This window comes from Lissotriton vulgaris, chromosome 7 (assembly GCF_964263255.1).
Source record: "Lissotriton vulgaris chromosome 7, aLisVul1.2, whole genome shotgun sequence".
Taxonomy (NCBI): domain Eukaryota; kingdom Metazoa; phylum Chordata; class Amphibia; order Caudata; family Salamandridae; genus Lissotriton; species Lissotriton vulgaris.
The window spans coordinates 1,527,846,768-1,528,135,125 of NC_141695.1; the positions used below are offsets into that span (position 1 = coordinate 1,527,846,768).

At 44.2% G+C, this 288,358-nt stretch overlaps 1 protein-coding gene and 1 long non-coding RNA gene across 5 annotated transcripts; one reads left to right on the forward strand and one right to left on the reverse strand.

Annotated features, from left to right (window-relative positions):
* Positions 1-294: 294 nt before the first annotated feature.
* On the reverse strand, positions 295-169,063 carry LOC147705937 (arylamine N-acetyltransferase, pineal gland isozyme NAT-10-like). 4 transcript variants are annotated; one of them, XM_086932406.1, is made up of 3 exons: positions 168,962-169,015; positions 168,421-168,588; positions 295-1,906 (listed from the first exon to the last, which is right to left on the reverse strand). In XM_086932406.1, the coding sequence occupies exon 3, from the start codon at positions 1,903-1,905 to the stop codon at positions 1,069-1,071; it is 837 nt and encodes a 278-aa protein (XP_086788532.1). In that variant the 5' UTR covers position 1,906; positions 168,421-168,588; positions 168,962-169,015; the 3' UTR covers positions 295-1,068. The 4 variants fall into 4 exon arrangements, with proteins under 4 accessions (XP_086788532.1, XP_086788533.1, XP_086788531.1 ...); XM_086932407.1 differs by lacking the exons at positions 168,421-168,588; positions 168,962-169,015 and adding exons at positions 7,964-8,061; positions 8,458-8,500; XM_086932405.1 differs by lacking the exon at positions 168,421-168,588 and having other exon boundaries at positions 168,962-169,063.
* Positions 169,064-169,065: 2 nt separating this feature from the next.
* LOC147705938 (uncharacterized) lies at positions 169,066-194,981 on the forward strand. Its single transcript, XR_015297611.1, has 2 exons — positions 169,066-169,209; positions 193,536-194,981. It is a non-coding gene; the product is annotated as an uncharacterized LOC147705938 (long non-coding RNA).
* The last annotated feature ends 93,377 nt before the right edge of the window (positions 194,982-288,358 follow it).

Sequence of the window (288,358 nt, forward strand, 5' to 3'; positions counted from 1 at the left end):
TTCTCAATCGAGTCTGGCGTTGATCGCTACATCAAGTCATCAATCTGCTCGTTCTATCTATTTCATGCGACCTAAAATCCCAGGTTTTTGCAAAGGGCGGCGGTCGCCATGCCGTGTGCTCGGTGTCTTTGTTCAATTCCGATATCAATTAGTGGCGGGAATGCGTGTTCCCTGTCCTTTGCAAAAGCGCTGCTCTCTCGCGCTTACTATCGCATGGGCGAACCAGGAAATGCATACGTTGGTACGCTTATCCTGAGTGGTGTGCTGGAAATAAGGACATATGAATCAACCACATAACTTGAAATTATTTTTTATTAAAACATATTTGGAAGATCTATGTGCAGTACTTTGAAAAGGAATCAGGAGTACTTTTCACAAGCTGCAATCAGGAACGTAGCAGAAACAGAAAAAGGAATGAATGACTAGTATCAAACAGACATTGAGAGATGACAATGAACCAACTCATATTCATTTGGATACCACCACTGTGCTGTCATTGTGGAAGTAATGTTTTAACAAGTAAAATTTGCAGCAATTTCTGACTAATTCCTGTAGCTAGAATTTCTGCTAGGGTACAATGCATTTTACTTAGGGGCAGTATCTTTCTTCAGAAGATCACTGGAGCTATACCCTATGAACAAGTGCTCCACTTTAATAAAAGTCTCAGCTCTTTTCAAAAGGACAGTACTAATTCTTGTTTGATTTGCTAGTTTAATGTGTTGTGGCCACAGGCCCTTAGGCTGGAAATGTGTGTGGTTTTCTTCTGTGGCTGCTTTTGCAATGGCTGGGAGAGTTGCGGCATACTTGCTGTATATCCAACGATAAAAACAACTGTCATTTCGTGACTGCAAATTTCCACCATGTACGAAGAGTCCCGATCCAAATATGGAAGGTGCTAGGAACATTTCAGCACTAGTTCTTCGTGTAGTAAAATTGATCACCCCCATCGTTCATGTCCTGGGCATTCACTCTTGATCTGATAGGCTCTGTGTTAATGTGTCTTGATTTTATCAGCTCTATTTTCTGTACATTTCATGTAGCAGGAGCTTTTGTCATCTGGACATTTTTTCAGTAAATTGGAGGTGGTGGTATGATTTCTACATCTTTTGGCTCCAGTTTTCCAATTAGTACTATACCGAATTTTTCTTTCAGAATACTGGGGATCTCTTCCTCCTCAAGTTCTCTAGTCTCCTTTTGGCAGGTGGCCGTCCCTGTGTAAGTAGTGGTAATAAGTCGCAATCCCATGTAAGTAAGCATGCCCTGGGGTAGGTGCAGGGAACAGAATGCTTTGCAGAAGAAGATAGAGCTAGGTGAGGTCTGATGGTACTCGCACATAGATTTAAAGTCTGCCAACTTCCGCTTTTCCAGAGTGAACTTATAAAGGCTTGCCCAGTCACTACGCTGGAGCTCAGCAGCATCCTGAATGCGCTCCAGGACCCACATGTCGCCATCTGGCCATAGCCTGAAGACCCCGTTCTCCTGAGGCTGCTCTGTCCTGGGTTCAAGAAGCAGAGGCATTCTGAAAGAATTGCCGAAACCAACATCACATAACCACTGCTGACCGCTTAGGTCAACTAGCAGCACCATGTGGTCACAAGGAGGGCCGTAGCGCTTGGTGAAGACATTCTTGACGTGGGCTGAGAGGATGGTCGTCTGGTAGCCCAACTCCTTCAGCAGCCAGTAGAAGAGGCTGTTGTTCTCGAAGCAGAACCCACCACGGCACCTGCTGACAATCTTGTCATACACTTCTTGGGGATTTAGAGTAATCTTTTCTCCACAGTGGATGGACAGACTCTCAAAGGGCACAGACAACAGGTGGCATCGGTGTAGCTCCCTTAATGCGTCCAGAGAAGGCACTGTTGGGCCTTTATAGCCAATTCTCAACAGATATGTGCTGACGTCCATTCTGTGAAAGATAAAGGACACACATCAGTTCTTAGCTGTCATGATTTTCCCCTTGCTCAGATAATCATCCACTCTTTGAACGCACAGTTTTATTAAACACCTATATTATATTTGCTTTTCTTGTTCGAATGTCTTTTCTTTCATGTCCATTTTACTGATCCTACTGACTGAGCTGAGCGTAAACACACTTAGTTTCAATACCCTGCCCTCACTTTTGAATATTGGTAAATGTTCAGAGTTCTCACAAGTGAGTACCCTGTTGAACAGAATGATGATGCTTAAGACAATCTGAATACATCACCATAGCAGTCCTCAGAGTACAGAAGTAACCAGTGTGGTGATTCTTGTCTTTGTAAATAATATATAACTCACTAGATGAGAAGGACCTCTACTTCGAGGTAATGAAAGATAAAATAAATAAATCCTCCACTTTAAGGGTGGGCCTGTTGGTCCCACATGGGTTAAAAATAAAAAGAGAGGAAAAAACTAAAAAAGCCCTGGTGGGGCCGGAAATTACAGTGCTTGAGTAAACTCTGGAGGTAAAGAACCTCTTAGGGAATCCCAAAGGGTTGTAAATACTGCCCTCACCTACTCAATGAGTGGCATGCTTCCTCCTTGGCCGATACTAAAACCTGACACAGACCAACGTCCAGGAGGGACCCAAGGAAAAATACAGAATACAGAAAATGTAGAATTCCAAAAGGTAGGGATCCCTATAGCAGAGAAGAATCCAAAACTGTCTAAGTGGGTACCCGAGACCTTTATTATGTATCCCACTTAGCAAGATTAAAAAGGAAATTATTCAATGTATATGGGAAATATAACATCACCATTACCCTGTCTGCTTTATCAACATGTTTCTGCCCTTGATTGTCGCCTGGTAGGATTGATGGCATTCGTCAGGATACAGATCCTTAAACAAAAGTCCTAATAGTGTTCCATCCTAGTCTAATCACTAGCTGGTAAGGGGGCCTAATGGTGGCAGTACTTGCCCTTTTGTAGACACACATCATCTGTATACCTACAGGAATAAAACAACATACATAATTATAATCATATTTCATCCACATAACTATAACTGTACATAACCCCCTTATGTTTGTGGTAAATTATCTTTTATCTTATCGTATTCATCTCTTCACCAAATTCTGTGTTCACCCTATTCGTAAAACTGTACGCCTTGTCGAAAGTAACACACTCAATATGATCTCCAGTATTTTACACCAAGTGCTCAGCTACCTGTCTTGTTGTCAACTGACCAGAGATTTATCAATGATGATCCTAGCCCAGGGACAAATTGGGGACACGGTCCATTAGTCACACTCTAAAACGGAAAAACAATGCCAAATATTTAGAAGTTTGTAAATTGTGGAATCTGGCTAAGGTGATTAGTCTGCAAAAACCTCACATTTCTGCAAGTCAACATCTCATGTAGTGAACCCCTAGCTTGTCGATGAGGATTGCATATGAATGCTGATTGAGCGTATTTTGATGGGACACTTGTTTCTCCGTGCCCCATATCCACTCTTTTTCCCTTCGAAAAGGAAAACCAAAGCCAAATATTTAAGAAGTTTGGAAATCTTTTCAAGAGCCACCTGTGGCCTTACGTGGAAATTAGACTTCTATAATTAGTCTGCCAAAACTTCGGATTATGCGTGTTTTTTTAAATATCATATGTACTAACCTCTAGCTAGTCCAGGATGATTGTGGGTGACTGCAGATTTAGCATATGTTATCGGGAAACTCATTCCTGCATACCCCATCTCCTCTATTTTCCTTTCAAAAGGGGTCTAATTAATCATAATTCCATCTGGAATTGTCGGGTATATTTAGCTCCTGCTGACTCTCTTGCATACATCCATGCTTCACCACCCAACTTACTACATCAAGGTACAGGTATTTCCAAATTGGCCACTCTGCTCCATCCGAAGATGTTGTCAGGTGAATGCCTGCTTCTATAAGACCAAAAGCTCTTCCGCTCACTTGTACACGCCCCTTCACCAATAGTCCACAAGTTATTAGATGGTATAGGGGTAGTCTCGATCATCCAAAACACCCGGGATCAAACGCTTGTAAGGGCAGTCCTTTTCTCGTTCAAGGGAGTTCCCCTTCTTGACCGTCAGAGAATTTACTGCTCTATTTTTTTAAGTACATGCCCCTGGGATAATAAGACTTAGTCTTAAAACTATGAAGTTACTAAACTTTTTATGAGTGTTTTCTAGTATATAAACCACTAATGTAGTCCTTGTCCTAGTTCCCGAAGATTAACCACTAAGGCATGGAAATCCTCTTTTTCTCGGACACCCATAATATTATATGCTATTTAAAAAGCACTAATCTGTCAAAGAACATCCAAGGGGCTATAGTATTCTCCTACCATATCAACATGTATTATTCAGATGGTGCCAGGGGATTGATTCATTAAGTTCCTTTTCAATGCTCTTAAGTCTGTGTACCCATCTTAGTTCCCGAAGGAACAACAGGTTTGTTTGGTCTCTTGTAGTTGAGGGGATATAGGGCCCGATTCACAAAAGTAATCTGAGACAAAATCCTAACTTTACGTCTTTCGGTATTCCAAAAGACATTTAGGAGTAGTAAAGTTAGGATTCCGAACTTTACTACTCTAAATGCCTTTTGTGAATACGGAAGTTGTAAAGATAAGATTTTGTTTCAGATTACTTTTGTGAATCGGGCCCATAGGGGTTATCTATCACTAGCCACTTCAAGTCTTTTTTCAATGGGATTCCTTTCCACAAAATGCATTGTGAGTCTGGTCATTGTTTTACAATATCTCTACATTGCTCATGTGTTATAATATTCTGACTTTGACCCATCTAGTGGTCATTCCTACATAATGTAGACCACAAGAGCAGGAGATAAAGTAAATAACATTTTCTGAGTTACAGATCGTGTGATTCCTCAATTCCCATGGGTATTTTAGTTCCAAATACACAGATTTTGGGTTTGAGTTAGTGGGCAAGCTTTACACCACCCACAGCAATAATGCCTAATCACTGGGGAAAGAGCCCGACTGCAGGGATTCTCGGATTTCTTTGTCTCTGTAGTTTCGGTCTCATATGAACTAACATTTCTTATGCGTCCACATGTTTTTTTTCTAAGAGAACTATAGGCTTCTTAAATTCAGGCCATTTGTATTCAAGATACACCAGTTTTTGGTTATGATTTTCCTAATACATTAGATGCTGTGCCAGAAGTCGTCACAAACACATTCCTGTCTTCTTTAGGTTTCTCAGTTACTTCCAAGACTGAGTCCCTATTATTTTTTTGCTTGTTTCTCTGGCTCCTTTGATTATATGTTCTGGGTAATCCCAATCATATATTTCCCACTCCGCACATCAGCCTCCTTTTCAAAATCATGGATATCTGAGCAGTTCCTATTAAGTTGGAGGAGCTATCCATATGGAAGATATTCCCTCAATTATTTGGAGTGAAAGCTATTAAAGTTATTCTTGTCTGTAGGTTTGTGAAACACTTTGCTCCTCAGTTTTCCATTATGTGGTTTTATAATGAGATCCAAAAAGTGGAGAGCCTCTGTAGTAATAGTGGAGGTGAAAAAAAGGTAGGACATTCTTCTAGTATGCCAGGACAAAAACTCATTGGCTCCTGACAGATCTCCATGCCAACTGAGAATCACGTTGTCAATACGACGCCAAACCCTAATAGATCCCAAATAGGGATTTTGTTCTGAGTAAATGTGTTCCTTCTCAAATTGTAATCACAGGCCACACTGGGAGTAAATGGATTACTCGTGGATGTTCCATGGGTTCGCAAATACAGAGTGTCACCATACTGGACAAAGTTTCTCGTTAATGCCAATTCAGCTACGCCTAAAATGAGGGAGCTGGGGGTTTGGAATTCCCACTGTATTGAAAATCTGGACTTTGACCAGCAATTCCTACCTCCACTGCACACACTTCCCATATAAGTGTTAATCCAAAGAAACTTTCTTCAAAAGAAAAAGTTCTCTGGTTGGTAGGAGAACTGGCTAAGACACCCACCCCTTAATGTAACAAGGACTAGATACATCAAGGCCCGGATTCACTAAAATTCTTGCAATGATGCTTGTGGTGCTGTTGTATCAAGACTCAAATTATGAACGTCCATATTTACCAAGTAGTGTGCTGACTGTCCTCAGATGTTTTTGCATAAAACACTAAAGACTGTACCATAAAGTAAGTAAGCGGGGCGTCGCGCAGGAGAAGGCAGAGTGTTTTTTTGCCAGCAGATTTCCCTCATTGACCTCAGGGAGGATGTGGAGGGACTCTATTATAAAACTGCTGAACAAGATAGCACCAAGCTCCAGCCACCAACTGCCAGGCCCACTAACATCCCTTCACAGGTCCAGCTGATGGCAGTCCTCCACATGCTGGCATTTGTTTTTTTACAGGACACAACAGCCAAAGTGGCAGGAATATTGCAGCCATCGCTTTCTGCCTTCCTACCTTCTGTCCTGGATGTCAACATTCGCCTCACAGCCCAGTACCTTCTCTTCACCAACAGCAGCTGCCGGAGATCGAGCAAAGTTTCTATGCCATTGCGGGATTTCCCCATGTGGTAGGTGCCATGTAGTGCACACATGTGCAACAGGTTCCCCCTGCAGAAACCTCACACTTGTACAGGAACCAGAAGCACACGTACTCTATCAACATCCAGGCCATTGTGGGCCATCTGGTAATGTTCTCCAATGTGTTAGCAAACTACCCGGGGAGCATGCATGATGCCTTCATCTTGAGGCAGAGCTTCACCAATGACCACTTCCAGAATGGGCGCTATGGGAATGGCCTTCTAGTAGGTAAGCAAATCTGAAGTACACAACAGACCTACTAACATTAAGAAATGTCTGCCATAATAGCCATCACTGTGTCTATTGATGGAGCTACGGCCATATGTATGAGGGGTGTGCCTCATACTTGAACCATGCATCATAGTACATGTGTAATGCAAACCCCCAAGTCAGACATGTTAAGACATGAAAAGCCTGGGGGAGGAGTGTTGGCCTAGTTGCTAGGGCGGTCGTCCTCGAATCTGGGGAACTAGGTTTGAGTCTCGGCAACAACCCTGATCATTATCTGATCCGGAGGAAATCACTTAATCTCCCCGTGCCTAACAAAAAAATGAATGTGTCCTCATGTAATGTAACTGGTGCTATGTAAAGCGCTCTGATACCAGATACCTTCGGGTCAAGTTCGTGCTATATAAAAAAAGCTGCTTTGTGTCCCTTTGAATGGCATTAATATACGGAGTAATGCAGTGCTGCGCAAAATGCAGTGTTTCATCACTGTGTGCAAGGGAGGGGTTCCATGGGCGTCTCCATGCAACTCCAGTGGTACATGAGACAGGTCATCTATACCACACAAGGTAAACCTGGAAATGCTTTTACCAAAGAAACGAACGACGTAGGGTATCCCTTGGTGCACTCTGAGGGATAGTTTAGTCAAATATCTTTTTTGTTGCACTTCTACCAGCTACTAGGGCACCGTTCAACCCTAAACTATCCTAATACATACTCAAAGAATGAGCTGGGAGTGCAGACATTTTTTGGGTAAAAAAGCACAATTATTTAATCACAATTAGTTACAACAAAATCAATGATTGTCAAGCAGCAATTAATCAAGAAAACAAAATAGTTCTTATATTCTTAGTATATTTCTCTTTAAACTCCCAACAGCCAACAGCCGACGCGTTTCGTCCTGAAATAGGACGTCATCAGGGCTGTGAATATAAACACAAAATGCATATGTCTGAGTGACACATTACTATACATAAAAAGAACAAAAAGAATTTATACATTTGTTATTATCACACCAGGCCATCTGGTGCCAACACGGTAAAAATATTGCCACAAATTTTTATAACATTCGCATGTAAACCAAAGGATTCGGCTGGAGTTTTTACATATAAATACATCCATACATTTATTATGTTACATAAGTTGGACATACCGGGATAGTATAGGCAACCAGTTCAAGATTCAACTAAATTGCATATATGATGCCATTTGAGTAATGTTTGTTAATAACCCAACCTAGGGGCTCACCTTGAGAAATTATTGTGACTTCATTGCTTCCAATTCTGCAAAGTTTCGATGCCTTAAGTGTAGGAGGCTCCAAATGTCATTCATATATCTTCATTAATCTAAAAGTATAATGCCATATCTTAGTATTCCAATGAAAAAGTTCAATCAAAAGGGAGTCTGCCCTATTCCTGGCTCCTAATATCTTGTAACAACATATTAAATCAGAGAAGTGCTGGATATATGTGACCCCTGCATACTCCAAATTTCAGTTATTCTGGCCCTACATATCTATAGGGACACATATAAACCATAATCAGTTTTTTGATAGTTGCTACCAGTACTGCAACAGCTTATAGAATCAGAAAAAGTGCTGGATATATGTGACCCCTACATGCTACATTTTCTATTGTTCTGTTCCAAAACATCTATAATGACACTTTTAAGTCATAGCCAGTTTTTATATAATTACTACCAGTTCCTCTTAGTTTCTGGATTAAGTATCCACAAAAATATACCTGTGAGCCAGTGAGCTGTTATTGTCCACTCCACATCTGCCCCTTCGTTGAACTTCTCTATTCTTCCAGTAGACTTCCCCAGTTATTTCACCTATTATGGTTTAAACAGACCACACTGTAGACTCCTCGTTTATTCAAACATACCAAGACTAGTGTCTACAGTCTTAAGTTATCCATCTATGTACAGATGTAACATTACTCACCCAAGTATCTAAAAAATTCATATCTTGAAAATGCCTGTTTCTGATCTCATATCTTTCCTGCAAAAGTCATAGTCTACAGGGATAAAAAGACAAGTACACCACCCTATTAGTCTACTACAACTTAACTCACTCTGGTAAATCCGTTCCTTACTTATAATCAACTCACCAAGAAAGTAGGAGCCTCTCTTCTCTCCAATCGCCCGGGTACGATAAATCCCGATAGCAATCCCTCCACGATTTCTCTACAATATAAGCAGCCCCGTGTCCAATCACCGCCCGCTAAAATTCCCTGGCAGAGTATAATGAAGTACATCTGTGTGCTCGGACCTGTTTCCACTCTGGTCCGACATCGCTATTATATCCGGTTTGGTTCCTAGGATATCTGCTCTACGCCTGTCATTCTCAATGCTGTTTTCATTAAGGTCCGACTCGTGAAATAACATCCGGTTATATGCCCATGCATTTCCGTTTGGGTCCGCTGTCAAGACTGCGTCGATTTTGTAAACATAGTATTGGTAAACAGCGACGTTATTCGATGTTCTGATACGTAAGCCCTAAGCTGATAGGCCCTGATCCCGCTGCCAATGATATATGTTTTTCGCCTTTCCGAAAGACCACGTCGATTCAGGGAACGCAATTTTAGTAAACAACGACGTTATTCGCTGTTCTCATATGCAAGCCCCAAATTGATAGGCCCTGATCCCGCTACCATTGATATTTCTTTTTCCTTTCCGAAAAGTAAACAACGGGAACGAGTTACCGAATCATACCATAAATATCGTAATGGCACAAGTTTTGTCATGTCCAGTGGCAATAAGTTACATTTAACTATATCGAAAGAATAAAAGTGACATTTCGATAATGACTCAGAGTTAGGCGGTTCCCAGGAACCAATAATACATCGTAAATATCCGGGTATATGAGCCGGTTGCCTAATATTTATCCCAATATGTGTACAAAATGTTATACATGTTGACTATACATTCCAAAACTTGATCAACAGTATTGCATTTCACCACATTAGTAAAAAGTAACATTTGAAGTGTTGGTTCGGATTGAACAGGTCCAACAGTTAGTGATGACTCTTCAATATATATGGTATATTTATATACGCGCTTGCCTAATATTTATCTCAATAAGTGTTCAAAGTATATTTCATATTAGCTCTACAAAAAAGGATTTCACCAGTATTGACACAGGAACTTAAATCATCTCCATAATCTATTTAGACATAATACAAAATCATGACAAATATCCAGTTATTGGTCTTGATGTTATATTTAGAGTCATGCATTTTCACAGAAAATAATATAACTCCGAATCAATATTGAGACCATATTTCATAGTCCGACATTTAATTGTCCATCGTGCTTCTGTCTGGCGAATTTGTAGCTCCCAATCCCCACCTCTGACATGTTGTGTTATCTTCTGAATCCCATGAAATTTGAAGTTTTTATTAGAACTATGCTCCTTCTCCATATGTGCATATAGTGGGGATTTTACATCACCATTCATGATGGCCCGCCTATGTTCCTGTATCCTAGTTTTCAGGGGTCTCTTAGTGCTTCCTATGTATACTTTCCTACAAGTGCATATGATAGCATATATGACCCCTGTGCTATTGCAATTTATAAATTCATTGATCCAAAATTGTCTGTTGCTATTGTACTTAAAAGTTTTAGTTTTGTTCATGCCATGTGCGCATATTATGCACGTACCACAGACATAAAAGCCTTTTGGTTGTGATGGAAGCCAGTCTTGTGGGGGTTGGGAGCTACAAATTCGCCAGACAGAAGCACGATGGATAATTAAATGTCGGACTATGAAATATGGTCTCAATATTGATTCGGAGTTACATTATTTTCTGTGAAAATGTATGACTCTAAATATAACATCAAGACCAATAACTGGATATTTGTCATGATTTTGTATTATGTCTAAATAGATTATGGAGATGATTTAAGTTCCTGTGTCAATACTGGTGAAAGCCTTTTTTGTAGAGCTAATATGAAATATACTTTGAACACTTATTGAGATAAATATTAGGCAAGCGCCTATATAAATATAACATATATATTGAAGAGTCATCACTAACTGTTGGGCCTGTTCAATCCGAACCAACACTTCAAATGTTACTTTTTACTAATGTGGTGAAATGCAATACTGTTGATCAAGTTTTGGAATGTATAGTCAACATGTATAACATTTTGTACACATATTGGGATAAATATTAGGCAACCGGCTCATATACCCGGATATTTACGATGTATTATTGGTTCCTGGGAACCGCCTAACTCTGAGTCATTATTGAAATGTCACTTTTATTCTTTCGATATAGTTAAATGTAACTTATTGCCACTGGACATGACAAAACTAGTGCCATTACGATATTTATGGTATGATTCGGTAACTCGTTCCCGTTGTTTACTTTTCGGAAAGGAAAAAGAAATATCAATGGTAGTGGGATCAGGGCCTATCAATTTGGGGCTTGCATATGAGAACAGCTAATAACGTCGTTGTTTACTAAAATTACGTTCCCTGAATCGACGTCGTCTTTCGAAAAGGCGAAAAACATATATCATTGGCAGCGGGATCAGGGCCTATCAGCTTAGGGCTTACGTATCAGAACAGCGAATAACGTCGCTGTTTACCAATACTATGTTTACAAAATCGACGCGGTCTTGACAGCGGACCCAAACGGAACTGCATGGGCATATAACTGGATGTTATTTCACGAGTCGGACCTTAATGAAAACAGCATTGAGAATGACAGGCATAGGCGTAGAGCGGATATCCTAGGAACCAAACCGGATATAATAGCGATGTCGGACCTGAGTGGAAACAGGTCCGAGCACACAGATGTACTTCATTATACTCTGCCCGGGAATTTTAGCGGGCGGTGATTGGACACGGGCTGCTTATATTGTAGAGAAATCGAGGAGGGATTGCTATCGGGATTTATCGTACCCTGGCGATTGGAGAGAAGAGAGGCTCCTACTTTCTTGGTGAGTTGATTATAAGTAAGGAACGGATTTATTAGAGTGAGTTAAGTTGTAGTAGACTAATAGGGTGGTGTACTTGTCTTTTTATCCCTGTAGACTATGACTTTTGCAGGAAAGATATGAGATCAGAAACAGGCATTTTCAAGATATGAATTTTCTAGATACTTGAGTGAGTAATGTTACATCTGTACATAGATGGATAACTTAAGACTTTAGACACTAGTCTTGGTATGTTTGAATAAACGAGGAGTCTACAGTGTGGACTGTTTAAACCATAATAGGTGAAATAACTGTGGAAGTCTACTGGAAGAATAGAGAAGTTCAACGAAGGGGCAGATGTGGAGTGGACAATAACAGCTCACTGGCTCACAGGTATATTTTTGTGGATACTTAATCCAGAAACTAAGAGGAACTGGTAGTAATTATATAAAAACTGGCTATGACTTAAAAGTGTCATTATAGATGTTTTGGAACAGAACAATAGAAAATGTAGCATGTAGGGGTCACATATATCCAGCACTTTTTTTCTGATTTTATAAGCTGTTGCTGTACTGGTAGCAACTATAAAAAACTGATTATGGTTTATATGTGTCCCCATAGATATTTAGGACCAGAATAACTGAAATTTGGAGTATGCAGGGGTCACATATATCCAGCACTTTCTCTGATTTAATATGTTGTTACAAGGTATTAGGAGCCAGGAATAGGGCAGACTCCCTTTGATTGAACTTTTTCATTGGAATACTAAGATATGGCATTATACTTTTAGATTAATGAAGATATATGAATGACATTTGGAGCCTCCTACACTTAAGGCAGCGAAACTTTGCAGAATTGGAAGCATTGAATTCACAATAATTTCTCAAGGTGAGCCCCTAGGTTGGGTTATTAACAAACATTACTCACATGGCATCATATATGCAATTTAGTTGAATCTTGAACTGGTTGCCTATACTATCCCAGTATGTCCAACTTATGTAACATAATAAATGTATGGATGTATTTATATGTAAAAACTCCAGCCGAATCCCTTGGTTTACATGCGAATGTTACAAAAATTTGTGGCAATATTTTTACCGTGTTGGCACCAGATGGCCTGGTGTGATAATAACAAATGTATAAATTATTTTTGTTCTTTTTATGTATAGTAATGTGTCACTCATACATATGCATTTTGTGTTTATATTCACAGCCCTGATGACGTCCTATTTCCAGGACGAAACGCTTTGGCTGTTGGGAGTTTAAAGAGAAATATACTAGGAATATAAGAACTATTTTGTTTTCTTGATTAATTGTTGCTTGACAATCATTGATTTTGTTGTAACTAATTGTGATTAAATAATTGTGCTTTTTTACCCAAAAACATTCTGCACTCCCAGCTCATTCTTTGAGTATGTATTAGGATAGTTTAGGGTTAGACGGTCACGGTGCCCTAGTAGCTGGTAGAAGTGCAACAAAAAAGATATTTGACTAAACTATCCCTCAGAGTGCACCAAGGGATACCCTACGTCGTCCGTTTCTTTGGTAAAAGTATTGTAGAAGGGTAGAGGTAGCACGAGGGACAAGTTAATAATGGATGACGATAGAGATAAGTTAGCAGCGGAGGTCTTCCAAACGAAACAACCAAATGGTGCCACAGGTAAAAAAAACTGTAAAAAAACTGAGACAAAAGTAAGTCTTAGAGATAAATTTCTAAAATTAGAGAGACTGTGCAAGTGCGAGATAAGTAAATGGTGGGATGGAGTAACCCTAAAAAACTACATGGAACAAAAGAGAATACCTCGAGGATTACGCATACTTATATTCCTCACATTCGATGACCTAGAGGAGGACCATTTAAAGGAATGGGAAGAAAATTTGTATGCGTCATCTTTTACTATGATGAATATTCTCATAAAGAACTCTGAGAGGAAGGTAGAAAAATTAAGACAACAAATAAGTGATCTAGAGAAAGAAATCAAGGATATGAATTTACCAGAGCTAACAGACAAAAACTATTCAATCTTGAAGGATGTCATTAATAGACATCAATTACAAATCAAAGACAAAAAATTAAGTAAACTTAAAAGGGATGAGCAGGACTATAACGAAGGAAGGATTTTCACGTTTGCCCGTGGATATGATGAGGACGCAGAACCAAAACTAAATCTAATCAGGCAACTGGGACAGCTCAACCTGGTGATTTGAGCACATCCACAAATTATAGCAGTTCCAGCATCTCCTCTATTGATGACACTACTCCTGGGGCGGTAGGTGGCACCCCCAAAACAAAATTCGTCTTTTTGCAACAAGTTAAAAATGATAAAAAAAGGTCGGAGAAAGTTTACAGGAGCGTCAGAAGGGGGGAGGAGGAAATCTCACAAATACAAGGATGGGTACCAGGAGTCAAAACAGACCCAAGAATTAGATCAAGACCAGACTACCAGGGGAGAACTAGAAGTCATCAATTTGTCAGACAGACATTTGAATGAATATGAAGTGTCTGTATTAAGAAAAGGCTTGATGTATTGTCCTATCAGTAACTGTGATTATACTAATCTTGAATCTGATTTGTTTACGTTTTGTAGAAATTTAAAACTTAAAAGTTTTTTTCACTTTTGGACGCAAATGTACAGAGAAAAATACTAAATAAAAATTCAGAAATGACAACAGCGGAATTACAGAATGTTCATTTATTGATGACTGTCAGGTGAATTGGATTTGAACTTGGATGATGTAGCTAGTCTCTGTAATATAGAAACAGACTATCATTGTACGAGTGGGTTACGCTGTAAATCCAAGTTTATTCCCCATGGTAGCCAGTTTGCAGCTATAGATCTATTTATGGAAAGAACTTTAGAAGAGTTTCATAGATTACAAGACAAACCGTTTCGAAAAGGCAAGAATAAAGATAATCTGTCCCAGTTGGAAAGAACAGCCCTATCAGACCTTAAAAATGATACATCAATTATAATTAGGGAAGCTGATAAGGGTGGAAATATTGTTATTATGAATAAATCAAACTATGTATCTGAAATACGTAATCAATTGAGTGACATCAATTGTTACGAAAAAATACGAGGCACTCCAATAAAAGATGTCACAAAGAATATATCAGAACACCTTCATGTTTGGAAGGAAGAGGGACTGATAGATGCGTTGGAGTATAAGTATTTAAACGTTACTCACCCTACCTTCCCTTTTCTATACACATTACCTAAAATTCATAAATGCAGGGAGAATCCCCCGGGAAGACCGATAGTCTCCAGCATTGGCAGTGCTACTGAACATCTTTCAGAATTCGTAGACAGTTTTTTAAAACCTTTGGTGGTGAATTTACCCTCTTATGTGAGAGATACCACCGACATTTTGAACAAATTAAATGATTTCAAGTGGGAGGATGGTATGATTTTGGCCACGTTAGACGTGGTTGGCCTATACACTTGCATTCATACAGACAGAGGAATAGAAGAGTTGGAACAATTTCTTAGCAGTAGAAGTGCGAGTCTAAGGCACCACTCAAGAATGTTGGTAGAAATGAGCCTATTAATTTTGAATAATAACTATTTTCTGTTTGAAGATGAATGGTTTAATCAAATCAGGGGCACTGCGATGGGTTCTAGGTTTGCTCCCTCTTATGCCAACCTATTTATGGGCTGGTATGAGAGGGAGCATGCCTGGAGCCGCAGAGCGAGTGAATGGATGGATCTGGTGGTATTTTGGGCCAGATTCATCGATGACATTTTACTAATATGGAGAGGTACTTCCGATGAACTGAGAGACTATCTGAATTATCTCAATGATAATGATTTTAATGTAAGATTGACGATGAATCAGAGTTCATCAAGCATAGAATACTTGGATGTGACACTCATGGTGGAAGGAGATAGCATAAAAAGTAAATTGTTTAGAAAAGAGACTGCCACCAACTCTTTCCTAAGGGCGGACAGTTTTCACCCCCAAGCTGCTATCTCAGGTATACCTTATGGAGAAATGGTTCGGGTGAGAAGGAATTGCAGTCGGGAGGAAGATTACACCTGGGAATTGAATAAACTGCAAGAAAGACTGGGCAGGAGAGGTTATGCCAATAAGGATTTAACACGGGCCAGAGACAAGGTGTTAAAAATCACCAGAGAAACCACTTTAATTCCTAACAGGAAACAAGTGACTAAACAGAGACCTGCTTTTGTAACCACATACTGTATACAAAAAGACAAAATCAGACAAGCCTTAGGCAGAAATTGGGCATTACTTAAAGGTGTGCCAGGTTTGGCGACTGAGTTAGACGACAAACCACGATTAATTTTCAAAAAATGCCCAACAATCAGGGACAAGATCTCGACAACTTACATTCGTCCGACGATCTTTAGAACACAAGACTGGCTTCCATCACAACCAAAAGGCTTTTATGTCTGTGGTACGTGCATAATATGCGCACATGGCATGAACAAAACTAAAACTTTTAAGTACAATAGCAACAGACAATTTTGGATCAATGAATTTATAAATTGCAATAGCACAGGGGTCATATATGCTATCATATGCAATTGTAGGAAAGTATACATAGGAAGCACTAAGAGACCCCTGAAAACTAGGATACAGGAACATAGGCGGGCCATCATGAATGGTGATGTAAAATCCCCACTATATGCACATATGGAGAAGGAGCATAGTTCTAATAAAAACTTCAAATTTCATGGGATTCAGAAGATAACAAAACATGTCAGAGGTGGGGATTGGGAGCTACAAATTCGCCAGACAGAAGCACGATGGATAATTAAATGTCGGACTATGAAATATGGTCTCAATATTGATTCGGAGTTACATTATTTTCTGTGAAAATGTATGACTCTAAATATAACTTCAAGACCAATAACTGGATATTTGTCATGATTTTGTAATATGTCTAAATAGATTATGGAGATGATTTAAGTTACTGTGTCAATACTGGTGAAAGCCTTTTTTGTAGAGCTAATATGAAATATACTTTGAACACTTATTGAGATAAATATTAGGCAAGCGCGTATATAACTATAACATATATGTTGAAGAGTCATCACTAACTGTTGGACCTGTTCAATCCGAACCAACACTTCAAATTTTACTTTTTACTAATGTGGTCTTTAAAAATGTAGATTGTCGGGCCAAAATTTGTTTTTTTAGACCAAATTCTAGTCTTATATTGGCACGACTAATATATCTAGGAATCCTAAAAAACGGATTTGTAGGTCCTTAATTCAATGTCATCAAGAATTATTGTGTCTTTGCCGCGAAAAATAATAGAACCGTAATCCAAGGATGGAATTAACTTTGCTTTCATAACCTTCAACAGGTGGTCATAATTTGGCCATAATATCTTCTCTCTCAGTTTTCTAAAAGCAAATGATAATGATGTTCCCTTAGATTCAAGGTTATTAAAGTGCTGCCTAAATGACATACTATCATCAAATGGGATTCCTAAATATGTGTACGATTTTACACATTCAATGACCAAACTATTGATATTCCATTCTTTTAATCCCACTTTACTTTTCCCCACAGCCATTATTTTTGTCTTTTTTTGTATTTATTTTTAGACCATTTTAAGTAACGTATTGGTTAAAAGAATCTATTAATCTTTTTAATCCTATAACAGTTTGGCTTAATAAAATGGTGTAGTCGGCATATTGTAGATATTTAATCTCTTTGCCAAAAATAGCAGGAGAATTGGCATTAACATGTTTAAAATGAGCTGGGAGATCAGACATAAAAAGATTAAAAAGGCAAGGTGCCAAGACACAACCTTGTTTCAAGCCAATATTGGTCTCAAGGCAACGAGTTGTGTGTCTACTGTCACCGACTTTGATCTGTACCCATGTATTGGAGTATAATAATTTGATCATCTTTAATAAATTGTTAGATATGCCCCAATTAATTAACTTCAACCATAATACATTTCGTGGCACAGAATCAAAGGCGGCTTTTAAATCAATGAAACAAATATACAACTTTTGTTTCCTATATTTTATGCTCCATCGCCCAATAATGTCAAATAAATCAAATTCGTGTTGGTCGATTCTCCCTTTCTAAAACCAGTTTGTAAATTTGGAATCAGATCCTCTCTCAGGCCCCATGCTTCCAGTGCTTCCAAAAGACAACTAGCAAATATGTTTGCTTCCACATCTGTTAAGGCGATTAAACGATAATTTGCGGGATTGTCTTGGGGACCGCTTTTGTATATTGGTTGGATGATACTTCCCTGCCATGATTCGGGAATAAAACCTGTTTTAAGCACATCATTAAATAAAAGTGTTAATACCTCTGGCCAATGTTTTAAATTTGCTTTAAAAACTATGTTCGGGATTCCATTCGGACCAGGAGCTCCATTTGATCTAATATTATTTATTACTTTTTTAACTTTCTCTACCGTCCATGGCTCTTTATCAAAGGAACTTAATGGATCATAGACACTTCAGTCTGACCCGCCATTTTTTATGTTTTTCTAGCTGGCCATGATGGGCAGAATTAATTTTACTAGAATCATACTGTGGGCTAGGAGGAACAGATTTAAGGTTATTAAAAAAGTTTACCCAGCTTAATTCTTCAATATTGGCACTATTGCCTCTCTGATTACCAAGTTCAAGATTATTATTAATACCCCAGAATAACCTTGAATCTTTAGTTTTACATGAAAAATGTAATTTAGACCAAATTCCCCTCTTGCTTTAAAACTAGTGCTATCATCCCACACATTGGATTAGATGTGGGGCTCCTACGATCACTAAGGAGGTTGTCTTGGATAACCAAATGACAACCCCTAATGCATCTAATTTAATGAATTGTTTTATTTATGAGGGAATCCTCAGCTTCAAACCTCACATGTGGGGGTAGTTCTGGAACTTTAATCATAGTAATTCTATTTTTAGAAGACTCACCCCTTCGATCAGAATTTAGGAGATGCTTATGTTCCAACCCTGTGGAGCCAGAGTACTATTAGGGTTAACAGTTGTAAATATATTGGACAACTGTAGAGAACAATTATTGTCTAGAGAATTCGTCCTGTTGATGTTTTGTGCAGGACTAGGTCTCAACGAAGATCCATTGGTATTTGGACAGTCATAACGTGAACCCAATGTATGGCACGAACAAATAGGATCTAGACAAGGTCTGGTTTGCTGAGCATTAAAGTTATTGACATGTGGCTGTACATTGGCCTGAGTAGAAGGAATGTTAGTGCCTTAAGCCACTAGCAGTTAGTTTAATGTGTTCGGCAACTGAAAAATTCCCCCACCTCGGTCTCCAGCTCCATAATCAATGAGGTACAACTAGCTAAGTCAGCACACGGTAAAACAGTTGAAGGAACTGTAGAATGAGAACTAACAGGAGTAAGAGAGGGTAGTTGTTTCTCAGGAAGTTCCAGTAATGGCAAATATCGATTACTGCAAGGTAGGGCATACTCAAGAGGAGACGAGCTGGGCCAGGGGATTACAGCTAGATCAGGTCTGTCTACAAATTTGGCCGATGTAACAGATACAGGCCGATTCTGCAATTTAACAAACATACTAGGAATACGTTTGTGGTGTGGGTTTCAATGGAAAATGCCCGCTGTTGATCGAGCAGGAGAGGGTTGTGTTGGATCTGAGTTAAGCAGCTCTTCACACGCGACTAAAAGATCATCTATCCGATCAACTACACAAATACTGCCCCCTGTTGTGGGGGATTTTTTTTGGTTTTCTTGGTTTTAATAGATCCATACGCCCCCTCCACAACCTTTTGTATACCCATTATTAGACAACAAAATGTAAGCAAAATACAAACAGAAATAATGTTCCTCAGACTAAGAAGGACAATCCTTGAGTGATATTTGTAGATAAGGTGAATTATTACGCGACAAAACGAACCAGTCAGTATTTAAGACCATTTCTGGGATACAAACAGTAGAACCAAAAGCTAGTCATTCCACAACCCATGTTAAGTATTAAAATTGCGTTATGAGATAGAACGAGCCACTGTTCAGAGATCAGCGCATCAGTATAGACTAGTCAAGGGGAGTGCCCTCCATAGGTGTAAGTAACTTTTCATGCCCTATTAAATTTGTATCATATCTGTATCATGTTGTTCATGCTAATATTGAAATGGGGCATTGGAACAAATATGGTCTTTGATCGTCCAGTAATATGTATCGATTTATACTGTATCATATATGGATGTCTTGCAAACAAAATGAAAATCATATGAATCTAGCAATGTGAAACTCACAGCGTATATAATTCTGGCAAGCATGACATATACCAGTCATGAACATAGAATGAAATGCAACCTGGACAAGACACCACAGTGTACTCAGAATATTAATCTCAACAATTGTTCGCCACAGCAATGATGAAAATATCAATGCATACACAATGCCCTGCAAGTCACAGTCATACACATAAATGTGAAAACCAAAGTAGATACTTGTAACAACATCAGTGTGTTCTACATAGAGATGCTCCACATCACAATACTTATGTGTCAATACAACTGCACCATGACAAATTGTCTGATGAAAAGCAACAGCTGAAGACTGACAATAAATTGAACAACTATCCATGTAACATCAATCAATCAGGGGAATTGTAAGCGGGATACTCACCCGTGAGGGTCTCAAGGCGCGGGGGGGTCAGCAGATCAGTTTAGCCAAAAAGCCAGGTCTTGAGGGTCTTCCTGACGTGTTCAGGAAGGGAGCGCGTCCGATATCTGCCAGGAGTTTGTTCGAGGTCTTGTCTGCGATCTAAGAGAAAGATATCCCGCCTGCTCTGGCTCTGTGGATGCACGGGGTTTCTGCCAGTGCGAGGTTGGCTGATCGGAGGTTTCTTTTGGGTTCGTGGACGGTGAATCTGTCATTGAAGTATTTGGGTCCAGTGTTGTGTAGGCATTTGTAGGCGTGGGTGAGGATTATGAAAGTGACTCTTTTTTTCCACAGGGAGCCAGTGGAGCTTTCGTAGGTGTTGGCTGATGTTCTCGTGTCGAGGGATGACGAGTATGGCGGCGGTGTTCTGTATCGTCTGGAGTTTGCGAGGTAGGGACTAGTTTAGGTTGGCGTTTAGTGCGTTTCCATAGTCAAATCTGCTGGTGTTGAGGGCGTGGGTGACTGTCTTTCTTGACTCGGGCGGGGGGACCCATTTGAACTTCTTTCGGAGGATGCAGTGGGGGTTGAAACAGCTGGAGGTGACGACATTGACCTGTCGGTTCATGGTGAGGAATGAGTAGAGTACGATGCAGAGATTTCTGGAGTCCGAGGGTTCGGTGGGCTGCAGAGGGCGGTGGGCCACCAGGTGTTGTCCCATGCTGAAGGGGTGGTTCCGAGGACAATGACTTCTGCATTCTCGGCGTTGAGATTTCAGCAGCTGTTGGTCATCAGACTGCGACATCCTGCATTCCTTTCTGGAAGATGAGTCTGGCGGTGGTGGGGTCTTTGGTGAGGGAGAGGATGAGCTGGGTGTAATCAGCATAGGATACGATGTTGAGGCCGTGTTGTCGGACGATGGCGGCGAGGAGGGGCCATGTAGATGTTGAAGATGGTTGGGCTTAGTGATGACCCCTGTGAGACTCCGCAGATGGTTTCTGTGGGATCGGAGAGGAAGGGTGGCAGTCTAATCCTTTGACTTCTTCCGATGAGGAATGATTGGAACCAGTCTAGGGTGGTTCCTTGTATGCCGGCATTGTGTAGTCTGGTGACAAGTGTGCGGTGGAAGACAGTGTCGAAGGCTACTGATAGGTTGAGTAGGATCAGGGCTGCGGAGTGGCCTTGGTCCAGGAGGGTGTGGATGTTGCCTGTGGTGGCAAGTAGGGCAGTCTCGGTGCTGTGGTTGCTTCGGAATCGAGATTGGGATGGGTCGAGGATGGCGTTGTTTTAGATGAATCTTGTCAGTTCCCTGTTGACTGTTTTCTCAGACACTTTGACCGTCAAGGGGAGGAGCGAGATTGGCCAGTAGTTCTTGAGGTCCGTGGGGTCAGCGGAGGACTTCTTGAGCAGGGGCCTGACCTCTGCGCATTTCCAGTCGTCTGGGAAGGTGCTTGTTTCGAAGGTGGTGTTAATGGTGCATTGTAGTTTGGGTGCAATGGTGGCTATGTGGTAGATGTGTGGGGGGCAGGGATCGGTGGGGGCCCCAGAGTGGAATGCCTTTCATGGTTGAGGCAGTGTCTCTGTCCGTGATCGGCGTCCAGATGGAGAAGGTGGGCTGGCTGAGGTGTCTGAGGGTGGGCTGGCTGAGACGTCCGGTGGAAGGTCAACAAAGTTGTTGTAGATGTTTTTGACCTTGAGGTGGAAGTAGGTTCCAAGCTTATTACATAGGTCTTGGGACGGGGTGATGTCTGTGGCTTTGCTGCAGAGGTTAGTGAATTCCTGGATGACACTGAAGAGTTCATTAGAATTGCTGAAGTTGGCGAGGATTTGGTTATTGGATGAAAGTCCTTTTGGTGGTTCTGACTTGGTTTTGGTAGTCTGCCATGGCTTCCTTGTAAGTGGTGTAGTTTCCGGGTGTCTTACTGTGTCTCCAGTTTTTCTCCAGGCGTCTGCAGGTGGAAGTTCAGGTCTGCGATGAGCATGTTGTTTATTGAGGCAATGGCGTGGGGTGCGATGAGGTCAGTGATAGTGGCGGCCAAGGGGGCCCGGGGCCCTGTAGGCGAGGGTGCCGCGGAGTGTGGAGTTGGGGCTGGTATGGATCTGGAAGTGCAGGTGTTCACCGGAGGGGAAGGTTTCGCTGGAGGTGGTGAGGCAGAGGGTGTTCTTGTGGGCGATGGCGAGGCCCCCTCCCAGGTGGTTGGGGCGGTCCTTCCTCTGGATCTTATATCCACCACGGATGGCAGTGTTGAAGTAAGGAGGGGGAAGGAGGTGTAGCTCTAGGTTTCCGTGAAGAAAGCGATGTTAGGCAAGAGAGAGTCAAGCAGGTTCCAGATCTCCACGGCGTGTTTGGGCATGGAGCGCACATTGAGGAGGATGCATCCAAGGGCATCTAAGGTTTTGGAGTCCTAGGTGTTGGTGGCCGGGTGGTGGTGAAGGTCTGACAGCAGTGGAGTAAGGAAAACTGGCCGTGGGTGGTGTTTGGCGTGGCTTGTTGGCAGTCTCTGAGTCTTCAGGGGTTGAGTGCATGGAGGGCAGCTGCGCTGTAGCGGTGGATGGTAGGAGATCCAAGGTCCCTGGCGCTGGTCACGGACAGGAGCAGACGGACTTGCCTTTAGCGCGCCAGCAGCGCGACCCCACAGCAGCCACCATTAAGTAGGGAAGGGGGTAGGGAAGTGCAGCTGGGAGGCGGGGACGGACAGGGGGAGTGGCTTCGGGGGCAGAGGTGGGAAACGGCAGGAAAGGACGATCCGATGAAGAATTTGAGCGCTACATGAAAACTCGTAGACTTAAACACAGGGCACAAGAAAACGAAATACAACAAAATTGACACGAGAAAAAACAAAACAAAACTGAGGGGCACAAAGGACAAGAGAGCGAAAAGCAAAACTGAATTGGCACAAGACCAAACGAAATACAACAGAAGGGAAAAAGGCACAGTAACTGGGCAAGCAGGCAGGCACAGAGTGGAGCGGCCTCGAACCCTACCAGGAGGAGGGGATCAGAGGATTTACGGCTGAGCAGAGCACCGCAAAGCTGCTAAGGAGAGAGTGGGCCTTAGAACAGATCCACGTGTACGCACCAAATTCAAATGCTAAACTAAGTGAACCATTGAAAGGCTGCTTCATTGTCATGTAGGTCCTGGACCATCCACTTGAGGTTGGGAAAAATCCCTACTCGGTCATATCATTCCATGGTTGTGAGCTTATGAATCTCAGTATGAAAGCTCAAAGTATTTAATACATTATTTACTGTTGAAAACAAGCAGAGAAAAGTGCAACAAACCAACATCTCAATTACCATGTATTTATTTCCATGATAATATGTAAGAAGCAATCAAACAATTTCTTTTTGTATTTTTCATCCGCAATATGAGTGAGGAGGGTTTATTCAGAGGGAACGTGCAAACAGCAAGAGTGCTCAGTAGTGGATGGTGTGGGGGAATGGAAATTCAGAATAGTGATGTAGAGAAGTTAAACATATTTAGAATACATGGACCGGTTGTCATTCACCGTCCTAAGAGGCTTAGCCACGTTTTTCAATCAACATAATAAGTCATACAACTTCAATTTCAACTAGACATTCATCTAGTGAGGCACGTGGAGGAAAGTACAGTATTGTGGTCCAAGCTAGAGAGGTGGGGAGGGCGTTGACGTCTCGATGCGTCTTGGGGCTTTGATGTTACTTATTCCTGGGCCATGCGGATCTTCATCAGAACGGGGTGGGGCAACCTGTGGTGTATCTGGCCCTATTCATGTGCCCGCTCTGGATCACGGGAGTTGATCATGGGTCTAAGCTGTGTAACTAAAAGACAGTGTTCTTGTAGCCATGCGTGCTAATCCACTTATGAGATCAATTGAGAGTGGCGGAACCTGGTGCAGTTAATTTTATTCCGCTCGGGGTAGCTGACGGCCATGTATTGTACCAGTTGGCTTCAATTATTGAATGACGTTCTTGGTATTCCTGACGAACCAATCGAGTGGCATCTTTGGCGGTTGGCAGTTTTTTGTATTGAATTCACCCATGTCCTTGACTATTTTGGGTTACCCCATTGTTTGTAATAGCTATCATTGTCATGTAGGGCAGCAACAACACCAGTGATTCCACAGGGACATATGTATGTGTGAGTGTCAAACGTATTGGCACTGTCACAGCCAACCAGGGATGACCAAAAGTCCAAAAATCAGATGAATATTCTATCACTTTGCAAATTCAGTGAGTGCACATAACAGAGTGGTAAATAACCTCTCAAAAGACCTACTACAGTGAGCGACTGGCCAAACATGAATATCTGCATGTAGAAGTGTCCAAAGTATTATGGCATGTTCATCGTTTGCTATGAGAACTGATAGACATGAATTACAATGGCCAAATGTACATGTAACATATATTGTCAACAACAGTAAGAAATGCATAGGAGTCATTCATTACACGTAACACACATGAACAGGAATGTGGCTGTAACAATCAGCATAATCATTGACAGTATTATTATGTTCTAATTTCAGCAGACCAAGGATATGGTCTGAAGCCCTGGATCAGGACCCCAATTGCACATACCCAGACTGAGCCGGACCGGCAGAAAAACCAGAAACTGGCCAAGACCAGAACATTGCATAACTTGCGTTTGGTGTGTTGAAGTCTCGGTTCAGTTACATGGACATGTCAGGGGAGAGACTGCTATACTCACCCCTATGGTGTGCCAAATCATTCTTGTATGTGCCATCCGACACAACATGTGTGTAGGGACAAATGTCCAATGAGACGTGGACCATGAGGAGCAGGAACTAATACAGGAGGAGGCAAGATCCAACACACAATTGCTGGTAGACGGCGATATGATGCTTGTCAGCATAACTAAATAAGTCACATATCTGAGGCATGCTTCTGGCATGTGATCATGGATACATTTGAAATACATCATCCAGCCAGCTCAGTCCTGCACGCGGACTAGCTGCGTCCAAAAATCTGGCTATATTCAGATATGTGTCTCTAAACTGTTGTTTAAATCTAAAATACTGGGATAGCATAGTTTGTAAGACTGAAATGTAAGCATATGTTAAAGAACTGTTTATAATGCAAAATCCCAAATCATGTATTCTAGGTGGAGATCGACCATTTACCGGGGGAGAGGTCGACTCCTTCCATGACCCCAGTGCTACCAGTAAGTGTTATTAGTACATGTATGTAGCATTTTTTAAGTCTGTGTGTGATCTAAGTGAAATGTAACATTGTGATGTACTGTGGGAGGTACCTACTATCAATTTGTTGTCAGTGTGAAACACAACAGAACCTGCCCACAGATTCATTTGGAATGAACAAGAAAGAATTCCATTGTAAATGTATAGTGTATGTAAGCAGGCCCACAGGATGTAAGCATCTTAACATCTGTATTAATGTTTACACATCTATAGTCGTGCAGCTTTAGGCACAGTAACCATCAGCTGGTGCAGAATCTGCTTGTGAACAACAGAAACACGTTAGCTCGTAAAACAAATGGCACTTAGATATACAATCATGTTTCAACATATGTAGTAATACAGTGAAATGTACGTTGCTCAGCATGTCTGAGCAGGGTTCTGTTGCATATGTCCAAAAAATGTGTATGACACAGGTGCAGATTATGTGCAATGTTACAACACAGACATTGTAAGCAAGCATGTACAGGTAGTTATGATGGAGCCAGGCACACAGTGAGTGATTATACCACATATGCTCCATCAACAAGCAGCATACTTGGCTCAGTCATGCTGCATACTTTTGAGCTCCCCAGCTAAAAAAATATCTGTTTGACCGACCATAATGGTGGTCAAACATACCTACTGTGTTACATCTACTTTGTAGGCAACATAACTTCCCTGTAGCAGTATGGCAGACAAAATGCATATATGTATGTCAGTGTCAGCAGGGTAGCCATCACAATCAAACTCATTTTGCATGTGATATTTGCAGCATTTATTTTTGATATGGAAAGAAATCTTCATAATAAATGTAAATGATACCTCACGGACAATAAATTACATTGTTACATGTGTGTCTGACATGTGCTTCTACATCATCATGGGGATAACTGGATCTTCAATTTCCTGGCCTACCACAAAGTATGGGTGTTGTTATCAAGCCTCAGGGATACTTGACCTTTCCTCAGAGTCATGGTGCAAGAGTGCCTGCATTATATGTAAAATGTTCTTGGTCAGATGGATGTTCCGGCATGCATACACCCACTACTAAGAAGCATTGTCTAACTCATAATGTGCGCAGCCAAATGTAGGCTTGGGATGATGCGTGTACAGAAATATGTTTAAGTATGACTCGCCATGTTTTAGGCTACAAGTGTTAATCAGAAGCCAAATCACATTTCTGTACATTTGCCTGAGGGTATAAAATTTTAATGTACGCCAGTCATGTTTTGCAGAAGATAAGTGACAACCCCCCCCCCCCCCTATCTATGTACTGGTTACCTAAAGTCATCAGCAGAGCGTGCTGCCTTGTGCAACTCCAGATGGGGTATGCAACATAGAGGCTCACTACCTGGACTGTGTCACCGTAACCACTTTCACGTATGCTGATGAAAATCTCTCGGGCCACTCGGATGATGCAATCCCAGAACACAATTTACAAATTCTGGGCCATGTGTCCAATGTAAAATCTAAACATCAGGAGTGTAAATCATTGTTCGGTATGATATGTTTGTAATCTCATTTTGACCATATTTACATAATTTACACCTGCACATATGGCACCAGACTGTTGGTCACCTCTTGGTCCTCAGGTCAGCCTCCTCCAGTCCACGTGAGTGCCCTCAGGTTCTTGGCCAGTTTCTCCTTAGTCAATCAATCAGGGGAATTGTAAGCGTGATACTCACCCGTGAGGGTCTCAAGGCTCGGGGGGGTCAGCAGATCAGTTTAGCCAAAAAGCCAGGTCTTGAGGGTCTTCCTGACGTGTTCAGGAAGGGAGCGCGTCTGATATCTGCCAGGAGTTTGTTCGAGGTCTTGTCTGCGATCTAAGAGAAAGATATCCCGCCTGCTCTGGCTCTGTGGATGCACGGGGTTTCTGCCAGTGCGAGGTTGGCTGATCGGAGGTTTCTTTTGGGTTCGTGGACGGTGAATCTGTCATTGAAGTATTTGGGTCCAGTGTTGTGTAGGCATTTGTAGGCATGGGTGAGGATTATGAAAGTGACTTTTTTTCCACAGGGAGCCAGTGGAGCTTTCGTAGGTGTTGGCTGATGTTCTCGTGTCGAGGGATGACGAGTCTGGCGGCGGTGTTCTGCATCGTCTGGAGTTTGCGAGGTAGGGACTAGTTTAGGTTGGCGTTTAGTGCGTTTCCATAGTCCAATCTGCTGGTGTTGAGCGCGCGGGTGACTGTCTTTCTTGACTCGGGCGGGGGGACCCATTTGAACTTCTTTCGGAGGATGCAGTGGGGGTTGAAACAGCTGGAGGTGACGACATTGACCTGTCGGTTCATGGTGAGGAATGAGTAGAGTACGATGCAGAGATTTCTGGAGTCCAAGGGGTCGGTGGGCTGCAGAGGGCGGTGGGCCACCAGGTGTTGTCCCATGCTGAAAGGGTGGTTCCGAGGACAATGACTTCTGCATTCTCGGCGTTGAGATTTCAGCAGCTGTTGGTCATCAGACTGTGACATCCTGCATTCCTTTCTGGAAGATGAGTCTGGCGGTGGTGGGGTCTTTAGTGAGGGAGAGAATGAGCTGGGTGTAATCAGCATAGGATACGATGTTGAGGCCGTGTTGTCGGACGATGGCGGCGAGGAGGGGCCATGTAGATGTTGAAGATGGTTGGGCTTAGTGATGACCCCTGTGAGACTCCGCAGATGGTTTCTGTGGGATCGGAGAGGAAGGGTGGCAGTCTAATCCTTTGACTTCTTCCGATGAGGAATGATTGGAACCAGTCTAGGGTGGTTCCTTGTATGCCGGCATTGTGTAGTCTGGTGACAAGTGTGCGGTGGAAGACAGTGTCGAAGGCTACTGATAGGTTGAGTAGGATCAGGGCTGCGGAGTGGCCTTGGTCCAGGAGGGTGTGGATGTTGCCTGTGGTGGCAAGTAGGACAGTCTCGGTGCTGTGGTTGCTTCGGAATCGAGATTGGGATGGGTCGAGGATGGCGTTGTTTTAGATGAATCTTGTCAGTTCCCTGTTGACTGTTTTCTCAGACACTTTGACCGTCAAGGGGAGGAGCGAGATTGGCCAGTAGTTCTTGAGGTCCGTGGGGTCAGCGGAGGACTTCTTGAGCAGGGGCCTGACCTCTGCGCATTTCCAGTCGTCTGGGAAGGTGCTTGTTTCGAAGGTGGTGTTAATGGTGCATTGTAGTTTGGGTGCAATGGTGGCTATGTGGTAGATGTGTGGGGGGCAGGGATCGGTGGGGGCCCCAGAGTGGAATGCCTTTCATGGTTGAGGCAGTGTCTCTGTCTGTGATCGGCGTCCAGATGGAGAAGGTGGGCTAGCTGAGACGTCCGGTGGAAGGTCAACAAAGTTGTTGTAGATGTTTTTGACCTTGAGGTGGAAGTAGGTTCCAAGCTTATCACATAGGTCTTGGGACGGGGTGATGTCTGTGGCTTTGCTGCAGAGGTTAGTGAATTCCTGGATGACACTGAAGAGTTCATTAGAATTGCTGAAGTTGGCGAGGATTTGGTTATTGGATGAAAGTCCTTTTGGTGGTTCTGACTTGGTTTTGGTAGTCTACCATGGCTTCCTTGTAAGTGGTGTAGTTTCCGGGTGTCTTACTGTGTCTCCAGTTTTTCTCCGGGCGTCTGCAGGTGGAAGTTCAGGTCTGCGATGAGCATGTTGTTTATTGAGGCAATGGCGTGGGGTGCGATGAGGTCAGTGATAGTGGCGGCCAAGGGGGCCCGGGGCCCTGTAGGCGAGGGTGCCGCGGAGTGTGGAGTTGGGGCTGGTATGGATCTGGAAGTGCAGGTGTTCACCGGAGGGGAAGGTTTCGCTGGAGGTGGTGAGGCAGAGGGTGTTCTTGTGGGCGATGGCGAGGCCCCCTCCTAGGTGGTTGGGGCGGTCCTTCCTCTGGATCTTATATCCACCACGGATGGCAGTGTTGAAGTAAGGAGGGGGAAGGAGGTGTAGCTCTAGGTTTCCGTGAAGAAAGCGATGTTAGGCAAGAGAGAGTCAAGCAGGTTCCAGATCTCCACGGCGTGTTTGGGCATGGAGCGCACATTGAGGAGGATGCATCCAAGGGCGTCTCAGGTTTTGGAGTCCTCGGTGTTGGTGGCCGGGTGGTGGTGAAGGTCTGACAGCAGTGGAGTAAGGAAAACTGGCCGTGGGTGGTGTTTGGCGTGGCTTGTTGGCAGTCTCGGAGTCTTCAGGGGTTGAGTGCATGGAGGGCAGCTGCGCTGTAGCGGTGGATGGTAGGAGATCCAAGGTCCCTGGCGCTGGTCACGGACAGGAGCAGACGGACTTGCCTTTAGTGCGCCAGCAGCGCGACCCCACAGCAGCCACCATTAAGTAGGGAAGGGGGTAGGGAAGTGCAGCTGGGAGGCGGGGACGGACAGGGGGAGTGGCTTCGGGGGCAGAGGTGGGAAAAGGCAGGAAAGGACAATCCGATGAAGAATTTGAGCGCTACATGAAAACTCGTAGACTTAAACACAGGGCACAAGAAAACGAAATACAACAAAATTGACACGAGAAAAAACAAAACAAAACTGAGGGGCACAAAGGACAAGAGAGCGAAAAGCAAAACTGAATTGGCACAAGACCAAACGAAATACAACAGAAGGGAAAAAGGCACAGTAACTGGGCAAGCAGGCAGGCACAGAGTGGAGCGGCCTCGAACCCTACCAGGAGGAGGGGATCAGAGGATTTACGGCTGAGCAGAGCACCGCAAAGCTGCTAAGGAGAGAGCGGGCCTTAGAACAGATCCATGTGTACGCACCAAATTCAAATACTAAACTAAGTGAACCATTGAAAGGCTGCTTCATTGTCATGTAGGTCCTGGACCATCCACTTGAGGTTGGGAAAAATCCCTACTCGGTCATATCATTCCATGGTTGTGAGCTTATGAATCTCAGTATGAAAGCTCAAAGTATTTAATACATTATTTACTGTTGAAAACAAGCAGAGAAAAGTGCAACAAACCAACATCTCAATTACCATGTATTTATTTCCATGATAATATGTAAGAAGCAATCAAACAATTTCTTTTTGTATTTTTCATCCGCAATATGAGTGAGGAGGGTTTATCCAGAGGGAACGTGCAAACAGCAAGAGTGCTCAGTAGTGGATGGTGTGGGGGAATGGGAATTCAGAATAGTGATGTAGAGAAGTTAAACATATTTAGAATACATGGACCGGTTGTCATTCACCGTCCTAAGAGGCTTAGCCACGTTTTTCAATCAACATAATAAGTCATACAACTTCAATTTCAACTAGACATTCATCTAGTGAGGCACGTGGAGGAAAGTACAGTATTGTGATCCAAGCTAGAGAGGGGGGGAGGGCGTTGACGTCTCGATGCGTCTTGGGGCCTTGATGTTACTTATTCCTGGGCCATGCGGATCTTCATCAGAACGGGGTGGGGCAACCTGTGGTGTATCTGGCCCTATTCATGTGCCCGCTCTGGATCACGGGAGTTGATCATGGGTCTAAGCTGTGTAACTAAAAGACAGTGTTCTTGTAGCCATGCGTGCTAATCCACTTATGAGATCAATTGAGAGCGGCGGAACCGGGTGCAGTTAATTTTATTCCGCTCGGGGTAGCTGACGGCCATGTATTGTACCAGTTGGCTTCAATTATTGAATGACGTTCTTGGTATTCCTGACGAACCAATCGAGTGGCATTTTTGGCGGTTGGCAGTTTTTTGTATTGAATTGCACCCATGTCCTTGACTATTTTGGGTTACCCCATTGTTTGTAATAGTTATCATTGTCATGTAGGGCAGCAACAACACCAGTGATTCCACAGGGACATATGTATGTGTGAGTGTCAAACTTATTGGCACTGTCACAGCCAACCAGGGATGACCAAAAGTCCAAAAATCAGATGAATATTCTATCACTTTGCAAATTCAGTGAGTGCACATAACAGAGTGGTAAATAACCTCTCAAAAGACCTACTACAGTGAGCGACTGGCCAAACATGAACATCTGCATGTAGAAGTGTCCAAAGTATTATGGCATGCTCATCGTTTGCTATGAGAACTGATAGACATGTATTACAATGGCCAAATGTACATGTAACATATATTGTCAACAACAGTAAGAAATGCATAGGAGTCATTCATTACACGTAACACACATGAACAGGAATGTGGCTGTAACAATCAGCATAATCATTGACAGTATTATTATGTTCTAATTTCAGCAGACCAAGGATATGGTCTGAAGCCCTGGATCAGGACCCCAATTGCACATACCCAGACTGAGCCGGACCGGCAGAAAAACCAGAAACTGGCCAAGACCAGAACATTGCATAACATGCGTTTGGTGTGTTTAAGTCTCGGTTCAGTTACATGGACATGTCAGGGGAGAGACTGCTATACTCACCCCTATGGTGTGCCAAATCATTCTTGTATGTGCCATCCAACACAACATGTGTGTAGGGACAAATGTCCAATGAGACGTGGACCATGAGGAGCAGGAACTAATACAGGAGGAGGCAAGATCCAACACACAATTGCTGGTAGACGGCGATATGATGCTTGTCAGCATAACTAAATAAGTCACATATCTGAGGCATGCTTCTGGCATGTGATCATGGATACATTTGAAATACATCATCCAGCCAGCTCAGTCCTGCACGCGGACTAGCTGCGTCCAAAAATCTGGCTATATTCAGATATGTGTCTCTAAACTGTTGTTTAAATCTAAAATACTGGGATAGCATAGTTTGTAAGACTGAAATGTAAGCATATGTTAAAGAACTGTTTATAATGCAAAATCCCAAATCATGTATTCTAGGTGGAGATCGACCATTTACCGGGGGAGAGGTCGACTCCTTCCATGACCCCAGTGCTACCAGTAAGTGTTATTAGTACATGTATGTAGCATTTTTTAAGTCTGTGTGTGATCTAAGTGAAATGTAACATTGTGATGTACTGTGGGAGGTACCTACTATCAATTTGTTGTCAGTGTGAAACACAACAGAACCTGCCCACAGATTCATTTGGAATGAACAAGAAAGAATTCCATTGTAAATGTAGAGTGTATGTAAGCAGGCCCACAGGATGTAAGCATCTTAACATCTGTATTAATGTTTACACATCTATAGTCGTGCAGCTTTAGGCACAGTAACCATCAGCTGGTGCAGAATCTGCTTGTGAACAACAGAAACACGTTAGCTCGTAAAACAAATGGCACTTAGATATACAATCATGTTTCAACATATGTAGTAATATAGTGAAATGTACGTTGCTCAGCATGTCTGAGCAGGGTTCTGTTGCATATGTCCAAAAAATGTGTATGACACAGGTGCAGATTATGTGCAATGTTACAACACAGACATTGTAAGCAAGCATGTACAGGTAGTTATGATGGAGCCAGGCACACAGTGAGTGATTATACCACATATGCTCCATCAACAAGCAGCATACTTGGCTCAGTCATGCTGCATACTTTTGAGCTCCCCAGCTAAAAAAATATCTGTTTGACCGACCATAATGGTGGTCAAACATACCTACTGTGTTACATCTACTTTGTAGGCAACATAACTTCCCTGTAGCAGTATGGCAGACAAAATGCATATATGTATGTCAGTGTCAGCAGGGTAGCCATCACAATCAAACTCATTTTGCATGTGATATTTGCAACATTTATTTTTGATATGGAAAGAAATCTTCATAATAAATGTAAATGATACCTCACAGACAATAAATTACATTGTTACATGTGTGTCTGACATGTGCTTCTACATCATCATGGGGATAACTGGATCTTCAATTTCTTGGCCTACCACAAAGTATGGGTGTTGTTATCAAGCCTCAGGGATACTTGACCTTCCCTCAGAGTCATGGTGCAAGAGTGCCTGCATTATATGCAAAATGTTCTTGGTCAGATGGATGTTCCGGCATGCATACACCCACTACTAAGAAGCATTGTCTAACTCATAATGTGCACAGCCAAATGTAGGCTTGGGATGATGCGTGTACAGAAATATGTTTAAGTATGACTCGCCATGTTTTAGGCTACAAGTGTGAATCAGAAGCCAAATCACATTTCTGTACATTTGCCTGAGGGTATAAAATTTTAATGTACGCCAGTCATGTTTTGCAGAAGATAAGTGACAACCCCCCCCCCCCCCCCCCCATCTATGTACTGGTTACCCAAAGTCATCAGCAGTGCGTGCTGCCTTGTGCAACTCCAGATGGGGTATGCAACATAGAGGCTCACTACCTGGACTGTGTCACCGTAACCACTTTCACGTATGTTGATGAAAATCTCTCGGGCCACTCGGATGATGCAATCCCAGAACCCAATTTACAAATTCTGGACCATGTGTCCAATGTAAAATCTAAACATCAGGAGTGTAAATCATTGTTCGGTATGATATGTTTGTAATCTCATTTTGACCATATTTACATAATTTACACCTGCACATATGGCACCAGACTGTTGGTCACCTCTTGGTCCTCAGGTCAGCCTCCTCCAGTCCACGTGAGTGCCCTCAGGTTCTTGGCCAGTTTCTCCTTAGTCCTGTGCCAATAGTCATGCCAGCACTTCTTGCAGTCTGGCACGGTCCTTTTCGTTTGCCCTACACTGTTTTTTTCTCCACTTTGGACTGCCAAATGGCTTCTTTCTTAACTAATGGCAATTATGAGGTGACAAAGAGAAGATGTTCATTCTTTGTCACTTCTGTAATTAAAGTTTGGTTTTCCTCCTCTCTGAAAATACACATCCTCTTCTCTTTGTGGGTCTGTCTGGACATCCTGGCTTGTGTTGGGGTTGCTGAACTGTCTGCTGCTGCCTGCTCCATATCTCTTTTGTTGTGTAGACAATTTCTTATTTGTTTTGCTAATGCATCACTTTTGAGTGATTTTGATGCATGATGCACTCCAATGTGAAGCAATGGTGATTTGTGGCACATAGGTGTTGCTCTACGATCCAAAAAGCAGCGTAGCGTAACTTTATCTGCAAAGGTGTCACTTTTTCTGCGCCATCCGTTCCACGGATGAATCAATATTTTTGACACACCTTGGTACCTTACAATATGGTGCGCCGTACCTTAACTACAGCACACCCAAGGCGTTTGAAACGGTCATACTGCAGCAAAACTTTTTGTGACGCATCACTGCCATGCTGCAGATATGCATCCTTTCATAAATGAGCCCCAGAGTGTTTTTGATGATGCATTTGCATGCAACTTTCGGTGCAATATAGCCTTTACACACAAAAGTTGATAGATGCTGCAATTTGTGCTGCTTTGCATTGACTTGTGCTGAAGCAAAACTAAAGTAAAAGATGGATTACATTTTCAAGGAACTAGGGCCCACATGCACCAAAGGCAATACCGGTTTCAAACAGGCAGATTTGCAGAATCCGCCCCTTTGCGACCGGTATTTTTGCACTTGGGATGCATACACTTTTTTTTGTAAATGAGTGCCCGGCTTAAAAAGGAATGAAGAGCCTTTGACCATAGATTGGTCATGACCTATATCGGAAAATCTATGAAGCCGATAGATGTTGAAAGTAGGTAACTCCATATCACGGAAATACATGATGTTTAGCGAATGGAGTGCATTCTGGGAGCGGTAGTCTTCATTGGGGTATAAATAAACTTGGAATAAATATGTTATGTTAGTGATGCTTATATAGCGCTCAGCTGCCCCAGCTAAGGGGCGTCCCGGCGCTTACCAAAAAACAGGAAAAACGTCGGTCACTGATACCACAAAGGCCTTAACATAGCCAGAACTAAATTAGGGGAAAGGGTAGGTTTTTATGGCTTTCCTGAAAGTAAGCAGATCGTTTAAGCCCCGTAGCCGTGATGGCAAGGAGTTCCATAATTTGGCAGCTATGAAACGAAAGGAACGCCCGCCCATCCTTGAGTGTTTCAGACGTGGAACAACTACGAGGTTCTGGCCTTCCGATCGCGGGGCTCGAGGGGGACATAAGGGGTGAGTAATGAACAGATCATGGGTGGAGTATCCAATTTTAGGATTTTAAATGATAAGCAAAGAGCCTTGAATTGGATCCGTTTAGCCACTGGCAACCAGTGGAGTTTATTCAAGGTGCTTGCCACCGGAAGAAAGCGGGGTAGGCCAACCGAACATCTTGCTGCCGCATTTTGGACCCGCTTTATTCTTCTAATCTCTGCCTAATTTGGTCCTAGCAGCAGGGAGCTAGCGTAGTCTAGGCGGGAAAGAACCGTGGATTGCACTATGAGCTGGCGGGTGCGAGGGTCAAAGAATTTCAAAATAGGTTTGAGATTCCGTAGAAGCCCAAAACACATGGCTGCCGTTTTCTTAGAATGTGTACAGAAACAGAGAGTCGATCCATACTCCAAGATTTTTTACCTCTGTTTTTGTAACGGGGAGGTTCCCCAGAGTGTAGGGCCACCAGTTTTCTTCACAAGCGGATGCATTTTTTCCCACTAGTAGAACCTCCGTCTTGCTGGCATTAGCTGCAGACAGGTGAGCGTCATCCAGTCTGCTACGGCCATGAGGCCGCTTTTAAATCTGGTAGCATTGTGGACGGTGTTCTCTGTCAGGGCCACCACTAGCTGCTATGTCGTCAACATATGAGACCATTGCCAGTTCCCACTGCTTAGCGACCGCAGCCAGTGGCTGAACGTAAAGATTAAATAGGGTGGGGCTGAGTGCCGAGCCCTGGGGGACTCCCTGCTCGATGATATGTGATTTGGAGAGGAACGGAGGGGTGAAGACCCGAAAAGATCTCAGAATCGCATGTGAGACAGTGTCGAAGGCGGCACTCCGATCCAACAGGATCAGTGCCGCCGTTTGACCAGAGTCCAAAATGGACCGCAGATGTTCCGTCACGCTTCGGAGCGCCGTCTCGGTACTGTGGCCGGCTCGAAAGCCGTGTTGTGAGGCGTCCAGAATATTATTGCATACAAGCTAGTAAGAATTCTATTGACGTGTGCTTCAGTCACCTTCGCAGGCCAGGGGAGTAAGGAGATGGGCCTAAAATTCTCAAGTTTGGTGGGGTCTAGTGTAGGTTTTTTTATAATGGGTGAGACCCAGGCCTGTTTCCATCTTGCTGGTATCAGTGCTGATTCAAAAGAGGAATTAATAATCTGTCGGAGAGGTTCAAGTATGAGTGTAGGCGCCTCCCTAAATTGGGCAGGTTTTAAAGGGTCAGCGGGAGAGCCGGATTTGGTTTTTTGACATAGTTTGATGAATACCTTGTGAGGAATTTCCGGGATTACCATAAGTTTATTGGTGTGCTCAAGTCTAATAGAGGAAAACTCAGAACTCAAAGCAGGAGGGCCGAGAATTGGATATAAAAGATCTATATATTGTGTGTACCTTCTCTATGAAGAAGGACACCAGACCCTCACAGTGAGTTTCAGATGCCGAAGCCTGCTTCGACGCCTTTTTTGTACTTAGGTCCTTCAGGATTTTAAAAATAGATTTTGAGGGATTTGAGCTACTCCTGATCTCCTCGGCGTAGTATGCAGCTCGTATCCTGCAGACAGCTCTATGATAGTTTTTTTGAGCCGAAGTGCAATGTTTTTTTGTTTCTGAGTCATATGTTTTCCTCCATTTCCTTTCGGCTTTTTTACAGGAACTCCTCAGGGTCTTTAGGGAGTCATTTTACCATGGGTTAGACGTGAGGGAGCGGTTTTTGAACCAACTGGCTGGGATTAAGGCATCCAAAGCCCTAGTTAGCCAAGCACAGTACCTCTCATACCCGATCTCTGTGTCATCGCCTGGGTCAAGGGGATCAGATATAAGCAGGGCGTGGAGGTCATCCAGGCGCAGTTTCCGCCAGGGGCGCTTGTATACCGGGAGATTAGCCTGCACGCCTGAAGTATCTTTTAAGGGTAGTGTCATGCTAACCAACAAGTGGTCGGACCAGAGGACCGGGATAGGGCTTTCTACTATTGTTGCCTCTAAGTTGAAAAATATGGGATCTAATGTGTGGCCTCCACTGTGGGTGGGGCTCGGGACTAGTTGGTGCAGCTGCAATGCAGCTAAATCTGCAAGAAGGTCATTAATCTTTTTGTCAGAGGTAATATCAAAGTGGAGATTTAGGTCTCCAAAAATACTGAAATTAGCGTACCTACTGCCAATGACCCCACTGCTTCCAGAAAAGCAGTTGAAAAGCCACCGTCTTGCCCTGGGGGCCTATACACCAGGAGCCCAGAAATGGTCAGGTGTGGGTTTATCTTAATGCTAAAACGGGCAGATTCACATCCTAAAATGTTAGTTTTGGTGAAGAGACAGGGGTAGTGCGAATTGACAACCGCAGCTATACCCCCTCCCCTTGTAGGCCGATTTATAGTATATACAGAATAGCCGGGTGGAACTACTAAATTGAGGACTGATGCCATATCGTCCTTAATCCATGTCTCAGTGAGGAACTAAATATGATACTGATATTGTTTATGCTCAGGGTCCTCAGCAGAAAGGAGGTCGAAGTAAACAACTCAAAGAAAGCTGGAAAGTCAGTCTTGTAGAACACTTTAACATTAACGATCAAGCACCGATCGCGGAGTTCTCTGTTTTAATGCCTGTACCCAAAATGGCGACGGATTAAGACGCCGAAGTGTATTTTACCGATTTGTGTGCCGATTGCTGAGATATCAACACGAAAGCCTTGCTGTCTGAAATAGAGCTAATCCTTATCTGATGTGCTTTAACCTGTTCTCATCTCTTCATTTCACCGAGCCATTCTTCACTGATCGCATGCTCCGAGGTGTGCACCTATAAGCATATTGGCACTGTGTTATCAACCAGGCTGCTCCAACGGAAGACAAGGTAACCCAGATCCTTTTGTCAGGTTTAGCACATTATAACGATACCGGCGTCAGGGTACCTGACCCTCTAATAGCAAGTGAATGTGACATGAAACAGGACGTTTGGTACATGTGGGGCTTGAAACGCGCTTGTCCTTAAAGTTTAACATCGCTAGTTCCAATCGCCATCACAATGCCTGAATACAAAATGGAGGCTGCTTAAAGATGCTGAAACAGAACTAACCACTAATCAGAGGGCAGTTGTTTACTGTGTACCAATGCATACCATAAGCTAGCTTGCATCTACTGCACTGTTTTATAGCCTTAATTTATCACCAGGCTGCAAATGTGCCTTGCTAGATAGGAAATATTGCCGATCCTTGTGGAATACTAACAGAGGTCCTATGTACAAAACGATAGCTGTCTAAACTCGTTGATATCGATTTGAGAGGTGAGACTGCCAGTCATAGCAGCGACCTGACAAACTGCTGAACGACCCACGTAGAGGCCCGGGGCTTGGCCGCGGCACGGCCTGCGGACCGACGCGCGAGTGAGAATAGATACCCTTGAGGCTCCGCTCCCTGGCTGGATTTGACGAGAGCATATGGCATCCTCCATAATGCTCTGCGAGTGCGCCGGTGTGCGGGGACTCTCTGCGGGGGTGCCACTATCACTGCTCTGGGGCGTGCATCAACAGATAGCGTCTGCTGAGAAGAAAACTTGCAGTAGCGGAATGAGCTGGGAGGCGACCTGAGGTGCAGCCGGTGGTTGGCGTTCATGCGGCTCTACCGAAGTTCTGCCCCCATACAACAGATCACATGCTGCCGGACCTGTGAGGCAGTTGCTGTGATTGCCTTGCATGAAGGACTAAGAGGAGGTCTTGAAGCTCCCCCACCCAAACGAGACGCTCAAACCAGCAGCGAAAACTCCCTCAACTCCTGAGTTGAAGGCAGAGCAGGTGAGCAGACTAGAAGCAAAGACAAACTTCACAGAACCCATGTACGCTCTCTTAAGGCATCCTGGTGCACAAGTGACCCACGGGGATTGTGTGCTTGTGCACTGCTGTGCGTGTGATGGTGTGGACATGTACTTGGGTGTTTTTGTACTAGAGCATGTGATTCTATGTGTGCTCGTGTTGGTGTGCACAGATGTTTCTATATTTGTGCTTATGTCTGTACGTGTGATGGTGTGTGCATGTACTTGAGTGTGTGTACTAGAGCATGGGATTGTATGTGTGCTTGTGCGTGTGTCTGTTTCTGTATGCATGCTTGTGTGCGCCCTCTGTTTGCATATTAGAGTGTGCGCACACATTTGTGTGTGTTTGTGCGTATGATGGTGTGTACACTCTGGATTGGTTATTCTCTGGCAGCCACTGTCCTGGAAATTGACTAACTGGCAGATGCCTGACCTTAAGATGGCCACCAGTGTACAGTACAGTCCCCTGCCTGACCCCAAGATGGCTTCCATAGTGGTCCCCTCCATGTTGTTTTACTTCCCTGGGACAACAATTGGACATTGACCAGACCTTGGACCTATCCCCCAACCTGCTTACACATCAGGACTTTGAACCTGTGGAACTTACCCCAGACTGTAGAGACCAAGCGATTTGGCTGATTCCCGGTAGAGCTACCATATAGCTAAAGAGGAGATGGGTTGTGAACCCCGCCTGCCATCACCTACCCAGCCAGACCTTGGGTAGATTTTCCCCTCGTCTCTACATCCTATCTTCCTCCTACCCTTTTACCCTATCCCCTTACCCTTCCTTGAGCCATTCACCTTGTACCCTATGTTCTTTAAATGCTTTTCTTGATAGTTATGTAATTTTAATCGGATGTAAATTGCAACATTATTGTTCCTCATGTAAAGCGCTCGGTTTCCTTCGGGTCTAGCCAGCGCTATATATTAACTCATTAATTTAAATATGTTCCCATTTAGTACTCTTTCTCTCTTTGTCTACTTCCCTAGCTCCTATCCCCCCTCCCCTGAATCTCTCACCTCACCTGCTAGTCTGCCTAGCCCCCTGTCCTTTGTGACCTTTTACTAAGCACTCCTTCTCCCCTTGTTGGGGAAAGATCCAATATTTATACTCTGGAGTCTCAGCAAACCCGCTGAGAGAGTCCACTGCGCCAAGGGAGACACTCACGGCTGAGGTATGGTATGGCACCCCTTGCCAAAGCACTCCCTCTCCCCTCCCTTTTTGGGGAAGGATCCAGTATGTAGGCCTTGGAGTCTTAGAGACCCCTCTGAGAGAATCCACTGCGTAAAGTGAGCCTCCCGCAACAGAGATGGAGAAGTGATACCACTTCCCCTGGGATCACAGCTTACTGGACTTTAGACGTTGCTTTGACTCGTCTACCGGTTTGTGTCCCCGTCGCCCTTCCCCTCCACTTTCCATGCTGTAGCCTTCACCCTCCTCTTCTCTTTCCCCCTTCATTACCCCTCCCCTGAATCTTTACCCTTGCCTCCTTTTCCCCTTACGTATTTGCGCTTATTGTTTTATCTCGACCTTACAAGTAACTATGTTGCCATGCTCTAATAACTGTTTAACCGTTGTAATGATGTAACCTGTAACTATGATCAGATGCTCATGTAAAGCGCTCTGATACCTCTGGGTCTAGCCAGCGCTATATAAAACCTTTAAAATAAAATAAAAATAAATAAATATTGTCAGAGCATACAGGAAGCAGTCACCAAGGCAAAAGTAAGAAACTGCAACAGGTAAAGGCATCCCAAGAGAAGCTTAGCAGAAAACCAATTCTCCTAGGACTCGTCCCTCCTCTAAAGGCATTTTACCAGCTTACGTTACTTGAGGGGGGGAGGACATGCTGATGCAGATTAATTTGCATAAAAAGAAATTAAATTAAACAGACCAATATTTAAAATAGGACAAAAACGAACATTCTAGTCCAAAAACAACAACAAACTAGGAATAACAAGGGGGAGAGCAGCGAAGTGGGCAGCATAGGGACGGGAAGGAAGGAGTACAACATGGGGCAGGTAAGCAACAAGGAGGGCAGCAGAACATGTTGAGTTGGAAATAGTCGGTGTATGTTTTTTTATGGGGTCTTTTTAAGTGGTGATGGGGGAAGGGGGAAGTATGTATGGGCTGCATGAGGAAATTGTGGAAGGGAAGTTATCGGGTGGAGAGCTGATGGCACAGTATATGAAGTCATTGAAAATAACAGGCAGTGACGTGCAAGAGGAACGTCTTGAATCAAAAACAAATTCTTGAAAGCAGTGGTGCACATGATTTTTTTTTAAACCTAAACTAAATTCAGTTGATATGCATTCCCTGTCATATAAACACGCCCATTAAACACATCTCCCCAGAAATCCTGATAAAATGTAAACATATCATTTTGTGGATCACCTGACAGTCCAATGAGTATATATCACTTCAAATATTGAGACAGAATTTTGTACAGTTGTCGCCTACTCACATTTAATTAGGAAACATGATGACACCACCTTCTCAATCCATTCAATCAAAAGCAGCAATGGGGATAAAAGACGATCAAAAACTAGTACAGGTTGGTTCACAGGAGCTTCCTGGGGGCTGGGGTCGTGGTGGTCGGTACTTCTCAGAGCCTCGTTTCTCTCTTGATGCACTGCTGCCTCTTCTTGTGCTCTTGGGGTGGTCTCCTTCTTCGGTACTCTGCTTCGTCTCAGGGGCTCTGTCTCTTCTGTCTGTGCTCTTTCCTCCCAGGGACTCGGTCTGTGCTCTCTCCTCGTAGGGGCTCGGTCTCTGTCTGCGCTCTCTCATCCCAGAGGCTCCGTTTGTGCTCTCTTCTCCCAGGGGCTCTGTCTCTGTTCTCTCTCTCCTCTCAGAGGCTCTGTCTCTGTCTCTCTCTCCCCTCAGAGGCTCTGTCTCTCTCTCCTCTCGAGGCTCTGTCTCTGTTTTCTCTCTCCTCTCAGAGGCTCTGTCTGCGCTCTCTCCTTCCAGAAGCTCTGTCTGTGCTCTCTTCTCCCAGGGTCTCTGTCTCTGTCTGTCCTCCTCCTCTCAGGGCCTCGGATCTGTCTCTGGGGGTGCGCACTGCGCGGCCCCCCTCTGTCCCCTCTCGGTACACTGCTGCCTCCTCTTGTGTTCTCAGGGCTGTCTCTTTCAGTTGTCTGCTTCCTATCAGGGGCTGTCTTTTCTATCTGTGCTCCTCGGCCCCTCTCTGTACTCTCAGGAGCTCGGTCCCCTCTGTCTGTGCTCCCTATCCTCTGAGGGATTAGTCATCTCTTCCGGAACCTTCTCTCCTCGGGGGCTCTGCTCTCTCTCTCTCCTCCGGGAGGCACTGTCTCTGTGCTCGCTCTCTACTCCTAGAGTCTCTGATCGCTCTTTTCTCATGGGCTGTCTCTGCTCCCTTTTCACTAGAAAACCCCCTCTCTGTCCTTTCAGGAGCTCTGTCCCTCTCCTCCCAGGAGCTCTGTCTCTGTGTTCTTTCTCCCTCTGGAGGCTCTGTCTCTCTGCCTTCTCTCCTCTCAGGGGCTCTGTCTCTGCTGTCTCTCTTCTCAGGGTCTTTGCTCTCTCTCTCCCCCAGGATGCTCTGTCTCTTCTGGGAGGGCGCCCTGCACTCTCTCGTATGCTCGTCGTCCAGACCCCGCTGTCTCTGCCTGGGATCCGAGGCGGGAGGCCGGTGTCTCGGGGCGGCGTCTCTCATTGCTGTGGGAACGCACCCGGGCACTGCCCTGCCCTGGGACAGGCCTCTCAGCCCGAGGGCCTGGGACACATAGGACAATCCGGCCGGGGAGCTCTCAGTGTGAGATTTCTAGACAGGGTGCGTGCATTTGGTAAAATCAAGCGTCATTTAAACATTAATGTACCACAATAGAAACAAGCGGCCAGCCACAACTTCAAAGAAGCCAATGGCGACTAGGGGCGCTCAATAAAATGGGGAATAAATAAATAGATACCTCCCCAACATGTTAATACCTGCTGAGGGCCACCTGGGGTGCACACGATAGGGAGCTTTTTATTTTACGAACTAAAGAATATTCAACCACACCATCATACTCTGCTGCCATTAAAGACCTTTTGGCAGCTCACTGAAACCTCTGTCTGACGCTGGTACCTCCATTTTAGAGGTTGAGAAAAGGAAGAATACTTGTGGCCTTGGTCAGGAAGCTCAGTCTCACCGAGTCTGTGCCAAAAGCAGGCTAGTCTTTCTTTCCTTTCCATTACCTCTTTCTGTGGCCCGCGGTGCGCACTGTTTGCATGGAGTTGGAGATGGCAGGAAATAGAAAAAACATCAATTTCTTTCATTTTGGTATAACCGTGCCACCCACGCTTTACTTTTAAAATGTTATAAGTAAAGCATGGGTGCCGCGATTATACCAAAATAAAAGAAATAGATGTTTTTTCTATTTCTTTCATTTTGGTATAATCGTGGCACCCGCGCTTTACTTATAACATTTTAAAAGTAAAGCGTGGGTGCCGCGATTATACTAAAATTAAAGAAATTTCTTTTTTAGAGCCGTCCCACTTGGACGGGCTTGGCCTGACTTACGTGTGTGGTAAAATGTTTATTATCTTCTTTATGGCGCCGTCTTTTTCGCCCCATAAAGAAGATAAGAAACCTTTTATCACACATGTAAGTCAAGGAAGCCAGTACAAGTAGGACGGCTTCAAAAGAGAAAAGAGTACGTCACTAATACCTCTTTTCTAATGGCTGGCTACCGTTTAGCATGAAGTGTGACGCCAGCCAATGGAAAAGAGGGGCGGGCCTTAACCTTGCTAGTGAAACGTACTCTGAAAACATAAAATCTCGCCAGCGAGACTGCGCATGTGCGCAGCCTACACTAGCCGAAACATAAAAAGGGAAATGCCTTCAAAAGTATAGTTCTTTTACAGGAAGGGGCCCCTTCTGTATAGAAAATGAACTTAAAAGAAACTATATTTACCACAATTTAGACACCTTTGCACTATGGCGCTAGGGTAGCTGATCTGGCGCATGCCAGCCAAATAGTGAACCGGCACCACAAGCAGAGAGCAGAACAGGACAGGAACATATCTTTGTGGATATGGCACTTTTCTCTCTCCCATTCACCTAATGCCCAGTGCAACAACTAACTTGCAGCACTGCGTTAAATGATTTCTTTTGTAATGTGGTCCATAGTGTTCTTCCAAGCTTTGGCAGCTCCTAGGTATGGCATATTTTCTTTAACTGCAGACTACTGGAGATGGTTTTATTTTACAGCAACCTCTGGAACTTGGGACCTGCAACAGCATGACGGAGTGCTGGATATTTTTGATGGAAAAGTATGACAGCAGCACTAAATGGGGCTAAACCTTGCACTAGGTTATAAGTGCAAAAACCGTTTATAAAACCCACAGGAAAAAATTGAGTCAGAGAGGCCTTTTTGCAATTTTCACCCAGAGTGGGCTGGGTATGCTCAGACGTGAGTCCCCGGCTCTCCACACCACTGGAGTCAAGTTATCCAGGCTGATGACGGCTGATAGCCAGAAACCGGTCCTTGGATGCTTGATTCCGGTCTGGGAAAGACATGGCTTGGTAGTTCGGACTGGACTGTTCCCATGAGGCACAGGGTCAGAGCTGATTTGCATATAGCCAGTGTCTAACCCAGGGTGGTGTGGAGTGCAAAACAACAATGGATTTAGGCCCAGATCCTTGTACTGGGGTGAATGTATGACATTGTACTACATTCTGTCCATCAACTGTGTTTTTTGCAATTTTCACCCCGAGTGGGCTGGGTATGCTCAGACGTGAGTCCCAGGCTCTCCACACTACTGGAGTCAAGCTATCCAAGCTGATGACGGCTGATAGCCAGAAACCGGTCCTTGGATGCTTGATTCCGGTCTGGGAAAGACATGGCTTGGGAGTTCGGACTGGACTGTACCCATGAGGCCCAGGGTCAGAGCTGATTTGCATATAGCCAGTGATTAACCCAGGGTGGTGTGGAGTGCAAAAAAACGATGGATTTAGGCCCAGATCCTTGTACTGGGGTGAATGTATGACATTGTACTACATTCTGTCCATCAACTGTTTTTTTTGCAATTTTCACCCCGAGTGGGCTGGGTATGCTCAGACGTGAGTCCCAGGCTCTCCACACCTCTGGAGTCAAGCTATCCAGGCTGATGACGGCTGATAGCCAGAAACTGGTCCTTGGATGCTTAATTCCGGTCTGGGAAAGACATGGCTTGGTAGTTCGGACTGGACTGTTCCCATGGGGCACAGGGTCAGAGCTGATTTGCATATAGCCAGTGTCTAACCCAGGGTGGTGTGGAGTGCAAAAAAACGATGGATTTAGGCCCAGATCCTTGTACTGGAGTGAATGTATGACATTGTTCTACATTCTGTCCATCAACTGTGTTTTTTGGCATTATACCATTTTATGGCTGGTTTGTGGTGGGCAAGTCTAAGAATTTACAGAAAGAGGTGAGCCAACAACAAAAAGAATTGTGTCCACAGATTGCCCACTTATGCCTTTTACTTTGACATTCACGCATTTACTTTTATTCACACACTCTTTGCTTTAGTCTTTATCATTTTTCTTCTTATAAGATTTTCAGCCCTATTCCCACTCACACTCTGACTCGGTACACCAAGGTCTCTACCATTTTCTCTTTGCTGCTACCTCTCCTACAACCTCTTTTTCTCTCCCTGTTTTGGCTCTCCAACTCTCACTCCTCGCTCTTTCTTTTCCCAAATCCCTGGAAATCAATGGCTCCCTGGAGCCTCATAATATTAAAAAAGTTCCACATTTCATTAGTAAAGGTGTAGTGACTAAAGGCTTTAGCATGACAAAACTGAGAAGACGACATTCAGTGTAGTAAAATATCATTGTATAGGGAAGCCTCCTGTGTGCAGAGGAAAGCAGGTCAGTGCTGCGGGCTTTGGGCATTTTGATTTGAATTAACAAAGCAAGGGTTGGTGAAACATAGGGAAGGCATTTTATAGGGAAGAAGCTTTAATAAAGAATGTTATTTATTGCGTGCAGGACAAATGGGAAACTAAGGGTGAAGCACGTGGTTACTTTAGGGTATCAATGTCCTAACCTTCCAAGGGTCCTAACGTTTGTTAATCAAAGAGGATAGGAGCGCTTGGAAAACCTTTTTGCTTTAACAAGCTGAGGGACATATGTGATGACATCTCCAAATCTAAGTTAGTGAGGTTTTCTCCTGGCATTCAAAGATATGGCCTCGCCTTTTTAGTCAACTGACCACATTCTGGGCTACTTGTAACTTGAAGCTTAACTTTATTTAGACCAATAATTGTGAAGAGTTGGAACAACCAAGCCTTGAATTGACAATGGCACCAACCACCACAAGTCTGAGGGGGGCACGGGGAATTAGATATATTTTTGACACAGCATTGTTGGGGTTTCCTAGGTTTCATCCATAACTACCACTTATGTTCTTCATTTTATGCGCCTGATAGAATATCTAGTAAATTTCCGGTGGAAACTCCCAAACGAGTATTCTGAAGCTGCCCCTTACTCTTGAATAGAACAACCTCAAACTTCCTGCTACAGGGCAGCTGCCAGCTCAGCGTACATGCCTGCATTTCCCTTACGCACTCTTGCATGTTATCCTATTGTCTGGACAACAGACAAACTAGAGGTCTGCATGATGGTTAATAGCAAGATTGAGTAGACAATGAGATGGCAGGGCAATGGTGTGGCGCTTAGACCTGGATGATGTAGGAAATGTCATTTGTATGAAGGCGAATTACGTTTTTCTCCCGTGTGTTCAGGAAAGTAAATGAATGGAAAATGTTTTTGTGATCCTGAGGATGGATAGATTGATTGAGTGGGCTAGATGTGGAGTGTCAGTGGGTATTTTCATCAATGAGGTGAAGCATCTCCATGTTGAATGGAGTAAAGAAGAGTTTTTGTGAGTAAGGTATATGAACGTTTGTATATGTTTAGATGGAGTGAAGACAGTGTGCATGGATGACCATTTTGTGCCTAGGTCAGTAAATGGATGGATAATTTATTGGTATCTGGGCAGATTAGTGCTTTTTTCTCTAGGTGGATTGGTATCTGAAGGGGGTGGTTATTGTATTTGTGTAGATAATGAATTAATGGATGGAAGGAGAGTGTGGTCATAGATGAAGTGTTTTTGAGTGTGATTTAAAGGATTGTGTGTGGGATTGTGTTGGAGGAAGTTTTTATATGGCAGCATTTATGAATGATGAACCTTTATTGTATGGGTTGAGTGCGTGTTGATGGATGAAGAAGAGTATGTTTCTTTGGGACGATTTCTGGGTGGTGAGTGTGGATGATGCTTGATTTGTCAATTTGTCAATAAACTTACTGGCAGATGCATCAAAGTTATGTTTTGCGAGTCCTTAATAGCAAATTTTAAGGAATCGCTATTAAAGACTCGCAAAACGGGATGCATGTAGGAATCGCAATGTTATTAGCGATTCCTACAGATTCCTTATTTGCGATTCGGTAATAGCTAATCGCTAATAAGGAATGGCTTTCCCATTCATTCCTATGGGCCTAAAGGCCCATAGGAATGAATGGGAAAGCCATTCCTTATTAGCGATTAGCTATTACCGAATCGCTAATGTTCCGCTATTTCAAGGGTGCCAGGGTGTCCAAAGGACACCCTGTTGCACCCCTGAAATGGACCTGTGCACAAATGTTACACACACACATGCCCTAAGGGCATGTGTGTGCGCAACATGTAACTTTGAAAGATGCACAAAAGTGCATCTTTCAAAGTTTTAGCAAATTACCACGAAGTTCAACTTCATGGTAATTTGCTCCCCTTATTAGCGAATTCGCTATTTTTTGGGGTTTCATGCATTGCATTTAAGGAATCTCATTTTGGGATTCCTTAAATGCAAGAGCAATTTAAGGAATCGCTATTTAGAGATTCCTTAAATTGCGATTTCTGCATTTGGGATGATGCATCCCAAATGCAAAAATACCGGGAGCAAACGGCCAGATTCTGAGAATCTGCCCGTTTGCTCCCGGTATTTTCTTTGATGCATCTGCCTGTTAATTGTTTTAGTGTGGAATAGATGAATAGGATGAAGTGCTCGGGTGGTGGTTTGAAGCACCGTGTAAAAGTGGGAAGGATTGGTGGTTTCTGAAGTGCTGTTTGAAAGTGGAATCAGTGGATGGACGGATGGATACGTGGCGTATTCTATGAACATTCGATCATACCGTGAAGGAAGGCTCAACCGGTGTGTAAAAGTAAGAAGAATGTGCATCTGTATGGCTGAAATTGTGTGTGATATATTTACCGATATATGGCTGCAGTAAGAAAGTGGAACAACGGATTACATAGTGTGGTATTGATGAATGCTGCAGTATAGGAAAAGTAGCTGAAATATGTGAAAAATTGAGGGACTGCTGAAGTGTTGTGCCACAGTTGGATGGATGCATACATTCATGCATGCCTGAATGAAGGGCATGTCTTTATGTGGATGAATGTATGATGTGGAGCCTCTGTGTAAATGCGTATCAGTGGATATAATTTATAAAGCACTACTCTTATAAAGCAGTGCTGCCAAAGAACCAGATACAAGTAAATAGTGGTATAATATAATAAAATTCAAACGTACAATTATGAAATGCTGCTTTAAGAAGATGTAAGTTAAGCTTGCAATAAAAGGAGAGAATAGTAGGGGCACACGGGACTGGCAGGAAGCAATGGAGACCAAGCACGCTGGGTGAAGGAGGAAAACAGATGTAAGAAAAAGAATGTAAATAAAAGACTGCATGCAGACAAACCAGGGTATGTGTGTAGCCATATGATGGAGTTTAAGGAGGTGAAGATAAAATCTAGACCAGAAAACCTAATAGCGAGGGTCAGGATGGTTAAATGAGGAGTGTGTTTGTGTATGAAAAGAATATATTGCCATCACATCTCATGCCATTGCAACACGGTTGTAACTACAGAAGTGCTTTTACAATGCGTTACCATTACAACGCACACTTTTACCATGCATATGCCTTTACCACGCATGCCATTACAATGCAAAGGTATGCGTGGTAGAGGCATAGACTTGGTAAAAGTAAGTAATTGTTTGTATGTAAATATGTATGTGTGTGTGTGTGTTTTAATACCCCTAAAACCCCAGAATTACCCTTATTACCTCAATAGCCATCCCCCTAAACCCTAAAATTACCCTTCCCACCCCAAAACCCATACCCACCCTGAATCCTAACATTACTTGTTTCAGCACAAAACCTATACCCACCCTGAACCCTTAAATTACCCATGCCAACCCAAACCCACCCTAAAATTACAGTGGCACTTCAAAACCCTTACTCACCCCGAACCCTAAAATTACCCTTCCCACCCCAAAACCTAAACCCAATCTAAACCCTAAAATGACTCTCTATATATATATATATATATATATATATATATATATATATATATATATATATATATATATATATATATATACACACACACAACCAACAAGTTGCCTGCTAAGGAGAGAGCCACACAACAACAGGTCTTTGCCAACTATGGTTTATTGCAGGGTACAGCGAGGGAACAGCCGCAGATCACAGAAATTAAGTCCAGTTATACCGGACGCGTTTCGTGCAGGATCGCACTTCCTCGCTGGTACAATGATCCCTCCTCCAACAGGCACCTGTCCCATCAGCGTCGATTGGCGTTGCTGCAGGATGCTGGTTTTGTGCGGCTTAGCCTGGGCCGTGGAGAGAGACCCATTGCTGTTTCAGCATCCTGCAGCGACGCCAATCGACGACGCTGCTGATGGGACAGGTGCCTGTTGTTGGAGGAATCATTGAACCAGTGGGGATTCAAGCCATGTATCGCAACCACTGGGGCTTTATTTTTTACATTGAGCACTGAAAGGTCAGCTCACTGGAGCAATACGACCAGTCGCGGCTGGTGACATTTGAAAGTGGCGGGGCGTGATGACAGCTGTCGCAGCTTTACAGGGCTCTGTGGTAACACTCATCAGAGAGTCTGCACACCCGACAATGTCTAACCCTCTGCATAACGCCCTAATCCACACCTGGCCACCGACACCTCTCTCTCTCTCTCTCTCCACAGACTGTCGAAGGGACACGGAGGGAAAGTGAGCATCAAAGGGCACTAGGGCAGGAAACGGAGAGGGGCCTCCCGCTTCATGTGAAAAGGTCGGAAGACATTTCAATACATAATAAAACAGTCATAAGTCAAATAGTCAAGAAACTTTACTACTTACCTTAACTTTCCGGCTTCCCGCCTCCAAGTCCGCTCCGACTCCCGCCGCCGTTCAGTTCTTGAATTCGGAATCGTCATCATGACTCATCAGACTCGTCATGCAGGAAGCCAGGCAGCCTCCCTCCCCTCTGGCTCCACCACAGCACAGCGCTGCAATTGGTTCGGCCGGCTTCCCTAACACCACGTGATTTCTCTGTATGCTGCAGCATACAGAGAACAGGGAGAGTGGGAGGGGTTACCCGAGGGCAGGGGGGAGCGGCTTTCCCCGCTGTTATGAATACAGTTAATACTGTCTGTTTGGACAGCCTCTCAGGCTGTCAAACAGACTGTATTTACAACAGTGAGGAAAACCACTCCCCCCTTCCCTCGAGTAACCCCTCCCACTGTCTCGAGCAGGAACTCGAACTTATCCTTTCTCGCCGTGCGAGAAGGCAGAAACAAATGGTAGTTCTCTACTATTTGTTTCTGCCTTCTCGCACGGTGAGAAAGTAGTGGGGCGGCGCCCAAACGCCCCCATGGAGGATCCGCCTCTGAATACGACGGACTTCAACATCCAGGAGGCCACGGGATAGGCTGCGCCTATTTGGGCAGGGTGTTTGATTCAAATAGCGATGCTGATTGAATAAAGTGTCTGTTGCTTGTCCATGTGCCTTTGAAGAAGTGCGCCTGATTGGAGATGCACACATACATACATATATATATATACACTTACATGTAAAACACATTTGCCTTTACCATTCAGGCCTTTACAACAAAATTCGGTGTAAGGACATGTGTGGTAAAGGCATATGCATTGTAATGGCATGCGTAGTGATGACCTCCAATGTAATGGCACTTGCGTTGTAATGACGTGCTATCTAATAGCATGCGTTGTAAAGGATTCGCTGTAATGGATGTTTCCCATATGAAAAGGTTCACACATTTTAGAAATATATTATCTTTCAATCGAAAATGTTACCTATATACCTGCTGTCTCTACGTCTGTCATCTAATATTCTAGACGCTAGTGCTTGTTGTATTCTGAATGCGTGTGTGACAATGTTATGTTAGCATTTGTAAAAAAAAAAATTCTATGTTTAACTGAAATGTGTCAATCTATGAATGTAAAGCATAGTGTCCCAACCGCAATGATCCCAGGTTTCTGAGTTCCCAGGGAGAGGTTGTGTTTGTGTGCACTACAACTGGGGACACTGTACTAAAGTGAGACAGTATTCTAGGTAAGTGGGTCACTCAAGGCATTTACTTGCAGAATGAGCTAATAAAGGTTACTGTAAAGAAGAACCAAGTTTATTGCGCCTGTTACAGCACGTAGATGTATAGAGTGTTGCCAGCTGATTAGACACCCTACTGCATGAAAAAACAAACCAATAAAGTAGAAAATATAGCCCATTAAGAAAAATATTTGCTGACCTCAAGATGTAGCTACATAAACAAGCAATTTAGTTAACCAACATATTCAGCTCGCAAGAATATTCATTACAAAAATAACCAATTGTTAGATCTGGGATCCATTGTGTGGTTTCCCCTAACTTTTTGCTTTCAGACCTTGTATTTTAATGACTTTGATTTCGCTGGCCTTATGATTCTGCGCACTTGATCACTAAAGTGGTAGTGTTCTCGACTTAAAACATGGTAGAATTGGCTTATACCAAATTGGCGTATTTAATTTACTTCTAAGTCCGTAGTAAAGTGGCACTACTTGTACCCATGGTGTGTAAATTAGATGCTACTAGTGGGCCTGTAGTCCTGATTGTGCCACCCACTTAGCCAGCCCTTTCAGGCCTCATTGCAGGGGCGTAACACAGGACCCCCGAATCCCCTGTGGTGCCAGGGGGGCCCCAACCTTCAGGGGGCCCCCTCAGCATTGCATTTTGCCTGGAGAGCTCCAGATTAAGTTCGGAGGGGGGCCCCTCCACATTCCCTGCAGGGGGCCCCCTCAAGTTTTGTTACGCCACTGCCTCATTGCATTGCCATTGCAGAGCCTGTGTGTGAAGTTTCAAGTTGACATGTCGACCTGGCATGTTAAACCTCTTGCTGGAGTTGCGAGGGCCGACGGGCCCATCTAATCGGTTGTGACCAGTCACCAGCTTGAATTAAGCATTTTTGCGGGGTTGGGCAGAGCTAGCACCAGGAGCTGCACACCACAATTCATGTCAGAGCATTCATAAAAATTGTTTAGGATGACAAAGACGGTTTAAAGAAGGGTGTGCACTCTGTCATTTGCTGAGTCTACTTCCATATTTCTGTCCCCTTAAAGTTTGCACCACATGTTTGAATCAGATGAAATGTTTTTCACGTTATATAACTCGTTCTACAAAAATTAGTTTGCCTAACACCCATGCGCAATTTAATAGCTCAGATGAATTTCATGCGCAAATTAGAACTCAGAGTACATATCAAGGAAAACTCCTTATATTCAATGTTCGTAAATGAACAGTATCACTAATGTTTATAATGTCAATGTCAGTTACTCATTGAGTGAGTTATTGTCGTATTAGCCAACCAGTTTAGTTTTTGGATAAACATATGGCGTTTTAATTGATACATATTGCAATTTCAACCTCACTGGGGAAAGGTGGCGTCAGTGTGTTTGGTTGAATTTTTTTTGTAGTTTATTATTTAACACTTGGGCCAAATGGCATTAATCAGGTTCATAATATAAAGGCGTCAGGTAATCACGTTATTAAAACGGCTGTTGGTGGGGCGGGTGCCCAGACGATTTTTGTATCACTGTTTTATTCATAAGCTTATTGCTTTACTCATTATGTATTGTGTATTTATTTTTTGCAGGTTTTCATGCAATACATAGGTATATGTATGTTCTCACTTAAATAAGCGTCAAATGCGATTTTCAGAATAGCATGGTTTTGAGATTAGACATCTCATGCTAGGCGTTATAAGTGGCTTGTTTGTAATTGACATGAGAGGAGCCTATTACGGGTTGGCGACACTGAAAACATAATTATTTTTTAAATCGCAGGCTATTAAGTAGATGGTCTGTTGGGGGGGAGAATGCGTTGTTTATACTGGCATATGTATTTAACATTTGTAGTGGGTACCATTTTGACATTAAGTTTATATTTGTTGGGGAAACATGCTATATAGTGTTTATTCTCATACAATCTTTTATAATGTTTACATATCAGGCACTTGGCGAAGGGACTCGTCCTACAATGCGTTGAGTTTTTAATGTTCATCGATATATTTTAGATTTATCTTGAGGAATTGCACTGTATGCACCTTTGTCTGCGTTTTACGCATATTGGAACCTGTGAGATGCTATTAAAAGTGAAAATATTGAAATCTTAATTTGATCTTCTTTAACATGCTGGATTAAAAATGGATACAATACTGAAGAATGTTGCTGGAGTTCGAATCTAATCAGCTGTGCATCCTGAGACTTGTGGTCCACCCGGTAACCAGCTTGGACAAAGCTAAAACTCTTGCCAGGCCCAAACCTTCCTTTTTAGGTCGAACTTCGATGAACCTGTTATATCTCTGTCGGGTTTGGCAAACCCACCGATTGCCACTGATTACTATCTGTGGCATTCAGAAATGCTGGCTTGTATTGATGCATTTGTGTAAATGCCTCTCCATTGGTGCTTAATTCCGTCCCTGGCGATTTCACTCAGAGAACCTTTTCTTTGGCCATCATCCTGTTTTTTAGGTCTCTGCCTGATCCAGTGCATGCGCTGGTCTGGCCGAGACATTTAGTAGCTGCTTTGACAAGTGCTACTTTCCCGGCAACCAGCTTACTATCACGCGCACAAGCGCGCGCATGATGTGCACAGCTGCCATCGTGCACAGATGCCATTTGGCTTGTTTTTTTGCGCTTTTGAAGGCGGCACCCGCTCTTTACTTAGAACATTAAAAGTAAAGCGCGGGTGCCGCGATTAAACCAAAAGTAAAGAAATAGAAACAAACATCTATTTCTTTACTTTTGCTATAATCGCGGCACCCGTGCTTTACTTTTAACATTACAAGAAAAGCGTTGGTGCCACGATGCTTGTTGCATTAGTCTTCTTCATGCTCTTGATTGCTATAGCTTAGAAGCTTCATACCTCCCTGCAATCGACTGCAGGTTCCAGGTTATGCATAGGTGTTCACTGGCAGAGGCGGACACTATAGCACACGATCAGTGACCGAGAGGGGGAGACGGTGCGGCTCAGCTTTGAGACACTCATGTCCTCAAAGTGTATGATAAAAGGAACCCACTCACACCCTAGTGCCTGGACTTCGTTACTATGTGCTGGAGATAAACTTCGAAAGTTTCATATCCAGAAAACATGCACATGCGTTTAGCACATGCCAGACATTCCGATGCAGCTAGCAGGGCTCTGGCTCTGACTGCTTCTCACGAACTTGCCACCTATGCGCGATTACATATTGACCCTGCCATTTTGCAAGTTATATCGGCTGCGCAACACCCTATTCTCTCATTCACCACATGACCATAACTCAAGCAAGGGGTTTGATAGTGTTATTCGGTTAGTTGTAAGAATTTCTCATTTATGTTGACTACTCAGACTGGCAGGGTCCAAGAAATGCCATATTTGTATTTTCCTCACCCCCCCTTCCCAGGCTCTTTCATCTTGTAATCATTCTACACCATGTCGTTCATACGGTGATTGAAAAGGGTGTGTGCTGGGTTGATTATAACTGCTGTCTCGCTGGTAGCACTTCTTGATTTTTCCAGTAATATAAATGGAAGTTTTGTTTTAAAATGTCAATAAAGAAATTGAAACAAAAAAGCCTGCAAGAGACATCAGACCACCAATCCTGTATTCGCTTTTCTGACAGGATATCTTTTTTTAAAGCAGCCTATGTCCCTTTAAGAAACATATGCTGCTTAAAAAATATATATATATATTTCAGCCAGGGATGACATGGATGTGAGCATGCTTCCCGGGCAGCGGCAGTGATCATTCACAAAGGGTAAACTGTTCGACTGCGCCAGCTTTCTTTTTGGAAATCAGACACCAACCCATGTTGGGTGTCAGTTTCTAATCAATGGTTTGCATCCACTGTTGCGTTCAAAAAGCAACACTTACCACTGAGACTCCTAGATAAGGGGGGCGAGGGGAAGCCCATTTCACGCCTCCTTTCCTATGCGTAGTGGAACACAAAACCAATTTTTGGAGTCAGAAAAGACATTCGTGACTTATAAAAAAGTTTTGTGCATTGCAATGCAATATTCAGAGGTTGCAAAGATAGTGTTTTGTGATTTAAGAGCTTCACAAATGCAAAAGAGGTTTATACATGAGGCATATGGTGCAGGTTTCAGTGAGCTATGAAACATGAGAGACTGAGTGGGTCTGTCTGAAATCAAAAACGTGCTTCTCAGTTGAAAAACGGACACCTACAATGGAGGCATTAGTCCAGGGAGCTGTCTGCCCAACAGCTTGGCTTTTTTGTCATGCATAATGTGCCTGCTATGAACACCAAGACACTTCTGGAATGAGTAATTTACAGAGTATGTTTGCAATACGTATGTGAGCAGCAATAAACTATATTTCCCTGGCATCACAGAATCTGCCCAGGGCAAACCGCTCAGTTCAGGGTAGTCCAGGGAAACACTGGTTACATATTAATCCCCATCTACCTGTCCATCAACAACCCAGTAGCGTCATTTTAGAAACCATACTCTCCTATTCAGGTTTGACCTCGTCAGCATCTTTTCACACAGCACGTCTCCTGATTAAGAATCCAGGTGCCACCTCAAGAGTGCCATCCATTCAGAGGTTAGACACACCAAAGAGAAACAAAATACAGCAGAGGAGGAGGGACATGTTACTCAGGTGCCCTTAGCTGCGGGAACCCATGTTTCACAAATTGTACTAGCATTTTTGCTAATTCTCGGACACGCTGCAAGTTGGGTAGACATTCATTGATTCTATAACAATTGATGGTGTCAAAAGGCAGTTTAGATTTCTCTCTATTTTGACAAATTGGCTAAAAAAAAATTAAAGGGACTGCTCTCATAATAATTTCAAAAAATGTAGGCATTAAGCACTAATTGTTTTAAAATCCTCGAATGTGTGAATTACGCAATCAAATAGTAGTGTGAGTCTGGCAACAACAGAAATGTTCCACTGCAGGCAGAAACGATGTCCTCTGAGCAGTAGAGCTTGTCCCTCTACTCCCCAGATGGGCAACCAAGAACTTAGTCATATAGGGGGGAAACTGACCCGGTCCCAGGGTATGGGTACTAAACCACAACCAGTATGAACGCTGCAAGACAAAGTACATGGGTTAGCACTAGAAGCCTCAAGGATATGAAAGTGCAAAGTGATAAGTAAAACAATTATTAAGTTAACCGACAATAAGTAACTCTAAATTGCTGCATACACGTATGCACTGCGCTCTCAAAAAAGTATTCTTCAGACATCAATAGCTTGCATTCTCAAGGCCTGACTCACAAAGGTAAGCTTACACTTTTGTGTAATTTTATGATGGTTTGCTATTCACAAAGGTATTTACTAGTAGTATCTTTCCGACTGCTAAGTCTCTGCACATAAAAAGGGAGAACATCCTACTACCCCCGTGCCACTTATTTGTTTTTTTTACCTTTGTACACTGGTGATCTAGTGTGTGCTATGTCCTCAGGGCAAATTGGGAGCAAACCTCCAGACGGCCTCCTGGTGACTGAAAGACTATATTGAGCCTGGGGATGTGGCACGCAAACCAAAGCCAGGCCTATCCAGCCCCTCATGGCATATATAGTAAACAAGAAATTGCTATTGGTCTAGTAAGCTATTATGCCCCTCTGAGCTCAAATTGGTGGTAAACCTCCAATCTGCCTCTGGAAGAGACAAACTCTCTTGTGTCAGAGGGTGGGACAGACCAGCCATATGCCAGAATGACTCTGCCCCCGCTTCACACAAACAAAAGTAACCAGTTGGTGACTAGTGGGATTTATGGGGAAAGACTGTGGATAAATCTCCAATCTGCCCCTGGAGGGCTGAAAAACGGTGTCGGCCTGTGGTCTTGGGGTAGGGGAAGCAATCCTCTCATTTCCAGTGGTACATCTCACATTCAGGTCAGGGCTGATGGCACTGAGCTGTGCTTTGGAGTACTAATCAAACCAAAATTTCCGTGAGGGGAAAAGACTAGCAGCTTTCGGTTTCATATATGGTAGTAGGAGTTCAAATGCTCGCTGATCGTTATCAACAAGCATTTGCAATGCAATAGGTCTTGCATTTAAGCGAGTTTAAGCTATTGCCATTGTAAATGACAATGTATTTTATTTAGGTTTTAAAAACCAATACCAAAATATAAGGCATAGCCATTTACAATGCCAATAGCACAACCTTGCGTAACTACGAGACCTATTGCATTGCAAATGCTTGTTTCAATTACGGTGTCAAATGTAATTTTTTTAAATTAACCTGTGCTTTTCAATTTCATGATGAGCACGCAGCTTTCTTTATATGCGGCTCGCTGTATTTAGGCCACGCTTACAATTAAATATGCGCTCCTTCCCCGACTGCACAGACAATGTGCGGAGCAGGCGCCGTGTTAATTAAATAAATCTGCGGGCGTCATTGTCCCCCCCCCCCCTCCTCCATCAAGGCTTACAAGCGCAGCGGGCGAGGTGTGCAGCTTTTTACTTTGCCGATCACGCTCAGCGGCAGTCACATTATGATCACCATATATAGACCGCTTTATAATTCCCATTGCTCCTGTGTAAAAGCCAACGCCACGACGCTCATAAATTGTGTACGAAAGGGATGCAAGGTCTAAACAACAACTGCTTTCCCCTCTGCGCATAAATTACCCATACCAGAATGCACTGGGTTGCCTCGGGTTGATATTTCTTGGTCTGCAAAATAACTGCATTGGGAAGACGCAGTGTGTGTCCCAACATAGTTACCTACTCACCTTAAATCCCTAGTGTATTACAAAATGTATATCGGCAGGGCACTGAGGTCTCACAGAGTTTACTCTGCTGACAAGATTCCGGTGCCAGAGATTGTGCCTATATTGGCGAGTGAGGCCTTTAGCCACCAGCAAAGGGCTCTGCATCCAGCCCAGTCAACCAAACTAAGTAATTACAGCAGCTCAGGAGCAGGAATTCCAGACCCGCTAAAATAAACACAGGCAAGGCTGATGCATGGCGAATCACCAAGCTAGGCAGCAGATTGCCATTGTTGGGGCGAGTACAGTAGTAGTGTCCTGATTGACTCGTATGAAAACGTAACCATGGGCTGTGTGGAGGGGACATGTAATACAATGAAAGGAGTTTTTTTCCCGATCCACGTAGAGCACCCTTGCTGCCCATCTCTCCGGCCAAATCAGCAGTAGGGCACTGTGGGCATCATGCATGGGCTACTTTTTCTTTCTAGTAAATAAATAACAAGCATTTTCAATGCAATAGGTCTCACATTTGCGAGAGTTTAAGCTATTGGCATTGTAAATCACAATGCTTTTTAGTAAGGTTTTAAAACCCAACACATAAATAAAAGGCACTGTCATTTCAATTTGTTTAATGGTCCTATCAAATCCAAATGTATGAACACAAAGTCTAATTTAGGCTTTCGGTTCATACATTTAGATTTGTTGGGGCAGGCACGGGCAGGCTCTAATGTGAGTTCTAAACATCTCTTAGTCAGATGTGATCCTAGAAATATTGGCTCTGGATGTCACATGTGAATTGAGCTTTTTCTTGCGTTTCAGTAGATGTACTAACTGATACACGGAGAACACACGCAGGCAAAAGCAGCTATTACGGCTGGCCATGTATGCCCAGCCCATAAGAGGTCAATTTTTTTTTTTTGCTGCCTGCCAGGAGACAATTTTTTGCGCCCAAAATGGTAACGGTCACGTTTATCGCGCTACTGAGCTGATTTCGCAATTATAACCTGAATCGCGAAAAAGCTGGAAGGTCTGATTTTTGTCTTCCCTGAATGCGACTTTCTCCTGTGCTTGCTTCAGCTGTCACGGTCTCGGAAGTAGATCGACCTGTGGAGCGACCGGCCCTGTAATATGAGTAACTGTATACACCACACAAACCTGCCCACTTTCTCCACTTAACCCCACCCAAAGCAAAGAACGGCACATTCTGAACATATGCCGAATGAAGTCGCTCAGTTTTTTTTTCTAAAACCTTCCTTCCTGCATGTGGCAGCGCATGTCAAATATATACCCCACACTGCTACAACGGCGCTGTTAGTTAGTTATTGAACCGTCAGTACAAACTATAAATCATTTTGTGCACTGGATGTCCTTTATCACTGAGGAGTCTAGCAGAAAACGGACAAGTCGCAGGGTCATGGTCATCCATAAAGCACACTGCTTTACAACCACTGTCCTCTTGCTCCCCATGGCTGACAACTGGCTCCCATGTCCCCAGGGTCACCTTCATCAGTCCGTCCTTTGCTGTTTTTTTTTATTTTTAAGCCATCAGCACCTGCATCGCTGGGCCATATTGGACCATATTAATGAGGAAAGAGGCACCAACCCTGCCACGATCCAAGATGCTGTGAGCAAAAAGTCAGATCCCGTTTATTTTGATCCGAATGACGGTTTGCATACAAGTAATGTCAAGTTACGTTATGTGCATTAGAATAGCGCATTTGAAAGGTAGTGTAACCCTATCTGAATCGGCTCTGGGGTACTTGTGCAGAGAATCAAAGGCGGTCTGATGAGGTAACTGCATGAGATTTTGTATAGTTTAGAAGCTAACCAAAAAGAATAGTGGTCGACAAAATTAGCAGTAATGTAATAGTTGATGATGAATCACAATATGCCAAAATAATATGTAGATTTTTCACTTAAGAATGAAGGCAGTCATCGTGAGTGGCTTTATAGGCAGAACACCCTCTAAAAGTGCTGCACTGTTACAGGAAGCTTGCTTTGTGCCCCAGCAGCCAAATGCACCATACAACTAGTCGGAGGGTTAACAAGCGAGCGCACCTTGCGCTCACAAGTGGGGGAAAGTGGGAGGCACACAAAGCGTTTCCCTTGTGGGAGCGAGCCAGGGGCACCATGTGTTTGCAAGTTAATTACAAACATATGGAGTCAAAGCTCACTCCCGCAAGGGAATCGCCAAACGTACACGTGTTGCCATTGAAGGCAATGGAAAGCGTGCACATTTTAAGGGCCAAAAGCGAATCAATTGCAAAAGGTCTTTTTTCCTATGTGCAGTTCATGCGCGCTCCGTAGTCGAGACCTAAAAAGCATGTCTTGTTTATCACTGTAGCAAGCACTGTATTCTGATGCCCCGCACATGCTTTACAGCACATGTTGCAGGGCACGTTAAATTCGGATCGAAGGATTGTGATGCCGGGCGGTCACTTAGAACAGGCTCTTTCACCTCTGGGCGTCTGTTATTATACGTTCTTTCACCTTTGAAGTGGGGAAAAGGAGAACCCAAGTGCACACATATCAGGAAGCTCCGTCCTCCCTTTCCCACCTATATTGTTATATTTAACATTCTCAGATGCCATGAATGTTTGTTTTTAAATAGACTTTCGACTGCTCTTTAATTGGTGAGCACTATAAACACAGTCACAGGAATACAGTTGGTGAATTGCTTACTGGACACAAGGAAAGAAGTGAATACACCAAATTGAGAGTATTTCACAGTATGGCTGTGTTTCAATAGATTACTGCGAGGGGCGGTCCTCCATAAAACATGTTCATAAGGGGTGCACAATTAAGCAGGGTTCCATTTGCGCCCCATTCCGCAAAGCCCTCTACTATAGGGACAAGACTTTTCTGCTGCCTTCAATTCCTACAGGTTTCCGTTGAGGGATGTCGCGCACTGCAGCTGCTCGAATTTCAGAAGAAATATAATGGTAGAATTGGTGTCTGTTCTTAAAACGGAGATGGGTTTCCCTCAGCCGCGTAGCTAGGGGGGTGCGGGGGGGGGCGGTCCGCCCCAGGCGGCACCTTTTTTGAGGCAGCTGAGGCGGCCACGGCCGCACGGGCAGGCCGGCACTCACTCACTGACTGACAGGAGGCCCGGCCGAGGCCCGTTGCGGCCGCGGCGGAGGCCAGGCTGTGAGTGACTGTAGGGCGGTGCGGTGGCCCGTGCGCTTTACTTGCATATAACCTGACCTGACACTTTAAATTTGCCCCGTCACCTGCCGTCGGTTCATCTAATTTCAATATCTGCACGCAGCACTAAGGCTAAGCAGTAACTATGCACAAAATAAATGTCGGTTCGAATCAATCATGTGACATCATAGTGATAGTGTGAACCCGACCGTTGTTTGGGGGGGGGGGGGGGGGGGGGGCACCTCCCAGCATGGCTCACAGGGCCGTCAATCAGTGGTAGCGTGCGCGGTGCGCACAGCCGCAACCAATGACGGCCCTGTAACATTTTGGGGCAGCCCTCTCGCCGTCGCACCGTAGTGTGACGTTACGCTTTGCGCGCTCACCTTACCGCCCCAGTGCCCCTCTCGTCGTGTGGAGCAGTCGAGGAGTGTGGAGACCACTTGCCACCATTCTTTTTTGCTGGCCCTGCTGCTCAGCTTTACACAGTACTGTTTCTCTGTGGGCTGTGGCTGCGGGCGGCACTCTGAGCGAAATAATTAATCGAGGTGAGAGAGATTCGGGTCGGACGTCGGAGAGTCGAGTCCAGTCAGATGGGGGCCCGGCCCGGGCAGACATACCAGGTTGGTGGGGCTATGGTGAATTATAGCTGCCAAGCTTTCAAATTGCTATGTGTGACGACATCTTTATAATTTTATTTCAGTGTAATTAGGAGTGACTTTTTTTTAAAGTAATACGTTTATTGTATAGTTGATTAAAACCATAACCATTTAAAAGAAAATCCAACATGATACACCGAATTTGCAAAGTACTTAATTGAAAATAAATTAGCAAAATTCCATTGTTCGGGTAGTCTGCACACTGTACCTTGTTTAAAGTGCAGATTTCATAGGTCTAACCAAGTCTAAAAAAAATTCATTAGTAAGGTAAAACATAATTAAATAACCGCTTAAAGTTTAATATCATTGTAGAAAGATGCTCACAATACGAAGTAGGCAATAACTACACTGAGCTGTTTTATAGATGTGGTGGACCAAATTAAATTGACACGTAATGTCTTTCTGTACACACCAATAAAACAATGCAGTATTGAATGAAAAAGTGGTTATTGTTCACTAGAACTATCACACCTAGTGCCTCCGGTATTCACTTTTATTCTCAATGCTAACTGGGATTATCCCTCCTGTTACCACCAGCACGCCCTCCTGGTACCTACCTCTCAGAGGGGAGATAAAAAATTTAAGGGTACCCAAAAAAACGCCCAACATAATCTAAAGAGACCAAAGGCAAATATATTGGACTACCCTGGCTCTGGTCAGTGCTAAAGCGCTGCACTTTGCAGAAAGGCATCTTCACGTGGCAGACAGGACTACTAGGCCGTACCATGGTAGACGTGATGTACAGAGGCTTATGACCTAACTTTGTTCCAAAGTAATCACTCTTGAAAGGTTTAGGATGCTGCTAGTTAAAACGGAAGGAAGGGTCATGGGAGCAAACGCAGCTGCTGACACTGCAAACCTAAAGCCATCCGAAGTTCTTCAACACCAAATCCTAGAAGTGCAAGCAACAACTGCTGTTAATAATGGCCACCCCTAAATGATGTGCCAGAATGATCTCACTGGCATTCTTGCATCCGAGTGTGTAAACCCCACCAAAGGATAGTATGAATTATGGTCATCTTTAGTAATCCAGTTTCTCTGCCGGTGCTTAAAATTCAGGTCTGTTGTGCAATTTAAACCCAAGAAAAAAACGTGCCCTTTTCACAAGGTTTTCAGAATAGTTTTATGTTTCTTTCTCTGCAATCGTATTTGTAAAGAACGTGAAATGTGAATTTAACCACTCTTAAAAAAATAAAAATAAATGTGTTTACTACCACAGACGCATAACATTTAAATCGGTAGAAAAATAAATCCTTGATAACATAAAATGAGGACGTAAAATACTCTGCCTATGGTGGTACTACATGGTGCTTCGTACTATGTTTGCTACAACAATTATTATTTATTTTTTTATTTCAGTTTTTTGTATTGAAAAAAGAGGTTTATATATACAAGGTACAGTATACAGGGGGTGCAGTCAAAGATCGCCGGGGGCAAAAGATATAGTAGTTTCTACAACGTTTTAGGCCGGTGGGGTTACATACGCCCTTTTGTGTGACAAGGGTGCAGCGTCCGTATGTTTGGTGATTGGTATTGTCCTCGACCCCTGTCCGTATCACCCGGCGGCGAGAAAGGAAAAGTGGGAAAGGAGAAAAGAAGGGTTCTGGTGTTGGGTGGATTCAACTACTATGAGTGACATTGTCCTGCAAGCAGAATATCATACAATGAAGACAAGCGAGTCAGCGAGGGAAACTTATAAATATTTTAAATTAGACTCACTGTCTTGAGCTTAGAGAAACTCTGAGAAGATCTGAAAACTCCCGAGATGGCTGATTCACAATTACTAACTAATTAATTATCAAAATCATGTCACCTAGCAGTCTGAAACCTTGGCAGCTATGAAAGAGGGTGGGCATCACTTCACATGACAAAGCTTTGAAGACCATACCCATACTTAGATATTTCATAAAAGGGTTGATAGTAAGTATGCATAGCTGCCAAGGTTTCAGATTGCTTATGTGTGACATTATTATAATTTCAGTGTAATTATGAGTGACATTCAACAACTATGAGTGACACTTTTTCATGAGTAAAATCTAGCAATGATGACGAGGGAAACCTATAAATATCAAAAATTACATCCATTTGAGCAACAAGAAGCTCTAAGAAGATCTTAAAACTGCTGCAGAGCACCAGAAATGGAATGGTGCGGTAGGACCGACTGTACCAAATGGGATGTGAGAGCCCCAGTGCGGATAATCTCAGCTGCATGCTAATAAATTATGATAGTTACTTAGTCACGATAGCCGACTATGATGTATGGTCATTTAATGGTCAGCTGTAGATGATGGATCCCTGAACAGTGTCATGTATGTGCATGTTTGCTTTGTGCTGAGGGGTAATTGTTCACACAGCTCTCTGATGGATGTCACATGTGGTTTTTCTAAGTCCCCAGATAGATCATGCAGTCTGTGTGTTCTCTTTTGTAAAGCCAGTCACCGGTGTATTCAACTGTCTAGCCTTTGACTGTGTCATGTATGTGCATTTTTGCACACTTTGAACTATTTTCCATTATCTGAAGAGTATCCCTAGTTTACTGTATTGTGGCTTTTTATCGTTATTGGTCTTGTGTTCAGTCTAGGCCTAAAGATACGTTTTTTTTATAACTACTTGTGTGGTGTCCCTTTGTAGTGTTCTTCACTGTGTATGATCATAAATGCTTTACACACTGCCTCTGAGATAAGCCTAGCTGTTCGTGCTACGTTATCACAGGGTTGAGCAGGGGTTATCAAAGGGTGTAGCCCCCTTACTCTGACTTAGGAAGAGGGTCCCCACTTGGACAGTGGCCAGCCATTGCCAACTAGAGACCCCCATTTCTAACAAACAACCATTCCGATTTTGAGAGGAGTAAACATCTCAATGCCCATTAGATTCCCCATGTTAGACTAATCTTCTGACTTGTTACCTTTGCCTCAAATTGTAAAGCGCTCTGATTTCCTTTGGGTTCAAATTTGCGCTATATAAAACTTTATAAATAACTAAATGTAACTTTCATGATCGAGGTAACTGTTAGGAGCAATACTACGTGTCTCTCCTCGGAGACTCGGACATCTTTCAAGTGCTCACGGTCCTTTTTCCCCAGCACCCCCCCCCCCCCCCCCCCCCCAAGGGGGCGGCAATCTGAGGGGTAGCCCCGGGCGCCACAAGCTCTAGCTACGCCCCTGGTTTCCCTTTACTTGTTTGTGTGATGGTTAATGAAAAATGTTCCTCTGTGACTGTCCGCCTGTACATATTAATTAGTTTGTCCTTCTTCCTCTGTTACAGTCTGTGGTTGTGTACTTGTCTCCGTGTGTGCTGCTCTTTACATTCCTTTGTGCTGAATTAGAGTGGCTGTGTGCATTTAGTGTAGGTTTGCAACTGCCAATGTGTCTGTGTGCTTGCATCTGCACGGTTGTGTGCTTAGAACTGTCATCTTGTCTGTGTTAGTGTGCACACTTGCATTAGTCGCAGTGTCTGTGCACACTCTCTTATGTTGCCATATCTGTATTTGTGCACGCTAGCGTCGGTCTCTGTCAAATATCCTCTACTTTCCTGGTGCTGTGGTTGTAATGTATTACATTCCAAATCATAATGAGTTTCAAAATATATTATTTGAGTGAATGTTTGTGGAGCAGTCGACCGAGAGGAGCAGGTACTGAGCAGCAGGCGCACAGGTGCGTCAAAGCCTTTCTGCTGCTCTCGATAGCCACGGTTTTGAGTAAGAAGATAGTCCGCTTTAGCAGAAGCTGCAAAACGGAAATTCAGCATACTGCAGGAAAGGCTAATACCTTTATACATCCAAAGGCCCACCTACTTCACATAAATAACCTCTTTGAGCAGTCACTTTTCATCTTTACAGTGAGGGCCCTCTTTTTTTACCTCTTTTCTCTCCCTGCACCCTCCTCTTTTCCAGTGCATGCCCCTAATCGCATATGTTATTTTCCCCCTATCTCTGCTATTTCTTTTCAGTCCTCCTCTCTACAACTTCTTTCACCACTACCCCTTTGCACCATTGTTTCCTCTCTTCCCTGCCTTTTGCTGTCCACCTTACATACTTCTCTCTGACCTTCTCCTTTCTCTTCACTATTCCAATTTCTCTCCCTTTGCATGCTCCACCCACTCTACATACTTTCTCTCCACTCTTTTCCCCAAGTCATATCCTCTCTTACTCATTTTTATGCGTGCAAAACAGATAAAAACATAAAAATATAATCTTGTCTATACTACACACCTCTATACTCTATACAACACCATTCTATACTAACACTGCCCTTTACTACTATTTACACACTACGCTTCACTATACGGCGAGACCTATTGGCATTGCCAATGCTTGCTAATACATACAAGTCACCCCTAAGGTAGGCCTGGTACAGTGTATCATAAGGTAACCCCATTATAAACTCTTGCTTCCTCTCCAACCCCCCTCACACTCCAGGATAAGGACTATGTTTATATTCACCATTCAATGAATATACTAAAAGTTCTCTCCCCTCATAATGTAATCTTGACCCTAAAAGTACATTCAACGAGAAACCCAATTCCTCAGTGTGGTGCAGCAACACTAAACCCACACTTACATGTGAAAAAATTCTAGATCCACCAGTGGGGTGTTGGAGAGAAAGCAGGCCTTTATAATGTTGTTACATTATGATTCCATCGTTTTTGTTTTCAGTCTCTGCTGGCAATACGCGTTTCTCATTTGTTTATTCACGTTTATTACAGTTTCCCATGAAGAAGGGCATTTCAGTGCATGACAATACATTGGGATTGTCATCTCCACGTTAAATTATGAGGAAGCATGTACCTCTATGTGTCTTAGAGTAAAGGTGCAGGGGAATAAAAAAAGAAATATCACAAAATGGAAGATAGTGTCTGGACTTTGGATAATTCACACATACCTTTTGCTGTGAATCTTGGGTTGGAGGACCTGATGGGGCTAAGCGGGCTAATTTTCTTGCCTTAGCCATTTGGTGCCTGCAGCCTGTCTCTGGGCACCTGACTGGCTATTGCTGGCAGTTGGGCTTTGGATATTCCTTCTTAGACAGCCACACACAATGGACCCTTAGGTGAAACTGAATGGGCCAACACCAACAAGATGGGAGGGAGGTGCGCGGGCCAGCCTCACTTACACCTGAATAGGAAGTGTCCTGTCTCCACACAAAGGGCAGCATACCACATGTAGTTAGTCTAGAGCCAGGGCAGGGCATCTGTGCGCTTTAAAGGCATGCCTCTTGAAGTTTCTTCCCACTTCAAAGCACAACTGTGAATAAGTAAAGGACCCCAGAAACCACCACTTCAGTACACTTCTGGACCTGTGGATACTCTGCCGGGAAGGACTGCTGAGCTGCTGAATGACTGCCACTTTGCTGGATTTCTGCTTTGCTGTGCTGACCGGCTTCCTGCTGCCTTCTCTGGAACTGCATCTCTTGAACCCGGAGCGACTCCAAGAACTAGCTGGCTGGCCTCCTGATCTGAAGCCACAGGGACAGAATAGCCTTCCAACAATCTTGCATCTGCATTCTGCTATCTAGCAGTCTACCCTGCCATGTGGTGCCACCACAGTCCTGGACCCCAGGAAGTGGACCGAAGGTGCTCACCCGCAGAACAGCCACATTTTATCTGCTGAGCTGCGCATCGTCGAGCAGAACCAATGCATAGCCGCTGCTGCATGGATTAAACAGCACAGAAGGCCCACATCGCTCTTGCAGTCCTCTGAGCAAACTCATCAATGACAGAGCATCGCAGCTCCAGCCCAGGTCCTTTAATCTCTTGTGTACAGCAGCCTTGATGGACTACGCATCGCAGATTTCAGAACCGGCACATCAGCAGCTGTGTGCCGCATTACCGATGCCAGGACTTCGCAACGCAAGCCACATATGGGATCCTGGATGTGTACACAACAGGACCTTGCACAGAAGCCTCGCTTCATCTCGGAACCAAAGCATAGCTTTGGCTGTGCGGCGCTTCTTCAACTCGGATCCACCCAACACTCTGCAACCAGAACTTTACCTTGAAAAAGTGAATCGGCCATCTGATGAATTAGAAAACCTGGCTATTTTGAGAAACTTACCACAGCTGAGTAATGAAGATATAGCCTTTCTGGCAAAGGAAATATCTGAGGGGGAGATCAGATCTCAACTGAAGAAGATGGCAAGAAATAAAGCTGCAGGTCCTGATGGACTCCCAATAGAGATCTATAAGGATAATATGGATGAATTTCTAGTTCCACGCCAGAAATTATTTAACAAAATTTTTATTCAGGGACAACAAATTCCGTCCTCTTGGTTAGATGCTACCATTTCATTAATTGCGAAACCGAACAAAGATCCGGAAAAATAGAGTCGTACCGACCCATCTCATTATTGAACTCTGATCTAAAAATATATTCTGGCATTTTAGCAAATAGATTGGCTAATGTTATAAAAACTATCATCCACCCTGATCAGCGAGGATTCATTCCTGGTCGACAATTGAACAAACTTACATTTCAAGTAATTGGTGCTATAGACTACGCAATCCAGAAGAAGCCACTCGCCATTGTTGCAATAGATGCAGCCAAAGCCTTTGATCAAGGGAACTGGCTTTATTTATGGAAAGTGTTGAAGAAATTTTGTTTCCCTGAGACTTATATTAAGGGTGTTGAAACTTTATACAGGGGCCCAAGAGCTAGGATTCTGGTAAACAGTGGTCTGTCAGATTGGTTGAACATTTGCAGAGAAACAAGGCAAGGATGTCCCTTGTCCCCATTATTATTTGATATATATATTGAGCCTTTTGTTTGTTCCTTAAGGCAAGATCCTATAATTTCCTCGTTTAATATAGGAGAATTATCAATTAGGACAGCATTATACGCAGACGACCTTCTCCTTCATACTTCAAACCCATTAGAAGCAATTCCCAGATTATTTAGGCTCGCTGAGGATTTTGGTTTTGTTTCAGGTTATAGTATTAATAGGGATAAAACTGAGGTTATGTGTTGGAATAATCTAGTTCCTATCCCAGAAGCTAAGCTTAAGATGAGATATCTGGGTATTCAATTGACCCATAAATTAGAAGAAATTCCCAAGACCAGCTGGGAAGTAGTGGTAAAGGAGATCAAAAAACTTTTGTCTAAGGGGAACGCTCTACCGTTAAACATCTATGGCAGAGTTAATTTAGTTAAAAGGATCATCTTGCCTAAGGTAACGTTTTTGTTTAATTCTATTCCTTTAGTTTTTAGTAAAAAAGATATCCCCAACTTGCAAAGTAGGATAAGATCTTTTATTTGGGCGACTAAAACCCCAAGGATTGCTTGGAATAAGTTAAGGAGAGGATTAAAACTAGGTGGCCTAGTTCTTCCGGATTTATTACTCTACTGCTATGCCTTCCAGCTTAAAAATTTCAGGTTATTAGCCAATAAATTGGACTTTACTCCTAATAGTTTACTCTTTCAGGCTATGCTGCAAGACCTCCCTTATGATGCGGACTTCTTTCTGTTTAAGTTTGGTGATAAAAAATTTTTTTAAAAAAGGTTAGACTGAAGCTTCTGAAGGCTGCTTTATATTATTGGACACAGATTTGTAAGTTGTTATGCATTCAGTACTATCATCAATATGCCCTGAGTTGGGACTCCCCTGGTACCCCTGACTGTCTAATGGACCAATTGGCTCTCCCTTTAAAGAGAGCTGGGGGGATTTTTGTGATGCATCGAAAGTTTTAAAATGGGAATTCTTAGCTGGTTTAACCGGTGGTACTCTCACGAGATTTAAGTTTTATCAACTCTCGGCTTGGTGGGGAAGCCAAAACTGGGATACAGAGGATGACAACCCTCTGTTGGGGTTAATTAGTAGTTCTAGAGGAAGGAAAGGTGAGACTGCACAATGGTATAACATTTTATTAGATCACAAAGATAATCTGGAATCAGAGATCACTAAATTATGGGACCCTTCTACGGTCCAGATTTCAGATGACTTAGAAAAACTGTGGTCAGATTCTTTCTCTATGTCTCAAAAAATAATCAAACCTTCTAACTTAAGAAGAAATCATTTATATACAATGTATAGAGTGTATTGGACTCCAGCGAAACTTTCCAAGATGTCTGCAGCCCAATATTCTTGTCCCAGATGCAACTCTCAGGATGCAAATGACATCCACATGTTTTTTGAATGTCCCAATATATGTAACTTCTGGGGACAAGTGTGTAAGTTTCTAGAGGAGGTACTTTCACTTTCAATTATATGTACTACTAGATTAGTCTTTTTTGGTCTCCCATCCGATTATGTTGTCAATAGTAATTTATCACAGTTTATTTTTTAAGTAATAGTGATTGCTAGAAGAGAGATCTGTAAAGTTTGGAAGTCGGTACTCCCTCCGACGTTTGCAGATTGTCTTAAAAACATCATGGCGGTGAGTAAATTAGACACTTTATGTGGGGGTGAAAAGTCTGCTAATTTGTGGTCAGCGCTGAATGCTGGAGTGAAAAAAAAACTAATAGTCCAATGATTATGCCAGAGGTCTTGTGGTCCTGTCCTTCCTATGCAGCAAGTATCATTATGAGAGGAAGTTGGACGGGTAACAACCCTACCTCTGGCCAATCTTCAACAGCTATCCACAAACACGAGGGCTGGGAAGGAATGTTTGTGTCAGTGGCTTGAAGAGCGCCTATTCAGAGTATTTATCAACTGGTGGCATGTAGGAGGACATAAAAAAAAAACTCTGCAACCAGGATTTAAGGTACTGTCTTCAGTGGGCTGCACTGGGACCCTGGAGCGGGCCCGCACTCCCTTGTGGCAGGCCTGAACTTGTGACTTTGTCCCACTTCAGCACAGCCAGATATCCCTTGTTGCTGCTATTTTGACCTAAAACTTTAAAAGGGAATGTCTCCAGTTTTACAGATTAGATTTTTGTTGTTTTGGTCTATGTTATTGCTCTATGTTTCTAAACCTGGTTTAGGTTCTTTTTGTGTGGTGTTTCTGTCTTACTGTTTACAGTGTTGTACAAATAACATTGCCATCAAGTTAAGCCCAACTGTTCTGTGCCAAGCTACCAGAGGGTGAGCACAGGTTAATTTGGTGTTTGCTTGTGCATTACCCTAATCTAGGATTGTGGTTCTACTTGACCAGGACTCAAACCCCAGTTAACTAGTAACCCAATTTCTAACACCAATGTATAACAGTTATTTGGATATCATGTTTTGTTTTCATGTATGTGCCTGTAACATACAAAAGCAGCCAACACACTTTTGGACGTTGGAACTTTTTCAAGGTTTATTATTCTTTCCAAAGAGAACACTGGCACAAATTAAGGGTAGTTCATCGGTGTAGTGTGAAACAAGTCGTCTCCGAGGATAGGTGTGGTCCACAAATCCAACAATACATTTTTAGTGTGCTTAGACGTCTTCTAAAAAATCTGAATTATAATTTGTTCAGGTAGAGTGGTTGGCATTTTAAATACTGGACATAACGTATGCTGCAAAACATGGCAGTCAAGGAACATACAGATTAAATGCAGTGAGTGCGTAACCCGCCAAGCTATTTTACAAAGAATGGACATGTAACCTGCAGACTACACTAGTATCTCTGCAACAAACACATTAACCCACTGAAAAATCTTACCAAAATCTGAAATGGTGATCTGCAGGTTACAAGTCATACTCTGCAGTTGGGAACATTGACACTTTTGACGATCATACATGTGATCAGAAGGTTTTAAACGGACTTCTACATTAAGTGCTGTAACAACTGAAGTACCTTAAAATGCGGCCTGTGAATGATAAAGTAAGCAAAATCTGCAGTTTAGTTACACAGCTTAGCTTAGAGTAGGAATACCCTTTACGAGCAGCAGGCAGCTACAAAGTAAATGTACACAGACACAAACCGTAATAAAAATTACACATGCATGTATTCTCATTTGCAGATTTTGAGCGTCAAAATGCCCGTCCTAAATGATGTTGTCATAGCTGCCCTTGTTCAAAACGTTCATCAGCCACCTACCAGAGGATACATCTACTGCTGCAGGGTACCTTCACTACAAGAAGCAGCTTTTCAAAGAGACAAAAATTTTGATAGATACTTCTAGCCACAGATTCCTCACTTTTTGAATATTCCCCAAGCGTCGGACTGGATTCAGAAACTTTTCAGCACAATGTCTGCCCACTGGTAGGTGGCATTATTTAGCTTCGCACTGACACAGTTCTGCACCGGAAAGGACATGCAGAGCCTAGCCGCCACTACTGTGCGCTCATGTCTGTTAATTTCTTACAGCACCTCAAGACACAGATCTGGAGCTTCCTCTCATCTCTTGGAAACATTTACTTCGATATTTCTACACTTTTAGGTGGAGAATGTCTCTGCCTAAAACATGTCTCTGCCTAAAACAACACGTTTTAAGTTTTGTAGGGACTTTCGCGAGCAAATGTCTGTGAAAGAGCCCTATCAGATGTACCTGTGGTGTTTGTGGTTGAACCACTACTCCGAGGCCTCTAGTGACAGTGCGCTGATTAACCCGAAATCCACCCGCAACCACAAGGCAAAACTTTATATCACCAAGCATAAAAAGACTAGCAGATACCACTTTAAGTTGCACTCCAAATCTAATGCTCTGTCCAGGATTTTCCGTAGCTGCATGTGAGGTCGGTCATATGCATGATCCAAATCAACCGGTACCTCTAAAAAGGTGAGGGGGGGAGGCACCATCAATCTAGATCTCACTCCCTGACTCAGACGACTTCATAGCTGAACCCACACCACAACTGGTTCTGGCACAACTTGATTTTCAGCCCCCCCCCCCCCTACAAAAACAAATGGAAGAGTCCCACGCAGTCATGCTCCAGCTCTTTGGCTCCTAGAGACTCCCTCTGATGTGGCTGCAGGGCCCCAAGGATCTAAAAAGCCATCCACCTCAAGTACCACTGGTGGATTTGCCCCCAGCTGGACCCTATGATTTCTTTAAGATGCCTCTGGACCTAGTTCTGAGTCTGCCTCTGAGCCCCATGGTCCACACCGTTCCCTGGGACGTCGATGCTGGTACCGAATTCATTGACACTGGGGGTAGAGCTTCCCTTAGTAGTGTCCAACTCCAGTGGCGCCGGTCCGACTTAATCTGACAATAGTTGAGGGGTTGCTTCTTTCGCTTACTTTGCCACCTCCACAGAGAAGACAACACACACTCATTCACTATTTGGCACAGACTCAGACAAGGATTATGATGTGGGTGATTAGTTTACTCACTCCTATCAAGGTGACAATCAATATGATGACTTGTTGGGAGGCTAGTGATCTGGATACCTACCCTAAAACAGGCCTTTTCTCACTCCCTGGTCCTGCCACAGAGTAGTCCACTCCCTACACCATGGTAATGTGTAGGGCGGCTGAAGTCCTTGACCTCCAGCTATCCACCTTCGAGGTAAATACTAACGTATTAACACCATCAATGCTGATGGTATTCCCCTCCTGTGCTGACCCTTATTTATTCCCATTGTTCATGACGAGCTCAGCTCGTCATGAGTGTAAGAGAGGTGTACCTCATGACGAGCGGATTTCGTCATGAGCATCGAAGGTGTTAACAAGTTTTCCAGCCGGGGCAACCATCATCTGAGCCCCTCCTGCCATTCACGAGGCATTAACGGACACTATATTGGGGGCATGGTCAAACCTTTCTAAGGTCCTCCAGTCAACTACGGAATTGCGGGACACTGTCGCCTGGCCTCGCCGATCCTTCTTTCCGATCTCAGCACCCCTCCCCTTAAAGGTTGGTGATGCAAATGTAAATGTGCTGGACTTGTAAAGCGCACAGCTGCCCGTAAGCGTCCCGGCGCTTGCTTAGGGAACCCGTCCTGGTATTCCCCTGTGAGAAACCATGGCAGGGTGTCCACAAGGTGAAAGCCAGGCATCCCGCCGTCGTGGAGATTAAGCAAGCTATTGCCCAGAGTTGCAGAGTGTGACCCCGTGAGTTAAGTAGGCACCAGAGCGAGAATTGTCAAGTCCGTGGAATTTTGAGCCCGAGACCTGCCAAAGCGGGGAATCGAACCCTGGTCCACGGTCGATTTCAGCAAGCATCCTTAAGTAAGACCAATCTCAACAGGCTCCCAACTACTCCCCCAGACAGAGTAAAAACATGTTGAAATCGTTGATAAACTAGTATTTTCGTTCTCCAGACACAAGTTCTCCCAGGTGTCTCTGAAGATCTCAGACCTGTCCTTGCCCAAGCCATTCAGGACTTCTGAGATGCTTCCAAGTTAACGATTCATTGTGGTTTGGCCACACAGATCCCCTGGGGGAGGGGGTTATCAACACCAGTGTGGCCATTCACCGTCACACTTAACTGCTGTCCACTGGTTTTTCTGGCGATTTCCAGTCATACCTCATGAGCATGCTGTTTGATGGTACTAGAATGTATGGGTGACAAGTCAGACTCTGCTTTACAAGAGGTTGAATGAGAGCAGGGCTACGGATGCTCCTTGGGCTTATCTGCTCCACCTTCCTATCTGCATCAGCTCCACTGCTCCTTTTGCAGTTTTGGCAGAGGTACAACATACCGCCAACCAATCCAACATCAAGCATGGTGCTCAGCGGTTTTGCGGTAATTGCAGCTATGGTCAACGGGCTGCCCAGTCCCCTAGGCAGTCCCACCTGCAAAATCCTTTTGAAGTGCCCATAGTGAAGCAAGGCCAATTGGTAGGTAGCAAGATCAGACGATTTTTGCCACTTGGCAGGTAATTTCATCAGACAAGTGGGTCCTGCAAATTGTTCGTAAGGGCTATGTGCTCCCCTTTCTTTCTGCAACATTGCTCTTCAACCGTCTCTCCAAAGACTGACAGAGGACTATTTTTTTTCTCGGTTGGAAATGCAAGCCCTTTTGGCCAAAAGGCCCATCAAGACTGTGCTTAGGCCAGGAGTAAAGTGTGGATGTTACTCTTGCTGCTTCCCAGTGGGGAAAAAAAGGTCAGAGACCTCTGGCTTATTTTAGACATGGGTACTTTCTATCCCTTCCTCTGGAATGAAAAGGTCAAATTGCTCACACTGGCCCAGGTTCTGTATGCACTAGACCTTGGTGACTGGATGGTAGTATTGGACCTGCAGGATGCCTATTTTCATATACCCATCCTACTGGTACATCATCATGATGTGTTCCATGGTAGGGTAGGTGCATTTTTAGTTTGTGGGGCTCCACTCTGGTCTCTGGGTGTTAATGCAAGTGATGGCAGTGGTGGCAGCACATCTTTGGAGGTCAGTAGTGCCAGACTTCCCCAACCTCGATGATTGGCTATTGAAAGCAGGTTCCCCCAGGCAGTCGTTAACCACCTCCAGACTATAGTGAACCTACTATCATCTTTCGGGTTCACTGTCAACATTCTGAAGTCCCACCTGACTCCTCAGACACTCCCCTTTATCGGAGTCATTCTGCACACAGTTCAATTTCATGTCTTTCCCCTAGAAAATAGAGTATTGAACAATCAGGCTAGGATACTGATCTTTTAGACTCAGTACAGGATTTCAGTGAGGTCAACTCCAAGGCTGCTGGGATTGATGGCCTCCTGCATCGTGGTCAAGCACACCAGGTAGCATATGCGGTCTCTGCAGTGAAACCTGAAGTCTGAGTGAGCTAAACATCAAGGAGTCCTCTCCAACAACGTCTAGACTGCAAAAGACCTGCAGTGGTGGTTCCGTGACCACAATTTAGTCAGCGGCAGGCCCCTCTCCTTTCCTCACTCCGAGAGGACAGTGGTGACAGATGCGTCCATGCTGGGTTGGGGTGACCACCTGTAAGAGGTGCAGTTCAGAGGCCGAGTCCAGACTCCATATCAACCTTCTGGAGCTGTGGGCCAATCACTTGGTGCTGGAAACCTTCCTTCCCTGATGAAAGGGAGACTGGTATGCACAGACAATACCACCGCCACGTGGTAATGCAAGAAACAGGGTGGGGTGGGGTCACAGACACTGTGCTAAAAGGCCTTGCACCTCTGAACCTTGGCTGGACCTCCTAAGAATTTTCCTGCTGGTGACCCACCTGGCAGAATAGTTGAGTGCAGGGTAGTTGAGCTCAGCCGTCAACGCCTGGAGGATAACAAGCGACAAAATTACATCCAGAGATTGAGGTGTGTGTGTGTGTGTTTGTGCGTACACACGCACACACACACACACACACACACACACGTAGACATGTACACACTGGTGCAAAAAGTAAATTTATTTATGTGTGTGGTACCATGTTGGGGTGTGCCCCTCACATAAATAAATGTACCTTTCTCCAGTCTCCACATTTAGGGGCCCTCTACGCTGAAGCCCTGAAACAAGGTTCCTTTCCCCAAGATCTAGATGCTGCCACTATTGTGGTAATTCCCAAGGCAGGACAACCGGCGAAACGCTGCTTATCATATCATATGATTTCCATCATCAACATCAACATTTTTGTGAAGGTGTGGCAAGCAAAATTCGTCAAACCCTCACATATCTAGTTTACCCAGACCAGTGCAGATTTGTGCCAGGTAGGAGCACACACCACTGCATTCAGAGGGTGCAACAGGCTCTCTATCAGGTGCCCCAAATGGGTGACAGGCTGGCTCTCCTCCTGATTGACTTCCAAAGACCTTTGACACAGTCTATTTTTTGCAGACTGGTGGGTCTGTTGTACAGTGTACCCACTGCTCAGGTAATTGGAGTCCCCTCCCCAACTTTTCCGATTTGCAGGAGAATGTGTCAGGGCTGTTCCCTGTCCCAGCTACTTTTCACTCTCACCATCGAGCCGCTGGCATGCCTGATAAGGTGTGATGCGTGGGTTCTGGGTTGGCAGTGGGGAAGTGGCATGGACGGCCGCTTTGCCCTGTATGCAGATGAGGTCATGCTTTTCCTCAGGGAGACACAAACGACAGGCCCTAGGTGCCTCGAGATCCTTCGATTTGACACTAGTGGTGATATCCCTACCAAATGGAACTCCTTTATGCATTTAGGGATCGACATCTCTTACCTTCGGAACCTGGCTTGGTCTCTCAAATTTCGCCCTCATTTTGATGCTGGAATGCGACTTACGTAAGTTGAGCCATCTGCCTTTTAACCCAATGTGGCGCATCGCTCTGTTTAAAATGTGTTTACTCTGGTTTCTATATGTCCTGGTGAATTACCCTCATCCTATTCCCCTTGCATGGTTCCGCTCCCTCACTTTGAAATTAACCTTCTTCATCTGGGCAGGTAGGTAACATCGTGTGGCCTTCCCATCAGCCCGCCAAGCACCATTTGATTGAGGCTTTGGCATTCCAGACCTCTATGGGTATTATCTAGCAGCACACCTAATCCCTGTGAAGAAATGGTTTGCCTGGGGACGGGATGACCCTGCCTATCGTCTTGAATTGCACCAGACAATGTTAGGTCTGTAAATGCGCTTTTGTAGAAAGTGCTATTAACCATTGTTTTCTTTATCTTTCGCCCTTTCAGGAGAAAAAAAAGCAAGCAAGCCAAGAGTGCGAAGGCCACCCCCACCACTAGCATCATCATCAGCTCAACAGAGGCCCAGGGCAGTAGTACTGCAGGAGGTGCCCTATTCCCTTTCTTAAATATTGGTACAACCTCCGCACCTTTCCAGGAGTCCGGAACGGGAAATCCTCTTGCTATCAAATTCATTATAAGTAGGATGAATTGAGCCCAAGGCTTGGGATCATGCAGAAATAGGTCCCTGGGAAGTCCTTCAGGACCTGCTGCCTTTCCTGGAGCAATGCTATTTATTGCTAGCTCCACCTTGTGTTGCTCAAAACTATCTGATATCTCGGAGACACCTATGATAACTGGGGAAGTTTCGACGCTTGGAGACACAAAGCATTCTTCCCCCGAGTACAGATGGGAGAAGTGTTCTTGCCATTGCTGGCCTGTAATGTGATTAGGGATTGGGTCAGATGTTTTCCTGTCCCTACGATTAATTAAATCCCAGAATAGGGTAGCGTCCCTCTGCATCGAGGCCTCCTTCAATTCCTGCCAATGGGCCTCCTCCCAGTTACGTTTTGCCTCCCCCAAAGCCTTGGAATATTCTTTCCTGGCTATTTTAATTACAGGTGGATCCTTCATTTTGATTGCAAGAGCTAATGCCACCCTTTTTTCCCTACAGTTTGAAGAGTACCAAGGATTAGTAGGCCTTGCTTGGTCGTGCTTCCGAGACGATTTCCCTTCTACAATAAAAAATGAACTTAGCTTATCGATTGAATCTCGATAAAAACGGTTAAAATTGAATTGCTTCCCTGTACCGCTATAAAGCGACATTAATTCTCTGTTCTTAGTATTGACAACCTCCCTGATACTTTGCAGCTTGTCTTCTTGTTGGGAAACTTTGAGCCATTTCATGCGGCGCTTACAGTTGGTAGGGATTACCTCTCTGGTTGACATTAGGGGGGGGGGGTTACGTGCCTTTGACCCGGGCAACTGCTAGATGTTATTTACTTGTAGACAGAGCGGATTATGATCACTGTCTATGGAAGGCACGACTACCATATCTAATAAATCCCCCTAGAGTCGAACATCAATAAGAATGTAGTCTATTCTGGATGGGGAGATTATTCTGTTAAATGTAGTAGCTCCATTTAAATCGGAGCGCGTTCTCCCGTTCACCGCTCTAAGGCCATATTCCAAGTTGAGGGCATTAATTTGAATGGCTCACTGGGACCACTTTTTAAAAGGATCGAAACTAAGGGGCGGATTGGCCCATTTTGCATCTTCTTCAGCAATTTCCAAAGGATCGCCCACACTCAGAGGTTCAAATGTAACACTGAAATCCCCAGCTAATATAATAATAAAAATGGATGATAACATACTCTCGAAGGAGGATATGGTGGATGATGTCTGGGCGCCTGGTGAGCCTCTTGCATAAATATTGAATAGTTCTAAAACTGGACCATTAGGTGGAAAACCGGACCATTAGGTGGACCTCTGACAGTCAGATGCAAAATGTCCCTTGAGGGACAGATATGGGTAGAAATCGTCCAGTTGAGGGCAATGCTAATCCAGATTTGCAATCCCCCCGATGGGCGCCCTTTACCTGAACTAATTGCAGGGATACAATAGGAAGTATAACCGGACTTGTGTAGAGGAGTTAAACTCCACGTCTTCCGATATAGGCATACCTCGTATTTCTCAACAAATCTAGGCCATTCTGGGAGCTGAAGTTTCTTCTCTAGCCCTGCTATGTTCCACGAAAGAATGGTTTCCGCTACTACACTGTTTATGATACCGGGTATTGCCTGGGCACTTCCTCCTAAATATGGTTACACTCAGTGGCTTTTCTGTATTGAACCCAAGTCGTGACATCCAGGCTACTGGCGATTGACTGACAGGAAGTGTCACATTTCATGAAATCTATCTGAACAGATGCACAAACTGAAGGCCTGTGTCCCATGTAGGGACAGCCGATCACCTTTCACCCTTCAGAGACTATCATTTTACAATTTAGGAATGACGAGTCCTCGAGTCAAGCATCCTAATTAAAATCGGTTTGTTCCAAATTGGATAACAATCTTGTCAGTAAGTGGGCTTTGGAGAGCCAGGTAGTCCTGGTGCATGAAGTGTCATGTGGCCACTTCAGCGTGGCAACCATTGTTATCCGGTTGTTTGTGGAATTTTAACTTGTGTCTACTCTATATTACGTCATCTGTGTTTGTCTCATATTTGCTTCAGAGTTCTCTGTTATCAGTTTTCAAACCTTTATAGAACAGATGTAATTCAGGTGCTCACCTGTTTTTTTTTAAACATGTAGAGAACATTTGATTTCCTTTGCTCCAATAAAATAATCACGGCTTCCCTAAAAGGGGTTAAGTCATGCGCACACGTTGGCAGCAATTATTTTGGAAACTGTCGCTTGGTGGGGGGGGGGGGGGGATTACGAGCGATATAGCTTGTTGAAACTAAATGTTTCGTATTTGCCACGTTGACCAAATTGTGTTACTCCTTTTAGCCTGTGGTGAGTGTCCCATCAAGTGGCCAAAAAATTGAATCAGTTACATCATGTGCTGGGATAAGGAGGGAGCTGAGCTAAATGTACTTCATAGTTAAGCAGTGAAACTGAAAACCCTTGATGCTATGGACTTGGAAGTTTTTATATTCTTTTTTTGAAAGATGTCCACATGCAAGCATTTATACGACACATAGATCATCATAGTCATGTCTGTGGGTGGGAATATATATATTCATTCCTTCTTTACCGTGTGGGATTTCATTTTTGAATTTCTGGGGAGTCGCTACCCCGTCCAGGCCCTCCGCTGCAAGGGGCAGGGGTTCAGAGCGCAACTCAGCTTTGGATATATATATATATATATATATATATATATATATATATATATATATATATATATATATAAATAATAGTTTTGACTTCCTAGGTGAAGGGACATGTAGTCACCCATGGCTAGAGCAGTTGTTGGTGCCAAAGGTTACAACTCCTTATTGTTTTGCCAGTGATCTAGCCTTATGTTTGAAGGTGACTGCATTTAAATGTCGTGCAAACCAAAACTTAAATTGGACTGCAAAATAGCATATCAATGAAAGAGCTAACTTTGGAAAAACTCAGTCCATTTTTAGAAGCCACGGAGGCATCAGCCCCTGCATGTGAGAATCAGAAGAAGTAGGTTTTGTTGTCCTGCCTTCCTTCACCATTTTTCTTGTACTAGGCTGGCCCTGAATACATCACCTTTACACTGCAAAAAATCATTTTTAAGAGTGAGAAGTTGAATATGAGTAACATGCAGGCGCTAGTGTCCTGAAGGTATATCTGCTCTAAAGTGCCTTTGGGCTGTTTAGCCTACGTAACACTAGCTTGGCATGGCAGCAAGTAATCAGGGCTGCTATTCTTTAACCATATACCTCTCAGGACAAAGTAGTTAATTAGTATTTAGCTGTGTTAAAGAACAGCCTTCATTTGCAAGACCCTAGCTCAGAGCCTGACCCACTGTTATGCATAACTGAGCATGTGTGCATTACCGCTCTTTGAGTAGAAGTCCACGCTCCAGAGACCATTACTTTAATTACCATTTCTGTTAAGATGCTATGAGGTAATTCAAATTTTTATGGTCAATTGTGTCCCCTAACGTGTACCCCAACGGCTCCATGTACGAGTTTCAAGTACATGTAATTTCCCTCCACGACCGAATCTGAAGACACAAATACATTTGCGTCCAACGTTAACATGTCCTCTATCAGATCCACCATGAAAGGATTGATAATTCAGTTCCTAAGTATGCCGGGCCACCATCTTTATATGGTGCACTTTCACGTTTTTCCTAGCCCTGCTGAGCTAGGCCCTGATTTCTGTCTTCAAGCCACGTCTGTCTCTGCCTCTGAAAGCTGCAGCATGAAGATGCATCCCTGACCTCTGCGTTACTTCCTGCCAAGCGAGCGGTGCCCGGCTCGGCCTGGCCTACCTGCCAAAAACAGTATTTTACCTTCAAGCTATCAGCGTAGCCAGCTCAGCTCCTCGAAAACACATTCCTGTCTAGTGATTTAGGTAAACATATCCCCGGCTGCAGAGCAAAGAGCAAGTCTCCCTGTCTCCGTGCAAGTAATTTACAGTTCCCGTTGCCAGAGTAGGCCCGTGGCCCCCGCATGTAGACACGCAGACACCTATACACGCACTAACATTCAGTATAGAGAAGCCTCTGCCCAAGAGACCTTTTACTCTAGATTAAACATCCTCCAAACACTAGATATCAGATATGTTATAGGGACAGGTCGAACTGACATGCCAGACTTCTGTCTCTTCTACTAGTGCTAAAAGTCAGACCCTTAGCTTCCTCCCGTTGCACGTCAATCACACGTCATATTAGCTGCGCGCGCATCCAGGCCACAGGTTTCAGCTGACTCTGCAAGATTTCTCTAAGCATCCACCCACTTGTGACCCTTTTTTGTGACGTTTCCAGAGCACGCCTCCGTGCACACCCCTGTTCACGCCTTTTGATTACGCACATGTGTTCTTATCATATACATTTCACTTGTCACGCCTACTGTATTCAATGCTATTGTGTCATTTTACTATATATGTCATGCACTGTTAATAAATCGTTGACATCTTCCCTGCCATCATTGCATACCCGAACCCTTGTATTGATGGAATAGATTTCCATGACTCGAGTCATCATTTATGATTAAAAGCCCTTATGACTCAGACACCACGGACTCTGCCTCTCATTTGATTGAGCTATTTTCTTTAAATATTCCGAAATTATCTGGCAAACTCGTATACGGTAAAATATTTACCACATAATTTGGCGCCCGAATAGGGACCCCTCCCCCACCCCACGCGCCGGTGATGCGTCGCAGGCTTTGCCCCTGACTACAGCTGTGACGGACCCCATGCGCATCTGCAGGTTTTCCTGTATCTCCCTCAGGCCTACGGAGGTGACAGAGACTGCGGTCGACATCCAGACGAGGCGGTGAGGAGTGCGGAGGATCCCGACCAGAGCCCAGCCGAGAGAGCAGTGTCCGAGGTATCGAGAGGCCCACCAGTAGTGTCGAGGCGCATGCGTAGTGCGCAGCAGCAGCAGTGACGTCGTAGCGGTCCAGTCCAGTCGAGTTTCCGAGGCCTTCCGTTCCGTGCTTCCCGGTGAGTACCGTTGCTGGGGACGCATCAAGACGGGTGCATTAATTTGTGTCTGGTCAAGACGGGTTTGGGTACACAAATCCGGTCTGCACTGTTTTAGCAGTGTATCTGTACTGTTTAGCAGTCCATCTAGTATTTAGGCATCCAGTTATTATTGTTCGTTTCGAAATGTTTCAATGTGTTTTGATGTCGTGGTATGAGTGATTGTGTGCATTTCCTTACTGTGTTTATTGTGTATAGTGTCTAGATCGAGGTAGCTATGCCTTTATTTTCGAAATTGCGACAAATAGGAACTAGGAAAGGGATACTCGAAGAAGCAGTTCCCATCCCACCCAGGGACACTCCTGGACATTTTATGTACCATAAGCACGGCTTAGATGCCATATTATATCTAGACTTGTTGGTGGACTATACGAAAGACTTAGCAGAGAATCAGAGATGGCCCGTTACAGGGACATGGGATGCAGAGTGCATCATGAGAGTAGAGGAAGCGTTATGGAAAAAGAAAGCCAGACAATCGCAGAAAGATGCCATCGAATTATGGCGTAAAGAATCACATAGACGGACAGAGAAGGCGCTCAGAAAATTAGAGAAAAGCAGAGAGGATTCCGAAAAAGCTAAAGAGAAAGAACTACTAGAAGAAGGACAGCGAGTCAGAATAGAACAACACGAAAGACAGAGTAATGCCATTATGACAGGATTGTATCCAGTCCTGGCCGAGGGCCTGCCCAAGGCGACCCCGGAAACACCGAAAGATCTGCCCCCTCCATTGGTTCCGACTAAATTACGTCATAAAACCGCCGCAGACATTTTCCTTTCTTCCTATTTAGACGACGTAGCTCCTGCATATACCAATGTACCCGTACCACCTGCACCTGTACCACTTGTTGATCATCTGCCCCCAGGTCCGCAACAGCAGACCCCTCCCGCACCACTTCCCGCACTAGTTGTCACTTCCCCTATTGTTCCCCCTGGTATTCATCCGCTTAATCCCTTTGAAGCTGGCGCTGCCCAGGTTCCAACTCCGGCACAGATACCGACCCTACAGCCAGGTTTTCAAGCCTCCGCCTCAGGAGGTGCTACAGGAGGTTATCGCACCCCGCCACAGTTACAACGTATGACAATGAGAGAATTAGCAATGCAGCGTACACCTAAAGCAGCCCCAGCCGAAAAGCTTAAAGAACGGCTTACAGATTGCAGATATGACACAGTGCCTGGAAAAACAGGACCCATGTTGTTAGCATCCCTACGTTTAAGACGTGTTACAGATTACTTGGCGTTATTACCAGAAATGCCAGAACATCTAGACAATATATATCGTTTTATCAGGACAGGAGAAAGACCGGAGTGTGTTGGTGAAGCCATGTCACGTCAGAAAGTCGAGACACAAGGTTTAATAATGCGATTTTTGGTTAATTGTTTGATAAGGGAACAAGATCAGCCCAGCTTTCCACAAGGAGAGATGGATAGATTGACCAGATGGAGTCAGAATATAGCGGAGGGTAAACATGATAGAGAGAGAAGTATACATGCCATGGTTAGAAAGATCCCTAAAGAAATAGTAGCAATACATGTCCGACGAGAATCTGAAAGGCATTCTGGGTCAGACGATAAGGACTCCTCAGAGGAGGAAGAACAAGAGACTCCAGCAGAAACCTCGCAACAGGCGGGGGGAGACATGATGGCATATGTAGGTAGAGAGAAACTGCCTAGACAGTACCCTCTTGATAGACCCTTCGATAGACCCATTCGTTTAGAAAACAAGAAGCGTTACCTTTGTCCGATACCAGAGCGATGTTCCCTTGAACATATATTCCAAATTACTGATAAAGTACTGAAAGAAAGGGTAGGTTATCACGAACTCAATACCTTACGTGATCAGGAACTAGCCCGGTCCGCTGTACAGTGGGCCGGGGATGACAGCATATATAAAGACGATTCAGTAGTGCAAACATTTTTAAGTCTTACTCCAGAAGAACAGCAACTAGCTGGTATATATATGACCCAACATCTCATTATACAGTATGAAAACCAAGCATCTGATCCAGGTCCATTATATAATTTATTGCAGGACTTACTCATGAGAAGATGGAGAGGTCTAGGTACCGATTTAATTGAAATAATTTTAGAACAACGTCACAAGTATAGAACCTTCTTGACTCCACATCTTGTTTCCGTTCCACCCCCAGTCAGGCAACCATATCACCTAGACAAACAGAATCCTTTACAAGAAGTACATCCAGTCAGGAAAGCCGATGTTACCCTTGAACGCGTGTTTGTATACACCCCCATAACTAAAATGGAATTGTTAGAAATGAAGAAAATAGTGCCCAGTCATGATAAAGACCCTGCAGGTTTTCACCGTGAAATAAAAGACATGTTACTCATGGGAGATTACACCTATCCCGACATTATGAAAATACTGAAAGTGTTATTGCCTGCCGGTATTTACGAGAAACTCAAGGATAAAGAATGGGAGGTGGGAGACAAAAAGATTAATTGGGCTGAATTAGAAACCGAAGAAACTGGTCGAACCCCAGGTTTAGGTCTTGGGGATAAAACTAAAGCATTACCAGGATTGTTAGTACAGGTCTTGCCAAGGTTATTGGCAACTAAAAAGGAGGATTGGGATGCAATCTCAGCCTGCAAACAGAAACACGATGAAGACACTAGTGATTTTTATTCCCGATTCGAGAAATGTTTTATTATTAATAGTGGCCTGAAAACAAGTAGCGAGTCATACCCACACCTTTTTGTGTCAAAGTTAGTCGAGAATTCCCTGCCCCAGGTTAAGAACCGTGTACTGAAAGTTGAGAGCACATGGCAAGCTAATACGCCTTCACAAATGTTACAAATGTTACAGTATCACCAGAACAGAATTCGGGAAGAACATGATCACGAACAGACGTATGAAAGACACGAAAATGAAAGTACTAGTTGCTCAGTCAGTTCCAGCTGATGGTCATAAAAGGGGTACGACACAATCCAATAATTCAAATTCAGCAGCTCCTGTTAAAGGGATATGCAACTATTGTAAACAGCCAGGTCACTATGTAAACGATTGTGCAGTTTTGAAACACAACATAGCCACAGGTAAAACTAAAGAGAGACCGCGTCCTCCTAGACAGGACCAGGTCCAACAACACGTTCCACAGAATGTTCAGCCTATGCAGGTTCCACAACAGACCGTAGCAGTACCACAGCCACAACCCATTGCCGCAACACAACATGTTACACAGCAGATGTACCAATATGCATAATCTGACTATCCCGATTACCAGCAATACACATGAAACAGCCTAGAGAGGGAGGTTGGCTTGCCCCTTATCGAGGTTCCTGTAGATCAAGAAGGTCCGTATGTACATAGTCAAGTATTAGGGAAGGATAGAACATTTTTGATTGACACCGGGGCAAGCAGAACAACCATCAGTCATGAAGAGGTTCCAGGGGCACCCCTCTCAGGCTCACAGAATGTTTCCCTTGGATTTTCAGGAAAGCCCATAGTCAATGAAGTATCGAAACCTGTTCCCTTAGCAGTTGGTCCATTATCTCGTACTACAGACTTATTGCTCACGAAATCATGTCCAGAAAACTTGCTTGGTATAAAGACCCTGAAAGCTCTAGGAGCTGTAATTTGTTGTTCTCCGGAAGGAGTAAGGTTGTTTCTTCGTGATTTCAAAGGCCATTATGTATTGAGAGATTTTGACCCCAGGTTACAGAATGTTCCTGCGCATTTATGGGCACAAGGCCCCACTGATGTAGGTTGCATGCACATTACACCATATCGTGTTACACTCAAGCCAGGAGTAGTACTACCACGTATTCGACAATACAAGTTACCACCAGATGCTGTAGTGGCTTTACTGAAAATCATTGACGAGCTCATTGCACAAGAAGTGGTTGTAGAAACCGACTCAAATGTTTGTAATTCCTCTATCATTCCAATTCTTAAACGTACAGATCCAAATGCACCTCCTGTTTATCGATTAGTCATCGATTTGCTCGAATTGAATAAATGCATTATACCACAGTATCCCGTGGTCCCAGATATTTCATCCCTATTGACAGCTATTGATTCTGAGGCGACGTTCTTTACTGTAATTGACCTCAAGAATGCCTTCTTTAGTGTCCCCATTGATCCGGAAAGTCAATATCTTTTCGGATTCTGTTTAAATGGCCGAAGCTTCAAATTTGCACGCGCACCTCAAGGATTCACAGAAAGCCCCAGCATCTACAGCCAAGCATTAAAACGACAACTTGACAGTATTCACATGCCTGCCAACACTGCCCTACTCCAATACGTCGATGATCTATTGATCACCGCCCGTAGTGAACCAGAATGTGAACAAGCATCACTGACAGTTTTGCATTTCTTGGCGGACAAGGGACACAAGGTGTCCCCTTCGAAGCTACAATTCTGTGCCCAGCAAGTGGTGTACCTTGGGCACTTGCTGTCCAAGTGGGGTAGGTAGCTGACACCTGAACGAATTCAGTTAATTGCACATCTTCCGCAACCCAAGACACAGAAAGAAGTACAAGCCTTTATTGGACTCACTTCCTATTGCAGACAATGGATTCCACAATATGCATTTCTAGCGAAACCACTCATACAGTTGACAACACAGGAGGCAGCGTCTTCGACTGTCCTCCCTTGGACTCAGGAACATACACAAGCTTTTGACGAATTAAAGAAAGCCTTATGCCAAGCACCAGTTTTCGCGACACCATGTTACAGCAAACCTTTTACACTTTTTGTCACAGAACGCAATGGCACAGCGTTGTCGGTTCTCACTCAGCTACAAGCAGACAAACACAAACCGTGTGCTTATTTTTCGAGTACATTAGATCCAGTAGCCCAGGCCTTGCCTGCGTGCTTAAAGTCAGTTGCAGCAACAGCTCTAGCAATCAGACAAAGTGACTCCATTGTATTAGGACATCAATTGACAGTACAAGTTCCACATTCTGTAGAGGTTCTCCTAAACAGAACCCAGACTCAACACTTGACTGTAGCACGACTGACAGGTTATGAATTGACATTATTCCAATCACACATAGAAATCAGACGTTGTAATACACTGAATCCTGCTACACTTTTACCATCGAGCACAACAGACCCTACTCCACATGACTGCGTAGATGTAGTTGACACAGTTACGAAACCAAGACAAGACTTGACAGATATCGCATTACCCGATCCAGACCTGACACTTTATGTGGATGGTTCATGTTTAAGAACAAGTACAGGAGAGTTAGTGGCCGCATATGCAGTGACCACTGAAACTGAAGTCATAGAAACACATCGCATTGACACCCTGTCAGCCCAAGCAGCAGAGCTCATTGCTCTGACCCAAGCCTGCATACGAGCCAAGGACTTGAAAGTAAACATATACACAGATTCACGTTATGCATTCGGAGTCGTTCACGACTTCGGTGTTCTCTGGCAAGAAAGAGGTTTCTTGACCTCTCACGGAGCCAAGATTCAGCATGGCCCCCTCATTCAAGCCCTGTTAGAAGCCATACATTTGCCTACAGTTATAGCTATCATGAAGTGCAAGGCACATACGAAAGTCACAGACAAGATTTCTCAGGGCAACGATTTTGCAGATCGAATAGCGAAACATACAGCACTGACTCATACTCAAATAACGGACATGACAAAGACAGATGTAACCTCACTGACACACTGTATGACAGTTAGGGACCCCACACAAGATGTCATCGACATACAGACACATGCCACTCCAGATGAAATAAAGAAATGGGCTGAACAAGGAGGGGTCCAGACAGACCAAGGATGGATGACGAAGGGAAAGACCACATGGTTTCTCCCCGACTCTATGGTTCAGGTTATCATCAATACAGCACATAGTCCAGCACATTTAGGAGAAAAAGCCATGTTAGACAGTTTACAGAACATCTGGTTCAACAAGCATTTACGAGCAGCAGCCAAACAGAGAGTGCGTACCTGCATGATCTGTTGTCAGTTCAACCCAGGAAAAGGTGTTCCCGTAGAGCAAGGTGGATTTCATCCTCCCGACTACCCTTTTGAAGTCCTCCAGATGGATTATATTCAGATGGAAAGATGCCGAGGATTCAAGTATGTCCTCGTAGTTGTATGTGCCCTATCCCGATGGACAGAAGCATATCCCGTCCCAGATTACACTGCCCCGACCACTGCCAAGCAGTTGGTTCGTGAGTTTTTCCCTCGATACGGTTTGCCCCGTGTCGTGTATTCAGATAACGGTCAGCCATTCTCATCCGAACTTATGAAGCAGGTCTCGCTTCTATTGGGGTACCAGTGGAAGTTTCACTGTGTCCGGCATCCTGAGGCAGCAGGTCTCGTGGAGCGGCACAATCAGACTCTGAAAACTCGCCTTGCAAAAGTGTGTAAAGAGAAGGGAGTAGATTGGATAGTAGCTTTGCCAGTTGCTCTTTTTTATATGAGAATGGTAGCTCACTCTAGGACAGGGCTATCCCCGTATGAGGTGGTCTTCGGTAGACCTCCTAATATGTGGGGGACGCCTCTGCCTCGAAAAATTACCGATGTTGATAGTACTATGCTGACAGATTACCTTGCTTCCTTGATGTCTGCACTACAATCATGTCGTTCACAGGTCGCAGCAGCCTTCCCAGACAAGACCGAGGTGAAGCCACATGAACTGGTCCCGGGCGATGTTGTCGTCGTTCGGAATTTTGACAGATCGAGCCCTTTGGAGCCCCGCTGGAAGGAGCCGAAGATCGTTTTGTTAACAACCAGGACTGCCGTAAAACTGGAGGGGCGCAAAGGTTGGGTGCACTCCAGCCACGTTAAGAGATTCTTTGGACTTCCGCCAAAATCTGAATCCCAGAACTCCCACGTATCAGTGACTGATACCAAACTCCCCCTTCTTGAGAAAACTCCCCAAGAGGAGTACACACAGAAATTGAGGTCTAGTAAGTCAGACAGTTTAATTGTTTAAGTCCCCTCCTGGGTGAAGCGGTTAGGCAGTTTCTGACAATGTACAAGTTAGACCCAATTAGAGAGAGAGAGAGATAGACAGGAGACCAAGAAACAAAATTATTGTAAAAGTCTCCGGAGCAGATGCGTCTGCACATTACTTATTATGTTTTTTCTGAGTCTTACGATTATTGCTATGAGTTGGATGCTATACATGTATTTTCCTCTTACACATTCTTTTTCTAATGACACTGTCGAGCACACGTTTAGTGCTCTTCCTCCACACGAATTGTCTTATCGACTAGCGCTGCGCAACAATACATTTATTCGTATGTTACACCATTCTCACCAGATCAACAATGCTACTAATTGTTGGATATGTGGCCGACTCCCTCCCTATCAGAACTACAAGGGAGCTCTGCCTCTATTTCCTTACCCGTTTACACATAATGGTTCCTGTGGTGCATGGTTTAGTTTAATATCCTCTATAGACACCGACTCTCAGGTCTCCCAAGGCAATTGGATATGGGGAAATCTGAACACAGTCATGAACAAAGCATGTTTCCCAGACAAGGAGGGTCTTCCGCAAAGGACAGGGACAGATCTAGAAAATGAAGTGTATGGATTAGGCAATTTTACACTTAACCTCATGATTCTAAATGTTCAGTCAGAAACCAGTCCAGACTTGCCATCCATATCAGTTCTACCAGCGAAAGGTGTATTATGTGTCAGAAAGAATGGTTCAGTACATCTAGGTCACAGTGACTGTACTACTCTGGTCTAATTCAGTGATAAAGGCAAGTCTACATTCAAAGCTTCCCGACATTCCTATTTCATTTGTGGTCAGACAGCCTATGTCCGTTTACCTCCAGACTGGGATGGTACCTGTTTCATTGCATTCTTATTGCCACCAGTATTCCTAGCCCCATCTGACTATCACAGGAATTCCCGCCTCAATATTGTTAGACACAAGAGAGACCTCCCCATAGTTGATCAGACTGAAACTACATGGGAACAATATACAGATTTCAATAAAGGATTCTTTCCCTATCTAGGCACTGTCTCCATTAGTAAACTGATACGCAAATTAACCAGAATACTTGAAGCCGTAGTGAATGAGACTACTTCTGCCTTGGGCAACTTAACAGAGGAGCAGTCTGCTATGAGACTTGTCGTTCTTCAGAACCGCCTTGTTCTTGACGTCATCCTGGCCGATAGGGGCGGGGCTTGTAGAGTCATCGGATCCAGTTGCTGCGTGTTTATTCCAAATAACGCGCCATCAGTCTATAAGGCCATTACCCGACTTCATGAAATTGCCCATCTGATACACCAGAATCCAGGCTCATGGACTTGGTCCGGTTGGCTCTGGAGTGTAGTCACAGCCTGGGGATGGAAGCTACTGTCATTCCTAGGAATCATATTGGCCATAGTATTCAGTTGTTGCCTATGTCTGCAATGTGGGCCAGCGATTTGCGGCTTGTGCGCCACAGCCTGTGTTCCCCATTCAAGTTCACGTTCCCATTCCAGAAGAAAGAAAGAAGAGCAAATGATGTTATATGAACAGATTGATGGTCTCATGAACATCGACATATCATGAAGGGTCCGTAGGGGACAAGGAGGGAATGAGGTAATTGAAATTTTTATGGTCAATTGTGTCCCCTAACGTGTACCCCAACGGCTCCATGTACGAGTTTCAAGTACATGTAATTTCCTTCCACGACCGAATCTGAAGACGCAAATACATTTGCGTCCAACGTTAACATGTCCTCTATCAGATCCACCATGAATGGATCGATAATTCAGTTCCTAAGTATGCCGTGCCACCATCTTTATATGGTGCACTTTCACGTTTTTCCTAGCCCTGCCGAGCTAGGCCCTGATTTCTGTCTTCAAGCCACGTCTGTCTCTGCCTCTGAAAGCTGCAGCATGAAGATGCATCCCTGACCTCTGCCTTACTTCCTGCCAAGCGAGCGGTGCCCGGCTCGGCCTGGCCTGCCTAAAACAGTATTTTACCTTCAAGCTATCAGCGTAGCCAGCTCAGCTCCTCGAAAACACATTCCTGTCTAGTGATTTAGGTAAACATATCCCCGGCTGCAGAGCAAAGAGCAAGTCTCCCTGTCTCCGTGCAAGTAATTTACAGTTCCCGTTGCCAGAGTAGGCCCGTGGCCCCCGCACGTAGACACGCAGACACCTATACATGCACTAACATTCAGTATAGAGTAGCCTCTGCCCAAGAGACCTTTTACTCTAGATTAAACATCCTCCAAACACTAGATATCAGATATGTTATAGGGACAGGTCGATCTGACATGCCAGACTTCTGTCTCTTCTACTAGTGCTAAAAGTCAGACCCTTAGCTTCCTCCCGTTGCACGTCAATCACACGTCATATTAGCTGCGCGCGCATCCAGGCCACGGGTTTCAGCTGACTCTGCAAGATTTCTCTAAGCATCCACCCACTTGTGACACTTTTCTGTGACGTTTCCAGAGCACGCCTCCGTGCACACCCCTGTTCACGCCTTTTGATTACGCACATGTGTGCTTATCATATACATTTCACTTGTCACGCCTACTGTATTCAATGCTATTGTGTCATTTTACTATATATGTCATGCACTGTTAATAAATCGTTGACATCTTCCCTGCCATCATTGCATACCCGAACCCTTGTATTGATGGAATAGATTTCCATGACTCGAGTCATCATTTATGATTAAAAGCCCTTATGACTCAGACACCCCGGACTCTGCCTCTCATTTGATTGAGCTATTTTCTTTAAATATTCCGAAATTATCTGGCAAACTCGTATACGGTAAAATATTTACCACAGACTTCATAGGCACAAGGGATGTTTTTTCTTCCCTTTTGCATTCCATGCTACTAAATGTACCCAGGGAGCCTTTCTGTTGGGGTGAACCTCTGAAACAAAACCAGTGACGCCTGCCTGCACAAGCTCCTCCACCTTTCTGGTCCAGGGTTCCTCCCGCTTCTGGTGGGCTGTCTTAAATGAGTGTCAGACAGTTATCTGTTGACATATTCTCTTTAAAGATTGCCATGGGAAGGAAATTGCTGGTGATGCCTTCACTTCAGATGTGGCCTATGAAACTGTACTTATAAATGCGCGATGATTCCAAATGAACTTGTGCTTTGCTGTATGACGAAGACTCCAGCTGATAATAACCAAGATCAAAAAGCAGATCTAGTTTTTGATGTGCAGGAAGCCGACAGCTAGTCCGCGCCGCTGCGTAAGGTGTTCACACTGGGGAAATGTACGAGCTCTTTGAAACACCTTATAAAATGACTGCGTTGCTATGCTTCTCAATACCCCTCTTACTCACACCCTGAATTTTAATAAGGATCTTGAGCAACTCTTAGAGCTCGTTTTACTATGATCGCCTCATGGTTTTCCATGGCCGCCTCATTACTTTTTGACCTGGACATGCATGTAAACGTCGAATCTACTGGCATGGGCTGTTGGTTGTGTGGAGATGGGGCTGAGTTCATGCCGAATTTCAAACTGCTCTCCATGTAAAGGAGTGTGATTTGTAATTGCTGTATGTAAATGTGTATAAAAATGATATCCTGGGAGTGTGTGATGAATCCATTGCTCCTGATCCTTCCGTGGACACATGTCTAGAGAGGTGAGGTTTCTGGTGGGAGGTCATCATGATGCAAGCAGTGGGTTAGATAACTTCAGATCTAGGGGAGTGTACTGTAGGCCCTGGCAAATTGGAATTTACCCACAGGCGAACTGAGGAAAGTTTTAAGCCCAGGTTTGGCTTTGCAGCAATTTGGAGACCATTGGTCTCTTGCCCATTAATTCACACAGAAGACAGGGGCCATGCCCCCCCATAACCTCTCTGCCTCAATAAGTCTGTGAGATACAGGAATTTCAAAGCTAATCAACACATCTTGCAGGAGGACCTTGTCAGTTTGTGTTGACCCGCTGTATGTAGAAATGCCAAAAAGAATGACTTGTTTGAACAAAAAAATAATTTCTTTAAACAAAATTGTATCTATAAACAATTGAATTAACTGGTTCGACCCCCCCACACACCCCCAAAAAAAAGAAAGATATATCTATCTATATATATATATATATATACATATATATATATTTATAATTTATTATCCACTAGCACATTCATTTACTGTGGGGAAATTCCCGTACGTGTAGTGTGATAAATCTTTAAAAAAAAGCACGCAAATCTACTTTGTTGTGTGTGGATTTTTTTTTCTTTTTTTTTTTAAATTTTCAGTAGTTCCCATTTCAGGAAAAAAAATAAACATTTACCCAGTCCTGGTGCTGGCATATACTATTGTAGGACTTCAGCATGAACCAGTTCTCTGGAGCACTGGCCACCGCCAACATGTGAACTGATTGTGAAGGCCATGCTTGGGTGCCCTTGAAGAACACCTCATTAAATCGCAAGGATTCCAGGAGACTGTCTGCTCGCAGGTCTGGTGTGAAACTGCGGCTTCTTTTGAGTGAAGAAGAAAGGTGAGACATTAAGCCACAAAAGCACCAGAGGATACTGCTCTGACTGATGGCTGGAGACAGGATGTGTCAGTTTACTACTTGCCGCGGGGATTCCAAGGGATGGGCTGTTTGCTTATTTACCAAGGCCTCGCCGAAATTCCCAAGTGAGCATCTGGCGTTTTACTTGAGAGGAGGCCGCGAGCCGCACAGAATCCTGTCTGCTAGCCCTCATTCATTTGGTTTGTTTATTCGTAGTCAATATCTGCGTATTATTTTTTAATTCAGTTATTATTGTGTGTGCAGAAGAGGAGCTTCTTATCCCGTTGTATTAACTCATGTAAGCATTAAAAGGGGGGGGGGCGCTCTCGTTTAACGGCAAGAGCTGACGACTTTGGGGAATCAGTTAGAGTCTGGTGGGAGGGTCAAGCATCCAGTGATTCTGGGCAAAGCATCCAATCTCCCCGTGCTTAAAAACCAAGCATTGGCATAGCCAATAGGTTTCGTTTTTGGGACCTTATAAGTATTTAGTTATGCAGCACAATATCCTTGGTGCAACAATATCAACCGTTGCATGGCTAAACACTTATAAGGTCCCAAATGCGAGACCTAATGGCTATGCCATGTGACCCATCAAACAAAACCATGATTTGCCATGGTCAAATATTCTCAAATACGTTCTGCTTGTCGGCCCACAAAAACACAGCTGCACAACTCTTGCATTACAACCATAAAACTAGCGAGGACGAGAATGAAAACAAACTAGCAGGCAGGTCTCCGGTTTCCAGCAGCCATGTTATTCTGAAGTGTCTTGTCTCCGGTTTCCAGCAGCCATGTTATTCTGAAGTGTCTTGTCTCCGGTTTCCAGCAGCCATGTTATTCTGAAGTGTCTTATCTGCATCATTGCAAGACCGGAGCACTGCTGTACAGGTGCTCAGCCGCGTCCCACATTCTGTGCACCACGCCCAGTCTCTCCAACCAGAGAGCAATTCCTAGCATGCAGGCATGTGCCATATGATCCATGCATTACGCGCACCTTCAAGCTGCATCCCAGGCTGTGGACACACTTGAGGGGCCACGCATCCCCCACAGAAACAAAAGGGTCAGGGAAAGCGGGTCTCGAGGGGTCTGGTTGGGCGGGGCACTCATTAGGGTAAGATTCTACCACCCCGCCACCTCGCGCCTCAAACCCCTTAAAACCGAAACAACAGTTTGTAGCTAAAACTGGACAGAGGCAGTGATCCTACTGAAAAGCCGCAGCAAGTCCTGCTCCCAAATGGCCTGCCGATGCTCAGCTTCCCACCTGGCATGTGACATCCATTCCATCCTGAAACCGGTGATATCAGCGAGTCGGTGCAGGCTGAGACCACCCACCTCCAAACTTGTGTGTGCTGAAAACAGCGCCCGCCCAGCAGCGGTAGCACAGACACTCCATGAAAACTGCAAGCCCAAGTTTAGACTCCACAGCCAAAAAGCAATTCGGTAAAGGCATCATAACACCATCTGACCAACTCAGCCACGGAAAAACAGTCATCGGAAAGAAAGAGGGCGTGGACACTGGGTTGAATTCACACCCGAAACCCGTGCCAACCCGACAGAGCCCCGCCTCTAGCCCTCAGAGACAACCAGCACCCAAACCGCCCCCTGATGATACGCCCGGACTGGCGTGACCCACAAGCAACGCCCCTTCTGTGCCACGGACGGCCACATACTAAAAGCAATATGCTGAAGATAGGTAATGGCTAACCACGAACCACCGCTCACAATCGCAATCCGACACACGCGAGTCGCTAGACCAGGCGGACACAGCGTGTCCCGCGGGTAACCAATAGGCCACCTGATGAGCCCACCCTATGCCAAAGCACAGGCAAACCTAGCCCGGTACCGCAACACCCGCCCCTATGGGGGTGGCCACACACCAGGAGCCTTTCCCCCTCTCTGCCAGCCCCAAACCCAGGCAATGGCCGGTTGGCCGCCAAACTCAATTCAAAGCAGGGGGGGGGAGGGGGGGGGGGGGGAGAAGGAAGAGGTGTGTGGTGCGTGATAAGCACTCACCGCAGCAAAGGACTCCTGGATGGCGTACAACCAAACGGCTGCCAGGGTAGCGGCCAGCCAGGGAGCGAGCCGCTACCCTAAGCCCCCTGGAGCTGTTTCCCCCCCCCCCCCCCCCCCCAAGCAGCCGACAGCCACGGCAATGGCCGGGCCAGCAGCCTTGCCACCGAAGGGGTGGGGAGGAGGAATGCAATCACTGCACAGCTCAGAACAGCTCCAGGAGGTCAACATCCATCGGCGTCAGGGGTGAGGAAAAAGAGCACGGGAGGCTAGAAGGATAAGTAAGGGAGCAAACCAAAAAACAGAATGAGAGATGAAGGGGCAGAGAAATGAAAATAACGAATAAAGAAATCAGTAAAAAATTCAATCAAAACAAGGAAACACTCTGGGCAGTGAACCTCAGCGTGACTGGAATAGAGAACGCGAAAGCAGGGAAAAACAGACACACACAGCGTTTCCCTTGTGGGAGCGAGCAAGGGCATCATCTGTTTGAAAGTTAATTACAAACAGATGGGTTCAAAGCTCGCTCCAGCAAGGGAATCGTCAAACGTGCACGCGTTGCCATTGAAAACAATGCAATGCGTGCACGTTTTTGGCTTAAAAAGTGAATTGATTCCAAGAGGTCTTCTACTGTGCAGCGAATGCGGGCTGCGTAAGTGAGACCTAAAAAAGCATGTGTCCGTCTGTAATGCTAGTGGTGCTCATGTAAAGCGCTCTGAGTTTGCGCCATATAGAACAAAAAATAAAAGCATTGCTTGTGCACTAAAACACGTTAATGTCATGAAATAATAACATGCGTGTAGAGGGATAAATGTAATTTCTGGAGGCCAAGCGTAAATTCCACGGGCCAACAGAGTGAAATGCTGCTCTGGTTAAAATCAGCTTTGGGGGCAAAATAAACAAGCATTGGCATAGCCAATAAGTCTTGCCTTTGAGACCTTATAAGTGTTTAACCATGCAACAGTTAATGTTGTTGCACCAAGGATATTGTGCTGCATAACTCAATACTTATAAGGTCCCAAAAGCGATACCTATTGGCTATGCCAATGCTGGTTTGTTATGGTGGCAGAATCATTTCCCTCACTCCTCTTGTACACATCTCCTCTCCATCGCTGTGCATGCAGTATATGAATTGAACCGATTTCCCCATGGCTTTCAGAGTGACACAATAGATAAAACTGTATGAAGAGAATGAAGGAGCAATAGAATTTGTGTGAAATGGTGTCCAAGACAGTGAAAAGATAATTTTTTAAGGTGGAAGGGATTTCTTAGTCAGGCAGTAATTTGTTTGTCTGTAAAAGGCCCTTTTTAAAGAGTATTAATAAGTACTATCCGGTCTCCTCTTTATCTTTCTACCTTGCAGGGCAACCCACCACCACTACCCCGTTGGCCCATGGCAGAGACACAGCCTCTAGCTCCACACCAGCCATTCCTACTGTTAAATCCTAATTGCATTTTCTTTCTTTTTACAACTAGTATGTACTATGGTATTCTGTATTTTCAATTTTTTTCCAACCTTTGCCTATCTACTTTAGTGTCCGCTTTAAACCTGCATACCTTCCTCCTTGTGTTTTCTTATATATTCACTAAGTTTCCACAGAGGACTTCCTCCTGTTAGAAGTTTCTTTCCCTCCCTTTTTAATAACCATGCCCTCGCCCACCTTTTACATTTCTTGCGGTATGTTAACAGAAGACTGAAGGCTTTATTGAGCAGTCAATATACTGAAACACAAATGGTCATCACGGACCCCAACAGGATGCCACGTACAAGGATACAATACGTTATGACAGTGCGGTATGGCAGGATACCATTCCTTTCCAACCCCCTCATTGTTTTTCTGATCCTTTCATAGCCATATCCATCCATTATGGAAAACAAATATAATACTGAATCATTGACTACTTGGTTTTTTAAAATGTCAAATAAACCTTTCAATGTGATACTCGGGATAGATAATTAACAGTAGGGAGATATTGTTTTCGTAACTGTTGCAAAATGATGTGGTGAATAGGCTATCTAAATATGTGAGTTATGTTTCTGTATAGGTCCTAAAGAACTCCAGGCTCCTGCTGAGGAGGAGGGTATGAACCATTCTGTGGAGGGGGAACACGTGGTTGCTGGGACGAGTAATGAGTCACTTTCCGTTCAAGGACAAATATTACTTCTTTTCTTCCAAGCCCAGTTAGCAAACCTTTTATGAATTATCCAGCATCTCATGTTTCGGTCTCATCCTCTCTACCACTGAATTGGTCGAATAAAATATGCAGTGCTCTATGCCCACTCATGCCTACCACTTCCCTTCATTCTGTCCTGGCCAACCCACAAATTACAAACCCTTCTCTGTACGTGCCATATGTCTCTCTAACGGACTACTTATCATGGCTTACATTACTGTGGCACCCTCCATTTTTCTATCAATCAAAAACAAACTCCACTGTCTGAAAGTTATTTTATTCAATATAGCGTCACGTCTATGTAGGGAGCAAAGGAAAATAAGTCACCACAACACCACCGGGCTAGACACAGTGAGCAGAATATATATATATATTTTTTAAATACTAAATCGTACATCATTTTTAGGGTATAACCCCTTAGTTTATTGTGCTTGTCAATAATATGCAAATCTCGAAATACATAAATAGCTCGTAAATAAATACAAGGAATAAATATCAACAATTACAAGACCCCTATCAAGCAGACGTATGCATCATAAATATAATACAAAAAAGACCTTCCTTAACTAAGCTTTCTAATCATTCCCACACATTCATTCACTCATCCGACCACAAAGACAGGACGAACATCAGAGTGGTCAACTACACATAAACCACAATTCATAGAACCTTAGATTTACAATGGGAGCCTGTGTGACAGTACGAAACTGGCCGCAGCACAAACTCCCATTGTAAAATGGAAGTTTTTGCACATCCCTGCACCGTGTGGCAGGCATCTCATAGTGCCTGCCACACAGTGCAGGGATATGAAGGGGGGTACAATAGGTATCCCCCAGGGCCACAACCGTAGGCCTTACAGTGATGGGGACCCTGCTAGAGGCCCCCAAAGTCACTTTCCAACAGCCTTACCATGTTGGAAAGGCCGATAAAGAAAGGCTGTCAGAAAGGAACAGCATAATCCAGACGGCTGAAACGCCGTCCTTAAGGGATTATGGGCAGTTTCCGACTGGCAGACTGATTCTTTGAGTCGAATTGACCAACTAGTTTACAGTCTGACTGCCGACATTGTGATTCGGCGGTCGGATTGTAAACCTACCATGTCAGTCGATAATCCTCCAAGAAGCAGTCGGAGGCTTGCCAACTGACATTGTCATGAGGCCTAACGTGTGTGTGTGTGTGTTGCAAGTGTCACTACATCAAATCATTGTACCTTTTCCTCCTTTTTAGAATTCTTTTCTTATTAATATAGTGGCGAACGGATTAATTCTTACCACACACTGCTGAAGTATTATGTGAAGTATACATGGGACAAAACTTGGCCCAGTGACAGAATCACAGCAAAAAAAATCCTTTGTCCCTATATAATCAGCAAGTATGTTCTTCTGTACAACAAGTGCTTGCTTGGAGTTCTACAATTTATGTTATTCTCTCCTTTCTTTGGATTATCTAGCTGCTGGTCCAGAGTCCTCTTGATGCTTAAAGGAGGAGAGGTCACCATGCATATTGGACTGTACCCGGGTGAAAATAGGGCCTATCTGTTCCCGTCAGAGCTCCCAAAATGATGTGGTGAGCCACCCTCTTTCAACCTATTCATTTGAAGTGAAGCGGACACCATAGAGAAAAGCAAAGTAGTACCCTACGCGACCTGGTACGAAGAATTGTGCGATAACTAATATTGGAACTTTTCTAACAAACATGATGGGAGTTATTAACAATGACAGTAATGTGGAAGAGAGGCTGGTGAAAATTCAATGGGTAACAATGGTAGCAGCAAATATTAAAGAATGTTCAACTGCACAATAGTGGTTGCTCTTCAGTACAGTCACTGTTATCTCATACCCCCAGTGTTAACAATTCATCCAAGAGAATCGACTCACTGTGTATTGAGCTGGCTTCTCCTATGGATACTAAGGGGCTACCTCTGGCTAAGAAATTAAAAGGGGTCACACAAAGCTCACACGCAAAAGTTAATTCAGGATTTGCACCTCCTCTGGTGATACAGAAAGATAATAAAAAAATCAAGTGCTCTTGTCCAAAAGGTTGTGGACATTTCAAGCCTTAATCAGCAGTTGCAGGAGAATTTGGATAAAATGTTATGCTCCTTAGAGCTTTTTGTGAAGGACTCGTTTAATATAGTTTTAAAAAGGATTGATAGCCAAGAGGTTACTGTTACTATTTGCCAAGTGTTGGTCAAACAAGCCCTACCTTGTGGACCAAACCAAGGCAGCGGGGAACAATTTCATAATGCTCCAAACACACAGCTTTTTGAGGCTTCAATTGACTTGAGGATAAAAATGAGGAGTGATGATGCATATCCTTTAGATCAGCAAAAGTCTCCTGTGTTTCATGTAGGAGGACCGATCGAGCGTGTCAAAGTTCTTATCTACATTTGCTGCCAGAGGCGACTCTTTAGGCGATAGTTTTGAAAGGGGTTCCATGACTCAGGCAGGGTTGGCGTGAGCTGAGAAATAAAGTGAGACATTGGATGAGGTCAATAATTGGAAGGTTTCATTCCCTGATGAACAATATTACGGTCTGGCATGTTATATGGATCGGAAAGGACTCAAAAACTTGTATGGAGGATTTTGAGGTGGCCAACATTTGAACTAGACACTATGCAGAAAAATCTATAGCACTATTGGTTTCCACTGTATTATCCATTAACAAGATTATGGTGGTTCCTTTAGGCTTTTTTTTTTTTTTTTTTAACTGTCACACCGCCTTAAGTAAGGATGTTGATGGTTGCGGACCATTGACGCCGACGTAGATAATGGCCAATTGTAAAATAACTGCCTCTCTACTGTTTCTTTACCATCGGTGTGCACATACAATTGTTGAACCAGTTTAAATGCTCTTTAATTACCCGGTCAGCCTAGAAACTAGAAAATATGAATACTAAATTCAGGAAACAAGATAAAGAGAAGGACTATATGGAGAAGACGAAGCGTAGACTATTAATGCACAGCAGCAACCGTGTCGATAATGAAGGGTACACAGAGGTACTGTGTTGTAATATTGCTAGGGTAAGGATGAAATTAGGCTGTCCGGAGTGGGGCAGTTTTATAAAACACTATTCTATCATGTGCTTTCAAGAAACTTGGAGGGTAGTATTTTTTATTTAGATGGATATTATTCCGTCTGTTCCCCAGCAAGTAGTTTGAATCATGGCAAGGCTAAGCATAGGTTAACGATTTTAATCTCTGTGACCTTACCAGGCAGAGTGTCCAAGAGTACATTAGATACCTCTTTTTATCAAATGATTAGGTACTACTTTAAGGAGTGATCTTTTATTAGTTAATTATTATAACAATATCTGTAATTGTACTTGCGCTAAAAGATTTAAAGGGTTTCCTGGGGGAGGGGGGCATCTATATATCTCTGTGGCATGACTAATGAAGGAGAGGATATGCCATTTATTTCAGAATGCTCATGGAGATGCACTTAATAGTTGTGTTTTTCAAGGTGAAAATTAGCCCTTTGTGAATCATATATGTCCTACATTGCGATTTGCACTACTGACAGGCAGGAAATGGAAGTTCTCTAAGCAGTGATTTCATTTTGGTGTCCGAGAAACTTATAATCCTCATAGATGATTATCAAATGCTTACATCATGTATGAGCAGTCACAACCCACTAACTATGAATTTGAACTGAATGCATATGAGTGTAAAGTCAGCTGTTAGACCTGGTATCTTTTGGTATGTTTCCCCTGTCTTTTTGCTTTCTGACCTCCCAGTTTTGACTCTGTTTTTGCTGGTTTAGTGTCTGTGCACTTTTTCACTGCTGTTCAGTGTTAAAGTTAATGTGCTTCTGTTGTAACTTGTATTGTGGATTGGTGTCTCCATGATTGCCATATTTGATTTACTGGTTAGTCCCTAGTAAAGTGCACTGAGAGTGCCAGGGCCTGTAAATCAAACGCTGCTAGTTGGCCTGCATCACTGGTTGTGCCACCCACACGAACAGCCTGCGACACTTGTAACCGCACCTTGGTTTGGGGCACCGCTTGTATGTTACACGATGAACCGCCTCGTCACATGCCGAAATCTGGGCTGCCCGATGCCAGCTCCCATCAACCGGCTCCACCACGAGCACTGCCTCACTCCGCACTGCAGCTCTGGTCTCACGGGTGCCGCTTGACGACAATCACTGAGCCACTGCCTGAACCGCGACTTGAAGGCACCGCTTCACATCGCAACTGTGACAGTTGCCATGACCGGCCCCTACCAATGAGGTCGGCCAGAACCAAAGGTACTGTTTACAAATCTGCTGACACTAAAGCCGGTCCGCACCTATGCGGTCGGCAGAAGTGTTGGATTCTGTTTTTTAGCACTGCTGAAGCACCAGATGGAGCTACTGGCTTCAAGGACATGCATTTTAAAGGTATTTCTGCAAAGTACATATTTTGAGTACTGTAATTTTTATTTATACAGAACTGGCTTGCCCCAAAGGTAACAGAGCGCTTTACACGTTTAGGGAAGAAGTTTACACAAGTACATGGTGAGAGGTACAAAGGCATACCATGAATTTGTATACAGAAATATAAGAGCACAGAGTATTAAAGTAGGCACAGTGAGAGCATAGTAATATAAATAAATACAGTAACTGTAGGATTTGTTATTTTTCTAAAACTGGTGTGGTGTCAGTTTGTAGTGTTTTCACTGTATTACTGATGGTTATGTGCAAATGCTGGACACGCTGCCTCTGAAATAAGCCTGACTGCTCGTGCCAAGCTACCATGGGGGTGACCAGGGGTTATTTTAGGAGGGTATCCCCCTTGTCCCGACTAGAAGGAAGGGCCCCAACTTTGACAAAGGTGCAAAGCATTGCCAACTAGAGACCCCCATTTCGAACATTGGTGGCAGCGACGAGGATCGGACTAGTGTTGGCACTTGACCAATAGTGATTGGTGTTCACTACTATCATATTGCAGACCATTAACTATCACATACTGTTTTTTGTGGGTCTATGTTTATCGTTCCATCTTTTTGAACTTGAACTTCCTACTGCACCATGCTTGGTACAGCAACATCATCAATTGCATCCCTAGAACTGGCCTTTGAGGAGGAAAGGTTGGAAACCTACAAAGTCAAGGAGTTGAAGGCTGTTTTTAAAAACCTAAAGGTCCAAGGCAGAGGCCTCACCAGGAAGGAGGAGAAACAAAGGCGCTGAGGTCGTTGGTAGCAGCCAGACATGTCAGTGGGCAGACTGGAGAGCTTAGTGGGGAGGCGGAGGAGCCTATTCGTATGGTCCCTCGTGGCTAAGCAGCAGTGGTTTGTCCTCAGAGGAGCTGGAGGACAGAAGAGAAGCTAGTAGGCATCAGATAGAGCTTGAGAGTCTCAAGATTGAATCACAGGAGATGGTTTTAGACCAGGAGCGTGGGCTCAATCAGCTGGAGTTGTAAATCCAGCACGGAGGTGGCAGCAATTCCACAGTGCACTCAGACAGGGTTGTGCACATTCCCAACAATGTAGGCAAGGAAATTAAAAAGGGTGATGACATACAAAGGTGGTTTCTGGGCTATGAGGCAGCAATACACATGAATGGGGTCCCTGAAAAGTATTGGGGGCAGGATTGTGGCCTCATTTCTCAGAGGAGGGAAGGGACACTGTTGGCTTTGAGTAAGGGATACAACCTCACCTACACAGACATGGAGGAAGCCCTTCTCACTAGGTATGGTCGCACACCTGATAAATACTGGGGCCAGTTTAGGTCTAGTAAGAAAACTGATTCCCAGACATGGTTGGAATGTGTGGATTCTTTCTGCAGGGCACTGGAGGGTTGGATGATGGAGAGCAATGTAACAGATTTTCAGGAGCTGTACATATGGATTGTATGGGAGCACTTGTCTAGTCTATGTTTTGCAGAGCTGCGTTATCACTTAATTGAAAGTAAGCTGACTGACACCAGGAAGCTTGCTATGGAGGCGGACCGCTGGGTGAGTACCAGGGTCCACAAGGTGTATGGAGAAGACTCAGCCAAAGCTAGGCAGAGTCCCAAGCAGAAGAGTGGGGGTGGGGGGGTGGGGGGGGACAAGGGTAAAGCACAGGAGCTATCTAAAGGGCCCCAAACTAATACCCAGGGTAAAGGTTCCCCTCCCCCAGGAGATAAGAAACAATGGCTCTTCAGGTAAGCCTGCAGAGACCGGCCTCCGCAAGTGCGATTCCTGTGAGCAGGTGGGTCACTTGAAGGAAGACCAAGTGTCCCAGGAGGGCACAACCACCCACTGGTGTGCAGAACAAGATGTTGGCTAGTGTAGCGCTTGGTGAGGTGGGGTAACCACAGGAGGGTGAGGATTCCACAGAAATGACCACCATCTCAATAGGGGACATAGAGATATTCCCCGGAAACCAGGTGCCAGCCAACTCTAAAAAATACAGCGCCTGGATGACCATTAATGGGAGGAGGGTAGAGGCTCTTGGAGATACTGGAGCCAGTGTGACTTCAGTCCGATGTCACCTGGTCTCTGAGGAACAAGTATTTCCCAGGGCATTTCACCAAGTATTTGCTGTGGACAACTCAGAGCACCAGTGTATGGAGGTGCAGGTTCCCTTTGAATGGGAGGGGTCTCAAGTTCCCTGAGGGCGGTTGTGAGCCCTACAATGTCGGTAGATTGTCTTGCTAGGAAACAACTAGGAGCAGTCATTAAGGAAAAATGTTGAGCGAGTTCAGGGCTCACTTGGAGATGCTTAGGTTGCCAGAGTTGGCCTACATGACCACTCAGTCGATGGTAGCCTGGAAGGGTGATCAGAAGGACCTGGAGCCTGAAACAGTGGCCCAAGTTACTGCCAAGAGAAAGGGCAGGGGACGCAGTAAACCCACCCCGAGGTTCCCACGGTCCGGGAGAAGACTGACCTTGAGGGGAACGCCCCATTACCAACTTGGGAGCAGGTAGCTGAAATGGGGGACTTATCTGAGCTGACCCATGGGCAGTGAGAAGGTGGTCCTACCAGTGGAGAATTCAGCAGGGAGCAGAAGGAATGTCCTTTTCTGGAGGGTTTGCGGCAGCAGGCTGCAACCAGGCATATGGTGATTAGTCTGGGTTACACTTTATCTACTGGGATAATGGTCTCCTATATAGCGTGCCTAAGGTCACTGAGCCTGGGTCAGCCAGTGTGCTGGTGGTACCCCTGCACTTCAGGACATTCCTACTGGGTCTCGCTCATGACGTGCCTTTGGCAGGACAAGACCTTTGACAGGATTGTCACCCACTTCTTTTGGCCCCTAATGCGAAGACAGTCAGATGCACATTGTAGGTCCTGCCAGACAAGTTGTAAGAGGAAGTGTAATTCTCCTCTCCAACCTTTCCCAGTTGTAAGAACCCATTTTGAAGGGTTGGGCTGGACATTGAGTGGCCACTTTATCCCAAGACAGCCAAGGGCAGCAGGTGAATGAATGAGTGAATACTTTTATTTTTTGATTATTTAAAATTATACAATATACACATTATAAAATATCATTAAGAAAATGGGGTGACCCATAAGGTGTGGACCTGGGCGTTCAATGATATCAAAAAAACAGTGGTCCTAGACCTATTAATTATACAGAATGACTTAAATCAATTATAATATCCACAGTATTTTGTAAGTAGAGCAACCTCAATCAGTCTGCTCTATTGTACTGAAAAAACTTTGTACCACAAAATAAACCTACACCAACGTTAAAAGAAATTACTTTTGATTTATTAACTTATTCATCATCTTTTTTTGTTTTTTTGTATTTTAACAATTCATTTTATACACAATATTTCATTTCCAAATTGATAAAAACAGAGGTTGCCCAAGAGAGGAACTGTGCAAAAAAGGGGTGGTCAAAGGTGTGAAACAAGTGAACAGAAAGGAAAAACAAATTAGTGGATAGAAAAAATTATTCACGTTATTTGAAAACAATACCGGACCTATATTTAGCCGTATTGAGACCCTGGCCAACCTTTCTTTAGGTTTTTTGAATCAGAACACTTTTATAAGTAGACATATATTTGAAAGATATTTTGCACTATATACAGTTCTTTAATAGTTGGTCCAAGGGTAATTACAAGATACCGTCGACGTTTCGGCTCATCTTATGCCCAATATCAACACTTGTAATATATAAATTAATACATGATAAAATCGATAATTTTTCATTTTTCTACATTAACATTCTTTGTAGAGATTTCCTAATACCCCCACATATATTTTTATAAAAACAACCAACAGAGGCCCTATTTCTACTATTATAAACAAAAGAGAGTTTTTTCCCCAAGTTCAGTCTTCCAAATTTACAACAGGCTATTAAAAGGAGACTCATTTCTTTTTTTCCAATAGCATACATTTAACAAAAGCAGCATTCAAATCTACATATGTTGAATCAAAACATCTCGTAAGAGCTTGCCTACAAGTTTCATGGTAGCCTTCTTCTTTATTCGATTAAGTCAGGGCATATGCAAATTGACTGAAGGATGTTTTCATCTCTTTTTTTGCATAATCTACATGGCTTTGGTTTTGTTGTACATTGCCATGGCTTTGCCTGCAATGACCCTGGAAGGTCAAAACGAGCTTTAGTGAAATAGTTTTTTTTTTTTAAGGTTAATGGTGTTTCTAAATAGATTTGGGACTTATATATTCTTTCAAGATCATTCAAGAGTGGTTTGGTTTTGAAAAAGATTCCTTGTCCTTCAGTACTGATAATAGTTTTGTTGTTTTATTGATCAGTTTAAAAAAAAAAAAAGACTGGGCTTATAGTCATGCCCCACATTTCATGTGCCGAATACTCAGCTAAAGCCATTTATAAATATTTTCAATACTGTAATTTAGGGCTTGCTTTTATCTCTTGCATAAGCAATTGATACATTGGGTTTGATGCGTTTGATCATTTTTTTCTCTTCCACACTTAAATACCGACCCTTTCTTGCAATAAGCTTGTCAGATAGCCCAAATTCTAACCTGATTTGGGCTGAGGATGCATTACACCGCAGGCCAAAGAAGCTTTAATGTCTTTTATAATGGCATTATTTAAAGCTATAAAAATCCTTTTTTAATTTTTTTTAAACAATCTTTATTCATTTTCCAAGAAGACCCCCCCCCCCCCCCTTGGCCCCCCTCCACCCTCCCCCCGTCAGACAGGTATAATTTACAGCTTTATTACATATTTACAAAGGGTATTAAACAATAAGTTCAATAATATCAACTGAAAATCAACATAACCATTTACAACATCCTCTTCATTTTATACATGCCTACTTTCAATGGGTAGTATAAACCCCCTTACTCTACTCAATATCTTGAGAGGGACTCCACTCAAGCAAGGGAGTCCATATTTCCCCCCTCTTTCTGCGTAATTTACTGCCCTTTCATTTATATATAGCCATTTCCAGATTGAAGATTGGCAAGCATCCTAGCTAGCCATTGTTGAAAAGATTTTTTGTATCATTAGGATCCGCAGCCCATAATAAGATGACATCATTGGTCAAGATTATTTCAGTTTATAACACCTCAGTCAGACTTTTTTCAATATTATTCTTCAATTTTATTAACACCACAAGATGCAAAGATATGAACACAATCCGCTTTAAACATTGCACATCTCGGGCAGAATGTTCCCTTACCACTCCCCCGTTTAGCGATTTTATCAAGGGTGCAATACAAAAAAAAACTAGGTTTAAAAAAAGTGAGTCTGTAATCTCGAAGACATTAAAATAGTGTGTGACATTTCATAAGCATAACCAAATTCCTTGTTGGAGATCCCTCTTTCTCCTGCCACTTCAATGAGAATTTATCCAGATCATCCGGTAGAGGCGCATTAATAACTGTATATTTCACCAAAGTGCATATTTTCTCCGATAGTAATTTTTCAATAATTCCAACTTTCTCAAAGTGTACCTTTCCCCCACCCTCCGCACCAAAAGATCTCTAATTTGGAGGTACTTAAAGTCCCGCCAGTCTAAATTAAAATCCTTTTTCAGTTCTTCAAAGGATTGTATCCCTATAGGGGTGAAAAAACAACCAATCTGGACAATCCCTGGATTCTTCTATTTGTGCATACCAGATTCTCTAAAAATAGCTTGGAGAATTTGATTATCCGCTAAAGGCATGTAAAAGGAAATTCTGCTGATCCCAAAGATCCTTCTTATTGCGCTCCATGCTTTAAACACGCTAGTGAGTTTTAAATTGAACTTTTTTGTAATAGCGGTCATACAGTTGATGCCATAGACAGATATTACTCACTTCCCAACACCAGTTCAAAAATAGATGGAGTTGCATCAGGCCCTACATTCTCCCTTTCATTCTGTAATAACTCCCAACTATAGAGTAGCAACAAAGCCCAATAATATACCTTTAAAGTTGTGAGTGCCAACCCTCCCCTGTCCCTAGATAGGGTAAGAGATTTGTAAGCATGCCGTGGTTGAGAGTAAGCCCAGATAAATCTAGAAAACATTTGCTCTATTACTTTAAACCAATGTGTCGTAAATTCATGGCATATTGCTCTAAACAATATAACATCTTTGGGAAAAACACCATCTTAATAACGTTAGCTCTGCCTATAATGGATACATGCAAATTAAGGCGTTGAAGATCTTTCTGCATCATATCTATAAGAGGCTCCAAATTAATCTCAACCACATTATCTAGATTAGCAGATATACACACACCTAAATATGTAGCTCTTTCTACTACGTGTTTCTCATTCAATTTTGTTTTGTCGTTCAAAACAATCTGTGTTTTACTTTGGTTGAGTGCATAAGCAGAGATTTGTCCAAAATTCCTGGCCTCATCTTCAATAGCTCTCATAGCAGTATTTGGATCAGGGGTTACTAATGCTATGTCATCTGCATAGGCTAGGGTCTTGGTAGGATAATTTTGTGACCATATAGGTGTAATTTCAGCATTTTCTTCCAATCTACGGATAAATGGATCGATATAGATTGTGAAAAAAAGCGGAGAGCAGGGGCATCCCTGCCTTGTGATATTGCGAATGCTTCGACAGCACGCCATTAACCATTACTGCCGCTGTTGGATCAACAACACTGCCCGAATGAACCCATTCCTAATTCCTAACCTAGACATGCTTACCCACAAGTATTGCCAGGAGACCCTATCAACAGCTTTTTCAGCGTCTAGTAAAACCAGAGCCATAGGGTCTCCTGCAACATTGGTGGCATCAAATAAAGCAATAACTCTTTGAACATGATTTATGGTGGACCTCCCTAAAACAAATCCATGTTGTCGTTTGGAGATCACTTTATGTATGATATGTGCAATTCTATTGGCTACCAATTTTGAGTATATTTTTGAGTCAGCATTGATAAGTGTTATTGAACGATATGAGCCCATTTGATCTGTAGGTTTATTCTTTTTTGGAAAGATCACAATTTTTGCTCTTGACCAAGAACTCGGAGGTTGACCTCCATTAAAAATATGTACCATTAAGTCTGACAGGACAGTTTTTAATTGATATATAAAGGTGACATAGAATACAGACGGAATACAATCCATTCCAGTCGCTTTACCATTTGCTAAGCCTTTAATAGTCTTTACAATTTCCTCCTCTTCAGGTAGACAATCTAAACTTTCCTGATCCTCCACCTCAAATTTTTTCCCCTCTGGGATAGAAGCTAGATCCTCTTCAATAGCTCGCTGCCCACACACAGCATCTGCTGCATAAAGATCTTTATAAAACCTCCCGAAAGCTTCTCTTATAAGTTTAGGCTTAGTTAATTGACCCAACTTAAGGTGGTTAATCTCTCAGATCACATTTAGGAGAGGTCTGTTGTCTTGTGCGTACCCCTAGTTGATGACCAATTTGCTCATTCAGTTCATAAACCACCCCTTTTTGTGCCAAACTATTTTTACAGCCTTATCGGTAAATACGTTAAAAATAGCAGCTTTAGCGATTGCTACCTGTCTTTGTATTCTTTATAGATCCTAATTTGTTATCAATTCTTCTTCTGCTCTCCTCAAGTTATCCTGTAGTGTCTTCATAATTTGCCTGGCTTGTTTATTAGCATTTAGAGAGCATCGCAATGTTTCACCCCTGACTCAGTCCTTTAAAGTATCCCAAACAACATCAATCGTGGTGCTCCCCAAGTTATCTTCCAAGAACTTCGGAATCCATTTCCTCATCTGTATACAATAACATATCTACAAGCAGAGATCTCTCAAATGTCCAAGATCTTATGTTAGGGTAAACCAGCTTTACTTCTAGGCTACATATTAATGGATTGTGGTCCGATAACACACGAGGCAATTTATCTATAAGACAACTTGGTGTTAAAGAATTAGAGAAGAACACGATCTAATCTAGCATGAGTGAGGTGTGGATTACAAAAATATGTGCACCCTGGGTCTACTGTTTTCCCCAGTTTCCAACCATCTACTAATCAATGTATCAGACACATAATTCTCAGCGCCTAAAATACTCTAGGTTTCCGACCCACATATTGCCATCCCACCTCAATAGACCAGTCACAGGGAAGATTGATATTAAAATCACCACAGATCATCAATGGAAGAGGCCAAAGGGTAAGTTCACTTGAAACATCTTCCAACACCACCGGATCGTCTAAGTTACTCCCATATATAGAGCAGAGCGTTCATTTCTGCCCAGCCCCATATTGGCATTCCGTAATTACCCAACGCCCAAATTTATCAGCTTTTGCTTTATTAAACTACAACCCACTGCCTTTAGCTAAAATCGCAACCCCTTGCACCTTGGCACCCTGTGTCGTTGCACTTATCACCCTGAACCCCAGTGTTTTCAAAACATGGATTTGTGCAGCATTTATATTTGTTGCTTGAAGACATACAATATTGACACCCATTGCCCGTCAACCCCACCGCCACGTTTATCTTTAAGATCGTTTAAGCCAAATAGGTTGATAAATGCAATTTTCACAATCCCCATTTTCAAAGCCATATGCCTGACACAAATAGGCCTCCAGCAGTAAATACACCTCTTTAGTCCATAAACACCCCCGTTCTATTTCTAAACATTGTTATACCACAATTTCTAACCTCCGTCACACTGTATACATTTATCATACCCCTACTTTTTACCTATCTGAACATCCTCCCCCCACCACTGTCTAGGCAACCAGGCTCAAGCATGAGCCTGTGTGAGGACGTCTGAAACTTTCCACCCTTCCTCCCTCCCTGCCTCCTACGAATATAACTATACCACAAACTATATCATCCTGTGTTTGTTCTCAATGCTATCTGTTACATTTATCTTACTGTATCACACAAAGAGGGTCAATAAGGAAGTCTATAAATACCAAAACAGGTATTTCAGCTAACCAACACTCTTCCAACTTGATATAACTCACACTATGTGTAGGACAGCCTAACTGGGTGTAGAAAAGAGTGAATAAATAGGTAGTGGGCATGGCCATTATATGGATGTAAACCCTCACTCACCCAAGGGTGATATGCTTCATCATAGGGTTCCTCCAACACAAAGGGACCGCAAGGTACCCAATGTGGGCTACAACTTCCCACCCGGGAAGGAGAGAGAGTGTTCTCAAAACAAGCACGTTGTTGTAATAGCCTCAAGAGGTGTCAGTGAGGGGCAGAGTGCAAAAAGCAAGAACAAATTATGCAGGGATTAAAACTCCCTCAGTAAGTAAGTAACTTACTTACTTACCCTCAGTAGAAATAACCAATCTTTAATTTTTACTTCTTACTGGGGACATTTAAAATGGCAACGTGAGACAGGGTTATAGATATCTACCCTGTAGGTCAACATGTTTCTGCCCCAGTTGACAATTCAATGTTCGGGGCATTCGTCAGGACCAAATCTCTAGTTACTCTGCTTAATTACGCGTGTATCAACAAAAATATTAGGAAAATATTCTAGACCAACCATATGTTTTATTCATAGGTCAGAAATCATAAAATAAAACAAAAATACAATCAATGTGATATATATGGCTACCACCACCAATATATAGTGTGCCACACCAAAAAGTATCATTTCTTACCTAATAGTTCTGTTTGTATATGGACTACCTAAGAGTCGCATCATGTGTAGATCTTGAAAATAAAACATATGTAGTTGATGACTAATGCGGCAAAACAAAAGAACAATTGTTACTTACCTGTAAACAGGTGGTTCTTCAGTATTGGTGTCTTTCATAGATTCACATGCTTGAATATTCCCCGTCGTCGAAGTGGGAGTCCCACGGTAAATAAAATAGCAATAACATACCAATAACATATGTATGTAATACGTAACACATGGAATAGTAGTAGTAAATACATAATAAAAGCTCAAAAACCAATTCCTACATAGGAATACATGTTAGAAAGAAAAAACACTTGTAACATATTCCTGTCATTATGTTAGTCCAAACTACAGCCAATCAGGCGCCGGCACCCTTCCAGAACCTTCTCCTCAGAGCTCAGACCCTCAGATTTTCGTAGCACAAGAGTGACAAAAGAGTCGATGAGGAGATGCGAGCCTCTGAGGGGAGGAGGGTGGGTCGCATGCGAATCTATGAAAGACACCAATACTGGAGAACCACCTGTTTACAGGTAAGCAACAATTGTTCTTCTCCAGTATTAGGGTGTCTTTCATAGAATCACATGCTTGAATAGAATAGAGAGCAGTAACATCCGAAGAGGTCCGATTGCTATGCACAGCATGGAGAAAACCAAAGAGACAGTAATAATACAGTCATGTAAGTACTGATAGCAATCATAAAAACCATAGCGGAGGAGGGAAGACAGAGGCTCACCTTAGTTAAAAAGAGGACTAAGGACAGCCTGTCCCACTGCTGTATCCACCTCGTTGATGGCATCCAAGCAGTAGTGCTTCGTGAACGTGTGTCTGCTAGACCACGTGGCTGCTCGGCAGATCCGATGAAGCGGCACACCAGCAAACAGGGCGGTAGAGGATGACATCGCCCTGGTGGAATGAGCCCTCACTGTAGATCGTAGAGGCCTGCCGGCCTGCTGATGGCAGAGGACAATGGCTGAAGAAATCCAACGTGCAATAGTTGGCTTGGTAACAGGGCGCCCTTTACGCATGCGTCCGTAGGCAATGAACAGTTGATCGGACCTGCGAAAAGGGGCCGTCCTGCTGATGTAAAATTTAAGGCATCGTTTGATGTCCAAAGAGTGCAATCGTTGCTCTGCCGGAGATTGAGGATCGGCAAAGAAAGTCTTTAAGAAAACAGGCTCGTTTAGATGAAAATCCGTAGGCACCTTTGGCAGAAAAGTTGGGTTGGTGTGAAGCATCTACTCGAGCTCGGCGGAGAGGGGTAGGTCATACCACTTGGACACGGGAGGATAGAGCATACTCCTTGGGCTCTCCCCCGATGTCCTTATCCCGCCGATCACTCATGTGGCAGGTAGTCCTTAACCTTCAGACATAGGAGCTCCACATAGAGGTAACACTAGACACACATTACACTTGCATGTGTGCCACAACACGGTCCTGATGAATCGCGGGTGAATTGACCCACTGCGTGAAACATGTCGACCACCATCACCTTTAGCCTCAACTAGGGTCACTTGACCTAACCTGCTGACAACCTAGTGAGCCTAACCACATTTTTAACTGTAACCAGGGGACCCCCAGAATAAATAGAATTCAGGTACCCCTTGCTACATTTTAATCCCACGCACCATCACTTCTATTCCTGTCCACACACCCCCACTCACCAAAAGGCAGTTGGAAAAAGATCTCCGCTAAAGAGCCCCTCTTGAGGTGAGCCCGTCGGGGATTGCACCGCCTCCCCGACGAGGAGCAACTGCCGATGATGAAGCATGACATCCTTCGGGGTGTGTGAGGCCATTCCATCCAACAAAATGGATGCCCCAGGATGTTACCTTAACATCTGCGGTCATGCCAGATAATACTTCCCAGTAGGAACAGTACAGCGACCTTTCTTGTCTACTTGGTGTGAAGCACCACACAGTCAGGTTTGAATTGAAGAAAACGGAGGTTTAACAGTGAAAGCGTGAAGATCACTCACGCGACGAGATGATGTCAGAGCAAGGAGAAGGGCTACCTTCCAGGTCAGAAACTCTAAGTCTGCCCTATGGATAGGCTCGAATGGCGCCTTCATTAGTTGGGTTAAGACGACATTGAGATGCCAAGTAGGAGGAGAACGCCGAAGAGGTGGGAACTTCCGGAACAGTCATTTGAAAAACTGACGAATAACTCTGGAAGAGCGGAGGAGCCATCCTGCCGAAATCGTTATCTAAAAATCAAAGTTCTCCATCAGCTCCCTGGTTTACCAATTCACTTAGAGCCCAAAAGCAGAAATGTAGAAACCAGGAAAGACACTGGAGAAAGTCATATTCTAATGAAGAGAAACTTCTTTATAAAAATAAACCTACAAAATACAAAACTATGATTATTCAAGAAAAGAGCTTATACTATTTCAAGCAGATTGAACGGGCGAAAAACTCTAATAAACAACTCTTCCAAGTAGTAACCAAACTTTCACAACAATTATCACAAACCATCCCTTTACCTTCGCAAGCCCTCTGCAACACCTTAGCTGACTATTTCTATGATAAAGTGAACAATATTTACATCAACTTCGCGGATCACAGAAACAGTCCCCTATTTTCTCACACAATGACAACTCTGAGCCCATCTTTGGGCAGTTTCAAAAGGTCGACACAACCCAAGTTATCAACATCATGGCCACCATTAAATCCAGCTCAGCTAATGATCCTTGCCCCCCTGCGATCCTTGCCCCAGTCGCTGAATCATAGTCACGTAATGACAGAAATATACAACTCAATGTTTCACACTGGTATCTATCAGACTATTTGGAAAAATACCCTTCTTAAACCCCTTCTGAAAAAACCTTATTTGGACCTTGAGGACACTAAAAACTACAGACCGATCGCCAGTCTGCCTTTTGCGGACAAAGTGGCAGAAAAACTAATGAACCTACTGGACGATACCCAATTTGGCTTTCGCAAGAGCCATAGCCCTGAGACCGCTCTGATCAAGGCTTCAGATGAAATAAGAACCATCCTTGACAAAGGAGGGACGGCAGTTCTCATTCTGTTGGATCTGATCGACCGTGTCACTACAATGGGCATCCAGGACAAAGCCAGAGACTTGCTGCTCTCTTTTCTCTCCAACCCTACCCAGAAGGTCATACTGTGCAATTTCCACTCTGCCCAAATGACATTACCGTGCGGTGTTCCTCAGGGCTCATCCCCAAGTCCGACGCTTTTTAATATCTATGTATCAGACTTAGCCAGAGTCATCAAGTCGCATGGGATGGGCCCAACATTGTGCGCAGACGATACCTAGCTGGTACTGGCTATAAAAAACAACGGAGAAAGGATAGCAGCCAACTTCCAGCATGGCATGTTGGCCATCAGTAATTGGATGGCCAACAACTGCCTTGAACTTAATTCCGATAAGACAGAGGTTATGATCTTCGGCAAGCTCTCTCCAACTTGGTCAAGTTCCTGGTGGCCCTCAGATCTTGGTCCCCCACCCAATCCTGTCACCAAGGTTAGAAACCTTGGAGTTATTTTTGACGATAAACTGACATTTGCTTCTCATGCGAATACAATCGTCCCTCTTTCTACAAACTTAAAACCATTAAAATGATCCCCCTGTAGCTCCCTCCCAATTCAGGAAGAAAGCTGGTCACTGCTTTTGTGATGTCATCTCTGGACTATTGTAATGTCCTTTTTATTAACGCTCAACAAAAAGTCATTTGAAAACTGCAATCCTTGCAGAATGCAGCTGCCAGAATGCTGTCAGGAACCCCGAAATTCAAACCTATTGCTCATGTAATCAAAAGCTACCACTGACTCGCGGTGAAGAACCAAATAAAGTTTAAGGCACTGTGCATTGCCTACAAAGCTTCTTGGAATCTAGGACCATGCTTTCTCCTAAATTCTTTAGCCTTTCATGCCCCCAACAGACCACTACGCTCTTCCAATGCATACCTGCCGTCAGTGCCAAGGACCAAAACCGCCTCCTGGGGCAATCGACATTTTGTTGTCTCCACAGCAAAGCTATGGAATTCCCTCGATCTGGAGATAAGATCCTGCAAAACACTGGTGGCTTTCAGAAGAAAAAATCAAAACTTGGTTGATTAATTAATAACTTCTCCCTCCACGGTCACGTCCGCAGCGCAGAGACGCCCTTGGGCATTTGCGCGCTTCCCAAGTTTCATAAATAAATAAATCTGTTTTCCGTGTAATTAGCCAATATTCATATGGCCACAGGCGTCGGTCCGCATTTCACCTAACTTGGCAATTGAGGGCCAAATGTCATGCTTGAAGATAACGAAGCCGCTCAGTCTCCGTCAGACCATATTCCTGCTGAAAAGTCTCAAACGGCATCACCGCCCCCTCCGCATACAAATGAAACAAAAATCCACAACCCGCTGGACGCCAACGTGCAAATGCCAAAGTATCTTGCCCAGGCCCAAAGTCAGGGTTGTCTAACAGGGGCGTGAGGGGTGATGGAAACGAGGTAAACTTGTGTTTAATATTAGTGTGGTCCCACACCTCCATCAGAGCCCGGGTAATGTGCGAGGCGTATAGATTAGGGGGTCTGTGTTGCCGCCGAAGAAAGGGAACCTCCTGAAGTGGGCGACCCGCAATCGCTTGGTCTTGAAAAAGCCAGTGCTTTTCGGACTCCCATCTGCTCCACTCCACAAGAGCCCGAAGTTGGGCTGCCTGAAAGTACAGAAGCAAGTCTGGTAGGCCAAGACCACCCTCTCAGGAGGGAGTGTCACCAGTCTAAGCTTCATTCTCGGTCGCTTGCCATTCCAGATAAAATGAGCCAGTTCCGATTGGGTCTGGCAAATCCAGCCATCAGGGGGACGTAGCGGGATTGCACAAAATAAATAAAGAATCTGTGGAAGTAATTGTAATTTTTACAGCCGCCACCTTCCCTAACCAGGATAATGGAAAGTGCTTCCATCTGCCCAACTCCTGCCGGATTTTCTGGCGAACCTGTGTATAGTTGACACGAACAGTGTCGTGCAAGGTAGATGCCAACTGAATCCCTAAATAAGGGATTGCTTCAGACGCCCATCGAAGGGGAAAGAGTTCCTGTAGGTGTGCCCGTGTAGGTCCTTCTAAAGAGAGGTCTAAAGACACTGACTTACCCATGTTAACCTTAAAGCCCGCCACCTGTGCGAACACACCTAAAGTGTCGAGATAAGCCGGTAAGGACTCTCTGGGAGAAAAAGAAAGGAGTATATCGTCCGCGTATAGACTTATTGTGTGAACATATGCGCCAAACTTAATCCCACGCACTCTTGGATTAAGCCTCATTGCCTGCGCCAGCGGCTCCATATAAAGAGCGAAGAGTAGGGGCGACAGAGGGCACCCCTGTCGAGTCCCCCGCTCAATGGGGAAGCGAGGCGAAGTGCGACCATTAACTCAAACTGTCGCTGTTGGGAACTTATAACAGTTCATGACCAAGGTGCGGAACCTTTCTCCCATTCCTGCCTTTATCAGAACCTGCTCTAGGTATGGCCAATGGACCTGATCGAATGCTTTTTCAGCATCAATCACAAGCATCATTAACTCACCCGGAAACCGCATAGCTTTTTTTATCAAGTGCAAAGCTCTCTTGGTATCAGCGGTTTGTCGTTCCGGAATGAACCCCGCCTGGTCTGGGTCGATCAACCCTGGCATGAGCGGTGCAAGCCGAGCCGCAAGGATGCTCGTATATATCTGGGAGGTCAACGTTAAGAACGGATATAGGGTGGTATGCCTCACACTGCAATCGCGGATTTTCGGTAAATTCGCGGATTGCGGGTTTACCGAAAATCCGCGAGCGGAACGGATTTTGCGCTCCCACTTAGTTGTGACAGGTTTGAAAGTTCTGCGCTTCTGTAAAGTAAGTGCTGACAAGTCCTGGAAGAGAACGGGAGACTGACCCTTGAAAGACAGAGGATGCAGCTGTCGTGCCTTCTAGAGGAAGTCTTCTTACGTGCGGTAGTCCTGCACACAAGCCAGGATGTCGGGGGGGGGGGGGGTGTCGATAAACGTGGAGGACCCACCCTATGAACTCTATCCAGCCGTAGCTCCGACTCCAAGGGACGCCCCAGGATGTGGTTAAATACCTCTCGTGAAGCTGAACAAATCTTTGGTGTCCTCCGTCAGGGTAACGCCTCGGATACGGACATTATGGCGACGGGAGAGATTCTACAATTCTTCCAGGTGTGTTTGCAAATCAACCTGTTGGTCATGGATCCGCACTATCTCCCGACGTAGTGCCTCTATTTTGTTATCCCGTCCGTCACTCTTGGTCTCCAGCTCTGCCACACGCTCTTCAATACCGTCCACATCCCTGCGCACCTCTTTGATCTCCTCAGTGAACTCCTTCTTCAAAGTGTGAATGTCGTCTCGTAGGTTGGTGAACAGTGCTTCCAGGAAGGCCTTCGTGATAGGCTCCGAGCCATCTGTCCGCTCAGCGGTGGAACAGGCCATGTTCGCCGCTGGGTCCTTGGGTTGCTGACTTGCCTCGGCCTTAGCAAACAGATCTTTAACGGTTTTCTCCTTGCGGCCCCTCGCCGTGGACATATCGACCCACGTGCTCTCCGGAAGGGAAGACGCCCTCCGGACTCTCAGAGTCCCCGGGCCCATCTCAAGACCAGGTAGGTCACTCGCAGCCTCCGCCCAAAAATGCGTCACGGGAGTCCAACCCTGCGGTCCACCAAGCAGCTTATAGCCGCCTCACACAGGACCCCGGTGATACGCTAGCCGTCCGCCTCCCGGTCCCCTCCTGGGCCGCCACTCCACCACCCGACGTTGCACACCAGGGCCAGCGAGCCAATCCCACGCCACCCAGCAGTCGAAGCGCCCACACCACAGCGCTCCCCGATGCTCACCCCCAGGACCTCAAACATTACTCTCTACCTTGAGGGTGCCGAATCGCTTCATCAGGTCAATCAGGTGCTCCGCAGCAAGTCGCGGCTTCCACACTGTGCTGCCCGCCGCTCCTCCCGGGGTCCGTGTTAGGCCATCCCCCTGTGTGTCCTCAACCAAAGTCCAGCTCTCCCCCAGGCCTCCCCATGGGCTGAGACCACTCCCGGCCAGTTCTATGCCAGGCTTCAGGGTTCCTACTCCAAAGGCCAGTTACCTCCCCCCGTATTGCCAAGTACTCTGTGGGCCTCCTCCGTTCTTCTCCAGGTTTGGAGTAATGCCTGCTGCATATGTGCCGCCTCTGTGTGCAGTGGGCGATGCCCCCAGCTCTCGGTCTCCTCAACTTGTAGATGCGAGGCCGGAGGTCGCCATCACCTCCCGCAATCATCTCCAGACGGAGCCCCTCTAGTGTCCTCCTTGCTCTGGCATGGAACACACTACAACCGGGCCTCCGATCCTAGAGCGCCCCAGCCAGTCTCTAGGCCCCCACTGGGTGAAGCCACTACTCCATGTGTCCCAGCCGACTACAGACACCACCGGCCTCCACCCCTGACCCAGGCCCAGGATCGCCGCCCCGTGGGGACCTCTCACCGCCAACAGCCAGGAACCTTCAAGTCAACCCTGGGCGAGGGCCTCACTCCTGGCCACTGCTCTCAAGCACAGCGCTCCTCAGCCTCTCTGCCACGGTCTGCTGTGAGGGGGGGTCGCAGCCCAGTCCCACGCAAAAATGGCAGCTCGCACAAGTCCGCCGCGGCACCTCTCCCTCCAGCCGCTGCCCCACTGCTTCTTCACTGCCCCAGCTGTTGTGGGACTGGTAGCTCCGGTCTTCCCCCCAGCGTCTCCTCCGGCCCTCCTTTGCTCACAGGCCGTTTGCACTCACCGGCGACAAAATGGCAGCATCTTTCCAGTCTCAGCTCCGTTCCGGTCTGGGTCGCTGGGCCTCTGCTCGGTCACTTCAATTGGGGCCTCTGCTCGGTCACTTCAATTGGGCCCACTGCCGCTCCCTGTGCGATGCCTGCCACCTCGTCTGGACCTCCAGCCCCGGCGACACACAAGCTCCCGGGGCTCCGGTATCTCGGTCGGCGCCCCTAGCTGCACCCGAGCTCCCTGAGCTGCGTGAACCACCGGCTCGGCCGCCGACACGGGGACACCCCTTCAGCAGCCTCCGCTGCCCCAAGGAGCCACTCCTCACTATCGGGGCACTTCCCAGCTCCAAGGTAGGGCCCACAGGTGCGATAACGCCCCTTGGCCGGTGCCAAATCGGGCCGTCGGTGGGAGCCTCAGAGCAGCGCGTCCGCTCACGCCGCCATCTTGGCCACGCCCCACAGTAACTGTTTTTAAAAAAATGCCATACGGTTCCACTGAGTTTAATTGGCAAGATTAACCTAATTAAAATGAAGATTCTTCCAAAATGTATTTACTTATTTCCATCAATTCCATTTTGCATCAACAATCTTTTTTTTAAACGTTTCGATAGCATATTAAGCAGTTTTATATGGGGCTATAAAAGAGCACGTTGAGTAATTGATTTAATTTAATTATATGGTAAAGGTGGCGTTGACTTTTCTGATTTTAAAGCATACTTCTGGTTGACATTTATAGGGCGTATTCGTAGTATAATACTCCCCTATAAAGAGCCATTTTCTTATTATACAGTTATGTTAGGAACTGAATCTAAAATGTTTCTATATCGTATATCTGACCCGAACTATTTCAAGAGGGTCAAATTTAAGGCTGCAAGAGATATAGTCTATCTATAGAGAGCCATTACTAGCAAATTTCAAAGGCATTAAAAATCTTGGGGATTTATATGATATTGGGTTTTTATCATTTGAGAGACTTCAATTTCTCTATAAAGCTACTGAAAATATGTGTTTAAAATATTATCAAATCCGAGACTATTTTTTACGTTGTCTTAATATCACTGTATTTTCAGACTCTAGTATCTGGGAATGTATTCATTTCACTAAAAATAAATCATTGATTAGCTCCGCATATAAAAGTTTTAACTCCCAGAAAGTTGGTGATGGAGGCAAAAATTGGAGGCTAACATCACCCCTAATGCTATATCTTCTGCATTGGATACTATCCGTAAATCAGTTCACTCATCTAGTTTAAGATTGCAGTCATATAGAACTATTTGCTTTCTTTATTACACCCCTGCACGTATTTCGAAATGGGCATCAAGTAATCTAAGGAGCGACCGGGCTAGATGCTCAAAATGCGATTTATATGCAGCTGATTTAAAGCATGTGTTTTGTACGTGCCCATCAATATTAACTTTTTGGAGAGGTTTGGAAAAGACTGTCACATAAACTTAATAGATCTATATCATTTACTGCCTCAGATGTATTATTGGGCCCACAATCTTGTGACTCTAGCTTAAGAGAACTTATTAGTATTACATTGGCTTGCGCTAGACTTACAATTGCCAGAGCATGGATCGCTCGAGATCCACCTTCAACGGCAGAGTGGTGGGCCATTTTAACAGACACATTTAATATGGAATGTGCATTAGCTAAAGTCAGGGGTGTAAGAACTTTATGCAAAGTGAAAAAAAGATGGGGAGAATTTGTCTAGGAATGTGCTAAGGAAATTGCATGTTCGTTTATCTGAAGGTATGCTTTTTCATTTGAACACCTGCTCTTTTTTTTCCTCTATATAAGATTATCTACCTTGGGTTTGCTGTATCAAAGTGCTTTAACTTGTGTTGTTAGCCACTAATGTCAGTCGCTTGCTTTACATCTTTTTCTGTATGATGAACTTTGTTCTTTATCTATTGTAATCTTGCCTTCATGTCATCAATAAAAATATATATATTTTTAAAACAAGACAGTTACCATGACAGGAAGATCACAGGAAATTACCACATGACACTTTACTAGAATGGTGTGGCCTTTGATTCTTAGAATATCACTAAGAGCTGTGAGAGCTAGGCTGCACTCAGAGCTATTTCATTACCCACAACAGAAACATAGTAGCAGATGAGAACAGCATCCCCCATACAGACTCACTATTTACTAACATTCTTTATTTACCAGCTTTAACCTTGCCATTTACTAGTACTATTTCTACCCAAAACACTTGTGACATTGAGTGTACCCTTTCCAGCTTGTCATTACTCTCAAATTCTACAGTCTCCAGCTTCATGCTTCACACGAGTACAGTAGCGTTGTCAGTTGTATTTGTCAACAAAAAAAAAGAAAAAGTAAATGAAGCCATAGATAGAAAGACGAAGGGAGTGAAACAAGACGCATGGTGAGAATGGGAATATAGGGCAGAGGAGCAAGAAAAGAGGAAAGGAAGACAAGCATAAGGAATATAGATAGAAGGGAAGACAAGAGAGCATTAAACAGGGTAGGAAATTAAGTGAAGAAGCTGAGGTGATTACTTAGAATGAGATGGGAAGAGAGGAGAGCAAAAGGAAAAGATGGAAAATAGAATGAGAAGCGAGATCATGGTAAGAACGTGGGAGTACAAAAGAAGGGGCGGGGAGGATAATTACTGGGAGAAAGGGTGAGTGAGCAGAAGAAAGATTAAATCTGATGAAAAATAAAGGTTCGAGAAGGGAGAAGATGACGTGCGTAAAATCATTTGAAGGAGGATGTAGAAACTGAGTCACTCACTAGGAAATTGTGTTGTACTAACTTTTAGATCTCCAGGTCTAATCAGAATACTATTAGAGAGAATGGACTACTTTACAAATGAGGGGTATTTTCATCCTTACCCTGTTTTATTTTTTTTAACCAGCCACCAAGACCACAAACGTATAAAGTGAAGGATAACAGAAATGTTGGGCAAACCTCTAACTTCCAGTTACCCCCTGGTTCCACCCAAATCGCATTGAGGCCTTGAGTGGACTGGCAGATATAGACTGACTATCACTACATTTGAATGCAACCGGGATTAATGCTACCTTATACGATGCCCAGGAGACTACATCCAATAAAGTAGAAAGCACAGTTGTCCCATTTTTTACATTAAATCATGAAACCCGTCCACATTCTTCCCCGAGCCTATATATTGATAGTGCAGAAAATGTAGGATTAGATTTAGATATTCTTCCTGTAGAGCAAGTTACCTGCAACCCTGTTGGGGAAGCCTTAGAGGCTGTTAATAACCTCCAATTTAGGCTCCTCTCGTGGAACATTGCAGGGATCTCCTCAAAAGTATCAGGTGAGGCATGGGTACATTATGTAAAGAAGTTGGATATTATCTGTGTACAAGAAACTTGAAGCAGGGAGGATGTGACTCTGGACGGGTATTGTTCTTTAAATGTTCAAGCATTACCCTCGCCAGCAGGGAGGGCAGAGGGAGGCTCAGTGACTTTAATTTCTGTCCAATAGGAGTCATTAAAGATAGAACACATTATAGTTTCTCCCTGGTACCAGCTTATCTTGATTTCTAACTTAGTTGATGCCACTGTTATTGATTCATTGGTACTACAACATTTTTGACCCTCAAAACTGTGGGATTATCTACACCCTTAAAGATTAAATTGATAAAGTGGCGGAGAGATGCATCCCTTTGTGCATAATTTGGGTGGGCGAATTTAATTGCACACTATGTCAGCGCAGTATCAGGGCTCGAAAAATCTAAAAAATGGTACTAGTCCTGCAGGACTTGTACCTTAAAAAATGTCCTCGACCTAACTGCAACCTATTTGACCTCCGTCTCTCAAAGCGCAGCAAATGTGACAAGATAAGATTTAATGGCATCTTTATTGCTCATTAACTTTGTAAGCAATAAAAATGCATTTAAATCTTGTTATCTTGTCACATTTGCTCCGTTTTCACAGACAGAGGACAAAAGTTGGTTTGTTTTCCTACTCGCCAGAAAGGGCGAGTAGGACCTTAAACAGCTCGACCTTGTTAAATTTAGCTCGACTATGCGAGCGGTCGAGTGGAATTTGAGCCCTGAGTATGCAGAAAGTATCTGGGATTGTAGATACCGCAGATCAACCTTTGTCCCACTTTAAACACACACCAATGGTTGAAGCATTAAATACCATCATTGTAGTAAATGACCTAGGAACAATTGACACTTTGGTTAGCACTCCTGTCCAATTTCCAACTTATCAGGGCGGAGGGAGAGCTAGCACAATTGATTTTATGCGGATATCTAACATAATGATGCATGTCTTGTAGATAGTTTTTTGGTAGAATTAAACCAGTCTAGCAACCACAACCCCCTTACAGTTTCCATGCACATCACTGCACAGACAGAAGGGCAGGGGTAATGCTTATAAACTAAAACATAGCTGTAATCGGGGAGTTAGGTTAAAGTGGGGCTCAATTGATCCTGTAAAATTTGAGGAGAATATCAAAACATACATAAGTAAAATTATAACATGTCTATATTATGACTCGCGGCCAGACGTCATAATACATTGCTTTGAATTAATTTGTGCAGATGTGGCCAAAAATTTGACCAAATCGGTGAAGAGTTGGGAAATCCCGAAAACAAGATCATTCAATGCTGAATGTTCCAAGGCAAAAAGAAATATGAAGAAAGCCTTGCTTGCAGCTCCCCGTGATAGGGAGCTAATTAAGACAGTGAGACAGACCTATAAAAGTGAGATTAAAAGTAGAAAGGAAGAGTTGAGAAGACTAGCCTGGGATGATCTTTAACCCCTTCAGTGCTGATGACAAAGCCAGCTCGTCATGGGTTTTACCTGCGCTGTGCTTATGACGAGCTGGCTTTGTCATGAACAATGGGAATCTCAAGAATGCAGCACCGGACGGGAAAACACCTTAGCAGCCAAGGTGTTAAAGAGCAAGTGCTCTAAAGGATTCTATGAGCTTCTGGGAAGTCATAAATTGCCCCCTTTTTTCTAGTGACTCAAGGAGCATGGACTTGACCATAACAGGGGAAGCCTGGGAGTCTCATTTTTTGAGTATTTAATCCAAAGGGTAACTCATCACAAGCACAAAGGGGCGAGATAGTTATTAACTTACAATCAGCACATCAACTTAGCTCCTCCCTGTCTTTAAGTGAGGTTGAGGATGCCTTGGTAAAGGGCATTTCCTTGAAAGCACCAGGACCAGATGGGGTGCTATTGGACTTACTTAAAAACAATCCGCAATTCTGTTCTGTTGTGTTAAATGTTTTTGAATCAGTAATAGTGGGTCGTATTTCATCATCATGGAGAAATGCAGTGGTCGTTCCGATTTTTAAAAAAGGTAACAGGAACGACCCTACATGTTGTAGGCCAATCTCCTTAATTGATGCTACGTGCAAAGTTATGGGGAGGGTAATTCTTGCACGCTTGGAGTCCTGGGGCAATGCCTCTGGAATCATATCTAATACGCAATATGGCTTTAGAAAGGGGATGGGAACCTGCGAACAGTGCCTCAACCTGGCCAGGATTATGGGCAAGTACATTAAGGCCAGGGGGCGCTCGATCCACTTGGCCTTCATGGACTTGTCCAGTGCCTTCGATACTGTGAGCCGGGGGAAGTTGTGGACACTGATGGAAAACATGTGATTTGAAGAACCCCTTATTACTCTGTTGCGTAGGCTACATGCATCGACCACTGTAGCTATCCGTTTTGGCCCAGGGGGAGAGAGGACTACACCTATTGCATCTACTGAGGGGGTACGACAGGGCTGCATTTTGGCTCCATTTTTAATACACACAAATGGACTGGAACAATTCTTCTTAAAACAGATATTGGACTTCCCAAGCATAGAAGGCAAACAGGTCCCATTACTGTCTTACACAGACAACACAGTTTTAATGACCTTAACGGCCAATAGCCTCCAAAAATGTCTGAACCCGTTAACCAAATATATGCTATCCCTGTACCTAAAAGGTAAATTTTAGCAAATCATACATTATGGTATGTGGCCCCAACCAAACAAAAACAAGGAAATTTATAGTAAAAGGAAAAAGTGTCAAATTTTACCTACTTGGGGAACGTTTTTAATAATAAGTTAAACTGGGAAAACCTAATTGTGGCTAGGATTCAACAATCCAGAAGAACAATAGAGGGGCTTTTTCGATTTGCTTGTACGCTTGGTCATAAGCCGGTATCGGAAATGATAACTTTATACAAACTAAAATGCTTATTTGTAGCCACCTTTGGCGCACGAGTATGGGGTTACCATAAAAGTTCCCAGATTCAGATTTTAGAGAACACATTTTTTAAAGAGATTACTGATGATCACCTGCAGCTCTCCTACACTTTGTTGTCACTCTGAGGTAGGTTTAGAGTTTGTGAAAAATAGGATAAACATTGCCCCACTGATTTTATGGGGCAAAATGTGGACTTCTGAGAACCTCTTATTTTCAAAGAGTATCCTTAGACTGCATGAGCCTTGATAACGCAATGTCACTCCCCTAGCTCCGTTATGTCAAGGACACTTTCTATAAAATAGGCCTGGAAAATTATTATGATAACCCCGATGGGATCCATTCAAACATGAAACAGGTTATTAAAAACACATTCTGAACTGAACTAGGCATTTCCAATCAAGACAATGGAATCTCAGATTATGAGCCTCGGAGCCAACAGCAATTGTACTGGTCATTTACCATGCATGTTCATTCGCGTTTCCTTATGACTAGATTTCGTCTTTGCACACTGCACTTTCTTGTGGCTTTTCCTAAACAGGTGGGTTGGTGTGAGAGGCTAACCCCCTGTCCTTGTAATAATCTAGCCCATCAGAGTATAATGCACTTAATGCTGTTTTGCACACTTTATAAAGACCCAAGGGCACGTTTTATCAAGTCAGTTTTAAAGGAAATACGTCCTTGCTCTCATCAGGAGGGCTTTAATTATCTGTGGTCGCTATCTACTGTTATTGTTATATGTGGTGCTGTGCTAAACTGCCTTTTTTATTCAGGAAACGCTACAAGTCCTGAAATGAAATCAAATTGTTATAGATTTTTTTAATATTTCAGTATTTTGTATAAATGTGTTGCAGAATGGTTTGAGCTTCTTCCCCTTTGTACAAAATGGTCTGAAGTATTTTTACCATTTTGTTTAATGAATATCCGTAAACTTCTAGGATTCAACTGGATCGAATAAAGTTATTTGAACAGAACTGGGTAGTGAAATTATATGACATGGTTAATAGATAGGGGTGAGAGCAGGTGGTGCTGAGGTGGTGCTGCACTGATGCTGAGGTGATGCTTTACTGGTGGTGATGCACTGATGAGGTGGTGCTGTGCTGATGCTGATACAGAATAGCCTCAATTTGGAATGCTGATTCTCTCAAAGGCATCAACTTTAGAATCTAGGCGTACAAAACAATGGCCATTGTTCATGCCACTTTGGTAGTATTCATATTTAACTTAATTCCAACCTGACGCTACTAGACAAAGAGTATGCAATTTTCTCCAGACATACTCTAAAAAGAGACATCTGAGGTTCCTGCCCTAGACTTCATATGTGTCCCAAACATGCTAGGTACCGCACTCGTCTGTACTCCTTACTTGAAATACCCTGGGATCTGGTTTGAAGATGCAAAAATCGGCCTCATAGAATTTTAAAAACGTATTTCACCTAAATATCCATTTTGGCAGTAAACATTAAAAAAAGATCAATATAATATCAATCATCAATTGCCTACTCAGTTCATTTTCAAGCCGCTTACCTAACGGTTTCCTTAAAACTACTGATGAATTTCCAAGTTCCTTTGTAAAAGCAAAAAAACCTTTGTAAAAATCAAAAAAACAAATTTCTCACTCATCAACTAAAGTTTATGAACAGACTGGATGGGGGCAAACCTAGTAAGCAGTTTTCTTGCCTTAAGTCTTCCTAATTAGATACAGTGCATTGCTCTTTCTGCGACAAAACTGAAACCTCCTCAGTGTGGCCAGGTGTTCACAGATTCCTCCTCCGACTATATGGAACCCACAATAACTAATACCAAAGCTAAGAGTGTGAACCCCAAAGGTAACTTTCTTGGTTTTCCAAATGCATTACTGCAACTAGACGAAAAGTTAACAAACAAGTTGACTGTCACTCTCTGCCATAATGTCCTTATGGAATAGTGAGAAGATTACAGTTGGAGGAACAATATATTTTGGGACAAAATTCTGTAATCTAGTGGGGACCTGCAACTCCCTTCCACCTCTACAGGATTCCAAAAAGTAACCTAGAAAATCGGGATCTCTTCAAACTTTTAAAAATGAAAACCATAATAACTTGTCTTGGGTGAAGTGACTTCCTCCTACTTAACTTACTTTTGACATTGGTTCTAACGACTTTACAAACCACCTGTAAGAAAGATCTCAGCTCACACTTGATAGGCTTTGCTGTGTTACAGAAGAAACACTGACAATAAGGTCTTAAGACACTGACCCAAATAATTGAAAAAGACCCACATGGAGCTTGATGGAGCAAGGTGAAGAACAAAATTTTGTTCAAACTTGCGAAGTTAATCTCCCATAATGATCTATCAAATTATTTAGCATGTGGTGAAATTACTAATCAACTTATTTTAAAAATGCAATCAACAGAACACGCAGGATAAACTAATGTGTTTTATGTGGCAAACGCAAAAGAAAAATAATAAACTAACCTCGTCTATTGTCTTTGTCAGTATTAAATGCGACAGTTTAACTAATGGCATGTGCTTATTATGTGTGCTTATGTTATGGAGTTCGTGTGGTTCCTGGAGGGAGAGTAAATATAAAGCTGCAAATTCGTGCTTCTGCTAGGTAACACAATTAACAGGGTTAATTAGTAAAGGGGGAGGGTAATAGAATGGGTCTCAATTCTTTAATTAATTCAGGTCTTGTGTTTGTTTAATAATAGTTTCCAAAAGAGAGGCCTAAAAGATGAATCGAAAAATGGCTGACAGAGATGCAGACGTGAAACCTTGTCCAGAGTGGAGCCTTGCATTTACGCAGTAGTGGAGATTTTTGCTGCACAAACATTATTAATTGAAAGACCAGTTCTTTGCTTGAATAGAATGTGCTCACGGAGAGATGGCCCAAGGACAGGAAGAAAGTGTCTGCCAAGATTAGGAAGTAATGTTCTGAACTCGAGAAAAGTAAAATTTCTGAGGAAACGGAGAAACGTAGAAATGAATAGACAATAAGGCTTATATGAAGCCTAGACTTGGTCAAAATTCGGAGATGACCCAACAGTGGACTGACATGGGTCAGCCAATGAGAAGCCTGGATTTCATTGAAAGAATGTAAAATGTAGAAAGTTTAGATAGAAAGAAAGGTATACAACCCGACATCATGAGCAGGTCAAAAACTCTTGCTTCCCGATTCCTGAATGACGTGACGTGCTGTTGGACTTTTGGCGCACGTAAGGACAGCAGACTTTAAATGATATTTTCTTCTTCAGGTTAAGTGAGAAAAAGACAGGGAAATGGATTTAGGGAATGGAAACTGTTACTTTGCTAATAATTCATGTTTCTGAATTTGCTTAATTAATATCAGTCTGTTAATTCATTTCCTAATAAAATGCTGCTTTCTTATTTGAGAATTAAATAAAGATTCTAAAACTTAAATGCTCTTTTTTATGAAAAATAAAGTTAATAAATTAGATTTGAAAAAGACAAGCTGGTCTTGTTTATTCATGGTCTAGTTTCCATCAGTTGATCTATTGCCTGAGTGATTTGATTTATAGACAATAATATGATTAAAACTGCAGTTGTATATAATAATGTAAATATTATGTGAATAGGTTTCCTAATCAAATCACCTGATTCAGTTGCTCAAAAATGGTCTCATTGGTGTTATGGGCCTGTATGAGTGTTTAATGTATAAAAGGTGAGTATTGAGGTGTTAGGTAGCGTTTGTGAGACAGTTTTTAAATCAGAGCGCTGGATCAATAACTTGGTAGCAGAGTTCGGTTACTATGGTAACTGACATGTTACATGGTAATACATAGGATTCATGTCTAAAACATGTTAAGTTTGTTCAGTTGTTACATGTAGTCGGAAGGTTTTTTCCAGCAGTGTGAAAATTCCTGGTTGTGCCAGCATGAGTAGTGAGACAGGTGAAGTTACACAGTGCATTTGTTCTGTTTCAAATAGTGGTATCGCCATATATCACAAGTGTTGTGGACGTACAGCACAAGTTTAGGGATTTTAGGTGTGTAAGGTAGAATGTATAGTGAGGACTGTCTATGAAATTGTAGCTTTCGAGTATAGGGACATCTGTCCTGTTTTAAAACTCACTGTGAAAAAAGTAGTAGAATTTATCTAAGCTTGAGTGAAGGGTAAGGAAGCGTCGTCTATCTTACTGGCGAGTGAGGATTTCTGTCAGTGGGTTAAAGTCCTACTAAAGATTTATGTATGCATGGTTAGGGATTTTTCCTTATGATTGTGCGTGTTAGAAGGGTAGAGTAGCCTTACTTTATCGCCGAATTTAAATATTCTGTGAAAATAGCGTCGTCTATTTCACGTAAAAGAATACTTGAATGATTGAGAAAACTATCACTTTATTTTAGCGAAACAGACAAATGGTTTGTTTTTGTGGTGTTACTAACTGAATTCAATTGAAAGTTATGTAAATATGGCGCTGTGAAATTTTTTTGTAAAGGAGCAGTTAGTGCAAGGAGCGAAGTGAGAGACAGAGAAGCTGTGATTGGCTAACATACGTCACAGTATTCGCGCACAGATTGGTTCACATGACTGAGCTAAGCTTACAGCTGATTGGCTCATCCTGAAAACCAGTAATTCTATTAGTTGAGCAGAATAGTGACGTAGCTTAACCTGATTGGTTTGTTGGTGAATTTCGCGCACGGATTGGTTGGTGTGGTGGAATAACAAGGAAGTCATTACGATCTTTACCAAAGCAAGGAAAATTTGTTTAAAAGACCTGGATTAATATTACATGAAAGAGAAAAAGAAACTTTCATGGTTTCAGAAGTTGAAAAACAAGATTAAACCTGACAAGAAAATTTTAACGCGAAACGGAAGATTAATTCATAAGTACAAAACACCTGCAGCTTACATGTTGGGTGAATATGGTTAACATACTTGCCTTTGGATTGAGAATTGGATGAAATATACTGAAAATGATGGTATATTAGCATGGCCAGAAGATGAATCATTTTACATAGCGGTTTTGAGGAATTTAAGAGAAAGAATGATGGAACTTGTACCAAAGCCTAGACCTACTCAATTTGAAGCCTTAGTTGAATGGGAGGATGAAATGTTTGAATTAGAAAGAGTAGAGTAGAGGAATACCAAAGGGAACAGGATTAGGTCTGGATAGGGAAACACATGAGGACAGAATGCGTCTATGGAGGAAAGCAGACATGTATGATGGTTTGTACCCTGTGAGACTAATTGAGGTAACTGGTAAAAAATCTTCTCAAAAGAAAAATCATTTTAGAGAAGAAAGTGATTCAGAAGATGCGGTATTAGAAGATATTTATACTAAAAAGCCGCCACCTCATTACCCAGTTTGTACATGGACTTCTCCAAGTGCCCCTCCAAGAGAAATTATTGATGAGACATCCCCTAAATTAAACCAAAATTACAAAGGAACACCTGAAAGAGTAGAGACATCTCCTGAGATAAACCTGAGCAATAGAAAAACACCAAAGAGAGTAGAAACAAGATGTAATTCAAATAGATCTGTAGAAAATAGTAATTTTACTGAAACTCCAGTTCAAAGAAATGAAACCCCAAGATATGGAAATAGAACAGAAAGGTGTGAGGGATTGCCAGATACTTCAGAATACATTTGTTCTGCGTATGAATTAATACAGCAGTTAACAAAAAGCATGGAAGCAGTAACAGTACCTTTAACGATTGGACCTGTTCTTTCAGTATTTGATCAAAAGGAAATTAGACATTCAGCTTTAACTGTCCCATTAAATACAGAAAGTGACTGAAAAGTTGTATTTAGACGTGTCTGAAATACATCGAGAGAAAATGATGATGGCCGATTTAACTTTTAATCAAAGTTTGTCATGTAAAACTCCAACAGGTGCAGATTCTGACTCTGGAACTCCGGAAAAGAGTCTGAGTAAAATAGATTTAACGCAAATCTCAGAATGTAAATTACTTGATGTTGCAAAATTGAAAGCAGACAGAGGAATTAATAATTGGAACAATTGGAACTGACAGATTGAAGGCATATCAGGATGATGAATTATTATTTATTTGTAAAAGTATAACATGGAAAACGAAAAACAAATATGAACAATTAGAAGATATGGCTTTTGAATTAGAAGTGGATTTAAGCAAGCAGAAAAATTTGCAAAAAAGTTACAGGGTGGATTTCTCTGAAAAAGACATTGAAAATATGAATACCACAGGAAGAATCACTCATATAAAAGATTTAATTGTGATTTTGAGAAAATGGGGTGAATTAAGTAAATGGAGAGCAAAATGGGCAAAGAAGAAAGATGAAGACACAACAAGCTTAGCTTTTCCTGTCAGAGAAAAGGAAAAGGTAGTAAATGAGTTACCAATGAGGGAAATAGCAGAAGGTGGGTATGTGCATGTTCCATGGACAAGACAGGACATTTTAATGTTTACAAATGAGTTTCCCCGTTTGAGAGAAAAACCTGTAGAATGGTATCGACAGGTAGACAGATTTGTGAAAGTCTCAAAAGTCTTATGGGTCGATCTTGATGGATTCTTTGACATAGTTGTCCCATCAGATCTATGGACAGAATGTAACATTTCTATAGATTGGCCTAGAGAAGAACCCTCTCGAGATAAGGTAACAGGTGCTCCTTCACCAGATGTAATGAAAATGTATGATAAGGTAATTGTGTTTCTGAAAAACAAGATTCCCCCAAAAGAGGTAGATTGGGTTAAAATAGATAGAACAACCCAAGAGCCGAAAGAATCAGTACATTCATTCTATGAAAGATTGCTGCTGGTATTTAAAGAATACAGTGGTTATGAACATTTAGGTGAAAAGGATATGAGCCATTTTATATACAGACTAGCAGCCCGCCCCAGCGTTGCCTGGGGCAGAAAGGGGCTGGGGGCAGCATTTGAGGCTTGCGTGCACTTTTGCCCCAGGCCCCCTCCCGGCCCGGCCAGGCCCCCTCCCGTCCCGGCCCCCTCCCACCCGTGTCCCGGTGTGCGTGATCCTTACCTCAGCCGCCGGTCCCGCTCCAGGCGCCCCGCCCGCACAGACCGCCACTCTCCAGGCGCCCCGCCCGCACAGGCCACTACTCTCCAGGCGCCCCGCCCGCACAGTCCGCCACTTCGGCCAGCAGCAAGCAGGGCCGCGGAAGTCCTCCCAGCAGGTCGCGATCTTCGGCGCCATTTCCGGAAGTGTTGCCAGGGAGCGCAAACACAAATGATGTCATCACGCAGACGTCGCGGCCGGCGCTACTTGCAAGGGACTACTTTATTTTGAAATGTTTTAAACAATGTATATTTTTTATTTTTAATAGCCTATGTCCTTCTGCTTGCCCTGCAAGGGACTACTTTATTTTTATTTCGAAATTTTTTAAACAACGTATATTTTTTATTTTTAATAGCCTATGTCCTTCTGCTTGCCCTGAGGTTTTCAAAGATGTCTTGGGTGTTTTGATTGGTGGTGTACTTTTCGAGTTTACCTGGCTCAAAGGTTTGTGTTCTCTCTTTATAATAGTAGTATAGATAGTAGTATAGATATAGATTTGTATATGGCTTAAGACCTGAAATTGGTGAAATGATAAGATCTGGGATAGTTGGCTGGCAATCACTTACAGTGGATGATATTTTGAGAAAAGCAAAATACTGCAGTGATGAAATTGATGCTAAACAAAAGAAGGTGAAAGAAAAAGCAATGTGGGCACAGGTGAAAGTGGCTGAACAACACATAGCAACTTTGGGAAATAAAAACGCTGATCAGAATCAGGGTAAATTTAAAGATAATTATAATAAACCAAAATTGATGGGAAATATAGAAGAATTAAAACAAACTCCCATGTTTTAATTGTGGCGAAATTGGACACTGGAAGCGTGAGTGTAAGAACCCGCCCAGAACATTTGTAAAAAATACAATATTAAATCCACAGATGCAGAATGAGATAAATCTGCAGCAACAGCTACAGCGACAGATAGTGAATCAGCAAAGTCAGTTACCACAGCCGCCACTTCCAAACTGTGTAAATGGGCAGAGATACAGTGCAGAAACAGGATTCAGCGGAGGTGATCAGGTAAACAGATCGAGAGTGAATGTGCCTCAACAATTGTCGAAATTTTGCGCAAAGCATAATGTGTCAGTCAATCGAAAGAAAGACAATGAACATGTTTTGAACTCACTTATGCTAATATCTGTAGTTGAAACTTGGCAAGGAGTAAAACAGTTACAAGATGAGGCAAGTGATGAGGAGAAAGACATGGTTAAAAGCAGGATGCAGGCAAAGAGAAGAAGATGAGATTTGGGTTTACAAAGATGACAGAGCAGTAATGCCAGACAGTATGATCTCTGACATGGCACACATGTACCATAGTCCAGGACATATTGGCAGAGATTCTATGATCAGATTGTTTCGGCAAATATGGTACAATCCAAAATTCAGATTATTTGCAGAATCCTTTTGCCAGAGATGTCTTATCTGCCAGCAGATAAACCCAAACAGAAAAACTGTTGTAAGCATGGGAACCATAGGACGGGAGGGTGGTCCATTTACCAGAATGCAGCTTGATTTCATTGAAATGCCACCTCACAACAGACTGAGATATGTTTTGGTTATAATATGTTTGTTTTCAAGATGGGTGGAAGCATTTCCGACACGTCACAAGGATTCAATTACTGTGGCAAAATTGCTTTTGAGAGAACTGATACCAAGGTATGGTTTTCCAGTATCGATTGAGACAGATCGCGGCACACATTTTGAAAACAGACTGCTAAAATTGATTTGTGAAGCATTAGGAATAAAGCAAAAATTGTATTGTGCAGGGGTGGGGGAATCATATCGCCCGACGCCCGAACCAACTAGAATTTTATGAAGGACAAGAAGATTTATTGTCTATTTTGTCCGACGGACAAGTAGACAATAAATCACAAAGAAGAAATGAGCTGTGGGCGCTCTCGGGCTCACAGGCAATTGAAATGCTGTCAGAAAGCCTATGACTGGCTGGAAGCCCATGACTGGGCTCTATCTAGTCAGTGATTTGCTGGGGGAGTCTTACGCTAGACGTAAGTGTTCTGGCGTGAGTTCCACACTGGTACAGCCCACCGGCTCTTGGAACTGAGCTGCTGAACTTGAAAGGGCGGGCGCCGAGACACGAAACACTTTTGCGTCTGTCTGGGTCTCAGGCTGCGGGCCGGTTGGCCTTGTGGTCTCTCTGTCACTGATTGCTGCAGGGCTCGATCGCCCTATCCATTGGGATCTGTCCAGAGCAGTCCACTCATTTTTGGTGCGCTGCGAGGCACTTCCTGGAATCGGGATCGGAAATTGCCGTTACGGACGCTGTGAATGCTTCACCAGCAGGCGAGTCACTCTAATAATGGGTTTTGCAGAAATGTATGTTAACTGTTATGCTGCATGGAATGGACTGAGATCAGTGGGCTTGGGGGAAGGGTCAAATGTGTGGCATGTTAATTTACAGTAAGGCGTGAACTTCTCCACTGCTATCGGCTGATCAGTGAGGCGCCTATTACAATGCAACCAGGGCAGCGTTAATAATGGGTTTAAACACCACGAATGGAGTCTCACTATTTTAGAGACATTGACCTTTACTTTGTCAGTCTGCTTTTATGGATGAGGTTGCATTCGGGGGCACGGAGTTAACAATTATACTTTAACACCTGGCAGTCTTAACGATAAGGCATCCTTACAAGATTAAGCGTGCGCTGTAAATAGAAACATTTAGTAAACTGCATCTTTTTCCCAGGGTTAAACAATAAAGCTAAATTTGAATAAAAGAAAGGCAACATAATGAAGCAGGCAGAAAGTATCTTCGCGTTCCAGACAATGTTATGTGTGTAGCGTATTTCCCACAGCTCACTGAAACGTGGGCCACTCTCGGTGTCACAAACATCGCAACGTCAAATTTTTGCTTGGATGTCTCTGTTCCTAATACCCTCCCCCACAGTCTTTCTTGCCTTTTCCTTATTCCATTACCTCGACCTTCCCTTCACTGCTTCTTGCTTAATCAGTGCCTCCACTTTATTTTCCAACCTTGTGACTGCAGCAGAGGAAAAGCCTCATGTCGTTATCAATTTTACAGGCTTAATCTGGCAAGAAACCGGTTATTCTTCACATTTTGGGCTCCTTCCTGTTAGCCTGTACCTCCTATTTGGTTACATTTGTACCTACTGTAAATCACCCCCACCATGCTAAGTGCTCGGGCAGTTTGTGCTAAGTAAACAGAGCCACTGTAATGAAGCAGCAGGGGTCTAAATTATGCGCAGGGTTGACTAAATTATGTGGCCACAAAAAATTAGAATTATATAGCAGAAGGCAGCACATTTTTGTTTATCGTATGACTTTTTTTTACATCTGTATAGGTTAACTCTGACAGTATAAATGTCTTGCCTTATTACTTTCATATTAACACCCAAATACATCAATAGCAATGTAAAAGTGACCAGTCACTACTTGTGATGGGCTTTGTACTGTGTGGCAGGATGGGTTACCCACTTTTTAGAAACTTTTGATCTGTTTGAGCTAGAATCAACATTTTTGTTAAAATATGCAGTTTAGGCAGCATGATTATGTGGCAAATTACGAGGAAAACGTCTTAGCTGTAGAATCTCATCTTTAGAGAGATTCTGTTATAAATCACGCACATACATAGGACCTGCCACCTGTGGGGGACCATCTGTCATTTGCAACGAAGTAAAATGGCAAAAATGGCAGAACCGAGTTCAATATAAAGCAGAAATATCAGAATTTACATTTGTAGGTCTCACAGTCACGTTTTATTAACAACTGCGTGAAATTATACAATATTCCCACCTTAATGTTATGCAACCGCTGTATTGCTGCATTTTTCTTGCACAGTTATGTCAGCAGTAAAAATTAGCCCATACCAGATCCAAGGAAAAGTGACCCTGCCACCTGTGCGAGTATTCATCCTACGTAGACATAAAAGCTTGTTTTTCTTTCCCTACGTGATTTGACACGGAGTGTTTTTCCTGTGCGCCTGCCTTTGTGCCTTCTTTATGCATGTGCCCATTTCGAAATATCCAAGCATCATCCCTTAGACCCTCAGAATCCTCAGCTTCTGGAAGAAAAAAAACTGATTGCACCAGGCTAACTAATACTCGTATGTCTGCATCGGGCAACAGAATTACAGTATTTTCCAAGAAGATAACAGGCACATCTGGGTGGGCAGTGGGGGGCTTGGGACATTGGAAGGAGAGAGAGACAAGTGGCAGAGAACTCGGATTTTAAAGAAAAAAGTGACTACTTCACAAATCTAAGTGAGACAAACTTGCACATCTATTGTGGAGCTGCATCTATTCATGTTTGGGGAGCTTACTCTTCTGGTGCCATTACTATACCACTACTGTGCACAAGAGAACCCTGTAGCTAATGCATGTATTACATATACTCCTTGTGTGGGAGAAGAATGTGGAGATTTATCAGTGAGTGCACAGTAGTATAATCACACCTCACCTGCCCAGGAATGTAAAAGGAGAGATTGATTTAACTGCCCAGTACTGCCTCTTGTGTATTTGTACTTGTGGATACTTTCTCAGTGAACCACAGCACACCTGCCACGCAATTTTGGCTGCCCCATGAAAAGTTCATAAGCTCCACCAAAAAGTGCAGTTATTCCCATCCGCACAAACGTTTATCAGATCATGTTCACATGTGAGTATTTTTGAAGCTGGACAGCTATGACTTGGGCCTAGGATGAAGAACACCCTTCTGTCCTACAGGTTCATATTCCGACACAGAATGCAGACTAGTAATTGACTACATTAATTGAAGTATACTTGGCATAGACTGTCTTTAGGTACTCCTTCTCTACAATTGACATTTTGTCACATTCATACTGGTCGATAATTGGGTGCAGTGCACACTGACGCATCCACCCACATACTGTACAACCTGCTAGTACAACAGTTGCATTTAAGGATGCAGGACTATGCACTGCATAATTGGACTTGTGCTTGAAATAATGTTGCACTGTATGCTGCACTGATTACAGTGCAGGTTCTCGCCGTGCAGACCCACTTTAGTGATTTATGGAATAGGTGGGGCAAGCAGATATCTTCCCAGGACAAGTAGATTTTTGTAAAATGTTGTCCATTGGCCAAGTAGATTTTTGACAAATTTCCACACCCCTGGTATTGTGCCTACAGACCAAAAGCATCAGGTGTTGTTGAGCAAGTGAATGGTACGATAAAAAACAGGTTAGCTAAAATGTGTTTAGCAACAGGAATGAAGTGGACAGATGCACTTCCACTTGTTTTGATGACTTTGAGAAGCATTCCAGATAGAAAAACAGGATTGAGCCCCATTGAAATCCTTATGGGAAGGGTCGTGAGACAAGCATTTGTTCCAGTTGATAAACTGTTGAGCATTAATGATAGCGCCATTATGGATTACTGCAAAAATCTATCTGACGTGGTGACTTCTGTGTTCCATCAGGTAGGAACTGAAGTACTTCCAAAAGAGAAAGAACAAGCTCATATTCTGTTAACTGGAGACTGGGTAAGGACAAAGGTATATCGAAGAAGAAATTGCCTAGTACCCAGGTGGCAAAAGGCAAGACAGGTGATACTTGTCACAACAAATGCAGTAAAAGTGTAGGGGACTGAAAAGATGGATTCAAGCTAGTCATACCATATGTGTACCTGCACCTGAGAATCCTGACGACGAAGATGATACAACAGCTGATTCAGATTCAGAAGAGGAACCTGAAAAAATACAGATTCTGAAGATCGACAAGAAAGTCGAGATCTGGAAGATTCAAATGCGAATGAAGCATTGAATGACGAAAATGAAGTTGTAATACAAGATTCTGAAGGAGAAAATGAGAATGATCTGCTAGATCGAGTAGCAGAAGAGGAAACTGAACAAGAAGTGATTCAAGATCAAGATCAGGAGAGTATTGAAAAGCAGATTGGAAACTTTGGAAGAAGGAACGAAAATTCTGAAACTGGTGAATTGGAAGTAATTGAAGAAGAAGAAGAAGAAGAAATTCCAAGTACCAGCTATAAGGATGCTGTTCCTAACAAAGTGAAACTGCCGAGTAAAGAAGAGTCTGAATCTGAAGAAGAATCTGATACAATAAAACTGATAATTAATGAATCAGCTGATGACACAAAGTGAAACAGATGACAGTGGAGATGAATCAAAATTGAAAAAAAAAAATCAAGGAAAACAGCTTGGAGAGTGGAATACAATTTGGCGGAACCAAAAAGAAAATTATCAAGAAAAGGAGATAATTGGTCAAATGGAAATGAAAGGCTAAAATTTAAATTGGTGAATAAAGCAGAAGAGCAGGTAAATGAGATTGAGTCAAGAAGAAGAAGACTTGAACAAGAAAAAACAAGTAGGAAAAAGAATAGAAGTGATCAGCAACAGGCCAAAAAGAATATTAAAGCCAAACCAGAAGTATAAGTCACCTGAGTGGACTTATGTTATTATCCCACCAGTAGTAGAAATAAATAGTAGTAGTCAAATAACTTTATATGATGAAAGTGATGATTGATTTTATTCTTTAGGTGACATAAGGTCGAAAAAATTGTGTTAGGTGACACAAGGTCGAAGAAATATTGTGTTAGCTGAAAAACACATTTAATGTAGGACATAAGGTTGAAGAAAAGCTGTTAGAAAACAAAACTATCTGTTGAAAAAAAAAAGTGGAGAGTATATTTAGAATATTTTTCAATTTTTATTGTTTATTTTTAGTAAAGATGCCTTCTTATAATGATAATTCGAGATGCTCAATTTTCAAAAGATGTTGCAAATTGTCTTTAATATGTGCAATTTTGATAATTTTAGTTTGGTTAATTCTAGCTGTCATTTTTCCTTTTGGAATAGATAAAGAGATGTATAAAGCTAACATGACTAGTAAAGTTGTGGTCAATTATGACAAAATTGATGACCCTAATAAAATTATTGTACATAAACCAGCGATTCATCAAGATAGATCTATTGGAGATTTTTCTAGTAATACCTTTTCAAGGCTTTTATCTGAATATGTTATGGTGATGGATGCAAAAGATTGTTATATCTGTGTGAAATTGCCAACTTCTGTGTCTGAGGGAGTCACATACAATATGCTTCCTCTTACTTATGGAATAACCTGTAGTGTGATAGCTAGTTTGTATTATAAAACTGGACGTTTGGAATATTATTATTCTGATTTTGATGAAATTTTTGCAGATCTAAAAGTTATAGATAGCTTGAATAAAGTGAAACATGCGAAACAGATGAGGGGATTTTTCTTAACAACTAGTGAACTTACTTAGGAGTATGCTTTTAGAAATAATTTAACATGTAAATTGAGAACAGAAGAAAAGTCATTCTTAAATTTGGTGGAAGAGAGAAGGGCAATTTACAAACGAAATGAAATGTTGAAACAGTCTAAGTCAAAAGTTTGGCAAATGGAAGATGAAAAGCTCAATGGTAGAAATGAAAATGTTGCAATCCATATAGATAAACCTGTTAGGGGAAAATTTTGTATAAGAAGAGATAATACTTTATTTGATAACTATTTTGTTGGTGTGAGTCAATGTGAAGACACTTATCGTATTACAGGGGGTTGGGGATTTAAAGGAGGCAAAGATCCAATTTTTCCTGGAATTTATTTTATTTGTGGGAATAAATCTTATTACAGTCTCCCAGACCACTGGTATGGGACGTGCTATATAGGTTTACTTTTTCCCAAAAAATTTCATTTGGATAGTAATGCAAAGGGTTCATTTGAAATTGGCAATCACCTGAAAAGATTTAGGAGAGAAAGCTTCACAGAAATAATGGGCGATATATTTGGTGCATTAATACCTATGGTGGGAATAACCCTGAATGCAAACAGAATTAGAAAAATGTCCACAATTGTTGATAGATTGAAATCCACTTGCAGTGTCTGTTGACAATTAGTGAATACAGAACTTGTTGCCATGAGAACCATGGTAATGCAGATCGTCTTGCATTAGACATTCAGCTGGCTAAAGAGGGTGGAGTTTGTGGAATTTTACATGTTCAACATTGTTGTACATACATACCTGATAAGGGTCAGAATATAGAAATGTATATAAAGAATATTACAGAATTACATAAAGAGGTTGAACCTTTAGAAGATGAAAGTTTTTCAGAATGTTTGGGTAAAAGATTCGCAACAATTAAACGCTGGTTTCAAGAGATTGGTAGTTCAATTATGGGTAAAATGGTTTTCCCTTTTAATAGTGATAGCTATAATGATACTTTTGTTAACAATTAGTTGCATGATACAAAAGAGAAGAAAACACATAATAGAAAAGGATTTACAAACTGAGAAAAGAAAAAGAAATAGAATTAGAAGAGTTTCGGAGAACTCAATATGAAAAATGCAGAAAAACAGATGAATCTAAAGTTTAGAAATACTAATATTAATAAAGTCCAAAACATGTTCAAGGGTTAAAAATGTATACATTTTTGGGTATTGTTTGGCAATTTTGAAATCACCAGATGAGGGAGTTGATGGAGCAAGGTGAAAAACAAAATTTTGTTCAAACTTGCGAAGTTAATCTCCCATAATGATTAATCAAATTAATTAGCATGTGGTGAAATTACTAATCAACTTAGTTTAAAAATGCAATCAACAGAACACGCGGGATAAACTAATGTGCTTTATGTTACAAACGCAAAAGAAAAATAATAAACTAACCTTGTCTATTGTCTTTGTCAGTATTAAATGCGACAGTTTAACTAATGGCATGTGCTTATTATGTGTGCTTATGTTATGTCTTTTGTGACAAAATTTACTTAAAGCGCAGCCGTTTGGAATACATAAACTTTTTTTGATGTTTCTGTTAGGCTTTCCAGACGCAAGAGTAGATATGCACAGAGGTCATGCCCTCATCAATCAAACTTGAAAACCTCAGCCTGTTAGCACAACGGGCTAAGCCTAAAGAACATGAGCCTCAGTCATCACCAGGAACTGCTGTGAACGTTCCATCTGCTAATCCACGGGGACATCTGCCCAGTTATGATACATTTATCTAGTCTTTGGCAAAAACAGCTGAAGGAATCAAAAAAACAACAACAAGTGGCACATTAGAGTTGCAAGGCAGGGCTTCACTCTTCTTCAACAAGGAGAGCCTGCAGAAATGGCCGCAGCTAACATGTTTTGAAACAGCAGGGTTCACATGATTAGCTGCCATTTGTACAAAGGCAGTTGAGGTCAGGGAGAAGCAGAGGTCTGCGCTCGTGGCTGGTGAGCTGTGACTCGAGATTTTTCTATGTGGCTTACATTGAAGTCAAACCAGGACTGAGTCAAACATACAAAAGTAAACAGGCTCCCAGCATGCAGCCAAGACCACGGACCAAGTTTTTAGGTTTCTTCTGTTAATCTGGAAAGAAGTCACAATTAGAGGAGGTAACCTATATGTAGTGTTAGTGGACTTAAAGACCGCCTTTGATTCCATCGATCGGTCCCAACTTTGGCTAGCACTGAGCTCACTGGGTTTACCAGCGTATTTGCTCAGACTTTTGGTTAGGTTACATCAAGATACCTTCGCCAGGGTCAGGTGGAATACAGAAGGCTCCCTGACTAACGCCATAGCTGTCCAGAAAGGCGTTAGTCAGGGATGTGTTCTTGCTCCTACATTGTTTATCGTCTATATAAATGGCCTAATAGGAGAACTTTTTAATTGCGGTGGCGACCCCCCAAAAATGGCTGGAAAGGTAGTGCCCTGTCTGCTTTTTGCAGACGGCAGACTGTTTATTGCCAGAACACCCTGTGGCATTCAAAATCTTTTGAACAAATTTGCCCTAGTTTGCAAATATCAGGGTCTAGAAATAAATGGGCTGCAGACCAAATATATGGTCTTTAATCCATATAAGTCTAATAAGAGGAAACTTACCCTGGACACGCATAGTCTGGAACAGGTTGTTTCTTTTGACTATCTGGGTATCCGTATCAACGATAGGTTGGCATGGACACCGCAGATAGAAACAAGCATTTGCAATGCAATAGGTCTTGCATTTACGAGAGTTTGAGCTATTGGCATTGTAAATGACAATGCCTTCTATTTATGTTTTGGTTTTTAAAAACATAAATAAAAGGCATTGTCATTTACAATGCCAATAACTTAAACTTGTGTAAATGCAAGACCTATTGCATTGTAAAAACTTGTTAACTTTTAGTGTGCTGAGTGGAAGCACGTAAAGGCTTTTACTTTCTCGGGCATATGCTTAATTGAATGATTTCTGCACTCCACATATCAACGCACACATGATGCGCAGACCTCTTTTTGTAGACCCAAAGAGGTGGCCTCTTCACACCAACCAAAATAATATTGCATAGCCCCATCTCCGCTACCAAAGCGCCCGAGCTTGGATTGGTAAATGTGCTCTGTGGTGGTAACTAGCTCTGAAGTTTTAACGTGATTTACTGAGGTAAGAGCCCAATGCAGTGATGTGTGTCTTCTAGGTCGCGGTTTCGATTCTGCAGATGAAAAAATTACGCACTTTTTAAGTAGTACTACGAACGACAAAAAAGTCATACCAAACTGAAAACTTAACGTGAAACTAAACTGAAATCTAGCATGAAACTGACTTGAAATTCCACCTCCCTCAACGTGGTGTACGGCGACCTACTGTGGTTTCGGCTTAGCTGGGATCCGGTTGCTCTGCTTTGCAGAAACAATAACAAAGTGATGGGGAGGGGGCGGCACAGATGGGCGCTGAAGCTTAACAGGCAGGGACAAAAGCTTAGTCATAACAATCGATTAAAAAAATAAATAAAAAAAAAAAAACTCACTGAAAGTCCGTCCTTTCGATTCTGCGACTGTCCGCAAAGTCGCAAACCAAACAAGTTTCAGCTATTGACATTGTAAACGACAATGCATTTTATTTATGTTTTAAACCCTTGCGTGCTCGTGATGGAACCACTCCGTCACGAGCCACGGACGCGCTGTGCTGGTGACAGAGTGGTCCCGTCTCGGCGCGGCCGCCCCGCCCATGATGCTGTGATTCTGCGCCTGCGCAGCAGTTTAATTGGAGCGGGCGGGGCGGTGACAGAACCACTCCGTCACAAGCACAGCGCGCCCATGGCTCGTGACGGAGTGGTTCCGTCACAAGCATGGCGTCGCCGCGTGGCACCTCCCCACCCCCCCCAGCGCTGCGGCGAAATTACTGCAGCGGCCAAGGGGTTAAAAACGAAAACAAAAATAAAAGTAATTGTTATTTGCAATGTCAATAGCTCAAACTCCAGTAAATGCGAGACCTATTGCATTGCAAATGCGTGTTTTAAGTGAAATTGAGATATTAGAAGAAGAGGAGAAACACGTATATTTCAGATGGTTTGTGTAGTTTTGTTCAGGCTGGCAAATTGAGGCCCCGGGGGAAGTGCCCAAACTGCATGAATATCGGGAATGTCATGAAGGTGTGTGGCTCTTTCTAGCAAACACTGGCCTTGAGAGAACCACATAAACTTCCCAAAAATGTTTGTGGTTCTTTAGGATTAACATTTACCTTCTACCTTGTTTTTTACCAGTCGCAGGTAGAACCAGACCGTAACCTTTTACAGCTTCACACCTAGATCCGCTTTAGCTTATTGCAGAATAAAAATAAAAAAAGTTTTTCCTTACATGCAGTCCTAAGATGATGTAGACAGCATATTTATATTTAAACATTAATTGCTGTTTGAGAGAGATTTGCTGCTTGACCACTTTAGACAACAAAGTAAGCCGTAGTCCTCATATCAGGTTACTCTATAAATATAGCAGTAAAAAACGTTAGGGTTGCCACCCACTGAATATTTCACTGACATACCATTTTTTAACCCCTTCGCTGCGGCGACAATTCCGCCGCAGCGCTAGGGGGGAGGGGGGGGCAGCGCAGCGCTCCCATGCTCGTGGCAGAACCGCTCCGTCACGAGCCTAGGGCGCGCTGTGCATGTGACGGAGCGGTTCCGTCACGGCCCTGCCCGCTCAATGGAACGTCCAGCGCAGGTGCGAAATCAGCGCGGCGCAGGCGCGCTGAGCGGGCCGCAACGGAACCGCTCCGTCACCAGCACAAGGCGACCGAGGCAGGTGACGGAGCAGTTCCCTCACCAGCATGGGAGGAGTTAATCAATATCGAGAACAATAACAAAAACAGCAAAATCAATCACAACACTGTCTTCAGTGCTTTGGAATGCCAAACTAAAACATCAAATAAAAAAATAATGCATTTCCACAAATATTCTAGAGCTGTCAAAAGTAACCCAAAATGATTATTAGAACAAACAGGCAGAACCTTAACGATAAAAAAAGACAAGGATTTATGACGGATTCCTTTACCACCTTCGGGTTTTTCAAAAATATTAAAAACGTGCAGCTGGCGAGAGGACCATGGGGGCTCATGAATTGGCTGAATGACTGCAGTCAGACTTACTATTTTTTACAAATAAAAATCACTCCGCACAAATGTGGGTGTACAATATTTAAAAGTTAGCCTATGGTGAAAAGTTAATTTCATGTAATAAAGCACAGAATTTTGTAAAAGGCTGATGAACTGTAGAGGCGGAGCCAATTTCAAGAGAGAGCAGTGCTGTCTGCGGGCAGGAAGGAGGGTGCAAGCAAAGCAAAAAGCATTGGCTTAGCCAGTAGGCTTGACCATGTCAACAGGTGCCATTTTGTTCTCATTATAAGCATATACACCAAACATAAAACCAAGAAATACAAAAAGGTGCCAGGTATAGCGTGCAAAAAAAATTCAAAAGCATCAACTACTGCATAGCATTTTATTAGAGTGGTATAATGCTTCTAGCAGATGTGCTTAGAACAGAAACACTTATTTAGCAGGAAAATATGATTGACACAAACATAGGGTACTATGGAGTTTGAATTACTTTAACTTTAAAAGACACTAGGATGGCTCAAAAAATAAATATCAAGTATGAACAATAAATATCAAGTATAAAAACACTGACAACGTAAAGTATAAGCATACCAGCCCCAGCTCTAAAGTGCAGTTATTTCTAGGAGGATGTGCACATGTGATCATGAGAAATTCCATCACTCACTGTGCAAGAGAAACCGGATTTCTCCACGGAGACGGCCCTGCTGAGAGCAACAGAGACCCTACGGCAAGGGGTGGACTCCGGACATACCATGGCACTGATAATGCTTGACCTCAGTCCGGCGTTTGACACTGTAGCTCATTCCATCTTGCTACAGAGTCTAAACAAAGCAGGGATCACGGAGTCCGCGCTAAGCTGGTTGAAAGCATTCCTTACTGACCGAAGTTTCCAGGTCCAAAGGGGCTCCTTTAAATCCTCTGCCATAGCACTAGAACAAGGAGTGCCCCAGGGCTCAGCTTTGAGTCCAAGCTTGTTTAATCTGTACATGGCTCCCTTGGCAGAAGTGGTGCAAGCGTATGGAGTGGAGTTAGTCTCCTACGCTGACAACACCCAAATGCTGATCTCCCTGTCCCAAGCCCCTGAAACAGCAGCATCCAACTTCAAGGCCTGTATGCAGGCTTTAGCAGGTTGGATGAATTTGCACTGTCTAAAGCTCAATGGCTCCAAGACGGAGGTTATGGTGAGTGGAGGATGCAACTCAAGCTGGACAGTGGACTGGTGGCCAACATGTCTAGGCCCCACACCCAATCCCAGTAAGGAGGTAAAGAATCTGGGAATATGGGTTGATCCCAAACTATCATTCGAGGGCCACGTCAACCGTTTAGTGGGAAAGTGCTTTGGGATATTGAAAACCCTCAACCACACATTGGATTTACTCCCGCTGGAGGCTCGATGCACCTTGGCCCAAGCCCTGGTCACGTCCCGTATGGACTACGGCAATGTGCTGCTCTTAGGCACCACGGAAAACAATCTAGGGCGATTGCAAGTCCTTCAAAATACTGCCGCCCGTCCAGTGTTGAGACTTCCTAAAAGAGCAGCTTCTAAACCTGCTCTTGCAGCGCTACACTGGCTACCAGTCAGAAAGAGAGTGATGTATAAAGCACTCTTAATATGCCACAGGATTGTATGGCATAAAGCTCCATCCTATCTTTCTGACTTGGTACACGTTTATGAGCCAGCTAGAGCACTACGCTCAGTAGGAGCAAGTCTACTAAAAATCCCCCACGTTAAAAGAGCTAAATTGGGTGGTCGCTCTTTCAGACTGTTGGCAGCCAGCAACTGGAACAAACTCCCGATCAGCCTAAGACTAGAAGGATCTGAAGTTAAGTTCAGTAAACTTCTTAAGACCCACTTGTATAACATCTAACCACACAGCTGAACAGTGAAGTTTCCTGCTCTGAGCGTCTTTCCTTTCTCTGTAGCGCGGGGACACGCCGAGATGGCGTCACCAGGCGCTTTATAAATCTCTTTATTATTATCATTATTAATGGCTAAAGTGGGCTGACCCACGGCTCTATGATGTGGCAGGCATAAGCAAAATATGAATGAGAGCTAAACAAAGAAACACATTGGGAGGGATACTGACCCAAAGCCTCACTGTATATGTATAGAGCTTTGCACTTTTTATTAATGCATTTTATTACTTAAAGCTCGAGACAAACCTAAAGCTATCTCTGGGCCAGACCTAAAAAGGGGGCTGTCAGCAGGGAGGTGGGGTGTGCTAGCAGTGTCTGGGGTGAAAATAAGAAATGGGCTTTAAGTCTTCTAAACTGTGCCAAAACTAATGTCCAGCATCTGTCAAGACAACATGGAAAGAAAGTGTGGCTGAGGCATATTCTCAGCAGCAGGTAGATAGAACTTGATGCAAACACAGGGCCAGCAGACCCTCAGCAGAGGGTGGATTAGGAGCAGTTGGTAGGGTTTAATCAACAGAGGTTCCTGATGCATGGTGTCAGCAGATGGGATGGGCATGACATTGGCCTTTGGTAAACTGGTAGTCATAACGTCATCAAGGAGTGAATGGACAGCCATGGCGTTGCATGCGTGCTGGCATCAGATGGCAAGTTGTACAGGACTGGCACTCAGTGGAACTGGCTGATACCAATGCCTGCATGGAACTTAGTGGCAGCGGAGGGTGACAGGGCCTTGTGTCAGCAGACTGGTTATGTGGCAAAACAGTCAGGATATGGTATAAGCAAAGTGTGGATGGTGTTTGGTACCAGCAGAGGGACGATGTTGTTCTGGATTTGCCATTCTGACACTTTCTTACCCGGCAGGGTGCAAGGCAAGTGGCTGTTTTTGGCACAGGATGGTCTGCCATGACCCATTCATATCACGGCCCTGTACAATGCTGGGCTACTTTGAACATTTCTGCCAGGGTTGATTTTAGCTTCCAGTCCAGCCCTGGTGGGAAGGGTTGCCAGTTTAAGGCAAGGAAGATACAGTGATAACAATGAGGCAAGGAAGGTACAGTGATAACAAGAAGGCAGGCATAAAATCAGCAGGGGATGGGAAATGTGTGCAAACCGTGCCTAAGGAAATCGAGGCAGTGTGCTTAGAAAAGTACTAATGCCACTGTATAGTAAGGCCAGGAGTTCATTTGGTGACTGGACGTGTCAGCATGGCTAGGCAGTGCAAGGTGTGAGGAAAGTCTAGGTACATGCTGTTAGGAAAGAATGGTTGGACCTTTATCTGCAGAAGAAAGTTTAATGCACGGTGCCAGCAGATGCATGGCGTCAAACAATGTATAAGCGCATGTTGTCAGCAAGAGAGCGGATGGGGTTTATTGAGAAATGGCGGGGCAAAGGTGGAAATGGGACTGCTAGTGCGTGTGTGTGTGTGTGTGTGTGTGCCTGCGTGTGCGTGTGTGTGCCTGCGTGTGTATGTGTTATTCACTTCCTGGCAATGTAGGACAGGAGATGTGCACAGCGTGTGGTTGAACGTGTGCGCTCACATAGGGGATTCTCCTGCTCGTGCACATCCCCTGTCTCACATTCCCAGAAGTGGACAACAAGTGGACAACAAAAGATGCTTAGCTGGACGCAGCTGCGCTGCTACACCAGCTCGACCTAAAAAGTATTGCGACCCTTCAGCATGTTGATTGTGCTACAGTTCAAAGGGCTAGAGCTTCCCATTTTCACCCAATGTCACAGATTATTGAAATTCCTAGGGCGAAGGAATTAGGTGCAGCCCTCTATGGAGCCGAATTGTGACGGTTGGAAAACCTGACAGAACTAACTTGTGCTGAAAACAAATTCATGGGAGACATTATGAATCTCCCAGTGAATACACCACACCTGCCACTTAGACTAGATTTTGGCCTAAAACCTATTGACCATTATGCCATTTTGAGGTCAATCCTTTTCTGGATCAGGGTGTGGATAAGCAAAACACAGGTGCCCCTGAGGGAGGCTTTAGTAGAGCTGACTGTTCTGGATAATCAAACAGGCCGCATCAAGTGGTTTAGTAAGATCAAGATTTGGTTTACAAAAATTGGGATGGTGCAGCTCTGGGAAAGACCCAGGGTCTATAACTAAATTTACGATCCCTTTAGTCAAAAAAAGGTTCTGGGAACTAATGGTCTCAAAAAGGGTTGACCTGTTTGCACATGGCACTATGACTGCTGGGTTTTTAAATATTAAAGGAGTATTTGCGTTTGAAGTGTTTCTGAATGATATTGAACCGCCCCAGGCTCGAGCTCTGTATGTTCAGTTTAGATACGGAACCCTACCTTTGAATGCATTGAAGAGTTCATGGGGGGATCCTGTCTGTTAACCCATTGTGTCCTTTATGCCATATTTCACCTGAAACCACTGAGCACTTTTTTTTCTGCTGTTACTTTTACGCTGAACTTAGGAAAACTTGGCTGGCCCCTGTATGATGTATTTTATCTTTTAATGGTGCATTGGAAACCATGCGTATTTTTAAGTCAGAAACCACAAGTTGGCTGGTATTCGGTGTTTTGAGGTGGAAAAAGTAAAAAATGGGCGAACTTGTTCCTGTGTTGTAGCACTGTTAACATAATTCCACCAGATTCAGTGGTATACTTGTTGAGACGCAAGCTCTTTTTTAATGGAAAATGCATAAGATTGTCTTATTTTAATATATAAATCACTTTTAATGGCTTAAAACTGCTGCACTTTTGGGGCGTGGCCAAGGACGTCAAGATGGCAGTCGCACTCTAAGAGTGCTCCGGACCCCCAACAGTCATCTGTCCTGAATCCGCCTGCAGCAGCGCCTACCTGTGACCATCCTTGGCGCCCCTGAACTCTCCAGGCTGCGGGGTATCCCCTGGTGCCGCGGGAGCTCCTCTTAGTTGTCTGCTGGTGCCTGTGCCGACCACGCTTCCTCCGGCAGCGCGCCCTGAAAAATGGCGGCCCCCAACTGACTGGCGCGGCGGCCCGGATCAGTGACTGGCAGCAGCTAGCCCGGAGTCGACTGGTGGGCTCCCAGCCCTGGGTCAGCGGACGGCCTGTGGCTCCGGTACACCCCGATCCTGACGAGGGAGGGGGGGGGGGATCCTCTGGCGTCCGGCGTGCCGCCTCCACTCGCAGCGGCTGTGAGCGGAGGCATGGTGGACGCTCCGCCCGGGCGGGCGGGCCTACTGTGATTTCCGGGCCTGGGCTGCCCCGACTCTCCGGAGGACGGGGTCGGCCGGGCCGGCTGACGGCCCACTCCCATCTGACGCTGCGGCGGCCCTGGAGGCGGGGGAGCTTTTTCCGGAGGTTGGACCCCCCCTGCTACCCGCGATTGACCGCCTGGGGGAGCGGAGGGCCTGGACACACGCCTGGCAGCGGCTGCGGCCCTCCCGGCCTCGCCCGAGTGCTGGTGGAGCGGGCTGGGAGGCCGGAGAGCCCCCCCAGACACATCGCTTGCCCAGTGGATGCCCGACAGGGCCTGGCGATCCCTCCGCCGGCCCCCCCCCCCTATCCTGCTGCATACCTGGTGATCCCTGGCCCGGATTGAAGGGCTCCCCTCGGACTCGCCCAGGTGACTGATGGAGGGGCTGGGAGGCCGGGGAGCCCCCGAGATACTGCCTCTGGCAGGGCGGCTCCCCCTGTGGTTGCTCAGTGGGGCTGCTGGAGAACTAACTGTGGAGGCCTGTGACACCACCCGCTGCGAGGGACACTACCCTGAAGCTGCTGCATCCCTTGCGAAGAGAGGGCCTGGGGCCGGGTGGGGGGCTCCCCGGGGGCCTCGCTCGTGTGCTGTCTGACCGGGCTAGGAGGCCTAGGAATCCCTGGGGCGTGCAGGTAGAAGCAGCCCCCCCCCAGCCCGCCGGCCGGCCCTCCCCACTTATCCACGGACCGGCCCTTGGCTCCTACCCTGACATCCTGAGGCCTTGGAATCACTGGGCTGCCTGGGGCGTTTGCCCGGCCGGCCACCTCCACCCCCGAGGACCTGGCCAGATCTGAACCGCTACTCCACCTTGGGTGAACGCCGGGGGATCCCTCGCCTGCCCTGTCCCCTGCCACATAGGGGGTCCCATCCTCTCTCCCACCCAGTCCTCCACCCTTTTGGACCTCCTACTCGTGCCGTCTAGGGGAGTCGAGAGGCCAGAGGTGCGCGGCGGGCCTGTGGCATCCGTCCTGGACGCCGAAGAATCTAAGCCCCCTGAGAAACCGAAGGGCCCGGCCCCCTGGAGTGTGCTTCTGTAGCCACATCTCCGCTTGCATGCAGACTGCCTATCAGCTGTGATCACGGTCAGGGGCAAGACCACACAGACACCGGTTCCCCCGACCCAGATGCGCATTGATCAATTTGCCAAACCAGGCCACGAGTCCACAGCCGGCCCCCCGCCTCCATCTGGGGCTGAGGGAGGGGACATCTCCACAATCCTCCAGGCAATCAGCACATCCCAGGCCTCCGTGAAGAACAAGATTGGGGAAGTGAAGGTGGATGTGGCCCTGCTTCGGCAAGACCTTTGCAACGCTACGGCCCGAATCACTGAAGCAGAATCCCGTATCTCAACGACGGAGGATGATTTGATCACCCTGAAGACTCAAGTGGCCCACCTTCAGACGCTAACGTCGGAGCTCCATCACAGGGCAGAAGATGCTGAAAATCGGGCCCGAAGGAACAATCTACGCCTCCTGGGATTTCCGGAGGGAGTTGAAAAGGGGGACACCGCCGTATTCCTAGAGACCTGGATCCACTCTTGGATGCCCTCGGAGAAGCTATACCCCTGGTTCACGATAGAGCGGGCCCACCGCTCACTCGCGCCTAAACCACCTCCAGAGCTCCGGCCCGGCCCTTCATTCTCCGCATCTTCAACTTCCGGGACAGGGACGCGGTTCTAGGGGCCGCCAGAGATCTGGGCCCCTTGACGTACCAAAACTCCGAAATCATGATTTTCCCGGACTACTCCAAAAAGGTCCAATCCCAGCGGAGGTCCTACGACGAGGTCAGGCAAAAGCTCAGGTCGATGGAGCTGCGCTATGGCCTCCTCTTCCCAAGGTCCTCTTTCAAGACAGGACCTTCTTCTTCGACAGCCCCCAGGCGGCTTGAACATGGCTCACGGAGGAGCGCCCCCTTCTGCCTGGGCGGGTCCCATCCCCGGTCCGGAGGCCCACAACCCACACAACCCGTGAGATGCCCAAGGCGAGGCGGCGCCGGACAGGCTTCCGCAAGAGCGGGTCGCCTTTTGGAGGGAGCCTCCCACTCTTCCGAGTGTAGGATCAGACGTTCTCCATCTCCAGCCACGGACCGGGGTGCCCATCTGGGCTCCTCTTGACTAGCCGCCTGGGCCGGCTCGTCTTCTGGGGAACTAGTCCCCGGAAATGCTCCCCGTGAGGAAGAGAACCTGCTATGGCTGACCTCCCAAGCTTTGTGCTCTGGACCTGCTCTCCTCCCTCCCCCATCGCATCACATCCCTTCCGTCAATTGAGGAGCTATGGCTGCTCACTCAGAGCACACTCACCACTCAAAACCTTCCTTCCTCCTCTAAGTTCAAACCCTATCTATCCTTCCCTTCCGTCATTACATCCTTTGGTCCTTGGGGATTTTGCTGCAACTTCTCTATGGACTATGTTGTACCTTGACGCTTCATTGGCTACTGCTGTTGGCATTAATCCGGCAATACGGAGGGGGGTCCTCCCTTATCTGACTCTAGACTAGTGCTACGGCTCCCAACTAACCGTTTCAGTTTAGTGTTAATCCCCTAGTGAGGGGTTTATTTTTGGGTGTTGTACCTTAGGGCGACAGATGCTTTCTGTTCTGAAGTGTAGGGGGGGGGGTCTGGGGGGGACTGAAGGGGCGTTGTCTCCCATGTGTTTACTGTTTTTAGCCGCCTACGGGCGAGCTTTTGGTTTGGTACTGTTCTGCCGCTCCTCGGCCTTAGTTGTTGCTGCCTACGGGCGGCTGGCTGCAGCTCCTTCTACTGAATTCCCATGGTGGGTACATTCGTGCCAGACACACATCTCCAGCTCTTTGACAACCGGGCTACTCTGGGTCCCTGCGGGCTACCACCGGGCAGGCCGTGGGCGGCCGCCCCCTCTCCCCCACCACACCCCGGGCACCCGTCCTTCACGGGTCCGCTCCGACTCACCCTCTTTGGATCTGGAATGGAGTGGTGGGTCCCTTCCCCGAGGCGCGCCGCCCCGCTGCACCTGCAATCTCCCATGCCCCCCCCACTTCCAATGGCATACTCTCTGATTAGGCCCCTCCATGTCCTCTCCTGGAACGCCAACGGTCTCCTCAACCACATCAAGCGCACTGCGGTCCTTCGAGCGGCACATCGCCACTCAGCGGACATGCTCCTTCTCCAGGAGACCCACCTTTTAGGAACACAATGCAGCTTCCTGGCCCAGTACGGGTTCGCTCAGGTCTGACACTCTGGGCTCCAGCGCGGGTCCAGAGGGGTGGCAATCCTGCTCAGGAGTGGTCTCCCATTCACCCTGGTTAAAGATTACACTGACCCACAGGGGCGATATGTCACAATCTCGGGTATGGTGGAGGGCTGCCCCCTGAACGTTCTGAATGTCTACGTCCGTCCTGCCCTCCTGCCTCCGACGCTTTGGTGCCTCACACAGATCCTTTCTGCTTTCCCGCCAGGCCTCACACTTGTTGGGGGTGACTTCAACACTGCGATGCAACCGGGACAGGACACGACCGGTCCCCCCCTCGGCAACCCGCCTCTCCTCCGCGGCCGCCCTGTCGAGCTAGGCCTCGGGGCTTTGTGATACATGGCGAGTCTGGAACAAGCGCAAGACACAATACACTCATACCTCGGCCGCCCACCACACCCATTCCCTCATTGATCTCCTCCTGCTCCAAGCCACAGACTGCCACTTGGTCTCCGGTGAGAGTGTCTTACCGAGGAACTGCCGGATCATTCCCCCGTCTCCATCCGACTGGGCTCCACTCCGGGAGGACCGCGGGCGGTATGGCGTCTTAACGCGTCGTTCCTACAGGACCAGCACCTGGTGGACGAGCTAGGGCAGGAACTGACCCACTACTTCTCTGCCAACGAGGGTTCGGTGTCCTCACCAGGGACCCTTAGGGAGGCTGGGACCCGCGGAGTGGCGCGGGGGCTTGTCCACGCCAAACAAGCAGACCGGCTGGCCCGGCTCGTGGAGTTGGAGTCCCAAGCTGCCCAGCTAGAAATCAACCAATTTGCAATCGGCAGAGTGGACCCCACCAGGCAGCTGGCGTTGATCCGGGAGGAGCTCCGCCAAATCTCGCTTGACTCTGCTCAGCAGTTGTGGCGATCGTCTGTGGTACGGATATAGGGCAGGGGTGACAAGAACGGTAAACTCCTCCATAACTTGGTCTCCTACCCCAAGATCTACGCGTAGTTCCGGAGATCCGTGCACTGGATGGCACCCTTCAGGTGACCTCCGTGGCTATAGCGGGAGCCTTCGCCGACTTCTACACCAACCTCTATGCGGCGCGCCCACCTGATGCGCTTTTGGCTACCCTACTGGGCAGGGCCGGTGCTTGAGTACCCTCCCTCACCCGGAAGACGTGGAGGCTCTAGAGAAGCCCTTCACACAGGAGGAAGTCCTGGAGGCCATCCCCTTGCTGAAGAGTGGAAAAACACCCGGCCCGGATGGGCTCCCGCAAGAGTTTTACGCAGCCTTTAGAGACACTCTGGCTCCCAGGCTGTTGAATCTTTTCCACCACGTGGTGGAGAAGGGCTCCTTCCCCCCCGAATCGGACTTTGCCACAATCGTGGTCATCCCCAAGACCCACCCGCCCTCTGTTGACTGTGCGGACTTCCGCCCTATCTCCCTCATTAATACTGAGATTAAACTCTTTGCCGCAATACTGGCCCAGAGGCTGAGGCCCCATCTACAGGACCTGGTCCTTCCAGACCAGTGTGGCTTTATGCTGGCCAGAGGTACCGCTATTGTATCCGCCGCCTCCACCTAGCCCTGGCCCATCGCTCCCACCTAACCCCCTACCTGGCACTCCTCATTCTCGACTTTGAGAAAGCCTTTGATACGGTGGGGTGGACGTATCTGCAGGACCTGCTGGAGGAGATGGGCTTCGGCCCGAGGTTCCGCAGCTATATTGGGGTCCTCTATGCGAACCCCAGGGCTCGAGTGCTGATCAATGGGACGCTCTGGAGGCATTCCCGATCCGCAGGGGTACGCGCCAGGGGTGTCCCCTATCACCACTCCTATTCGCATTAGAGATGGAGCCCCTGGCGACGCTCATCCGACAGGTTCCCTTGTTCGAGGGTGGACCTGTAATGAGAGCCTCGCAGACAAGATAGCTCTCTACGCCGACGACGTGCTCCTGGCCTCCGGCTTAACGCGGCAAAGTCCACCCTGGTCCCACTCGACCCCTCCCAGGAATGTTTCGACTGGCAGTCGTCCATCCCCCTCAGACGCCATTCGGTCAAATATCTGGGAATATGGGTGACCCTGCTGCCGGAACTGGAATGGGCACTGAATATCACCCCCCTGGTGACTCTTCCCCTCAATCCCCTGGGTCGGAGTGCACTGTCAAAATGATGGTCCTCCCCCGCTTCCTTTACGTCCTGCAGAATATCCCCATCCCCCTTCCCCGCGCTTGGTTCCATGAGCTCAATGGAATTTTATCCAGGTTCCTCTATAGCGGCGGACGACCGCGGATTTCCCTCGCACATACCCGCCTCCCCCCCTTTGACGGAGGCCTAGGGGTGACTCATCTACACCTCTACTACCTCGCCACCAAACTGATCGTCATCCATGACTGGTACGCGGGCGGCTGGTCCGACCCAACGTACAGGGTGGAACTGGAGGAGACTGACTTCCCGCAGCTACAAGCATTCCTGTATGGCTGCCTGGTCCCACACACCGTAGCCCCAATTACCAGAACGGTCTTGTTGGCTTGGCGCGCTGCTCTCCGGCACACGGGCTGGGAATCGCAGACTTACCCGCCAAACACCTCTCTGGCACGGTAACCGGCTCCAGAAGGTTTCGTCCCTCGGCGGGTTCCGGCGCTCGGATCTCATCGGGTATCTGTGTTGGGGGACGTCTGGGTGGGAGACCATATCCGAGCCTTTGCAGGTCTACAGCAGCGCCACGCCCAACACTTCAGGTACCTGCAGCTGCACCACGCCATGCACGCTCATCTCCCTGCGCCAGCCACCCTTCCAGAGATCAGCCTGCTAGAAGCCCAGGTGATGATGGGGGACCTGGGGGGGGGGGGGGCGAGGAGGAGTATTCCGAATCTACCGCACCCTAGTAAATAACAGCCCCGCGTCCCTTGACCAACTGCGTACCCATGGGAGGGTTGGGTGGGACCCATGGAGGAGGCAGACTGGAGGGATGCCCTGTTGGCCCCACGTACCCTAACCACATCCTCCAAGCTGAGGCTGGTGCAGATATACTACCTACATACGCCCTACCTCACCCCGGAGAAGCTTTTCTGAGCCCGGTTGAGACCCTCCTCGGACTGCCCACGATGCGGACAAGCACCGGCCGATTTTTCCACATGGTATGGCTGTGCCCGGGGCTTGAGAGGTTTTGGAGGGGAGTGGAGCGAGAACTCACAGGCTCTGGGTTGGAGGTCCCCCATGACCCGCTGAGACTGCTACTGGGGATCTTTGATGGCCTGGATGGTACCAGAGCAGAGAAGCGCCTGTTGGGGACAGCGGTAGCCGTGGCCAAACGGGACATAGCCCGCAACTGGCTGCGAGAAACACCTCCCACGGTGGCGGGGGGTGGACTGGTGTGGGGCCCAAGAGGAGGCCCTATTCGTATCCCGGGGCTCTCCAGATCTGTTCTCTAGAATATGGGGGAAATGGTTTCTGTTCTCTAGAATATGGGGGAAATGGTTCAACTTGCTGCCACCGTAAATCCAGATGTATTCAATGTCTTTGCCACCTTCACACACAATGTAATGTCTGACTGGACTGATCTCACCCAACCCATATGTACCGTTGTTTACCATCATAATGTATCCGCTGATTTTGAGCTGCTGCCAATGAACTTTTTCTGTTGTGTATTTTAAAAAATGCTAATAAAATTGATTATCAAAAAAAAAAAACTACTGCACTTTTCAATGGTATATTGATTTTGTATTGTATTTTAAGATGTGAATGATCATATTTTTTATTGATCGAATAAAGAGAACAGATCAAGAACCAGAGCGAGATGAGACAGTACTAAGTACCCCTCTGTGGGAGGAAGATAAGAGAGAAAGGAGGGACAAAGAGACAGGACTGACAACTAGAAAGCAGGGATTTTTGAAGGACACCGACATAGACAAATAACTAAAGTGATGTGGTGGTGTCCCCGAGTGATGTGGTGGTGTCCCCGAGTGATGTGGTGATGTGGTGGTGTCCCCGAGTGATGTGGTGGTGTCCCCGAGTGATGTGGTGGTGGTGTGAGGCGTGCAGCAGTGTGAGGCGTGCAGCAGTGTGAGGCGTGCAGCAGTGTGAGGCGTGCAGCAGTGTGTGGCGTGCAGCAGTGTGTGGCGTGCAGCAGTGTAAGTGCTTTGATACTAAAGTAGTACAAAAGGGGGTGGTGATGGACGGTGCATCTGAATCAATCAAACACTCACACCCAGTCAAAAGATCTGGGTTTGATCCATCACCGTTCTTTAGCCCACTCTGCCACCCCAGTTCAGACATGGCTATATGCAAATCAGTCTGACCCTGTGCCTCATGGGAACAGTCCAGCCCGAACTGTCAAGCCATGTCTTCCCTGGACCGGAAACAAGCTTCCGGGGACTGGTTTCTGGCATTCCCGCCGTCTTCAGCCCGGCTTGCTTGAATCTAGTGGCAAAGTGAGCAAGGGACTCACGTCTGATCATACCCTGCCACACTTATGGTGGCCAAAAGCGGTATAAAAGGGGGTGGTGATGGACGGAGCATCTGAATCAATCAAACACTCACACCCGCTCAAAAGATCTGGGTTTGATCCATCACCGTTCTTTAGCCCACTCTGCCACCCCAGTTCAGACATGGCTAGGGGTTGATACTAAAGTATGCATGCTCTCGTATCAGTGTGCGCACGCTCTGCTGCAACAGTGTGCGCGTTCCATTCTCTGGGTGAGTGCGTTTCGTGTTCTTAGTCACAAACAGTATGAATGAATGATGAAAACAGGAAGAAGGGCAGTCATGCGGGGCGTGCGTGTTTTCTAATCGGAAATTGTGAGCGAGTGAACCAACGCAATGGTTTGTAAACAACAAGAAAAGCGGACTTCAAAGGAAGGGTGGGAGGGAACGAGCATATGGGGTGTGAGCGATAACGAAAGTTAATTGTTGTAAGAGGGGGAGCAGGAAGTGAGGCCGAGCGCGTGCCTGCGAATGCTGTCTGCTGCTTTCAAGTCCGATGCCAGATGCCAGCTTCGCGCTTGAATGCCTCACATGCACTGGCCATAAACCACATTCCAAAGGTCTTTGGGAGCATTTTCTGGTGCCCCTTACAAAATCTCTCGCATATCGATCACTTACGCGATTGCTAAGCGAGACCTAAAAAGCAATGCCAAGAAAGGAAATGGACTTGATGCCCACAGACCGATTACAGCAGGTCTCAAAGAGACAGTTGTGCTGTCTAGCTCGGCCTAGAAATGAGTAGAAATTGGCAGAAATGCGGTTTTCAAGTGTTTGAGACCATACTACTTGCTACTATTTTATCCAGACCTCTGATAAAGCAATGTCTGTTTGTTAGAGAAGGAGGGTATACATGATGTTCATGGACTCTAAATAACAATTGTTATGGGTACGGTCTGAGTTATGTGCCCAGTGCCTTCTGTGCATTGAGCTCCGACAAGTATCTTCATTTGAAATAGGAACCACTAATCTAGGTGATAACTTTGTTAATTATTATGGTATAGACTAGACTCCAGCTATCTGAAAATCAAATAACTGAGCTTTAAGAAAAAAAGCACTTGTTCACTCATATGTTACTCAGGCAATACTTGCACACATTGAATATTTGAAATTGCAATGTAAGTGCAATGTAAGTGCATGTTAAGTGTTGCCACAACTTCTTTGGGCCTCATTGTGAGTTAAGAGATAAATTCTGATCCCTGAATTACGAACTGTGTGATAATTATGACACCATCGCAGTTTTCCCCTGATAAATTCCGGCATGTCAAACGTGGTGAACTTTATTGGGGGAAAATTCCTTGAAAAAAGGCAAATCGAGTAATTTGGTGTGTTAAAAAATTATTCTGCGCGCGATGTTGCATTTTCCTTGCAAAAACTCAGAACATGGGTTATTTACGTCAGAAATACCTCGCACTGTGGTAATGAATTTACCAAGTGGGGTAAATACCCCACTCTATTACGACAAAGGCAAAATGAGACATTAGTATTTTAAGTTTGCACTGAGAAAAATTTGATTGTAATGGGCTAAGGCGAAAAAAAACAATCTGTTGGTCTGCAGTGAAAAGTTTGGAAAATGTTTCTGTGCATGGCAGACCTTCACTACCAGCAGACACACAATGCTTTTCACACGGTATAGAGCGACTGAGGGGTATCTTCACCATACTTTAATGAATACTAAGGCACCCAAATAATTTTAATGATTTCTGACTGTGCTTAAATAGATCGTCATAATAGACTAAGGAGCAGCACCACCGGTCCTGTACACACATTGAGATTCTGAAAACACTGTCTTTTCAACGATATGCCAATACATAATTTTCTTGTTGTTTTGTTTTTGCATGCAATAGTGGTCAGTCAATCTTGGCTTCCACCTCAGCTGCTCTGTGTCACTCGCTTACAAGGTCTGCGGCAGGTACCAATTTCTCATCACAGCTTTATTAGTCAAGCACCCGAACACTTGTATAATCGATGAGGCTCTCACAAATAAACATAAAGCAATGGCCTATGCTGAAGTTCTATACATTGGACCACCATTAGTTTTAAGGATTATATAAATAAGTGGCTGTATCTAAACATTTTTTGAACAATCTGCACTTTCTAGTGACAACTGAATATTCACCTTTATAATCCAGACAGTATCTGATTAGTGCTTTAAATGGAAAAAGAAAAGTGCTGGTACTCACCAAATTTATTGGGACGGGTCTTGAGGGTCTCGTAGGGGTGTGTCTGGAGCTGTGGCTTTGAGGCAGGAATTTAACAATGGTGGCATTTTCTTATTCAGTGCAAAAGCCCTCTAGTGTCCTTCAGCCAAGTTTCTTCATATTTGCACATCATAATTGGTGTTTTTTGCAGTTTTATATTGTACGATCTTGGCCAGAGGGCATTTAAGCTTTTTACTTGAGAAGCAGAAGTTTTACATGAAAACATGTTTTGTTTGTTTTTATGGTACAGGAAGATCACCCAGAATAACATGATGTTGAGTAGAAGCTAGGATATCAGCTTTCTGTGCCATAAAAACAAAAAGTATGCTTTTGTGTAAAACTTACACTACTCATTTAAAGTGCTTTAATGCCGTTCTGCCATGTGTGCGCTATATATAACTGCAACAAAAAAAAAGTACTAATTGCGCACTGTACACGAGCTTAACTTGGCAACACGCGTTGTGCGCTCTGACAGTGTATTTCAGCGCTGCAGCACTACACTCTAACTGACAAAGCAAAAGTTCCAATGTGGGTACCTCTGTCCGACAGGCCACATTTCCTTACACCTATCACACTGTCAGTTAGAGCCCCAGGCAGCAGCAGCAGCAACCTAGCACTGGAATACACCCACTGTTGACTGTCAGAGCGCCTCACAGACATGCTCCCCCTGAAGGCATTCAGCAGCACCTGCGCTGCATGAAATCCCATACCCCAGAGCCTCTTGGAGTACCAGTACTCTGTTGACACAAGGAGAAGTTCCGGTACTCTAAGGGAGAAAACTGAGAAGTGCTGGTACGATGTAGCGGTGAGTACCGGCCCATTTAAAGCACTGCTGATTAGCCGTGTATGACATTTACTTTTTACTGTCATTACGACTTGGATAAGCACTTGAACGGCTTGGAGAGGCTGCCGTTCCCACCACATTTATTGTTTTTCTTGTTTTTATGCAGTTATCTTTTTATCTCGAAAAGAAGACATTTCCAAAACGTATGATAAGTAGATAGGCAAAGATTTTTGAATTTTGCTGATCGTGCAGGCTCAATTAGCAGGCTCAATTAGCATACACGCAACATTATGGAGCAGGCAAGTGGGAGATTTTTAAAAAATAGTCTGGAGAATACATTTTTTGCCCATTGACTGAAGACTGAAGCAGAGGCAATCTGTCTGAATTTGTCCATCAGCATGAATGGTGACAGACAATCAGCATTTCAGTTTTGGCAGGATAATAACATAGCACAAATAGAAATTGAGTTCTAAACTCACGTGCTTTTTTATTTTATTTTTTATGCGCTATGTAAAACTGCCACAAATTAAATGCTGAGGCCTGTCACACCCTCTAATCGCCCCTCAAAGAATTAGGCACAAAGGGGGGTTCTGGTTAAGCATATTTCTGAGTTCAAGCTGCCTTCTTTCCAGCAGATCATGATTCAACAATTCGAATTGGGTTTCTGCATGCTGGAATCTGGAGGTTGGAGAATAGCCTTGAAAATTGAATAAGGAAAGTTGGAATGTATGAATTAGTGAGAGGCATACCTGCCAACTCACCCAGTGTGACACAATATCGGCTCCATACACGAAGAAGCCGATATCACATAGTGGCAGGGTAAACAAGCTGAAACAAATGTAAATAGTGATTTACCAGCTCGTTTTTGGAGGCTTTGAACTGCCGACGTCCATGACATGGGCACCAGGCTCCGCAAGTTTTTAGGTCTCGGTTGGCGTGGCTGCGCACATGCGCAGCTCGCTTGGCGAGATTTAATGTTTTGCAGGACTTTCAGTAAAGGGCTTCAAGCTCCGCCCCCCTTTCTCATAGGCTGACATCACCATTTATGCTAAACGATGGCCAGTCACCACTTGGACGGGCGTGTCTGCTTTCCTCCCGTCGCAAAAGGTTTCTTATCTTTATGGGTCCATGCGTTTCAAACACATAGCCCCATAAAGACAAGAGATCCCAATGCTTGCAGCGCAGTCCTCCTTTCACTTTCGGGACCGCGCTTGTGCGCTTTAGTGTCTGCCAGGGTCACTCGGAGGTCTACTGCTGCGGCAGAGGCACATACAATGCATTTAGCAATGCATGTTTGTCTTTATGCTGGCGGGCCAGTAGATCCCGCAAAAATAACGTTTTTCAAACATAATGTCATAACAAAATAAGCCTGGACGTTCGGCCAGCACCAAACCCCTTGGCCTTGCCAGTGTTTGGTTTTATCTCCCAAAAATGAGAAGCTGAGTATTCTTTCTCGGTGATTATGCATATGGGACACACTGAGCTCTCTTATCCACTAATGCGGTGAGGCTACGGGCGTGCACTCATGAGGTATGGTAAAGGTCAGATCAGACAAACGCCACTTTATTCTTCATGTCACGTGGGACAGACATTCAAATGTCATGGCATGGAAGTTGAAAATGCTCTCACTTCTCATTTAGGGATTGGAGAGGGCGGGTGCACCTGTACTCGTCATGTTTCACAATCAGTCACAGGGGTTTGCCTCAACTGGCTGGGGCTGCCCAGAGCTCTGCACAGTTCAGTAAACATTATTCAGTCATAATATGAACCATACATGTAAAGCTCTGCGCTTCAAAACATGGAATTTGACGAAAAATGAAAGTAGATTTTGTTGGTGTGGGGCGGGAGGAGCGCCAGGTTAACGCTGTGACGCCTCCCAGGGAAAGAGTAAATTGTAGCTCCTCTGCGAGGTACAGTAGGCTGGGAGGCCCATCAGAGAGATGCCTGTCTGGTGGAGATTGGGGGATGGGAGGTGAGCGGCACCGACAAGTGTGAGGCACTACTGTGATCATGTGTGATTTCTCAAGAGTGAGGCTGAGGCCAAGGGTATTTGTCTACTAGAGATCTTGTGTGAGTAGGGCGCTGTGGTATCAGGGAGGGCGAAGGTAGACAGAGTGTGACTCGAATATGTAGGTGGGGGAGAGTGAGGGGCTGGCGGTCGAGGGCTCATAGACTCAGAGATGGCAAGGCCTTGCAGGGATGTATCTGTGAGACCCCCCGGTGAGAGTGAGGGAGTGAAGGCAGGTGAGTGAGATCCGCTGAGATGTGCACAGGACCCCCCTCCCCATATGTAGGGCTCGGGGCCTTCTTACTAACGTGGGTATAGTCAAGTGAGTGAGATCAACTCGAGGTGGGCTAGGTGTAGGGCTCGGAGCCCTCCCAGAGAGTGATTATAGGCAGGTGATTAAGATCAGCTGAGAGGTGAGGCACGCCTCTGTAGGCATAACAGGGCTGCCATGGAATGAGGAAATAAGGTGTGGAACGCAAAGTAAACCTTGACCCCTTTTAACGAGGTTTATTCCTGATGAGTGAAAGTTTAACTCTAAGCCAGTGAATTAATAACACACTGCATTTTCACTTACTTGGCACAAACATTTCAGAGTTGATCTCACATTAACTAAGTAATCCTTGACAAAGTGCTTAAGAGTTGGTTTACTTCTTAGCCCTTGAATACTCATTACCAATGCTCTTTGAACGTTTTCATGTGAACTCGTAAGGATGACCAGGCAAGTTGGCGGTTGTGAATCAAACATCAAGCGTGGGGCCACTTCCCCATAACAATGTGAAGTGTGTCTATGCTGCTACAAAGGCTCGTGGAAACCCAAGTTATCACAATCCGGCTCCTAGCTACTGAATCCTAGAAAAATCAGAGGAAACCAATTCAATTTCGGGTTCAAGTTCAGGCCAAAATGCTGCCACTAAGTGTTTTTACCTTCCTCCACTTCTGATGATAACTTGTCGGAAATATTTACTACCTCTTCCTGGTTCAGCTTGTGGTGGGTGCTGCTGTTTATGGGCCGCAGGAGGCTTGATCCAGCAGTGCTGCTGCACATGCGCAGGCACACCCATTGTGTGTGGGGTGAGGTGAGGCCATCCAGCTCAGGGCAGGAGCAAATTCCGGTGCACCTTACTCCGCCTTTCAACCACCTGAAGTTGAGGGGCTGTTCATAATATATAGAGCAAGGACCGTGTGTCTGAGAGGATAAAAGAGCTGGGGCAGAGTCCTTGCCTGTCAGGCACGCCTTACTCTGCAGTTCGATAAAAAGAACGCCACGGAGTGGATAAAAGAAGCATTGGAAAAGAGAACCGTTCTGCAATTTGAGTCCTTACTAAAACCTTTAAACACGTCTGCTAGAGTGGAAAAAATGTTTGCTGTCTGTATACAAACCATTTCTGAGCTAAATAAGAATGTGTTACGGTTCAAAGTAGTTTTGGGGTGCGAAATAGTCCCTCTTGGATTGCAGTAGCAAGCACAGGCTAGAGGGCAGATTGTTACACCAAGCAGCCAATAGCAGCAGGTGAGCGTCAAATACTTCTTGGCTCAGCCAAAGCAAAGTGTGTCAAAAATTGATAGCAATCGGTCTTGGTGACGGCTCCTCTCTTAAGGCAGACCCAATAAAATATGGACGATTTATTTTCAGGCTACTTCCTTTGAAAAGTATCCAGAGCCCGGGAAGTTCCTGAAAGGCTGGTAGTGCTGGGAAAGCGCCATTTCCTACATCGCGGTGACAGTGGGGCATTTTATGGTTGGTGTTTCTTGTGAAGGACATCCTGGGGGCAGAGGATGGAATAATGATGCACTAAGGATACCCTGTTTTGTAAGCCACCACTGTGTGTGTGAGACACTGTGTGTGTGTCAGACACTGTGTGTGTGTCAGACACTGTGTGTGTGTCAGACACTGTGTGTGTGTCAGACACTGTGTGTGTGTGTGATACTGTGTGTGTGAGACTGGGTGTGTGAGACTGATACTGTGTGTGTGATACTGTGGGTGTGTGAGACTGTGATACTGTGTGTGTGAGACTGTGATACTGTGTGTGTGAGACTGTGATACTGTGTGTGTGAGACTGTGATACTGTGTGTGAGGCTCTCACCTCCCAATGCCTCACAGTTCTTGCAGCTGAAATTAATAACGTCGCTCCACTTAAAAGCAAAAGGATAAGGCCCACTCCCTCAGCACCTTGGTTCAACAAATCCCTTTATGAGGAAAGGAAGCAGCTAAGAGTCCTGGAGAAGCAATGGAGGCAATTGCCTTCCACTGACAATTTAGCCTTGCTTCGCACAGCAAGATCCAAATACCACAAGCACATCTTCCTTGAGAAAGCGACGCACTTCAAAACCCTCCTTGATTCCGCCAAAAATAGACCCAAAAAACTATTCGATCTCATCAAGACTCCAAGCTGCTCTCCCCCAACCTCCAAGGTGGAGGATTCTACAAAGAGAGCAGCGGAGTTCGCTGTTTTCTTTGATGAAAAGGTGAAATCACTTGTGGATCAGGTTGCTCATCCTACACCTCCAGAGGAGCGCAAATCCTTAACCATTTGGCAGAGCTTTGACCCCATATCTGAAGATGCCCTTCTCAAGTGCATACGCGAAACAAAGCCCTCCAACCATTCTCTTGACCCTATTCCCAGTGCCATTGCCTTTGACTTCTATACCCATTCCCTCTCCTATTGGTCCACTCTGATCAATATCTCCCTCTGGCAAGGATCCCTTCCTGTCTCCTTCAAAACTGGGCAGGTCACCCCTCTGCTGAAAAAGCCCACTGCTGATGCGAGTGACCTCAACAACTTCCGCCCCATCACCAACCTTCCCTTTCTTGCGAAGATCACGGAAAGATGTGTAGCCAAACAACTCTCTCGTCATATCAAGGACAATGATCTTCTTGACAATTGTCAGTCCGGCTTCATCCAAAACTGCAGCACTGAAACAGCCCTACTGCAAGTGGTTGATGATGCGCTGAGGATACTCGACTCAGGGGGGTCCTGTCTGCTAATTCTCCTTGACCTTTCCGCAGCCTTCGACACTGTTAATCACAACACCCTCCTCAATATTCTTCAACAGAGAATGGGCTTGGAGGGCACTGTGCTTAAATGGTTTGCATCCTTCCTCTCTGACAGATCTCAAATGATCAAAATAGCGAACAGTCTTTCTTCTCCTGTGGCGGTGGGTCAAGGTGTTCCCCAAGGCTCTATACTTGCACCCACATTGTTCAATCTCTACTTAGAACCACTGGGAAACCTCCTAAGCAAATCCGGGATTCACTATCATCTCTATGCAGATGACACTCAACTCTACCTCAAGGTTGCCTCCACTCATGACCTCTCCATCCTAAGCTCCACTCTCGACTCCATTCAAAATTGGATGTCATCTCATCAACTGATTCTGAATCCCTCCAAAACTGAATTCCTCCTCTTCTCCTCCTCACTCTCTCCTCCCCCGGTTCAATCATGGATGGATCAGATGCATCTACTTAACAATAAACCCATCATTGTCGACAGCGCAAAATCCCTTGGTGTCATTCTAGACAAAAATCTCAATCTAACTCCCCACATCAATTCTATTGCAAAATCTGCTCGCTACCAACTGCGCCTTCTTTGGGGAATACGTCGCTTCTTCCCGGAGCATGACCTTATAACCCTGGTGCAATCGCTGGTCCTCTCCAGACTAGACTATTGCAATTCTCTTCTTACTGGCCTCCCCAAATCTCACCTGTCCCCACTTAAGTCTGTCTTCCATTCAGCAGCTCGTTTCATTTATGGGGCCAAAAGAAGCGATCACATCACACCGATGTTATCCACCCTCCGCTGGCTTCCCTTCGAAGCTAGAGCTATCTACAAGACCGCTTGTATCACCCACAAAGCCTTGCACTCCTCCTCTCCCCGCTACCTGGCAAATAAATTGAAACTCTCTGGAGGCTCTAGACCTTCACGCAATGCGGAGAATCTACTGCTTGAACCTCCTACTTTCAAGAAGGAAAGAACAATGGCCCAATCCTTTTCAGGCAATGCAGTGAGAATCTGGAACTCGTTTCCGCCTCAGCTCCGGACCACCGCCTCCTCCCAGGCCTTCAAAAGGGACCTCAAAGCTCTCCTCCTCCAGAGACACCTCCAAAAGTAATTCACGTCCTCTTGCTATTTGGAGGAAGACTTCCCTCTACTGATATTTTCTACTTTCCATGACCATGGAAGTGTCTTCCCAGTGTTTGTCCTGTGGTTGGAGTGTCTGCCTTTTCGCAGTATTATCCATGTTCTTGTGTTCGGTGCCCTTTTGTAACATGCACACACCACTTTGCCCTTGTAACATACGGCTGCTACCTCTCACATGTTTTTACCTTTGAATACTTGCACAAGTGCCACCTTGCCTACGTAACGCTTGTTCGTGTGCCTAGCATTTATTGCAGTATTATACCTCAAATTATACTCTGTTTTCTCTTATAACTACACACTTGTCACTTTCCTCTTGTGCACTTTTGACTACCTCATGTATTTTTGGTTGCTCACAATTTTTACTACTACCTCAAGTATTTTGTTTGCTCACAATTATCACTATTACCTTTACTACCTCATGTATCTTTGGTTGCTCACAATTTTTACTACTACCTCAAGTATTTTGTTTGCTCACAATTGTCACTTTTACCTTTACTACCTCATGTAATTTTGGTGGCTCACAATTTTTACTACCTCATTTATTTTGTTTGCTCACAATTGTCACTATTACCTTATGTAAGTAACGTTTGCATTTGTAATCTGCTCTTTTGTAATGTTTCTCATTATGTTTCATTTCTGTTCCTAATGTGAAGCGCTCTGACGCCTTCGGGTAAAGTCCGCGCTATATAAAAATGCATAAATAAATAAATATACACACACACACACACACACACACATATATTTACACACATCTGCATATCTATATAAACACAAATATAAATGCATGCATAGGCATATTATGTACATGAAAGTTTGAAAGACACTAATAAAAGCAAAGCTAAAAAGCCACCTTATTACAAACAGAATTGCTTTAACAAACGAATGTGAGACCTATTGCATTTTCAATGCTTGTTTTTGTAGGAGGGGGTTACGGGGTGGGGTGGGGTCTCAAATGTGCCTTGTAGGTACTTCTCGGTACGAGGCCCCGCTCACTCTTCACACAGTGAGATTTTTCTTCAAGTTGGCAGGTATAGGCTCTTAGAATGTGCGGGCAGAGCACATTTGACCTAGGCTTTAAAACGACTCTTGAAAAGAAGCGTCATGCTTCTACTGAAGGAAGGGAGTGGCTGAAGTTGGAAAAGGCTTGTTAGCATTACATTCACAAAATGTTTGCGATTACGCGTGCTGCTCCCTTCAATTCACTTTCTGTACAAACCTTTTTTCCGGCAGCTGGTGTTCATATATTTTCTCCTTCAGGGCTCCCCGCTCCTGTGAAATACGAAACACCTGCACTGCTGCACAACAGCATCGCTCTTACACAAGGTCTGATTGGAGAAATCTCTTGGGTGTGAACCCTGGAGGGCATAGTACAAACCCAGCATACCTGAATTGGTGGAAGTGAAAGCTGTGACTGGCAGTTTCATGCTAGATTAAAATAAAAAAACGCAGCAGCCTAATCAAATGAAAACTATTGCAAGCTGTACGCAGAGCTGAAATGTGGAAACTCGAATTCGTTTCAGAGAACAATCTCTACATAAACAACCCACTGTAGCAAAGGCAGTAAACAGCGAGTTATCCGAGTTACCCTTCCCTTCCGAATGGCTCTGTTCAAGAAACTCGTGTTGGCATACTATTCTATCGTCTTTCACGCCGCAAAAGAAAAAAGTTTTAAACGCTAAATCGTGCAGCAGTAACCCACTAAGAAAGATAAAACCCTAAGCGGAATGAAACGCCCTACGGGCTACGGCTCAACTTACGTCGCTTGAGACTCCCTCTGAACTTCCCCACGCGTCTAGGCGCACGCGCATTCTGGCTGTCACAGCCTGAGCCGTCAAGTCACAGAAGTGGGCGGGCTCGTGAGGTCACGCGCAATGTGATCCATCTTGAGGTGGGATTTTCGCATGTTGTGTCGATAGCTGTCAACGGTTCTGTGAGGAAATGGCGCCAATGTCTGGCGGGCATGTGGCTCAGCTGTTGCTTCTCAGCCTCGCGGTCCAGCGCTCAGGTAGTGGCTTTAAGGGTGTCGAGGGAAAGAGAAAAGGAGGGAGGCATGCAGCTAGTAAAATCTCTGGAGACCATAGTAAGAAGGATGTTAACGAAGTATTCAGATATGCCTTGCCTACATTAACAAGGAGAGGGAAATCAAGGGTTTGGCGTGGTTCTAAGAGCCCGTGCACTACACGAGCGAGCCAAGAAAATATCTGGCATGTAAATCAACAACACAACTCATGCAAAATATGATAAGTCTCTCTGATGTTTAGATATCTGTAGTTATTTATCGCGCAAAACATTTTCTCTTATGTGCTTTAGATGATCTCACTGGATTGAGGGGCGTGTATTAAAAGTCTCACTTTTTAAACACGGAGTAAGAAATGTTACCGCTCCCTGTCCTGACGAAAATGCCACCAGTGAACAAATAAGCATGTCAGTTGTCATGTGTATACTATATGTGGGCTAGATTCTTACTATAGATGGAGCACCATTATAATCTGTTGCAAGAAACAGAAGAGGGTTTTACCGTACGTCCTAAACTCATGTTTTTGAAGGTGGTTTTGTGATTAAATTCAAAAGAAGGCTTGATGAAATGCAATATATGCATAGGATCACACAGCTTGGTCTAGTAGGGAGGATGGGATTGATCACCATTTTTAGGTCTCGTGACCTATCAATGCGCATGCACATTGAGCGGAGCGAGAAAAGGGGCTTAAACAGAGCTTACCGAGATCGGGCGATTCCATGCAGTGCCCGTGAAAAGCTCGCTCAATGCGCATGTTACTTGCCATAAAAAGCGCGTGCACAGACACCAGCCTCCCTCCCACAGTCATCCCACAGTCATCCCCCAGCGTGCGCTGTGCCAACAAGCCTTTGAAGTAAAGCTTAGCTTCACTTCAAAGGTATCCGCTACCCCGCCCCCTGCTTCACACGTTTCTTGCATTTCTCCTCCCTCCCTCGCCCTTCAGCGTGCCTTTTCCTAATGTCCAGGGAGTCTGCGGCTATGTTTCTCTTCAATGTCCTTCCTTCTGTTGTTCACCCTGCTCCCTTTCTTCCTTCGTTCTTTCCTTTCCTTCTTTTGGCCCGTAAGCCTCCATCCTTTCTTTCCCTCTTCCTTGTTTCATCTTTCAGTTTACAGTTATTGGTCTAGAGCCCCTCGAGCAGTGCAGAGAAAGGGGCTGCTGCACGGAAGCCCTGTCTAAATTAACCCTTCATGTGCCATTGTTTCCCTTTTATACGAAACTTCCAATTCTTTAGACAGCGACTTGTAAACAAAATATGCCATTTAAAGACATCATTCACTTTCTTCCCATAGGAGGAACGTCTCTCTACATAGTTGTTGATAAGCTTATTTTTTTCATGCAGAATAGTTCCAAAATCTTATTTCAGTAATAACAAGGGTGGCAGACCTTAATGTATACGTGTGGTTATGGCACACATTGTAGTTGTTTGCCTAAGCGTTTGTTTTACAGTATTTTTCGAGTCTGACTTTTTACTGGTAGTAGATGCACCAGATTTGTATTCTGATAGACGGGCTTTCACCTTTTCCAGATTAATTTTTTTTACAGTTTGTTCCCGTGCTAGACGGACTTTCATCTTTTCCAGATTATTTATTTTTACAGTTTATTTATTTTTTACAGTTTGTTCCCGTGCTGTCAATAAGTGTGCGTTGTCTGGGGGATGGATTGAAGTAAACCTCTGATGCTAAGGGCCAAACCAGAATAGATTGCAATGTGACAACATGTTTATGGATGACACATATAAATGTGTATTCAAATTCATGTTAACATGTTACAGTACTCGTGTGGCCATATGCACTGTCTTTGCACCCGTCTTGGATTTCTGCAGTTTCTCCATCCCGCAGCCCCTGCTGCTTCACACCCTCATCGCCGCTCTCCCTGCCGCCCCCTGCTGCGGCCGTGCCGCATTTCTCCTCCCCCCTCCCCACAGCAATGCCCTCCGTCTTGTTTTTTTTTTAGGTATCGGGCATTCTATTCCAAAGTGATGATTGTTAGTTAACTCCAGCTACAAGTTTTTGACTTCACCAGTTTCAGATGGATGATACGTCGAAGAGGCTGCCTGGGTAGGACGCGATCCTGTGATGTTGAGTCTGCACACAGATTTCAGCAATGGGCACTGTGCGTGTTGAGCTACCTTGCTGCTTCCCAAGTGCTAATGTTGCCCACAGCAGGCGCTTTGACCAGCAGACCTGACTCATCCATGGGAGGCAGGCTTCCTCTTCCTTGCCAGCTAGCAGACAGTCATTACCTTCACTGTGCAGTTCTCATATCTTAAAATGCAAACGCAGAGGCATTTTTCCTTTTCAAGCAGCTGAAGTGATAACTCAGATGACGTATTGAATAAATGGCGCCTCCTTCCTTAAAAAAAAAAAAAATACCACTTCTGCAAATGCAATCCATCTGTACTCGATGAGGTGGTCTCTGAGCACGATCCTGGCCCAGGATCTGTTCTTTTCTCGTGCCAGTTCTCACAGTAGGGGAGGTGGGGCTGCAACAATGGACAGCCCTCTAATTATTCTCAAAACCTGAAAAACGCCTACTACAATGTGCTTTGCACTGGGTGCCTTGTACTTTTGACTGCACTTTCTCTACTGCAGTTGTGTTCTTACAGTGTTTGTGAGCCGCCCAGCACCGCTGCTCCTCTCTGGTGAGGCCCCTTGCAGACGGCTGCACCCAGACGCCGCACGGGGGTGTATTGCTCGCCTCTCCCCTTCGCAGGCCTCATTATAATTAATGAAAGCTGCAAGCGAGCTTGAGACTTTAAATGATTCAATTATCTCGACCCAGACGGGTGATTTGAGGACAAAGGCCGCTTTCTGGTTGCTTTGCAATAATATCGTTTTACCCGAAGGCTCCTCCTTTTAAAATAAGCACGTGCTGAACTGTGTTACTTGCTCCAAAATGCTTTTGTTAGCCCAAAGTCGTCTTGGTAAGGGAAAAGGATGCCCTCGCCTCTTTCTATTCCGTTAACTTCTCTGCTATATCTAGGGCCTTCGAAACAGTTTTTTGTAACCCGCTACAAAAACAGCTTGTGCTGCCAGTTCCAATAAAGTCTTCACCAGCCCAGAGAAGCTAGCAAAGTTACTCCTCTCTGTAATAGTAGGGGTGGACAATCACAAGTCTAGAAGCAAAGTGAAAGGAGTAAACTAACTTTCAGCAGCACTGGTTCTCTTAGTTGAGGTGGCATCGGCATCGTTTTGTTCTGCGGGTGCAAGTTTAGGGCTCAAATATTAATGTGAAGCGTGTTCATTAACCCCTTCGAGGCTATTGACGAGCTGGGCTCGTCATCGCGCTTACCTGTCCTGCGCGGATGACAAGGCCAGCTCGTCACGTAACGCGGTAATTTCGAATTTGCCGCACACAGCGGGAAAAGCCGCCGCAGCGATGCGGTTAAAATAGTTGGTTTAATAACCACATATTGGTGCATGTGCAATAGTGAGTGCCTTAAAACCGATTCTGAACTCTACTGGTAACCAACCGATGAAGACTGTGAAGGGCTATTGACACACACTATTTTTGCCCCATTATCAAGAGCTCCTGCGGGTTAAATGTATTTGTTTCAGTCATAATTGACTTACATTGTTGGATTTTCAGCTATGGTTGTTTTGGCAGTGGTAGAACAGTGGACCTGAACAACCACACACACACAACCACACACACACAACCACACACACAACCACACACACACACATACCACAAACACAACCACACACACCACAAACACAACCACACACACCACACACACAACCACACACATCTTCACACCCCTCACACACCCACTCACCCTCACACACCCTTACCCTCACCCCTCACCCTCACACACCCTCAGTCACCCTCACACTCACACTTCCTCACCATCACACACCCTCACACCCCCTCATCCTCACACCCTCACTCATCCTCACCCCCTCATCCTCACACACCCTCACCCCCCCTCACAACCCTCTCACCCTCACTCAGCCTCACACCCTCACACACCCTCACACCCCGCACTCACCCTCACCCTCACACACTCTCACACCCCCTCACCCTCACACCTCCTCACCCTCACACCCCTCACCCCACTCAGTGCTACAACACATATTGTGTTACAATAGGTGTCACATTTGCGAAAGATAAAACTATTGGCATTGTAAATAACAAAGCTATTAATTTCGCTATTTTCAAAACAAGCACATAAATAAAAAATGTGTCCTTTACAATACCAATAGCTCAAACTTTACTAATGCGAGAACTATTGCATTGCTGTGCTTCTCTCCCCTGCTGCACTCTCCTGCTCTCTAGAGATGTGGCCTAACGACCAGAGCTGCCATGTAAGTCACGTAGATACAAAACATGTTGCATTCCAAATGATATAGGTGTCACATTCGCGAAAGTTATAACTATTGGCATTGTAAATGACAAAGCTATCAATTTAGCTATTTTAAAAACCAACAAATAAATAAAATATTTTTCATTTACAAGACCAATAGCTCCAACTTTTCTAATGCAAGACCTATTACATTTCCAATGCTTGTTCTGGTTTGACATTGTGCAGTTCAAGCTCTAGATGTGTATTGCTTTCTTGCCCAATTTACAGAAAAGGCACTGCTTTATCTTTAATTTTTAGCACATGAGGTGTGGTGGCAAGCTGAAGCTATATGAAAGCTCAGCTCGCATTGGGCCCAAGTGGACCATGAGCTGAACTAGGCATCTGGCTTCAGCTTTTAGTGGTTTGTCCCCCTCTAGTCAGATAACCTCATCCTTGTCAATGCCTTCATATTTAGAGGGTGTCACTCTCTTTTCAATTGATGTATTCTCTTAAAAGCATTATACCTCTATAAACGTAAATAGGTTGGCCCTCTTTGGAAATATGTATCTCTTTCCTAAAATGGCTCACCCTGTTAAGTATCTCACTTATCTCAACTTCTTGAATTAACATCATAGATTAGGTTGCAGGTTGTGAAATTACGTAAAGAGATGTTGCACAATACAAAACTGAGTCCTCACTAGGACCATGAGAAGTAAAATGTGTAATGAGGAAATCTTTATATATGTAAAATTAAATGACATGAAAACCCCAATAACATAGTCTCTTGGTGAATAAAAGTTAGCTGAGCAGCACCCCAAGAGAGAAAAAGTAGGCTGTTCCATCTTTTAAAGGTTCTGTCGGGTGGATCCCTCTGTGATTATATGGCTTCTTAAGCCCTTTAAACCTCCCAAACGCGGCTGGGCACGAATTAAGATGCATTTAGAACTAAAGCTCTAGTCCTGAAAAGTGTGATATTTGGCCACATTTGAGTTATGACTTTTAAACGGAACAATGGGCTCTATCTTTTGTGGTTAAGGGGAAGTGGTATGGCTATAAAATCTCAACATGCTTTGTCCCACTGGGTAAAACGCGAGGGGAGACTGGAGAGAAAAAAATATAGCTGTCTGCTGTTGATGGCTTAAAGAAACTTTAAAACAATGAATCATCCAGTGCATTAACCTAGTTACTTCAATTGAAGTAAAACGAGACAACCGCTTCGAAAACACAAGTTATCAAATAAAAGCCTGATATTCTCTCAATCCTGGACTGCACTGTTCACACCATTTGGTCAGTACACCTTACTTGTACAATGGATCATGTTTTGTTTGTTCATGTAGGCCATAGCTTTTTGTTTTACTTGTACATGAAGTTTAATTTCAAGTTAAGACTTTCAAATATATAAACAGACTTAAGAGAGTATCATAGTACTTAATAATGTTACTTCCCTTCTCGACCAAATTAAACAGCCAACTTAAAATATTTACAGTCATGGAAACATGTTGTTTATGTACATAAATTCTCACAACCATTCTCTGACAATTGTCTAGTGGCCCTATACCATGGTGGGGTCACTTATGGTTTAGCCCAGCGCTACCCCTTCCCAAAAACATAACATTCTGTTTGTTGGCAGGGCTAAAACTTCCAGACTGTCAGTAGGCCTGCCGGCCTCATACCTACAGTATAAACTATCAAAGACGGGTGAATTCACAAATCAGGTGCCAGCAGATACTCATTTTGTTTCTTTTTCTGTTAGGTCTGTCTCAGACAGTGGATATTATTAGTAATTGTGCCCCTCTTTGTGCGGCGGGGGCGAGAAGAAAGAGCAGGTCTCCAAGACTATTTCATCTTGAGTCCCTTCCTCTACGCCCACCCACCCCCAGCAAAGCCCATCTAAAAGAAACCTAGGAAATCCTAGTACTGACAGGAATAGAAAAAGGAAGATGACCGAGCATCCTGACCCTGAAATGGCTTTGACTAGCTCCATCCTCTGCTATAGCTGGCGTCCTGTGGAAAGCATACACTTTACGCCTGGTTAATACCACTTGTGTCCACTTAAATCCAAAGGAGTACAGGTAGTCAGAGGTAAAACAGAGCAGTTTTATCACGCTCGAGTAGGCACAAACCAACACGGGATTATCATGTCCATAAAGAGAATGAACACTTAAAACAAATCTCCTTTCGTATGTATAATATACAACCAACAGGCTTGTGTGCAGACTCCACTCCCGGTCCCTAATCCATTGACAATTTTCTTCCAGTTATGCATACAAAGAAAATAGCTAATCAAACTTCATTTTTAAGTCAAGCATGAGCGAGAAACTCACAGGACTTGACTTACTGCAATTTGTATGGAAACAGCCTGTGGTATCCTATCTTACGAAAAGCACAAATGATTAACATGGTGTGATTATTTTAGCAATAATTTGTTACTTTCCAAGGGCTTTGTGAATACGAATGTGCACGTCAGCCCGTACACAAAAGGGTTGCAAAAGCATGTAAAAACTCCACAGACAGCAATATACAAAAATCTCGGGTGGATACAAAAATGGCTGAACTCTTGTTCATATCCTGCATACTTTTTCCTCAAATGCCTTGAACATAAATTCAACATTTTGTCATTACCTACAGTCACTAACCCATAGTATCAGTAGTAGATAATTTGGATAGGTCCCTCATCTCATGATAGGATCTAATTTCCAAATAGTCTCCATTATAGGGTTGTGGTAGGCGAAAATAAGAAACATGGGCCTTTGTAAGAGGGCGAATCTGTGAGGGTAGTAACACTAATGTTCATTAAATCCAGTATTTCTTCATCTTGCACAGGGGTGTGGAATTTAATAAAATATCTACTTATCCATGGGGCAGGTTGCTTCATAAATTTACTCGTCCTGTAACAAAATCCACTTGTCCTTTTGTGCCATGTAATGCAGCGATAAAATATGGCAGCAATCTCATTAAATAGGAGCTCTGAAATAGCCTCTCTGATTATGCCAGTGCTTCTTCCATAGTAGGGTTTGAATACTAGCAATTCCCTCATTTTGCCACGTTTCCTTAGATTTACATACTGGGGCTGAAGCTAATGGTAAGCAACAGTTCCAGGGTTGGAGTGCCCTTTTGAGTCTATGCAAACCTACCATCTTGCATGTTTTTAACGGTGTTCACAAACTCTTCTCTAATCTTTTCCCATACTAAGAAAGGTTCGAAATTTACTCCTGACAATGGCAGACATAAAACTTTTTCCAGGGTTGGGAAAAAAGTGGTTGGAGGGAAAGTGAACTTGCAAACACTCAGATTTTCGCATTAGTAAATCTACACTGCACATTTGCTCATGCTGAAATGCAGTTCACAAATATTTTCTAGTACTATTTCTTTGCCTACTTCTGTAAAGTCATGTGAATTCACAAAAGCTGCATATTTGCACTTAATGCAAGGACATGGGTGCGCTTTTGAGACTTTATTTAATAATGGCCCCATATCAGGTCTGGCTTTAACCATGACCTTTTGTGTTTATTAAAATCCTGTCTCTCTCTATTGGCTAACTTCATTGTGAGTGACAGCATTCTGTTCTTTCACGAGGAGCATATCGACACAGTCATTTTGTTCAGTGCCAGGAACTACTGTGGGAATGTGTGCTTTTTGAGACCAAAACAATTTTTACTTTTGCCAATGTTTGCCGTAACGGTGAGGGCACAGCAGCTCCCAAACCAATAAGGTTTTCCAAAAACCATCCCAAAACAAGACACGCATTGGCAAAACCAAAAGGCTAACCAACAATTTCAGACCTACTGGCTTTACCAATGATTGTTTATATATATGTTTCCCATAATCTTATTAAAACTAGTTTCCCTGATTTTCCATTCTGAATATGTTTGGGAAATACTACCATACATCAACATATTTTACTAACTGATGGTACACAGAAATAGCACCTAAAATTTTACAGTAGTTTAGTGAAATGTTTTTTCGTGAACATTTTATTTTGAAAGCAAAGAATTGTCAATTTTGCTTTCAAGCTTCTGCAAATATTTGCATCTAATCAGAGAGCATCCTGGGAGCATGATACATAACCTCATTTTGCTAAACATTGAAAATGCGTGTACACATTTTTACTGGAACCAATGTCAGTAGTGCAGTCTGAACTTACAACATTTACTTAGTGCTGTCATCCCAATAATAAAGGCTTTGCATTAATAAACCATAAATACAAGTTTGAGCAGCATTAACAAATGGACACAAATATTACCTTCACTGCAGGCAATGCCGTTCCCTGATCCATAATGTGGTTCTGTAAAGTGGAAGCCAAAGGGTTTGTGGTGCCGCGTTTTGGGCCTACTTGTCCCAAGGACAAAATACACACAAAATCTTGATGCCCTTGACCCAAAGCAATATGTCCTGGGTGTCGGGCAATAGGAATTCCACATCCCTGCTTGCATCATAAGCATATTCTGTTGTGGAACAGAAACTGGAGGGAGCTTGCAGGCTGAAAGGCACATGGTGCAAAACATGGGAAGAGAATTCACACATAGACCACATCCTAAAACAATCTCACCTATAATCAGGGCTATTACTGTTTCATCCCCATGTCATCAGTACTTCTCTAAACCACCTGACCAAGTTCAATCTCCAGTATCTTGATGGATCTCAGCAGCAATTTTGTGACGTTTTTGAATGGCCAAATTTACATTAGTGGTGTTATCTGGTTTATAGACACAGCATAAGCTGCCAATTATGTGGCACACCTCTCCCTTTTCTGCCAATAAGATGTCTAAAAGCAAATGATTTTGAAGGGAAACAAGACTGGTAGCTTGCATTTCTACAGTAACGTTACTGGGGGCACCAGCAGTCTCATTTATAACAGCTTCCACTGCCCTGGCCAATTGGCGGGCCTGAACACTATTGGCTCTGGCACCAGCCCTTTAATTGCATCTGGGAATTGCTGCAGGGTGGTATCTCTCTGGTCAACCTGTACTGTTTATTAAGTAGATATGTCTTGTGATATTCGGAGGTTGCATGGAAAAAGAAATGAGATATAGCATCTGCCTGACCATCCTCTAGGGAATCAGACGTAAGCCTGGCAACCACAAACAAAAAAGGTATTTTGCGAGGCCACAAATGATTGGTAATTAGGGCAATTTAATATCACTGTACAGGAGTAGTACTATTTCCGACAGCGAGGGTCCCTTCACCGTGAACGCAAAAGGGGGCTCTATTGGCATGCACAGGTATGGGGAGCATAGCCACGTTAGACATTTCTCTCTCATTAAAGGATAATAGCATAGATTAGTCATTAGGCCGGTGAATTCCTCTGTCTCCTCCATGGTACCATAGATCCTCGCAGCATTTGGATAGCATAGATAATAAAGGTTATCCCGAAACTTTTTCTGCACAGTCTAAAAGTGACTTTGAGTTCAGGGATCATGATATCCTTTTTTGTTTTGTTTGGCCTCTCTCTGCTCAGTCTAGACATATATTTGCCCCAAAACCGAGACTGAGTAGGAAAAACAGATTTACTATCAAATGGGAGAAAATCGATCCAATTTATTTCTTCTCAAAGGTTGTAAAGGAGGTGTTACCTGAGATTGAATCCTGCTTACATACCAATACTGATAGCCATCAGGTAGTAATATAGCACTTAATACAATTTTAACATCTGTAAACTCTAATCTTACACGTCCAGCCACAAAAAACACTCTTCGATGACAAGGTGGTTTGAGACAAATTGCTCGTAAGCATCCAACAAACTTTGTACAGCTCTCAAAACAAATCCCAGAAACAAAGATCTGATAAGGAAACCACGAGCTGACTATAAGATAGCCAGGGTGGTGATAAAAAAGGAGTTACGGGATGAAGCTTGGGTAAATTTGTGTGAGGCATCGAGGAGTAAAGAGAGTAAGGCCTTTTGGAGTGTTGTAAATGTGCCTTTTCTGCAGGCTCAGGGTGGCACCTCTCTTGATACTCGTATAGATGAATCCACCCGGCAGTCCCACTTCCAGAGTAAGACTGCTTGGTAGGAGGTTCTATAGGGTATTGGCACTTCTGGGCAATACGCAGGTAAGTATACTCTAGTTCTGAGTGAGGATTGCGGTGCATATGGGTAGGGAGAGCCACCCTTCTCCCCAACGTGTGGATATCCACTGGTAAAACAGAACAGTCCCCCGCACACGCTAACAGTGTATCAATTAATTATAGCAATAACAGTGTGACAAAGGCTTGAGTCTTTGCTTGAACATTCGCTTCAGTTTATTCACGTATTCTAAACAACACAACCGAGTTCAATAAGAGGGACAAATACAAATATATGTACAAGACATTACGAGAGCGCGGGAAAAAAGGGAGAGAGACTATGAATTTTTAGAAAGTGCATGTAGCATCATATATTTGAAAATACATTTCATACAAGACATTTGGAACAGCACTGTAGGCACAACATGCGGTGACAACCTAAGGGGGCTTTGTGCACTGGTGATAGTGAAGAAAAGAGTGACGGCGCAGCTGGGTTGCAGAAGTCCGTGTGGCCCAGCCAATAGTATTCCCTGGCTAGTATACGTCAGGATGTCTCTCACAAATTTGGGCCTAGCTTTTCCGTACACATCACCCTGCAAATGCTTGTCTTTCTCCAAGACCAGCCTAAGAGAGGCTTTCATTAATAAGTGTGAGTTAGAAAGATGGCAACGCAAACAAAGCAAAGTCACTGTCATATTCTACCAGACTTTTTCCCAGAGTAATTCATATCTCTTCTTTGTCACGAACAACATGCATCGATATCTTTTAACAAGGATGAGTCTGAATTCTTCCCCCTGATAGCAGGATACCCAGCTCATGAACATTCATTAAATCATTCATCAGTTTGTCCTTGCGATGGCCTGTCCACTCAAACAATGTCTCATATTTAACCCCTTCGCTGCGGGGGTTAAGCCCCCGCTGTGCTGGGGGGAGGGGGGCGCGCAAAGCGCCCCCATGCTTATGACGAGCTGAGCTCGTCATGAGCTGCGGCGCTCCTGTGCTCATGACGAGCTCAGCTCGTCACAGGTGTATTCCCTCCCATGGAACGCTCAGCACAGCAGGGGAATTCTCCCTCCACCTGAGCGCTCCACGGGCCATGACGAGCTGAGCTCGTCATGAGCACCGGAGCGCTGTGGCTCATGACTAGCTCAGCTCGTCATGAGCGTCCAAGGAGTTAATTTCTTTGTAGTATTTATAAAATGGAAAGCAAAAACTATATCCCCCCCTTTGATAACAAAACTGAGTCTATTTTTTCACTCTTCAGCTCTTATTAATTCCTTGGAAACCCTTTTTTATCTGTTTTATGACTGCAATTTTTTTATACTCAGTCCTTTGGACTCTGACAAGTTCGTCAGATGGGGTGTTATTTTATTTGATAATTTTTATCAGCCTGCCGTTATTGCCCAATTCCTGAAAATGAATTGCTGTAAAGATTTAAATATGTTAACTAGAATTTGACATAGAATAAGGAAATATTTATGTAGGGGTGGTGCCATTTTAAATTGCCTGTTGTAATTTATTTTTTAAATGAATAGCTCTTAGTTTTAGTGGTGAGGATACTTGTAAATATTGTTATTTTAAAAGGAAAAAACAAAACATTAATTATCAATTGATTTGAACTGTTTTTTGATCAAATTGCATTTGTATATTTATTTTTACTTTTTTTTGGTTTCACTAAATGCGAATAAAGTTATTTGATTTGATTTTGACTTTGACATAGGACGCATGATTCAATTCACACCATGCACTGAAGACCCATTGTAGGTTAACACCTTGGCTGCTGTGGTTATTTTTCCCCTGTGCTGGAAAATCCTTGATGCCATATATTCATGACGAGCTCAGCTCGTCATCAGCACACGACCACCGTGGCTGATGACGAGCTGAGCTCGTCATCAGCATCGAAGGGGTTAAAGGTAGGGAAATAGGCGCCGTCCTTTCGACTGAAGATGGCAGGAAGCCACATATCCAAGAACTTGGAGCATTATAGCCAAGATGGCATTATGTAAAGCCTGAATGAATGTGTTAATCACATAATGCAAGCGGTGTGCTTGCTTATGAGGGGCGATGGTTATGTGACGATGCTCTGTTAGTGGTGTAGTGACTGGTAGCACTGGCTTGGCAACTGTTGGTTTTCTTCCAACCATCAGAACAATCCTAGCATTCCTAATATTAAGATCAGAAACGCCACAACTTTCACTTTCTTGGTCCAGAATTGTTGTAACTCAATAGGGATACCAGATACTGGAGTCTTCCTTTCCTGTCACAGATCAGAGGGTAACTTCCCAAACAGTCTCAGTTCAATACTCCTAGTCTTACCCATAATGTATTTATTGCATATTACATACAAATACCTGTTCTTTTTTTTTTTTTTGGAAAACCTTTATTGGACATTAAACCTTGTACAAACACGGGCCTACAACCCCCAGGGCCGCCCGCCAAGCAGTTGCAACACAATAAAACAATCTAAACCCAAACTCAGCATCCCGGGGAGCAGATTCGCCACGTCCACAATACGTACTGGTTGTAAAACATATCAAGTTGGTAACAGGATACAAAAGGGTCCATTTTATAATATAAGATAGAAGGATCAGGTGCCATACAATATCTCAAGTTGCGAAAAAGGGGGGGGCGAAATAGCAATATGTCCACAGTGAAATCATCTTCGTATAAGTCAGCGGCGTTAAGACATACTATTCAGGATAAGCGAGCGTACAAGTACAGTTCGCGCCAGCTAAATGTCCGCCCAGTAGCACTGAAACATCGCGAGAATTGAGGCACATATGAAAAAGCAGAGATGGACATAAAAATGAACCCATTACACTGACACGGAAAAGGAGAGAAGAAAAGGGCAAAGAAAGATAAGAAGAAAAAAGGCCATAGAAATAAAACGAAAAACAAAACTCCCATCCCCCAACCCCCCACCCTGCACCCCTGCAGATGACTACGGCCTACCCCCCTAGCAGCGTGCCTGTCGCCCAAGAACTGAAAACCGAAATATAGAAAGACCCAGAGAAAGACAGGAAGAAATTAGACCCCACCCAAAGAGGGGAAATGGAGGAGGGCTATCTTCTACGTGCTCCCGGTCTCTCCCCCCCCCGCCCTAAAAAAGGGGGGTCCCCCCGAAACTGTCGCATTTGAATAGTCCAAACTGAAAAAGCACCCCGGGGGGAACCGCCAACCCTGCCCCGGACTCCGTTAATCTAATGAAGCAATCCCGTTACCGATAAAACCACAATGAACAACCCAAACAACAATCTCAGTCTTGGCCCCGTCGATCAAATTCGCCGAGTCCCTTAGACAAATAAAGCCCCATCATCAAAATGTCAAAAGATACACAGAAGTGGTCGGAACATGGTTCAGTAGATGGAAAAAGAACAGCCGATCCCAAAGTAATCAGCCGGTACCAACGATGCCCCTCCCCACCTCCGAAGCCAGGCACTATCACATCCGCCATCTTGATAAACCGACTGGGGAGGGAGTTCGACACAGTCCAAAACAGTTCACAGTACCAATTAAAAGGTTCCAGGATAGGGACAGCAGTTGAATGTTCCGACAGCTGCAAAACCGGGGATTCCAAAAGATTAGTTAAGTCACTGATCACAGCCCATTCGAGTTGATCCACTTCTGTAGGGGCAGGCACAGCTTCCAGCACCGGGTCTAAGTGCGCCACTGGGGCGTCGATCAAAAGGCAAGCTGGCTGCCGGGTCTCGGGCAACAAGTCAGGATCCGGTCTCAGTCCTTTAATTCCATCTGCCGCCGACAACAGGCTGCAGGCCTGGGCTGCCACAGTCGCCTGGAGTGCCTCTAGGGCCGCCAGCACCGCCCGCATTGACGGGCAACTTTGGGCCTGCTCCGCCCGGTTCCATATTTCCTCAGGCATAATGATCTCCACGGAGAGGCGCCTTCTCCGGGGTAAGATCAGCCGGAGCAGGGCTGAGCCATGAGGGACCAACCGGCGGCATGCATTAGTGCGCGACGAGACTCCAACCCAAGGTGCGCCGGCGATGCAAGTGCCGGGCCTCCGGGTCAGGGACCCCCGCAACACAGCACCGTGCGTCACTCGTCTCCTCACCTCCAACACAACACCAGGCTGCAGATGGTAGCAAAGCAATCCAAAAATTCCAAAAGTTCCAGAGACCGGACCCTGCCACCCTCAACAGTCCGCTGTTGTTCAACTCGGACCCGGCTAGGCCAGCACTCGAGACCCCGGCTTCCAGACTGGGTTAGGCCACAAATCGGTCCTCGACGTTACTCCGCTCCACAATGTCAGAAAAACCCCGGGATCACACCATCGGAGTGAGGATTAGTTCACACACACGGTTCCGGGGCAGGAAATCAGGATAAGAGACAGGATCTTGGAGCGTAGGACGGAGGTCAGCGGAGCCAGGAGACTATGCGGCCATCTTGCTTGCTGTCGTAGCTCCTCCAGCACAAATACCTGTTCTTGATGAGCGTCTGATGCTTCTCCTAATACGTGTCTTTATGGGCAGACCATTCTTTTTCCTAGCCTTCTTTTTCTTGGGTGAATGGCCTTGTTTCTGAAGGCCTCTTCTTTATACAAAAGATAAACAAATCAAAAGCTCCTAACAGCCAAAAGCAAAGTAACGTCGCTAAGACATTCTAAAAAAAAATCCCTATCTACTCTTCCAAAGAACATCAAGAGTTTCCAGTGTCCTTTACTTCAAAGCCTCACTTGGCAAGCTTATGTACAGGTCCAGACGTTGGCGGTCTTGACCACCAGCATGGTTGCAATCTCTCCAGAGATAGTTTCTTTAATCAAAGTCTACAGTTCTTGACAGTCCTAGGTCTCAAATTGTACCCAGGCCAATCATAATCTGGATGCTCAAACAGAAGTATTGGTATCAATTCGGCCTCAACAGGAGTGAGGTTGATCAATCAATGCACTACTTCTCCTTCTTTGACCAGTTCACTATCACCAAAAGGTAACTGCTGTGGAATTTGATCTTGTCAAAATCATGAATCCCATCTTTCACCCATTGATCGCAGGGCAAAGGCAATGGAGCTTTCTTGACGTGACTGGCATGTATCCAGTGCTTATGGCCAGTAACAGGTAACAGCTGTCTGGGTGGCGAGTAGCACTTGCACCGGCCCTTTCTAGTGAGGCTCAAGGCTGGATTTTCTTTGGAAGTTTCGGGTCAAGATGCAATCTCCAGGCCTTAGTATATTTCCAGATCCTGCAAGGCCAGGTCGAAGACTGGCCATGACCTATTGATGAATGAGATGCAAATCTTTAGTCAATTTGCAATAGTCAGCCAGCAAAGGATATTACATTTCAGAAATTGTCTTTGGTATAGGTACACCCCACACATTTACAGGCTTCCCCATGACGACTTCATAGAGAGATAAACTCATTTTCGAGTGTGCAGTGGTGCAAATAAAAAACAATGCTATTGGTAAGGCGTCAAGCCATTTCAATTTACCTGTTGCACATGTCTTTTCCAATGTATTCTTCAAAATACCATTATAACTTTCCACTAGGTCCACAGCCCATGGAAGGTTAGCAACATGACATTTTTGCTTTATTTGTAGCCCATTACAGACCAGTTCCTTTACTTTCCCAAGAAAGTGTGGCCCATTGTCACTCCAGAGGACCATTGGCTAATCGAACCTCAAAGTACTCCTTGAGGAGCACCTTTGCAGTACTCAGGGCTGTGTTATCTTTCAGGGGATAGGCCTCCACCCATCTGTTAAAGGCACATACCACAACCAAAACATTCTTCTGTTTGCCTACTTGTTCCATCTCAATGAAGTCCTTCCTCAGGCTCTGCAACTGTCGTTTAGTTCCTATAGTACCCATGCAGGACCTGTACGTTTGGATAACACAAACAGTGGGATTGGTGGCAGACCGGTTCTGTGCACCCCCACTGGGAAATGTTAGCCTGTTTGCATTTAGCTAGCTCACAGTGCCACTAGTGTCTCCTCTTATCGGGGAGAGAGTTTCTGGCAACCTTAGAACATGACAACCCTGATCCCTCAAGATCGTGAAAACAATGTATTACTTTTCACTCAGTCACTCGTGCTCACTTAGTTTATCTCAGAGATACACAGAATAAACAGTCTGGGCGTTTCAATAAGGATTTACTGAACAGTTGTTATTCTCCTGTAAAATATATGAGCTGCAACAACCATTAGACAGTAGCAGAGATACATGAGTAGCAGTACTATGAATATAAAAGGATAGTACAGTTCTGCCATCTTGCAATAAGCATGAATAAATACATGAATATAAAATGCAGGATAAAAGTGCGCATACTCCTACGATGCCTATCTATATGTACCTAAATGTACCTAGCATATGAGTAGGTGTGAAGCCAAGAATCCCTCTAGGATTCAGTCGAACCCCATTACCTGAAGTGTGAGATGTAGGAGCCCCTCTTGGTTTTGAGTTGGACACCCCGCAAGGGATGTACAGACCGCTGTCAGCTGGAGCGTCTGCATTCAGGAGCCTCAGCGTCTCTGGTCAGTGTGTTGGCCTGGAAGTCTCATTTCCCTCTAAGTAACACTAGCAAGAGGTGCTATATGTATACAGAAAGTATCTAGGGCTCCTTTGCCCCTTGTTGCTTGTATTAGCCATTGTTGGATTTGAGGATGACGTATGGGATGAACCGTGTACATAGATATGGGAAAGAAAGTGGTGGTAGCCCCAGTCTGGTTTCTAAGAATTCTTATGAATATTCATTCATACTGTGTGAGTCTATTGATGGAGTTATAGGACTCTATTGTTTAGGAGAAACCCTCCTTCTGCACCCAGGACTAGAATTAGGTAAAGGCTCCATCCTAAAAGGCTTGTTACAGTTTAGTGTAGGGGAGGCAATGTAGGTGAAGGGGTATGATGTGACCCGGGCCTATATTAGGGTACCTATATAAAAACCTAACACAACTGGAGGTCTGGAGGGGGTTAAATGTCCTGGTGGTGCAATGGTGCCTTTACCCACATTGTGCAATGCACGAATCGGACAGTTCTTTACCAAACATGCAGTTGTTTTGGCTATCAAGGGATTCCATCAAAGATCATGTGAGAAAGTGCCTCTTTTGCATGGTTAGCTTGCAACTTTTGCCTGGTTTTGATGTGGTTTCAAGTGTAGTGCACAGGGTTCCTGTCAGCCGAGTGCCCTGTACGGGTGCTCCTTCCCTAAAACAAACTCCTAATTGGTACTTCTGCCCCCTATAAGTCCCTAGTAACTGGTAACCTGGGTACCTGGGGCCTGAAAGCTGAAGATGGTCCCTTGGGACCCCCTCACTATGACAATGCCACTACCCTTGCCGCCTGCATGTTTCTGTGAGGGAGAACACGACAAGGTCGATACAGCACCCTGTTTGTGTGCCATGCTAGCTAACACTGCATGGCAGCCTATGTAAGTCATCCCTGTAAGTCCTCACAGCCCCTAGGGAGGGTGCACTATACTTCGGGAGAGAGCATATCCGCAAATTTATCCCAACAATATTGGGCAACATTTCCAAATTTTGTAAGTGCCTATGAAACCATAGAGAGTACATTGGTGAAGCACTCAACAACTCAAGTTTCACAGCATCATGGTTGCTTCACTGAATACGGGAGTGTTTGGTATCAAACTGCTGCTTTCAATAAAACCCACATTGATGGCAGTGTAGGATTTATTGTCTCCGGTACCAAGAGGGTTTCGCCTCAGAGATTCCCCCTGAATCCCTACCCACCCTGGTGTGGTCTCTAACTGGCTGTAGGGAGCTATCCACCACCAGACATGTTTCTGGACCCCTGGGTGGGGAGAGCCCCTGCTCTCGTGGACCTGAAACAATATACTTCCTGGACAGAGGTGTCATGCTTCCTCCCCCAGGATGGGCCAATACTCGAATAAGGGAAGCTTCAAAGGCATGACGCCTTTATAACATGAACCCCAGCCTCTGCTGCTACCAGCAGATGGCACCCCGTAGTTTACACCCCCACTTTGGGCGGGAAAACTTTGGGAGTATCTGTCGGGTCTACCTGTCCCTTGGTCACTCCTTCAGTGATGAACACACCATTGTGGTGTTTTTCCCCTGAATCACTGGGGAGGGGGTAACACTATGGCTGGGTTTAAAACATTGCAACGTTTCAGAATGATATTTGTAGCAAAAAGTGTTAGCTCATACCCTGTTAAACTTTCAGTTTTGTTTCAGATTGTCCGACTGCAACCACTGCACAGGGTGTGGTTCCCCAGTCCTGGAAGCAGGCGATGATTATCCCCTTGCTCAAAAAGCCCGGTTTGGACGCGGAGGTGCTGGCGAATTATAGGCCTATCTCGCTCCTGCCTGCTTTCGCGAAGGTCATAGAAAAGCATGTGCACAAGGTGCTTGCCGATTACCTGGAGTCCCACGACCTACTGCACCCCACCCAATCGGGTTTCCGCACCAATCTTAGCACCGAAACAGCTCTCCTGGAAGTCTCGGAGGCGATTAAGGAGGTGCTGGATTCGGGTGGCAGGGCGATGCTGGTGATGTTAGATCTGTCGGCGGCCTTCGACACCGTCCCCCATGAGGGTCTTCTTGCAAGACTCTCAGAGATTGGTCTCCGGGGGACGGTGCTCCAGTGGTTTCGTTCGTTCCTGGCAGGCCGTCGACAAACGGTCTGAGCTTCTGCTTGCTCCGCCGAGATGTCGCCATTGGGTGTCGGAGTTCCTCAGGGCTCAGTATTGAGCCCAACTCTATTTAACATCTTCATGACCCCTCTGGCGGCTCTGGCGGAGTCTTTCGGGGCTCAGATCGTTTCCTACGCCGATGACACCCAGCTCCTCTTCACCTGTGAGAGGGGTGCGGATTTCGATGGAGGTAGGATCCAGGGTTGCCTTGAGGCTGTTTTCAGTGGTTCCAACATAACAGCCTCAAGTGCAACTCGGATAAATCCGAGGTCCTCTTCTTCGGGTGCAGTTCGGATCCGGACTGGAAAGTGTGGTGGCCTGAGAACATGTTTCCACCAGCAAGTTTGTCCCAGGTGGCAAAAAACCTTGGGATTAAGATCGACAATGGCCTCACACTGCGCTCACAGGTAATTGGTCTCACTGGCACCTGCTTTGGCCTGCTCCGGATGCTGCGTAAGTTTCTCCCCCTGTTATCGGAGGAACACAGGAAGATCACAGTGCAGGTGATCATTGGCTCGAGAATTGACTACTCTAACATTCTTTATCTCGGCCTGCCAGAATACCTGCTTCAACGGTTACAGGTGGTCCAGAATTCGGCAGCACGGGCCATCTTTGGACTATCTCGCCGTGCCAGAGCCTCGGGCCTCCTGGAGGCACTGCACTGGCTTCCTGTCCGGAAGCGGATAATTTTTAAGACCCTGACTCTGGCACATCAAGCTTTGCACGCCTCCGGAGCGAAATACCTCCAAAAAAGGCTGACCTTCTACCATCCAGCCAGGTCGCTGAGGTCAGAATCCTTGTTTCTTGCTGCGGTGCCTCGTGTGAGGAGAGCACGTATTGGAGGCCGCTCTTTTAGATTATTGGCGCCCCAGTTGTGGAATAAGCTGCCAGTGGCCCTGCACAGCACCCCAAACTTGTTGGCTTTTAGGAAGGGGCTCAAAACCTGGCTTTTTACCTCTTAGTTTTTTTCTGGGCTTTTCTGGTTTCCATCTCTCTGCCCTTTATTTGTTTTTTCCTGTTATGTTATGAGATTGGTGTGCAATTCAAAGCGTCGGGACACTCTTTCGAGTAGCCGTACGCTATATAAAACCCGGTATAACATAACATAACATAACTGCTAATTCGCTCAAACAATTTGGCAAATCCTTTGCTACTGGTTCCAATGTGTAGGAAAAGTAGGCGCACAGTCTCTACCCCCCACATGGGATTGTGTCAAAACAGACAAAGCACATCCTTTTTTTTCGCACACAAACTAGCAGAATTCCTAAGCATAATCAGGGTTACCGAAAGCAGGTGCATTGCACAAAGCATTCCTTAGTTGTTAAAAAGCGTGCTCACAGTCATCTGTCCATGGTAGTGGGTAACAAATATCTTTCGGTATTGGAGCAAGCAGAGGTTTTGCAATTAAAGAGAAGTTAGGGATCCATTGTCTGCAAAAAGAAGTCATACCTATAAAGGCATGAACATCAGATTGGGTCTGGGGATGTTTCATTTTTCTATACCAAATGAATTTCTTGTGGGTGCAATCCCTTGCCCCCCTTCGACAGGAGGTGACACTTTATGTACTAAGAGTGCTAAATGATGTAGCAAATTATCTGTTGCCTCCTTACAAGCTTCCTCTGTACCTGAGGCAATCAACAGATCATCAATGAATTGGAGTACCACAGAGCCCTTATAGGGGGTAAAAAGGTCTAATTGTTACATCAAAGCTTGACTGTATACAGTAGGGCTTTCTGGATACCCCCTGGGGCACTCTTGTGAATGTAAGGGCACACCCTCAAAATGAAAATGAGAAAAAGTATTGATTTTCTTTAGCAATGGGCACACTAAAATTATTTTTTTTCAAATCAAGCACTGTAAATGTAAGGGCACACCCTCAAAATGAAAATGAGAAAAAGTATTGACTTTCTTTAGCAATGGGCACACTAAAATTATTTTTTTTCAAATCAAGCACTGTAAAATATGTGGCTGAAGACGGGATCATGGTAAAAATAGAACTCATGTCAGGAACAATGGTACATCGAGGTATTACAACTTTGTTAATGGCTCGGAGATCAATCACTAATCTATATTTATTAGGTGTTCCCTCTGTGCTTTTTTTAAAGAACAGGAAGTATAGGGCTGTTACATGGTCTACCTTCTATCTCTTTTTATTATACCCCATATAGTAATTCTGAGATAACATCCTCTCTGTCAAAGGATATTTTGAATTGAGGTATGCGAGGTATGTGAACACCTTTTTAAAAAGTTATTACTATGGGATATATGTCCATTTTACCAGCATTATCTCCTGATGCCCAGACCTTTTTATCAATCTCCTTTAATTCAGGTGGTTGTTGAGTAATCTCCTTCATTGTAAAACATTATCTAAAGTTATCAGAAGCCATTGAGATATAAACACCATCAGGAGAACAATCAATGTTAGCATTCAGTCTTTTCAATAGGTCCAGGCCTAATAAGTTCTCAGCACAATTTTTAGTGCGCACAAGTGGGTCGGATGTGGTGGAGGGACCTTTAGTAACATCTAAAGGTTTGGAGATGGAGCTTTAGATGAGGATACCTGTGAATCCCACTGATCTATTCAATCTTCGGGAGAGGGGAGCCCGTGGACATTGGTCATGAGCCACAAAGGTATGGGTGGCGCCCGTATCAACAAGGACGTTGTTTACTTCCCCTTCTATACGCATGGTGACATACACACCTGCATGATTAACAGTAATCATGACCCTCTTTCCACCCTTTCCGTCACTGTCCCATTTTGAATACTCAATGGCATTGTAATCAATGTCAATATAATCGTCATTATAGAAATGTCTGTCAACTTGTTGGAAATCAAAATAATTCTGACTTCTATTGTCTTTCTGACGCTGGGTAAAATCTTGCCTATTTTTGCCACCTCTTCCTGTATCCCTTGGCACTGAACTACCTCTTCCTCTCGCCACAGTTGCTAGGCCCTGTAGACTAGGACATTCTCTCCTCCAATGACCTTCCTGTAAGCAATAGGCATACTCATTTTGGCCTAGTGCTCTTGGACAACTTAATAAAGTCTCCTAATTCTTTCACCAAATGTCTCTAAAATTTATCAGCAAACATTATTTTCTCCGTCACTGTTGCCAAATCCTGACCACCGTGATCCCTGAATTTTTGCTCCATCCTAGTGAAATAGTCGGAGACTTCTTCTGTAGTCTTTTGTTTACAGGCTGTTAGTTTATCCTAATTTATGTCTTCCCTCGGTATTATTCGTAGCTATTTAGCAACAATAAGATAGGAAAAATCAAGTATAAGTTGATCTGGTCTGTCTCCTGGTCTTCTCTATCTGGATTTAAAACAAAAATGTCCCCAGGCATGCCCAAAGTGCTCTACATCATCATGTCTGCGTATTCCATTCCTTATTTCTCTGGGGAATACAGCATAAAAAATAGACCCAATGCCTTGAATATCATTACACATAGTTTAGTGGCTGACTCTAGAGCTCCATAAAACCCCCTTGGGTTTTTCCTAAAGTCTGGCAAATCTTTATTACCATTAATTCATTCCTGTTCCACGTGGTATGGACAAATTGGGATATGAGGTTCTGAGCAGCAACACCAACAGCAGCAGGGGGTATAGGAAGGGGTGTATTACCCTCATGGGATATTCCCCTTTCATTTTTTGATATTTTATTCCTACCTTAGCACCCCAATGCAAACAATTTTCAACAGCCTTGGAGGCATCTGGGGAAGGATCATGTGGCCTTCACATCTTGCCACAATTATGACACCTCTTGTGGGGTATTTTTATTACACTGTGTTCACCAGTTCTCCATCCTTTCAGTCATAACTTGGAAAAAAACTTCAAACTTATTCACAGTTAGCATGACAGTATTTATGGTGGCATTATTTATGTAATCCATCCAGCTATGGGCTATCTGTTTTTGTTCTTGTTGGTCAGCTGTCTGTGATTTATATCTGGTATTAGGTCTCTCCCTCCCAACTCCCACTCCTATCTCTCCAATTACCACTATGCTCACGAGTCAACGTCTGGGTACTAACAGGCATATTTTCAGCTGATTGGGATGTAGAGGGGGTTTCCCCAGTCACTACTCTTGGTAGAAAATGCACTTGAAGGGAAGTCAGTACATTCGGTGCAGGAATCATTTGTCCTGCATGTGATTGCTGTTGAACAACGGGCGGGCAGATTGAGTATTGGTTCAGGTGGGACAGGTAATTGCTGACTTGGTAATTGGGCACAAAGAATTGGTACATTTGATAGGAGGTACAAGAGGCGCATTTCCCTGCTGACCCATCTGTAGTGGCACATTTTTTACATGTAGGGCAGGTTTTGTTCTTTTGTCGCTAACATTGTAGCATGTTTTTCCCATTTATTGAAACTTTCCCACATCGCTTTGCCTTGACCTTTCTCTCAATTTTTTTTGCTGCAAATAGTACATTTTATTCAAATCATATGAACCGTCCAGCATACATCGCAAATCCTCATTTCCCTTAGTAATATTTGGATGTGGAGAGACTCTTACTTTCCCCTTCCTGCTTATAGGTTTGGAACCAGTGATCACAGAATCCTTGCCTCTGCAAATATATGCCTCAGTAATATGATTTGATTGCACATGATACATAGGTATGTTTGTGTTTTTCTCCTATGAAGTCGAGGATGGGTTCAGTGTTGTGTAGCCAACACATTTAGTTGTACCCTCATGTTTGTTTGTTTTTTCTTTGATTCTGTTTTAAATAATTCTGTAGGACCGTTGGAATTAATTTGGTCTCTACTTCTATCAGCGCTAATATCGTCTACCACACTTCTAATCCAAACATCTGGATAAATATATTTTGCATCGGTTCAGATCTATTGAAATCTCATGTATACTTTGGTAAGCCACCTGATATCTTATTTATGGATTATGGACAACTTGATATAATGGAAACACTACCATATGGAACAATGAATTGAATTTTAAATTGATCTCAGAAAGACCTCTCTTTTCTTCTCCTCGCTTATAGGAACAATTTTTTTTTTTCGGTCAGCTGTTGGGTCCCGTTGTGAATTTTCCTAGGGACCTATATGACTTTCAATGTTACCTCTGGCTATCCATCTATCACTCTGGACCTGTTCGTCCTCTCGGGATTTCAAACCTTCCTGCTTTCCCTCTTTTCTCTTTGCAATCTGGGGAGGTGTTCAAGTTCTTGAGAGCCAGTGGCCTGACATTGCAAATGATCAAAGACAGATGCCCCAGGCATGGTTTTGTCTTGTTAAGAATTACCATTTCTTCCTACCTAAAAGTACACTTGAATGTGATGTTTCTTCTGTGGTTTTTTCCCGTGTGGTGCTGTTCATGTGCCTTTGTACTGATGTTTGCACATTGTATATGTCGCTTTTTAAATGTAGTATTTATGTATATTTATATGTTTGTTTTCAGCCCTGAGGAAGCTCCCAGTGAGGGAGAGAAACGCGTTGGCTGACCTTTTGATGCAATTGATTTTTCATCCAAACGAACTTGAAAGAATAAAGAAGAGTTATTTTCATACACCTTTGCCTCTCTGGACTTTTTTGAAATTGTGCACCCCCAGCAGTATTTAGAAGTATCTTGTGATCTGGAGCACAGTGACGTCACTCAGCAGCTGGCGCAGGGGTTGTCTGCACGATTGTTTTGATATAATATTGGAATTGGGACTGAGGTGCGGCACCAAAGGGCCACTGCTGTTTTTTCCCTATTTTTGGTTCTGTCCGATTGGGCCGGCAAGCACTCATACCCATCCGTGTACAACAAGATGCCAAGGTTTGATGATAAACGTGAAGAGATGGCACAAGATCTCTTTGGAAAAAACACGGACACTACCCCGGTAGGACAACCGGGATAGAGCACTGCGGGACTGCGCTCTCTATTTTTGAAACTCAAACGCCTTAAAAAGCAAGAACTTTAGAGGTGGTGGGATGGTGTAACTCTACAGCAATATATTGATAACAAGAAGGTTCAGAGGGGGTTACGCAGTCTCATCTTCCCCACTTTTGAGGATCTGAGCGATGAGCTCCTCAATGAGTGGGAGGCAAACTGGGAAGGGGCATCCCTTGTCATGATGCAAATCTTGATAAGGCATGCCATTGAAAAAGGGGCTAAATTGCTATCTGAGATAGAGGCTATTGAAAAGGAACTTGAATCCTTTGAGAATACGGAATTAGTTGATAAGAACTTTGAAATTCTGAAAAAGGTGATAGAGAGTCATCAGGCCTATTTGAAAGATAAAAAATTACGTAAGATTAAACGGGAAGATAGAGACTATAAAGAGGGACGCATTTATACTTTCGCAAAAAGATTTGATAACATCTCTCTGACAGATGATAACAACAACAAGAAAAGAGCGAGACAAGATAGTGAGGAGTTGAGGACAGCAAGTAGTACATCTCTCTCTTCCCTTTACAGTATCTCCTCCAATGCTGCCTCAGGTGGACTCCCTCTAGGGGAAGGCCCCTTCACATTCCAGAAAGAAATGGCCAAATTGACAATAAGTGGAAATCAGGCAAAGAAGGGTCAGCAACTAAAAAGGCAAGGAGAGGGGGCCATAGGGGGCAAGGGGGCAGTCAGGGACTCAACCGAGGACCCACCAAGGAGGTCGGAAAGGGTGAAAAACAAGACAAAAGACCAGGGGAAGTAGTAGGGACATTAGATATAGGTGAAGATTTCAGTACCTTTCCTGACTTAGAGCTCAAAATAGTTAATCTATCTAACAGAATGCTGGATGAAGATGAAAATAATTTACTCTGTAAAGGATTGGGGTTCTGCCCCACCCAGGATGGTGATTTTTCTAATGTTAATGTTGATTTATTTAAGTTTGCCAGACAACTAAAATTAAAAGATTTCTTCAGCGATAAAGCCCCACGCAATGTATTTTCTGGGGGGGGGGGGGGGCAGGTGGTATTGTTCCTATGTCTATAGCTGAAGTGAAAAATCTGCATTGTCTTACATCACTTAATGAGGAAATGTTGGTGGATTTGGACACTATACGCGCAGAACATAATATTTTTGAGAACATGTTAGCCGACAGTGGTTTATGCCCTAAATCCAAGTTTTTACCTGGTGTGTACCATCGAAACATTGACACTTTTACAGAGCGGGTGAGTGAGGGTCTTTACAAACTTGAGAGGGAGAGCAGGGACCGCCGGAATTTGCAATATAATCTATCAAAAGGGGAAAGGGAGGCTCTTAAGAGACTAAGAAATGACAAAAGTCTAGTCATCATGGAGGCGGATAAAGGCGGCAACGTCATTGTAATGAACCTCTCAGACTATAAGAATGAGATCAAAAGACAGCTAGGGGCCTCGGAATGGTATGAACGAATATCGTTACAGGGAACAAGGGAACCCAAAAGTAGCAATTGGTCTGGGACCTTTGGGGGTATAATGTTTCAAAAGGCAGTGGTCCCAAACATTAACAAGAATAGGGCAATCCGAATGAATATAGACCAAAATTGAAATCTATATTTTTGCTGTCCAGCCGGACAGATTTTAATAGTATAAATAGTTATATATATATATATCAAAGATGTAAAGCAATTACCAAGCGGGACACAGCCTGTGTCCTGCTATCACATATGTGAAAACATATGACATACATATAAGGCAAAAGAAAGGGCAGTCTGTAAAAACTTCAAATTTGTAACAGACGATGGTAAAAATACACTTTGCATGATCTTTTCAATACGATATATAAGTCATCAAGTGTATATTGTCGACGACGTTTCGATCCCTGTTAGTATGGGATCACCATCAGGACCTATAAATGCATGCCTCGATGTAAGACGAAATGATAGGATCGTCAATTTAAAATAACTGAATCAGGAGACTATTTCATATGGGGACCACTAGAAAGTTCCGCAGATGGGGAACAGGTCCAAAAAATCGGGTCAGTTGCTCATTCCGTCTCGTCCGACTTTACAGACCCCCATCGAGGCGTACGCCTGTTTTCTTTGCCGGTATCACCAGTTATCTAGACCGGAAACTGACCCGATTTTTTGGACCTGTTCCCCATCTGCTTTCCCACATTGCTTTGCCTTGACCTTTCTCTCAATTTTTTTTTGCTGCAAATAGTACATTTTATTCAAATCATATGAACCGTCCAGCATACATCGCAAATCCTCATTTCCCTTTGTACTATTTGGATGTGGAGAGACTCTTACTTTCCCCTTCCTGCTTATAGGTTTGGAACCAGTGATCACAGAATCCTTGCCTCTGCAAATATATGCCTCAGTAATATGATTTGATGGTACATGATACATAGGTATGTTTGTGTTTTTCTTCTATGAAGCCGAGGATGGGTTCAGTGTTGTGTAGCCATCAAATTCGGATGTACCCTCATGTTTTTTTGTTTTTTCTTTGATTCTGTTTTAAATAATTCTGTAGGACCGTTGGAATTAATTTGTTCTCTACTTCTATCAGCGCTAATATCGTCTACCACACTTCTAATCCAAACATCTGGATAAATATATTTTGCATCGGTTCAGATCGATTGAAATCTCATGTATACTTTGGTAAGCCACCTGATATCTTATTTATGGATTATGGACAACTTGATATAATGGACTACCATATGGAACAATGAATTGAATTTTAAATTGATCTCGGAACGACCTTTCTTTTCTTCTCCCCGATTATGGGAACAATATATTTTTTTGGTCAGCTGTTGGGTCCCGTTGTGTATTTTCCTAGGGACCTATATGACTTTCAATGTTACCTCTGGCTATCCATCTATCTCTCTGGACCTGTTCATCCTCTCTGGATTTCAAACCTTCCTGCTTTCCCCCTTTTTTCTTTGCTATCTGGGGAGGTGTTCAGGTTCTTAAGAGCCAGTGGCCTGACATTGGAAATTATCAAAGACAGATGCCCCAGGCATGGTTTTTTGTCTTGTTAAGCATTACCATTTCTTCCTACCTAAAAGTACACTTGAATGTGATGTTTCTTCTGTGTTTTTTTCCCGTGTGGTGCTGTTCTTGTGCCTTTGTACTGATGTCTGCACATTGTATATGTCGCTTTTTAAATGTAGTATTTATGTATATTTATATGTTTGTTTTCAGCCCTGAGGAAGCTCCCAGGAGAGAAACGCGTTGGCTGACCTTTTGATGCAATTGATTTTTTATCCAAACGAACTTGAAAGAATAAAGAAGAGTTATTTTCATACACCTTTGCCTCTCTGGACTTTTTTGAAATTGTGCACCCCAGCAGTATTTAGAAGTATCTTGTGATCTGGAGCACAGTGACGTCACTCAGGAGCTGACGCAGGGGTTGTCTGCATGATTGTTTTGATATATTATTGGAATTGGGACTGAGGTGCGGCACCAAAGGCCCGCTGCTGTTTTTTCCCTTAGTATATCGATGCCATAGTCTGTTCCACAAGTTCACACCTGTTCCATATTTTATCATCCTCTTCTATGCAGGACTACCCTCAACCAGAACTGGTTGGGACTTATCCAGGCCTGGACTCATGAAATGGCAACAACACTGCAAAATGCATTTCTATAATTTGCTCATCGTCCCTTAAAGTCCGAGGCCATCTAAATGAGAACTTTCCAATACAATCAATACAGGCCTAATTATCATTTCCAACGTAAGACCCAACCAGTGTAATGCAATACAATTCTCAATACCAACAACCAATCAATAGCCCAATAAAACTATAATAAAACAACTCAGAACAATGTCACCAGGTTTTTTGTTGAAGACGTCTGACTCTCTGTCCTCTACAGCAGCTTTTTGCTTGATAAGTTCGGAACCTCTGCCGGGGGTCAGCAGTTTGGGATTTCAGATGGCAGCTGCGTGAAACCAGTCTCCTCTTGCAAGGAACGTCATGATCAGTCGATCTCAGGTCATGTCACCTCAGCCTCACACGCAAATGCTGTTGGATATCCTACATAGAGGTCCTATTTGGGGTACCATTTATGGAAAGCGTACACTTTCGTCCTGGATATTACCACTCTTGTCCACTGAAATCCAAAGGAGTACAGGTTGTAGGAGATAAAACAAATCAGTTTTATTATGCACGAGGGGGGGCACAAACCAACACAGGAGGATCATCATCATCATCATCATCATCATCATCATCATCATCACTTTGATATTTATACTAAATAACAAACAAGTCTGCGTGCAGACTCCAACCCCTAATCCATTGGATATTTCCAGTTATGCATACAATGAAAATAGCTAATCACACTACATTTTCAAGGCAAGCACGAGCCCGAAACTCACAGGGCTTGACTAACTGCTAATTGTATGGAAACAGCCTGAGGTATACCATCTTATGATAAGTACAAATGATTATAACAGGGTGTAATATTTCAGCAACCATTCGGTTCTTTCCAGGGGCATGGCGAACAAGAATATGCACAAGTCAGCACTACACAAAAGGGTTGCAGTAGCATGGAAAAACTCCAAAGACAACGATGTACAAAAATGTTGGGTAGATACAAAAATGGCTTACCTTTTGTTCATATCAAACAACATTTTTCTCACTCCCTCTGCGAGCTCCATAAAAGATACTGAGTTAGCCCCGTGCTATCTACTGGGTGCTGCCCCAAGAGTTTAATCATGCTGTCTTATTGATTTAAAGCAAAGCGGTAAGCTTAACGAGCAATTATGCAAAGTTAATGATAAAAACCCAGTTTAAAAAGCCAATAATACCCAGGTAATGAGACATAACAGGTGCCAACATTATTACACTGCCCAACCGAGTGTGACCTCTAAAGGGCGTGTTGCTTATCCACTGACAGCAATGTGGCAATATACACAATAGTATCAGAAATAGGCAATACACACATTTTACAAAAGCCACACTTTTAATACTATACTGGTAATAAGTTAGCAATATTAAGTAGGCAGAAGAGGAAATTATACTTTTTTGTGTCAATGAGCTACAACAAAAACAAAATAAACCAATAATTTCTTTCTAAAGAAACGACAAAAATGGTAATGTAGTAGTCACTAAATATGAATTAATCGTAATGAACCAGGATATGATGCAAAACATAAGCTACACAAGACATGTACTGTTAATTTGGTGTATTAGAAAGCCAGTAACGAGATTTGTTGATTTAAATGCTAATAGCAAAGTATAGTGTCCTTTCATGTGAAGACAATGGACACCTTGTGTCACGGTCAGAAATAAGAATGTGGACTGACTTGGCTGCTTCACAATTATTTGTGAGGAACCAAAAATCAATAGCAATTTGATTTACTTTGAAACCTATGCTGGTATAAGGCACAACTGAAGACCATTCACCTGTCAAGGAATCTATGTGTTTTACGTTTTTTTTGTTTGGAGTGGTTAGACTTTCAGTGTGAGAAAATAAATGTAAAGCTAGATGCCTTTAGATAAAATATGATGGGATATCCCTGCCTCTGCATCTCTATGGCTATTTGTCTCTCTGAGACACTCACACACTTAGAGCCTTTTGATATGTTTAGTTTGTTTCTGCACAATATTAATAGCAAATAAAAAGAACAGCAGAATATATGAACTCCGGTACAAAGGTGTATGTCTTCCTAAAGCCTGCCATTCGCAAAATCCCTGTGTGAGCAAAACACCTTTTTATAAGGGCTTCTGTGACCCATTAGGAATCACAAATAAGAATGGAATTTGAAAGAGGTTTCTTTTTCCTGTTTGGGATTTGCAGTGGAATGTCCATGTGTTTTGTGGCTATAATTGCGATCTGCTGGCCCCTACAAGCCTCCGTTCCTGCACTAGCAGCCAGTCCCAGGGATCCTATTCAATTTGCTTGTCACGGTGGCTGACGTCTAGGAGCAATCTAAAGGAGTTCTGTCGGCAGGGAATCGGGAAAAGGTGCAATTCTATTGCATGTTCACCCACCGCTACACAAGACCATGCCTGCTGCCTGCCAGTGGGATGAAGGCTCAGCCAATAATTGGGAGCTTCTGAGAAGGACCCCAGCCACTAAGAAGGATCCTTGTAGTTGCAGTGGCCTAGCGCCAGGTCTTGAGGTCACTTCCTTATTACGGGCCTTTCTCTTCCCCTGTGCCAGTCTCTGTGCGCCACCTGGCATCCTCTTTAAATCCTCTACCTCTTTTCCCAAGACCAGCCCTCTTAGTCTCCTGTGGTAGGGTGACCAGATTTTGAAGACTAAAAGGGACATTTGTATTGTATTGTAATTCCTTACTACCCGTGACGAAGCGTTGAATCGCTTTTTCAGCGAGTAGCACGCTACTTTGGAACCCAGAGAGGATTAGTGGTGAATTAGTATGGTGAAAATATGAAAGTAATTTGAGTGGTGGATATGTTACCTATTTGGATTGAGAAGGATAGTGGAGGGATAGAGAAGGGAAAAAGTTTCTATTTATATAGCGCTTGCTACCCCTGACGAGGTGTTGAAGGGCTTTTTCGGCGAGGAGCATGCTACTTGGACATCCATTAAGGAATAGTGGTAAATTAGTTTAGTGAAATATGAAATTGAGTGGTGGACATATTAGTCTGTTATTTGGATTAAAAATGATAGTGGAGGTAGCAAACATGAAAGAAGGACTATACTTTCACATCAGCCGAGTGGCACAAAATGATGTGAATGACAAAATGCATCAAAAAGACAGACAACAAGGCTCTAAGGAACAAAATCAAAAGCAACTCTTAAATCTAGCCTAGCGGGTGGAAATTAAATTGTGTTCTGATGAGAGCTGCTAAATTCTGTCAACTTTGAGCACATAAAAATCTGCTTCCCTCTTTTTTCACTTGATGCTCTCTGAAAAGCTGGACATGAGCTAAATAAAATCTGGGACTGTCCTGTCAAACCCAGGACGCATTGTCACCCTATCCTGGGTGCATCACCTTTGTGACGCCTGCCCTTCGACTGCGCTTTGAATCTCGAGCACCCCGCTTAGACTCGGCTACCTCTTCCGATTGGGCGCTACATCTTCCCTGCCTGCTCGCCTCTCTGCTCGGCTTCAGGAATAATAATAATCCACATTTGTAAAGCGTGAACAATTACCCGTAAGAGTCTCAAGGCGCTGGGGGCCATCGGGAAGATTAAGCAAGCTATTGCCCAGAGTCACATGGTGCTGGTCTGATCTGCCGCCAGCGCCTGGGATCGAACTGTGATCCCCAGATTCCAGCGTCAGTCGCCCTGGCCGAGGCGCCACACCTCTCCCCTTCAGGACTTCAGGGAGAGTGCGACATTCAGTCTCAGATCTCTTATTACGGTCTTCATTCTCACAGGGAATTCTGTTTCTCACATTGCACCCGGACCCCCGGTGCCATTTTCCCTAATGCTGGGGACTCCCATGTGCCTAATTTCGTGGCCTTTGGCCCTTTAATTGTTGACTCTCCAGACATAAAAAGAAGACTCACTGGCTACATGAAGTGAATCACGGAAAAAGAAAGAAAGGACTCACCCTCTCCTCCTACTTATGACTACTTGTCCATATCTGGGGCTTCCCTTTTCCCCTTACTTAAAAAACAAGTTTTTAGAGTTACGTATGGGGAAGTTGCCCTCCAACGCAGAACTTCCCAGCTGGAAGTATCAGGGTTCAAAAGCATGCATTTTCTGTGGGTCACCAACACAGGATTTTATACATCTTATATGCATTTGCCCAGACTCAGGTTTGCATTGTCGTCATCTGTTGAGGAGACAGTTTAACTAAAGAGGCATCCGCACCTGTAGAACTGCCATATTGAAAAGCCTTGACTCAAATGATCCGCAACTCATTTGCCACTTAATAATTTTTTTTTATCTGTTATAAAATAGTAATGACACAATGAAATTGGTCACATTGTCGCTCAGTTGTCACTGTCTGCCTTTTAACAACAATAATACTGTAAATAGAAATAATCAATTTTAATGTATGGAAAAAAAAGGTGGCGTATCACCTGTTCATATCAATTTTAACCTTTTAAATTGAATGTTTAAAGAAATGGAGGTAATTATACGTTTTAACATGTCTATATGTGGGGGCGTGGTCTGGCCACGAAGGAAGATGGCCGCCTAAACGAGGGGCTCCGCTCTGGGACGGAATCCACATAGAGGTAGCCCTCTCCCCAGCGAGTCCAAGACTGTCATTGCGGCGTTACCAAGCTCGTTTAACATTGGGGCCATAAATGGTATGAGTTTTACTGGCCAGCGACCTCTTTTCGGGCTCATTCCGAGCCGAAGAACCGTCTAAGGTGAAGTGCGTCAGTCAGGCCTTGTGACGCTCTGCGAATCCCGGTCCTCGCGTACTTTGTGCGCTCGTCGCCCTGGCAACATCCTAAAGGCAACCTGAGGTAACTTCGGCAGAAGGCGTTTTCTCCGCTTACACTCCCTGCACCTGGTTAGAATTTGTTAAGCCTCTATTAATTCCTGCATAATTTGCCTTTGACCATGGCAAAAATGCGACCTTTGTTCTCAATGTTTCTCTGGAACACATATACTCTTCATTAGTTAACATCAGTATTTCTCACACTGCAGTGGTTCTCTGTGGCATTTGTTACGCTCTCTTCGCACAAGCAGAGACCCATTGATTGGCAGACCTACTACTCGTTCTTGTATAATTTGCGAGGAAATACAAATGAAGATATCTTTTTATAGAATGTGGAGAGTTTCTGTCTTTATTTTAACGCTGCTTATTTCATCAATATAAGAGTCAATTTATGTGATGTTTATGAGGCGTGGCTTATGTGACTTTTATTGTCAGATTGCATACTGAGACAGTGGCTTTCTACTCCTCGAAACATTTTTTCCTGCTTACACCTCCTTAAACAGGCGATACCTTTTCACCTGTGCCTAGTCTTTTATCATATCAGTCTGAGTAGACCATTTACGGATTTGCTCCACCTCAACATGACCTGACAAAAGCTTGTATACTAGACATCTTGTCAAGAAAAGAAATCATTAAATACTTATAAGCTACTTTATCTCTACTGATAAGTCTGCCACCTATTGTTCTTTATACCTTTAAATAAATGAGGCAACGTTCAAATGTCTCATAACAAGAATGAGAACAAGTCTAATAAGCAATTATATTTTGCTGACGTACTTAAGCAGTCCAGCACAATGTCAGCGAAGGGTTCTGCTTCACCGTCATCTACTAAGTCACACACTACTGCAACTGCTATACAAGGGGACGCTATGGATCGTCTTCTTCAAGAACTCTCAACAATTAGCTGTCTTCTGACAGACATGGACATCAACATTTCCTCTCTTGCATTAGAGACTAAATCAATAAGAGCTGACATAGCGCAATTTCATACTAAAACAGAAGGTCTGGATCAACGCTTAACAATAGTTGAGAATAAAATTATTTCAGTGCAAAACAGAGATCAAGAACTATTATTTCTCCTTAGCAAACTGGTTGATTTGGAAGACCGCAGTAGGAGAGATAATATTCGTTACTTTGGTTTTCCAGAAAAAATTGAAGGTCAGAATACCAGAACTTTTTTATGTGATGTCCTTCCAAAATTGGTTGGTATTCATTTTGACTTAATGCTTGAAATTTAACAAGCAGACCGTCTTGGCCCCCCACGCTAAGGCACTGATGCTCGTCCAAGACCCATCATTGCTTGTTTTTTGAGGCACAAACAGGTTAGACAACTACTTAAGTGGTACGCACCCAAGGCTCCTTCAGCTATCAAGGCCATCAAATTCGACTGGCAGCTGATTTTTTGTGTGAAACCAATGAACAACGTAAAACATTTTTTCAGCTATGAAACCTCAGCTACGTAAAATGGACATCTAATATGGTTTGTTTGATCCAGCTCGCTTTCGTGTCACTAAAAATGAGGACTGAAGAGACTTCTACAACCCAGAAGAATTACAACGCTTCTTAGATGACATGATCCTACAGGATATGGACATGCAGCCTGCCTCTACTCATCAGGTTTCTCAAAGTTCCTCAACCTTCTATCCAGTTCTCGATAACAGATGTCGAAAACACGGGTGAAGTTCGTTGCCGAGAGCTTGAGAGGTCGAATCGAACGCAGGAAGATAAAACTTCAGCTCTACAGACAGTTTCTAATTTCACTCAAGACCAGCACAGTGATAAATCTCGCGCTCCCTTAAAATCTGCCTCAGATGGAGAGTAGTCCTTAACGTCATATCTCTTTCATTATTATTAACAATTTTTGTTTACAACTTCCATATTTAAGACTTTCAGGAAGATGATCTTCTTGTATGCATAAGATGAGTATTGTCTACACACTTCTTTATATATTTCCTCATTATTGTTGCCAGTTCCAAAGGAAATGTTTATATATTTGTTTATATTCATCACATGATCTGCAATTTATTCAACATTTTTATAATTATTATAGAGCTATATTTCCTCTTTACTATTTATTGTCATAGTTCCTAAGTTCTCGTAAGTGATTTTTAATCAGTGTTACCCGAACCAATCTTTCTTAGTCTATTTGAAATTATTGAAGTTATTTAGCACCTCCTGAATGTTAGCAGTAGGGGTTTTGTAGAATTTTACCTCTTAGTTATACATTTGATGTACTCAAATGTTTCTGCGTAGCTATTTTTATCATTCCCATCTAGGATAAATGCTAATTGGATTAACTATCTATTTATGTATTCATCATTGAGTTTCTTTATTGGATTACATTTCCTTATCTGCTCATCTTTTCCCACTTATTTTGTTAGAAGATTCCTCGCCATCCAAAATGTATCTACCCTACCCGGGGAAGAATTTTCATATATATTTATTAAATGATGTTTATAGCTGTGAATATAATCTATTATAAATGCGAGTTTTCATGATATTTCTAAGCAGGAAATGTTCTCACCTATTTATACTACTGACAAGTTTATATCCTCAAAATGCTCTTTAGATCTCTTTCTTATATTACGTAGATATGGCTGTTTGTATGTTTTATAGAAATTAATTTCCCCTGTCTCAGGTCAACACTAAATATAAATACATTCCCCAGATTCTAACACTTCTTATGATTAGTCCTGACCTTTGTCCTTGCGTCCTGGTGGAGTTCCTGCCAGGAACGTTGCTGCTCTAGGGAGCCCAGACCCACGGTTAACAGTATTAATATTGAAATATCTTATATACCATCGTATTATAATTTGAAAGTATATCTCTGTTTATTTTGCACAATCTATTTCTTTTTCATTGGTTAGGAATTCAACAAATCTTACATTGGGCATTGAGGAAAACTTATTCTTCAACAACACATTTCTTTCCCCCTCATTTGGACCTCACTCTTTATTATCTTTTCTAACACAAAAAACAAGCTCTAGTACTCTCATAGTTAAGATTGCTACTCATGCCTTATGTACAATATCATGGAATGTTCATGGCTTAACCGGATACATAAAGAGGAAAAAAGTACTCTCTTACCTTCAATCAAAAAAAGTAGATGTGGCTCTTCTTCAAGAGACACATCTCAACGAACTTGACTCGCAAAAACTGTTCAGGGATTGGATGGGGAAGGTTTTCCATAGCAGTATACACAAAGATAGACCCTCAGATTCAGACCCTACTCAAAAATGGGGTGTGGCAATTCTCATACGTAAAACCCTCCCAGTTATGGTATCCAAAACATGGGAAGATCCAGACGGTTGTTACCTCTTTCCTAAGTTGCGTATGGAGACACATGTGTGTGGGGTCAGTTTATGTGCCAACAGGTAGCAAGAAGCCCTTCTTCTTGCATTAGTGTTGCTTGCTGTCGGAGATTGATGCTTCACAGTATCTTATAGGAGGTGACTGGAATTTGGTGAGGGATCCAATTCTAGACACAACAGGTCCTCTCGACAAAAACAATGCTGCAGACAGAGCTCTTATGAACGATTTGATTGAGGACAATGGCCTTGTACATCATTAGCATCTTTCCCACCTAGATGATACTGAATACACATTTACATCCCCTACTCATTGAACCCTTTCCCGGTTGTATTACTTTCTAATTTCTCAGAGTATTGTCCAATTAGTTGAGGATTCCCATATTTTGGAAGCATCAGTGTCCGATTACTATCCGGTTTTACTACATTTACAAACAGGGATAACCAGACCAGGTCGTAAACCTTGGAGTTTGAATATTCAATGTCACAAAACACCTAAGGGTAAAGCACAATTACAGGATCACTTACTCATTTATCTTTCCTAGAATCAAGGCTCTGTGACCTCTGGTAGGACTATGTGGGCGGCTGCTAAGGCTACTATTCGAGGACAACTAATGCGTGATGCAGCTCAAGCTAATTGGAAAAATGCTGCTGGACAGTAAGAATTGGAACAGGATATTATATCTTTCACCTGATTATACATTACTTTGCAAAATCAAAAATCCTTGGAACATGCCCGTATGGCATTGAACAGTCTTTTCACCTCTAAGGCAGAATATGCTCTACAAAAAATGAAAGGGAGGCATTATGAACAGGGAGAAAAGACAAGGTAGACTTTTAGCGGCACAATTGAGACAAAGAGAAGTTGCCATGGCAGCCTTAAAATCATCTGGAGGGACCATTTTGACACATCCTCAGGATATAGTTAATGAATTTGCTACTTACTACAAATGTTTATATACCCCAGAAACACACATAGATCATGATAAGATGACATCCTTTCTTGCAGGTCTTGATTTGCCTCTCCTCTTTGCAGAGGGCAGCACTCTTAAATGAAGAAATAACGAAAGAAGAGATAGCACAAGCTATAGCCAAACTTCCATATCACAAAGCCCCAGGGGAGGATGGTTTCCCTGCGGAATTTTACCGCTGGTCAGGTGACAGCATAGTAGACTGTTTGCATGCTGCATTTAAAGAGGCTGAGCACTCATCTTCTTTAGGATGTCGCAGTTATCGCTCTATTTCTCTCCTTAATTGTGACATAAAATCTTGGCCAGTATTCTTGCCTTTCGTCTCTGTAGAGTCATACCCTCTCTAATTCACCATACCCAAGTGGGATTTATACCTGGGTGTTCTTCCAGAAACCATTTGCGTTCTTAGCGCATACCCTTCATGCTGCCGAACTCCGTCAAGATGATGCTCTAGCGTTATCGCTTGTTACCTAGAAGGCATTTGATCGATTGGAATGGGAAAAGTTATTCAAAATCCTAAAACAATTTGGATTGGGTGATCAGTTTATAAACAAAGTACGGCTGTTATACGAGCACCCTACTGCACTAGTTAACTGCAGAGGTTTTGTTTCTGATACTTTCCCAATCTGTAGAGGAACTCGCCAGGGTTGTCCCCTTTCACCTCTTTTGTTCCTTTTGGCCATTAAACCTCTGGCCGCAGCAATTCGACAGTCAACCACTGTTGTTGGTGTCCCCTTCCCTGGGGAGAATCTAAACTGTATCTCTGCGCAGATGGCATCTTACTCACCATTACTGACCTATCACATTCAACACCATTGTTGTTTCAAATCATAGAAGATTTTTACTCTTTCTCTGGGTATAAAATTAAATGGGACAAGAGTGAAGCACTTCCCATATCAGATGGCACCCCCAGAGATGTAATTCAAGATTACCCCTTCCAATGGCAACACTCTTGTTTAAAGTATTTAGATATTATTGTAAACAAAGGAACAGTAGCAATGGTCTGGGATAATATATGTTCCTTAGTTACTAAGATGCATCGTGACATTGATAAATGGACAGCTGTGGGTTTATCTTTGTGGGGTAGAGTCCAAGCTGTAAAAATGGTTAAACTTCCGCGTTTTCTCTATACCTTCAGAATGCTTCTGTTGTATCTACATTCATAGTTTTTTTTTTGGTGTAAGACTTTTATTTCACATTGTCACAGAGTTAATATACATTCACTTCGCATACAACCTGATAAGGCCGGCTCAACATTTTGTTGGTGTCATTAATCATGTCGCTGTTCATACACGGCCCATCAGCCGACAACCGTAGGTCCGGCGGCGTGTTCATGCCTTGACTATCAAGTTTGTAATTAGACAATGTGGTACGCTGGCACAGTGGCGCTTATGGTCTTACATTTTGTTCATTATATTTGCAACCTCCGTAACTTAGAGGAACACTTCAACACAACCCCTAAAAACTTAAAGCACTGCATCACAGCATTCTCCCCCCTCCATCACTTCGTCGAGTAATCCCCCTTTCCAACATGAGGTCAGTGTCAATTCAGCTCTGTTTGCGTGTCCCGGTCCGCAGCAATCGTAACCAGGTATTGTCTAAAGGGCGCCCAATAGTCTCTGGGGCGCGAGCCTGCTGGCAGCTCCTCCTCGTATGTGGCTAGTGTGTCGCAGCAATATGCCAAGTCCTCCAACCAGCTTTTCACCCTAGGTTTCAGTTTACTGCTCCAGTGCAATGATACTCTCCTTTTCGCCATTAGCAGGGCAATCACACACAGTCTCCGCCTCTGCGCTTTCAGTTGCGGCACCAGTCCTAGCAAACAGATTTTGGCCGTGCATGGCAGCGTCGCCCCCAGCATTTCGTTAATGGCCTTTATCACTTGCACCCAATATTGCGCTACCAAGTTACAGTGCCACGCTAAGTGCATAAAGTCTGCATCGTCCTGCCCACACCTTACGCAGTTGGAGTTATCCCTCAAGCCGTACCTGTGCAATTTGTGAGGCGTGTGATACACTTGATGCAAGTATTTATAGTGAATGAGTCTTAGATTACCATTTGGTGTCAGCATTCCCGTCAGTATACAGGATGTCTCCCATACCACTTCTGTGAGGTTCTCATCTAGCGCCGCGCACCATTTTTCCCGGGCCCGTGCAGTGTTACCCCCAATGTGTGTCTGCGCGCTGTTGTAGAGTCTAGACACCAAGTGTGAGGCCGAGGGTGTGGTAGGAACTAGTTGCAAAGGGGCTAGTGTCTGTGGCTCGTCCGGAAATGTCGGGTAATATTCTTTCATCGCCCTCTGTAGTCTATAGTAGTTTAAACTAAAGAGCAATGTCGGATTTTGAATGTAGCTTAGTGGGTGTAGCGTTACGAACTTCCCTTCCTTGTATAGATCGCCCAATCTATCTATGCCAGCATGTTTCAGTAGGTCCATTCCGACTTGCTCCTGAGTTACAGATATGGCTGGATGGTGAGCCAGTGGGAGTGCTGGTGCGTAAAGCGGCATGCTGCGCGCTGTCTTGCCTAGTAATCTCCATGCTTCAATTGTGGCATTTACCGGGTTGATGTCATGAGCATGTAATCTGGGTCTATTATGGGGAAAAATACTTGTCAGCGGGATTGGATCTGCATCACCCTTTTCCACCGCTACGTGTGTTAGAAAGGTATCTCATGGAACCAGTAGTGCGCGAATTGCGCCTGGGCGCAGAGATAATAAAGGTAAATATCTGGAACCTTAAACCCTCCTTTAGCGTATGGCAGTGTCATTGTTTGTAAATCTATTCTTTTTTTTTTTTGTCCTCATATTTCCCACCAGAATACGTATGCTCTAGATGGGTCTCACTGTTGCCTCTTATACTGTTGTTTTACGGGTCCGCCCTGGAGACAGTATCATAGCAGACAGAGATGTCCCAGAGGTAGGCTGCTTTCCTTATCCTACTCCTCCAGGCCTATTTTAGGCACCCTAGGCCTGGTGGAGGACAGGACCGACACAACCTCTGGCATAATCACGGGACCGCTCCCCTATTTATCCAGACCACCAGTTTAGACCAAACATTCTCAGTGTTCTCGTTTCGACCGGCCAAATCCATTTTACAAACTTCCATTATATACTTCAGGCATACTACAAATCTAGGAGGGAGCGCTGACTTCCACTCCATGCAAATTTGTCTACTTGCAATAGATACTATATAAAAAATAAACTGTGTATCCAAACTATTAATATCATAATCTTTCGGTAGGCCAAAGAAAACAAGTCTGCGAGAACAAATGATAGTTATTGAAAGTACATTGCCCAAGAAATCCATTATAGCTTTCCAATAGTCTTGGATAACTGGACATTCCCAAAAAATATGAATATCGTCAGCTGCGATATGGTTACATCGGGGACAATAATAGTTATTACGTGTAATCTTATACAGTTTGGCCGGAGTCCAATAAACTCTATAAGCTGTGAATAGGTGATTGCGTCTTAGATTGGCAGGTTTAATTAGCCTCTGTGAAAGGGAAAAGGAATCTAACCATGCTTTATTAACTTCTTCAGGTGTATCAGATATGCAATTTCCCCATAACTTTATTACCTCCAAGTACCGTTTACTCTCCTCTTCTTTAATCATCAAATTATACCAAAATGAGAGTTCTTTTACCCATTTCCCCCTTCTACCAATTGCGTCAAGAATGTCTGTGTCTTTCTCCTTTTGCATATTTTGACTGGACCACCAGGCAGATAATTGATAGTATTTGAACCTAGTCAATTGACCCTCAGTAAGTTGTACTAAAGAGTTCCAATTCACTAGGCCCGAATCTGCCCGGAGATCTCCCCATTTTTTTACCCCAGCTGTTCTCAGAGGTTGTGACAGTTGATCCTGCAGGCATTGAGGTGTACCCGGAGAGTCCCATATTGGATTGTGTGTATGGTAATAAGGAATATCAAATGTCTTCCTGATAAACCCCCAATTTTTTAACGCAGTCTGTAGAATTTTGAGGCAAATTTTTTTAAAATCATTGTTTGTAAATCTATTCTGGCCTGTTTACCCGCCCATATTAATGACAGTATAAGAGATTTTATATTACGGAACACCTCTGCTGGGGGTTTAATAGGTATGTTGTTGAACAGATACAGAAATTTAGGTAGCAGCACCATTTTCACTATAGGGAGTCTATCAGCCAAGGACAGCGGCAGCCCAACCCACCTCTTGATTTTGTCTTCCAGTGAGGATATAGCTCTCCCGTAATTAGTGCGGATAACCAATTCCGGGTCCCTATGGAACCATATACCTAGGTATCTAGTTGGCTCATCCTGCCACTCCAGAGGATAGTCCAGTGCGGTAGGCTTGGTACCATCTGTTAATGCCAGTACGAGGGATTTGGACCAATTAATCTGCAGCCCTGAGTATTGGCCAAATTTAATATATTCCCGCAGTAGCGGGTTGAGATGTTGTTCAGGGTTTTTAACATATAGGACCATGTCATCAGCGTATAAAGATATGTGTATGGGTCGCGTTGGGAGCTGAATGGCCGAATAGTGATGATGTTGTCTGATCTTACATGCCAATGGCTCGAGTATAAGGGCAAACAGCATTGGCGAGAGCGGACATCCCTGCCTGGTGCCGCGTCCAATGGCTATTGGGTCCGAGAGATGTTTATTTATTCGAATTCGCGCTGTTAAGTTCGTGTATAGCATGGTAATCCAGCCTGTAAACAATGGCGGAAAACCCATTCGTATCAGTACCGCATGGAGGAAGGGTCAGTCAATTGTATCAAAAGCTTTGGCTGCGTCCAGTAGGACCGCCACTGCTTTTATGTCCGGGGCCAGGTAGTGCGCCAGTGCGAACAAGGTTCGGGTGGTATGTGTGGTTGATCTGTCCGGGATGAACCCAGACTGGTCAGGCCTGATCAACAGCGGCATGGGTGGTTTCAATCTGTCCGCCAGTATGCTCGCCAGTATTTTGGTGTCCACATTTATTAGGGAGAGAGGGCGATAAGATTCGCATTGTTCCTCATCCTTGCCAGGCTTCAGTATGGCAATGAGGAACGCCTCTCTCATCGAGGCCGGTAGTGTCTGCGCCTCGTGTGAGGCTTCATATAGCCTCACTAGATGCGGTGCAAGGATGTCCGCGAATGCTTTGTAAAATTCGATCACAAAACCGTCCGGCCCCGGGGCTTTGCCATTGGGAAGTCGTTTAATGGTGTCTACAACCTCCTGTGCTGTGATAGGCTGCGCTAGGTATTCTCTGTGTCCGTCAGCCAACCACGCTATTTCCACATCAGCCATATAGGCCAACAGGTCCTCTTGCGGTATGACTGGACGTGCCTCATATAGTGCCCCATATGTGCCCATGAACTCTCCCATGATAGTCTTTATATTGTGTGTTCGTTCGCCTGTCGTAGTTTGTATTGCCTCGACGTGTTGTGGTGCCCTGCCCGTACAGATTTTTTCAGCCAGTGCCCTGCCAGGTCTACCCCCCTCACCGTACCTTCTGGCAGTCGTCCGTTTGAAGATATATTTTAGTTCATCTACAGCAAATTTGTGGTGTTCCGACAAGAGGGCCCTTATATCTCCCAACAGAGCAGCATCACCCGTCTGCGTGTATCGCTGTGCCAGCTCTTTTATTGCCGCCTCCCGCCTCTGTAATTGTTGGCGTATGTCCCTCAGAATGCCAGAAGTTGTGCTTATGCATACACCTCAGATAGTTGCTTTGAAAGCTTCCCACAGGAGGCAAGGGTCCTCCGTTGTGGGTGAGTTTAGCTCAAAATAGTCTGTGATCGCTTTCAGGACTGTGTCAACATACAGCGGATCTTTCAGGGCTTGTGCGTTAAATCTCCACACATACGGCGGCGATACATAATGAGGCATTTGTAGCTTTAAGAGCACAGGGCTATGTTTTGAGTAATGACAGGCAGAGCGCTCCATTGTACCCACGGTGTCCCACCAATTGAGGGTCCTACACAGTTCAGGAGTGCGGTGGTGCGGGCCCAGTAGTTCGTAGTCTATGCACTCCGAGTATTGCTTCCCATGGTCACGCACAGCCATCCTGCATCAAAGAGTGCAAAAGATACTCACTGTTCAGTATTCGTGCTGGCACTCGTCGTGGTTAAAGCAGACCGCCGTCCACATGTCGCAGCACAAATCGATCCGCTGCACACCATGAGCAGCGGCGTCCGCAAAGCTTTACCGGTTGAATCTCAACGTCTAAATCGCCCGCGTTAGTCCGCCATTTAGGCCTTCAGTCGTTGTCGCTCATTCTGTCTTCCCTGTCTCGCTCTTTGCGGCGCTTGCCTAGTTTCTTGACATACTCTTGTGCAGCTTGCACCGTCGGGAGAAACACCGGTTTGCCCTCTGTAAGAATTTTGAGTTTCGCGGGATAGAGCATTGCATACCCGACTCCCATGTCCCGGAGTTTCTTTTTGACTGAGGCAAATTCCTTCCGCGTCATTTGCACCGCCATGGTGTGGTCAGGGTAGAACTCCAGGGTATTTCCCTGATACGCGACTGTGCCTTTTTCTCTAGCGAGTCTGAGTATAGTGTCTCTGTCTCTGTAGTTGAGGATGCGGGCAATGATCATCCTAGGGGTGGCCCCCGGTTTCGGGGTGGGCGCCAAGGAGCGGTGTGCGCGCTCGACCAGGAAAACCTCCGAGAAGCTCCCCGCACCAAATATGTCTTTCAGCATTGCCTCCACGTAGGACTCCATCTTGCCAGTGTTGGTCGTCTCCGGCAGGCCCGAAATACGCACATTATTGCGGCGAGACCTGGCTTCTTGATCCTCCACCTTCGCTTTCAGGGTTTCCAGGGTCTTTTCAATGTTTCTGCATGTTTTCGTTGTGTCCCTGGAGAGATCCTCGACCGTTGAGATCCGTTGTTCAGCTTCCACCAGTCGCTCCTCGTGGTTTTCCAGTTTTGCCGTCATAGAGTCCACCCTCAGGACGACAGCGTCCATCTTAGTGTTCATCTCCTGCAAGCTCTGCTGGATGGCACGTAGCACCGATTCCATGTTGGCACCGCCTCCCAGACCTTGATCCCCTTCCGCGTCCGTGGTGGGCACAGTTTTTTGCGTTTGTTTCCTGGTTTCGAAGGGTAGTTTCGATTGATTTTTATCGGGTTTCCCCATGCCGCTGGGAGCCGCAGTTGGACTACTAATTCGTGGTTCCGGACTGGCCGGGCCGTGGGCACTGCTGCTGTTCGCTTACGCCTTGGTAGATTGCCTTGCGCCCCTATTGCCACGGGTTTATTCATTGGACCTTTCACTGTTCATTTTGTCACCAGAAGCTGTGCCTGCGATTGTCGCGGTATCCTGCCATCACACGCAATGTTCGCTCATGGACACCTTGTCACGTCGCGCCGGGGTCTATTGCGCCGCTTCTATTTCGCCTGTTTTGCCCTGATTCTCCTTACAGGTGGAAGTCGTGATGGGCAGCTATGCGAGGTGCTGTTCTGCATAGATCCAATCGCGCATTAAAATGCAGAGTGTCAGTACTTCTTCCCTGCGTGGCCGCCCCGCTGCCGCCTTGATAGTAAGCCCGTTGGGATGCAGCCGTTGCGCAGTGTGTGTGCCGCAGCGCTCACCTCTCAATGGCGTACGTTGGCGCTTTACGTTGAGTCTCCCAACATCCGTCTCCCCTCCAGCCGTCTCCTCTCAGCCTTCATCCTCGCTCACAAACTGCTGCCGGTCTCTCGGGCACTCTCTCAGGGCCACGGCAGGCTTGCAGTACTTTTCGCGGGTCCTCCGCTTGTGCGTGTCACCGCGACCGCCATTTTGCTGAGTGTGGAACGCAGCCCCTCCGCCGGTCCGTCACCGTTTGTTTGGGGCACATAAGACTTCGGCCCAGGCAGCGCTGCGGCTCCGCTCCAGCGGGGTGGTGGTTTCGTCGCTCACAGTGCGTTTAGGGGCAACTAGCTCCCGGTCGCCGCCATCTTGGATCGCCGCTCATCTTCACCAGGGTAATCGCCGATTTCTTCCTCTGGTTCCCTGCCACAGTGCTGTAATTTCGGCAGTTTATTGCCACTACCTTCCGATTTCCAATTTTCCCTTTGTGGCAGGTGTAGATGCAGTTTTGGGGGTATAGGGATCATTTTTCCCGCACCCGTCCGGCGGCGCTGACTTACACGTCAGCCATTCCGCAGTGCGCCCTCTAGCGCCCCCCCCCCCCCATCTACATTCATAGTTGGTTTCACCCATCTGATACACCCCTCCCATTTTTCCCTTATTGGTTTACCCTACCTGTGTTACTGGGCAGTCAGACATTTCAGAGTGTATGTATGGGGGACTGCCGTTTACAATTCGCACTGACCATAAACCACTAGTGAATGCTTTCAGTGCCAAGAACTTAGAGAGGACTACTCCAAGAATAGTGAAATGGTTCCTAGGATTGGAGGGTTTCAATTACAGGATGATATATATTCCTGGTATTTACAAAAAGGGGTGGTGAGGGACAGAGTCTCTGAATTAAGCAGAAAGCTCTCACCCAGTCAAGAGATCAGGGCTAGATCCAACACCGTTTTTTAGCTCACTGCACCATCCCAGTTTCAGAACCTGGCTGTATGCAAATTAGTCTGTTCCTGTCCCAGTGCATGATGGGAACAGGGCAAACCAAACTACAAAAGCCAATTCTTACACTGGGAAGGAAACAAGCTCCCGGGGACCGGTTTCTGGCATTACAGCCGTCTTCGGCCCGGTTTGCTTGAATCCTGATGGTGCAATGAGCAAGGGTCTCACATCTGAGAATACCCTTCCACGCTTAGGGTGGACAAAAATATTTACAAAAAGGGGTGGTGAGGGACAGAGTCTCTGAATTAAGCAGAAAGCTCTCACCCAGTCAAGAGATCAGGGCTAGATCCAACACCGTTTTTTAGCTCACTGCACCATCCCAGTTTCAGAACCTGGCTGTATGCAAATTAGTCTGTTCCTGTCCCAGTGCATGATGGGAACAGGGCAAACCGGGCCGAAGAAGGCTGAAATGCCAGAAACCGGTCCCCGGTAGCTTGTCTCCTTTCTGGTGAAGAATTGGCTTGGTAGTTTAGTCTGCCCTGTTCCCATGATGCACTGGGCCAGGGACAGACTGATTTGCATATAGCCAGGTTCTGAGCTGGGATGGGGCAGTGAGATAAATAACGGTGATGGATCAAGCCCTGATCTTTGGACTGGGTAAGAGTGGTCTGCTTAACTCAGACACTCTGTTCATCACCACCCCCTTTTCTAAATCGATTTTGGCCACTATAGGTGTGGCAGGGTATACTCAGACATGAGTCCCTTTCTCACTGCTCCATCAGGATTCAAGCAAGCCGGGCCGAAGAAGGCTGAAATGCCAGAAACCGGTCCCCGGTAGCTTGTCTCCTTTCTGGTGAAGAATTGGCTTGGTAGTTTAGTCTGCCCTGTTCCCATGATGCACTGGGCCAGGGACAGACTGATTTGCATATAGCCAGGTTCTGAGCTGGGATGGGGCAGTGAGATAAATAACGGTGATGGATCAAGCCCTGATCTTTGGACTGGGTAAGAGTGGTCTGCTTAACTCAGACACTCTGTTCATCACCACCCCCTTTTCTAAATCGATTTTGGCCACTATAGGTGTGGCAGGGTATACTCAGACATGAGTCCCTTTCTCACTGCTCCATCAGGATTCAAGCAAGCCGGGCCGAAGAAGGCTGAAATGCCAGAAACCGGTCCCCGGTAGCTTGTCTCCTTTCTGGTGAAGAATTGGCTTGGTAGTTTAGTCTGCCCTGTTCCCATGATGCACTGGGCCAGGGACAGACTGATTTGCATATAGCCAGGTTCTGAGCTGGGATGGGGCAGTGAGATAAATAACGGTGATGGATCAAGCCCTGATCTTTGGACTGGGTAAGAGTGGTCTGCTTAACTCAGACACTCTGTTCATCACCACCCCCTTTTCTAAATCGATTTTGGCCACTATAGGTGTGGCAGGGTATACTCAGACATGAGTCCCTTTCTCACTGCTCCATCAGGATTCAAGCAAGCCGGGCCGAAGAAGGCTGAAATGCCAGAAACCGGTCCCCGGTAGCTTGTCTCCTTTCTGGTGAAGAATTGGCTTGGTAGTTTAGTCTGCCCTGTTCCCATGATGCACTGGGCCAGGGACAGACTGATTTGCATATAGCCAGGTTCTGAGCTGGGATGGGGCAGTGAGATAAATAACGGTGATGGATCAAGCCCTGATCTTTGGACTGGGTAAGAGTGGTCTGCTTAACTCAGACACTCTGTTCATCACCACCCCCTTTTCTAAATCGATTTTGGCCACTATAGGTGTGGCAGGGTATACTCAGACATGAGTCCCTTTCTCACTGCTCCATCAGGATTCAAGCAAGCCGGGCCGAAGAAGGCTGAAATGCCAGAAACCGGTCCCCGGTAGCTTGTCTCCTTTCTGGTGAAGAATTGGCTTGGTAGTTTAGTCTGCCCTGTTCCCATGATGCACTGGGCCAGGGACAGACTGATTTGCATATAGCCAGGTTCTGAGCTGGGATGGGGCAGTGAGATAAATAACGGTGATGGATCAAGCCCTGATCTTTGGACTGGGTAAGAGTGGTCTGCTTAACTCAGACACTCTGTTCATCACCACCCCCTTTTCTAAATCGATATATTCCTGGTAGGCTGAATGAAGCAGCAGATTGCTTGTCTCGCTTACCCATGGAGAACAGGGAAGGAGAGTGCGAACAAGTAGAGGAGTATGTGGTGGCAGAAATCAAAGAGGTAATAAGCAGAGAAGAGTGGAGGACAGTATTCTGCTAAAAATTGAGAGATTTAGTATCCAAGGGTTGGCCAGAGAAATGCTCTGATCTTGGATATGAAGAAAACCGATTCTGGGAGGTCAGACATGAATTGAACCTCATAGAAGGGACATTGTGCAGAGGGAGGAAGTTGATACCACCGGAAAACATGAGGGAGAAAATAGTGAGTCTAGCTCATGAAGGGCATCTAGGATGTAGTCTGATGAAGAATAAAATCAGGACGCATTACTGGTGGCCCAGTATGGACACCATGGTAGAAAGATACATCAGAAAATGCAGGAGTTGTGCAACCAGTGACAAAACGAAGAAAAGCATGAAAGGGCCCATTTCTGCGGTGGAAGTACCGACCACCCCTTGGAACAAAGTGTCTGTGGATATTGTAGGACCCTTAGATGTAAGAGGTTTGGGGGGATGGTTTATAATATCCCTGATAGACTACCATTCAAAATGGGTAGTAATAAAGATAGTGGAGAATGTGACAACTAATTCAGTGATATCCTTTTTACAAGATACTTTCAGAACAGAAGGAGTTCCACAAACCTTGGTGACGGACAATGGTGTGCAGTTTGTTTCGTCAGCAATGAAAGAATTCCTACACAGTTTAGCAATAACTAATTTATGCACTGCACTATATTGTCCTAGAGCTAATGGGATGATTGAAAGAGTGAACCGCATGATAAAAGAGTGTATACAGTTGAATGGTAACAGCGGGATTAATGTGAGAAAAGCCCTGGATGAGATGATCTGGTCCTACCTAATAACCCCTCACAGTGTCACGGGGCTATCTCCTTTTAAATGACTGAAAGGCAGAGAACCTGGTACCAAAATGTGTCCTATGTGGCTGAGGGGGAAGATGGCTGAGGAGAGTGACAGGGGAGAAGTGGTAGAGAGAATAAAGAAATACCAAGATGCTTACGTGGAGAAATACAATGAAGGCATAGGGAGTCAGAGTAAACCATGGAAGGTAGGAGATGAGGTTAAAGTTAAACTCCCGAGGTCTGTGCATTAACGGTGTTCAAAGTACTCGGAGAGGAAGAAAATTACTAAAGTTTGTAAAAATGTGGTGGTACTCAATGATGGACAGGCATGGAGCATGGACCGCATTGTAAAGGACAATAGTAAAATATTGGAGGAAGAGGATGTAGACAAAGGCGAGAGAGATGACATGGAAAGGGACAACAAGCCGGCCAAGCCAGACCTCAGGAAGACGGAGCGGATACCACGTTAGCAGAAGGACTATATAATGTGGTGACATGTTTTTCCGTGGTTATTGTATAGGGTAGGAGATGTGTTGTATCTGCATTCATAGTTGGTTTCACCCATCTGATACACCCCTCCCATTTTTCCCTTATTGGTTTACCCCACCTGTCAAACGTTCTATGGTGAACGCCGTTCTGTTCACTTTTACTAGGGTTATGGATGTTGCTGTCAGCACTGAGTGACGTGTCAATAAACTTGCTAAATTATTTCAGAGTGCTTACTTATTTCAGCTTCCTTTTCATATTCTGTTATCCACATTACGTCTCATAGACTCTAAGATAAAATCTTTTATATAGGTCTCCACGAAACCTTGTTTGGCAGTGAACTAACTAAATGCTCATCACTCCAATGGAGGTCTTAGTCTTCCCTCGATAGAACATTATTCACGTGCATTACAACTATCTCAACCTACATACATGCTCCACGACAACTTCAATACACCACAACATGTTGAGAGATTCCTGTTATCCACGGAATTATATCTTTCAGCTCTATACGGGTCAGGTACAAGCCGTCTGGATCCCCGTAACCCTATGCTATCTGCAATGCATAAAACGTGGCTAAGAACACACAGTATATTCGGCTTTAATCCACGTTTACATGCAAAAGCCTCAATATGGAATAATTCCGGTATACGCATAAAAGGGAAAACTCGCTCCTTGGATCAGATTTTTCATGACAGGAATCTCAAACCTTTTTCACAATTAGTGGATGAGTTCCATCTCTCCTTATCACAATCAGACAACTATTCACAACTCAATAATTCCCTTATTAAGTTTTAGGGCCGAAACCCTGGATACTACAGATTTCGCCAATAGTGTCTTATATTCACATCTGGGGAGACACAGAGGCGTTATATCAGGTCTGTATAAAATAATTACAACACAACTATTTTCACACCCTTTATCCTGTGATCTTCGTTCTAAATGGCAATCACGTTTAGTGATTTCCTATGAAGATAATGAATGGGTGGAATTACTGGAAAACCTGGCTACAGGTGCCCGGTAAGCTCGTCTCAAATTCTGTTCATTTAAAATACTTCATGACAGGCACTGGTCACTGCTTAAACTACATAAGGCTGTCCAACTATTGTTCACTAATTGCTTGAAGTGTAGCGCCTCTGGTTGTGACATAGTCCACATCATATGTACATGTCCTATGGTTAAACAATATTGGTCTTACATAGGTCAGGTTATACTTAACACTGTCCCTTTACATATTCCACTCTCACCAGCAACTATTATACTGCATGATTTGCGGGATTCCCCATCTCTCTCCAAACCACAATGTCGTCTAGTTCATACTGCATTGGCTCCTGCTAAAATCTGTATACTAAGCCAATGGAAATCCTCATCTCCACCATCCCAAGATAATTGGTTTGCAACTATGATTCAAACTGCCTCACATAAGAGGGTTATATATAACATTCAAGACCAGACAGGTGTTTTTACAAGTGTGGGATCCTTTCCTCAAAATGGAAAATGTCTCCGCAACCATTTCCACTACTTAAGTTGCTTTAGCCACTTTTGCAAAATGACAATTAATTATTTTTTATTCCTATCTCTAAACGGCCTACTTACGACATTTACATAGATTGGAGTCTTGTACACTTGATAAGTCCTTCTCAGTTAATACTGTGACACTCATATTTTCAATTGGATGTTCTTGTATTTTTATCTATATATTATCTCTTTGAAATTCAATTATATTTCTTTAATGAAATGTGTAATTTAATGTTTTCAGCAAACTAATATCTTAATAATTTCAGATTTTAAAGTTTTTACACTTCACTAGATTTACATTTTAATAATTTCATATTTAATATTTAATGATTGTTTTTATTGTATTTGATGTAGTGTGTTTTGCTTTTATTAGTTTCTCATTTACACTACTCTATGTATTTTGATGCATTTGTTTTTAGGTCTCGCCTAGGCAGCGCTTGCGCTGTCTCCACGACAGATGCTGTATACAGTATAGCGGGGGAAGCTCCGCCCACTTTCCGGCCATAACTTTGATTGGCTACTATGAAATATTCAGCATTTTTATTGTTTTTTGGCTTCTTGGTCCCCCCCTCCTGACTGCCATGACTTCATGTTTTCACTTCCGAGGCTACCAGCGCTTTACTTCTAAAAACGTTGGGTTTCCCTGTCTCTCCCCGTTGCCTCCCGCAGTCTGTAACTTCTTGTATCACAACCCGCCCCCCACCTCCTCTTCGTGCCTTCTTTCGTGCCAGCACTTCCATTTAAAATGCAATAGGGCTCGGGTAAATCCGAGTCCTATTGCACTTTCAATGCTTGCATCGTGATTGGTGGGTTAATTCGCACTCTTTGTGTCACATGCGCTTTATGCAATGCATCGTACGCATGCTCAATAAAACAGTGGCCTTCCTAATTCATGGTGGGAGGCAGAGACAGCACAAGCAGCACCCGCCTGACTACACAATTCTTGTTTGTGTTTAATATCCATTAAAACCCACGTATCTCTCTGGTTAGTTACACTGAACACGTTCAGTTTTGTGTATTTATTTTAATAACTCATTGTTGCACAATACAAGAATGCGTACTGCATGGAGCACTCATTTCTTGAATGCAGCGCTGGATTCATTCTTGCATATGATTCGCCACGCTTGCCTTTCACACGAAGGGCAGCTCTGTGGGGATGGAGGGCAGCGCCGTGAGGCAGAGAAACAAAGGGCAGCGCTGCTGAGGACAGAGGTCAGCGCCTCGGGGCAGAGCCCACAGACTCAGAGTGGGCACCAAGGACCCCAGGAGGGAGTAGGAGAGAGAGAGAGAGAGACAGACAGACAGCCCGCCACTCTCAGCCCAGGGAGGGGCACGGGTGCCATGGAGGGGTAAGCAGCACCTCTGGACCTGGCGCTGTCCCGGGAAATGGATTGTGCGAAATGTGTCTGTTTCCGGTCAGTCTGGGCTTTGTAAGACTACGTTTACCAGCATGCCTCTGTGGGTGTCTCGAAAGCGACCAAAGTATTTAAATATTTTGCAGACAGGGGTAGGTTTAGTTTTTTCAGACTGTATTTTCCAGCATCCTTGAAACACTGTTTGCCCAGTTGAAAACAATATTTCATGGCCCTCTCTGTTAACCCGCAGAAGAGTTACATAAAGTTTACTCCTGTTGTCTCCGAGGTCATCACAGTGCATTCTGGGACTTGTAATAATTTCGCACCACTAACGCTTAAGCAACATTAGCGAGACATCGAGAACGAACTGCGGGGGGCGGGGGAGTCGTGCCCTGATCAGACTCCCAGGACTGTCTCTGTCAGTGGTCTCACTCGGGCAAGCGTGATACCTCAGCCAACATCCTTATTAGGGTGACAAGGCATTCGTGACACCTCAGCCATCAGCTCTTTATTAGGGGGGACAGGGCATGCATGACCCTTCAGTCAACAGCTCTTTATTAGGGGACAGGGCATGCATGACTCTTCAGTCAACAGCTCTCTATTTGGGGGACTGGGCATGCATGACACCTCAGCCAACAGCTCTATTTGCGGGGACAGGGCATGCGTGACACCTCAGCCAACAGCTCTTTATTAGGGGGACAGGGCATGCGTGACTCTTCAGTCAACAGCCCTTTAATAGGGAGACAGGGTATGCGTGACACCTCAGCAAACAGCTCTTTATTAGGGGGACAAAGCATGCGTGACACTTCAGGCAACAGCTCTTAAATTAGGGAGACAGGGCATGCGTGATACCTCAGCCAACAGCTCTTTATTTTGGGGACAAGGCATGTGTGACACCTCAGCTCTTTATTCGGGGACATCTAAGTCTGTCTAGGGCCTGATTCCAGGTGGCACCTTACACTGTGAGCCCTGCGCACACACCCGGTGCCCTGGGTTCTCAATCATAAGTGATGCAATGTTCACTGCTCCTGGTAATGAAAAATTTCCTAGCTAACATACAGGAAAGTTTCAATTCTATTAAGGAGGCGAGGATTAGGCTGTTCTTTCTCGTTTATTTCTACTCCAGCAGCCATAAAAGATATCAACATTAGTAACAAAAACCACATTTCCCATGAGCATCAGGGAAAATTGGAAACAGAAAATGTCCCGCACGTTGACCAATCCCAGGCCAGGGCTCCTCATAACTTCCCCTTCTGGCACTCTATCTTCCTCTTTCTTCCTGCGACACTGCCACAAGAGTTCATCCGTTATTCCTGTTTGCCTGCTTCCGCACCTACGGCACAAGAAGACTACGTAAGGCACCAAGAAGTGAACTACGCACCACATGGGTAACATCATAGAAAAACATCCAATGACATGAAACTCATCATAAACCATCAATAAGTGAATTCGACATGGGAACCACTTTGCAACGTACTCGATAAGGAAACTACATCAAAAGATTTTACTTACTGACCCAACGTAGAGTTTCTGGGAGGGTTCAAAGAAGACAGGGTGGGCTAATCCTCGCCTCCGCCTCCTTAATAGAATTGAAACTTTCCTGTACGTTAGCTAGGAAATTTTTCATTCTATGTCAGGAGCGGAGGCTTCTGATTAGGCTAGTTCAAAGCTTGTCAACCACTTGAGAGGCCAGCGAAGGGACTGGCTTAAAGTAAAATCTCTTGAAAGTGGAGTCGGAAAGACCAGTCTGCTGCCTTCAGAATGTCTTCCAGACGAGCCCTCAGGTAAAAAGTCTTAGACGCCATTGCCCCCCTAACCGAATGGGCTCCAAACCGGGAAGTATCTATACCAGCCTCCTGCATAACCCAGCGCACCCAGCGCGCAATAGTAGGGAAGGAAACTGCCCTATGTGGCTTAGTAAGAGCAATGAACAATTGTCTGACACCCTGTGGGCGTATATCAACAGTAGCCACTTCGTAGGCCTTTAAAGCCCTAACCACACACAACTTTGGGACGTCTGGGAATGCAGGATACGAGATAGATCGAGAATCACACTTCGTGCGCCTCGAAAGATGGAAGGTCACCCCATCCGGGGACAGAATGCGACCCGTAAGGTCCAAGGCTCTCACATCCGAGACCCTGCGACATGAAATCAGACAAAGCAGCATGGCTAATTTCGCCGAAATCTGTTTTCTGGACAAGTATCTATTAGACGGCCAGTCTTGAAATAGGTTGAGAACCTTATTGACATCCCACAAAACTGAGTAGCGAGGTTGCGGAGGAACCGCAAGTCTCACCCCTCGCAGCAATTTACAGACCAGTGGGTGTTCCCCTACGGGTTTACCATCAATCGGGACGTGACCCGCCGATATGGCCGAACGGAAGGTTTTGATAGACCTGTAGGCCAAGCCCTCCCTCGACAGGGAAGCTAAGAAGTTAAGGACGTGGACAATGTCCGCCCCCATTGGATCAACCTGGTATCGCAGACACCAACTATTCCACCTAGTCCATGCAGACCGGTATCTCTTGTTGGTGCTATCTGCCCAGGATTTTGCAAACAGCGCCGCAGCGTCTTCCGAAAGTCCCGGGACTAGCCAACGTCTCCTGTAACCCGCCAGGCCATCAGGCACAAGCTGCCTGTGGACAGGAGGTGGTGAGGGTCCCCCTGAGGATTCCTGAGGAGATCTGGAACGCGGGGTAGAGGGATTGGAGAATCCCAAGAAAGTTCCATCAGAGCTGGAAACCAAACTTGTGACCTCCAGATCGGGGTGATCACCACCAGATCCGCCCGTTGTCTCCTCACTTGGGTAGACAGTCTCATGATCATCGCAAAGGGGGGAAACGCATAACCCTTTTCCTTGCCCCAATCCTGCAAGAATGCATCGGTCGCCGCTGCTTCCGGGTCCAGGCGCCAACTGAAGTATCGGCTCAGTTGAGCGTCCAGCCGCGAAGCAAAAAGGTCCACTGAAAACGGACCCCACCTGTCTCTGATCGCCTCGAAGACGTCCGGGTGAGTTGCCAAAGGCTGGTGTCCCTCCAGTGACGGGACCACCAATCCGCCACTTGATTGACAGAGCCTGGGAGATGTTCCGCCGACAAGGAAATTTCGTGGGACAGGCAGTATTCCCATAGAGAACGAGCCAGATCGGACAAAGCCTTGGACCTGGTTCCCCCTAGATGATTGATGTAGCGCACGGCCGCCACATTGTCCATCTTCAAGAGGACACAACACCGAAGCCTGTCCCTCGTCCAGCATCGCACCGCAAAGGAGCCCGCCATCAACTCTAGACAGTTGATGTGCAGGTCTCGCTCTGCTGATGACCATGCACCGCCTGTAGAAACAGCACCGCAGCGCGCTCCCCATCCTAGGCCACTGGCATCGGATTCGATTACCAGATCCGGTTCCGAACCGAAAATGGCTCACCCGTTCTAGGCGTCCATATGATCGATCCACCACCGAAGCTCCGTCTTCGCTTCTTCCGTGAGTGGAACGACCTGTGAATAGGTTAGGCCCTTGCGAAGGTGAAGGGCCTGGAGGCGCTGAAGTGCCCGATAGTGAAGGGGGCCCGGAAAAATCACCTGGATGGACGACGACAGAAGGCCGACCACCCTGGCCAAGTGGCGTAACTGGATCGTAGGACGTGCCAGGGTACGTCTTAGCTCGTGCCTGATCTTGGAAAATTTCCGAGAGGGAAGGGACAAGGTGGCTTCCACTGAATTTATCATAAAGCCCAGGAACTGCATGTGTTGTGCCGGGGTAAGGTCTGATTTGGCTTGATTGATAATGAAACCCAAGGACTCCAAAAGAGACACCGCTCTCTGAAGATGAGACAGTAGCGTCCGGGGGCATTGGTTCAGAATGAGCATATCGTCTAGATAAATTATTAGACGGATGCCCTCCATGCGCAAGCGATCCACCACTGGCTTCAGCACCTTGGTGAAGCACCACGGCGCGGACGATAGTCCGAAAGGAAGGGAGACAAACTCGTAAATCCGGTGACCCCACCGAAACTGCAGAAAGCGCCTGTGGGGGGCAAAGATGGGAATCGTGAGGTAGGCATCCTTTAGATCCAAACGGACCATCCAGTCCCCCTCTTGAAGTAGGTCTCTCAGAAGATGGATGCCCTCCATCTTGAAATGGCGGTAGACTAACCAGCCATTGAACTCCTTGAGGTTTATCACTGGGCGATAGCCGCCGTCCTGTTTCTCCACAAGGAAAATGTTGCTGAGGAAACCCCCCGGGTGCCATTGCCTCTGCAAAACGGCCCCTTTTCGAAGAAGGTCCGCCACCTCCTTGTCTATGAGGGAAATTTGGTCTGGCGTAAAGCCGATGGGCTTGGGAAGAGCATGTTGTCTGGGGAACCCTGAATACTCTATGCGGAAACCTCCGACGGTCTGTAAGACCCAAGCGTCTGAGGTAATGAAAGACCATGCCTGTAGAAAATATTGGAGTCTGCCCCCCACTCTCAGACCCGTTACACTCTGGAGTCTCACCTCTGGAATTATTGTAGCCGCCGTCACCTCTTCCTCTTCCACCACGGCGGCGGGGGTAACCTCTCGTTTGGTAAAAATTGCCGAACTTGTCAGGGTCTTGATATTGACCTCGATGGGAATCACCTTGCCTGTTGGAGCCTCTGGAGTAGGGCCTGCCAGACGAGCGGCCCCTGCCTCGGCTGGCTGCTCCAAAAACACGGGGAGAGAAGATCCTTTTAACGGACGACTGGGCCTTGTCGAGAGAGTTGAATGTGTTGACGAATTTACCCAATTCCTTGACGAATGGGTCGCCGAAGAGGTTCCCCTCCGCCATCTGACCTGCTTCAGAGGTCGCCAGCTCCCCCAGTTTTGGGTCGATTTTAATAAGGATAGATCGTCTCCATTCAGTAGATATGGCCACATTCGCGTTCCCCAAGAAGATGATTGCCCTTTGCGCCCAACCGGAAAGGGTCTCTGGGGAGATCAGCGATCCCGAGGTTTTGGCGTCCTCAGCCATGTCAAGTATTTTCGCCAGTGGTCCTGCCGTGTCCAAGAGCTTATCTTGGCAGGACCTCCAAGATCGATCAATGCCCTTTTTGGGGTCTTTGACGAATTTGGTGAGGAAGGGGGACATTTTAGGGTCGATGTCCGGGGTTACCGCTACTTTGCCTTCCAAAGAGGGGCGCGGGCATTCGGCCCGTAGACAGCTACGCACCTCCTGATCCAGGGGTTTACGCAGTCTGGCAGCCATGTAGGCCCCCACTTTGGGTGCGGGAACCCAGTGGGAAGAGCGCGGATGGAGAAGCTCATCCGGATTGAGCATGTCCGAGCTGAGGTCAGCATGAGATGACTGGGCGGCCGGAGCAGAGGCCCACGAATTGTCCGGTTCCCCATCTCCGTCCGAGGTTTGGGGAGACTCGTCGGGGTCAACAGTATCCACGTCGCCTTGACCTCCCCCCACATCAACATTCGGAACCTCCTTAGAGGTGGAAGGGGCGTTGGAGGTTTTAGCTTCCAGGAAAGCCCTCTTGAGGCGCGAAAACGCGTCCGAATCCACCCCTGCGTCCGCAGAGCGTTTCTTCTTGGGCTCCGGCGCAGAGGGTGAAACTTGGGCCGGGAGCGTGGGGTCCTGCCGCCCTAGGGCGTCCGCCCCGTGTCCAAGTGGTTGGCACTGCGCTTGAAGCTGCTCGATTTTCTTTTTTAGGGGTTCTACAGCCCGCGTCACTGCCTTCCACAAGGAGGAATCCATGGCCTTGCAAAAATCGTCGTCCACCGGCAAATAGATAACCTGTTCCTCCTCCTCCTCTGCATAATATTCATCGTACTCCATCTCCGAGTATAGGAAGGCTTCACTGACCACAGGGGTTAAGATGGGACAAGGCCCGATTTGAGAGGTCTTCCCGCCACCGCGGGGTCAAAGCAAGTGTAATCGGGACCCACCAGCCTCCGTTATGAGGCACGAAAAACTGCCCGGGCCGGTCCCAAAGCTGAAGCAACACCTTACCCGCAACGCGGGTGTTCTGGCTCCGGGCAGGGCTCTGTTATACACGTAAGGCCTATAGCGCTGCCAAATAGAACCCGCCGAACTTCCCTCACGGCGCGCAAGACCGTTAAGTCGCTTCGCCGACGAAAAGCGCGAAGCGTACTCAACGACTCGCACTTCGCGGGGGGTCAAGCTCCTCAGAGCGGCAGCACAGGCGCGCGGTCCCCTAGCGGCCGGAGGCCGCCCGCGCACAGAGCCAAACGCAACACCACTGCGGAAGGAGCGACGATCGCCCCCGGCTCTTCACACGCAGTCGCCACACACAAACCGAACGCGGCAGACTGCGAACTTAAGCAGAAAAGTCTAACATTACATTCCAGTCAGAAACACAAGGAAAACAAAAGACACTCATCTGTCTGCTGCTGGAGCAGCGAAGAAAGAGGAAGATAGAGTGCCAGAAGGGGAAGTTATGAGGAGCCCTGGCCTGGGATTGGTCAACCTGCGGGACATTTTCTGTTTCCAATTTTCCCTGATGCTCATGGGAAATGTGGTTTTTGTTACTAATGTTGATATCTTTTATGGCTGCTGGAGTAGAAATAAACGAGAAAGAACAGCCTAATCAGAAGCCTCCGCTCCTGACATAGAATTACAGGGTGTGATGAAGCTTGCACTCTTTATTAAAAGGTGGGTCAACGCTGCTGGCATGTAACATCCATATTATAACCCCTACACCTCCCCCAAAAGGTCAATGTGATAATTAACACCTCAGTCTTGGATGTTACCAGGAGCAAAAATTATTGCATCCAACATTGACCTCTTGAAAAACCTGTTAAAAACAAAACTTGAAACCCCAGAAGGTGAAGTCTGCTATCACCGTGTTGCAATTACTAATATGAAAAGAAGTATTTCACTTTATTTGCTTTTCTTTTTCCTTTCTTGAGACAACAGAACTGTTGCATTTGTAATTCTTAAATAAAGCGAGTGCACACGTAAATCCAACTTGCCAACTGCTATTATTTTGAATTGTTCAATGTGTATGCACCTCTTTCACATCTAGTTATTTTCACACCCATCATTTTGTTTGTTGTATCCTTGATTGGAAAATTAGTAATTGCATGTGCTGTGAAAATTATGGCGTTTCAAAACGCTACCAGTCACTTCCTTTTAGCACTTCGGAGTGCGCTGTTATTGAAGTCCCACATAGAGTTTCCAGACCCTGCTCTCTGATTTTTCATTCAGTTTCAGGGTTGCATTGGTATGAGAGGCATATTTTTCAAATGACACACACACACATCTCCATGAGTCTGTCCATGTTCAGGAGAGTTTCACATGGCACCATAGAAGTCCAAGGCCAATCCAGGCTGCAATAGTCTTTAAATGTATCGTACATCAGGTGCAGGGAATTTGTATTCCCATTCCACTCTCTAGCTGTTTTCGATCTTCACATTTTTCCTCTCATGCGTTGCGCTGCCACTTAAGTTTAATTCCAAAGCAAAGTGGTCATAGCGGCGCGCACTATCTGCGTTTGAAGACCTCTGACATAACCAATAGCAGTAACTGAAGAATCATAACACCAGGGCCGGTGGCTGGCACGATGACGAAGGTGGCGCTGCGTTTTACAAAGAGGAGGGAAATCCCGAGAGAAAGTGTCTCTCTTCAAAGGATTTCCTTCCCCCTACAACGCTCATCTAACGCCATACCTGGAGTGCAAAGAGAGCATGCACGCGCACACACGCTGAACCAAAACACCAATGAACAATGAAAAAACGGGACATTTCTATGTTTCGCCCGGACACTTTTTAAAAACCCGGACATTTCCTTAACTTGGAAAAAAGTGTCGGGACACTTCTCTACAGACGGGGACCGTCCGGGGAAAACCGGGACGTCGATGGTGCACTCTGCAGCCTGTTCTTCATCCAGGCTCTGTTGGCACTATCGTCCCGGCGGTCCAGCAGCTGGCGGAAATTTAGACATGCTGGCAGGGGCACGTACCTGCCGCTTCTGGAACCCCAACTGCAGGTCACTCACCTTCCTGGACGCCGCTCCTCCCCACGCTCCTGACGTCAACACGCAGGTCACGGCCGGCTCTACTTCCAAGGGACTACTTTTTTTTTAATGTTAACTTTTTAAATAACGAATATTTTTATACTTTATATAGCCTATGTCCTTCTGCTTGCCCTGAGGTTTTCTAAGATGTCTTGGGTGTTCAGATTGGTGGTGTAGTTTTCGAGTTTACCTTGCCAAAAGGTGCAAGTTCTCTCTTTATAATAGTAGTATAGATTTAAATAATATGTTTATTTATATATTCATGTCAATATATTTTTATTAATGTTCTAAATATTTTATAATTAAGATTAATTATCTTATAATATTAAGTACATTTGTATTAAAACTTTTTTTTACATTTCATTTATTATTTTTACATTTTAACCTTTTTTACATTATTTTAATTATGTTTTATTTAATTATGTTCATTATTTAATTGCATTTCTAGTATTTTTAATACATTTAAAAAATTCGATATTTTAGTTAACTATATTTAAACATTCTATATTTTGGAATCGATATTTTAGTATTTACCTGTTTGTAGATAGGCATTCTATATTCTGTCCCTCATCATTTTGGCGTCAATATTTGGATAATTAGATATTTTGTCCCTCGATATTTCGATACTGAACCCTTCCTTTCTTCTATATCTCTGTGTTATATAGTAATCAGGGGCAATATCTGGTCCTGACTCCTCATTGAGCTAGGTTTCCGTCAGAAAATTCACATCTGGTTGTTCCTCCTCCAGGAGTCAAAAAATGTCCAACCTGTGGCGTAGTAGGAATATGCAATTATTACTTCACAGACTCCTCCCTACCTGTGACACTCCAACTTTCCTAGACGATTGGTTGCTCCCCCTTCCACCCTCTCGTCCTTAACAATCTCCACTTGACTCCACTCAACAGTACTCACCACACCACTACTCACTCTCACGAATATCCGTCTTCTGCATTTTCTACCATTCCTATCATCATGAGGTTGAGATGATTTTAGGTTATTGAACTGAAGGGAGGACTTGTGGGTAAAGGTTGCTGTTACCCGCAAGTCCTTTCAGAGCAATAACCTAAAATCATCTCAACCTCATGGGTTTAAGTGCTTCTCTGCTAAACTGAGGACATCACAATGAAATCCCATAATCTTCCTCACTATTTATCAGCCCCCAGCAAACAATATTCCATTTGTCAAATACCTGAATGAGACTATAGCTGATAGATTGACAACCAACTCTAATAACATCTTCCTTGGTGATTTCAACTCCTACTAGGAAGACCTATCTGACTCGGAAGTCTCTCGGCTAAATCTTTTTTTCTTACCAACAATGATCTGGAACAGTTTTGCCTCACCTCCACAAATATATATTTCCATCTTTGACCTGGTCAAAACCCCACTGCTAATAGATAAACCAAGAAAGTAGATCAGGGACTTTACCAACATCTCCTTGGCTCAAAATTTCTTTTAAAGTTCTTATCCTCTCCATCAGTCAATGACTTGACAAGTCTTGTCGAGAACTACAACACCATAATGTCAGAAGTTGCGAATTATTTTGCCCCACTCTGACTCGAACACCTCTACCAAGAAACAACAACCAATTGCCACTACTGCAATTTATTCCTACCATGAATGGACAATGAAGAACAGACTCAAACTAGTTCTTAAAATCAATTATTCATTTTGAATTAATCCATTTATCACAAATATATAATCCAGACATATTGTTTAGACAAAAACTTTTTTTCTTCATTATCAAAACTGACACTAAGAACACAGGAGAGAGAAAGGAAAAGAATCCTATCTGAAGTTTATGCTTTTTCAAAAAAAAAAATTAACTTGCTTAAAACTGACGTTCTTTCAAAAATCACTCATGCATCTTCATTCATACTCATATATACAACTCTTTCAAACATCATAAAGGAAAAAGGAAAGAGGAAGGGGAAGAAACTCAAAGAATATATAAATAACTGAATGCAAAACATAGAATATTAATCAAATGGTACACTTAGAGCGTACTTTCAGGAAACATTCACAAATTTCTACAGTAGGCCATCTAAACATACAAAAGCCTTCGAATATTTTTTAGAACATTCTAAAGATTGGCCTATCACAGTGGTGGTCGACGCATTTCGAGTTCCTTAGAAGAGGATCTCTCTTCAGGACCTCTAATATTTTTCAAATTTTACATGATTTGTGTTGTCCTTGATAGTAGCACTCATTCGTTTAAATTGGCGTATGCTGTCTCCCCACGGGGGGCTTCAGTGGTTAGATTGCTCAGAGCTCAATCCAGTTATCTTTAGGATCACTCTCGTGAGAGGACTTCTTTGTTTGAGTAGTTATTTATGTGATGAATCTTGCATAACAGTCAAGACTTTTGGGGCTCATATCTCTCCGGTTCATCTGTTTCATCGAACATCTCTACAGCACCACCTCATCACAATGTTTCTCTAAAGAACTCCTAGATAAATGAAATATCCTCAGAACCACAGAACGCTCAAGAGGGAAAACCCCTAGAAGGAATCGCTACCAGATCTTTGACTTAAATGAAAAAAAAATACAAACTCCACATTCTCAAATCTAAAGTCGATTCCTTCCAAAAGGAAATGACGACGGTCAAAAATATACCTAAGAAGATCTTTGTTTGTTATTGTATGAGAATTTTCTTCCAAAGACCTCATCCCAGTCTCCCTACCAACAAAGAAACCAACAGCAAGACCGACGCCTCCTCTTGGAGGTCTCTGGTTTTGAGGACGCACTCCCACCCTGATGTACCGATATGCTTATCCTATTGTATACAGCAGAGGGGGGAGGACTCTTACTGAGTACAATGTTATGTCCGAATTCAAGTTGTTGCCAATGTTGTTAATGCTCCTCCCGCTTTTGATGGGAAGTGGGGTGATGGACTATGCACATGACTCACTTTATTGGCTGTACTTGCCGTGCTTTTACAGTGGACTCATACATTCTATTACCAATGCACTGTACCCTGTCTTTTTCTTTATCAATAAAAATTGTTTTAAAAAAACACAAAGAAACTAACGACAACCTCTCCAACTTCTTTATAGACAAGAAAGACTAAATTGAGCTTTCCATTGCTATAGCAACACAGTCGCTCTCTCCAGGATCTCTGCCTTGCAAATACAAGGACAACTTGGCCTGCTCCGAACTACTAACCAGATCTGCACCATAGAAAATGATCTCAGCAATTAAGCCCACCCCACCATTCGCTGACTCCACCCGGCCAAGTTGGTCAGCTCCTCCTACAAAGCGTAGTGCCTGATTGCCTGAAATCGGATCAGGTCACCCCTCTGTCCGAAATCAGCCCAGGTCACCCCTCTGCTTAAAAAACCAAACACTGGCCCTACTGACCTCAACAACTTCCACCCTATCTTGAGCCTCCCATTGCTAGCCAAGCTGCAAGTTCATAACAAAAAACAACCTCTTTGATATGCTAAAAATCTGTGTGCAGCACAGAGACCATGATGCTACAAATCATGGATGACGCTCTTTGCTTAATAGACAACAGCTGTTTTGTTCTCCTGAACCTAACCTCAGCATTCCAAACAGTCAACAACACAACTTTAATCGGAATCCTAGAAGATGGTAATCAATTGCACTGTATTTGGCTAGTTCCATTCCTACCTATCAAACTTATCATAACAGGTCAAGTTCTCTAATTCTCTCTCAAACTCCATGCCACAGCGACAAGGAGTACCTCAAGACTCGGTCCTATCACCTCCCGTATTCAATATCTTCATGGAGCCCTTCTGCACCCTCCTAGAAAATTAAAGTACCTTGTTTCATCTCTTTGCAGATGACGCCAAACTACAGATGTCTCCTCCTCCTGAAGGCTTAATAAACTTGTCAAGAACCCTCACGGATCCCTAATTGTGGATGTTGCACAAGTACATCAAACTCAGTGCCCATGTCAAAACCCTGTTCAGAGGGTCACAGGGCACGCAGTGGTCACTGGGCCCAACCGTGAACTTAAAACCCGTCTACACCTAATGTCCCAGCACCGAACTACTATGGATCTAAAGCAACTGGGCCAAGTACCCCTTCTACAATTGACTTTCAGTGGTACTATGAACGAGCAGTGTAAGGTTTCTCGGGTGGAAGGTGTGGATTTAGATTAGTAAACACCCTCATAACTCAAAAAGCACGCAGCAGCAATACAACAATACCAGCCCAATATTACTTTAAAACCAAAAGAAGTATTTTTTTCTAACCCTTCTCATTCAAAGGAAGGTTACGGCATTCACATGCAACAACACATTCCCCCCTTGAGGTCGGGCTCTAGTGTTTCATTCGCAAGTCCCTGTCCCACCTGTTCCTCACAATGTGATTGGGGTTATTTCCCATTCACTGGTGGCCGCATCCAGGGAATGTTCACTAGTAGGCCTTTTTATCAAGAGTACACTTTGATTCTTAGAATACAGTCAAAAGTGTCTTAGCTCTACTGGGCTTTGAGCTTTGAGTCCCCCAGTACCAGGTAGGCACGTAACAAGTCTTACCCGCTCCGGCAGGAAGGAAATGTGCAGCGTCTTGGAGAGTGCCCCACCACATCTCCGGTCCTGCTCAGGTTAGTCAGCTGCACGCGGACTGTAGTGTAGTTCCTATATTCCCAATAGGCTCTGCGCATTGGAATAATATATCCTATAGATTTGACGTAGGACTGGTGTCTACTAGGTCTCTATTGAATATATTAAACCTAATTGTGCGTGCCAGCTAGCTCAGAGGTCGCTAAAAACTTTCTCGAATAAACACGAAGGGATTAGTTTCTGACAACCGCATAAACATGACAACTTTGTTTCCCCACGATAAAACTGATCTTCAGAGTCGTGGAAACAATAGATAGATATTTCACTAAGTCAATCGTGCATGCTCCTATCACAGGGCGAGCCCATCCTCTTTCGTCCTCGGGCGGATCTCCTCACAATGGCCAAGGGTCAGATCTGCCCTCCGGACCCCTCCTCTCTCAAATTATCGGCCTGGATCCTGAGCACTTGGAATTTGCCCACTTGAATATTTCGCCGGCATGTAGAGATGTTCTTGCCAATGCGAGAGCTCCGTCCACAGTAAAGACAAGCTAAAGTGGAAAAGTTTCTGTCACTGGTGTGCATCTTCCAACATCCATCCTGTGCACTCTTCTCCTGCTCAGCTTCGGCCATTCTTTCTGCAGTTGGCACAATCTGGACTTTCCCACTCCACTTTGAAGGTTTTCCTAGCAGCAATATCTAGTTTTCGGCAGGATGAGTCTTCCTCTCTCTACTCTTCCAGAGTCATTCGGAAGTTTTTCGAGGGGCTGTTCAGGATGTTTCCACCCATTCTGCGTTCTCCTCCTACCTGGCATCTCATTATTGTTTTGGAGCAACTGATGAAGGCACCTTTTGAGCCCATCCACAAAGCGGATGTGACATTTTTGACCTGGAAGGTTTCCCTCCTTCTCGCCCTGACCTCCTCACGTCGCGTGAGTGATATCCACGCCTTCACCATTCAGCCTCCTTTCCTTCAATTCAAGTCGGACTGTGTTGTACTTCGCACCAACCGGCATTCATGCCTAAGGTGCCAACTGATTTTCACCTCAATGAACCATTGTTCTTAAAAACTTTCTTTGCTAATCCCCGATCTCCGGCGGAGCGAAGCTTACATTCATTGGATGTAAAAAGATTCCTTAAATTCTAAATCGACAGAACAGCACCCTTTCGTAGATCTGATCAACTGTTCATTGGTTATGGACGCATGCACAAGGGGCGTTCTGTTACCAAGCCAACTATTGCACGTTGGATTTCCTCAGCAATCTCGTTTTGTCATCAGAAGGCCGGCAAGCCTCTTCAATCTACAGTAAGAGATCATTCCAACAGGGCGATTTCATCCTCTACTGCCCTGTTTGCTGGTATGCCGATTCACCAAATATGTCATGCAGCTACGTGGTCCAGCAGGCACACCTTCACGAAGCACTACTGCCTAGAGACGATCAACGAAGCTGATACAGCAGTTGGCCAAGCCGCGCTTCGCTATCTTTTTAAATAAGGTGAGCCTCTTTCTTTCCTTCCTCCTGTATGGGTTGTTATCTGTCTAGCAGTCTTATGTTACATCATTGCATTTTATGCCACTGCACTGCTGTTTTTTCTTGCGGCTAGCTGTTACTTCTCACTATTCTATTCAAGCATGTGAATCTATGAGAGACACCCCAATACTGGAGAAGAACAATTGTTACTTACCTGTAAACGATGGTTCTCCAGTATTGGTGTCTTTAATAGATTCACATGCGACCCACCCACCTCCCCTCAGAGGCTCTCTCACTTCTCCTCCTAAACTCTTTTGTCACTCTTGTGCTACGAAACTCTGAGGGCCTGAGCCTCTGGGGAGAAGGTTCTAGAGGGTGCTTGCGCCTGATTGGCTGTAGTTTGGACTATCATAATGACATGGATATGCTATGGAAGTGCCTTTTTCTTTTAATGTAGTTCTATGTGTTAATGCTAACCTATGGCACTCATAAGTATTTAGGGTTTTAGAATGTATGTAATTATGTTTTATATACATATATGATATTTGTTTTATTGCTATTTTATTTACCGTGGGGCTCCCACTTCGACGACGGGGAATATTCAAGCATGTGCATCTATGAAAGACACCAATATTGGAGAACCACCGTTTACAGGTAAGTAACAATTGTTCTTCCTCAATAGCAAACATAGTAAAGAGGAGTCGGTGTCCCAGGGTCTTTTTTCTCTTGATGTTGCCCACTGTGAAGTAGTGTGGCTCACTGGTTAGAGGCGGCAGACCCGAGAGCAGAGGACGGCCCGGGACCAGGGTTCGATTCCCGACGCGGCAGGTTTCTGGACCAGGGTCAGCGGACTCGATAATTCTCTCGCCTCGGTGCCCACTCTGATCAGCGATCACACTCGGCAACTCTGGGCATTAGCTTGCCTCATCTTCACTAACGGCCCCACCAGACCGCCGGGGATGCCTGGTCTCACCCTGGAGATACCCATTAAGGGACCATCTCTCAGGGAAGCCAGGAAGGGTTTCGCAGCGGTCGAAGCGCGGAGGTACCTCTTCGGGAGTGATACCAGCGCTATATAAGCACATCATTAATTAATTAATTAACTGTTTACCTCACTATAAACTCTTAAAAGTTCTATTTGGCCTTCCCCCAGTATTCCATTGCCCTTTTTATATTACGCCTATATACAGCCATGATATTGAATATGCAGAACCTTTCTGATTATATTGAAGAGGACCCCAATGAGTACTTTGAGAAGGAGGAAATCACTTACCTCCCTTTTAAGGATAATTTCTGCCAAATTATTGGAGAAGAATATCCTCCAGATGGCAAATCAGTGCCAACAACCCCTTGCTCCAAAGGAAGACTCTTCTGGCCCTCCGCCCTTATAACTCCAGGGTCAGACCCTAAATGCAAGCACTCAGACGACCTCATCCATACAAGCCATCTATCCAGGTCTCCTTTCCTTATTGGGCCTTACAGCGCCTCAAGTTTCCCATCTTAAGCAGGGTCTCACCTACTCTCAATCGGCTCCCCTCTGGGATGTGTCTAAAGAGGAGCTTCAATGGTGGATATCCCATATGGAAGTCTGGAATGGGCATGCCATCTTCTGCTCTCAACTAGATCTGGTTATCGAATCAGACGCCAGCTGCTTTGGTTGGAGGGGGGGGCTCTCTGCAGGAAGTTCTCCACAGGAGGAAGAGGTCTTCTGCAGAGCAGTCCCTCCATATAAACTCACTGGAACTCATGGGAGGGGACCTTTGCAGTGAAATGCTGGACCAAAAACGCAGCTCAATGTTGCATCTTCCTCAAGATGGAGAACTTAGCAGCAGTCCACTACATTAATCCCTTGGAGAAACGAAAGAGAAAACTGTCTCAGACTTAGCCCGAAACTTTTCTTCCTCCTTGCTTGGGCAATCAGATTTCCGTGATGGCGGAGCATCTGCTGGGGAAATCCAATCTGGTAACAGATTAGCATTTACGTCATTAACGAGATGTTAGTCTCTGGCAACTGCACCCCTGGTTGTTCCTAGAGATAGTGCATATGGGGTCCGTTCATGATGGATATGTTTTACCCATGCCTGGATCACCAACTAGAACGGTATTGAAGCTGGAGGCCAGATCACAATGCGGTGGCGACAGATGCATTTCTCCTTGACTGTAGCAAGGAGAAATGGTATGCGTTCCCGTCATTTACCATGATCATGAGGTTGCCTACCCACTTTTGAAGGCAAGAGGCGGACTTTGTGGTAATACCGATTTGGAGATATCAAGTCTGGTTTCCAGTTCTGGTGGAACACTTTTGGAATTTTCCAATCCATATACCCCTGTTTCCAGATCTTCTCCACGATCCCCGGGGGAACAGTCACCACTTGGTACTGGAGGGCTCTCTCTTGTCTTATGGCATGGAGGATTAGCAGGAACTCTGGAAAGTCCCAGGTATGTCCCAAGAATCTGCATCATTTGATAAATCCTGGGCAGACAGTACGACTAAGAGCTACCGCTTGGTCTGGTCTCATGGTTGGGTTAGTGTTATCATGCCAATTAGATCCTATGCATCTTAAATTTTCTCGATGCTTTAACCTCGGAGGGTTTGGCATATAGGTGCATTATATCTTTAGATCTGCCATTTCTGCAGGCCATTCCCCGATTGGCACCTACCTGGTGGGGGAACACCCTCTGGTCTGTAAACTCCTTAGGGGCATTAGACTAACTCTTCCTCCAAGACCATGACTGGACTGAGAGCCAAAAACAGCCCTTGAAAATGTTTGTCAGACGAGCCGCCTCACTGCATTGTTGGTCTCGGGCAGCACTGTTCGACTGCGCTGATGCTTATATTTTGTCATTGTACTGCACTGTTGGAATTACTGTGTTTCGTCAAAGCCTATAGTGAGAGCTGCCCCAATATGTTAAAATCGGCCTCCTTTAGTGAAAATCGCCCCTTTGGTCTCCAGCCCTCCAGGAAAATACCCGATGCCCGGTATGGCCAGTGCCTGTCCGTGACCCAGACACTCCACACTCTGGGATGTTTATAAAGTCCTATCTCTTTTCAAATCACAGCCATCTACCAAATACCTGTGAAGAAAACAGATGTTGGCGAAATTAGCCACTTTATTGTGCTTGGTATCTTGTAACTGGGTCTCACATGTGAGAGCATTAGACTTAACAGATAGAGTATGCACTCCGGATTGAGTGACCGTTAATATTTTGAGAAGAACTAAATGTAATTCAAAAAGTGTTTCTCATCCTATGTTTCTAGATGTGCCTAAGTTGTGTGTTGTCAAAGCAATAAAAGTTTGTGAATCTATGGCAGAGGATCTCTGTCCTCGGGGGATGGACAGCTACTAATGGTTCTCACTAAACATCATAGAGCAGTTTATTTTCCGACTATTGCCACGTGGGTCAGATGAGCAATGCAAGAGTCTGCCATCAACACTTCAGTGTTTGGAGCTCATTCTGTGCGAAGATGTATGTCCTCAAAAGCTTTTACTTTAGGAGAAACCTGTCTAAAATCTGGCAATTCTCATAGTGGGGAATCTTAAAGCCTGCCTAATCCTCATCTCCAGTCCTGACATAGAAGGAAAAATATCCTAGCTATCGTAATGGAAATTTTCCATTCTATTAAGGACGCTGAGGCGAGGATTAGCCCATCCTTAAGAATTAGCTTCCTACCCACCCAATGTCTGGGGGTGATGTTTTGTATGTTATTTATGCAATATTACACAAGTGACATGTAAGTAGGGATTTCTTTAATGCTCCATGATTTCTCATTGTGGTGAGATTATAACAATTGTTTTTGTGAGTTTATAAACTGTACTTTAATTTCATAGGAATGCAGTTTGTTTTTCTGGGGACAAAATCCTTGGCGTTGTTTCTTCTAAAGGATGGACTTGAGTAAACAAGAATGAACCTCTAAATCGTTGGCTGTGGTCACAGGAAGAGATTGGGAGAAGGAGTTTCCGTAGAGGATCTCAACAGCATTGCTGTCTGTGAATTGAATAGACTGTTTTCTCTACAGTTCATGGGAAATACTCACTTTGCCACTGGATTCATGCAAGCCTGGCTGAAGAGAGGTGAAACCCTGAAACCGGTCCCAGGATGCTTGTTTCCGGTCCAGGGAAGACCCGGCTTGGCAGTTAGGGATGGACTGTTCCTATGAGGAACAGGTTCAAGACATATCTGAACTGGGTTGGCTAAGTGAGCTAAAGAACCATTATGGATTCAACCTAGATCTGACTGGGGGTTAGTGTCTGAAAAGTTTTAGCGCTCTGTCCATCATCTCCTTGTGTTTGCTTTATGGGAAAAGTAGTTTGTTTGTTTTCCTGTTTCCATAATAAGTTTAATGGCTGCTGGATAAAATAAAAAAGAGAGAACAGCCTAATCCCCATCCTTAATAGAACTGAAACTTTCTGTTACGATAGCTAGGACATTTTTCATTATGACAACTATTTCCTAACCGATATTCCAAAAATCCACCTAGCTTCTTTGAAGGCTGCTCTCTGTACCCAGCTTAATCTCCAGCCCAGGCAATCTGATCACATTACCTCGGTCCTGACTTCACCTAACTAGCTCCCCATTCAAGATCGAAGCACCTACAAACTGGCCTGTATTATCCAAAAAACTCTCCACGAAGGCTCAGTAAATTACCTTGCGAACAAACTCACTATTTCCTGTGGCTCTCATTCTCCCCGAAGATTCCACTCCCCAATGCTGTAAATCCCCTCCTTCAAGAAAGCCAAAACTCTGAAACAATCATTCTCGGGATCCACCCCAAAAAATTTGGAACACTGTTCCACCTTGAGATTAGGGCCAACCCCCTCGCATCTTTTCTATAAAAAAAAAAGAAAACACATGCATCTCTTCACAACATTTCCCACTGTAGAATTGTCGATATACCACTACCCTCAATCATATATGGCATCACTCATATCCTCCTTATTAAGAATCCGATTTTGTCACTTGTCCCATTGAAATGAATGTACTTACCTTTGTTGATGGCCTGTGTAAAGCTCTCTAATACTCCTGGGGTATGGTTTGGTATGTATATGACTGGGAAAATATAAATAAAGTTAGTGTGCAGTGCAATCTATTAGTAGATAGGTTGCATTGCATATTGCATTTCTATTCAGAAACTGGTTGGTGTGCAATTTGCACATGCCTGGCTTGTGAATGCAAATAGTGCTGCAGCCTTTTTTTGCCAGAGCTTCTTGATGAGGATCCAACCGAGAAATGTTGGAATTGTTTTTGATGTTTAGCATTATTTTTAACTTGTTTTTTCTACTTCAAGGCACTAGACGTAGCTTTCAAGTACGTGTTAGAGTCGCAGCTTTTGAGGCACAGTTCTAAAAATGCTTTGTGATTTCCTTTTTTTCACATGCAAAAATATACATGTATCTTTTTGCATTTAAAATAAATGCTTTTTTTTGCACGGGGATTAAATCGTTTTTCCTGTGGAGAAAGCCCTTCCCTATACTGTCACCAATTTTGGATGGTGTTCTCTTCCCATCCAGGCAGAGGATTTATCTCCTAAGAGTAAATCTTCAGCCATTTAGAAAGTTTAAAGGGGTTGTGTAATGTTTTAGAAACCTATAAATGTGTATGTGGATATTAGAAAACTTCAAGGGCATTCCCATCCTGAAGCACCAATTTTCCAACCCCAAGAGGAGATTTACTCACATGAAAACCCCAAGAGGAGATTTACTCACATGAAAACGGCAAATCTTCAACCAAAGGAAAACTGAATTTTGTAAAATTTGTAAATCTGTGTTGAACTTGTGTAGCTCGAATTACCATAGGCAAGTAGACTTGTGAATAAAACGCACCTTGTCTGCCTAAAAAGTGTCGAGAAACTTCACTTTTACCTCAATCATCTCCTTTTTCGGAACACAGTCAAACATTTCAAGGCTGCTTGCTACGTTAGTGCCTGGATGGTATTATGACACTGAGCACAATACTATGAAAATAGAATAGTTAATACACTCCAGTTTTCGAAAAAGTAAAACTGTTCTTTCCAGTAAAATGGCAACAGGCCCCATTAAGGCATTAATATGCAAAATGAACCAAAATAAGTGCTGGAACATGTTGTGAAGCGTAAGCTGTGGTTTGCACTAGCAAACTGGCCTCTTAGATGTTGCAAGAGGCTGGGAGATGTGTTGCAAGAGGCTGGGAGATATCAGAACTCTGCGTCTAAAGGATTAACCTTCGAATGATTAAATGGCTATTTTGTAGATCTTTGCAAAATAAAGCCTTATGTATGATCTTCCAGGTTTTAAAAGGTTGGTTGTGGGGGCGTGGCCAAGATGGCGAGGTGAGCGGTCGCACTCTCTGCGAGCTCCCCGGAAACCTGGACCCCTGAGCCCCGTTTTGATGCCGATCTCCCCCCGAGCAGCTTCAATCAGACAGCGGAAGCGGCGGTGCTCCTGGTGACCCACTGTGAGCCCACAGCAACCTCGGCAAGCAACAAAGGAGCTCCGCGGCACAGGCCCGTGCCGACACCGATGGCAAGGAGGGCCAAAACCCGGGGCCTGCCGGGACACTGGGCAGCGGTTCCGCGACAGGAATCGAACGGCGGCCCGGCTGACTGAGCTTGGGGGCCTCCGCGGAGCCGCAGGAAGGAGCAAGGAGCACAGGAACAGCGAAGCGGCTGGAAGGGCCCGGCGGCGTCACAGGTGCTCCCCCGCAGGCAGAGAGCTGATACGCGCGGTCGGGGACGTGGCCTAGAGGCGGAGCGCCCGAATTCATCACAGCGGGCCAGGCGATCGTGGCGCCAGCCATAGACGGCATAGAGGTACAGGGCTGGTGGCGGCGGGGCGGCCGGAAGGACACGGACCTCCTGGGGCAGCAAAGGCCCAAAGAGTACTGAAGGAAGTGAAGGCCCCGATCAGACCCCGACATAGGCATTCGGCCCCACTGAGACACGGCCGGGTGGGAGGCCGGTCCACACACCGACGGCCGGCAGCGCCTGTGGGACCCCCGCGGATAACCTGGCCTCAGGGAGGTACGGAGGTGGGGCTCCGACGACAGCACACGGCGGAACGGAGTGTTAGCGGCCGAACGGAGGCGGGAGCCGAGTGGAGGAGGGGCCTGAGGCAGATGCCTTCGAGCGGACAAGGAGACCTAGCCGGCCGCGGCAGACCGAAGTGCGGCGCTCATCCCGATGAAGCAAGCGGAGTGCTGGTGAGGCCTCGGGTGGGTTCCTAAGCCCAAGGTACGGCTGAAGAGGCTCCGCGGCAGCACGAGTGACACGGCCGACGGGGGGCAGATACGCGAGGCCCGGGACGCGGCCTATAGCTGAAGCAAGCCGACCCCTGAGCACACGCGGTCACGGCTACTGGAGGAAGGCAGGTGACGGGTTGACACCAGCGAGGGGAGCTCAGGGGCATGGTCGCACAGCAGCCAGAGGGTGAAGTAACCCTGTGATCGGGATCGCCACGAGAAAGTCCGGTAGGAGACCGCGTGGGGGGCCTGCATGCACCGCAGTTAACGACGAGCCATAGTGCGCCTCAGCGGGCTTGGTTGGGCCCCCGGTGGCTGCGGGGTGCGGCTGATTGCGGGCCCTCAGCTCCAGGACATTGGCTACTGAGTGGGCGAGGAATCAAGAAAGAGCGACTGGGCCCGCTCCCCCCCCACGTGCATCATGAATGGGCCACTGACCGATTGATCGGGTGTTGCAGAGTACACCGTCGGGCCATGGAAGTTAGGAGGGCAGAGCGCTCGAATACCCAGGGGCCGGGGGGTCGCAGGCTGGGACCAGACCCGCACGCTGGGGGCGCCTCGGGCGTACTCGGGCATGCGGATCGGCGACGCAAAGGAGAAGGGCCCCTGGCCCGGAACAAGGGGCACGTCGACCCCAGGTGGACGGACGGTGGGTCGCTGGGTTTCCACCTACAGCCGGCAGGGAAGACAGTGGCGCAAAGCTGTTGATGGTACAGGCCGAGAAATGAAGGCTTACTGAAGTGGCGCGAAACCGGAAAGAGGCCTGAGCGCGCGCAGTGGTGAAGGCTCAGCGGAGACCCAAAGAGGGGCTAGGGCATAGCTTGAGCACACAGGATCCCCTAGGACGGCGAAGACGACTGACAGAGGCTCACGGTCAGGTCGGTGCTTCGCGGGGTGCTCGAGCGAGGATCGACCAGGCGGCAGCGGACAGGCCGGGGAGCAGCAGCGACAAAGATGGCTATCTGAGGCCCGTGGTGGAGACGAGCGGCCCTTTGAACTCACTGGGGTGGACGGTCGGAACAACGAAGTCGGGGGAGGTGCCCTCCCCAGGTGGGCAATACCCTTGCATACTCTTGGCTGCCGAAAACGTTCAGAGAACAGACAGAACTGGCTTGTGAGGTACCCACGTCTGCAATGGACAATAACAGAGGGAACAAGAAAGGGGAACGGACATTGCCGGAGATGATGAGCAGGCGGGCATCGAAACAAGATTAGGGGCAACACTCCCCTGGCCCCTCGCGAAGCTCGTTGGAAGCAGGGGACAGAGAGCCACCGGTCACTAGGTCCTTCCTGGAATCACTCTTCAGTTCCCTACGGGATGATTTTCAGACACTAAAACAGGAAGTGGCCGGAGAAGTTCGGGAAGTACGGAGAGAGGTCGATAGCCTAGGTGAAAGGGTGGCTACCATGGAAGGATCAGGGCACTCCAGGGATGAAGAGATTGGACAATTGCAGCAGGAGGTGCTACGCCTGAGGGACCAACAGCTAGACCTCCAAGCACACAATGAAGACCTTGAAAACCGGTCCCGCCGGAACAACATCCGAGTCCGGGGGGTGCCATCCAGGGAGGAAGGGGAGGATGTTGCTGGATATCTGCAAGGCATGTTCAGGGAGGTACAGGGTGAGCCAGAGGACTTCCCTATAAGATAGACAGAGCACACAGGGTGGCCTTCCTACCGGACTTTCCGCTCAAGGAGCGAATCCTTCGTGAGGCACGGAAACAGCAGTCGCTGCAATTCCGGGAACATCCATTGGCTCTCTATCAGGACTTGTCGACGATCACACTTCAAAAACGAAGAACATTCAAAATCGCGACAGACTATTTGAGGTCCCATGGGACGCAGTACTCCTGGGGTCATCCTTTCCGACTCATCTTTAGGTGGAACGGCGTCCTGCATCAACTTCGGTCCCTTCAGGACACTTGTGAGGTACTGGGGATCACCGCGACAGATGAAGAAGCGCACACACCGCACGTAGGCGGGTTACTAGAGAAGGCTGGCAGAGAGTCCCTGATGATCGACCATCAGCCTCCTCAGCTAGGCCAGACTCGCCCACCATCCGAGCTGGAATGGAAGGGGCACTGCGAGAGGCGGCCAGGGATGCTGTCCCGAGTGAGGTTGCACTTACGGCCTAAGATGGCGGCGCCGGAGACGGCCAGAGATATGGCAGCCTGTGTTCCTGCACTGGCGGCTTGAGAGAACTCCGGGGGGAGATCGATACAGCTTCTCAACATTGCAGGTTTGGGGGTCCAGGGGAGGGGGGGCGGCGGGTGGGTGTGCAATGGCTGGACGTCCAATTATATAACTTTCCACAGACTTGTCCACTGAGGACCGGACTGGGACAATGGAGTTCTGGGAACTGTTGGTGAGATGGGATGGAGAGGGAGAGGGAGGTTGGGGTGGTTCCGGGTTGGGATTGGGGAGGGAGGGTTGGGAAGTTGGGGATGGGAAGTTCAGGGCGGGGATCGGGGAGTTGGGAAGTGGGGGGGGAGGGTCGTCCAGTGCACCACGCAGGTACTAGCTGCTTTGGCGGCATTCATACACCTTAGTTTGCCTGGGCGGGGAAACTGCGTGCTCACTTACACTTTCTTTTATGCCTCGCAGGTTCTGGTAGCTTTAAGGGCGCTCATGCACCTTGCCTCGCCCGAGCGGGGTCTTAATGCTTTTACCTACACCTTCTTCTATGCCTCCTGACACTTTTAAGGTGGTGACTCTGAATGTCAGGGGTTTGAACAACCCGGTCAAGCGGCGGGCAGTGCTGTCTCTCCTGGAGAACACGCGTGCAGACATATGTCTCCTTCAAGAGACACACCTGCTGCCACAGGACACACATAGGCTGCGTTCACATAAATTCCCGTCACAGTTTTTCTCTTCCTGTACCACTAAAATGGCAGGGTGGCGATACTGGTGGCCAGACACTTTAAAGGGGATATCCTTCACAAACTCACAGAACACAAAGGTCGACTGTTAGCATACCGGTTTAGGATTGGAGGTATTGCTTTCACGATCGGGTCCCTGTATAGCCCTAATGAACGGCAGGAACGATTCCTGCAATCGGCACTTGTAGATGTTACCGCCTCGCAAGATAGACACGTTATTCTCGGTGGAGACTTTAACATGGTTTTTGACTCAGCCATGGACAGATCGGCGCAATGCTCCCCGCAGGTCGGGGAGTTCTCCGCCGGATGTAGGGCACAGCTGTCGGAGGTAGACTTACTTGACCTTTGGCGACACATGCATCCCACAGACAGGGGATATTCGCATTATTCCCACGCACACAAAACGTATGCGAGGCTAGATCATCTCCTGGTCATGTCTTCAGTGCAGGCATTGGTCTTGGGGTCGGACATGGGAGTGCTATCTTTATCGGACCATGCCCCGGTCTCTGCCACTTTGTGTCTGCCGCCGGCGGCTAGTCCTCCCAGAACATGGCGCCTCTGCGACACCCTGCTACACAGGAAGGTGGTGGTGGACCGCATCGAAGGCGCGATCCGGGAGTATCTGACCCACAACGATAACTCTGACACCACCCGGGCAACGCAGTGGGCGGCCTTGAAAGCAGTCCTCCGGGGGGGATTTTTGGCGATCTCCTCTGAAAATAAGGAGCGACAGGCCAAAAGGGATGAACTCACCCAGCGAGTCCGCGAGCTTGAACAGGACAGGGGCCCCCAGAATTTGGCGGCAGCTTAGAGAGGCGAGGAAACTCCTGGCGGCCCTGGACTTGGACCGCGCGGAATATGCTGCACTCCGACTGCGCCATACCTATTATACAGGTGGGGACCGTTGTGGCTAAGCATGGGCGAATTTTGCGGATCTCGCGTTCGCAAATTTTGCGGATTTGCGAACTCGCAATCCGCAAAATCCGCGAATTCCCGCGAATTTGCGGATTTTTTTTTGTGTTCGCCCGTGTTTCTGCCAGTTCGCGAGGGTTTTTACAATTTCGCAATTTGCGAACTTACCTGTCGGGTCGCAAGTTTTGCGAACTTGTTGTTTCTACGTGTCCAGCCTGTTTGGGACACTCTTCTTCGTCACTGCCACTCTCTGTCACCACTGCCACTCTCTGACTACTCATGCCACCCTCTGGCCCACCCATGCCACCCTCTGTTTCATCACCACACCCTCTGGTTGTCCAGTGTACAATTAATTTGGGGCTGATTAATGTGTCACAGAATATTTTTTTAGCTGGCACCTGCTTCCTTAGTGCGCCCTGATTAGTGATCTTTTGCACTTGCTAAGTGCTTTCATTGTTGCAAAATTAGTTACAACACCTGCCCTGCCCCAACTGACAATAATGAATTAGGGGCTGATTAATGGATTTTAACTTCCAGCCTGGCTCCTGCTTGTCTCCCTTAGCTGTAATTCAGGACCTTTGTGGCATATGTGTAACTATTCTGAGGTTCAGAGCAGGGTCACATAATAGTTGCAACTTGCAACTGAACTCTGGAGGGGCCCCTCAGGAAGCACTACATGAAATGGCTACTAATGATGAGCCTGAACTTTTGAACCTGGCAAGTAGTTTCAGTTTTGCAAAGATCGTATTTCTGCAATTTAGCACTTATTCGCGGGGCGCGAAGTTGTACTGGGAAGCCGCGAACTCACGCGAACAGTGCGAGCAGTGCGAGCAAAATCCGCTGCTCGCGGATTTGCGGATTTTGCGGGAGATTCGCGAATCTCGCGGATTGCGGATTTCCCGAAAATCCGCAAAATCCGCGAGCGGAACGGATTTTCCGCCCATACCTACTTGTGGCAGATTGCTGGCCAATAGGCTCCGAGCAGCGCGCCAGAGTCAACTGGTGAAAGAGATCTCTGACCCCACAGGAGCGGTGGTGACGGAAGACGCCCACATAGTGGACGCATTCCGAAGGTTCTACGCAGATCTCTATACTGGTGACCCACCGGATAAGACGGCAATGTCCACATACCTGGACTCGGTCACCCTGCCATCCCTGGATCCCTCGCAGGCGAGCACTTAGATCGGGATATCCGGATAGAGGAGGTGATCTCTGCCATCGCCAGGCTTAAACATGGCAAAGCGCCAGGCCCGGATGGATACACCTCGCTTTTTTACAAAACGTTCTGCACGTCACTAGCCCTAATTCTCACTCGCCTTTTTAACTCGTTCGCTGACCCAGGGGCCATTCCACTTGACCTCCTGCGGGCTTCCCTCACAGTTATCCCCAAACCTGGGAATGACCGGAAGCATTGCGGATTTTACAGACCGATATCCCTTTTGAATGTGGATTTAAAATTATACACGGGGATCCTAGCGGCCCGACTAGCCCCTCACCTACCCGGTCTTATAGACCCAGATCAGGCCGGCTTTGTCCTGGGTAGGCAGACGGTCAACAACACCAAGAGGATCGTCCACCTGTTGGAGAAAGCCTCCCGGATCCCGGGAGAGAGAATGATGCTGGCGGTGGACGCTGAGAAGGCGTTCGACCGGGTGCACTGGCCTTATCTCGAACGGGTCCTGATGAAGGCGGGCATAGGAGATAAGTTCCGCTCCATGATCCTTAATTGCTACAGGCTACCAACTGCGGTGGTTCGCGTGAACGGTTATAGTTCGAGGAGCTTCAACATTGAGAGAGGTACCAGGCAGGGATGCCCGCTCTCGCCCTTGCTCTTTGCCCTTTATATGGAGCCATTCGCCCAACGGGTGCGTGACAATCCGACAGTGACGGGGTGCGGTTGGGAGGCTTCACGCACGCTATAAGCCTATTCGCGGACGATGTCATTTTATTGCTTGATGAATCGAGGAGCTGGTCTCCTTTGGTGCGGTCGCGGGTTTTAAAAGGAACATGGGGAAATCTGTGGCTCTGGATATCTCCCTTGAGCCGGCCACTAGGGCCTACTTACAAAACCAATTCCCCATGCTTTGGTCATCAGAAGTGGTGCCCTACCTGGGGATCCAGCTGGCCCCCACCTTACCGGCCATGGTGTCGGTTAACTACACTGCAATAGGCACAAAGATGGAATTGGGGAGATGGAATCGCGGCACTCTCTCCTGGTTAGGCAGGATAGCCGCTGTCAAAATGACGGTCCTACCCCAGGTGCTTTACTTGTTCCGGGCCCTGCCACTCCAGCCACCAGTCGGGTGGATCCCGCAACTACAGGCGGACCTCTCGCGCTTAATCTGGCAAGGCAAAAAACCCAGAATGCGCAGGGCTCTCTCAACGTTAGCCCCAGAGGCGGGAGGACTGGGAATACCGGACCTCCGTAAGTACTTCCAAGCAGCACAGTTGCGCTATCTGGTAGAATGGAGTAGGTGGGAGTCAGATAAGCACTGGCTCTTCCAGGATCAGGCGGTGGCGGGCCGGCCCCTACAAGAAATCCCATTTCTGCATCGGCCTCACCGGCCCAAGAATCTGTACACCTCCTTTGTCACAAGGGTACCCCTGCGGGTCTGGGACGCTACCAACCTCGCGTATAACCTTACCTCGTTCCCATCACCAATTACACAGTTAGTGGACAACCCAGACTTTACTCCGGGGATGGAAAAAGGACCCTTCACACAATGGAGACAGGCAGGGTGTAGAGCCCTGTGTCAGAGGGGGTTGTCCCCTTCCCGCAATTTCACCAGGAATTTTCACTCCCTGAAGCTGAGAGGCACCGCTATATGTAGGCTCGCCACTGGGCACTTCAACCACAGGTGCGGGAGACGGCCGATAGACAACTCCTCCCGTACGAAAAATGGCTTCTGACGCGCACATCAGACTCGAAATTGATCACGGATCTCTATAGGCTACTACAACCACCTTCTACACACCTCTATAACCAGGGGAGAGAACACTGGGAACGGGAGTTGGGTAGGACACTGAGTCATAAAGAGTGGGAGCAGATATCCTATAGGGCAAGGCACTTCGCGTACCACATGGGCCTCACTGACACACTAACTAAGGTCTCCACCTATTGGTACTATACACCGGAGCGGGTTCACGAACTGGACCGTAGCAAGGAGGATACCTGTTGGAGAGGGTGCGGCACCGGGGCACACTGACACACATTCTACGGGACTGTCCGCTTCTAGAACCCTGTTGGAAGGAGGTGCTAGACAAAATTGACTCCCACTTTAGCATAGAATTGCCACGCTTTCCCGCGTACACCCTGTTGGGGCTCCCGAATGGACTGATGTACCCACTCAGATCACGCAGGGGTAGGCAGATAGCCATCGCACTAGGATCAGCGGTCCAAAACATCCTGATACATTGGCGCACTGCCACGACACCCTCTATCACGGGCTGGCTCCATAGATTATGGCACGTGCTGGGCATGGAGCGATTGTCACTCACAGTAGCGGGGGATATAGAGCAATTTAATGAGCTTTGGCAACCATTCCACTCCTTGCTGCTCACAGAATTTAAAGAACTTACATGTCCCAAATACCTCCGTCTTTTGCGGCTCACGAGCCCCTTGAATTGATGGGAGATTCACTTCCCCTGCAGGAGGCGACTTGGGTAGAGGACTTGGAAAGGGCCTGTGCACTGGACGAAGGGAGGGGATGGGGGGACGGGGACCTGGGAGTTGGGAAGTTGGGGTTTTGGGGAGGGAGTTTGCAATGGGAATGTCATTTCATACTGCGACAATGCATATCACTCACTGCTGTGATGGACTGGCCCACGAACGAACAGCACCTGATAGATCTACGCTGTGGGCGCGGCTTTGTCCGCACTAACAAGATGCTTCATACTTATGTATGTTTGTCTATGTATGGTGTGCTGAATAAAAATACTTTAAACCTAAAAGGTTGGTTGTCACTAAGCTGCATTAGTGTGCATGCAAATTCTGCAATACTACTATCTGCTGTTGTCTTAACATCATTGATGGACCAAGCATCCATTATGAGGCTCACTTTGGCTTGGGCGTTATCTGCCTCGCTATCTTTGTATATAGATCACAGTTTTTTGGGTATGACTGTAAAAGATATGCAGATCTCAGTAACTAAAACAGAGTGGGAATTGTAGGGATAGAAGCGCTAAGCATTGATGGGAAAACCTTATTGCCTTGCGCTTTTTGTCTGGCCTCTCTTAGGATTTTCCTTCATTGAACCTAACAATCTGAGTCCAGAGGAGTTTTCAACATGTTAACAAGAGACTTTAAGCAATAGACTGTATGTACTTTTGACATGAGTGTACCCAAAATATTGCCCTACCACAGTTGAGGGTGGCTATTGCCCTCTATTGCTGTTCAGTGTGGCTACTGTAGGTTGATGGAAGCTGATATGGTTCCCAGAGTCAAATATCCCTACCATCACCATATTTGTTGCCTTTAATTGAGTGAATCTAGTGGATCTTGTGTGTATGGGCCTGAGTGGGAGTTGCAGGCTGTTCAGGATGACTCTAGTCCATTTGGACGTCCGAACAAGTTCAGTATGATGATTAACGTGCTATTCTTCCTTGGTCCACAATGGATGTGACGTCCTGCCGGTCCCCTCCCAAGTATTGTGGATATGATGAGGGCTAGGGAGATTCTTTATCTCTTGTTCTGCTGAATTGGTTTCCCTGCTTTGCTTTGAGACCTGGCCTTCCATTGCCTAATTGCCAAGGCACGGTTGCTCAATCAATCTGCTGGAACCAGTATAATACTTTGACTGGTTCTTAACAGCGTGGCCTAAGTTTACTTCAGGAAAGGGGCAAAACGGTCATTGTTCAATTTCATCTTGCTAGGAAGAAAATTCAAAAGGAGGATAAATGCTTGCATGAGACTATTGCTCCTTTTGGGGGATGGGTTGAATGGTTTAGTGGTTGTGGTTTATACGCTAACCGAAGGGTTTCAGTTTCTCCTGATCATATATTTTCCTCTGGAATGTCAAAGTCCAGTTTTTCCATGTTGAAAATACCAGAATTAACAGATGGCGATTACCTGGTAAGCACTTTTGACTGCATTATGATAACTGCTTAGTTTTCGATACTTTTGTTTTTAACCTGTTATGAGCATTTTGTCAGCGGACATTCTGTGGGGTAAAAGTTTAGCTGGGGTCCAGATTTCAGTGGGCTTATTTCAAGGACTTCCTTTTTGTTTTGAAGGAGTATGCTTTTGTTAGCTCTGCCTTTCTGGTAAAGAAACACATTTATTGTGCTCAGGCCCTTTCACTGCAGGTTATTTGTATTTCTCCAAGACTGTAGTTTCCTCTTGTGAAGCCTGGATAGGAAAGTAGATTACCCCTGCCATCTCTAGCATCCGGTTTCTTTACATCAGAGATTTTTTTTAATTGTGAATTTTTTTTTGGAACATCCTTCGCAATCTGATCTTCAACACTGTTTTATCAATATGTTTCTCAGGCACAATGTTTGGTGACCATGCATGACGTTTCCTATCTCTATTATTCTGCATTCAGAGGCAGCACGTGACTGAGCGGTTACTTGTAGTTCTTATCGTGCAAGGAGTTCCCCAGTTCAAGTTAGCCCTTCTGAGGCACAATAGGGAGTACAAGGATTAAGATAGTTTAAACATATTCCACAATTAGAGGGGATATGTTGAAATATACTGTTAAACACTTAAAAATAAGGTAGGAACAAATTCATGCTAATCTTATATATTGTATGCCTATTTTCAGGCTGAAGGTGAAAGTATAGACAAATGTGTTTCTATACTGAAAACGTATGACTCTGTTGTAAATATTTGAAAACCTAATCTACGCACAATTTTATGTGATCAAATGTTGATGAGGACAAAAACGGTACGTGAGAGATTGTGGTCTGTCGCCATAAGGACACTACAAGGACCAAATAATGCTGTGCAAGGTATTGAAAAGTTTGAAGAATTTGGGGGAAAGGAAGCGTATGATGAATAAAGTGGAAAAGTAGATGTAATGTGCAGTGATCAGGAGGAAAGTGTCCTGTAGGAGGATAAATGTACAATTAGGAAGAGAGTGATCTTTTTTAGGTCTCGCTGAGGCAGCGATTGTGCTGTCTCTTTGAGACCTGCTGTATTCAAGTATGGACTTGAAGCTCCGCCTATCTTTTCAGCTGCCTCCAGTTACTGTCCTTTCTAAAGGGTTGCTTTGGATTCATGAATAGGCTTAGTAGTCCCTCCTTGGTACCGCCTTTTCTACATTTGTAACCTCCCATGAGGTCTGACCCTTTTACTTGGGTTGTTACTTTGTATGTTTTATTTACAGTCTATGAGCACTATTTTCTTAAATGGCTTTTCTCTATTACAGGCACGCATGCTTTTCCTGGAACTGCTTGTGTGTTTTTTAAGTAGCAGGGCCCTGCTTTATTATATCTTATGTGGTTTGCTTAAAGAATGGCGGGTGCATCATTAATGCTGCTCATAAAGTAATATATATATATTTTTAAAGCACTGTGCTTTTAAGACCTATGCGAGGCACCTTCAGGTTTGAGAACGGCAGCTCCGCATTTCTCTTGTTAATCACGGCTCGCCAGAACTAACACATGGGAACAATAGCACCCGCGGCTTGCAGCCTCCTCATCCCACCCCCCCATTCCCCGTGGTGCTGCGCTTTAGGTTTGAGCATGGCACCTGCTTTGAGATTAACAACTTGACCGTCCGCTTTCATGGGCACCTGCCTTCAAATTAACACGGGTGCCCACTTTCTTTAGCAGGACCCCACTTGCCACCTGGCAAAGTTGATGTTCCTAAATACCTTTCCTTTCATGCTCATTCACATACCTGGGCTGCGAGTAGGATCAATGAGAAAGTGTTATGATTAAATGAATGAATAATTTATTGTGTGATTACTAAAAATCATTACAATATAAGAATAAAAACATGTGTCGTATTGGAGCACAACAGATGGTTGTTTCGACTACAGCCAAATGAAATTAAAGGAGCGTGCCTTAAAGGCAAGAAAGGACAGTAACAAAAATAAGCAAGAACTAGGCTTATTTTCACATTAAACAGTGTAAAGTTGAACATGCACGATCAAGTCTCTTAATATATGGTGCTCGGAGGGACCTGGTTAGATCTGACTGCAGTCCAGTTTCCACTCACCACATATTGTAATAAAATATAGTGAGGCCGTGGTATGTGCTCCTAAAAGCTAAGATTCTGCAGAATTTGTTGTATGTTTCATGAAGTTTATTCAATAAAAGCAGGAGCCCCTCCGGCTGCGGTTCTACTCCATGAAATCCACAACCGCATATTACGTGCGGCCATGGAAACCATGGAGAAGGAACCTAGCCATGAGACTCGCGAGCAGTGCATATTTGAAAGAAAGCATTGCACGTGATTATGTCTGCGATGAGGAATCATCACGAGCAAGATCACGTGCACATGGTACACTACATCATTTTCCTTTTTATAACAGCTAAAACAAATTGACATCTTAAAAGGAAAAACATAACTTTGAAGCTAACAAGCATAAAAACACAGTGCACAAGTTTTGTTTGGAAAAGAGATTTGCATCAATTGCATTAATCAGCATACAAATCTTTAAACCTAGCAGGCATAGAAACATTGCGCATGGATCTTGTTGCAATTTTTTCATCTGGATAAATAGCAGTAGAGGGTGCGTGACTATCAAAAGGAAGCACTTGAATGAGATCAGAATCAGACAAAGCTGCTATATTGTTATGAGTTAGAGAGACTGACAGTAAAGGGTGCACATTGCTTGTAGAAGGCATGTTTGGAGGAGTAACATCATTCCCCACATCAAACCAATGAGTAACTTAACTCCTCTTCTGCTTACGAATATGACATGTTTGCTCCTGAGCTAACTTATGAGGTCTCTTTTAGACCACTACACCTTGCCTTGTAGAAAAACAGCACCCTTCGTAACCTTTTCTACTTTGTTTGGATTTGAAAACCTAGATTCTCCCTTTTTGGCTCTGTGAGGAAGTTTAAGCAAAACCCAATCACTTGAAAATCAATGATTTTTGTAGCATGGGACACGTCATAATGATATTTTTGTTTGGTTTGTGTCTGTTTCACTCTCTCTTTGGCAAGTTCAGAGATAGTGCAAAAACAATGATTATCCTTGGGTAAGGTGTCTCGTAACCAAGCTGGTCAGAGTTGTGCTCTGGGATTTCTCTTTCTTAATAGACTAAAGGAAGGTACACCTGTAGTGGAGTGTGGAGTCAGATGATAGTTCCAAACTTTTTCTGTGAGGAAGACTTCTGCTTGAGCCCCAATTGCTGTTTGTACCCCTTCTTCAAGAATGTATTAGCCCTTTCAAATAGACCATTTGGAGTTGGGGAATATAACACAACCTTGAGGTGTTTAATATGGTGTTTTGCCGTAAAATCTTTCATTTGTCTGGATACAAAGTGTGTGCCATTGTCTGTAAAATTAGTGAAAATATTGTCCAACAATTTGATTTCTGAAGTAGTGTTTGCAGTGGGAACAAATTTAAAAAAAATCCATTTAGAGAAATAGTCAACTAAGACTATCAACAATCTCTTATCAGGTGGTAGCAAGTGAAAAGGACCTGAAAAATTAAGGGCAACCTTGTACCACGGTTCTTCTGGTAAGGGTACTGTATGCAAAGGTTATGAGTGAACCAGTGTTTGTCAGATAATAAAAGTGTACTGAAGGATGATATCCATGCATCAATATGAGAGTCCATAGAGGGCCACCAAAAATATTATTTGATGTTCTTAGAAGTGGCTTCCACCCCTAAGTGACCAGCATGAGCTGCTTGAAAAAGTTTAGATCTGATTGACATGGAGGAACCACCAACATATTCAGAAATAGGAGCCCAATAACTATGGACTAGAAACTTTGGAAAAAGGTTTTATGGGAGAAGACAAACACCTCTTTATGCTGTCCTCCAGTAATACATTTCATTACTTGAGTCAAAATATTATCTTCAGAAACAGCCGTAACCCACTCATCACGAGAAATAAAACAATGAGCGTTTAAAATGTTATCTAATGATTCAGCCACAAATTCTATTTCCTTGTGTTCACAATCTGTATCATCATCTTGAATAGGCATTCTCGACAGAAAATCAGCCCTGGTATTCTTGTTGCCTTGAATAAATTTGATTTAAAAATGATATTCATGTAAGCAAGATAACAATCTCACCAGTCTAGAAGAGGCTTTTCCAGATCCATCACAACTAAGGAGATGAATAAGCGGTTTATGATCAGTAAAAAGTGAAAATGTCATTCCCCAGAGATACGTTTTAAATTTCTCAATGGCCCAGGAACAGGCTATAGTCTCTCTTTCAATTGTGCTGTAATGTGATTATGCTAATTTTAGAGACCTAGAAGCAAAGGCCATGGTGTGTTCATAATTATCACAAGACTGTGAAAGTACAGCTCTTATGCCCTTTTGACTGGATATCTACAGTTGCCAAACATCTTGCACCAGGCTTAAAAGCTGATAAAGCTGGTGCATCAGTGATTACCTTTTTAACAGATGTAAAAGCATGTTTAGCAACATCATCCCAAATGAAATCAAAATTTTTCTTTAAAAGATTTCTCAGCCGTTGAAGAATCATAGCGTATCCTTGAATACATCATTTGGAATAATATTCACTCATCCCCAAGAAAGATCTGAGAGAATTTCTGTCTTTAGGAGGAGGAACATCTTGAATTGACTTTACCAATGAAAATTTTGGATTTATCCCAGTATCAGATCTGCACTGACCCAGGTAATGCAATTCTGTCCTACAGATTTTACATGTATCCGTTTTGAGAGTAATTCCCACCTTATTGAAGATTTGCAAAACCTCTCTAGTTTATTAAAAGATAAAGACATCATCTTGATATGCCTTTGTACCTGAGGTTCCAGAAAATATAGAGTCCATACATTTCTGAAACACACTCGCTGCAAAAGCCAGACCAAAGGTAAGTCTCTGAAATTTATAAGATCGAAATTTAGTGATAAATGTAGTGAGATCTTAGGGTTCTGCAGTGAGTGGAATCTGATGATAGGCAAAACGAAGGTCAAAGAGCGAAAAAACATTGGCTCCATAAATATTTGAGAGAAGGTCACAAATCTTGAGTAAAGGAAGACAATCAACAAGGATATTCCTATTTAAAGTGCATAAGTCAGTACACAACCTGATGGAATTATCCTTCTTGCGAACTATCACTATGGAACTGACCCATTCAGATTAGTCAGTCTGGGTAATTACCTTATCTCTAACCAAAGTGTCCAGCAAGATTTTGAGATCAGCTCAGACAGATAGGGGAACTGGTCTGAGTTTGTTGGACACAGGCATAGCATCTTTTTCCAACTTGATTCTATGTTTAAATGTATCCATTTCCCCTATCCTATTTGTAAACGCATCTTGATTTTTTTTACCATTTCTGAGAGTGTCATGTTCAGAATCATGTGTGCAAGCTAAATTGATATTGAAAACCCTGACAGGATTGGGTGAACCTGGAATCAACATTATTCCCAATTTTGCTAAATCATGCCAGCCTAAAATTAATTTTCCTTTTTTAGCAACATAGATTTTTGTAATCGATTCTCTGCCCAGTTCTCCAAGAAAAAGCCAATCATATCAGTGTCCTTCTCTCCATAAGCTTTTGGAAAAACTGCAATGCATATTTAAAAGAAATCATTGCGCCTGATCATGCCTGCTATGAAGAATTATCACAAGCAAGATCATGCGCATATGGTACACTACAGTGCTACTTGGGTCCTGGGGAGAATAGCACATGGGGAAAATAATTCACACCCCAATCTCAGCTCTGCTTTCTAGAATATTCCGCTCCATGTGAAGATACGTGCTCAGTGCTTTAAATGTGCCCACCACCCCCACACAACTGCCACTATAATCTAATGTGTTGCCTAACGAGCAGCACACAGCTCCTGATGACTTCCTTTCGAGTCTGTATGAACCCTGTTAGAACCGGCTGTCTCTAGTTGGCAGAGGTATGCACTTCTGACAAATAGGGACACACCTTTTCTAGTCAGGGCAAGGGGATCACACCCTTTGATAACCCCTGCTCACCCCCTTGGTAGCTTGGCAGAGCAGACAGGCTTATCTCAGAGGCTGTGTGTTAAGCATTTATGACCACATACAGTAACAAAGTGAATACACTACAAATGGACACGACACAGTAGTATTATAAAAATAAGTATTTTTATATAGGGTTTAGCACAAGACCAAATAATGACAAAAATATGCCACAATCTCAATAAATACTCTTGGAAGGAAAAATAATAGTTCAAGTATAGTTTCTTCTTAGCACAAAGTCTTTAGTAACAAAAGCAACTCTTCTTCTTGGAAACACAGTTCTTAGCAACAATGTAACCCACACGGGAATCACACGACGTCGAGGCAAAGTTAATCCAAAGGGTTCGGCGTCGACCGCGAGGAGCGCTACGTCGCGCCCGGAGTCACACGGACCCCTAACAACACAGTACCTTGAAAAATGAAGCACACGATGATCAGCGGCGTCGAGCAATCCGGTGTCGCGTCGTCGGTGTCGATCAGGCCTCAGTAGTCGTCGATGTCGATGATGCTGTTGCAAGAGTGAGCAGCGCTCACGGCGTCGAGAGGGCACAAAGTCGATGCGATCAGCAGCGGTGCAGACACGAGGTCACATGGAGCTGGAGCCGAACTCACTACTCACTGGCGTTGCTGCTGGCGTCGATCGGGCCCGGCGGCCGGCGTCGAGGAAGCGGGACACTGGAGCCGTTACTCACGATGTCGAGCTGGATTCGGCGACGTCCGTCGGCGTTGAGATTGCTGGTTTCTTTTAGAGGTGCTGGACTCAGGTTCCAGCAACAAGAACTTTTAGCAGATGAAGTCCTTTAGCCCTGTGACTTCAACAGGAGGCTGGCACTCTTCCAGCCCTTGGAGATTTTCCTAGCAAAGCTTGAGAGTGCACACACAGTTCCTCTCTCCTGGTTCCTTGGCAAAAATAAAGAAGCACTGCAGGATTCCCCCCAGCAAACAGCACACTGGCAGAAGGGGTAGGCAAGTCCTTGGATCAGCAGGCTTCTTGTCCTTGGTTTCAGGGTTCCTTGTCAGAAGTGATCTAAATTCTTGGTTATAGGGTCCTTCTCTTATACCCCTTTTTGGCTTTGATCCCTTTGTCCATGCGGGGGGATTTACCAACATCCTGGGTCTGTTGTGGGTGGAGCCGGGCAGAGGCACCTGGCCTATTCACTGAGCAGGGCTGGGTCCTCAGACGCCCAGCAGGAGGTGGAGCCAGCATTGTCACTGGCAGGAGCAGAGCTATCGGCCTCCTGGTAGGAGGTGGGGACAGGATCGTCCATGGCAGGCACAGAGCCATCAGTCGCCTGGCAGGAGGTGGAGCCAGCATTGTATCAGGCAGGGCAGGCTATCAGCAACGACTCTCCCCCTACTCTCAACGCAAATGTCCCACTCATCCCACACTGACTCACTCAGAACTCTGGAGCCACCCAGCTCCTGTCACACACACACCAAACCAGCAGAAACCAGAAATAGTTAGACAGGAAAATAGCCACTTTCTAAAAGTGCTATTTTCAAACCCAGAGTCCAAAAACCATCCACACAAACGGATGCGTAATTAAACCCCGAGTTCAGGGATACCAAACTCGACATTGCACCATGCTCCCTGAGCCAGCTAGGATTATAGCATTAATAACCCTGGCAGCCCATTCTAACTAATGGAGAGCAGGTTACCTTGCAATAGTGAAAAACGAATATGGCTGCAATTCACTATTAGGACATGCCAACTTGGTCAGGCCTGTCCTACCTTATACTTACAATGCACCCTGCCCTTGGGCCTATCATAGGGGTGACTAACATGAAGTTAAGGGAAGGTTTAGGGACTGGCAAGTAGGTGTACTTGCGCAGTCAGCGTGACAGCACTAGACTGCACGTGGGTCTGGCAATGGCAGACCCTCAGACATACTTTTACTAGGCCGCTCTTGTGGGTGGCACAACATGTGCTGCAAGCCCACAAGCAGCATTTGTATTTATAAGCCCTGGCACTCCTGGTGCACTAGACTAGGGACTGACAGTAAACCAAATAAGCCAAACATGGAATTCAATCAATACAGCAATTTAACATAGGGAGCACTTGCACTGTGGCACTGATCAGCAGTGGCACAGTGCCCAAAGCATTATCCAGCAAAAACATCGTAAAACAGTGGAGGCAAACAGAAAAAAATGGAGGAGAGACTCAAGCCAATGATGTCAGGTCTAACAAACGCTCACTCTACCTTGGCTTTTTGATCTATTGATTTTGTAAATTTGAATAATACGTCACGAGGGACACTGCCTCGGCTAAAAGGAATAGTTTAAGGGTGTGCACCTTTCCTGGGAGCATTTTGAAATGATTATTATGTGCTGCACCTGTTTGTGTTTGATATATGTGTGTGTGTATATGTTTATGTTTATATGTTTATATAGCTCTCGATTGCAGTGGTGTCTTGGCGCTGTGGTGTGTGAACAGGAACAATGCGCTGTGTTAACCGGGAGCCTATGGGGAAGTAAACAGCCATGTTTTCCGTCCCTTCCTGAAAAGCTTCAAGTTAGGTTGAAGCTACATGGCCAGAGGCATTTTATTCCTAAGCTTTGCCGCACATTGTGATATCGCCCTGCCCCCTCCATCTTGCCCGTCTGGTCTTTATGGTCTTAACCTCTTCAATGCTAATGACAAGGGTAACTCATCATGCACTGCCCATTCATTTCAATGGAAATCTCATTAAATGGACCTGATTCCCTTAGCATCCAAGTGGTTAATGAGACCCAGACTAGCAGATTAAGAGCACGTGTGGGAATATACGCCGCCGTATATTGCCTTGTGCACAAGACATAGCGACTTGAATTCCACCAGCTGTTTGATGGGAGGCCAGTGGAGTAATTTGATTTCTGCAGAAGTTGACTGTCCTCTGGGTATGCTGCGTTCTGTAGGGATGACAATTTTCTCATTTGAGACTTGTCAATGCCCAGAAATAGGGTATTGCAGTAGTCTAACTTGGATAAAAAGAGTCCTACCATTACCGTCTTTTGCAACTCATGTGAGATGTATGGGAACATTTTTTTCAGAGTTTTTAGTAGAGAAAAGCAGGATGAGATGAGACTGTTTACCTGGGCATAAAAATCCAGTTGGTCATCAAAAATGACCCCAAGGTTCTTAACCTTGGTGACAGGGTGTGGGCATTCTCCGGCCTCAATTGGCCACCAGGACTTTTTCCCTAGGGGCCTGACCGGGCCGAATTCCATCACCTCAGTTTTGTCTGTATTAGTTTTCAGGAAGCTATGATTCATTCAGGTCGTAATCTCAGTGAGACAGACATGGAACCTGGCTGTTGTGTTCTCAGGCTGATTGGTAATAGAGATGACAAGTTAAGAATCATCAGCGTAAGAAACCAGGGCAAACCCATGCCTCCTGTTAAGATTACCGAATGGGGTGACGTAGATGTTAAACATTGTCGGGGAAAGGGCGGATCCCTGTGGGACGCCGCATGTGAGTTGAAAACTGTCCGATTGCAGGCTGTCCCAGAACAGCCTCTGCTCTCTTACCTCCAAGAAGAAGGATAGGAGGGTCAGGGCAGTAGCCTCCACCCACACATCTCTCAGCCGCTGCACCATCACCATGTAAAATTGATACTTGTATAGCGCACTACTCACCCGCAAGAGTCTCAAGGTGCTTGTACGAATAACGCTTTCCCTGTGAGGCATCCACACCTGGGCACCCCCAAGGTGGAGGACAGGCATCCTTAGCGTTGTGGGGGCCGTTGTGGAGATTAAGCAAGCTATTGCCCAGAGTTGCAGAGAGGGACTCCATGATTGGAATATGCACCAAGGCGAGAATTATCAGGTCCATGGAATTTTGAGCCCAAGACCCACCGAGGCGGGGAATTGAACCCTGGTCCCGGGCTAGACCTCTGCATCAGGGTCTGCCGCTCTAACCATTGAGCCACACTTCTCCACATGTGGTTTACAGTGTTAAAGGCGGCCGATAAATCCAGGAACACATGGACTGCCCTCCCCCCATCCACCACGCTGCAGATCTCTTTGGTTGCAAGAATCTGGGCACATTCGGTGGAATGACATGAATGGAAACCGTGCTGTGAAGTATCCAATAGATTATTGGCAACTAAGTAATCAGTCAGTGCTGTATTTAGTGATCTTTCCAAAATCTTAGTTACTATTGGTAGGCCGGCAATGGGGCGGTAGTTTTTTCGTTCGGTAGGGTCCAGATTTGGTTTCTTTAAGAGAGGTCTAATAGATGCTTTATATATATATACACACACACACATGTATCCATGGGACTTCTTTCTAAATAATAATATGTTTCTATAGCCTCTAATAAAACACTATTACTATGTCTAAGCACTGTAAAACATCAGAATATGGCCGGGTCTACTTGCTGAGACTGAGAAATGCGATGGTGTGAAGGGCATGTCGAGCGTTCATTTAACTGAGCCACTCTGTTCCTCGCCACTTGAATTTAATTACGCTGTGTAGTATGTACAGCATTTATTGCCAAAATGCTCCAGTTTCTGACAAATAATGATTAAAAAATCATTTTAGATTTGTAGAACTAAGTGTCTAACTGCATGCACTAATACCCACTAGATAGCGGAATTGACTACACTATTTGCTTTGGTACATCAGGTTTGCCTCTGTTTTAACGCAGGCATCTTGAAGTGCAACTGACTAGTGGTCTATTTAGGGAACACAGCGATGAATGTTGCACACTTTCCCATTGAAGATAAACCATAATTGAAAGTGATGGCTTTGTTTATCTCTTTGGCTTTACTTTCTCCTCTCGGGCAATTTGCCAGTCGCACAATAAGTACATAATCAATTTAACTAAATACTAAATTCATATAGAATGCGTAACAACTGTAATATATTAAAATAAAAAATGCATACTAATCCAGCAATGCAATTTATCCAACTTTTATCTGTTAGCTTTGAAATAAGCCTCCCGCTGCCGTTCAAAAGTGTCAGTATTGCAACTTTTCTTCACATTTCATCAAGTTGGTTTAATCCTCCAATTTCTTACAGTGGACCTTTTTCCCTTTTCAACTCCCAGGCCCTGTTTTCTGACTCCTGCCTAAACCTCTGTTTGTGCAGAGGTCAGAATTAGAACTTATGCCAATATTATCGTACTGGGGGTCATAAAATGTGCTCGCCAATTAAATTTCTCCAGGTCAGGCATGCCAAATTTAACAGGTAAAAAAGTGGCTGCTAATTACCAGAACATGGAGAATTTGGTGCAATAAGCACCACAATCCGCATGTTATTCTCCATTATTGAAGAGCAATATATATGTGCTATTTATCCAACTCCATAAATTACTACCCCTGCTGAGCAGATTTTAATGGATGTGATACATAGTGCACCCTTCTCGGTGGCCACTCCTACTTTGTGGTTTTAACAAGAGCAAATGGAAAACATATGAAAATATTACAACGCACTACATGTTTCTGACAGCAGTCCCCCCAACATGGCCCTCTGACTGTCAGGAGCTACAGCATTTGCCAAAGGTAACTAATTGCTCACAAAATGGTTTCCAGAACGTTTCAGACACTATTTTATCATATGTTCGGAGATCTGTAGTTGAGAAGTATTTCCTAGGCGCTTATATGATCCCATTGATAATTTTCAACAATTTGTGATGCGTATATTAAATAAGGAACCATGTAAATAAAATAAAAAAATCCACCTTTATTTAGTATCCTGTAAAGCAGAATTTGCCATCTTGCATAGCTGTTTCTGGTGGACTGGAGTGAACAATATTTCAGCTTGCTGTCCACACTTTCCTGGTCTAATGTGTCTTTACCACTTTTTCAGAGTTATTTAGACCCTGGTAATAGTGCGAGGATAACCAAATTGTAATGGTATTTGTGCCAGCTTTAGCACTACTTCCCTGTTCTACACTGAGTGCACATTGTGCGTGCACTTGTCACCATCTTCTAGCTGTTTGTAGCCGTGAATACAAGTCATTAAAATAATGCATGCACATACGGAAAAACTCTGCTTCTGCTTCCTCTTCCTTCTTTTTACGCATATAAGTAAATGAAATGTGAAAGCTTGGAGGACAAGAGCCTAAATGTATTTTGAATCTGGGAAATTTTGGCCCGAGATTGTGACACTGTCTAAATCACTTATTTAAGATAATTTTTTAATAGTTTTTTGGAGAACTAAATGCTTAATAGCTTCACACACTTATACCATCAGCTCATTGCCACACATACACAACTGTCTGTACCACTTGTGGAAATAAGTAAGCAATTTTGTACAGTGATCTGGCTTCACCCACCTAAAAACTCCTTATTAAAACCGTTGTACTCAGCATCAGCATGTAATGATTTTCTAATACTTTATTATATATCTTTGAATTGGATTGCTTTCTCTTTTTGCTTTTTCTTATCTCTTTGCATATGTTGTTTTTGTTTCTGTTATTCCTGATGTGGATAAAAAGTTTCAACATCGAAAAAGTCATGCACCTCTATAAAACAATATCAGACTCCGGTCTGTGTGGATATGTTTGGAAAGTCATACCTACGTTTTGTGGATAGTGCTGCGATGTCTTAGCAGTATAGAAATGCTTTTTTTCAATGGTTAATTTCTTAAATGCTCCCTACTTAATCCATCCTTTTCTACTGTTGTAACCTCCCAATAGGACTGCCCCTGCTACATGTAACATTACTTTGTACATTGTATTTACAGCTTCATAGCACTTTTTGTTGATCACTTTTTCTTTGTAGCTGGCTTTGCAGGCACAGCTTCACACCTCTCCCAACACAGACTCATCAGATGCTTACGTCGGCGCCTGTTCTGTGCACTTCCCCATCATCCAAAGGCGCACACACGCCATTTGCATCCCAGCAGTCAATTTTATAGTGCGGGTTGCACTTCCCTCTCACACTTGTTTTCTCTTGTTTATATTGTGTAATTGCACGTTTTCAAACATTGTTTATTAATATTTATTATAGGTTTAAAAGTATTTTTTTACCATAGACATGTTTTAAATACAGTCCCGCGAGACTAGAATCCAGTTCCCCAGGGCAAAAGTTGGCAGCTTTGTTTGTTGCACTGCAGGCACAGTTACGCATTTTCCCCCAACCCTGACTCGTCGGATGCTTCAGAGGGCGCCTGTTCTGTGCACTTCCCTCTCCTGCATTGGCACACATGCCATTTGTATCTCAGCAGACTTGTTTAAAGCCAGGGCATGGTGCACTTCCCCCTCCTGCTTGTTTTGATTGTCATATTGTTGCACATATTCAAACGTAACACCAGACTGGAGAGCCAGACTCTGGACAACTCACGCCAAAACATGCCGAAGGAGGGTACCCTCAGTGATAGTCCCCTGCTCTTTCTCTTACTCCTGTGCACCTTGAAGTCCACCAAACAGGAGCTACATGGTAAGAGAGGGCTGATCCTGGGGCACCCTTCGCCCGAAGCGTGATGCTCTGGTGCCTTATCCCCTTGCCTCCTGACAAACTGCTGTGTTCATACCCATCTGTTTTATGCCTGCTTCTGCCCACTGCAAGAACTACTGCCACAGTAACTTCTGCATTCTGACCCTTTCCTGTTGTCCATTCCCGCAGTCATAGGCATGCCTATGCATGCATGCCCAGTTTCCCCAGCTGGCTTGTATTGGTTCCCGGACTGCGACCTATTCATATCCAACCATATATGTGCCCTATGCATGCTCCATCTGCTGCCCTAACATAACACTGTCCCGTCCTCGGCATGATCTCCACCACCAAAGTTGTGCACATCCTTTCCCCCAGGCGTATGTATGCTCAATCCGTGCTGTCCCATGCCTGTGTGCGTGCCCCCTCCCTGTGGTCCATGGTCCATGTCCCATGCCTGTACCTGTCCAAGTTCCATGCGGTTGCTCGTCCTCTCCTGTGCTTGCCACTTGGGTTGTATGATTGAACAACTACCACTTGAACAACTACAGTCTAAACAACTACTCCCTAAACACTACTAAGTCTAAACCACTAAAGTTTTAACAACAACTATCTTTTACAACTACTATGCCTTTACCTTGCTTTCCTTTACCCCATTAATGTATCTATTTTACTGGTAAGTATAAACCATATATATATATATATATATATATATATATATATATATATATATATATATATATATATATATAATATATATATATATATATATTACCTACTGGCGGTCGCCAGTAGGTATATATAGTTAGGATTTTTTCCCTATGGGATTTCTGAAAATTCTATGTCTAATAACTTTGGCGTTTGTGGACGGAATCGGCTGAAATTTTCTGGAAAATGGCACATTTTGTTTCTGAGCAGCTCCTGGAAATTTGGGGGGTGTTCGTCGAGGGGGGGCCGAGAAAAAAGGGGGGTCCCAAAACGCGTTTTTCCCATGTTAATTTCCATAGGGCGGTTGGCCTCACTTTTAGCTCGAACGGCTGAATGGATTTGCACGAAACTTGGCAAAATTGTAGGGACTGTTAGCCCGATGTGCCTTTGCTAGGTCTCAATATATGTGCTCCAGTGGATTTTGAGAAATTAACGTTCAAAGTAAGATATATATCTGTAACAGCGCTCCGGGCAGCGATCCGGTTCGCGTACTTTTCGCGTAACGGAACTTTGCGATGCGAAGCTGATTGGCTCTCCGGTGTCTGTCAACATTCTAAACAGTCCGGAGCGGCCGCCATCTTGTCTCTCGGTAGGATCGAGAGACAAGAGGAGGCCAAAACAAAGGGGGAAATTACCACAAGGGGGCATAGTAGATCCTCGTTGACCCCCTAGGTTTTATGTGGAGGTTTTAAAAGGGCCCAGCAGGGTAAAAAAAAAATATATATTTTTTTTTTTGCGTGGTGAGCGCCTAGTACGCGAACCGGAAAGCGTTCTGGGCAGCGTACTATAAGGATAATAGAATGATAGACTTTTCAAATACTGTATGTTAATTGTTTGTTGTTTTTGTTGTTTTTTTTTGTTTTCTTTATTTTTAAAGTATTTTTTTTTTATTTTGATTGTGTTTCATAATTCATTAAACTTTCTAACATTTCAGTGTCCGAAATTTCAAAATTGAATATAGCGTGTAACATGTTCTCATTTCGAAGCAGGTTATCCACTGCTTCAACACATTGTAGTAGTTCCTGGTCTCTACTTTGATCCATAAAATCATCAATTTTTTTTTGGCTGCTCTCCTCCAGTACAATTGTAAATTTAACTTGTTGCTCGCCTTCCATTTTGCCTGAAATTATGATTAAAAAAATATATATTAGTAGAGATAGGGCACTGATGGGATTAATTTTAGATAGGCAGTTTTTAGCAGTGTATAGTATCAGAGTGGAAATAGGACTATAAAAAAGTGTATGTAATTTAACCAAGAGAAGCCTAACTCCATTCATAACTATAACAGAGAAGTCTATTTAAATCCATAACTACTACAGAGGGATAGTGTATATCTATCAGAAAAAGTCTACCATATTAAGTTATAGTGCACAATATACTTCAGTTTTAAAAATAACAACTTACCTTCACAAACAAGTTGAAGTGTTTGGTAGCTATTCAAATGTGATGTACAATAAGAAGTAGTAGTCAAAATGGCTGTGTTTTCTTCTCTTCCTTTATATATATTCAGGTATATAACCAATCAAATGTCAGGTAATATAAGTAGAAAATGAAAGTAACATTTTCATTGGTTGTCAATTCCAACACTTCAGATGTGTTTTGTGAAGTAATTTACCTCACGGTATTTAGAGAGGTCTACAGGCTTAATGGCTAAATGGAATTTCAATCAAATTTGTGAAAATGAAAGGGATTGTTATGTAGTATAAGCTAATCTATATTTGGTGAGAGTGTCTCCAGTCGTTTTTCTGTGAATTACTTTCCCACCTTTTTTTTGGACCGCTTCCCGGAAAGCGGTCCGGTCCGCGAACTAGGAGCGTAACAGGAGTCCACCATTTTGTGTTTCGGTCGAATTAAGATATAAAATGGAGGGTAAATAATGTTCTGAATGGGTAGAAGGGGGCACGGTACAAGTATTTTGACCCCCTAGGTTTTCTGAGGGTGGCTGAGGAGGACCATATGTGCGAAGAAAAAACTTTTTTTTAAAAATTTTGCGCGGTTAGCTTCCAGTTCGCGTACCGGGTAGCGCTCTTTGAGTGTAGTTTGTTGAAAATTACCGAAAAAAGTTAGAAAAAAATAATAATTGTGAGTGATCAGATGAAGGGTAGCTCTGAGAAGAGCTTTTGGGTTTATGGTACATTTAGGTACTTATAAGTAGGTACCAATGCACAGTCTTAAATTCAGAATGAAAATTCTGTTGCCCTCATCTGAGAAGTGAACTCCATCTCCTCTGTAGATATCTTGCATGTAGTAACGCAAGTTATTGTTGTACAAGGAGCCCATTCCATGGTCTCTCATGTAAGCTGAAACAGATTTGTTTACATGCTTCCTCGCTTTCTCAATTTGTGGACAAAATTGGTTGGACCACCTCCATTTCTGTCTTTGGCATATATTGGAATATACCAAGGCAGTTTGAGGGAAAAGTGCCATTAATTGCTCAAAGGTGTCCTTTAAAAGCATTTCCAGACCTACCCCAGTCAAAGTGCCCAAATCATTACCTCCACAGTGCACAATTAACAGGTCAGGTTTTGGCAAATGCATAAAGGTTTTCACCAATGGTATCAATTGGTGACATTTTAATCCTCTTTGGCCCAACCATTTAATTTCCACATCTTGTAAATTGAGGTTAGGTACATTTCTGTTCTCAGCATACCTTTGAGCCCAGTGGATGTAACTATGTCCAACAATCCAGACCTTAAACATGGTGGGAGAAGGTTGTGCTGCAGTCAGATGAAGTGTTGTAATGAAAAAGCAGTTGAAACAGTAGGAGTTTGTAAAGAAAAAAAACTGTGGATTTCCAATGCTAATGATTCATTAGCAGTGATTGGTGCATTTCCATTTCTGAAAACAGAAAGTTAGGGTGCATGGATGTGTTCTTTGAAAGATGTAATTTGAATGGTCAACGAAGAAACATTTAATGAAAGATTGCACTGGATACCCAGGTGCACTGAGAGTTCAGAGTTCAATTGAAACATTGTTGTGTGAATTTGCAAACATGAGAGGTCTTCCAGGAGGTGGTTGCTATGGAAAAAAGGCAGAGAGGGCAGAGGGGGGAAGGGTTTTGATTTGAAAAAAGTGAGGGAAGAGTTATGATTGGCTAATATGAGAGATATGTGAAATGAATATCTGTATTTCTGTGCTTTCAATAGCTGCAGCCTCTGGAGTGCATCCTTTTTCTTCTGCTGAAGACAATTTGGTGTATTTCTGAGACTGTTTTCAAAACTCAAAAAGTATTTGCTAAGGTGAGAAAAGATTTATTTAATTTAGATAGAGAATAGTATGATTTAAGGAGAAAATGATGAAGAAAGCTGTGTTTTTAAAATGTGGCTTTGTCTCTAGTGATATACATATAGATTTGTTTCTTTGAGAAATTGTAATTGCATATTCGGTGTAGCATTCTGGCATGCAGTAACACAAGTTATTGTTGTACATGGAGCCCATTCCATGGTCTCTTATGTAAGCTGAAACAGATATGTTGTTTTTAAAAACGATTTTTGAAATCAATTGCATTTCTGGATATGTACTGCTAGAGCTTTATAGGTTGTTTTGGGTCATATTTATAAGGCATTTGAGTGTCTTTGATGTTATTTTTTCCTTTTTAATTGGAAAGCATTCCTCATGGGGCAAGTGTCTTGTAAATACGCTCCCACCTGTGCTTGGCAAATTTAGATTTTGATTATGGGAGTTACATAGCCATGTTAATAATGTCCAAAAAATGGTGCTAGGGCATTCCAGAAAACGCTTTCATGTGTCTCAAGGACATTTTCAGTCATTTCCTCTTGAATGCAGGTATACAATTGATTTATATGCTGTGTTTAAAAACGATTTTTTGAAATCAATTACATTTCTGGATATCTACTGCTAGAGCTTCATAGGTTGTTTTGGGTCATATTTATAAGGCATATGAGTGTCTATGATGTTATTTTTCCTTTTTAAATGGAAAGCGTTCTTCATGGGGCAAGTTTCTTGTAAATACGCTCCCACTTGCGCTTGGCAAATTTAGATTTTGATTATGGGAGTTACATAGCCATGTTAATAATGTCCAAACAATGGTGCTAGGGCATTCCAGAAAACGCTTTCATGTGTCTCAAGGACATTTTCAGTCATTTCCTCTTGAATGCAGGTATACAATTGATTTATATGCTGTGTTTAAAAACGATTTTTTGAAATCAATTACATTTCTGGATATGTACTGCTAGAGCTTCATAGGTTGTTTTGGGTCATATTTATAAGGCATTTGAGTGTCTATTATGTTATTTTACCCTTTTTAAATGGAAAGCGTACCTCATGGGGCACGTTTCTTGTAAATACGCTCCCACTTGCGGTTGGCAAATTTAGATTTTGATTATGGGAGTTACATAGGCATGTTAATAATGTCCCAAAATGGTGTAAGGGCATAATCACCATTTAACCTCTAAAAGTGAAGAAATATATGAACATTATAGTGTTCATCCTTTGCATTCCAAGGAAGTCATGGGGAATGCTATTGAGTTGTTTCAAATGAAACAAGCCAAAGGGAGTCCCATTAGTGTTTGGGAGGAAAGTTTGGAAGCTCGGTGTTTCCCACAGCTATTTCCCACAGGTCGAGGAGGAAGATATGATGAGCGACCTCATCAAATTCCTGCGTCTGAATACCGGACTTTACGATTGTATGCAGAAGATCCTAGGTTTCGTCAATGCATTCCCTATTTGTTTCATCTCCTGTTTGAAAGCGATCTGTCTGGACTGTCATATGCAGTGAACCACATCTTAAAAAGTGGTATACAGATGCGAAACATCTCGGCAAGTGATTTTATGCATAAAGTCAATGTCCAAGACAGTATTTTGGATTCTCACTTAATTAATCTCATGGCGTGTCAGCGTGGTACTAATGAGTACTGGTACCGTTGTCATGGTGATTTAAAATGTATGCTGAGGAACTTAGGAACTCCGACATGGTTCCTCACTCTGAGCTGTGCCGAGTATGGCTGGGAAGACTTACTTGAATTTCTACGAGAGGCAAATGGAAATATTGAAAACCGTGAATTCAAGACACCTGGAGAACTGTGTTCTTTGGATCCAGTGAATGTATGCAGGTACTTCAATCATAGATTTGAAGCTATGATGTCTTTCATCACAAATAAGAAGAATCCACCTCTTGGAGAGGTGTTGGATTTCTTCTGGAGAAAGGAGTACCAAGCAAGAGGTGCTCCTCATATACATATGTTGTTGTGGATCAAGGATGCACCTAAATTTGGAACAGATCCGGATGACTTAGTGATGAATTTCATAGAACAGTATTCTACGTGTGCTGTTCCAAACGCAACGGAGAAGAAAAGCCTAAGAGAACAAGTTCTACGTTTCCAAAGCCATCGTTGTGGAAAGTACTGTCGTCGTAAATTCAGAAACAAGGACAAGTTCTACACCAAATGTCGTTTCAACTTTCCACGACCGGTGATTTCTAAAGGAAGAGTGAACAGTTTGATGTCTTCGCTGCGACATAATGTGACGAGGAAATCACCCAAAAATACATACAATTTGAAAAGGAACGAAGAGTCCAAGTACATCAACGACTACAACCCAGTGATTTTGTCCATGTGGAATGCTAACATGGATATACAGTTTGTGGCTGACAACTGTATGGCTGTGGCTCGGTATGTGACATCTTACATCACCAAAAAAGAAAAGACAGAACTGAAGGATATGTGGGAGGACATTTCCCATGAAAAGAGCCTCAGCAAGAAGTTGTACAGTTTCAGTCTGAAGATGTTGTCGCATCGAGAAATCGGAGCTTACGAATGTTCTGATCGATTGTCTTCAGCAAGTCTCTATGCCAAATCCAGGAGTATCGTTTGGGCGAGTCTTGGTCTTGCTGCAACGCGAAATCGAGTTCTAAAACCTGTCCGGGAAATTGAGTATTTGGCAGAAAAGGAACCAAACAGTACCGACATTTTGAAGACCAACATGTTGGATACATATTATCCAAATCGAAGCAGTCACCTTGAGAATGTTTGTCTATATGAGGTTCTACAAAATTATATATTCAAGAGGAACATCAAAGAAGATATTGAGAAAGGAGTGTATGCTGTAATTGGAAGTGAGGGATGCCTGGTCAAGCAAAGAAAATGCCAATTAGTAAACCATCGAAAATTGAGTGGCGAATCTCCAGAAAAAAAGGAGTTTTTCTATTTAGCACTTTTGCAACTTTTCAAGCCTTGGCGTGCAGAAGAGGAACTGCTTGGAGATTTCCTCTGTTACGAAGACTCTTTCACTGCTGCTAAGGAGACCATAGAATTTCCTGCTTTTCCCAAATATCAAGAAATGCTAACTTTGGAAATTGAGCAGGAAGCAACGATTGCAGCCGAGATTGCCAGAGACAGTTCTCAGGACAGTCAGAGTTCTGTTTCATTGAGTCAAGATCCACTTGGAGGACCTATTATCGAAAATGAAGCTGCCACTGCTATGAATGAAGTGGAAAGAGCCATGGCACATGCTCAGGAGGATTCAGTTAACTTAGAAGACTTGGAAAAACAACTCAACGTTGAGCAGAGGAAAATATATGATGAAGTTACCAAGCAAATTGAGCATGGATTAAGTCATGAGAAGAAAGAGTGCTCATGTACATCGTTGAAGCCTGTCCGACTGTACGTGAGTGGAGAAGCGGGAACTGGAAAAAGTTTCCTCATTAAAGCAATTTCTTGTTATTTGCAGGAAAGGACTGAGTCATCGCTGTCTTGTGTTGTCACCGCTCCTACTGGACTGGCAGCACATAACATTAAAGGTATTACTTTGCATCGTCTACTGATGCTGCCAGTGGAGCATGACAACAAATTACAATACCACAAGTTATCTGGGGATGCTTGCTGTGAAGTTTCAAGAGTCTTGAGGAAAATGAAACTACTTATCATTGACGAAGTAAGCATGGTTTCCAATGTCATGCTTGCCTTTGTGCATTTGAGAATGCAAGAAGTACTTAAAACTGAATATGATGTGTTATTTGGTGGCAAACACATCATTGTTTTCGGAGATCTTCTGCAGCTGACACCAGTAAAAGGTCAACCTGTGTTCAAAATACTCACGCATGAAGATACCAGGAAGTGCCTAGGGAGCATTGGCAACGTCAATATATGGTTAAACTTCAATTATGCTGAACTGCATGAAAATATGCGTCAGGCGAAGGATGAAGATTACAAGAATATTCTACAAGATATTAGAATTGGAAAAGTGACTGAGCATGGAAAAGAAGCTTTAAATGCACGATTACTTTCAAATTTATATCCCGAACAAGAGATTGTGCCTGAGAATATTTTTCAGAAAATTACTGAGAAGAAATCCGGAATATGTTTGATGCCAACTCTTGCAGAATGTGCCATCTTCAACAACAAAATGTTGAATTTAGAAAAGCAAGAGATTGTGAAACTTGAAGCTATTGACAAAATAGAGCATATGGGATCAACAATTATTTTGTCAGAGAATTTGAAATCAAAATTGAATTCATTAGAGAAGACTATATCTAAAACTGCGGGTTTTGAAAAGACTCTGAATGTGTGTTTAAATTGCCGAATCATTTTGAGAAGGAATTTACATGTTGAAAGAGGTCTGGTAAATGGATCAATGGGTAATGTTGTTGATTTTGAGAAATACAGAAATAGAGATGGAATAGAATTTTTAAAAATTAAATTTGATGGCATTGAGGAAGTACAGCTAATTGGTCGTTGTTCTGCTAGGTTTTTGCTTGTTAAAGACTTATATGTTCGCCGTAAACAGTTTCCTGTTTGCTTGGCATATGCGGTGACAATCCATAAATCGCAAGGTTTAAGTGTAGATAGTGCATTGGTGAATATTGGCAGTTCTGTGTTCAAGGAGGGTATGGCATATGTGGCATTGTCACGAGTTAGAACTTTATCGGGATTGTACTTGATTGACTGTGATGTCACAAACATTTGTGCGGATCTAGATTGTGTTAAGGAATACAATAGGTTAAGAAGAGAGTATGCGCCACATTTGCCTCAATATCCTTTGTTTGAGAAACGTGTGGTAGGCCGGAAACGTAGAAATATCAGTAATAGTAGGGAGGTTGTAGCAAAAAGACCAAAAGTCAATGAACCGAAAATTGTTAGCAGAAAGAAAGTGGATTCTGTTGAAGATGTTGTCGGTTTTCAATTTGAAAACAGTTCTGGTGTCAACTGCTATGCAAATGTAGTGGTTAATGTTCTCTTTTCACTAGAGAGTTTAAAAGAACAGATTCTGTTGAATTCAGAACAAATTTTATGCTGTTTGTTGAATTCTGTTTTCGAGAAATGTAGCACTGATCGAACAAAAGTAGAAAGTGTGTCTGAAGTTCGTTATCTGTTAGATGAATGTTCAGGTCAAACAGACTTCTCTGAAAATAATCAGCAAGATTGTCAGGAGTTTTTAATGTATATGCTTGATGTATTGCAAGATGAGGGTGTAGATGTAGATCACCTGTTTGGGCTTTCTTATCAATGGCAGCATGACTGCGAGAACTGTATGGTATCAAGTACTACTAGTGTAGACTCAGAAAGATTTATATATTTAACTTTGCCAGACAGTAAATCAGTCTCCTTTAATAAGCTAGTAAATGCAGCGGATCACAACATGGAGTGTAGCCAATGTAAATCTGAAATGATGTCAACATTATTTATACGTAGATATGGCCAGTATGTGATTTTAATGATCCAACGATGTAGGCCTGATGGATCAAAATTGTCAACTTTAATAAAAAAAATTGTGGCTTCTCAGCTATCAATATCAGGAAGGACTTTTGTAACTGTAGCAATTATCTATCACGATGGTCCTTCAACAACATCAGGACATTATACAGCTTATTTAAAGTCTCGAAACGGCTGGTCATTCTGCAATGATTCCGTTGTAACTTTAAAAAAAAATTGCCGTTTGACCTTAAAAATTCTTATCTGGTGTTTTTAAAACCAAAATTTTAAAGAAAGAATCTCGGGATTTCCTGTGAGGAATTGCAAAAGGTTCATCAAGTAGAGGGAATGTAAGTCTGCAATGCTGTCTAGATTATTGGTCCAAAACTTTTAATTATAATGTCAATTTAAAAATCCAACTATATAAACCTGATGCAAGTAAGTCTGCTTCATAGTAAGCAGTATCAGTGTCATAGGAAAAGGAGAACATGAGTGACAAAGAAGGGTAAGATATTAGTAGTCCAGGATTGTGAAAATAATCTCAAATGTTTTCTTTTTGAAAGTTACGAAAATAGAAAATGACGGGATTTGATTGGAAGAATTACAAGACTTGTGAATCGCTGCAACATGATTTGGCCAAGTGGAAACATGTGGTAGAATGTGAGAAGTCTTTTCTTGTATGTAACATATTTTTCAAAACGATGGAGGTTTTCTTTCAGAAAGTGGCGGGCTGAAAATATTTATAGCACAACAGAGTGGACGCTGTTCATAGGACATCCTTCGACGTCATTGAAAGTAAGTTAATTTTAAGGAGTTTTGAATTCAGATTTCTTAGGTTGTATGGGTTTTTTAAACACAATCATTTTGATTGTGTTTTTTTTTCCCCGCTGTTACATGATGAATATTTTCAAGTCACTGATTTAGGTGAAATTTGATACATTCTGAGAACAGCAAAAATAAACCATTTAACATGTATAATTAATGTTCTCCTTTTTGTACTTATGATATACATTTAGAAATGTGAGGTAGATATGGAGAAACTGAGTCTTCTGTAAGTGTCAATTTTAATGCTTACAGTGCAGTACTTCTGGGTACTGTTTTTTTTTTTGAAAACTGAATAGACCTCACATTAAAGAAACCTCTTGAAAGGACACATCTTATTTGCATCCTGAAGCAATCATTTACAATGTTACACACAATTTTATGATGGCTTTACATCTCTTTTGCGCTGCTATTGCATCACTATTGTGAGACATCAGCAATGCAAAAGAAGCACCATGTTCCAAAATAGGCCTCACTTCATCAGCATGAAGATACTGTTTGTTTAAAATAAATATCTTTAGGATTGTGTAGGGGACGTAGAGAAGCAGAGGCTTCTGTAAGTGTCAAAGTTGTTTAAAAACTGTTTCTTCTTGAACCTTTTCCCTTCTTTTTTCTAATTTTTAAATACATGTTTTAATATTTTTGGAAATGTTTGTTCTCTCTTTTACAGATTGAAAGTATGAAAAATTTTCTTTAAAAGTTAACAAGAATTATAAGGTAAATGTTTTCTACTCTTTTAACCCGTATTCCACTGCTGATGATGTCACTGACTATGTCATGAATGATGTAATAAGTGGACATGTTTTACTTCAATGGTAGGCCTTCACATGTATTATCTCCTCTGTATTCTTCAACAAGCATAAATTTGATATGCAACCCTGAGTACGCCTCACCTTAAACAAACTTTTGGAGAGGACACACCTTATCGTCACCCTGAATCAATCATTTAATCTATCACATTTAACATCTATTAGTTCTACTGCTTCATTTCTTTAATTCTTACTTTCCTGCGTTTGCTACTTCTCTCATTCCTTTCTCTATTACTTAATTATTCTACTCCTTCCAGTATTTTTCTCAGTCCCTCTCTTCTCATACTTCTTCATTATTATTCACTCATTCTGTCTCTATTAATGTTACTGTTTCTGAATGATCTCAAAAAAAATTTAAAACAAGAACAGTAAGTATAAGGATAGGAAACAGACATTTATGTTACAAGAAAGACAGCTATAGGAAGTAAACAAAAGATACTGTTACTCGCAATCCACTGCTGATGATGTCACTGACCATGTCAAAAATGATGTAATATATGACATGATCAGAAGTGAATTGCGGGTAACAGTATCTTTTCTTTACTCCCTATAGCTGTCTTTCTTGTAACATAACTGTCTGTTTCCTTTCCTTATACTTACTGTTCTTTTTTTAAAAAAATGTTTTTTGGTTCGCTCCTGGTTCGCGTACCGGAGTGCGAACTGGGAGCGAACTAAAAGAAATAGAGGTTGGCAGAGTTCCAAAAATTCTACCAATTTTTTTTTATAATGGGGAGGTAGTTCTGAAAAGAACTTTTTTTTGGTTTTTGTTGTTTTAAATTTTTTTTATTATTTTTCTGAACATTTTTTATATTTTTTTGTTTTTTTCTGAACATTTTGTAATTTTTTTTGTTTTTTGGGGGGGGGTGAAACAAAAATGATTCATTGAAGAGGGCTCAACAGGAGCAACGAAAAAAAGAAGAATTTATTTTTTGGGGCGTTTCGGGCAAACATGATTTTTGATAGCTTTTATTATAAGAGTAATGCTACTTTCTCGGTAGCATAATAATTGGTTGCACCACACGCACACTTGTTTTACTTCCCCCATGTCCATTTGAATGTTGGGGATCAACTCCCTCGCCTCTGGTCCCGATACTTCTGGGACGACAGATCTTCTCGCCATTGCCGGGGGATTTTGCTGTTCGTCGCGAAGCTGGGCAGCACTATAATTATTTGGGTGCCACCTACTCATGTGCCTGTGCATTGTAAAATTTCCAAAACTATATTTTTTGTCCGTCCCCCTTGAAAGGCGTTCATCGCAAATACGGCAAAAGACATATCTTGCATTGACTTTCTTTTGCCCTGCTGGAAATTTAAAAAATTGCCATATGAAGTTTTCCTTTCTGTTGTACCTCCTGGGCTCCTCTGGCAAAAACTCAGGCTCTTCCTCCTCTTCCTCCTCTTCTTGATCTTCCTCTTCTTCAAAGATTGGTTGAGCAGGTGGTCCTTTCTTTCCATGAGGAGGTGGAGGTGGTGGTGGGGGAACACTAGCAGAAGCAACAATTGAAGCCATTTCTCTAGAATGTAAAAGGGTCTTTCTCTCACCAAGATGAAAGTCAGAGTGAGGAAAGAAGGAGGGGTTTTCATCATTTGGGAAAAGCAAAAGTTCTAAACCAATGAAAAGTGTTAATTTTAGATCACATGACCTAGTATTACATCATTAGGAAACCAAAAGTGAAATGAACCAATGAAAAGTGTTATTACCGAGTCACATGACCTGCTGTGTTTACGTTTCGCGCTTTGCGCCGCTTTCCGGTCCGCTTCCGGGTCCGCTAACTTGGCGCGTCCGATTACGTATTACGCGACAACGCAAAACGTCATTCTAACGTAACAGTTACGCTAAAGGAACGTTTACCGGTTCGCGGACCGAGTCGCGGCTTTAAATTGAGCTAACGGGAAGCTGACCGGTTCGCGGACTGGGAGCGGAACAAAAAAATATTTTTTAAAAAAATATATTAAAAACATGTAAAATATATTTTAAGATTTAAAGAAGAATACATTTTACAGCTACAGATATTAGCTTTCAAAAAACCATTGAAATTCAATGAAAAAACCATAGGTTATAGAGAATATATAGTTAGGAATTAGCATTTACAAAACCTTGAAAATTCACTGAAAAAACTATAGGTTATAGACCATATATAGTTAGGGATTAGCATTTACAAAACCTTATTTTACTCGCATAAAACCATTGAAATTCCATATATAGTTAGTTGCACTAACTAAATATCGCACACCCGCAATCCACTGAAACAGACACTCACAGACTGTCACTCATCCGTGGAGTTACTCACACACCTAGTCAGTCATGCAAAGAATCAATCACACCTCCATTTCCTCAACTATACAGTTATACACACTTTACTTATTCAAACATATACTAACACATATTTACTCTCTTATACAATCCCTGATACAAGTTCACAATGATCCATACAGCCACTCACACATTCACTGGCTCTTATGCACAGTTATTTATATATGTCAACTCTCACATGTACTGTGTTTTACATATGTACTTACTTTGACATGTAGCACTGAGATATCCATTCACTCACCAATACACTCATGCACACAGTCAACCGCCCATACAGCTGTTTCCACATGCACTTTTGAAACCATACATCTAGTGAATCAACTGCTCACACATCTATGCACAGAGTCATACACCTCCCAGCCACCCACACACACACTCAGTCTCCCATACAAATACTTGGGCAACCAATCAATAACCCATATAGTTACTCATATAGCTACTTATCAACACATGCAACAGTTTACAGAACAACAGACATAATGATGCACAAATTAAGACAGTTTAGTCACTAACCCATGCACTCAGTGAGACACATTTAATCACTCACTCATACAGTCAGTCATGCACCTACTAAATCCTTCATCCAGACACTTATACATCCACTCATTCTTCAATATGTAAGGCATATTTTAACTTTACAGAAACATACAGTCACTGGATGTTGTCATCAGTGATGTCATCAGTGATGTCATTTGAGATGTCATCAGTGATGTCATCAGTGATGTCACTGACCATGTCATGAATGATGTAATATGTGACATCATCAGCAGTGGATTGCGGGTGCGCGATATATAGTTAGTGCAACTAACTATATATGGAATTTCAATGGTTTTATGCGAGTAAAATAAGGTTTTGTAAATGCTAATCCCTAACTATATATGGTCTATAACCTATGGTTTTTTCAGTGAATTTTCAAGGTTTTGTAAATGCTAATTCCTAACTATATATTCTCTATAACCTATGGTTTTTTCATTGAATATATATATATTTCAGTACTCTATCCTTCAGGAATCCAGTAGAAAACACGGTCTCAGATAGACAAAACGGACCCAATTTCTTTGTGCGTTTTTTCATTTATTTAAAGTTTTCCGCCCTGCATCTTATGCCGCCATGACGCGTTTCGGTCCGACCTGGACCTTGATCACATGACGCGTCACCCATGGACCGGCGCCAAATTTAAAGTGCATAATTCAGTAAATTACAAGCAGCTGTGTCATCACATTCATAGAGCTGAAAAAAACAGACTATGCAATGCACCATACAAAAACCAGACTGCAAAACATATAAAGCGAACTCCAGTGGAATGTACAAGGTTAAAATCGTCATAAATAGATTTCATTAATGTACACCTACATATATTCAAAAATATATACATTTTTTAAAATATATATTTCTAAATAAATAAAGTTTATATGATACTCCTCAATTGATTTTACGGAGCTTCAGACACATCAATTCTTGTGTAGAATAACCACTGGCCAAACAATAAGCGTGTGTATAAATGCAGTTTGCAAATTGCTGCTGACGTAATAATGTCCAAGTGGGCAAGCACTTCAAAGATAGGCAACCAAATCCAAGTACTAAATGATCGATTATATCAGCTGCCTGAATATCTTAGGCGAGAAATACCGTGATATACTCAAAAGTGAAAAAGTGAACCCAAAATAAATCAAGATAGATTCTAACATATAAACACCAATGTGTTAAGTGACAGTAAATATTAAAAACAATACTTAGTTTCAGTATATAAAGCGCAGATGTATGTGTAGAGAAACAAATATAGGCATATGATTGAAATTAGAGTTAAACTGTTGCAGTGCCACATAAATACAACTACAATTGTATATGTAAAATATTCCAAACAAATTGGCAATTCAATGCTATACACATCATTGTATCCCCAAGTGTAGATTTAATCGGGATAGAAGGAAACTCTTGCCTAACAGTACAGATAAAACCTGATTCATATACAAGTATACAAATCCTCCGTGGTGTTCAGACCCATAGGAGTTTTGGAATTTAATTCCAGGATATATTTGGTCTCCAATACCCGTAAGGCACTATCTCTGTTTCCACCCTTGCGTGACGGTGGTATACAGTCAATGGCAAAGTACTGGAGAAGAGTATTGTCACTGCCATGTTTGGCCTCAAAATGCCGTGCAACAGGGTATGCTTGATCCTTATTATTAATTGCCCGAAGATGTTGCAGGATCCTCATGTGCACGGGTAACTTAGTACTGCCAATGTAACGTAGTGCGCAAGGGCACTCCAACACATAAACAACGTATTCAGTTTTACATGTGATACGTCGTTTGATTTTGACAGGTTGGGGCAAGAAAGGGGTATTGTATTCCTTGACATTTTTAGCATGCTTGCATGCTTTGCAGGTAAAGCATTTGAAAAAGCCTTTTTGTTTGGAAAGCCAATTAGATGGGGGCCTGATTTCAGGATTACATTTATCAAGACAATTTCCCATGGATCTGGCTTTGCGGAATGTCACTTGTGGGGTATGGTTTTTCTTGATCAAGTCCTCACCAATAACAGGATCCTTTAACAATAAATCCCAATGCTTCCTAAGTATTTTTCTTATGGCCGCCTGTTGTTTGTTATAGGTGACAATAACCCTCAACTTTTTACTAGCGCCATTACCAGTGATAGGGATTTTAGGGGCCAAAGTACTTTCACGAGTTAGAGACTCAGTCTTGTGAATAGCTTTCTCTATAATAGCTGGACTATAGCCTCTTGAAAGGAACCATTCTTTGCAACTCTTTTGTGCCAATTTGCATTCCTCCACATCACTACAGATACGTTTGATCCTCAGCATCTCCCCATATGGGATGCTGTTGATCAAATGTTGGGGATGGTGACTGGATGCATGTAATACCGAGTTTCCGGCAGTAGGATTACTATGTAGTCTAGTACATATACTGTTGTTGCTTATGTACACTTCAACATCTAAGAAGACTACACACATCTTGCTCATATGAGCGGTAAACTCTAGATTCAGTTGGTTGACATTTAACCTGTTGATAAATTCCCTGGCTAGGTCCTCTGACCCCCTCCACAAGAGAAAGAGGTCATCAATATACCTCAGCCAAAGAGGGACATGTGCCTTCAAGGTAGCCTCATGCTCTGTTTTCAGGACCTGCTCCTCCCACCAGCCCATATGTAGACAGGCGTAGCTGGGGGAGAAGCAGGCCCCCATGGCAAACCCCCTTATCTGCTGGAAAACGGTATTATCAAATGTGAAATAGTTGTATTCCAAGCACATTTTGATCATATCAACCAACATTTTGTTATGGAGAGTAAAACATGCAGGTCTGCGATTGAGATAGTGTTCAACCGCCCTGATCCCATCCCGATGACTAATGGAGGTGTAAAGGGACGCAACGTCCATGGTAATTAAAATCAAGTCATCAGACCAGTTGTTGTCGTGAATTTTTCTTAGGAAGTTAGAGGTGTCCCTAACATAAGATGGTAATGTGAGCACCCATTCTTGTAAAAAGTAATCTACATATTTGGAGGTATTTTCAGTTAAACTGCCAATGGCTGAAATTATGGGACGACCAGGGTTTTTTTTGATGTTCTTATGCACCTTGGGAAGAAAATATATAGAAGGTACAGTAGGATAATCATTGTGCAAGAAAAGATATTCGTCCTTACTAATTAACCCACTGCTTTTCCAAGCTAACAACTTGCCATAATAATCCAACCAAGATGACTTCATCATTTGTAAATTACTACGTTTATAGCAAGATACATCATTTAGTTGGCTGTAAGCCTCCTCCATATACATGAGTTGTGGCCAAAGGACAATGTTGCCCCCCTTGTCAGATTGTTTAATGACAAGTTCCTCATTGGCCTGTAGCTTCTTCATCAGTTCAATGTAGCACCGTTGTTTGCAATTCATTTTGGTGCCACCTTGATTAGTGACTCTGTATAGATCTTTCAAGTCATAGGTAACCAGATCATGTAAGCGATCCAAATTGTCATGCATCATTATTGGCAAAAAAATCGATTTCGGTTTAAATTACGTTTTTATAGTGCTACCAAAATCCATACCTTCCAATCCCAATGCACCAATGGGTTCATTTTGATCTTCCTGTAATTGCTGTAAATCAAAAAACAAATCCACATCACCAGCAGATAATAAAGGTGGACTGGTTGCATATTGAGGAGTCTTGGTATTATCCTTGTTGGCCTTCGTTTTATGATATTTCTGCAATTTCAATTTGCGGATGAATCGGAACACATCCATCAGGGGTTTCAGAATAGTTGAAATTGCTTTCCGGGCTGAAAGAAAGGCCAAGAGACAGTATTTGATATTCAGCCTTATTCAATGCGACATCAGAGAGGTTGATTACTGTATTGGCAGTGTCATCATAATCTATTTTCGATTCCATCTGCCTCTCGTTGCTTTTTTCGGTGGTTTGCTCACATTTGCACTTCCTCCTGGCCCCCCGCTTGGCGTTTGCGTGCCTTTTTGCTGCGGCTGTTTCTTCCGGGGTCTTAGCGTGTCCCTCCTGTCTTGGCAAAGGACATTAATTTCCTCTGCCCGGGACATGATTAAAACTCCTTCTTTTAGCAAATTAGACGGGCCGCTTTCTTCTTCATTTTCGCTTCCACTAACAGCACTTTGTTCAGAGGTGGATGTTAATGAGGGTGTGCTGTCCCCCGCAGTGCCTTGTTTCTTGCGTTGATTTGCCACATTGCCTTTATTTTTTGCAACGCCGTATCTTCGGGCAAATGTAAAAACATTGCCACTCTGGTAATCTAGTTTGTCTCTGTTAAATTTAAATGCTTTACGCTTCTTTATCGCATCTTCATCTTTTTGTAGTTTAGTCAGCATATCCTGTCTCATTTTTTTAATGTTTTCAGTTTCCTCAATAGCAGCCATTTCCACATTCAGTTCATCAATCTGTGCCTGCAGCTTAAGTCTGTCACTGGCTGCATATTTCACCAATATTCGTAACAATTTAGCCGATGACTCGAGATTACAGTCCGCCCATTCGCCCAGCATTGCAGGGTCGGGGTTTTCATAGCTTGGCGCCAAGGTAATCTGCAACCCCCTGGGGACCCTGCCCACCTCCAAATAGCGAGTAAGTGACTTCTCCTCCCACCATTTGGCCTGCTCGGCACGCATCAGTTTTTCCAAGCGCCTAAATAAGTCTCTTGCGCTAGGATTCACTAATGGTGCAGTGTCCTGTTGCTGCACCACCACAGTTGACCCCCCAGCCGGGGAATCATCAAAGATATCGATCGCAGCCTCCTCTCGGCTTCGTAACGCCTCCGCGGCCATGATGCAAATCGGGCGATAAGGAATTCAAACAGTGGGAGTGTTAGCAACAAAATTGAAACTCCACACCGAGCACTCTCCTAACTGGATGATCCGATAATTTCCTACCTTGCCGGATATCTTCAGGTCGCTCGGATTCAACACTCCGGCCACCTCGATTCCGGTATCCCAGGCAAGAATTCATTCACGGTATCCAGGGGCTTCCGTGCGGCTCGCTCTTCACCAGAGCAAATGAGTACGTCCCGCCAAGACGAGACCAGCTGCTTCCAATGCCGCAACGCCCAAAAGCAAGGAGGGGTTATCGATGAAGCAGCTCGACACCAAAATACTTCAGTACTCTATCCTTCAGGAATCCAGTAGAAAACACGGACTCAGATAGACAAAACGGACCCAATTTCTTTGTGCGTTTTTCATTTATTTAAAGTTTTCCGCCCTGCATCTTATGCCGCCATGACGCGTTTCGGTCCGACCTGGACCTTGATCACATGACACGTTACCCATGGACCGGCGCCAAATTTAAAGTGCATAATTCAGTACATTACAAGCAGCTGTGTCATCACATTCATAGAGCTGAAAAACAGACTATGCAATGCACCATACAAAAACAAGACTGCAAAACATATAAAGCGAACTCCAGTGGAATGTACAAGGTTAAAATCGTCATAAATAGATTTCATTAATGTACACCTACATATATACAAAAATATATACATTTTTTAAAATATATATTTCTAAATAAATAAAGTTTATATGATACTCCTCAATTGATTTTACAGAGCTTCAGACACATCAATTCTTGTGTAGAATAACCACTGGCCAAACAATAAGCGTGTGTATAAATGCAGTCTGCAAATTGCTGCTGACGTAATATATATATATATATATATATACATATATATATATCCACCAGAAATCACGCGCAGCTCCGCAGCGTAACCCAGACCACACCAGCAGCACCTTTAAGATGGTTTTATTTCAGAAAAAGGCATAACGCATTTCGAGTCTCATGACTCTTCATCAAATGCCAACAGCTGCATCAGTGGGTTCGTTTGGCATTTTAAAAAAACGTAGCTTTATAAACATTAAGAAGGGACTAAGTCCAATTACTTCCAGTTTAAAGGGACAGTTCAGTCTTTATAGTCTTTCTCTGTTTTAATCACCGTATTCTTTTCCAAACTGCCAGGTTAAGTACCAGCTCTTTAGTTAGGTTCAAATTGACCCCCACATTGGTTTTATATTCATGTTTCCTTGCAGTACAATATTAGGGCTTTAACTCCATTATACGGGACTACAATTCCCAAAATACCTTTAGGCTGCCCTTCATTTTCCTTGCTGGATTCCTAATGTCGATCTTGGCGAAACCATGCTTTCTGCCCCGTGTTTTGAGTGCAAATAATGCCATTGAAAGGAAAGTTCCAAGTCTCTAACACAGTGCGTGGGCTCAGTCTCGCTACCACAATACAGCTTACTTCCTTTCGTTGAAGGTACGCTGTGCTTCGGACAATTCCTCCGCAAATCCTAGCTGCTGACAAAATCCATTCACTTTGCTGAGGCGGGCCTCACCAGGTGGCCCTTCCATCCAAACTCTGTTTCAAAGATTTTCGCAGCCGGGGGACACTCTTTAAACAAGCTCCATGCTCCTGTTACCAACTCAGACATGAGAGCGTCTCTCCCTCACGGACCGGGGCCTGGTATGAAGTGTGTCAGGCACTCCTATGAAATCCACCAGAAATCACGCGCAGCTCCGCAGCGTAACCCAGACCACACCAGCAGCACCTTTAAGATGGTTTTATTAGGAAGAATTAATTTAATCGTATGTGGACTGTGCAGTCCACATACGATTAAATTATCTGCAATCCATGCGAGGTGTCCGTGGTAATTCTTCCTAAGTGAGGGAGTGCTGTGGTGAATATATATATATATATATATATATATATATATATATATATATATATATATATATATATATATATATATATTCACGCTCCTGTTCGCACCGATATCGACGGGGCTCTAGCGGTGGGTGCCGCAAACACGGTTGGTGCACCGTGTAATATTCCTTCTCCAAGTCTCCTCCCCCAGCCAGGAAAGAAGTGGCAGCACTCGCGGGGTATTGTACAGTATTTCCTTTATTGTTCCTTTATAGACGCGTTTCGGGTCAAGCCCTTTTTCAATGTGACAACAAGATTGTTGCACAGGAACCATTTTTAAATGCAGTATGTGATTACAAGAGGAAACTGAAGAAGGACTACCCGTTCACAATCTGCGGGCGCCATATTGGAATGTGCAAAAACAAGCAAAACATTTCAAACTTATTCAGCAAGCAAGATTACGTTACATTTGTGGTTTTAAACTTGATAGAGTTCGTACATTTAGCCGTGAATCGGCTGGCTAAATACATGGTATTTCTTAAGGAGCAGAACGTATGTAACTTGAATGACATTCATATTGTCCTGTCAAATTTCATAATGCAATTTATCACATACTGAGTATACATGCTTCGACTCTTTGCTATACCATTACTAAAATAATGTAATGTTGCCTGATACATGTAACATTCCTTTAAAATCTTGCCGTGGAACGGCTTGGGTGAAGAATTGGCCATCCACCTGGGCAAATAAATTGACTGCACACATGCCAAAGCCAACCTAACGAATTCTTGAGGAATCTGTTATAACCTGGCGGTTTCTAGTGATAGGAGCCGCCCAAGCCGATCCACGGCAAGATTTTAAAGGAATGTTACATGTATCAGGCAACGTTACATTCCTGGGTGTCCTGTTTTCATCAATATCTTTTGATGCGTTGCGGAGTGAATTTACACAGCCAGCTGGGGGCTGCAACAGGACCGCCCACGCCAGCTTATCTCCTAACCAGAATTTTCTCCGTAGGTAAAGAAGAAATGCAGGACACCCAGAGCTTCAGTGAAGGTATTTTTATTCCAAGCAGACGGAAAGGTCTCACGACGCGTTTCACCACTTAAGGCTTGATCATGCTCCTATATCCTATATATATATATACATGTATGTATGGGTAAAGGGTTTGTATGTACTTGTAAAACACTTGAATTTCGTGATAAAGGCATGCATGCTAAAGACATATGCATTGTAAAGTGAATATTGGTAAGTATTACCACTATATACACACACACACACACCTATACTCACTATTAATGTTATAAAATCCCTTACCACCCAAAAATCCTACACCCACCCCACACCTTTAAAATTCCCTTTCCACCCAAAAACCTATACCCACCCTAAATCCTGCAAATTCCTTTTCCACCCAAAAACCCACACCCACCATAAACCCTAAAAATTCCCTTGCAATCCCAAAAACCCATACCAACCCTAAACCCTAAAATTACCCTGCCACCCAAAATCCATACCCACCCTAAAGTTATCCTTGTCACCCAAAAGCCCATACCCACCCTTAACCCTAAAAATATAGTTATCACCCAAAACCCATACCCACCCTAAAATTACCCTTACCACCCAAATCCCATACCTATCCAAAACCCTAAAATTTCCCTTGCCACCCAGAAACCCACACCCACCAAATCCCTAAAAAATCCCTTTCCACCCAAAAACCCATCCCTACCCTAAACCCTAAAAATACTCTTGCAATCTCAAAAACCCATACCCACCCTAAATCCTAAAATTACCCTTGCCACCCAAAAACCATGTCCACCCTAAACCCTAAAATTACCCATGCAATCCCAAAAACTCACACCCACCCTAAATCCTAAAATTACCTTTCCCACCCAAAAACCATACCCACCTTAAACCCTAAAAATACCCGTGCCCACCCAAAACCGTAAAAAGCAACTTTGCCACCCAGAAACCCATACCCACCTTAAATCTCAATATTACCCTTGCCACCCAAAAAGCCATTCTCACCCTAAACCCTTAAAAATACACTTGCAACTATATATATATATATATATATATATATATATATATATATATATATATATATATATATATATATATTTATATACCCATATATATTTTACACGTAATACTTACTTTTAATACTTACCAAAATACTTACATTTAAAAAAAAAACGTTTAACTCCCAGTATGCCTTTACCTTTAACCCCTTGAGCGCGGCCGTGATTCTGGGCCTGTGCGGCCGTTTTTAAGAGTGGGCGGGTTCATGACGATCCCCAGCCGTCATCAGCACACGAGCACCGTGATGCATGACGGCTGGGGGCCGTCATCAGCATGGAAGGGGTTAATGCATTTACAACGAAATTCAAACACGTTTTCACATAGTAAGCACTATTTTAGAAAAAGGTTTCCTAAACTTATTCTGTTAAAAAACAAAACATCCACTCTACAAAACCATATACAATACAGCTATCCATCCTTTTCGCGCAATAGTAATACATCTTTGAAATACAATCCAAGAGGGCCATCTACTGGCCAGAGGTAGTTGTAAATGCATTAGTGGTTAAAAGACTCGTGCTTCAGGTTCAGTCGTTGTTAAGGAGTCGTGGTTCAGGCCCTTCGTTGTGAATGAGTCGTTATAAAGGTTCTTTCCCGCTTGCCAGAGATGCCTGTTGCATGCTTCCCACCCGCATGCCATGTTTGCTGTCCCATTTCCCCTTAAAGGCATTTTGTACTTGGTCTGCCCCTGCTGGCTTTTGTGCTCTGCCTTTTGCATCAACACCCTTTCGCCTATTTGTACCTCCTCTGCTCTTTGAATGCCGACCATGCCCCATGAATGTATCTTCCTCCGTTAATGTTGCCCACTGTACCTAGCTCAGTGGTTGAAGTGGGCGGGAACGGCATGGCACAGCGTGCCCCTACTTCTTAAATTCCGTAGATTCCGTTCCC

What these genes read in the sequence shown, in the direction of transcription:
- LOC147705937 (XM_086932404.1), bottom strand. Translation starts at nt 2,761, where the DNA reads ATGTTGATAAAGCAGACAGG. An exon ending in ATGTTGATAAAGCAGACAGG is followed by an intron (nt 1,907 to 2,741) that starts GTAATGGTGATG and finishes TATCTTTCACAG; the next exon opens with AATGGACGTCAGCACATATC.